The 288358-nt window shown below is 37.5% G+C and overlaps 1 protein-coding gene and 1 non-coding gene across 2 annotated transcripts; both read right to left on the bottom strand.

The window, feature by feature from the left end:
- Positions 1-4464: 4464 nt before the first annotated feature.
- On the bottom strand, positions 4465-132661 carry LOC112177922 (the record flags this gene model as incomplete). Its single annotated transcript, XM_024316159.1, has 8 exons — positions 132549-132661; positions 131528-131697; positions 129171-129235; positions 128761-129116; positions 128538-128625; positions 80472-81137; positions 38405-39144; positions 4465-5344 (listed from the first exon to the last, which is right to left on the bottom strand). Coding segments are annotated over exons 1-8 (3078 nt in total), but the record flags the coding sequence as incomplete, so codon positions are not given.
- A 91386-nt stretch (positions 132662-224047) lies between these two features.
- Positions 224048-224154, bottom strand: LOC112181106. Its single transcript, XR_002928710.1, has one exon. It is a non-coding gene; the product is annotated as a small nucleolar RNA R71 (small nucleolar RNA).
- Positions 224155-288358: the final 64204 nt, after the last annotated feature.

A 288358-nucleotide genomic window follows, 5' to 3' on the forward strand; every position in this document is an offset into this window, starting at 1 on the left:
ATATTCAACGCATGAAACACATAGAAAGGCTATCAACTCAAGTGCACAACTTAGTATGAATAAATTCACCTAATTGCAGTCCTCTTCAATTGAATTCGATTTTTGTCCAAAACCTTTACTACTTTCGATTTAAGTTACACAAAACAAAAAGTTGATTTCATGTTCTTAAATCTAGCACCACTCATACATAAACCCTAAGAGTTTCGAACCAATTAAGATTAACATACAAGAGATATCTATAAAGCAAATTCAATCGAACAATCACACATAAGCAACTTTGGAATCACAACATAGAAATCGAAAATCCTTAATCAATCATAAATTTTCAGAATATAAACCTTGTTCAAACATCAATGTTAACTAGAACAACATCCAACGAAATCAAACAAGGAGAATCAAAAGTGATTACAAGAAAGAAGGTTGAATTACACCGTGAATGGAGAGATGGATGAATAACTTGAACAATGAACGAATGAAGCTTGAAAGCAAGCTTCAAAGTGCACGGCTTCAAGGTGGAATGGATGATGATGCTCACGGCCTAAGCTTGCTTCTTCCTTCCTTGCTTGAAAACGCCAAAGGTTGAACTAGAGAATGGAGAGAGCTTCCGCGCGTAGAGAGAATTTTCTGAATTGTGAAGTGGTCCTTTGAAACGTCTAGGGTGCTTGTATATATAGGGAACGGCAATGCTTGGCCTCCAAGCCGTGATTTTCTGTTTATTTTCTCAAGGAATTAAATTATTAATTCCACATGCCTTCCACCAATGAGAATTTGCCAAATAAGCCCTAGTGTGTCATCCAACCAATCACAAAACTCCAAGAAGATTCCCTAATATATTCTTGCCGAAATACCTTGAATATTTTCTGATTTTCTTCTTGTATTTTCGTCCAAAATATACTTAGGGTTTCTAGGAATGAATCTAGACGCCATTTGGTGCTTTTCTTGATTTCTTTCCTTAAACTTCACCCTAGAAAATCTCTTGGCGTAATCTTTTATTCCTTCTTTGATTTTCACGCCACTTTGCCTCTCCTCCCTTTGGTTTTCACGGCAACACATCTTTAGGGTTAGGGTTTTGCGTCACAAACCCTAATGTCATGGGCTTTGGTGGGCCTTGATCCATTTTGCCGAAAATCCAAAGAGTTCTTGGGCCTCGTTGCTTCAACTTCAAGCCTTCTCATCTCCAACGCCAAAACACATTATTTTTCCATTTCTTTTTCATGGTTGCGTTGGAAACTTGCTCGGGAAGCCTTCCTCCATTTCGCAGGGTTTCCTAGTTGGATTAGGAAAGCTTATTTCTTCATTTCTGCTCAATTGTGTGGCCCAATTCTTCTCATATTTGTTCGCCTTAACGTTCGCAAGCTCCTCTTTCTATTTGTGCGTTCATTTCCACTTTTTAGCTCGGAGGTCCTGAAAATAGAAACTAATATGAAAAATGGAAACTTACCTAATTTGAAAAATGGAAACTTTCTAAAATTGAGAAATGGAAAGTTTCTAAAAATGAAAAATAGAAACTTACTAAAAATGAAAAATAGAAACTTTCCAGAAATGAGAAATGAGAAATGAGAAATGAGAAATGAAAAATGAGAAATGAGAAATGAAGACAAAAATGGAAACTTTCTACAATAAGGAACTTTCCCAATCAAAGAATGGAAACTTTCCCAAACAGGGATTTTTCAAGGAAATGGCGCAGAAAAATGTAGGGAAATGCAATTAAAACGTCGCATTAAAATGCTCCTATCAATCTTCATTGTAAACTTCCCCTGAACTATAGTGAATGGACAAAGGCCAAATTTTTCTTTAGTTGGCCTTCCTTTCAAAGCAGACTCCAAAATCACTAAGTATGGGGGACTAAAATCCATAAATATTTCTTTCTTTTCTTTTCTAGCCGTACACAATTTTTTTTTTGTCTTTTTCATTTCTTTTTTACGGCTTTCACATATTTTTTTCTTTATGGACAAGTCTACCCCCACACTTGAACTTTCACCTCTTCTCACTTTTCATCCTTAGCACCAAACCCACGTAGTATGTCTCAAAAGATTTCTCCACTAAGTTCTTAGAACAAAGGGTAGGGTTGTAACTATACTAAGCTTCATGGTCAAGGGTTTTAAGGGTGATGAATGAAAAGGCTTAATGTAGGCTCAAAAGGGGTTTATCTAAGGGAGTCCCACGACGGGCACAATTGGGGACACAAGTTCATTTGGCAATGGTGGTAATTCCTAGGTTGCCTCTATCCCTTCCAGAATCAAGGCCATGTATTGATATACGTTTCAACAAGCACAAGAGTGAATTCTAGCATTCTCTAGTCCATCAAACTTAATCTATGGCAAGTAGTCAATCAAATGAAAGAATAATGAGATCATCAAAATATCGCCAAGAAATTAAGAATATATTTTTCCTTTCACTCCAAGAAAAAGGGACATGGGCTCAATTATCTCACATGGTTTTATATGAATCAAAACTCATCTTAACATGCTCATATTCTGTACCAAAGTTTCGAAATCCATATCCACTACAAGGCACATATTTTTCATATATCTCAATTAACCAAAGAATACCATGTTTAAATCATCTCAATTTTGTGATCCTCTTTTAGTCTTGATTTCAGAGATATAGAATCATCCTAGACAGTTGAAAGGGCATCCTAAGACTCAAACAAAAACAAATGCAACGAAAATTTTTAAATTTTTGACATTTTTCAATTTTTTTTGTATTTTTCAATATATGACTCAAGACAAAAGTGTAAATCCCTTCCCCCACACTTAAATATTGCATTGTCCTCAATGTAATCAAGAAAAAGCATGCAATGAAACACTTAAGCATATAGGGATGGAATTTACGAAAATAACTATAAAACAAAGAAGAATTTGAGAAGTAAAGGGAAAGAGAAAGCAAATCTGCGTGGACGACTCCTCCACAGCTACTTCAGAATTGGGTTGCCTCCCAAGCAGCGCTTAATGTTTATAGTCTTTCAGCCTAGACTTGTACCTCCAATTAATCCTCAGGGTGTGGAATGTTTTGGAGGGGTACAGCCTCCACTTCATGTTCCACAAATGCCTCATAGTAAGGCTTCAGGCGATGGCCATTCACTTTGAACTCGTTACCTGTTTGTTCACTCTTTATCTGCACAGCTCCATGAGAAAACACATTAGTGATAACAAAAGGCCCAATCCAACGAGAACGAAGTTTACCTGGGAAGAGTTTGAGACGAGAATGGAAGAGAAGAACTTTTTGTCCCACAACAAAAGTCTTCCTTCGAATCATTTTATCATGGAATGCCTTAGTCTTGTCCTTGTAAATCTTAGCACTTTCGAAGGCATCATTCCTAATCTCCTCTAACTCTTGCAATTGCAACTTCCTATGAAGCCCAGCTGCATCAATATCCATGTTGAACTGCTTCACAGCCCACCAAGCTTTGTGCTCTAACTCCACAGGTAAATGGCAAGGTTTGCCATAGACAATTCGATATGGTGACATACCTATGGGAGTTTTGTATGCAGTTCTGTAGGCCCACAAAGCATCCTCTAGACGCAAGGACCAATCTTTCCTGTTAGGGTTCACAGTCTTCTCCAATATCCCCTTGATCTGACAATTAGAGACCTCCGCGTGCCCACTAGTTTGGGGGTGATAAGGTGTAGAAACCTTATGTGTCACATCATATCTCTTCAAGAGGGCCTCAATCGTCCTATTGCAAAAATGGGATCCACCATCACTAATGAGAACTCTAGGCATTCCAAACCTGCTAAAGATGTTAGACTTGATAAAATCTGCAACAACCTTAGAGTCATTAGTTCTAGTGGCCTTTGCTTCCACCCATTTGGAAACATAGTCCACTGCAAGTAAGATATAGAGAAACCCACAAGATGATGGGAAAGGTCCCATGAAATCTATACCCCAGACATCAAAGATTTCAACAGTTATGATATTAGTCAAGGGCATTTGATCTCTAGGACCTAGGTTTCCTGTTCTTTGGCACTTATCACAAGTTAAACAATAGGCATGTGCATCCCTAAACAAAGTTGGCCAATAGAACCCAGACTCTAACACTTTTAATGCAGTTTTCTTTGACCCAAAGTGACCCCCACATGCTTTAGAGTGGCAAAACGAAAGTATAGCATTATGTTCATGTTCAGGCACACATCTTCTAATCAATTGATCAGAACAATGTTTCCATAAATAAGGTTCATCCCAAACATATTGCTTAACAGTTTTCTTAAGCCTATCTCTATGAGCACGTGACATGGTATCAGGAATCTTTCTAGACACAATATAGTTCACAATATCTGCATACCATGGTTCACTTACCTGAAGTCCAAAGAGTTGCTCATCTGGAAATGTCTCCACCAGAGGGAGATGATCTTCTGCATGCACCAAGCGACTCAAGTGGTCAGCTACCACGTTTTCACTACCCTTTTTGTCCTTGATTTCCACGTCAAATTCTTGTAAGAGTAGGATCCATCTGATGAGCCTTGGTTTCGCCTCCTTCTTGGTCATCAAGTATTTCAAAGCTGCATGGTCAGTAAAGATAATAACCTTGGTACCAAGTAAGTAAGAACGAAACTTCTCAAGGGCAAAGACAACTGCAAGGAGCTCTTTCTCTGTGGTTGAATAGTTCATTTGTGCATCATTGAGAGTCCTTGAGGCGTAGTAGATGGCATAGGGTCGCTTGTCCTTCCTTTGTCCCAAAACAGCTCCAACTGCATAGTCAGAGGCATCACACATCAACTCAAAGGGCAAGGACCAGTCTGGAGGTAACATGATGGGGGCAGACGTCAACAACTCCTTAAGCTTGTCAAAAGCTTCTTGACACTCCTTGTCAAAGTGAAATGGCACATCCTTCTGGAGTAGTTGACATAAAGGTCTCGAAATCTTGGAGAAGTCCCTGATGAACCTCCTATAAAAACCTGCATGGCCAAGGAAAGAACGAATCTCTCTCACAGAAGTGGGAGAGGGTAAGTGACGCACAATATCCACCTTGGCTTTATCAACCTCTATACCCCTAGCAGAGATAATATGTCCTAGGACTATTCCTTGCTTAACCATAAAATGGCATTTTTCCCAATTAAGTACAAGGTTAGTTTCCATGCAACGTTTCAAAATTATCTCCAGATTATTAAGACAATCATCAAAATTCTTTCCAAAAACTGAAAAGTCATCCATGAATACCTCTATGATTTTCTCAATATAATCTGAAAAGATACTTACCATACACCTCTGAAAGGTACCTGGAGCGTTGCAAAGTCCGAAGGGCATACGTCTATAGGCAAACGTCCCAAAGGGGCAAGTGAAGGTTGTCTTCTCTTGGTCTTTATTTGCAATGGCAATCTGGTTGTAGCCTGAGTAGCCATCCAAGAAGCAGTAATAGTCATGTCCAGCTAGGCGCTCAAGCATCTGATCAATGAATGGCAAAGGAAAGTGATCTTTCCTTGTGGTTGCGTTGAGCCTCCTATAGTCAATGCATACTCTGTGGCCTGTGACTGTCCTTTGGGGCACCAGTTCGTTCTCAGCATTCTTCACCACAGTGATCCCAGATTTCTTGGGCACGACCTGAACTGGGGAGACCCACTTGGAGTCTGAAATGGGGTAGATTACCCCACAATCAAGGAGTTTGATAACCTCCTTCTTCACAACTTCCATCATTGGAGGGTTGAGACGACGTTGAGCCTCTCTAGTGGGTTTAGACCCCTCCTCTAGAAGTATCCTATGGACGCAAGTTGTAGGGCTGATTCCCTTGATGTCTGCCAATGTCCATCCTATGGCGGTCTTGTGTTGCTTTAGCATTTCCACCAACTTCTCTTCTTGTGAATCGTCAGTGCAGAGGACACAATCACTGGTAAGGTCTCCTTGTCCCCTAAGTAGACATACTTCAAATGGTCTGGAAGAGGTTTTAGCTCAAGTTCTGGGGCCTGGACCACTGAAGGTAAAGTCTTGTTAGCAGATAACTGAATGGACAAAGGAGAGATAGACTTACCTATATAGGGTGATGCCTCAAGGAAGGAGACGTTTTCAATGATTTTCTCCTCACAAGTGTCTTTCAACTTGTCCTCTGAGATGATGATTCCTTCCTTGGTGTAGCCTACCCCACTCTCAAGTGTAGTGACTAAGGTATCCTCATGCATAATATCAAACATTTTCTGCGCAAGTTCATCCAAAATATCAGTAGAAAAACAATCATGAACCTCTAGGGGATACCTCATGGCTTCAAAGATGTTAAAGCCAATAATGTCACCATCGAACTCCATTGTGAGAGAGCCTGCATACACATCAATCTTCGTCCTAGCTGTCCTTAAGAAAGGACGTCCCAAAAGCAATGGAGTGGAACTCACAGGGGAATCCTCCATTTCTAACACATAAAAATCAGCTGGGAAGATAAGATGGTTAACTTGTACAAGCACATCCTCCAACAAACCTCTAGGGTATGCATTGGATCTGTCAGCTAATTAAATGATAACATTGTCAGACTTAAGTTCCCCTAAACCTAGGGTTTCATAAACAGAATAGGGCATAACATTAACAGATGCACCTAGGTCTAGCATGGCATTCTTAAATCTAGAATTACCAATAGTACACGGAATAGTAAAACTTCCAGGATCCTTACACTTTGGAGGAATTTTCCTCTGAATCAATGCAGAGACATTCTCACTTACCTTTACCACCTCCTTTTCACGGTTTACTCTCCTAGTAGTGCAAAGCTCTTTGAGGAACTTGGCATACTTAGGGACTTGCTTGATGGCCTCTAGGAGGGGTAAGTTCACTTGCACCTTCTTGAAAGTTTCTAAGATAGCTTGGTCACTCTCATCCTTCTTAGATTGGGCAAACCTGCGTGGGAAGGGCATGCAAGGAGAAGAAGGGTTAGCAATAACCGAATTTGATAAGTTAGAGTTACTACCTTGAATTTCCGGTTTTGCCTTTAATGGTGAGGACGCCTCGGTCTCTTCCTTGGACGTTGCAGGGTCCTTCTCAATACCCAACTTGGTGGGTTCTTGGTCTTCCTCAATTTCTATGCTCACTTGGGCCTTCCTTGACCCCTTTGGTTGATCCATGAACACTCTTCCACTCCTTGTAGTAACAACTGATGCATTCTCCACATTAGGGTTAGGTATTGTGTTACTAGGGAGCTTTCCAGTTTCGTGGATCTTGCTCATTGATGTCGCTTTTGGGAAGCGACCAATTTAACCCTGAAATGTCATTAGTAGTATAAAGTAAATAGGGATCGTTCTATTCCTGGGATTGAGGGTACACCTGTCATTGTCAAACAATTAAACAATTAAAAATAAAACAAAGTATAATATTTACAAAAATATAACAAAATATATACATATTTACGAAAAAGGGGGGATTTTTGATTTTTGGTTTTCTATTTCCGAAAATAAAAGCTAACTAAATAATTAAAATGCAAAAACATAAAAATACAAATGGAATGCAAGAACAAAGATCAAAGTCGAAACTCATGATAAAAATTGATTCAAGTTCACCATTGTTCATCATAGTCATGCAAGAGGAGTTGATCATGTGAAACGTTCAAAAGCAAACAATTTCCCATATTTTACTTTCAATGCTAATTAACCTAAGCGAAAGCACCTAGACTAATCCTATCAAACATGCAATCAAACCCTAGAAAGCTAGTCAATCATGTCATGTTTAACGCATTAAGCACCTAGAAAGGCTATCAACTCGAATGTGCAACTTAGTATGAAAAAGTCCACCTAATTGCAATCTTCTTTGATTAAATTCGGTTTTTGTACAAAACCTTTACTACTTATTGATTCAAGAACACAAAACCAAAAAGTTGATCCATGTTCTTAAATTCGTAGCAACATTCACATAAAAACCCTAAATGTTTCGAACCATTCAAGATTATCATACAAAAGATTTCTATCATGCAAATTTAATCAAACACTCACACAAAAGCAACCATAAATCACAATATATGAATCTGAAAATTAACAATTAATCATAAAATTTCAGAAATCAATATTTGTTCAAACAATTGTGTCAACTAAGGCATAACCAACGAAAATTATAAAGCAAAGGTTACAAGGAGAATCGGATTACACCGTGATGAAGATGAGATGAATGAAGTGATGAATGGTCTCTTGAATTTCGAAAGCAATCTTCAAGGATGGTGATGGATGATGTGCACGGCTTGTCTTCTTCTTCCTTGGCCTTGCTTGAACTTCGTGGTTGGCCTAGAGGATGGAGATGAACACGGCTAGGCTAGAGAGATTTCTGAATTTTTTTCTCAAAGTGTAAACGCAAAAGTGTGGACCTCCTTGACGTTGAGAGAAGAGAGGAATATATAGGGGACGGCTCCTAGGTCTCCATGCCGTCCAAAACCCTAGAAAAGCTCACGGCTATTGCTTGCTTTGTCCACATATTTTCCTCCAATGAATTCTTGCCACATAAGCCCTATGAAGTGGTGCAACCAATCACAAAATTCCAATATTAATTCCCTAAATAATTCTTGCCGAAATATGTAGATAATTTCTGATTTTATACACCAATTTCGGCAACAATATATTTAGAGAATAAAGGGGGATGAACCTAGACTCCTTTGAGAGCTTTTTGTGTTCAACACATATTCTCTTTCCTTTAAAAGCTCCCTAAGAAATCTCCACGAAATCTCTTTATTTTTCTGATTTTTCCTCACGGCAAAAACCCTAATTTCTCTCTTCATTATCTCTTGGCCGAATTCCCTAGGGTTTGCACGGCATTCCCTTGTTTTCCTCTTGGCTTGGACGGCTAGGAGTCTTCTAGGGTTTATCTCTTGATTTATTTCCATAAAAATAGCCCTAGAAAATCTCCTTTTAATTTCTGATTTTCCACGTCACCTCCTTGCTTCTCTCTTGCAAATTCACGGCAAAACATCTTTAGGGCTAGGGTTTGCGTCACAAACCCTAGTTCCGTGGGCTCTTGTGGGCTTTTATCCAATTAGCTGAAAATCCAACAAGTCTTGAGAGTTTTTGGGCCTCCATGCGTCACCTCTATGCCATGTCATCATCTAGAGTCTTCAAGAAGCTTCTCTCATGCCATGTCACTTCATTAATTCGATCTCCATTCATGGTTGGCTCAAAAGTCTTGTTTTGGCAAGCTTTCCTTTTCTGGACAGGGTTTCCTGGTTGGACCAGGAAAACTTCTTTTCTTCATTTCTGCTCATTTGTGCTTCCCTTTGTACTTCATCTTGTCTCCCTCCAACGTTGGCTAGCTTCTCTTTCCATTTGTGAGCTCGTTTCAGCTCATTTGTGACAAGGACCTGAAAATAGAAACTAGTAAGAAAAATAGAAACTTTCCTAAAATGAAAAATGGCAACTTTCCTAAACTGAAAATGGGAAACTTTCTAAAAATGAAAAATAGAAACTACCGAAAATAGAAACTTTCTACAAATAGGAATTTTCCCAATCAAAGAATGGAAACTTTCCTAAACAGGGTTTTATTAAGGAAATAACGCAGAAAATGTAGGGAAATGCAGTTAAAACGTCGCATTAAAATGCTCCTATCACTCATGAAATCCACAACTTGACCCATCTGCTTCTTGAGCTCTGCAATGTCCTTGGTGTGGGTCTGTTGTCCTTGAATCAAAGCCTATGTAGAGTTTGTCAAGGCTTGAGTAGAACTAGTCAAGGCTTCCAACGTTTTGTTATAGTGAGACATTGAAGGTCCTGAGTTCTGTGGAGGAGGAGGCATGTAAGGCCTTTGAAAAGATGACCCTTGGAATGAAGGCCCTTGTGGACGTTGGAAGTTCCCACCAAGAGGATTCTGAACGTTCTCATTGTTGGTCCACTTGAAGTTGGGATGGTCCCTCCATCCTGGGTTGTAAGTATTAGAATAAGGGTCATGCCTAGGACGTTGAGGTCCTCCTTGATATCCTCCTTGATATCCTCCAATAGCATTAGCAGATTCCCATCCTCCATTTTCATTGAGTTGGGGGCACTGATCTGTAACATGCCCTTGCATAGAGCATACCCCACAAGCTATTGTTGCACTTGGTCCCTTGGAACTTACCACTTGGTTCATGAGAAGAGTAAGCTTATTCAGTTGATCTTCAATGGCAGTATTCTTGCTCATCTCATGCACCCTACGAGTAGAGTGTCCTACCCCCTCATATTGTTGAGAGTTTAGGGCACGATTAGCTATAAGTTCCTTCCCAACCGCAGGTGACTTATCCACAAAAGCTCCTCCAGCTGCAGCATCAAGCATTTGCCTTTCCAAGGGTAGGAGTCCTTCGTAGAAGCATGTAAGTAGGGTCTCATCCTTCATCTGATGTTGAGGACATTGTGCAAGTAGGGAGTTGAACCTCTCATAGTAGGCAGCATAGGACTCATCATGGGCTTGCTCTATTCCACTAAGCTTCTTCCTAAGTGTGATGACCTTTGAAGCTGGGAAGTATTTCTCCAAGAAGGCCTTTCTCATTGTTTCCCATGATGTGATACGTCCTGCAGGAAGTTCATATAGCCAATCCTTGGCTCTATCAGCTAGAGAGAATGGAAATGCTCTCATCTTAAGAAGGTTTTCATCTACCCCTTGTGGTTGCATGTTTGCACAAACAGATTGGAATTCTCGTACGTGCTAATTAGCATCCTCCATATTAAGTCCATGGAAGATAGGGAGCTTGTGCAACAGTCCACTCTTAAGCTCAAACTCTGCTTGTCTTCCAGCTGCAGGGGCAGGGTATACTATGCCTGTAGGAGGTCCTCCTTCAACAGTTGCGGTGGAGAGTTCCCTAATAGATGCCATTCTCTCTTCCTCGACTTCTTCGTGTGGGGGTGAAGGTGGTGTAGAGTTGGACGAAACCACAGGTGAAGGTGAACGTGAAGGAGGAGATGGACTCGGTGTAGGTGATGTAGACTCCTCAGAAAAGTAAGTCCGCTTCCCTTGCTCGTTGAATGTGTACTCTTTGTATGTTGAAGGGGAAGGGCTTGTGTACTCAAGAAGTGAAGGATTCTTCAAACGAGCGAGCCTTGCTTCAATTTCCTTTATTGTGGAGGGTCTAAAAGGCTCGGTCATTCATAGGAATCCTGAACATCATCAAAATTCAAAGAAGTTAGCAAGGTATAAAGTGAGTTAATTAGAAACTAGTGATTTAAACATCAACTTTACTATTCACGAGTCACTATTCACAAGTTCCTATTCACGAATTTACTATTTATGATTTGTACAAGTATAAAAAGAGTATAAATTACAAACTATCCACAATCTTTTCACAAATAAACCACGTAAGAAGTTTATACAAGTATAAAATATACAAAACAACACAATTGTCAAGTGGAGGTTATGTTCAAGTATCTTGTTATCTTTACAAAATAAAGTTAATATCTCAATTGATTACAAGTTGTAAGTCGAGCCCAATAGAAACCACTACTATTGGTGAGATACGATCTAGGGATAGTCTGATGTGGCTTTTGTTGAGCGACCAATTTAACCCTGAAATGTCATTAGTAGTATAAAGTAAATAGGGATCGTTCTATTCCGGGGATTGAGGGTACACCTGTCATTGTCAAACAATTAAACAATTAAAATTAAAACAAAGTATAATATTCACAAAGGTATTTACAATTATAAACATTATTTACGAAAATAGGGGGGATTTTTGGTTTTTGATTTTGGTTTTCGAAAATTAAACTAAGTTAAGAAAATAATTAAAATGCAAAAACATAACAAATACAAATGGGATGTGAGAACAAAGATCAAAGTCGAAACTCATGATTAAAATTGATTCAAGTTCATCATTGTTCATCATAGTCATGCAAGAGGAGTTGATCATGTGAAACGTTCAAAAGCAAACAATTTCCCATATTTTACTTTCAATGCTAATTAACCTAAGCGAAAGCACCTAGATTAATTCTATCAAACATGCAATCAAGCCCTAGAAAGCTAGTCAATCATGTCATGATTAATGCATTAAGCACCTAGAAAGGCTATCAACTCAAATGTGCAACTTAGTATGAAAAAGTCCACCTAATTGCAATCTTCTTTGATTAAATTCGGTTTTTGTACAAAACCTTTACTACTTATCGATTCAAGAACACAAAACCAAAAAGTTGATCCATGTTCTTAAATTCGTAGCAACATTCACATAAAAACCCTAAATGTTTCGAACCATTCAAGATTATCATACAAAAGATTTCTATCATTCAAATTTAATCAAACACTCACACAAAAGCAACCATAAATCGCAATATATGAATCTGAAAATTAACAATTAATCATAAAATTTCAGAAAACAATATTTGTTCAAACAATTGTGTCAACTAAGGCATAACCAACGAAAATTACAAAGCAAAGGTTACAAGGAGAATCGGATTACACCGTGATGAAGATGAGATGAATGAAGTGATGAATGGACTCTTGAATTTCGAAAGCAATCTCCAAGGGTGGTGATGGATGGTGTGCACGGCTTGTCTTCTTCTTCCTTGGCCTTGCTTGAACTTCGTGGTTGCCCTAGAGGATGGAGATGAACACGGCTAGGCTAGGGAGAGTTTCTGATTTTTTTCTCAAAGTGTAAATGCAAAAGTGTGGAACTCCTTGACGTTGAGAGAAGAGAGGAATATATAGGGGACGGCCAACTTGGTCTCCAAGCCGTGAATTTCTTCTTTATTTTCCATGGAATTAATCTGAAAATGCCACATAGTTTCCTCCAATGATAGCTTGCCACATAAGCCCTATGAGGTGGTGCAACCAATCACAAAATTCTCTTTTAATTCCCTAGAAATATTGCCGAAATTCCTTGAGATAATTTCTGATTTTTCTTGTTTAATTTCGGCCACTTCCTTTAGGAATTCTAGGAATGAATCTAGACTCCTTTTTAGCCGTTTCTTGGTTCCCACCTTTTTCTCTTTCCTTAAAACTCTCTTAGAAAATATCTTTGCCGAAATCTTCTAGGTTCTTCTTTGATTCACACGGCAATTCTCTCTCCTTCCTTGTATTTCTCACGGCAATCCCTAGCTTCTCTCTCTCTTTAAACGGCAAAGGCTCAAGATAACTCTTCCAAGAATATCTCATTCCAAGAAAATCTCCCTAGAAAATCTCCACCGAAATCTTCTTATTATTTTCTGATTTTCCACGTCATCTTCCTTGTTTCTCTCTAGGATTTCACGGCAAAACATCTTTAGGGCTAGGGTTTGCGTCACAAACCCTAGTTCCATGGGCCTTTGTGGGCTTTTATCCAAGTAGCCGAAATTCCAACAAGTCTTGAGAGTTTTTGGGCCTCCATGCGTCACCTCTATGCCATGTCATCATCTAGAGTCTTCAAGAAGCTTCTCTCATGCCATGTCACTTTATTAATTCGATCTCCATTCATGGTTGGCTCAAGAGTCTTGTTTTGGCAAGCTTTCCTTTTCTGGACCGGGTTTCCTGGTTGGACTAGGAAAACTTCTTTTCTTCATTTCTGCTCATTTGTGCTTCCCTTTGTACTTCATCTTGTCTCCCTCCAATGTTGGCTATCTTCTCTCTCCATTTGTGAGCTCATTTCAGCTCATTTGTGACAAGGACCTGAAAATAGAAACTAGTAAGAAAAATAGAAACTTTCCTAAAATGAAAAATGGCAACTTTCCTAAACTGAAAATGGGAAACTTTCTAAAAAATGATAAATAGAAACTACTGAAAATGGAAACTTTCTACAAATAGGAACTTTCCCAATCAAAGAATGGAAACTTTCCTAAACAGGGTTTTATTAAGGAAATAACGCAGAAAATGCAGGGAAAAGCAAGTAAAACGTTGCATTAAAATGCTCCTATCAAATTCCCCCACACTTAGCTTTTGCTAGTCCCTTAGCAAAATCACACTAAGACACACACTAAGACTCAACGAAAATTTAAAGACTTGACACAAAACAGACTCTATTGCCCTTTAACTATTTGTCTCAGCAATCTCTTACTTTCACAACACCAAGATTAGCACTTAACCAAGATTCAATGTTTAAGCATTCGAGAGTTAATTGAAACACATAATCTTCACATACACAAGTAGGACTTGGTTGGAACAATGGTGATGGTTTCTGTTAAGCATGCTTCAAACAAGTATGATTCAACTCCTCACAAGTTATATCCACTCTTTCTTCTCTCAGATCATGGCAATGCTTAAAAGCTTATACACTCAAGTATATGTGAAAGATAGCAAGTATATCACATAATTCAAGAAACGAAAGCACATGTATAATTTTCTTTAAAGATCTCATGAAGGATACCAACTACTTGCACAGATGGACCCAAGCCATAGGTTCAACTCTTGTAACTCATCTCCACATCAAGGGCTGTCCCATCTTAAGGATCAAGAAGGTCTTCTTAAAGGGTGTAATGGGGCCAAGGCTCAAGGTTTTAAGAAATGAAGGGTAAGGATTTATCAAAATGTCCTAAAAACCTAGCAGAGCACATGTAAATGTAGAGACCACAAGAAATCCACCAATGCATTGCAAAAACGTCACTTCCCCTAGAGGTAACATAAAAGGGGCCTAGTGTCTTCATGTTGGGCCCAATCTTCATTGTAAACTTCCCCTGAACTATAGTGAATGGACAAAGGTCAAATTTTTCTTTAATAGGCCTTCATTTCAAAGTAAACTCCAAAATCACTAAGTATGGGGGACTAAAATCCATAAATATTTCTTTCTTTTCTTTTCTAGCCGTACATTTTTTTCTTTTCTTTTCATTTTTCACGGCTTTCACATATTTTTTCTTTATGGACAAGTCTACCCCCACACTTGAACTTTAACCTCTTCTCAATTTCCATCCTTAGCACCAAACCCATGTAGTATGTCTCAAAAGATAGCTCCACTAAGTTCTTAGAACAAAGGGTAGGGTTGTTACTATACTAAGCTTCATGGTTAAGGATTTTAGGGTGATGAACGAAAAGGCTTAATGTAGGCTCAAAGGGGCTTATCTAGGGGAGTCCCTCGACCGGCACAAATGGGGACACAAGTTTATATGGCAATGGTGGTAATTCCTAGGATGCCTCTATCCCTTCCAGAATCAGGGCCATGTATTGATATAACGTTTCAACAAGCACAAGAGTGAATTCTAGCATTCTCTAGTCCATCAAACTTAATCTATGGCAAGTAGTCAACCAAGATGAAAGAATAATGAGATCATCAAAACATCACCAAGAAATTAAGAATATATATTTTCGATTCACTCCAAGAAAAAGGAACATGGGCTCAATTATCTCACATGGGTTTATATGAATCAAAACTCATCTTAACATGCTCATATTCTGTACCAAAGTTTCGAAATCCATATCCACTACAAGGCATATATTTTTCATATATCTGAATTAACCAAAGAATACCATGTTTAAATCATCTCAATTTTGTGATCCTCTTTTAATCATGATTTCAGAGATATAGAATCATCCTAGACAGTTGAAAGGGCATCCTAAGACTCAAAACAAAAACAAAAGCAACGAAAATTTTTTAAATTTTTGACATTTTTCACTTTTTTTTGTATTTTTCAATATATGACTCAAGATAAAAGTGTAAATCCCTTCCCCCACACTTAAATATTGCATTGTCCTCAATGTAATCAATTAAAAGCATGCAATGAAACACTTAAGCATTTAGGGATGGAATTACGAAAATGACTACCAAAAACAAAGAAAAATTGGAGAAGTAAAAGGGAGAGATAAAACAAATCTGCGTTGATGACTCCTCCACAGCTACTTCAGAATTGGGTTGCCTCCCAAGCAGCGCTTAATGTTTATAGTCTTTCAGCCTAGACTTGTACCTCCTTTTAATCCTCAGGGTTTGGAACGTTTTGGAGGGGTACATCCTCCACTTCATGTTCCACAAATGCCTCATAGTAAGGCTTCAAGCGATGACCATTCACTTTGAACTCGTTGCCTGTTTGTTCACTCTTTATCTGCACAGCTCCATGAGGAAACACATGAGTGATAACAAAAGGCCCAATCCAACGAGAACGAAGCTTACCTGGGAAGAGTTTGAGACGAGAATGGAAGAGAAGAACTTTTTGACCCACAACAAAAGTCTTCCTTCGAATCATTTTATCATGGAATGCCTCAGTCTTATCCTTGTAAATCTTAGCACTTTCGAAGGCATCATTCCTAATCTCCTCTAACTCTTGCAATTGCAACTTCCTATGAAACCCAGCTGCATCAATATCCATGTTGAACTGCTTCACAGCCCACCAAGCTCTATGCTCTAACTCCACAGGTAAATGGCAAGGTTTGCCATAGACAATTCGATATGGTGACATACCTATGGGAGTTTTGTATGCAGTTCTGTAGGCCCACAAAGCATCCTCTAGATGCAAGGACCAGTCCTTCCTGTTGGGGTTCACAGTCTTCTCCAATATCCCCTTGATCTGGCGATTAGAGACCTCCGCCTGCCCACTAGTTTGGGGGTGATAAGGTGTAGAAACCTTATGTGTCATGATAGGAGCATTTTAATGCGACGTTTTACTCGCTTTTCCCTGCATTTTCTGCGTTATTTCCTTAATAAAACCCTGTTTAGGAAAGTTTCCATTCTTTGATTGGGAAAGTTCCTATTTGTAGAAAGTTTCTATTTTTGTAGTTTCTATTTATCATTTTTAGTAAGTTTCCATTTTCAGTAATTTCTATTTTTCATTTTTTAGAAAGTTTCCATTTTCAGTTTAGGAAAGTTGCCATTTTTCATTTTAGGAAAGTTTCTATTTTTCTTACTAGTTTCTATTTTCAGGACCTCCGAGCTAGAAAGTGGAAATGAACTCACAAATGGAAAGAGGAGCTTGCGATCACCAAGGGGAGCAAAGATGAAGAACAATGAGCCACAGAAATGAGCAGAAATGAAGAAAAAGAGTTTTCCTGGTCCAACCAGGAAACCCTGCGAAAATGAGGAAAGCCCACCAATGAAGTTTCCAACGTTACTATGAAAAAGAAATGGAAAAATAAAGTGTTGTGACGTTGGAAGATGACATAGCATAGAAGTGACGCATGGAGGCCCAAAAACTCTCAAGACTTGTTGGATTTTCGGCTAATTGGATAAAAGCCCACCAAAGCCCATGGAACTAGGGTTTGTGACGCAAACCCTAGCACTAAAGTTGTTGTTGCCGTGAATTTGCAAGAGAGAAACAAGGAGGTGGCGTCCAAGAAAATCAGAAATTAAAAGGAGATTTTCTAGGGTTATTTTTATGGAAATAAATCAAGAGATAAACCCTAGAGACTCCTAGCCGTCCAAGCAAGAGAGAAACAAGGAATTGCCGTGCAAAATAAAAGAGAAACCCTAGAGAATTCGGCCAAGGGATAATGAAGAGAGAAACTAGGGTTTTGCCGTGTGGAAAATCAGAAATTCAAGAGAGATTTCGTGGAGATTTCTTAGGGAGCTTTTAAAGGAAAGAGAATATGTGTTGAACACAAAAAGCTCTCAAAGGAGTCTAGGTTCGTCCCCCTTTATTCTCTAAATATATTGTTGCCGAAATTGGTGAAGGAAATCAGAAAATATCTCTATATATTTCGGCAAGATTATTTAGGGAATTAATTCTGGAATTTTGTGATTGGTTGCACCACCTCATAGGGCTTATGTGGCACGAAATCATTGGAGGAAATTATGTGGAGGAAGCAAGCTATTGCCGTGAGTTTCTCTAGGGTTTTACACGGCTTGAAGACCTAGAAGCCGTCCCTATATATTCCTCTCTTCTCTCAACGTCAAGAAGTTCCTAGTTCCATTTTTTACGTTCTACACTTGAGAACTAATTCAGAAAACTCTCTAGCTTAGCCGTGCTCCTCTCCATCCTCTAGGGCAACCACGAAGTGCAAGCAAGGCCAAGGAAGAAGAAGACAAGCCGTGCATACCATCCACCCTCCACCTTGAAGATTGCTTTCGAAATTCAAGAGACCACATCATCATTTCATCCATCTCATCTTCATCACGGTGTAATCCGATTCTCCTTGTACCTTTGCTTTGTAATTTTCGTTGGTTTGCCTTAGTTGACACTTATGTATGAACAAGTATTGATTTCTGAAATTTTATGATTAATTGTTAATTTTCAGATTCATATATTGTGATTTATGGTTGCTTTTGTGTAAGTGTTTGATTGAATTTGCATGATAGAAATCGTTTGTATGATAATCTTGAATGGTTCGAAACATTTAGGGTTTTTATGTGAATGTTGCTACGAATTTGAGAACATGAATCAACTTTTTGGTTTTGTGTTCTTGAATCAACAAGTAGTAAAGGTTTTGTACAAAAACCGAAATTTAATCAAAGGAGATTGCAATTAGGTGAACTTTTTCATACTAAGTTGCACATTTGAATTGATAGCCTTTCTAGATGCTTAATGCGTTGAACATGACATGATTGACTAGAAATTGTTTGCTTAGAACGTTTCACATGATCAATTCCTCTTGCATGACTATGATGAACAATGATGAACTTGAATTAACTTTGATTATAAATTCCGATTTGATCTTTGTTCGTGCATTTCATTTGCATTTTTATGTTTTTGCATTTTAATTGTTTTCTTTACTTAGTTTAATTTCCGAAAATCAAAACCAAAAATCCCCCTAATTTCGTAAATATGTATATATTTTGTTATATTTTTGTAAATATTATACTTTGTTTTAATTTTAATTGTTTAATTGTTTGATAATGACAGGTGTACCCTCAATCCCCGGAATAGAACGATCCCTATTTATTCTATACTACTAATGACATTTCAGGGTTAAATTGGTCGCTTCCTAAAAGAGACACCAATTTTTGGCGCCGTTGCCGGGGATTGAAAAATCATTTGCCATATTGTGAATATTTGTTTTGTATATTGTGACCGAAAAAAAAAAAAAATTACTTGTTAATTATTTTGTAATTGTCGAAAATTAGTTACTTAGGTTGTTGTTTATATTGTTGAATACGAATTTTTATTGTAAGTTGTAAATTAAAGAAGGAATAGGTGAAGTCGTGTTTATTAATATTGGCCTAAACCCCTTATTGGTACCTAGTCCAGGTCCCTTAAGGTTGAGGGCGGCTTTTATTAACATTCATTGAACTGTCTTCACACTTAGAACCTTTTATATCCAAGTAAGTATAGCCTATGTGGGATGGTGTCTAGGAAGGGGACAACGCTCATGACTGGTTCTTGGATTCAGAAGTGCTTACAAATGGGCGTAAACCTCAATGAGGGAGTAGCCTATGCCAAAATGGATCCTACCTCTCGTGGTCGCCCTCCCCTACCTGGCCATTTCAGTAAGGTTGCCCAAAGGATGTAGGAGAGACTTGGTGTCTAGACGACTATACTTGGGCCGCACGTCCTCTTGATTTACCGCTTGGAATTTAATTTGAAATCAATAATATACATAACGAGTGAAAATGTTGTGATTCACTAAGGTATATTGGATTAAACATAGTCTTGAAAAGGGTAGCTGTTTCAGTCCCATTGCACATCGAGACTCCCTGTTCCCGTACCTAAGTGTTGAAAATAATTGTAAAGAAAAGCAAAGAAAACAATTACTTGTAAGTATTTTCGTAAAAAAAATAAAATAAAAAAAAAAAAAAAAAAAAGGAAAAAAAAAAAAATGTGTTTGTGACGTTTTGTTTGAAAGAATTTGTGTAAAATGTGTCTAATCTTGTTAAACAAAAGAAAAGAAAAGAATTAATTGTAAATATTGTTAAATTCTTGATTGTTATAAGTGTGTAAAATCGTATGAGTAGATAAGGGCCCTTTTGTTAATATTAGCCTTAACCCTTCATTAGTGCCTTTCTAAGGTCTTTTGAAGTTGAGGGCGGCTTTTATTAACATTTGGAGAACTGTCTAACACATGAGTTCTTTTCAAGCTGAGTAAGGGGCATATAGGTGGTGTCTTAGGTTGAGACCCTGGGTGATGGGTTCAATTTGGATCTCAGAGATACTATAGACTGTGCCTAAACCACAATGTGGGAGTAGCCAATAGGGGCCTAAACCTCAATGAGGGAGTAGCCTCCGTAGTGTCACCAAAATGAGTCCTCCCTCTCACTTACCTCTTAATCTGGTCATCTAGCCTTCTGAAACAAAGGAAAGTGACTTATGTCTAGGCGACTATCCCTAGATCGTATCTCACCAATGGTAGTGGTTTCTATTGGGCTCGACTTACAACTTGTAATCAATTGAGATATTAACTTTATTTTGTAAAGATAATAAGATACTTGAACATAACCTCCACTTGTAAATTATGTGTTTTGTACATTTTATACTTGTATAAACTTCTTACGTGGTTTATTTGTGAAAAGATTGTGGATAGTTTGTAATTTATACTTCTTTTTATACTTGTATAAATCATAAATAGTAAAGTCGTGAATAGTAACTTGTGAATAGTGACTCGTGAATAGTAAGGTTGATGTATAAATCACTAATTTGTAATTAACTCACTTTATACTTTGCTAACTTCTTTGAATTTTGATGATGTTCAGGATTCCTATGAATGACCGAGCCTTTTAGATCTTCTACACTAAAGGAAATTGAAGCAAGGCTCGCTCGCTTGAAGGGTCCTTCACTTCTTGAGCACACAAGCCCTTCCCCTTCAACATACAAAGAGTACACATTTAACGAGCAAGGGAAGCGGACTTACTTTTCTGAGGAGTCTACATCACCTACACCAAGTCCATCTCCTCCTTCACGTTCACCTTCACCTGTGATTTCGTCCAACTCTACACCACCACCTTCACCACCACCTGAAGAAGTCGAAGAAGAGAGAATGGCATCTATTAGGGAACTCTCCACCGCAACTGTTGAAGGAGGACCCCCTACAGGCATAGTATACCCTGCCCCTGCAGCTGGAAGACAGGCAGAGTTCGAGCTTAAGAGTGGATTGTTGCACAAGCTCCCTATCTTCCATGGACTTAATATGGAGGATGCTAACAAGCATATTCGAGAATTTCAATCTGTTTGTGCAAACATGCAACCACAAGGAGCTGATGAGAATCTTCTGAAGATGAGAGCATTTCCATTCTCTCTAGCTGATAGAGCCAAGGATTGGCTATATGAACTCCCTGCAGGACGTATCACATCATGGGAAACAATGAGAAAGGCCTTCTTGGAAAATACTTCCCAGCTTCTAAGGTCATCACACTTAGAAAGAAGCTCAGTGGAATAGAGCAAGCCCATGATGAGTCCTATGCTGCTTACTATGAGAGGTTCAATTCCTTACTTGCACAATGTCCTCAACATCAAATGAAGGATGAGACCCTACTCACATGTTTCTATGAAGGACTCTTACCCTTGGAAAGGCAAATGTTGGATGCTGCAGCTGGAGGAGCTTTTGTGGATAAGTCACCTGCAGTTGGGAAGGAGCTTATAGCTAATCGTGCCTTGAATTCCCAACAATATGAGGGGGTAGGACACTCTATTCGTAGGGTGCATGAGGTGAGCAAGAATACTGCCATTGAAGACCAACTGAATAAGCTTACTCTTCTCATGAATCAAGTGGTAAGTTCCAAGGGACCAAGTGCAACAATAGCTTGTGGGGTATGCTCTATGCAAGGGCATGTTACAGATCAGTGCCCTCAACTTAATGAGAATGGAGGATGGGAATCTGCAAATGCTATTGGAGGATATCAAGGAGGATACCAAGGAGGACTTCAACGTCCTAGACATGACCCTTACTCCAATACTTACAACCCAGGATGGAGGGACCATCCCAACTTCAAGTGGACCAACAATGATAACGTTCAGAATCCTCTTGGTGGGAACTTCCAACGTCCTCAAGGGCCTTCATTCCAAGGATCATCTTTTCAAAGGCCCTACATGCCTCCTCCTCAACAGAACTCAGGACCTTCAATGTCTCACTATGACAAAACGTTGGAAGCTTTGACTAGTTCCACCCAAGCCTTGACAAACTCTACTCAAGCTTTGATTCAAGGACAACAGACCCACACTAAGGATATTGCAGATCTTAAGAAACAGATGGGCCAAGTTGTGGACTTCATGAGCAAGATTCATGAGACTGGGAAGCTTCCTAGTGGCACAATACCTAACCCTAAGGGTAATGTGGAGAATGCATCAGTTGTGACTACGAGGAGTGGAAGACCATTTGTGGATCCACCCAAGCAACCCAAGAAGGTCCAAATGAGCATAGAGATTGAGGAAGACCAAGAACCCACCAAGTTGGGTATTGAGAAGGACCCTGCAACGTCAACGGAAGAGACTAAGGCATCCTCATCTTTAAAGGCAAAACCGGAAATAAAAGGTAATAATTCTAACTTATCGAATTCGGTTATTGCTAACCCTTCTTCTTCTTGCATGCCCTTCCCACGCAGGTTTGCCCAATCTAAGAAGGATGAAAGTGACCAAGCTATCTTGGAAACTTTCAAGAAGGTGCAAGTAAACTTACCCCTCCTAGAGGCCATCAAGCAAGTCCCTAAGTATGCCAAGTTCCTCAAAGAGCTTTGCACTACTAGGAGGGTAAACCGTGAAAAGGAGGTGGTAAAGGTAAGTGAGAATGTCTCTGCCCTGATTCAGAGGAAGATTCCTCCAAAGTGTAAGGATCCTGGAAGCTTTACTATTCCGTGTACTATTGGTAACTCTAGATTTAAGAATGCTATGCTAGACCTAGGTGCATCTGTTAATGTTATGCCCTATTCTGTTTATGAAACCCTAGGTCTAGGGGAACTTAAATCTGACAATGTTATCATTCAGTTAGCTGACAGATCCAATGCATACCCTAGAGGTTTGTTGGAGGATGTGCTTGTACAGGTTAACCATCTTATCTTCCCAGCTGATTTTTATGTATTGGAAATGGAGGACTCCCCTGTAAGTTCCACTCCATTGCTTTTGGGACGCCCTTTCTTAAGGACAGCTAGGACGAAGATTGATGTGTATGAAGGTTCTCTTACGATGGAGTTCGATAATGCAGCTAAAAGCAAGCGCATAATTTAACCCTTAAATGTCATTAGTAGTACGTAATAAATAGGGATCGTTCTATTCCGGGGATTGAGGGTACACCTGTCATTGTCAAACAGTTAAACAATTAAAATTAAAACAAAGTATAATATTCACAAATATATTCACAACTATAAACATTTTACACGAAAAAAGGGGGGATTTTGTTTTTGGTTTTTCGAAAATAAAACTAAGTTAACAAAACAATTGAAATGCAAAAACATAAAAATACAAAGATGGAATGAGAGAACAAAGATCAAATCTAAACATATGATTAAAATTGATTCAAACCCTAATATTGTTCATCTAAGTCATGAGAAAGGAGTTGATCATGTGAAACATTCGAAAGCAAATGAATTCCCATTTTTTACTTTTCAATGCTAATTAACCTAAGCGAAAGCACCTAGATTAATCCTATCAAACATGCAATCAAACCCTAGAAAGCTAGTCAATCATGTCATGTTTAACGCATTACACATAGAGAAAGGCTATCAACTCAAGTGTACAACTTAGTATGGAAAAGTCCACCTAATTGCAATCCTCGTTAATTAAATTCGATCTTTGTACAAAACCTTTACTACTTTGATTCAAGTTTACACAAAACGAAAAGTCGATTTCATGCTCTTAAACCTAGCATCATTCATATCAAAACCCTAAGTGTTTGCAACCACATAAGATTAAAATACAAAAGTTATCTATAACGCAAATTTAATTAAACAAACCCACATAAGCAACTCTCGAAGAACAATAATTTGAATCTGAAAATTCTCAATTAATCATAAAAATTCCAGAAATTAATATTTGTTCAAACACATATGTCAACTAGTTCATAACCAACGAAATTCAAAGCAAAGGTTACAAAAGAGAATCGGATTACACCGTGAGATGGAGATGGTGATGAACGATTGATGTAGTGGTCTCTTGAATCTTGAAAGCAAGCTTCAAGGATGGTGGTGGATGATGATGCTCACAGCAATTCTTCTTCTCCCTTGGCCTTGCTTGAACTCGTGGAGATGACTAGAGGATGGAGAAACTCACGGCTATGCTAAGAAGATTTTCTGATTTTTTTCTAAAGTGTAAATTGTATGGGGAGAGGAACTTCTGTTTGATGGTGTCTGTAAAACGTCTAGAGAGGAGGGTATATATAGGGGAAGGCAAGGCTTCATGAATTTAATTTCCAAGGAATTTTCTGGTTGCACCACACAGCTCCAACCAATGAATTAATGCCACGTCAGCTCTGCCATGTCATTCAACCAATCAGGAAGCTCCAAAATCAATCCCTAATATATTGTTGCTGATTTTCCCAAGATTATTTCTGATTTTTCTCTTAATTTTCGGCCAAATATCTAGGCATGAACCTAGACAATGTATCTGGATGCATTTTGGACCTTTCTTCCCTTAAATCTCTCCATGGCTTTATCCTTAATGTCCTCCCCTTGATTTTCTCTTGATTCCCACATTAAAATTGCAGATTTTATTCTCTAATTTCAGCCAACATATCTTGAGGGAATTAAGGAACGAATCTGGACTTGTTTTGAGCCTTTTCTTGTTGCACAATCCCTTGAAACTCTCCCTTGATTTTCTCAACGTAATCTCCTTGATTTCCACATTATCTCCATCATTTCCCATGCAAAAATCAGATTTAATCTCCCATAATATCTTCAAGCCATGTAGTCTCCTAATGCCTTCAGGTTTCCTAGCCTCATCAGGATTCCTGCGTTGACTAGGATTCCTAGTTGGACCAGGAAAACTCCATTTCTTCATTTCAGCTCATTTCCTTGTCATTTATTCCAATGTACCTAGAAATAGAAATTTTATTAAAATTACTAAAAATAGAAACTTTCTAAAGATGGAAACTTTCCTAATCAAGACGGATTTATTTAAGGAAATAACTAAGTAAATATGAGGAAATAACAGTTAAAACGTCGCATTAAAATGCTCCTATCAAATTCCCCCACACTTAGCTTTTGCTAGTCCCTTAGCAAAATCACACAAAGACTCAACTAAGACTCAACGAAAATTTAAAGACTCTACACAAACAATGACTCTATTGCCCTTCAACTTTTTGTCTCAGCAATCTCTTACTTTCATAACACCAAGATTAGCACTCAACCAGGAATCAATATTTAAGCATTCGAGAGTTAATTGAAACACATAATCTTTACTTACACAAGTAGGACTTGGTTGTAACAATGGTGATGGGTTATATTAAGCATGTTTCAGACAAGTATGATTCATATCCTCACAAGGTATATCCACTCTTTCTTCTCTCAGAATTCAAGGCAATGCTTAAAAGCTTATAATCACTCAATTATATGTGAGAGAAAATATTTTGAGGCAATCAAATAGCTCACATATATAAGAAACGAAAAGCACTTTGTGAATATAATAATTTTTTTTTCTTCAAAAGATCTCATGAAAGATATCAACTACTTGCACAGATGGACCCAAGCCATATGTTCAACTCTTGTAACTCATCTCCACATCAAGGGCTGTCCCATCTTAAGGATCAAGAAGGTCTTCTCAAGGGTTGTAATGGGGCTAAGGCTCAAGGTTTAAAGAAACGAAAGGTAAGGATTTATCAAAGTGTCCTAAAAACCTAGCAGAGCACATGTAAATGTAGAGACTTCAAGAAATTCCAGCAAGGCATTGTAAAAACGTCACTTTCCCTAGGGGTGATCATAAAAGGGCCTAATGTCTTCATGTTGGGCCCAATCTTCATTCTAAACTTCCTTTGAACTCTAGTGAATTGGACAAAGGCCATATTTTCTGTAATGGGCCTTCAGTTCAAAGTAAACTCCAAAATCACTAAGTATGGGGGACTAAAATCCATAAACATTTTTCTTTCTTTTAGCCGTACACATTTTTTCTTTCTAACCGTGTACAAATTTTTTTTTGTTCATTTCTTTTTCACGGCTTTCACATATATTTTTCTTTTCATGGACAAATCTACCCCCACACTTGAACTTTCACCTCATCTCAATCTTCATTCTCAATGCCAAATCCTCAAGTAAAGTCCCAAAAGATAGCTCCACTAAGTTTTTAGAACAAAGGGTAGGAGTGTAGCTATACTAAGGTTCATGGTTAAGGATTTTAAGGGTGATGAATGAAAAGGCTTAATGTAGGCTCAAAGGGGCTTATCTAGGGGGGTCCCACGACGGGCACAATTAAGGACACAGGTTTATTTGGCAATGGTGGTAATTCCTAGGGTGCCTCTATCCTTTCCAGAATCAGGGCCATGTATTGATATAACGTTTCAACAAGCACAAGAGTGAATTCTAGCATTCTCTAGTCCATCAAACTTAATCTATGGCAAGTAGTCAATCAAGATGAAAGGATAATGAGATCATCAAAACATCGCCAAGAAAATAAGAATATATTTTTCATTTATCACTCCAAGAAAAAGGGACATGGCTCAATATCTCACATGGGTTTATATGAATCAAAACTCATCTTAACATGCTCATATTCTATACCAAAGTCACGAAATCCATATCCACTACACATGCATACATTTTTCATATATCTCAATTAACCAAAGAATACCATTTTAGAAATCATCTCAATTTTGTGATCCTCTTTTAATCATGATTTTAGAGATATAGAATCATCCTAGACAGTTGAAAGGGCATCCTAAGACTCAAAAACAAAAATAAAAGCAACGAAAATTTTTAAATTTTTGACATTTTTCAATTTTTTTGTATTTTTCAATATATGACTCAAGATAAAAGTGTAAATCCCTTCCCCCACACTTAAATATTGCATTGTCCTCAATGTAATCAATCAAAAGCATGCAATGAAACACTTAAGCATATAGAGATGGAATTTACGAAAATAAAGTTCAAAGAAAAACAAAAGTTACAAAGTAAAGAAGTAGGGAAGAAAAAAAAAACAAATCTGCGTTGAAGGCTCTCCTCCACATCTACTTCTGAATTGGGTTGCCTCCCAAGCAGCGCTTGAGTTTAACGTCTTTCAGCCAGACAGTACCTCCATTAAATAAAGTTAGTAACTATAATTAACAAAGAAATACAAAAAAAATATAAACAAGTAACAAAGAATTACAAACTACAAATATAATTAACAAGTACATTGTACACAAGACACAAGTTAAGAACACAAGTGAGTAAAAAAAAAAAAAGAAACATGAAAAATATTTACACAAATGTTTTTTTTTTTTTCTTTTCTTTCTTTGTACGAAAATACTTACAAATATTTACATTCTTTCCTTTCCTTTACAATTATTTTCAACACTTAGGTACGGGAACAGGGAGTCTCGATGTGCAATGGGACTGAAACAGCTACCCTTTTCAAGACTATGTTTAATCCAATATACCTTAGTGAATCACAATATTTTCGTTTGTTATATATATCATTGATATCAAATTAAATTCCAAGCGGTAAATCAAGAGGACGTGCGGCCCAAGTATAGTCGTCTAGACACCAAGTCTCTCCTACATCCTTTGGGCAACCTTACTGAAATGGCCAGGTAGGGGAGGGCGACCACGAGAGGTAGAATCCATTTTGGCATGAGCTACTCCCACATTGTGGTTTAGGCCCATTTGTAAGCACTTCTGGATTCAAGAACCTGTCATGAGCGTTGTCCCCTTCCTAGACACCATCCCACATAGGCTATACTTACTTGGATGAAAAAGATCCTAAGTGTGAAGACAGTTCAATGAATGTTAATAAAGGCCGCCCTCAACCTTAAGGGACCTGGACTAGGTACCAATAAGGGGTTTAGGCCAATATTAATAAACACGACTTCACCTATTCCTTCTTTAATTTACAACTCACAATTAAAATTCGTATTCAATAATATAAATAACAACCTAAGTAATTAATTAACTAATTAACTAATTAACTAACAAATTATGAACAATTAACAAGTAAAATTTTTTTTTTTTTTTCGAACACAACATATAAACAAAACAAATATTCACATATTTAACAAGTGATTTTTCAATCCCCGGCAACGGCGCCAAAAATTAATGCAGCTAAAAGCAAGCGCATAATTTAACCCTGAAATGTCATTAGTAGTACGTAATAAATAGGGATCGTTCTATTCCGGGGATTGAGGGTACACCTGTCATTGTCAAACAGTTAAACAATTAAAATTAAAACAAAGTATAATATTCACAAATATATTCACAACTATAAACATTTTACATGAAAAAAGGGGGGATTTTGTTTTTGGTTTTTCGAAAATAAAACTAAGTTAACAAAACAATTAAAATGCAAAAACATAAAAATACAAAGATGGAATGAGAGAACAAAGATCAAAATCTAAACATATGATTAAAATTGATTCAAACCCTAATATTGTTCATCTAAGTCATGAGAAAGGAGTTGATCATGTGAAACATTCGAAAGCAAATGAATTCCCATTTTTTACTTTTCAATGCTAATTAACCTAAGCGAAAGCACCTAGATTAATCCTATCAAACATGCAATCAAACCCTAGAAAGCTAGTCAATCATGTCATGTTTAACGCATTACACATAGAGAAAGGCTATCAACTCAAGTGTACAACTTAGTATGGAAAAGTCCACCTAATTGCAATCCTCGTTAATTAAATTCGATCTTTGTACAAAACCTTTACTACTTTGATTCAAGTTTACACAAAACGAAAAGTCGATTTCATGCTCTTAAACCTAGCATCATTCATATCAAAACCCTAAGTGTTTGCAACCACATAAGATTAAAATACAAAAGTTATCTATAACGCAAATTTAATTAAACAAACCCACATAAGCAACTCTCGAAGAACAATAATTTGAATCTGAAAATTCTCAATTAATCATAAAAATTCCAGAAATTAATATTTGTTCAAACACATATGTCAACTAGTTCATAACCAACGAAATTCAAAGCAAAGGTTACAAAAGAGAATCGGATTACACCGTGAGATGGAGATGGTGATGAACGATTGATGTAGTGGTCTCTTGAATCTCGAAAGCAAGCTTCAAGGATGGTGGTGGATGATGATGCTCACAGCAATTCTTCTTCTCCCTTGGCCTTGCTTGAACTCGTGGAGATGACTAGAGGATGGAGAAACTCACGGCTATGCTAAGAAGATTTTCTGATTTTTTTCTAAAGTGTAAATTGTATGGGGGAGAGGAACTTCTGTTTGATGGTGTCTGTAAAACGTCTAGAGAGGAGGGTATATATAGGGGAAGGCAAGGCTTCATGAATTTAATTTCCAAGGAATTTTCTGGTTGCACCACACAGCTCCAACCAATGAATTAATGCCACGTCAGCTCTGCCATGTCATTCAACCAATCAGGAAGCTCCAAAATCAATCCCTAATATATTGTTGCTGATTTTCCCAAGATTATTTCTGATTTTTCTCTTAATTTTCGGCCAAATATCTAGGCATGAACCTAGACAATGTATCTGGATGCATTTTGGACCTTTCTTCCCTTAAATCTCTCCATGGCTTTATCCTTAATGTCCTCCCCTTGATTTTCTCTTGATTCCCACATTAAAATTGCAGATTTTATTCTCTAATTTCAGCCAACATATCTTGAGGGAATTAAGGAACGAATCTGGACTTGTTTTGAGCCTTTTCTTGTTGCACAATCCCTTGAAACTCTCCCTTGATTTTCTCAACGTAATCTCCTTGATTTCCACATTATCTCCATCATTTCCCATGCAAAAATCAGATTTAATCTCCCATAATATCTTCAAGCCATGTAGTCTCCTAATGCCTTCAGGTTTCCTAGCCTCATCAGGATTCCTGCGTTGACTAGGATTCCTAGTTGGACCAGGAAAACTCCATTTCTTCATTTCAGCTCATTTCCTTGTCATTTATTCCAATGTACCTAGAAAATAGAAATTTTTATTAAAATTACTAAAAATAGAAACTTTCTAAAGATGGAAACTTTCCTAATCAAGACGGATTTATTTAAGGAAATAACTAAGTAAATATGAGGAAATAACAGTTAAAACGTCGCATTAAAATGCTCCTATCATTCGATGGTGACATTATTGGCTTTAACATCTTTGAAGCCATGAGGTATCCCCTAGAGGTTAATGATTGTTTTTCTGCTGACATTTTGGATGAACTTGCGCAGAAAATGTTTGATGTTATGCATGAGGATACCCTGGTCACTACCCTTGAGAGAGGGGTAGGCTATACAAAGGAAGGCGTCACCATCTCAGAGGACAAGTTGAAAGACACTTGTGAGGAGAAAATCATTGAAAACGTCTCCTTCCTTGAGGCATCACCCTTTATAGGTAAGTCTGTTTCTCCCTTGTCCATTCAGTTATCCACTAACAAGACATTACCTTCAGTGGTCCAGGCCCCAGAACTAGAGCTAAAACCTCTTCCAGACCATTTGAAGTATGTCTACTTAGGGGACAAGGAGACCTTACCAGTGATTGTGTCCTCTGCACTGACGACTCCACAAGAAGAGAAGTTGGTGGAAATGTTGAAGCAACACAAGACCGCCATAGGATGGACATTGGCGGATATCAAGGGAATCAGCCCTACAACTTGTGTCCACAGAATACTTCTAGAGGAGGGGTCTAAACCCACTAGAGAGGCTCAACGTCGTCTCAACCCTCCAATGATGGAAGTAGTGAAGAAGGAGGTTATCAAACTCCTTGATTGTGGGGTAATCTACCCTATTTCTGACTCCAAGTGGGTCTCCCCAGTTTAGGTCGTGCCCAAGAAGTCTGGGATCACTGTGGTAAAGAATGCTGATAACGAACTGGTGCCCCAAAGGACAGTCACAGGCCACAGAGTGTGCATTGACTATAGGAGGCTCAACGCAACTACAAGGAAAGACCACTTTCCTCTGCCATTCATTGATCAGATGCTTGAGCGCCTAGCTGGACATGACTACTATTGTTTTCTGGATGGATATTCTGGTTACAACCAGATTGCAATTGCAAATGAAGACCAAGAGAAGACAACCTTCACTTGCCCCTTTGGAACATTTGCTTATAGACGTATGCCCTTCGGACTTTGCAACGCTCCAGGTACTTTTCAGAGATGCATGGTAAGTATCTTTTCAGATTATATTGAGAAAATCATAGAGGTATTCATGGATGACTTTTCAGTTTTTGGAAAGAATTTTGATGATTGTCTTAATAATCTGGAGATAATTTTGAAACGTTGCATGGAAACTAACCTTGTACTTAATTGGGAAAAATGCCATTTTATGGTTCAACAAGGGATAGTTCTAGGACATATTGTCTCTGCTAGGGGTATAGAGGTTGATAAGGCCAAGGTGGATATTGTGCGTCACTTACCCTCTCCCACTTCTGTGAGAGAGATTCGTTCTTTCCTTGGCCATGCAGGTTTTTACAGGAGGTTCATCAAGGACTTCTCCAAAATTTCGAGACCCTTATGTCAACTACTCCAGAAGGATGTGCCATTTCACTTTGACAAGGAGTGTTAAGAAGCTTTTGACAAGCTTAAGGAGTTGTTGACGTCTGCCCCCATCATGTTACCTCCAGATTGGTCCCTGCCCTTTGAGTTGATGTGTGATGCCTCTGACTATGCAGTTGGAGCTGTTTTGGGGCAAAGGAAGGACAAGCTACCCTATGCCATCTACTACGCCTCGAGGACTCTCAATGATGCACAAATGAACTACTCCACCACAGAGAAAGAGCTCCTTGCAGTTGTCTTTGCCCTTGAGAAGTTTCGCTCTTATTTACTTGGTACCAAAGTTACTATCTTTACTGACCATGCAGCTTTGAAATACTTGATGACCAAGAAAGAGGCGAAACCAAGGCTCATCAGATGGATCCTACTCTTGCAAGAATTCGACGTGGAAATCAAGGACAAGAAGGGTAGTGAAAACGTGGTAGCTGACCACTTGAGTCGTTTGGTGCACGCAGAAGACCGTCTCCCTCTGGTGGAGACGTTTCCAGATGAACAACTCTTTGGAATCCAGGTAAGTGAACCATGGTATGCAGACATTGTGAATTATAGTGTCTAGAAAGATTCCTGATACCATGTCACGTGCTCATAGGGATAGGCTTAGGAAAACTGTTAAGCAATATGTTTGGGATGAACCTTATTTGTGGAAGTAATGCTCTGATCAATTGATTAGGAGATGTGTGCCTGAACATGAACATAATGCTATACTTTCTTTTTGCCACTCTAAAGCATGTGGGGGTCACTTTGGGTCTAAGAAGACTGCGTTTAAGGTGCTAGAGTCTGGGTTCTATTGGCCAACATTATTTAGGGATGCACATGCCTATTGTTTAACTTGTGATAAGTGCCAAAGAACAGGAAATCTAGGTCCTAGAGATCAAATGCCATTGTCCAATATAATAACTGTTGAAATATTTGATGTCTGGGGTATAGATTTCATGGGACCTTTCCCTTCATCTTTTGGGTTTCTCTATATCTTACTTGCAGTGGACTATGTTTCCAAATGGGTGGAAGCAAAGGCCACTAGAACTAATGACTCTAAGGTTGTTGCAGATTTTATCAAGTCTAACATCTTTAGCAGGTTTGGAATGCCTAGAGTTCTCATTAGTGATGGAGGATCCCATTTTTGCAATCGGACGATTGAGGCTCTCTTGAAGAGATATGATGTCACACATAAGGTTTCTACACCTTATCACCCACAAACTAGTGGGCAGGCTGAGGTCTCTAATCGTCAGATTAAGGGGATATTGGAGAAGACTGTGAACCCCAACAGGAAGGACTGGTCCTTGCGTCTAGAGGATGCTTTGTGGGCCTACAGAACTGCATACAAAACTCCCATAGGTATGTCACCATATCGAATTATCTATGGCAAACCTTGCCATTTACCTGTGGAGTTGGAGCACAAAGCTTGGTGGGCTGTGAAGCAGTTCAACATGGATATTGATGCAGCTGGGCTTCATAGGAAGTTGCAATTGCAAGAGTTAGAGGAGATTAGGAATGATGCCTTCGAAAGTGCTAAAATTTACTAGGATAAGACGAAGGCATTCCATGACAAAATGATTCGAAGGAAGACTTTTGTTGTGGGTCAAAAAGTTCTTCTCTTCCATTCTCGTCTCAAACTCTTCCCAGGTAAGCTTCGTTCTCGTTGGATTGGGCCTTTTGTTATCACTCATGTGTTTCCTCATGGAGCTGTGCAGATAAAGAGTGAACATACAAATAACGAGTTCAAGGTGAATGGCCACCGCTTGAAGCCTTACTATGAGGCATTTGTGGAACATGAAGTGGAGGCCGTACCCCTCCAAAACGTTCCAAACCCTGAGGATTAAATGGAGGTACAAGTCTAGGCTGAAAGACTATAAACATTAAGCGCTGCTTGGGAGGCAACCCAATTCAGAAGTTGCTGTGGAGGAGTCATCAACGCAGATTTGTTTTATTTTTTCCCTTTTACTCCTCCAATTTTCTTTGTACTTAGTCATTATTTTCGTAAATCTTTTTCCTATATACGTAAGTGTTTCATTGCATGCTTATACTTGATTACAATGAGGACAATGCAATATTTAAGTGTGGGGGAAGGGATTTATATTTGAGTCTTTTATTTTGAGTCATATATGGAAAAATACAAAAAAAAAATTGAAAAATGTCAAAAAAGTCAAAAATTTTCGTTGCTTTTGTTTTTGTTTTGAGTCTTAGGATGCCCTTTCAACTGTCTAGGATGATTCTATATCTCTGAAATCATGACTAAAAGAGGATCACAAAATTGAGATGATTTAAACACGGTATTCTTTGGTTAATTGAGATATATGAGATATATATGCATGTGTAGTGGATATGGATTTCGAAACTTTGGTACAGAAAATATGAGCATGTTAAGATGAGTTTTGATTCATAAAAGCCATGTGAGATAATTGAGCCATGTCCCTTTTTCCTTGGAGTGAATCGAAAATATATATTCTTAATTTCTTGGCGATATTTTGATGATCTCATTATTCTTTCATTTGATTGATTGCTTGCCATAGATTAAGTTTGATGGACTAGAGAATGCTAGAATTCACTCTTGTGCTTGTTGAGACGTTATATCAATACATGGCCCTGATTCTGGAAGGGATAGAGGCACCCTAGAAATTACCACCATTGCCAAATAAACCTGTGTCCCCATTTGTGCCCGTCGTGAGACCCCCTAGATAAGCCCCTTTGAGCCTACATTAAGCCTTTTCATTCATCACCCTTAAAACCCTTAACCATGAAGCTTAGTATAGTTACAACCCTACCCTTTGTTCTAAGAACTTAGTGGAGCTATCTTTTGAGACATACTACGTGGGTTTGGTGCTAAAGATGAAAATTGAGAGGAGGTGAAAGTTCAAGTGTGGGGGTAGACTTGTCCATAAAGAAAAAAAAAAAATATGTGAAAGCCGTGAAAAATGAAAAGAAAAGAAAATTGTATACGGCTAAAAAAAAAAAAAAAAAAAAAAAGAAAGAAATAATTATGGATTTTAGTCCCCCATACTTAGTGATTTTGGAGTCTGCGTCGAAATGAAGGCCCACTAAAGAAAAATCTGGCCTTTGTCCATTCACTATAGTTTAAGGGAAGTTTACAATGAAGATTGGGGCCAACATGAAGACATTAGGCCCCTTTTATGTTACCCCTAGGGAAAGTGACGTTTTTGCAATGCCTTGGTGGATTTCTTGAGGTCCCTACATCTACATATGCTCTGCTAGGTTTTTAGGACACTTTGATAAATCCTTACCCTTCGTTTCTTTAAACCTTGAGCCTTGGCCCCATTACAACCTTTAAGAAGACCTTCTTGATCCTTAAGATGGGACAGCCCTTGATGTGGAGATGAGTTACAAGAGTTGAACCTATGGCTTGGGTCCATCTGTGCAAGTAGTTGATATCCTTCATGAGATCTTTAAAGAAAATTATACATGTGCTTTCGTTTCTTGAATTATGTGATATACTTGCTATCTTTCACATATACTTGAGTGTACAAGCTTTTAAGCATTGCCATGATCTGAGAGAAGAAAGAGTGGATATACCTTTGTGAGGATATGAATCATACTTGTCTGAAACATGCTTAACAGAACCATCACCATTGTTACAACCACGTCCTACTTGTGTATGTGTAAATTATGTGTTTAAATTAACTCTCGAATGCCTAACATTGAATTTTGGTTGAGTGCTAATCTTGGTGTTATGAAAGTAAGAGATTGCTGAGACAAATAGTTGAAGGGCAATAGAGTCATTGTTTTTGTAGAGTCTTTAATTTCTGTTGAGTCTTAGTGTGATTTTGCTAAGGGACTAGCAAAAGCTAAGTGTGGGGGAATTTGATAGGAGCATTTTAATGCGACGTTTTACTCGCTTTTCCCTGCATTTTCTGCGTTATTTCCTTAATAAAACCCTGTTTAGGAAAGTTTCCATTCTTTGATTGGGAAAGTTCCTATTTGTAGAAAGTTTCTATTTTTGTAGTTTCTATTTATCATTTTTAGTAAGTTTCCATTTTCAGTAATTTCTATTTTTCATTTTTTAGAAAGTTTCCATTTTCAGTTTAGGAAAGTTGCCATTTTTCATTTTAGGAAAGTTTCTATTTTTCTTACTAGTTTCTATTTTCAGGACCTCCGAGCTAGAAAGTGGAAATGAACTCACAAATGGAAAGAGGAGCTTGCGATCACCAAGGGGAGCAAAGATGAAGAACAATGAGCCACAGAAATGAGCAGAAATGAAGAAAAAGAGTTTTCCTGGTCCAACCAGGAAACCCTGCGAAAATGAGGAAAGCCCACCAATGAAGTTTCCAACGTTACTATGAAAAAGAAATGGAAAAATAAAGTGTTGTGACGTTGGAAGATGACATAGCATAGAAGTGACGCATGGAGGCCCAAAAACTCTCAAGACTTGTTGGATTTTCGGCTAATTGGATAAAAGCCCACCAAAGCCCATGGAACTAGGGTTTGTGACGCAAACCCTAGCACTAAAGTTGTTGTTGCCGTGAATTTGCAAGAGAGAAACAAGGAGGTGGCGTCCAAGAAAATCAGAAATTAAAAGGAGATTTTCTAGGGTTATTTTTATGGAAATAAATCAAGAGATAAACCCTAGAGACTCCTAGCCGTCCAAGCAAGAGAGAAACAAGGAATTGCCGTGCAAAATAAAAGAGAAACCCTAGAGAATTCGGCCAAGGGATAATGAAGAGAGAAACTAGGGTTTTGCCGTGTGGAAAATCAGAAATTCAAGAGAGATTTCGTGGAGATTTCTTAGGGAGCTTTTAAAGGAAAGAGAATATGTGTTGAACACAAAAAGCTCTCAAAGGAGTCTAGGTTCGTCCCCCTTTATTCTCTAAATATATTGTTGCCGAAATTGGTGAAGGAAATCAGAAAATATCTCTATATATTTCGGCAAGATTATTTAGGGAATTAATTCTGGAATTTTGTGATTGGTTGCACCACCTCATAGGGCTTATGTGGCACGAAATCATTGGAGGAAATTATGTGGAGGAAGCAAGCTATTGCCGTGAGTTTCTCTAGGGTTTTACACGGCTTGAAGACCTAGAAGCCGTCCCCTATATATTCCTCTCTTCTCTCAACGTCAAGAAGTTCCTAGTTCCATTTTTTACGTTCTACACTTGAGAACTAATTCAGAAAACTCTCTAGCTTAGCCGTGCTCCTCTCCATCCTCTAGGGCAACCACGAAGTGCAAGCAAGGCCAAGGAAGAAGAAGACAAGCCGTGCATACCATCCACCCTCCACCTTGAAGATTGCTTTCGAAATTCAAGAGACCACATCATCATTTCATCCATCTCATCTTCATCACGGTGTAATCCGATTCTCCTTGTACCTTTGCTTTGTAATTTTCGTTGGTTTGCCTTAGTTGACACTTATGTATGAACAAGTATTGATTTCTGAAATTTTATGATTAATTGTTAATTTTCAGATTCATATATTGTGATTTATGGTTGCTTTTGTGTAAGTGTTTGATTGAATTTGCATGATAGAAATCGTTTGTATGATAATCTTGAATGGTTCGAAACATTTAGGGTTTTTATGTGAATGTTGCTACGAATTTGAGAACATGAATCAACTTTTTGGTTTTGTGTTCTTGAATCAACAAGTAGTAAAGGTTTTGTACAAAAACCGAAATTTAATCAAAGGAGATTGCAATTAGGTGAACTTTTTCATACTAAGTTGCACATTTGAATTGATAGCCTTTCTAGATGCTTAATGCGTTGAACATGACATGATTGACTAGCTTTCTAGGGTTTGATTGCATGTTTGATAGAATTAATCTAGGTGCTTTCACTTAGGTTAATTAGCATTGAAGTAAAATATGGGAAATTGTTTGCTTAGAACGTTTCACATGATCAATTCCTCTTGCATGACTATGATGAACAATGATGAACTTGAATTAACTTTGATTATAAATTCCGATTTGATCTTTGTTCGTGCATTTCATTTGCATTTTTATGTTTTTGCATTTTAATTGTTTTCTTTACTTAGTTTAATTTCCGAAAATCAAAACCAAAAATCCCCCTAATTTCGTAAATATGTATATATTTTGTTATATTTTTGTAAATATTATACTTTGTTTTAATTTTAATTGTTTAATTGTTTGATAATGACAGGTGTACCTTCAATCCCCGGAATAGAACGATCCCTATTTATTCTATACTACTAATGACATTTCAGGGTTAAATTGGTCGCTTCCTAAAAGAGACACCATGTCACATCATATCTCTTCAAGAGAGCCTCAATCGTCCTATTGCAAAAATGGGATCCACCATCACTAATGAGAACTCTAGGCATTCCAAACCTGCTAAAGATGTTAGACTTGATAAAATCTGCAACAACCTTAGAGTCATTAGTTCTAGTGGCCTTTGCTTCCACCCATTTGGAAACATAGTCCACTGCAAGTAAGATATATATGAACCCAAAAGATGATGGGAAAGGTCCCATGAAATCTATACCCCAAACATCAAAGATTTCAACAGTTATGATATTAGTCAAGGGCATTTGATCTCTAGGGCCTAGGTTTCCTGTTCTTTGGCATTTATCACAAGTTAAACAATAGGCATGTGCATCCCTAAACAATGTTGGCCAATAGAACCCAGACTCTAGTACCTTAAGCGCAGTCTTCTTAGACCCAAAGTGTCCCCCACATGCTTTAGAATGGCAAAACGAAAGTATAGCATTATGTTCATGTTCAGGCACACATCTTCTAATCAATTGATCAGAACAATATTTCCATAGGTAAGGTTCATCCCAAACATAGTGCTTAACAGTTTTCTTAAGCCTATCTCTATGAGCACGTGACATGGTATCAGGAATCTTCCTAGACACAATATAGTTCACAATATCTGCATACCATGGTTCACTTACCTGAAGTCTAAAGAGTTGCTCATCTGGAAATGTCTCCACCAGAGGGAGATGATTTTCTGCATGCACCAAGCGACTCAAGTGGTCAGCTACCACGTTCTCACTACCCTTCTTGTCCTTGATTTCCACGTCGAATTCTTGCAAGAGTAGGATCCATCTGATGAGCCTTGGTTTCGCCTCCTTCTTGGTCATCAAGTATTTTAAAGCTGCATGGTCAGTAAAGATAGTAACTTTGGTACCAAGTAAATAAGAGCGAAACTTCTCAAGGGCAAAGACAACTGCAAGGAGCTCTTTCTCTGTGGTGGAGTAGTTCATTTGTGCATCATTGAGAGTCCTTGAGGCGTAGTAGATGGCATAGGGTAGCTTGTCCTTCCTTTGCCCCAAAACAGCTCCAACTGCATAGTCAGAGGCATCACACATCAACTCAAAGGGCAAGGACCAATCTGGAGGTAACATGATGGGGGCAGACGTCAACAACTCCTTAAGCTTGTCAAAAGCTTCTTGACACTCCTTGTCAAAGTGAAAGGGCACATCCTTCTGGAGTAGTTGACATAAGGGTCTCGAAATCTTAGAGAAGTCCTTGATGAACCTCCTGTAAAAACCTGCATGGCCAAGGAAAGAACGAATCTCTCTCACAGAAGTGGGAGAGGGTAAGTGACGCACAATATCCACCTTGGCCTTATCAACCTCTATACCCCTAGCAGAGACAATATGTCCTAGAACTATTCCTTGTTGAACCATAAAATGGCATTTTTCCCAATTAAGTACAAGGTTAGTTTCCATGCAACGTTTCAAAATTATCTCCAGATTATTAAGACAATCATCAAAATTCTTTCCAAAAACTGAAAAGTCATCCATGAATACCTCTATGATTTTCTCAATATAATCTGAAAAGATACTTACCATACATCTCTGAAAAGTACCTGGAGCGTTGCAAAGTCCGAAGGGCATACGTCTATAAGCAAACGTTCCAAAGGGGCAAGTGAAGGTTGTCTTCTCTTGGTCTTCATTTGCAATTGCAATCTGGTTGTAACCAGAGTATCCATCCAGGAAGCAGTAGTAGTCATGTCCAGCTAGGCGCTCAAGCATCTGATCAATGAATGGCAGAGGAAAGTGGTCTTTCCTTGTAGTTGCGTTGAGCCTCCTATAGTCAATACAAACTCTGTGGCCTGTGACTGTCCTTTGAGGCACCAGTTCATTATCAGCATTCTTGACCACAGTGATCCCAGACTTCTTGGGCACGACCTGAACTGGGGAGACCCACTTGGAGTCAGAAATAGGGTAGATTACCCCACAATCAAGGAGTTTGATAACCTCCTTCTTCACTACTTCCATCATTGGAGGGTTGAGACGACGTTGAGCCTCTCTAGTGGGTTTAGACCCCTCCTCTAGAAGTATTCTGTGGACACAAGTTGTAGGGCTGATTCCCTTGATATCCGCCAATGTCCATCCTATGGCGGTCTTGTGTTGCTTCAACATTTCCACCAACTTCTCTTCTTGTGGAGTCGTCAGTGCAGAGGACACAATCACTGGTAAGGTCTCCTTGTCCCCTAAGTAGACATACTTCAAATGGTCTGGAAGAGGTTTTAGCTCTAGTTCTGGGGCCTGGACCACTGAAGGTAAAGTCTTGTTAGTGGATAACTGAATGGACAAGGGAGAAACAGACTTACCTAGATAGGGAGATGCCTCAAGGAAGGAGACGTTTTCAATGATTTTCTCCTCACAAGTGTCTCTCAACTTGTCCTCTGGAATGGTGATTCCTTCCTTTGTATAGCCTACCCCACTCTCAAGGGTACTGACTAAGGTATCCTCATGCATAATGTCAAACATTTTCTGCGCAAGTTCATCCAAAATATCAGTAGAAAAGCAATCATGAACCTCTAGGGGATACCTCATGGCTTCAAAAATGTTAAAGCCAATAATGTCACCATCGAACTCCATTGTAAGTGAACCTTCATACACATCAATCTTCGTCCTAGCTGTCCTTAAGAAAGGACGTCCCAAAAGCAATGGAGTTGAACTTACAGGGGAGTCCTCCATTTCCAACACATAGAAATCAGCTGGGAAGATAAGATGGTTAACCTGTACAAGCACATCCTCCAACAAACCTCTAGGGTATGCATTGGATCTGTCAGCTAACTGAATGATAACGTTGTCAGATTTAAGTTCCCCTAGACCTAGGGTTTCATAAACAGAGTAGGGCATAACATTAACAGATGCATTCTCACTTAAATCTGGAGTTACCAATAGTACAAGGAATAGTAAAGCTTCCAGGATCCTTACACTTTGGAGGAATCTTCCTCTGAATCAGGGCAGAGACATTCTCACTTACCTTTACCACCTCCTTTTCACGGTTTACTCTCCTAGTAGTGCAAAGCTCTTTGAGGAACTTGGCATACTTAGGGACTTGCTTGATGGCCTCTAGGAGGGGTAGGTTCACTTGCACCTTCTTGAAAGTTTCCAAGATGGCTTGGTCACTTTGATCCTTCTTAGATTGGGCAAACCTGCGTGGGAAGGGCATGCAAGAAGTAGAATGGTTAGCAATAACCGAATTTGTTAAGTTAGAATTACTACCTGATACTTCCGGTTTTGCCTTTAACGGTGAGGACGCCCTTGTCTCTTCCTTGGACGTTGCAGGGTCCTTCTCAAGACCCAACTTGGTGGGGTCTTGGTCTTTCTCAATTTCTATGCTCACTTGGGCCTTCTTGGGTTGCTTTGGTTGATCCACAAATGGTCTTCCACTCCTTGTAGTAACAACTGATGCATTCTCCACATTAGGGTTAGGTATTGTATTACTAGGGAGCTTGCCAGTCTCGTGGATCTTGCTCATGAAATCCACAACTTGACCCATTTGCTTCTTGAGCTCTGCAATGTCCTTGGTGTGGGTCTGTTGTCCTTGAATCAAAGCCTGTGTAGAGTTTGTCAAGGCTTGGGTAGAACTAGTCAAGGCCTCCAACGTCTTGTCATAGTGAGACATTGAAGATCCTGAATTTTGTTGAGGAGGAGGCATGTAAGGCCTTTGAAAAGATGACCCTTGGAATGAAGGCCCTTGTGGACGTTGGAAATTCCCTCCAAGAGGATTCTGAACGTTATCATTGTTGGTCCACTTGAAGTTGGGATGGTCCCTCCATCCTGGGTTGTAAGTATTGGAGTACGGGTCATGTCTAGGACGTTGAGGTCCTCCTTGATATCCTCCAATAGCATTTGCAGATTCCCAACCTCCATTTTCATTAAGTTGGGGGCACTGATCTGTAACATGCCCTTGCATAGAGCACACCCCACAAGCCATTGTTGCACTTGATCCCTTGGAACTTACCACTTGGTTCATGAGGAGGGTCAGCTTATTCAGTTGATCTTCAATGGCAGTATTCTTGCTCATCTCATGCACCCTACGAGTAGAGTGTCCTACCCCCTCATATTGTTGAGAGTTTAGGGCACGATTAGCTATAAGTTCCTTCCCAACCGCAGGTGACTTATCCACAAAAGCTCCTCCAGCTGCAGCATCAAGCATTTGCCTTTCCAAGGGTAAGAGTCCCTCGTAGAAACATGTAAGTAGGGTCTCATCCTTCATCTGATGTTGAGGACATTGTGCAAGTAAGGAGTTGAACCTTTCATAGTAGGCAGCATAGGACTCATCATGAGCTTGCTCTATTCCACTAAGCTTCTTCCTAAGTGTGATGACTTTTGAAGCTGGGAAGTATTTTTCCAAGAAGGCCTTTCTCATTGTTTCCCATGATGTGATACGTCCTGCAGGGAGTTCATATAGCCAATCCTTGGCTCTATCAGCTAGAGAGAATGGAAATGCTCTCATCTTAAGAAGGTTCTCATCTGCTCCTTGTGGTTGCATGTTTGCACAAACAGATTGGAATTCTCGTACGTGCTTATTAGCATCCTCCATATTAAGTCCATGGAAGATAGGGAGCTTGTGCAACAATCCACTCTTAAGCTCAAACTCTGCCTGTCTTCCAGCTGCAGGGGCAGGGTATACTATGCCTGTAGGGGCCCTCCTTCAACAGTTGCGGTGGAGAGTTCCCTAATAGATGCCATTCTCTCTTCTTCGACTTCTTCAGGTGGTGGTGAAGGTGGTGGTGTAGAGTTGGACGAAATCACAGGTGAAGGTGAACGTGAAGGAGGAGATGGACTCGGTGTAGGTGATGTAGACTCCTCAGAACAGTAGGTCCTCTTCCCTTGCTCGTTAAATGTGTACTCTTTGTATGTTGAAGGAGAAGGGCTTGTGAACTCAAGGAGTGAAGGACCCTTCAAACGAGCGAGCCTTGCTTCAATTTCCTTTATTGTAGATGGTCTAAAAGGCTCGGTCATTCATAGGATTCCTGAACATCATCAAAATTCACAGAAGTTAGCAAAGTATAAAGTAAACTAATTACAAATTAGTGATTTATACATCAACTTTACTATTCATGACTTTACTATTTATGATTTATACAAGTATAAAATAGAGTATAAATTAAAAACTATCCACAATCTTTTCACAAATAAACCACGTAAGAAGTTTATACAAGTATAAAATGTACAACACACACAATTTACAAGTGGAGGATATGTTCAAGTATCTTATTATCTTTACAAAATAAAGTTAATATCTCAATTGATTACAAGTTGTAAGTCGAGCCCAATAGAAACCACTACTATTGGTGAGATACGATCTAGGGATAGTCGTCTAGACATAAGTCGCTTTCCTTTGTTTCAGAAGGCTAGATGGCCAGATTAAGAGGTAAGTGAGAGGGAGGACTCATTTTGGTGACACTACGGAGGCTACTCCCTCATTGAGGTTTACGCACAGTCTATAGTATCTCTGAGATCCAATTTGAACCCATCACCCAGGGTCTCAACCTAAGACACCACCTATATGCCCCTTACTCAGCTTGAAAAGAACTCATGTGTTAGACAGTTCTCCAAATGCTAATAAAAGCCGCCCTCAACTTCAAAAGACCTTAGAAAGGCACTAATGAAGGGTTAAGGCCAATATTAACAAGAGGGCCCTTATCTACTCATACGATTTTACACACTTATAACAATCAAAAACTTAACAATATTCACAATTAATTCTTTAAATTTCTTTTGTTTAACAAAATTTGACACATTGTAAACACAACTTTTACACAACAAAACGTCACACTTTGTACACTTTTTTTTTTTTTTTTTCCTTCTTCTTTTTTTTTTTTTTCGAAAATACTTACAAATATTTGTTTTTCTTCCTTTTCTTTACAATTATTTTCAACACTTAGGTACGGGAACAGGGAGTCTCGATGTGCAATGGGACTGAAACAGCTACCCTTTTCAAGACTATGTTTAATCCAATATACCTTAGTGAATCACAATATTTTCATTTGTTATAAATACCATTGATTTCAAATTCAATTCCAAGCGGTAAATCAAGAGGACGTGCGGCCCAAGTATAGTCGTCAAGACACTAAGTCCCTCTTACATCCTTTGGGCAACCTTACTGAAATGGCCAGGTAGGGGAGGACGAACACAAGAGGTAGGATCCATTTTGGCATAGGCTACTCCCTCATTGAGGTTTACGCCCATTTGTAAGCACTTCTGAATCCAAAAACCAGTCATGAGCGTTGTCCCCTTCCTAGACACCATCCCACATAGGCTATACTTACTTGGATATAAAAGGTCCTAAGTGTGAAGACAGTTCAATGAATGTTAATAAAGGCCGCCCTCAACCTTAAGGGACCAGAACTAGGTACCAATAAGGGGTTTAGGCCAATATTAATAAACACGACTTCACCTATTCCTTCTTTAATTTACAACTTACAATTAAAATTCGTATTCAACAATATAAATAACAACCTAAGTAATTAATTAACTAATTAACTAACAAATTATGAACAATTAACAAGTAAGTTTTTTTTTTTTTTTCTTTTCGAACACAACATAAAAACAAAACATATATTCACATATTTAGCAAGTGATTTTTCAATCCCCGGCAACGGCGCCAAAAATTGATGTGGCTTTTGTTGAGCGACCAATTTAACCCTGAAATGTCATTAGTAGTATAAAGTAAATAGGGATCGTTCTATTCCGGGGATTGAGGGTACACCTGTCATTGTCAAACAATTAAACAATTAAAATTAAAACAAAGTATAATATTCACAAAGGTATTTACAATTATAAACATTATTTACGAAAATAGGGGGAATTTTTGGTTTTTGATTTTGGTTTTCGAAAATTAAACTAAGTTAAGAAAATAATTAAAATGCAAAAACATAACAAATACAAATGGGATGTGAGAACAAAGATCAAAGTCGAAACTCATGATTAAAATTGAATCAAGTTCATCATTGTTCATCATAGTCATGCAAGAGGAGTTGATCATGTGAAACGTTCAAAAGCAAACAATTTCCCATATTTTACTTTCAATGCTAATTAACCTAAGCGAAAGCACCTAGATTAATTCTATCAAACATGCAATCAAGCCCTAGAAAGCTAGTCAATCATGTCATGATTAATGCATTAAGCACCTAGAAAGGCTATCAACTCAAATGTGCAACTTAGTATGAAAAAGTCCACCTAATTGCAATCTTCTTTGATTAAATTCGGTTTTTGTACAAAACCTTTACTACTTATCGATTCAAGAACACAAAACCAAAAAGTTGATCCATGTTCTTAAATTCGTAGCAACATTCACATAAAAACCCTAAATGTTTCGAACCATTCAAGATTATCATACAAAAGATTTCTATCATTCAAATTTAATCAAACACTCACACAAAAGCAACCATAAATCGCAATATATGAATCTGAAAATTAAAAATTAATCATAAAATTTCAGAAAACAATATTTGTTCAAACAATTGTGTCAACTAAGGCATAACCAACGAAAATTACAAAGCAAAGGTTACAAGGAGAATCGGATTACACCGTGATGAAGATGAGATGAATGAAGTGATGAATGGACTCTTGAATTTCGAAAGCAATCTCCAAGGGTGGTGATGGATGGTGTGCACGGCTTGTCTTCTTCTTCCTTGGCCTTGCTTGAACTTCGTGGTTGCCCTAGAGGATGGAGATGAACACGGCTAGGCTAGGGAGTGTTTCTGATTTTTTTTCTCAAAGTGTAAATGCAAAAGTGTGGAACTCCTTGACGTTGAGAGAAGAGAGGAATATATAGGGGACGGCCAACTTGGTCTCCAAGCCGTGAATTTCTTCTTTATTTTCCATGGAATTAATCTGAAAATGCCACATAGTTTCCTCCAATGATAGCTTGCCACATAAGCCCTATGAGGTGGTGCAACCAATCACAAAATTCTCTTTTAATTCCCTAGAAATATTGCCGAAATTCCTTGAGATAATTTCTGATTTTTCTTGTTTAATTTCGGCCAACTTCCTTTAGGAATTCTAGGAATGAATCTAGACTCCTTTTTAGCCGTTTCTTGGTTCCCACCTTTTTCTCTTTCCATAAAACTCTCTTAAAAAATATCTTTGCCGAAATCTTCTAGGTTCTTCTTTGATTCACACGGCAATTCTCTCTCCTTCCTTGTATTTCTCACGGCAATCCCTAGCTTCTCTCTCTCTTTAAACGGCAAAGGCTCAAGATAACTCTTCCAAGAATATCTCATTCCAAGAAAATCTCCCTAGAAAATCTCCACCGAAATCTTCTTATTATTTTCTGATTTTCCACGTCATCTTCCTTGTTTCTCTCTAGGATTTCACGGCAAAACATCTTTAGGGCTAGGGTTTGCGTCACAAACCCTAGTTCCATGGGCCTTTGTGGGCTTTTATCCAAGTAGCCGAAATTCCAACAAGTCTTGAGAGTTTTTGGGCCTCCATGCGTCACCTCTATGCCATGTCATCATCTAGAGTCTTCAAGAAGCTTCTCTCATGCCATGTCACTTTATTAATTCGATCTCCATTCATGGTTGGCTCAAGAGTCTTGTTTTGGCAAGCTTTCCTTTTCTGGACCGGGTTTCCTGGTTGGACTAGGAAAACTTCTTTTCTTCATTTCTGCTCATTTGTGCTTCCCTTTGTACTTCATCTTGTCTCCCTCCAACGTTGGCTATCTTCTCTCTCCATTTGTGAGCTCATTTCAGCTCATTTGTGACAAGGACCTGAAAATAGAAACTAGTAAGAAAAATAGAAACTTTCCTAAAATGAAAAATGGCAACTTTCCTAAACTGAAAATGGGAAACTTTCTAAAAAATGATAAATAGAAACTACTGAAAATGGAAACTTTCTACAAATAGGAACTTTCCCAATCAAAGAATGGAAACTTTCCTAAACAGGGTTTTATTAAGGAAATAACGCAGAAAATGCAGGGAAAAGCAAGTAAAACGTCGCATTAAAATGCTCCTATCATAGTCGCCTAGACATAAGTCGCTTTCCTTTGTTTCAGAAGGCTAGATGGCCAGATTAAGAGGTAAGTGAGAGGAAGGACTCATTTTGGTGACACTACGGAGGCTACTCTCTCATTGAGGTTTAGGCCCCTATTGGCTACTCCCACATTGTGGTTTACGCACAGTCTATAGTATCTCTGAGATCCAATTTGAACCCATCACCCAGGGTCTCAACCTAGACACCACCTATATGCCCCTTACTCAGCTTGGAAAGAACTCATGTGTTAGACAGTTCTCCAAATGCTAATAAAAGCCGCCCTCAACCTCAAAAGACCTCAGAAAGGCACTAATGAAGGGTTAAGGCCAATATTAACAAAAGGGCCCTTATCTACTCATACGATTTTACACACTTATAACAATCAAGAATTTAACAATATTTACAATTAATTCTTTTCTTTTGTTAGACACAATTTACACAAAACTTTCAAACAAGAACAAACAAAACGTCACACAAATTTTATTTTTATTTTTTTCTTTTTTCTTTTTCTTTTTGATGCGCCTGAAAGCAAGCGCATAATTTAACCCTGAAATGTCATTAGTAGTACATAATAAATAGGGATCGTTCTATTCCGGGGATTGAGGGTACACCTGTCATCGTCAAACAATTAAACAATTAAAATTAAAACAAGGTATATTATTTACACAATATAGACATATATAAACATTATTTACGAAAAAAAGGGGGGTTTTTGTTTTTGGTTTTCGAAAATAAAACTAAATAAGTAAAACAATTAAAATGCAAAAACATAAAAACACAAATGGAATGAGAGAACAAAGATCAAAACCGAAACATATGATTAAAATTGACTCAAACCCTAATATTGTTCATCTAAGTCATGAGAAAGGAGTTGATCATGTGAAACATTCGAAAGCAAATGAATTCCCATTTTTTACTTTTCAATGCTAATTAACCTAAGCGAAAGCACCTAGATTAATCCTATCAAACATGCAATCAAACCCTAGAAAGCTAGTCAATCATGTCATGTTTAACGCATTACACATAGAGAAAGGCTATCAACTCAAGTGTACAACTTAGTATGGAAAAGTCCACCTAATTGCAATCCTCGTTAATTAAATTCGATCTTTGTACAAAACCTTTACTACTTTGATTCAAGTTTACACAAAACGAAAAGTCGATTTCATGTTCTTAAACCTAGCACCAATTATATCAAAACCCTAAGTGTTTGCAACCACATAAGATTAAAATACAAAAGTTATCTATAACGTAAATTTAATTAAACAAACCCACATAAGCAACTCTCGAATCACAATAATATGAATCTGAAAATTCTCAATTAATCATAAAAATTCCAGAAATTAATATTTGTTCAAACACATATGTCAACTAGTTCATAACCAACGAAATTCAAAGCAAAGGTTACAAAGGAGAATCGGATTACACCGTGAGATGGGGATGGTGATGAACGATTGATGTGGTTGTCTCTTGAATCTCGAAAGCAAGCTTCAAGGTTGGAGATGGATGATGGATGCTCACGGCTATGCTTCTTCTCCCTTGGCCTTGCTTGAACTCGTGGAGATGACTAGAGGATGGAGAAACTCACGGCTATGCTAAGAAGATTTTCTGATTTTTTTCTAAAGTGTAAATTGTATGGGGGAGAGGAACCCTTGACGTTGAGAAAGGGGGAGTTTTATATAGGAGCATGGCTAGGGTTCACAAAGCAATCAGAATTTTCCACATAGCTTCAACCAATGATAATTCGCCAAGTAAGCTTGTGATGTGGTCCAACCAATCATAGAATGCCAAGTAAGCCTTGTGATGTGTTCCAACCAATCATAATTCTCTAAAATACCTCCCTAATATTTAATTGCCGAATTTCCTTGAAATTATTCTGATTTTCTTCATGAATTTCGGCCAACATTCCTTTAGGGAATTTAGGGATGAATCTAGACGCCTTTTTAGCTTTTCCTTGGTGCAAACATATTTTCCTTCCATAAATATCTCCCTTGAATCTCTCTTTGCGTCATCTCCTTGATTATTTCTGATTTTCATGTTGGCAATCACACCAATTTACTCCTCCAACAATATTTCTTTCCATAAAAATTTCCCAAGAAAATCTCCTTTGATTTATTCCACGTGAAATTCTCAATCAATCACCTTAATTCCCACGTTGTCACCTTGTTTTTCCTTAAGTATTACACGGCAAATTTAATCCCCAAGGAAAATATATTTTCCTTTCTTTAAAAAAACTCTTCCTTGATTCTCTCCTTGCCATGTCATCTTCATGAAGCTTCTCGTTCCATTTATGAACTCAATTCAGCTTATTTATTCCAAAAACATGAAAATAGAAGCTTTCTAAAATAAGAAATGGAAACTTTCTTAAACTAAAATGGAAACTTTCTAAAAATGGAAAATAGAAACTACAAAACGGAAACTTTCTACAATTAGGAACTTTCCCATTTGAATAATGGAAACTTTCCTAAACAGAGTTTTATTAAGGAAATAACGCAGAAAATATAGGGAAATAACAGTTAAAACGTCGCATTAAAATGCTCCTATCACTTTTTCTTTTCTTTTCTTTTTTTTTTTCTTTGTACGAAAATACTTACAAATATTCTTATTCTTTCCTTTTCTTTACAATTATTTTCAACACTTAGGTACGGGAACAGGGAGTCTCGATGTGCAATGGGACTGAAACAGCTACCCTTTTCAAGACTATGTTTAATCCGATATACCTTAGTGAATCACAATATTTTCATTTGTTATATATATCATTGATTTCAAATTCAATTCCAAGCGGTAAATCAAGAGGACGTGCGGCCCAAGTATAGTCGTCTAGACACCAAGTCCCTCCTACATCCTTTGGGCAACCTTACTGAAATGGCCAGGTAGGGGAGGGCGACCACGAGAGGTAGAATCCATTTTGGCATGAGCTACTCCCACATTGTGGTTTAGGCTCATTTGCACGCACTTCTGGATTCAAGAACCAGTCATGAGCGTTGTCCCCTTCCTAACCATCCCACATAGGCTATACTTACTTGGATGAAAAAGGTCCTAAGTGTGAAGACAGTTCAATGAATGTTAATAAAGGCCGCCCTCAACCTTAAGGGACCTGGACTAGGTACCAATAAGGGGTTTAGGCCAATATTAATAAACACGACTTCACCTATTCCTTCTTTAATTTACGACTTACAATAAAAATTCGTATTCAACAATATAAATAACAACCTAAGTAATTAACTAACTAATTTTTGACAATTACAAAATAATTAACAAGCAAAATTTTTTTTTTTTTTTTTTTTTTTTTTACGGTCACAATATAAACAAAACACATATTATTCACAAAGTGACAAATGATTTTTCAATCCCCGGCAACGGCGCCAAAAATTGATGCGCTCGAAAGCAAGCGCATAATTTAACCCTGAAATGTCATTAGTAGTATAAACTAAATAGGGATCGTTCTATTCCGGGGATTGAGGGTACACCTGTCATTGTCAAACAATTAAACAATTAAAATTAGAACAAAGTATAATATTCACAAAGATATTCACAATTATAAACATTATTTACGAAAATAAGGGGAGATTTTGTTTTTGGTTTTCTTTTGCCGAAAATAAATACTAAGTTAACTAAATAATTAAAATGTAAAAACATAAAAACACAAATGGGATGTGAATACAAGGATCAAAGTCGAAACTCATGATTAAAATTTATTCAAGTTCATCATTGTTCATCATAGTCATGCAAGAGGAGTTGATCATGTGAAACGTTAAAAGCAAACAATTCCCCATATTTTACTTTCAATGCTAATTAATCTAAGTGAAAGCACAAAGACTAATCCTATCAAACATGCATTCAAGCCCTAGAAAGCTAGTCAATCATACATGTTTAACGCAATAAGCACCTAGAAAGGCTATCAACTCAAATGTGCAACTTAGTATGAAAAAGTTCACCTAATTGCAATCTTCTTTGATTAAATTCGGTTTTTGCACAAAACCTTTACTACTTATTGATTCAAGAACACAAAACCAAAAAGTTGATCCATGTTTCTCAAATTCGTAGCAACATTCACATAAAAACCCTAAATGTTTCGAACCATTCAAGATTATCATACAAAAGATTTCTATCATGCAAATTTAATCAAACACTCACACAAAAGCAACCATAAATCGCAATATATGAATCAGAAAATTAACAATTAATCATAAAATTTCAGAAATCAACAATTGTTCAAACATATGTGTCAACTAAGGCATAACCAACGAAAATTACAAAGCAAAGGTTACAAGGAGAATCGGATTACACCGTGATGAAGATGAGATGAATGAAGTGATGAATGGTCTCTTGAATTTCGAAAGCAATCTTCAAGGATGGTGATGGAGGTAGTGCACGGCTTGTCTTCTTCTTCCTTGGCCTTGCTTGAATTTGGTGGTTGCCCTAGAGGATGGAGAAGAGCACGGCTAGGCTAGAGAGAGTTTCTGATTTTTTTTCTAAAGTGTAGAATGTAAAGAATGGAACCCCCTTGACGTTGAGAAGAATGGAGAATATATAGGAGCACGGCCTCCTTGGTCTCCAAGCCGTCCTTTTTTCTGAATTTCTCACGGAATTAATGTAGTCATTCCACATACTTTCCTCCAATGCAAGCTTGCCACATAAGCCCTATGAGGTGGTGCAACCAATCACAAAATTCCAATATTAATTCCCTAAATAATCTTGCCGAAATTCCCTTGATATAATTTCTGATTTTTGTAGTTTAATTCGGCCAAACTTCCTTTAGGGAATTAAGGAATGTATCTAGACTTCTTTTGAGCTTTTCTTGGTCTCCACCTTTTTCTCTTTCCTTTATTTTCTCCCTTGAATATCTCCTTGCCGAATTCTCTAGGGTTTTCTTTTAATTCACACGGCAAATTCCTTCTTTTCCTCTTGGCTTGGACGGCAAAAGATATTCTAGGGTTTATCTCTTGATGAATTTCCATAAAAATAGCCCTAGAAAATCTCCCTAGAAAATCTCCTTTTAATTTCTGATTTTTGGGCGCCACTTCCTTGTTTCTCTCTTCATCTTGGACGGCAAAACTCCCCTAGGGTTTATTCATGCGTCAAAAACCCTAGTTGCATGGGCTTTTGTGGGCCTTTTATCCATTTGCCGAAAATCCACTTCATTCTTGAGAGTTCATGGGCTTCCATGCGTCACCTTTATGCCATGTCATCATCTAGAGTCTTCAAGAAGCTTCCCTTATGCCATGTACTTCATTAATTCGATCTCCACTCTTGGTTGACTCAAGAGTCTTGTTTTGGCAAGCTTTCCTTTTCTGGACAGGGTTTCCTGGTTGGACTAGGAAAACTTCTTTTCTTCATTTCTGCTCATTTCTGTGGCTCATTGTTTCTCATTTTTGCTCCCCTTGACTTTCGCAAGCTCCTCTTTCCATTTATGAGTTCATTTCCACTTTTTAGCTCCGAGGTCCTGAAAATAGAAACTAGTAAGAAAAATAGAAACTTTCCTAAAATGAAAAATGACAACTTTCCTAAACTGAAAATGGGAAACTTTCTAAAAGTGAGAAATAGAAACTACCGAAAATGGAAACTTACTAAAAATGATAAATAGAAACTACAAAAATAGAAACTTTCTACAAATAGGAACTTTCCCAATCGAAGAATGGAAACTTCCCTAAACAGAGTTTTACTAAGGAAATGACGCAAGAAATGTAGGAAAAAGCAAGTAAAACGTTGCATTAAAATGCTCCTATCAGATTCCCCCACACTTAGCTTTTGCTAGTCCCTTAGCAAAATCACACCAAGACACAACGAAAATTAAAGACTTGACACAAAACAGACTCTATAGCCCTTCAACTTTTTGTCTCAGCAATCTCTTACTTTCACAACACCAAGATTAGCACTTCACCAAGAATAAATGTTTAGGCATTCGAGAGTTAATTTAAACACATAATCTTCACAGACACAAGTAGGACTTGGTTGTAACAATGGTGATGGGTTCTGTTAAGCATGTTTCAAACAAGTTTGATTCAAATCCTCACAAGGTATATCCACTCTTTCTTCTCTCAGAATTCAAGGCAATGCTTAAAAGCTTATACACTCAAGTATATGTGAAAGATAGCAAGTATATCACATAATGTAAGAAACGAAAGCACATGTATAAATTTCTTTTAAAGATCTCATGAAGGATACCAACTACTTGCACAGATGGACCCAAGCCATAGGTTCAACTCTTGTAACTCATCTCCACATCAAGGGCTGTCCCATCTTAAGGATCAAGAAGGTCTTCTCAAGGGTTGTAATGGGTTAAGGCTCAAGGTTTAAGGAAATGAAAGGTAAGGATTTATCAAAGTGTCCTAAAAACCTAGCAAAGCATATGTAGATGTAGAGACCTCAAGAAATCCACCCAGGCATTGCAAAAACGTCACTTTCCCTAGAGGTAACATAAAAGGGGCCTAATGTCTTCATGTTGGGCCCAATCTTCATTGTAAACTTCCCCTGAACTATAGTGAATGGACAAAGGCCAAATTTTTCTTTAGTTGGCCTTCATTTCAAAGCAGACTCCAAAATCACTAAGTATGGGGGACTAAAATCCATAAATATTTCTTTCTTTTCTTTTCTAGCCGTACACAATTTTTTTTTTGTCTTTTTCATTTCTTTTTTACGGCTTTCACATATTTTTTTCTTTATGGACAAGTCTACCCCCACACTTGAACTTTCACCTCTTCTCACTTTTCATCCTTAGCACCAAACCCACGTAGTATGTCTCAAAAGATTTCTCCACTAAGTTCTTAGAACAAAGGGTAGGGTTGTAACTATACTAAGCTTCATGGTCAAGGGTTTTAAGGGTGATGAATGAAAAGGCTTAATGTAGGCTCAAAAGGGGTTTATCTAAGGGAGTCCCACGACGGGCACAATTGGGGACACAAGTTCATTTGGCAATGGTGGTAATTCCTAGGTTGCCTCTATATGAGCTACTCCCACATTGTGGTTTAGGCTCATTTGCACGCACTTCTGGATTCAAGAACCAGTCATGAGCGTTGTCCCCTTCCTAGACACCATCCCACATAGGCTATACTTACTTGGATGAAAAAGGTCCTAAGTGTGAAGACAGTTCAATGAATGTTAATAAAGGCCGCCCTCAACCTTAAGGGACCTGGACTAGGTACCAATAAGAGGTTTAGGCCAATATTAATAAACACGACTTCACCTATTCCTTCTTTAATTTACGACTTACAATAAAAATTCGTATTCAACAATATAAATAACAACCTAAGTAATTAACTAACTAATTTTTGACAATTACAAAATAATTAACAAGTAAAATTTTTTTTTTTTACGGTCACAATATAAACAAAACACATATTATTCACAAAGTGATAAATGATTTTTCAATCCCCGGCAACGGCGCCAAAAATTGATGCGCTCGAAAGCAAGCGCATAATTTAACCCTGAAATGTCATTAGTAGTATAAAGTAAATAGGGATCGTTCTATTCCGGGGATTGAGGGTACACCTGTCATTGTCAAACAATTAAACAATTAAAATTAGAACAAAGTATAATATTCACAAAGATATTCACAATTATAAACATTATTTACGAAAATAAGGGGAGATTTTGTTTTTGGTTTTCTTTTGCCGAAAATAAATACTAAGTTAACTAAATAATTAAAATGTAAAAACATAAAAACACAAATGGGATGTGAATACAAGGATCAAAGTCGAAACTCACGATTAAAATTTATTCAAGTTCATCATTGTTCATCATAGTCATGCAAGAGGAGTTGATCATGTGAAACGTTAAAAGCAAACAATTCCCCATATTTTACTTTCAATGCTAATTAATCTAAGTGAAAGCACAAAGACTAATCCTATCAAACATGCATTCAAGCCCTAGAAAGCTAGTCAATCATACATGTTTAACGCAATAAGCACCTAGAAAGGCTATCAACTCAAATGTACAACTTAGTATGAAAAAGTTCACCTAATTGCAATCTTCTTTGATTAAATTCGGTTTTTGCACAAAACCTTTACTACTTATTGATTCAAGAACACAAAACCAAAAAGTTGATCCATGCTTCTCAAATTCGTAGCAACATTCACATAAAAACCCTAAATGTTTCGAACCATTCAAGATTATCATACAAAAGATTTCTATCATGCAAATTTAATCAAACACTCACACAAAAGCAACCATAAATCGCAATATATGAATCTGAAAATTAACAATTAATCATAAAATTTCAGAAATCAACAATTGTTCAAACATATGTGTCAACTAAGGCATAACCAACGAAAATTACAAAGCAAAGGTTACAAGGAGAATCGGATTACACCGTGATGAAGATGAGATGAATGAAGTGATGAATGGTCTCTTGAATTTCGAAAGAAATCTTCAAGGATGGTGATGGAGGTAGTGCACGGCTTGTCTTCTTCTTCCTTGGCCTTGCTTGAATTTCGTGGTTGCCCTAGAGGATGGAGAAGAGCACGGCTAGGCTAGAGAGAGTTTCTGATTTTTTTTCTAAAGTGTAGAATGTAAAGAATGGAACCCCCTTGACGTTGAGAAGAATGGAGAATATATAGGAGCACGGCCTCCTTGGTCTCCAAGCCGTCCTCTTTTCTGAATTTCTCACGGAATTAATGTAGTCATTCCACATACTTTCCTCCAATGCAAGCTTGCCACATAAGCCCTATGAGGTGGTGCAACCAATCACAAAATTTCAATATTAATTCCCTAAATAATCTTGCCGAAATTCCCTTGATATAATTTCTGATTTTTGTAGTTTAATTCGGCCAAACTTCCTTTAGGGAATTAAGGAATGTATCTAGACTTCTTTTGAGCTTTTCTTGGTCTCCACCTTTTTCTCTTTCCTTTATTTTCTCCCTTGAATATCTCCTTGCCGAATTCTCTAGGGTTTTCTTTTAATTCACACGGCAAACTCCTTCTTTTCCTCTTGGCTTGGACGGCAAAAGATATTCTAGGGTTTATCTCTTGATGAATTTCCATAAAAATAGCCCTAGAAAATCTCCCTAGAAAATCTCCTTTTAATTTCTGATTTTTGGGCGCCACTTCCTTGTTTCTCTCTTCATCTTGGACGGCAAAACTCCCCTAGGGTTTATTCATGCGTCAAAAACCCTAGTTGCATGGGCTTTTGTGGGCCTTTTATCCATTTGCCGAAAATTCACTTCATTCTTGAGAGTTCATGGGCCTCCATGCGTCACCTTTATGCCATGTCATCATCTAGAGTCTTCAAGAAGCTTCCCTTATGCCATGTACTTCATTAATTCGATCTCCACTCTTGGTTGACTCAAGAGTCTTGTTTTGGCAAGCTTTCCTTTTCTGGATAGGGTTTCCTGGTTGGACTAGGAAAACTTCTTTTCTTCATTTCTGCTCATTTCTGTGGCTCATTGTTTCTCATTTTTTCTCCCCTTGACTTTCGCAAGCTCCTCTTTCCATTTATGAGTTCATTTCCACTTTTTAGCTCCGAGGTCCTGAAAATAGAAACTAGTAAGAAAAATAGAAACTTTCCTAAAATGAAAAATGACAACTTTCCTAAACTGAAAATGGGAAACTTTCTAAAAGTGAGAAATAGAAACTACCGAAAATGGAAACTTACTAAAAATGATAAATAGAAACTACAAAAATAGAAACTTTCTACAAATAGGAACTTTCCCAATCGAAGAATGGAAACTTCCCTAAACAGAGTTTTACTAAGGAAATGACGCAAGAAATGTAGGAAAAAGCAAGTAAAACGTCGCATTAAAATGCTCCTATCAGGATGGCGAATTAAGCCATCCTTGTTTCTCTCGGTGGCATGCCAAGTTAAGGCCTTTGATGTTTCAGTTGATTGAAACATTCTTTTGAACCTAGGAATAGGAGGGAAATACCATAACACTTTTGCAGGGACTCCCTCTCTTTCTTTCTTATTTTTGCATTTTTTCCACCTAGATGTACCACATGTAGGACAAATAGTGTCATCGGCATATTGTTTTCTGTACAGAATACAGTCATTAGGGCATGCATGTATTTTGGTGTAATCCATTCCTAATGCACTCAAACTCTTCTTTGCTTCGTACACAGAGGAAGGTATCTCGTTTCCTTCCGGCAGATACTCAGCAAAGGCAATCAACCAGTCCGAGTAAGCCGAATCATTCATCCCATGCTTGGCTTTCAAGTTGTAAAGCCTCACAAGCACATTCATCTTGGTGTGCCTATTGCAACCAGGGTACAAGGGTTTGTTGGCATCGTCAACAAATTTCTTGAATTCATTACACTCACTCGAAAGCTCCTCATCCTCAGCACCTTCCAACTCCACATCACTATCTAATTCTACTTCATAATCTGCCCTCATGTTACCCTGTACAGAGTCAGATTCAATTGGCCCTGATTCAAGACTTTCACTATCCTTATATGATCCCGACTCCACTACAACCTCCCCATGTTCTGTCCATTTCACATAATCTGTGTCAATCCCATTTACAAACAAGTGATCCTTTATCACTTGTGCAGAAAAATCTTTCACATTTCCACACTTTGTGCAAGGACAACAAATACGGTTAGGGTCTCTAGCATTTCCCAAAGCAAACTGACAAAACTCTGCCACCCCTAACTTATATTCATGAGATCTCCTATCAGCATGCACCCATGACCTATCCATCTACATTAAACAAAAACCACAAACCAAAACTACATCATCGAGCAACAAAACCCCAATCACATATCATGCAAGCATTCACTAAGTTCCATAAACTCTACCAATTCAAACTCTGGTACTCTTAATCACCGACAGCAGTTTATTTACATATATACATGCTCCAATATCAGGCAATGAGAAAAAAAAAATATCGACATATATTCAGGCCAAGCAAATTCAATAACAAGGACAACAGAATAGCATAATATATATAGAAAACAAATCGATATACATTTAGGGTAAGAAAATCCAATAACAAGACAGAACAGTATGCCACAATATATGAAGAAAAACAAATCGATACACATTTAGGCTAAGCAAATCCAAAAACAAAAATGCAAAAAAAAAAAAAAAAAATTAAAGGAGGTTCATGAACAAACACATATCATATTCTCCATTGGGAAAAGCTATGCTAAAACAACATCCAAACAATTCTCCAATAAGAACATTAACTGCAGATGTAGTATATATGAACCAAACCAGTCCTACACATTTCACCTGAACAAATCCAATGATACCATGATATATATTAAGCATAGAACAATAGATTTCAACAAATTAAAGCTTCAAAACAAATTTAATAGCAGTCCACAAATTCAACAGTGAAGCTCACAGTACTCACCAATCCAGCTCCAGCAATGAATACGAACAATAGCAGTGAAGCTCAGTGCACGAGTCCAACTCACTCTACAGCTTCTTCCAACTCCACCAGATATATATGCCTTAATTGTGCGGCTGCTGAGAATAATAAACAAGGCCATCAGATTTAGGAAGAAAGGTCAACAACTCCTAGCTTCCATAATGCATGACTAGACAAGACCTAAATGAAATTTGTTCAATAAAACCACCAGCGCTTACTACTCAAAGGCCATAGTTTTTTTGTAACCTATTGGCATTCTTGAATAAAGACTAGAATCTGCAGGATTTGGAAGCTTGTACAACATGTTTTGTTAATGATACGTGCAAAAGCAATCGCCAATTTAAACCCTGAAAATGTCGAGCGTTAGTATAGGATAAGCAGGGATCGTTCAAGTCGGGGATTGAGGGTGCTAACATGTGAGCAACAAATTAAAAGAAAGAATATACAAATTCACACGAAAATTATAAGAACATATACAAGTTAAGTTAGAATTAAATTAGAAATCCATATACAACACAAATACAAACAACAAATTCTAGTTAAATTCTAACTACACAAATTCATGTATAACACCTACACAAATTACTATTCACGAAAACACTATGATAGGAGCATTTTAATGCGACGTTTTACTTGCTTTTCCCTGCATTTTCTGCGTTATTTCCTTAATAAAACCCTGTTTAGGAAAGTTTCCATTCTTTGATTGGGAAAGTTCCTATTTGTAGAAAGTTTCTATTTTTGTAGTTTCTATTTATCATTTTTAGTAAGTTTCCATTTTCAGTAATTTCTATTTTTCATTTTTTAGAAAGTTTCCATTTTCAGTTTAGGAAAGTTGCCATTTTTTTCATTTTAGGAAAGTTTCTATTTTTCTTACTAGTTTCTATTTTCAGGACCTCCGAGCTAGAAAGTGGAAATGAACTCACAAATGGAAAGAGGAGCTTGCGATCACCAAGGGGAGCAAAGATGAAGAACAATGAGCCACAGAAATGAGCAGAAATGAAGAAAAGAAGTTTTCCTGGTCCAACCAGGAAACCCTGCGAAAATGAGGAAAGCCCACCTATGAAGTTTCCAACGTTACTATGAAAAAGAAATGGAAAAATAAAGTGTTGTGACGTTGGAAGATGACATGGCATAGAAGTGACGCATGGAGGCCCAAAAACTCTCAAGACTTGTTGGATTTTCGGCTAATTGGATAAAAGCCCACCAAAGCCCATGGAACTAGGGTTTGTGACGCAAACCCTAGCACTAAAGTTGTTGTTGCCGTGAATTTGCAAGAGAGAAACAAGGAGGTGGCGTCCAAGAAAATCAGAAATTAAAAGGAGATTTTCTAGGGTTATTTTTATGGAAATAAATCAAGAGATAAACCCTAGAGACTCCTAGCCGTCCAAGCAAGAGAGAAACAAGGAATTGCCGTGCAAAATAAAAGAGAAACCCTAGAGAATTCGGCCAAGGGATAATGAAGAGAGAAACTAGGGTTTTGCCGTGTGGAAAATCAGAAATTCAAGAGAGATTTCGTGGAGATTTCTTAGGGAGCTTTTAAAGGAAAGAGAATATGTGTTGAACACAAAAAGCTCTCAAAGGAGTCTAGGTTCGTCCCCCTTTATTCTCTAAATATATTGTTGCCGAAATTGGTGAAGGAAATCAGAAATTATCTACATATTTCGGCAAGAATTATTTAGGGAATTAATATTGGAATTTTGTGATTGGTTGCACCACCTCATAGGGCTTATGTGGCACGAAATCATTGGAGGAAATTATGTGGAGGAAGCAAGCTATTGCCGTGAGTTTCTCTAGGGTTTTTACACGGCTTGAAGACCTAGAAGCCGTCCCCTATATATTCCTCTCTTCTCTCAACGTCAAGAAGTTCCTAATTCCATTTTTTACGTTCTACACTTGAGAAATAATTTAGAAAACTCTCTAGCTTAGCCGTGCTCCTCTCCATCCTCTAGGGCAACCACGAAGTTCAAGCAAGGCCAAGGAAGAAGAAGACAAGCCGTGCATACCATCCACCCTCCACCTTGAAGATTGCTTTCGAAATTCAAGAGTCCATTCATCACTTCATTCATCTCATCTTCATCACGGTGTAATCCGATTCTCCTTGTAACCTTTGCTTTGTAATTTTCGTTGGTTATGCCTTAGTTGACACAATTGTTTGAACAAGTATTGTTTTCTGAAATTTTATGATTAATTGTTAATTTTCAGATTCATATATTGCGATTTATGGTTGCTTTTGTGTGAGTGTTTGATTAAATTTGCATGATAGAAATCTTTTGTATGATAATCTTGAATGGTTCGAAACATTTAGGGTTTTTATGTGAATGTTGCTACGAATTCGAGAACATGGATCAACTTTTTGGTTTTGTGTTCTTGAATCGATAAGTAGCAAAGGTTTTGTACAAAAACCGAGTTTAATCAAAGAAGATTGCAATTAGGTGGACTTTTTCATACTAAGTTGCACATTTGAGTTGATAGCCTTTCTAGGTGCTTAATGCATTAAACATGACATGATTGACTAGCTTTCTAGGGTTTGATTGCATGTTTGATAGAATTAATCTAGGTGCTTTCGCTTAGGTTAATTAGCATTGAAAGTAAAATATGGGAAATTGTTTGCTTTTGAACGTTTCACATGATCAACTCCTCTTGCATGACTATGATGAATAATGATGAACTTGAATCAATTTTAATCATGAGTTTCGAATTTGATCTTTGTTCTTGCATCCCATTTATATTTTTATGTTTTTGCATTTTAATTATTTTCTTAACTCAGTTTAAAACTAGAAAACCAAAAATCAAAAATCCCCCCTTTTTCGTAAATATGTATATATTTTGTTATATTTTTGTAAATATTATACTTTGTTTTAATTTTAATTGTTTAATTGTTTGATAATGACAGGTGTACCCTCAATCCCCGGAATAGAACGATCCCTATTTATTCTATACTACTAATGACATTTCAGGGTTAAATTGGTCGCTTCCTAAAAGCGACATCACACTATTCACGGAATTAAATTATATTTTCAGATTATTTACATATTATTTAAGTTTACATGCTATCTAAAAATCCTAAAATTAATTTTATATATTTACACAAACAAGAAAACATGAAGATGGGGGGTTTTTTGAAGATTGAAAAACATAAAATTTCGAAAACATTAAAAGATTAAAAACAAGAAAACATTTTATTTACATAGGTGGGAAAAGAAGGATTTTCGAAGAACAACTTATCAAGAACCATTCAAGAACAACATATTCATGCATCCCTTTATCTTTCTTTTAATTACCATGGAAAGATATCAACCAAGACACAAAAGATCAAAGCAACCAATGTCCCTTTTAACTTTCTTCCTTAAGTCAAATTGAAAATCAAATCAATTTTATTTTGAAAAGTTCGATATCAATAATGAAAAATCCCGTTTTCAAATCATTAAGTTCAAGAAAGAATCAATAGACATGCAAATCCAAGGGCGTCAATACTCATCATCACATGCATAACCTGGTTTCGACTCAAAGCAAGCCTTTACTACTTATTCGAATTAGAGTTACAAAGCATAACCTAATCACTAGCAAGTTACATGCAATTCTTCCTAATTGTTTGTCAGACTTTGAGAATCGTTAACATGTACTGAAGCATAAAACCAGATCAACAATCCATATATTCGGCAATTAATCAAGACAAAGGACACACAAACACATCAATCATGAAAAGAACATCAAAATTATACTTCGAAAACAGTTTTGTCACATCATAGTTTCGGTTTACACAACAGATTTTCCAAAGCAGAAATTCTAACTACAAGAAAGCAAAAACCGTGAAAATACATGATGAGATTATGGTGTGGACAACCCTTGATCACGTCCCAAGGTCCAAAGCAGATCCAAGATGGTGCACAAGTGAAGATCACGGCTAGGAAGGTGGATGGTCACGGCCTTTCTCCTTGAAGATTGCGAAACCTGAAAACTAGAGAGAATGAGTGAGAATACGAAATTGTGGAGAAAATTCTGAACCTTGAAACGTCTAATACACAAGGTATATATAGGAGAACGTCTCAAGGCACTCCCAATTCGTTTCTACTTGGTTTCTCTTAGTTTATGTTGATTTAGGACTCCTTTCTCACGAAACAGATTTCCGGCAGGATTGACCTCAGTCCACTAAAACGGCCATAACTTCCTCTAGAAAATAGTTATTGACTAACCGTAAAAATCTCTGGAAACTAGACATCCGTAGCTTTCCAACCATATAAAGATCATAATTTTCTGAGCTCTGAGCGATTTTTGACACTCCGTTGAAGTTGACTGATCTGCACAGGCAGATTTCCGAATCTGTATTAGTTTCGACTTTTAAAGCACAACTTAAGTCCAATTCGGTTTTCCTTCACATCACATGCCCCTCACATGCCTTCCACGCCTATTCTGAAGTAGAAACGTCAATAACCTTCAAGAATCCTCAAGAATCTCATGAAATTCCAATCCTTACTCAACAAGAAGTCCAAATTCCATATTGCTTTGTAATTCGAATCTCTTGTTGCTTCCTCTTCCATGTGCACGGCATATGATCTTCTTGAGACTTCTAGATGCTTCATGATCGTTCCATAGCTCTCCTAGTATGAGTAGAACTCCATATGCAAGTAGGTTTCCTAGTTGAATACAAACTTCTTTTCTGCGATTCTTCTACACTCTTCCGGAACCTTCTTGAGCAATCCTTATCCAACAGGGACTCCTTATCACACTAGGATTCCTTATCTGAGTAGAATTGGGTTTCGCTGTCCAAGTAGAACTTCTAATTTCCGCGACTTAAGAGTTTGAATCCAAGTCAGCTTCTGATTCCTACTCCAACTAGGATTCCTTTTCCTAGTCAAACTGGGAGAACTTCCATTTCTTCACTTCTTTCCATTTTTGCGCCACTTGTGCCTCCCTTAGCCGTTTTTGGACCTTGAAACTCCATTTTCACCTGAAAAACACTAACTAAGTTAAATTGATCAAGATAAAGGAAATAGCTAAGCAAAATATAGGGTTTAAACATTATAAACGTCGCATTTTATGCTCCTATCAGTTAAATGCTGGCAATTCTAGATATTAGTAGTGTTGCTATGCCGTAGTTTTTTTAAATGAGGACTTTGAAAATACTTTCAGTCAAGTTCCCTAACAGCCTTGGGAGGGAGTAGAGTTTAAGTGGTTCAAACTTAACATTTGAAGTCACAATATTGAACTTTCAAAAGCAACAACATTGACCCTAGACTGAAACAGTTTCGATGTATAGTCTATGAGACCACTCTTGGTAACCGGATGACAGTTCTACATCTTTTATGTCTTCTAAGTTTAGTAATCTAATTATGTCTCGACAAGCTAAAACAAATTTGCATCATGTTCAACACTGCATCACATGATCACACTATCCTCATGCATCTTTCACAACAGTAGATGATAAACACATAACAGCAGTGAAACATTTGTAGAGTCAAAATGTGGGGTAACTAACTAGCACTTGAATGCATGCATAAAACAACCATTCACTTAATTTCATTTTTTTTTAGCCTTCTATTGGTATTTGAGTCTTTTGACATTCTCCTCTTCCACCCTATCAATTCCCAAGAGAGATAAGACTCTTCATATGATTGTAGGAAGAAAGGTCTTAAGCACATATATCATAGGACTCCCTTCTTCCCTAAAAACTAGCTTTTACCACATTATTTCCTCCCGTTAGTAATAATCACATCACTTTCTATAAGCAAGATTAGCATGAAAAAATTCATTGCAAGCCAATAAAACTCATTCTTCCCTGTCCCAACAAGAAGAAACTGAAAAAGAAAAGCTCAGAAAACTAGTTCCAACCAAATAGATACATGTTTTTAAAGTGCATATTCACAACTTGCTTTTCGTACACTATCATACCTGAGGTGAAAAACAAATATATCCAAACTTCAAAACGATATTTGTACACAAAAAAACAATTAGGCCTGTTTTGAAATGCTGTCCTTGACTTATGGAATACTAATTGAAGAAAAATCACCACATTTTCGGTTTGGAAAGTAAGATTCACATTCAACATTCAAGCAATACAAGCCAATGGAAACTGAAAGTCACCATGATACTCTACACTTTCAATATTGTAACCAAACCCTCTATTTTTCCATGAATTTACAATCACTTTACTGCATAGAATATACATCTTCAATCAAGGCAAATGCAAAAAGAACACTGAATCTACTAAGCCTAAACTAAATTCACTTTCTGGGGTCTAACAATATCATGAAAAGATCAAATCATATTCCAAACACTAACACCATCAACTCACCACCAATTTAGATAATCTAGATTGTAAGTCTGAACCAATCAAATACTATTTTGTTCCCTGGACTCTAATCAAACAGAGTTGCTATTTGTTACGACATTACTTGAGCAATTTACATGTCAAAAACCTTATCTCCATTTTGAAAAATCAGTTATCCAATTTCCTAAAGCAACAGTCTTTTCCGTTGAAAAAAAATCCCCAAAAAACCCTAAAATCAAAATCAGGAAATCCAAACATGGTAGAATGAGGCGAACAGACCAAATCTAGAGAAGGAGAATTCGTGGGAAACCACTCACACAATCACAGTAACTACATCATTTTTTTTCTTTGTGGGCATGCTTGTTTTTGCTTTCTTAGTTCAATACAATCACATAACTAATGAAAATAAGCATGAATTACATGAATTTAGATGACCCATATTCGAGAGGTGGAATTGGAATCTTACCTGAACCCACAAGCTTCGACAGATCACAGTGGAGGTTAAGTCTGGTAGGATTCGCCGTCAAACTGCTCACTATAGACGGGTTCGTGGCCGGAGCACCATTAATAGCGAGTGACGGATAGAAAAGAGAAAGAGAGAGAGAGAGATCTGCTCAGTGGTTTCAAGTGGGCTGCGCAAGAACAACAAGGTCACTGCTTCGTGGTGATTTTGCTTAGAATCAAAACTCCAAGCGGCTTCCTATTTGGTTTGCAGCTGAGGGGAGATGAGAGAGGGAATGGGTTGGCATGGCTTCTGAGAGATAGACCTAATCGAGATGCATGTGCATGTTTCGATGACAGATGGTGTTTTCATGAGAGAGCCATGGTGTTTTGATGAGAGAGTGATGGTTTTTGATGAAGTTGAGAAGAGAGCTACTCGACGAGAGGAAACGGCTGTTTTGACAAAGTGAGAGTAAATCCAATAAACCTAGCTAGCTAATTAAGTTGTCAAAGGTGCGCGGGCTTTTAATTTTTTCTTTATAAATCAGACAACATAAACACGAAGTTTTGTTGTCTGATTGTGAACAAATTAAATCTCAGCTAAGGTTCCAAAGAGGGAAAAGTTCCCGCTATAATATGCAACCAAAGTAACATGCTAGCCAATGCTCATTTACACAACGGAAACAACTCATTTGGTTGTCTGATTATCAATTTGGTGCTATATATTTCAATCAAAACTTGGAGGTTTTTGGGGGGCTCGAGTGCCATTTTGGGCCAAATAAAGGCACATTCAAATATTTCCCACTTCATCACACAACAAAAAGTCAAAAACCGTTGTATCATGTTTTGCATGGTACTTTCATACAACAGATATAACTATACTGTTGTGCTATGTAGTACCAATTTGGAGCCAAATTTGAGTCGATCTGGGAGGGAAATCTGCCGCTATTTTTTTTTATGATTCAGACAACAGATTATTCTTGTAACCGTTGTGCAATGACCTTCTAAACAAAAACTTCATAATTTTAACCACCTTATACAACGTAAGTTTACTAAACATGTGTGATTCACTTTTCTTCATCACACAACACATTTTTTTTTTCGTTGTGCAAAAAGTGTAATTGGTGTAGTGTTAATAAGACATTTCATTCTTCATGGCATTGATACGCTTAAAGCAAGCGCATAATTTAACCCTGAAATATCATTAGTAGTACGTAATAAATAGGGATCGTTCTATTCCGGGGATTGAGGGTACACCTATCAACTCAAGTGTACAACTTAGTATGGAAAAGTCCACCTAATTGCAATTCTCTTTAATTAAATTCAATCTTTGTACAAAACCTTTACTACTTTGATTCAAGTTTACACAAAACGAAAAGTCGATTTCATGTTCTTAAACCTAGCACCAATTATATCGAAACCCTAAGTGTTTGCAACCACATAAGATTAAAATACAAAAGTCATCTATAACGCAAATTTAATTAAACAAACCCACATAAGCAACTCTCGAATCACAATAATATGAATCTGAAAATTCTCAATTAATCATAAAAATTCCAAAAATTAATATTTGTTCAAACACATATGTCAACTAGTTCATAACCAACGAAATTCAAAGCAAAGGTTACAAAGGAGAATCGGATTACACCGTGAGATGGAGATGGTGATGAACGATTGATGTGGTGGTCTCTTGAATCTCGAAAGCAACCTTCAAGGTTGGAGATGGATGATGGATGCTCACGGCTATGCTTCTTCTCCCTTGGCCTTGCTTGAACTCGTGGAGATGACTAGAGGATGGAGAAACTCACAGCTATGCTAAGAAGATTTTCTGATTTTTTTCTAAAGTGTAAATTGTATGGGGGAGAGGAACCTTGACGTTGAGAAAGGGGAGTTTTATATAGGAGCATGGCTAGGGTTCACAAAGCAATCAGAATTTTCCACATAGCTTCAACCAATGATAATTCGCCAAGTAAGCTTGTGATGTGGTCCAACTAATCATAGAATGCCAAGTAAGCCTTGTGATGTGTTCCAACCAATCATAATTCTCTAAAATACCTCCCTAATATTTAATTGCCCAATTTCCTTGAAATTATTCTGATTTTCTTCATGAATTTCGGCCAACATTCCTTTAGGGAATTTAGGGATGAATCTGGACGCCTTTTTAGCTTTTCCTTGGTGCACACATATTTTCCTTCCATAAATATCTCCCTTGAATCTCTCTTTGCGTCATCTCCTTGATTATTTCTGATTTTCATGTTGGCAATCACACCAATTTACTCCTCCAACAATATTTCTTTCCATAAAAATCTCCCAAGAAAATCTCCTTTGATTTATTCCACGTGAAATTCTCAATCAATCACCTTATTTCCCACGTTGTCACCTTATTTTTCCTTAAGTATTACACGGCAAATTTAATCCAAAAACCTGAAAATAGAAGCTTTCTAAAATAAGAAATGGAAACTTTCTTAAACTAAAATGGAAACTTTCTAAAAATAGAAAATAGAAATTACAAAACGGAAACTTTCTACAATTAGGAACTTTCCCATTCGAAGAATGGAAACTTTCCTAAACAGAGTTTTATTAAGGAAATAACGCAGAAAATATAGGGAAATAACACTTAAAACGTCGCATTAAAATGCTCCTATCAAATTCCCCCACACTTAGCTTTTGCTAGTCCCTTATCAAAATCACAAAAAGACTCAACTAAGACTCAACGAAAATTTAAAGACTCTACACAAACAATGACTCTACTGCCCTTCAACTTTTTGTCTCAGCAATCTCTTACTTTCATAACACCAAGATTAGCACTCAACCAAGAATCAATATTTAGATATTCGAGAGTTAATTCAAACATATAATCCACATATAAACAAGTAGGACTTGGTTGTAACAATGGTGATGGGGTTAAGCTCAGCATGCTTCAGACAAGTATGATTCATATCCTCACCAGGTATATCCACTCTTTCTTCTCTCAGATCATGGCAATGCTTAAAAGCTTATACACTCAAGTATATGTGAAAGATAGCAAGTACATCACATATCATATGAAACGAAAGCACATGTATATATTTTTCTAAGATCTCATGAAAGATACCAACTACTTGCACAGATGGACCCAAGCCATAGGTTCAACTCTTGTAACTCATCTCCACAGATCAAAGGCTGTCCCATCTTAAGGATCAAGAAGGCCTTCTCAAAGGTTGTAATTGGGCCATGGCTCAAGGTTTTAAGAAACAAAGGATAAGGAATTTAACAAAGTGTCCTAAAAACCTAGCAGAGCTCATGTAAATGTAGAGACTTCTAAAAATCCACCAAGGCATATAAAACGTCATAATCCCATAGAGGTAATGTAACGAGGCCAAATGTCTTCATTTTGGGCCCTAACTTCACTCTAAACTTCCTTTGAACTCTAGTGAATTGGACAAAGGCCAAATTTTTCTGTAATGGGCCTTCAATTTAAAACAAACTCCAAACTCACCAAGTATGGGGGACTAAAATCCATAAACATTTATTTTTCTTTTTTTCTTTTTCTTTCTAACCGTGTACAAATTTTTTTTTTTTGTTCATTTCTTTTTCACGGCTTTCACATATTTTTCTTTTCATGGACAAGTCTACCCCCACACTTGAACTTTCACCTCTTCTCAATCCTCATCCTTGCGCTAAATCCTCAAGTCAAGTCCCAAAAGATAGCTCCACTAAGTTTTTAGAACAAAGGGTAGGATTGTAACTATACTAAGGTTTAGGGTTAAGGATTTTAAGGGTGATGAAAGAAAAGGCTTAATGTAGGCTCAAAGGGGTTTATCTAGGGGAGTCCCACGACGGGCACAAATGGGGACACATGCTTATTTGGCAATGGTGATAATTCCTAGGGTGCCTCTATCCTTTCCAGAATCAGGGCCATATATTGACAAACGTCTCAACAAGTACAAGAGTGAATTCTAGCATTCTCTAGTCCATCAAACTTAATCTATGGCAAGCAATCAATCAAATGAAAGAATAATGAGATCATCAAAATATCGCCAAGAAAATAAGAATATATTTTTCAATTATCACTCCAAGAAAAAGGGACATGGGCTCAAATATCTCACATGGGTTTTTATGAATCAAAACTCATCTTAACATGCTCATATTCCGTACCAAGGTCACGAAATCCATATCCACTACACATGCATACATTTTTCATATATCTCAATTAACCAAAGAATACCATTTTAAAATCATCTCAATCTTGTGATCCTCTTTTAGCCATAATTTCGGAGATATAGAATCATCCTAGATAGTTGAAAGGGCATCCTATGACTCAAAAATAAAAACAAAACAAATGAAAACAATTTTTTTTTTTTTTGACATTTTTCAATTTTTTTTGTATTTTCCAATATATATGACTCAAAATAAAAAACAAAAGTATAAATCCCTTCCCCCACACTTAAATATTGCATTGTCCTCAATGTAATCAATCATAAGCATGCAATGAAACAATTAAGCATATAGGAAAGAAATTTACGAAAACAAAAACAAAAGAGAAAAATAGAAAAATAAAAGAAATAGGGAAGGAGAAAGCAAATCTGCATTTGAAGACTCCTTCACAGCTGCTTCTGAATTGGGTTGCCTCCCAAGCAGCGCTTGAGTTTAACGTCTTTCAGCCAGACGGAATAGAAATTAAAAAGTTAGTAACTATAATTAACAAAGATTTAGAAAATATATAAACAAGTAACTATGAATTACAAAATACAAGTATAATTAACAAGTACATTGTACATACGACACAAGTTAGGTACACAAGTGAGTAAAAAAAAAACATGAAAAATATTTACACAAATGTTTTTTTTTTTTACCTTAGTGTATCACAACATTTTGTTACATTTTCTTTTGTCATAAATATTATTGATATCAAATCTAATTCCAAGTGGTAAATCAAGTGAACATGCGGCCCAAATATAGTCGCCTAGACACAAACTCCCTTTCTCATCCTTTGGGCAACCTTACTGAAATGGCCAGGTAGGGGAGGACGAACACGAGAGGAAAAATCCATTTTGGCATGAGCTACTCCCACATTGTGGTTTAGGCCCATTTGTAAGCACTTCTGGATTCAAAAACCCGTCATGAACGTTGTCCCCTTCCTAGACACCATTCCACATAGGCTATACTTACTATCAAAAAGTTCATAAGTGTAAATACAGTTCAACAAGTGTTAATAAAGGCCGCCCTCAACCTTAAGGGACCTGAACTAGGCACCAATAAGGGGTTTAGGCCAATATTAACAAAAGAGACTTCACCTATTCCATTCAATGTACAACTTACAATTAAACATGCAATCAAACCCTAGAAAGCTAGTCAATCATGTCATGTTTAACGCATTACACATAGAGAAAGGCTATCAACTCAAGTGTACAACTTAGTATGGAAAAGTCCACCTAATTGCAATCCTCGTTAATTAAATTCGATCTTTGTACAAAACCTTTACTACTTTGATTCAAGTTTACACAAAACGAAAAGTCGATTTCATGTTCTTAAACCTAGCACCAATTATATCGAAACCCTAAGTGTTTGCAACCACATAAGATTAAAATACAAAAGTTATCTATAACGCAAATTTAATTAAACAAACCCACATAAGCAACTCTCGAATCACAATAATATGAATCTGAAAATTCTCAATTAAGCATAAAAATTCCAGAAATTAATATTTGTTCAAACACATATGTCAACTAGTTCATAACCAACGAAATTCAAAGCAAAGGTTACAAAGGAGAATCGGATTACACCGTGAGATGGAGATGGTGATGAACGATTGATGTGGTGGTCTCTTGAATCTCGAAAGCAACCTTCAAGGTTGGAGATGGATGATGGATGCTCACGGCTATGCTTCTTCTCCCTTGGCCTTGCTTGAACTCGTGGAGATGACTAGAGGATGGAGAAACTCACAGCTATGCTAAGAAGATTTTCTGATTTTTTTCTAAAGTGTAAATTGTATGGGGAGAGGAACCTTGACGTTGAGAAAGGGGAGTTTTATATAGGAGCATGGCTAGGGTTCACAAAGCAATCAGAATTTTCCACATAGCTTCAACCAATGATAATTCGCCAAGTAAGCTTGTAATGTGGTCCAACCAATCATAGAATGCCAAGTAAGCCTTGTGATGTGTTCCAACCAATCATAATTCTCTAAAATACCTCCCTAATATTTAATTGCCGAATTTCCTTGAAATTATTCTGATTTTCTTCATGAATTTTGGCCAACATTCCTTTAGGGAATTTAGGGATGAATCTGGACGCCTTTTTAGCTTTTCCTTGGTGCACACATATTTTCCTTCCATAAATATCTCCCTTGAATCTCTCTTTGCGTCATCTCCTTGATTATTTCTGATTTTCATGTTGGCAATCACACCAATTTACTCCTCCAACAATATTTCTTTCCATAAAAATCTCCCAAGAAAATCTCCTTTGATTTATTCCACGTGAAATTCTCAATCAATCACCTTATTTCCCACGTTGTCACCTTGTTTTTCCTTAATTATTACACGGCAAATTTAATCCAAAAACCTGAAAATAGAAGCTTTCTAAAATAAGAAATGGAAACTTTCTTAAACTAAAATGGAAACTTTCTAAAAATAGAAAATAGAAATTACAAAACGGAAACTTTCTACAATTAGGAACTTTCCCATTCGAAGAATGGAAACTTTCCTAAACAGAGTTTTATTAAGGAAATAACGCAGAAAATATAGGGAAATAACAGTTAAAACGTCGCATTAAAATGCTCCTATCAGGCATGTCTCTGCTTACCTAGTTTTAAAATTATTTTGCCGATACGAGTCAAACGTATGATTAGCCAAGGAGTTATAGAGCAAAGTTCATTGACTCATTGTTTATTTTGCTATTAATTGTAGATTTTATTGGAGTTAGGATGGGGTTTATGGCTCGATTTGGTTCTGATGATTGCTCGCTTTCGTTAGGTTGGGGATACTTGGCTGATTGTTAGCTTAGAGTATGAAGTTTTATTATTTCTATATATGATCAATGCTTCATTGTTTAACATTTCAATTTGAATCCATATAGATCTTGCATTTGATACACGCAATTAAAAAAAAAAAGATGAAGAGCAAAAAGAAAAATAGTAAAATAGAAAGGAAAAGAAAGTGTCAGGGATTACTCTTCATTTTTGTTTACTAAATTATACCTGATTACTCATATGGGTTGCTCCACAGGTTGATTTGTGCTGATCTTATTTCATTTGAGGCTTTCAATAAGTTTGAAGCGACTTAGCTTCTGAGGTGTATAACTCTTCATAGGTTTCTGTAATTTGTATCAGTTTGCTTTTTTCTTCAATTTTTTTTTTTGGTGTCAAATGGAGTATTCACTATTAGACACAAGTAAATGGAACGCAGGACAGGGCTTTCTCTGGAATACTTCCATTTCATGTATAACATAAAACTATTCATTTAGTTGTTCAGTTTTGGATGTCTCATGTGTAATCTTTTCACAAACCAACAAAACAACTGCCAAATTTCGTTGTAATGCGACTTTTATCATTTGATTCAATTAGTTACATTTCATTTGATTCAATAGTCTTATGTTGTACCTGACATTCAGTTCTTGTGGTTCAATGTTGATAGGCACGCAGCAGCAGCGTTTCTAGTTTGAAATCGGTTTCTTTTTCCATTACTGGGAATCGCTTCCCATCTCTAACTTCAAGACCTGGACCTTTTCAAGTTTCCTATTCGGTAGGTTATATCGTTGTACTATGACTCCTTCTTTGTTATGTTTGCCTCAACAATCTCATAGATAAATTTTTACATTATTGGATTTTAATCAATAGGTCCAGTTTAATTGTATCGGCAGTAGCTTTTTGTTCATTGTGCTTCTCTAATCACAAGAAACACTCATATTTTAGTTTCTACTGCAGAGAACACCATCAATTATTTGAAAAGGCTGCTCATCTTCAAGTCAGCAGTGACGGATTTGAAGTTAATTTGGAAATCCAAAGCCAAGAGCTTGATATTACCGGGTTAGTACTTCTTCCCCATTTTTATATTTCTGTTGTTTTCATTTATTTTGGAAGAAGTACTAAGTTTGTTTGTGGCAATGTTATGGCTGTGATTTTTTTTATTTTTTATTTTTGATATACATTAGTCTTTTAGAGTCTCCACTTGTTTATTTTAAATAAAATAACATTATATAATTTATTTAAAATATAACTTGCACAAGACATACATATTCTGATGTAGCTTAATGAAACCAAGACAAACTTCTAACAAATGGAAAACTCAATTAACACAAACATGTAGCTTTGATAAACCTTTAGCCTTTGACATACATAATCTTGACTCAATGTTTTGTTTGATTGATCTAGAAAACTTGCATCTCACAATGGGTAAGAGTTGGATAAACTTAGGCAACAGATGGTCAAAGAGGGTTATTGATGGTTATGAAGACTTTTCGAAGTTTGCATACACCAATAAGAATGAAAGTGAACAAATAAGCTATCCATGTAGAAAATGTTGCAATCGGCCCATTTATTTGCCCAAAGAAACTGTGCGAAAACATCTCAAACATAATGGGTTCTTGAGAAAATATACGAATTGGATTTACCATGGAGAACCTCCAGTTGCTACTAACCATGCCAACTCTGAAATTGAAACTGAAGTTGATTTAAATGTCCAAGATGATATGTTTGAAATGCTGCATGAAGCTATGGGTAATACGCTCAAAGCAAGCATATAATTTAACCCTAGAAATATCATTAGTAGTATAAGCAAGTAGGGATCGTTCTATTCCGGGGATTGAGGGTACACCTGTCAATGTAAGACAAATTAAACAATTAAAATAAAAACAAAGTATAATATTCACACATAAACACTATTCACGAATTTAGGGGGGATTTAGGTTTTTGGTTTTCGAAAATTAAAAACAAGAATCAAAACTAAGTATAAACAAAAACACAAATACAAGAATGAAATGTAAGAAACAAAGATTAAAACCAAGTCTATAATTGAATTCGAATGAACCCTACATTGTTCTTCAAAGTCATGTGAAAGGAGTTGATCATGTGAAACATTAGAAAGCAAACGATTTCCCATATTTTACTTTCAACGCTAATTAACCTAAGTGAAAGCACAAAGATTAATCCTATCAAACATGTAATCAAACCCTAGAAAGCTAGTCAATCATACATATTCAACGCAATAGACACATAGAAAGGCTATCAACTCAAGTGTACAACTTAGTATGAATAAGTTCACCTAATTGCAATCATTTTCAATTGAATTCGATTTTTGTCCAAAACCTTTACTACTTTCGATTTAAGTTCATAACACAAAAAGTTGAATCATGTTCTTAAATCTAGCACCACTCATACATAAACCCTAAAAGTTTCGAACCAATTAAGATTAACATACAAGAGATATCAATAAAGCAAATTCAATCGAACAATCACACATAAGCAACTTTGGAATCACAACATAGTTTTCGAAATCCTTTATTCAATCATAAAATTTCAGATTATAAACCTTGTTCAAACATAAACGTTAACTAGAACAATCTTTAACAAAATCAAACAAGGAGAATCAAAAGTGATTACAAGAAAGAAGGTTGAATTACACCGTGAATGGAGAGGTGGATGAATAACTTGAATGATGAAACAATGAAACTTGAAAGCAAGCTTCAAAGTGCACGGCTTCAAGGTGGAATGGTGGAGATGCTCACGGCTTGGTCTTGCTTCTTCCTTCCTTGCTTGAAAATGCCAAAGGTTGAACTAGAGAATGGAGAGAGCTTTCGCGCGTGGAGATGATAGGAGCATAAAATGCGACGTTTATAATGTTTAAACCCTATATTTTGCTAAGTTATTTCCTTTATCTTGATCAATTTAACTTAGTTAGTGTTTTTCAGGTGAAAATGTTGTCTCAAAGTCCAAAAATGGCTAAGGAATGCACAAGTGGCGCAGAAATAAGAAGAAATGAAGAAATGGAAGTTCTCCTAGTTTGACTAGGAAAAGGAATCCTAGTTGGAGTAGGAATCAGAAGCTGACTTGGATTCAAACTCTTAAGTCGCGGAAATTAGAAGTACTACTTGAACAGGGAAACCCAATTCTACTCAGATAAGGAATCCTAGTGTGACAAGGAGTCCCTGTTGAATAAGGATTACTCGAGAAAGTTCCGCAAGAGTGTAGAAGAATCGCATAAAAGAAGTTTGTATTCAACTAGGAAACCTACTTGCATGTGGAGTTCTTCTCATACTAGGAGAGCTATGGAACGATCATGAAGCCTCTAGAAGACTCAAGAAGGTCATATGCCGTGCACATGGAAGAGGAAGCAACAAGAGATTTGAATTACAAATCAATGGGGAATTTGGACTTCCTGTTGAGTAAGGATTGGAATTTCGTGAGACTCTTAAGGATTCTTGAAGGTCCTTGATGTTTCTACTTCAGAATAGGCGTGGAAGACATGTGAGAGGCATGTGATGGCAAAGAAATCCTAATTGGACACAAGTTATGCTTTAAAGTCAAATCCGTTTCAGATTCGGAAATCTGCCTGTGCAGATCAGTCAACTTCAACGGAGTGTCAAAAATATCTCAGAGCTCAGAAAATTATGATCTTTATATGGTTAGAAAGCTACAGATGTCTAGTTTCCAGAACTTTTTACAGCTTGTCGATATCTATTTTCTAGAAGAAGTTATGGAAGTTTTAGTAGACTGAGGTCAATCCTGCCGGAAATCTGTTTTGTGAGAAAGAAGTCCTAAATCAACACAAACTAGGAGAAACCAAGTAGAAACGGATTGGGAGAGCCTTGGGACGTCCTCCTATAAATACCTTGTGTTTTAGACGTTTCAAGGTGAACAATTTTCTCCACAATTTCATATTCTCACTTGTTCTCTCTAGTTTTCAGGTTTTCGCAATCTTCAAGGAGCAAAGCCGTAACCATCCACCTTCCTAGCCATGATCAACACTTGTGCGACACCTTGGAGCTGCTTTGGACCTTGGGACGTGACTAAGGGTTGTTCATACCATCATCTTCTCATGAGTTTTCACGGTTTTGGCTTTCTTGTAGTTAGAATTTCTGCTTTGGAATTTCTGTTATGTGAACCAAAACTATGATGTGACAAACTGATTTTTGGATGCAATTTTGATGTTCTTTTCTATGTTTGATGTGGTTGTGTGTCTTTTGTGTTGATTAATTGCCGAATATGGAATGATAATCTGATTTTTGGTGCTTCAGTACATGTTAACGATTTGCTTGGTCTGACAAACAAATAGAATGAATTGCATCTAACTTGCTAGTAATTAGGTTTGATGCTTGGTGAAACCTAATTCAAATAAGTAGTAAAGGCTTGCTTTGAGTCGAAAATCAGATTATGCATGTGATGATAAGTTTTGACACGCTTAAATTTGCATGTTTATTGATTCTTTCTTGAACTTAATGATTTGAAAACGGGATTTTTCAACACAGTTGCTTTGAGTATGTGATATCGAACTTTTCAAAATAAAATTGATTTGGTGCTTTGCTATTTCGATTTGACTTAAGAAAGAAAGTTAAAAGGGGACAATGGTTGCTTGGATCTTTGTGTTCTTGGTTGATAGCTTTCCATGGTAACTAATAAAGATTAATGGATGCATGAAAATATTGATCTTGAATGGTTCTTGATGAATTGTTTTCCAAAAATTCTTCTTTTCCCACCTTTGTATAGAAACGATTTTAATCTTTTATTTGTTTTCTGAAAATTTATGATTTCAATCTTCAAAAACCCCCCTATCTTTACTTTTTCTTGTTTGTGTAAGTAAATAAAATTAACTTAGAATTTTTAGGTAGCATGTTAACTTAGATAAATAAAACAAAAAAAATAAAAAAAAATAAATGTTTTTAAAATTCGTGAATAGTGAGTCCGTGAATAGTAAATATGTGTTAGTGTTTTCTAGGAATTAATTTGGTGGTTTTTAGGGATTTGTTTTGTGTTTTTTAGGAGTTCCTAAATTTTAGGGATTCTTTGGTGTTTTATAGGAAAAATAGTTAGAGTTAGTTTTGACTTAGTATTTCTTGTTTGACTTGGTCAATAATTTGTTTTCTTAATAATTAAGTAATACTAATTAGTATATAACTAGTAATCATTGTTGTATATGGATTTTTAATATAACTATGACTTGTAAAATGTATTCTAATAGGAGTAGGATTTCCAAAACCTTTTCTAACTCAAATTCTTTGTTCCTTTCGAAATCTATGTATATATATACTTGTATATTTTGTAGTTTCTTCATTCTTTGTTCTCTAATTTCGTGTGAATAATGTATGTCTATCTAATTCTTTCTTTCTTGTTCTTCTAACGTTTGTGTGAACTTGTAAATGGTTTTTATTATTTTTGTGTAACTTGTATATTCTTTTCTTTAATTTTGTCTCACATATAAGTACCCTCAATCCCCGGCTTGAACGATCCCTGCTTATTCTATACTAACAACTACATTTTTCAGGGTTTAAATTGGCGATTGCTTTTGCTCGTATCAGGAGAGAATTTTCTGAATTGTAAGGTATGTATTTGAGATGTCTAGGGTGTAGTATATATATGGAACGGCAAGACTTGGCCTCCAAGCCGTGATTTTCTGTTTTATTTCCCAAGGAATTAATTTAATAATTCCACATGCCTTCCACCAATGAGAAATTGCCAAGTAAGCCCTAGTGTGTCATCCAACCAATCACAAAACTCCAAGATGATTCCCTAATATATTCTTGCCGAAATTCCTTGAATATTTTCTGATTATCTTCTTGCAATTCGGCCAAGATATCGTTAGGGTTTCAAGGAATGAATCTAGACGCCATTTGGTCCTTTTCTTGATTTCTTTCCTTAAATTCCACCCTAGAAAATCTCTTGCGTAATCTTTTATTTCTTCTTGATTTTTCACGCCACTTTTCTCTCCTCCCCTTGGTTTTCACAGCAAAGCATCTCTAGGGTTTCATCCTTGCGTCACAAACCCTAATTTCATGGGCTTTCATGGGCCTTGATCCATTTTGCCGAAAATCCAACTCAAATCCACAGAGTTCTTGGGCCTCGTTGCTTCATCTTCAAGCCTTGTCTTCCTCCAACGTCTAGACACATTATTTTTCCATTTCTTTTTCATGGTTGCATTGAAAACTTGCTTGGGAAGCCTTCCTCCATTTCGCAGGGTTTCCTGGTTGGAACAGGAAAGCTTATTTCTTCATTTCTGCTCAATTGTGTGGCCCAATTCGACTCATATTTGTTCGTCTTAATGTTCGCAAGCTCCTCTTTCCATTCGTGAGTTCATTTCCACTTTTTAGCTCGTAGATCCTGAAAATAGAAACTATACTGAAAATAGAAACTTTCTAGAAATGAAAATAGAAACTTACTAAAATTGAAAAATAGAAACTTTCTAAAAATGAAAAATAGAAACTTGCCAAAAATGAGAAATGAAAACTACAAAAATGGAAACTTTCTACAATAAGGAACTTTCCCAATCAAAGAATGGAAACTTTCCCAAACAGGGATTTTTCAAGGAAATGGCGCAGAAAAATGTAGGGAAATGCAGTTAAAACGTCGCATTAAAATGCTCCTATCAAATTCCCCCACACTTAGCTTTTGCTAGTCCCTTAGCAAAATCACAACACAGACACGACTACGACTCAACGAAAACTTAAAGACTCGACATATAACAGACTCTATTGCCCTTTAACTTTTTGTCTCAGCAATCTCTTACTTTCACAACACCAAGATTAGCACTTCACCAAGAGTTAATGTTTAGGCATTCGAGAGTTAATTAAAACACATAAGTTACATATACACAAGTAGGACTTGGTTGGAACAATGGTGATGGTTTCTGTTAAGCATGTTTCAAACAAGTATGATTCAATTCCTTACAAGGTATATCCACTCTTTCTTCTCTCAGATCAAGGCAATGCTTAAAAGCTTATACACTCAAGTATATGTGAAAGATAGCAAGTATATCACATAATGTAAGAACGAAAGCACATGTATAAATTTTTCTTTTAAAGATCTCATGAAAGATATCAACTACTTGCACAGATGGACCCAAACCATAGGTTCAACTCTTGTAACTCATCTCCACATCAAGGGCTGTCCCATCTTAAGGATCAAGAAGGTCTTATCAAGGGTTGTAATGGGGCCATGGCTCAAGATTTTAAAGAAATGAAGGGTAAGGAATTTAACAAAGTGTCCTAAAAACCTAGTAGAGCTCATGTACATGTAGAGAGACTTCTAGACATCCACCAAGTATGCAAAAACGTCACTATCCCATGGGGGCGTTATAAAGGGGCCTAATGTCTTCATGTTGGGCCCAAACTTCACTTTAAACTTCCTTTGATCTCTAATGAGTTGGACAAAGGCAAAATTTTTCTGTAATGGGCCTTCAATTTAAAGTAAACTCCAAACTCACCAAGTATGGGGGACTAAAATCCATGGAAATTTCTTTCTTTTCTTTTTCTTTTTAGCCGTACACATACTTTCATTTTTCTTTTTCTTTTTCTCGGCTTTTTCATGTATTTTTCTCTTATGGACAAGTCTACCCCCACACTTGAACTTTCACCTCTTCTCATCTCTTAGTATTGACGCCAAAAATCTTCAAGTAAAGTCTCAATTTATTTCCACTAAGTTCTTAGAATAAAGGGTAGGGTTATAGCTATACTAAGGTTCAGGGTAAAGATTTTAAGGGTGATGAAAGAAAAGGCTTAACGTAGGCTCAAAGGGGTTTATCTAAGGGAGTCCCACGACGGGCACAAATAGGGTCACAAGTTTATATGGCAATGGTGGTAGTTCCTAGGGTGCCTCTATCCTTTCTAGAATCAGGGCCATTTATTGATAAAACGTCTCAACAAACACAAGAGTGAATTCTAGCATTCTCTAGTCCATCAAACTTAATCTATGGCAAGCAATCAATCAATTGAAGAATAATGAGATCATCAAAATATTGCCAAGAAAATAAGAATATATATTTTTCATTTCACTCCAAGAAAAAGGGACATGGCTCAATTATCTCACATGGGTTTGTATGAATCAAAACTCATCCTAACATGCTCATATTCTGTACCAAAGTCACGAAATCCATATCCACTACAAGGCACATATTTTTCATATATCTCAATTAACCAAAGAATACCATTTTAAAGTTATCTCAATCTTGTGATCCTCTTTTAGCCATAATTTCAGAGATATAGAATCATCCTAGACAGTTGAAAGGGCATCCTAAGACTCAAAAATGACAAAAGACAAGGACTCAATTAACGCCAACTAGGGACTAGGGTTATTTCCTTTCTCCTTTCGGTAACTCCTTTGGGATGTGACCAGGTAAGGAAGGGAACGATTTTGGCGGAGCTCGGCTCACTTGTTTAGCAGGGGACGAGACCCTTTGCTAGCACTTCTCGTATCCAAACCAGACTTAGACATCACACCTTAATAGATGCACCTACGATGAAGAAATTATTTCACCCAAAACATGACTCAAAGACTCAATAAAGAAACGAAAATTTTTGTTATTTTTGACATTTTTTCGATTTTTTTTGTATTTTTTCAATATATATATGACTCAAGAAAGTATAAATCCCTTCCCCCACACTTCAATATTGCATTGTCCTCAATGTAATCAATCATAAGAATGCAATGAAACACTTAAGCATATAGGGTAGAAATTCACGAAAAGACCTACTAAATTCAAAAAGAAAACATGAAGAGAAAGAGAAATAGGGAAGGAGAAATCAAATCTGCGTGTGCAGACTCCTCCACAGCTACGTCTGAATTAGGTTGCCTCCCAAGCAGCGCTTAATGTTTATAGTCTTTCAGCCTAGACTTGTACCTTCATTTAATCCTCAGGTTGTGGAGCGGTGTGGAGGGGTACATCCTCCACTTCATGTTCCACAAACGCCTCATAGTAAGGCTTTAGGCGATGGCCATTCACTTTGAACTCGTTACCTATTTGTTCACTCTTTATCTGCACAGCTCCATGAGGAAACACATTAGTAATAATGAATGGTCCAATCCAACGAGAACGAAGTTTACCTGGGAAGAGTTTAAGACGAGAATGGAATAAAAGAACTTTCTGTCCCACGACAAAAGTCTTCCTACGAATCATCTTATCATGGAATGCCTTAGACTTTTCTTTGTAAATCTTGGCACTTTCGAAAGCATCATTCCTAATCTCCTCTAACTCTTGCAATTGCAACTTCCTATGTAGCCCAGCCTCATCTAGATTCATGTTAAACTGCTTCACAGCCCACCAAGCTTTGTGCTCTAACTCCACAGGTAAATGGCAAGGTTTGCCATAGACAATTCGATATGGTGACATACCTATGGGAGTTTTATACGCAGTTCTATAGGCCCACAAAGCATCCTCCAAACGCAAGGACCAATCCTTCCTGGTAGGATTCACAGTTTTCTCCAATATCCCCTTGATTTCATGATTTGAGACCTCAGCTTGCACACTTGTTTGGGGATGATAAGGTGTAGAAACCTTGTGTGTCACATCATATTTCTTTAAGAGAGCCTCAATCGTCTGATTGCAAAAGTGGGAGCCACCATCACTAATGAGAACTCTAGGCATTCCAAACCTGCTAAAGATGTTAGACTTTATAAAATCTGCAACAACCTTAGAGTCATTAGTTCGAGTGGCCTTGGCCTCCACCCATTTCGAAACATAATCCACAGCAAGCAAGATATAGAGAAATCCAAAAGATGAAGGAAAAGGTCCCATAAAATCTATACCCCAGACATCATGATGCTGCTGAAATAGCCTCACAATTTAACCCTGCAGAATGTAGTTGTCAGTATAGGATAAGCAGAGATCGTTCAGTCCGGGGATTGTAGGGTACACCTACACTAAAAGGTCAATTAACAAATAAAAGAATAAAAACGGGGGGTTTTGAAATTTGGTTCTAATCTACTTAAAATAAAAACAAACAAATAAAACTATTTACAATGATCGACTTCCCTAACCTAGACCACTACCACTCTGAAAATTATTAAGTATAAAAACAGAAAATTCATTTCAACATGCTACTAAAGCGTGCCCATCTTAAATGCTAGATAAGAGCCCAAATGAAAAGCTGTCACGGTCCAATCCATTTATATGATCCGTTCTTTGAATCAGCTCACACGTGCAAATTAACCATTACTCATAACAATTAACACGTAATTTCCAGAATCGTTTAATCATTAAAGCATGATTTTTACCACTCTTTAGAACTAATTACTACTTGTTTAACTCAGCGTCTTAACAAATAATAATTACTCTTGGCAAATTAAGCAAACACACATGAATACTCAGCGTGATTCTAGCATGCAAATTTATTAACCTAACTCTGAAAATTACCTAAACACCTAAAAGGGCACAAGATTATAACATGCATCATCAAAGAATTCTCGAAATTAACTCAATAATAAACTGAAAATCTCAAAAATATTAATAAAAATATTCTGAAAATCTCATGTCTCCAATTACACAACTCACAAATCCAAACACACAAAACCGAAACAATAATTATAAGTACAGTCATAGTTACACTTTTGAAGCTTTCCTCAGCGGCTTAGCAACAAGGTGATGAACTCGTCTCTGCTATGGTGGTGGAGCGTCCTTGACTCAGCGCCTAAGAACTAGTAGATTGATGGAAGGATGATGGTCACGATCTTGTAGGTGATGGAGGTTTGAGGAGTGAATTGGGCAGAGCTATGGAATAATTTTTGGCTAGGAACTGATAAGCTAGGAAGTGATCTTGGTCAGGAAGTGATGATTTTGGAGTAGAGAATGGCTGCTATTTATAGTGGAATTCTCATCTCTTGTGATGCAATCATGGCCAATCATCTTGAGGTGATTTCTCCTCCAAATTTGCTTGATTTTCTCTTGACAAAGTCATGAATTTTCTGATTCCTTTTCCTCTTTATAGCTCATTGTATATGCCTTGAATAGCGACCAGATACATCCCTTATTCTTCTCCTTTGATTTGCACTAATTTCTTCCAAGAATTGTGCACACAATAAACTCCTACAATCAAGAAAAATCAGAATTTAATTAGAGTTTATAATCAATAAGAAATAAGATAATTAGGAATGAATATTGATTAACAACAATCCATTTAACTCCTCGAATTCTTCCTGATTAATCCTTCAATTTTTTCTTGATTTCATCACTCAAGAGTTTCTAATGGGATGGACTCTCATTAAAATAGGAAAATCAGAAATAGAAAAGTTCAAATGAAGAAAGTTTCCTAAAACAAAATAGGAAATATTTCCTAAAATGAAAGAGGAAAGTTTCTAAAATGACTTGTCCTTAATTTATGCTCATTCCTGCTCTTTTTTACCTATTTTCACCATTTTCGACCATGAAGTAGCTAAAAACACAAACTATAATATAATTATTAATTTTTAAGAGAATAACTTAGCCAAATGAGGAAAAATACATATTAAAAACGTCACACTTTGTGCTCCTATCAAATTCCCCCACACTTAGCTTTTGCGAGTCCCTTAGCAAAATCAAAACAAAACACTCAAACAAAATAAACAATTCACTACCAGACTCTACACAAATGACACACAAAGACTATATTGCCCTTAAAATCAGTCTAATAAATCCTTACTCTCATGGCATCAAAATTAGCACTTAATCAAGAATCAATATTTAGATATTCGAGAGTTAATTGAAGCATATAATCCACATATAAATCAGTAGGACTTGGGTGTAACAATGGTGATGAGTGGTGATAGGAGCATTTTAATGCGACGTTTTACTTGCTTTTTCCTACATTTCTTGCGTTATTTCCTTAGTAAAACCCTGTTTAGGAAAGTTTTCATTCTTTGATTGGGAAAGTTCCTATTTGTAGAAAGTTTCTATTTTGTAGTTTCTATTTTTCATTTTTAGGAAGTTTCCATTTTCAGTTTAGGAAAGTTGCCATTTTTCATTTTAGGAAAGTTTCTATTTTTCTTATTAGTTTCTATTTTCAGGACTTCCGAGCTAAAAAGTAGAAATGAACTCACAAATGGAGAGAGAAGCTAGCCAACGTTGGAGGGAGACAAGATGAAGTACAAAGGGAAGCACAAATGAGCAGAAATGAAGAAATGAAGCTTTCCTGGTCCAACTAGGAAACCCTGTCCAGAAAAGGAAAGCTTGCCAAAACAAGACTCTTAAGCCAACCAAGAATGGAGATCGAATTAATGAAATGACAGGGCATGAGAGAAGCTTCTTGAAGACTCTAGATGATGACATGGCATAAAGGTGGCGCATGGAGGCCCAAAAACTCTCAAGAATGAAGTGGATTTTCGGCAATTGGATTAAAGGCCCATAAAAGCCCATGGAATTAGGGTTTGTGACGCAAAGAGTAAACCCTAGGGAGTTGTTGCCGTAAAATCCTAAGAGATAAACAAGGAAGTTGGCGTGAAAATCAGAAATTAAAAGAAGATTTCGGTGGAGATTTTCTAGGGCTATTTTTATGGAAAGAAAATATTCTTGGAGGAGTAATTTTATGTGTTTGCCGTGCAAAGGGAGAGAGATAAAGAGGTAATCAACGTGAAAATCAAGAAACCCTAGGGTGATTGACGCCAAGAGAAATTCAAGGGAGAAATAAAAGGAAAGAGAAAAAGGTGGAGACCAAGAAAAGCTCAAAAGAAGTCTAGATACATTCCTATATTCCCTAAAGGAATTTTGGCCGAATTTAAAGTATAAAATCAGAATATTATCAAGGGAATTTCGGCCAAGATTATTAGGGAATTAAATGGAATTTTGTGATTGGTTGAACCACCTCATAGGGCTGATTTGGCAAGATATTATTGGAGGAAATTATGTGGAATTTTCAGATTAATTCCATGAGTTTTACACGGCTTGGAGAGCAAGGAGGCCGTCCCCTATATATTCTCCCCTTTTCTCAACGTCAAGGGCTCCCCTCCTTTGTGTTTTACACTTTAGAAAAAAATCAGAAAATCTCTCTAGCATAGCCGTGAGTTCCTCCACCCTCTAGAGCAAGCCACGAGTTCAAGCAAGGCCAAGGGAGAAGAAGAATTGCCATGAGCATCATCCTCCATCACCATCCTTGAAGCTTGCTGTCGAGATTCAAGAGACCACCACATCAATTGTTCATCACCATCTCCATCTCACGGTGTAATCCGATTCTCCTTTGTAACCTTTGCTTTGATTTCGTTGGTTTTGTTCTAGTTGACATATATGTATGAACAAATATTAATTTCTGGAATTTTTATGATTAATTGAGAATTTTCAGATTCATATTATTGTTCTTCAAGAGTTGCTTATGTGGGTTTGTTTAATTAAATTTGCGTTATAGATATCCTTTGTGTATTAATCTTATTTGGGTCGACACTTATAGGATTTATGCATGATTGTTGCTAGGTTTAAGAATATGAAATCGACTTTTCGTTTTGTGTAAACTTGAATCAAAGTAGTAAAGGTTTTGTACAAAGATCGAATTTAATTAAAGAGAATTGCAATTAGGTGGACTTTTCCATACTAAGTTGTACACTTGAGTTGATAGCCTTTCTCTATGTGTAATGCGTTGAACATGTTATGATTGACTAGCTTTCTAGGGCTTGAATGCATGTTTGATAGGATTAGTCTTTGTGCTTTCACTTAGATTAATTAGCATTGAAAAGTAAAAAATGGGAAATTGTTTGCTTTTAACGTTTCACATGATCAACTCCTTTCTCATGACTTAGATGAACAAATATTAGGGTTTGAGTCAATTTTAATCATATGTTTCGATTTTGATCTTTGTTCTCTCATTCCATTTGTATTTTTATGTTTTTGCATTTTAATTGTTTTGTTAACTTAGTTTTATTTTCAAAAAAACCAAAAACAAAATCCCCCTTTTTCGTGTACAATGTTTATAGTTGTGAATATTATACTTTGTTTTAATTTTAATTGTTTAATTGTTTGACAATGACAGGTGTACCCTCAATCCCCGGAATAGAACGATCCCTACTTGCTTATACTACTATGATATTTTTAGGGTTAAATTATGCGCTTGCTTTCAGGCGACATCAATTTTTGGCGCCGTTGCCGGGGATTGAAAAATCACTTGTTAAATATGTGAATATTTGTTTTGTTTATATTTGTCTTCGAAAAAAAAAAAAAAATTTACTTGTTAATTGTTTGTAATTCTCTTAATTGTTAATTAATTACTTAGGTTGTTATTTATATTATTGAATACGAATTTTAATTGTGAGTTGTAAATTAAAGAGGAATAGGTGAAGTCGTGTTTATTAATATTGGCCTAAACCCCTTATTGGTACCTAGTTCAGGTCCCTTAAGGTTGAGGGCGGCCTTTATTAACATTCATTGAACTGTCTTCACACTTAGGACCTTTTTCATCCAAGTAAGTATAGCCTATGTGGGATGGTGTCTAGGAAGGGGACAACGATCATGACGGTTTTTGAATCCAGAAGTGCTTACAAATGGGCTTAGCTCATGCCAAAATGGATTTTGTCTCTCGTGTTCGTCCTCCCCTACCTGGCCATTTCAGTAAGGTTGCCCAAAAGATGTAGGAGGGACTTTGTGTCTAGACGACTATACTTGGGCCGCACGTCCACTTGATTTACCGCTTGGAATTTAATTTGAAATCAATGATATTTGTAACAAATGAAAATAATGTGATTCACTAAGGTATATTGGATTAAACATAGTCTTGAGAAGGGTAGCTGTTTCAGTCCCATTGCACATCGAGACTCCTTGTTCCCGTACCTAAGTGTTGAAAATAATTGTACAGAAAAGGAAAAGAATAGAAATATTTGTAAGTATTTTCGTAAAAAAAAAAAAAAAAAAAATTGTGTACAAATGTGACGTTTTTGTGTTAACTTGTTTGAAAGTTTTTGTATAAAATGTGTCTAATCTTGTTAAACAAAAGAAATGTAAAGAATTAATTATAAATGTCGTTAAATTCTTGATTGTTATAAGTGTGTAAAATCGTATGAGTAGATAAGGGCCCTTTTGTTAATATTGGCCTTAACCCTTCATTAGTGTCTTTTTAAGGTCTTATGAGGTTGAGGGCGGCCTTTATTAGCATTTGGAGAACTGTCTAACACATGAGTTCTTTCCAAGCTGAGTAAGGGGCATATAGATGGTGTCTTAGATTGAGACCCTGGGTGATGGGTTCAATTGGATCTCAGAGATACTATAACTGTGCCTAAACCACAGTGTGGGAGTAGCCAATAGGGGCCTAAACCTCAATGAGGGAGTAGCCTCCGTAGTGTCACCAAAATGAGTCCTCCCTCTCACTTACCTCTTAATCTGGCCATCTAGCCTTCTGAAACAAAGGGAAGCGACTTATGTCTAGGCGACTATCCCTAGATCGTATCTCACCAATAGTAGTGGTTTCTATTGGGCTCGACTTACAACTTGTAATCAATTGAGATATTAACTTTATTTGTAAAGATAATAATACACTTGAACATAACCTCCACATGTAAATTGTGTTGTTTTGTACATTTTATACTTGTATAAACGTCTTACGTAATATATTTGTGAAGATTGTGGATAGTTTGTAATTTATACTTCTCTTTATACTTGTAAATTTGTGAATAGTAAATCGTGAATAGTGACATTTTGTACTCGTGTCTCTGTGTAAAATTACGTACATTATACTTGTTTAAAAAAAAAAAAAAAAAAAAAAAGAATAGTGAATAGTAACGTTTTTTTTTGTATAAATCATTCATTTGTATTCCTTTTATTGTATAGTCACTAACTTTATTTAGTGGAGGTCCGTCTGGCTGAAAGACGTTAAACTCAAGCGCTGCTTGGGAGGCAACCCAATTCAGAAGTAGTTGTGAAGGAGTCTACACACGCAGATTTGATTTCTCCTTCCCTATTTCTCTCTCTTTTCATCTTTCTTTTTGAATTTAGTAGATCTTTTCGTAAATTTCATCCCTATATGCTTAAGTGTTTCATTGCATGCTTATTCTTGATTACATTTAGGACAATGCAATATTTAAGTGTGGGGGAAGGGATTTATATTTGAGTCTTTTATTTTGAGTCATATATTGAAAAATACAAAAAAATATCGAAAAATGTCAAAAATTTAAAAAATTTCGTTGCTTTTGTTTTTGTTTTGAGTCTTAGGACGCCCTTTCAACTGTCTAGGATGATTCTATATCTCTGAAATCATGATTAAAAGAAGATCACAAGATTGAGATGATTTTTTTTTAAATGGTATTCTTTGGTTAATTGAGATATATGAAAAATGTATGCATGTGTAGTGGATATGGATTTCGTGACCTTGGTACAGAATATGAGCATGTTGAGATGAGTTTTGATTCATAAAAGCCCATGTGAGATATTTGAGCCCATGTCCCTTTTTCTTGGAGTGAAAATGAAAAATATATTCTTATTTTCTTGGCGATGTTTTGATGATCTCATTATTCTTTCATTTTGATTGATTGCTTGCCATAGATTAAGTTTGATGGACTAGAGAATGCTAGAATTCACTCTTGTGCTTGTTGAGACGTTATATCAATACATGGCCCTGATTCTGGAAGGGATAGAGGCAACCTAGGAACTACCACCATAGCCATATAAACTTGTGTCCCTATTTGTGCCCGTCGTGGGACCCCCCTAGATAAGCCCCTTTGAGCCTACATTAACCCTTTTCATTCATAACCCTTTAAAATCCTTAACCCCTGAACCTTAGTATAGTTGAAACCCTACCCTTTGTTCTAAGAACTTAGTGGAGCTATCTTTTGAGACATACAACGCGGGTTTGGTGCTAAGGATAAAAATTAAGAAGAGGTGAAAGTTCAAGTGTGGGGGTAGACTTGTCCATAAAAAGAAAAAAATATGTGAAAGCCGTGAAAAATGAAAGAAAAGAAAAAAATGTGTACGGCTAAAAAAAAAAAAAATGTTTGTTTATGGATTTTAGTCCCCCATACTTAGTGATTTTGGAGTTTACTTTGAACTGAAGGCCCACTACAGAAAAATTTGGCCTTTGTCCATTCCACTATAGTTCAAGGGAAGTTTACAATGAAGATTGGGCCCAACATGAAGACATTAGGCCCCTTTTATGTTACCTCTAGGGAAAGTGACGTTTTTGCAATGCCTTGGTGGATTTCTTGAGGTCTCTACATCTACATGAGCTCTGCTAGGTTTTTAGGACACTTTGATAAATCCTTAACCTTCATTTCGTAAAACCTTGAGCCTTGGCCCCATTACAACCTTTAAGAAGACCTTCTTGATCCTTAAGATGGGACAACCTTTGATGTGGAGATGAGTTACAAGAGTTGAACCTATGGCTTGGGTCCATCTGTGCAAGTAGTTGGTATCTTTCATGAGATCTTTAAAAGAAAAATATATACATGTGCTTTCTTTTCATATAATATGTGATATACTTGCTATCTTTCACATATACTTGAGTGTATAAGCTTTTAAGCATTGCCTTAAATTCTGAGAGAAGAAAGAGTGGATATACCTTGTGAGAATTTGAATCATACTTGTTTGAAACATGCTTAATAGAACCCATCACCATTGTTACAACCAAGTCCTACTTGTGTATGTGAAGATTATGTGTTTCAATTAACTCTCGAATGCTTAAACATTGACTCTTGGTTAAGTGCTAATCTTGATGTTGTGAAAGTAAGAGATTGCTGAGACAAAAAGTTGAAGGGCAATAGCATTTTCGTTTGGTTGAGTCTTTAAATTTTCGTTGAGTCTTAGTGTGTGTCTTTGTCTGATTTTGCTAAGGGACTAGCAAAAGCTAAGTGTGGGGGAATTTGATAGGAGCATTTTAATGCGACGTTTTACTTGCTTTTTCCTACATTTCTTGCGTTATTTCCTTAGTAAAACTCTGTTTAGGAAAGTTTTCATTCTTTGATTGGGAAAGTTCCTATTTGTAGAAAGTTTCTATTTTGTAGTTTCTATTTTTCATTTTTAGGAAGTTTCCATTTTCAGTTTAGGAAAGTTGCCATTTTTCATTTTAGGAAAGTTTCTATTTTTCTTATTAGTTTCTATTTTCAGGACTTCCGAGCTAAAAAGTAGAAATGAACTCACAAATGGAGAGAGAAGCTAGCCAACGTTGGAGGGAGACAAGATGAAGTACAAAGGGAAGCACAAATGAGCAGAAATGAAGAAATGAAGCTTTCCTGGTCCAACTAGGAAACCCTGTCCAGAAAAGGAAAGCTTGCCAAAACAAGACTCTTAAGCCAACCAAGAATGGAGATCGAATTAATGAAGTGACAGGGCATGAGAGAAGCTTCTTGAAGACTCTAGATGATGACATGGCATAAAGGTGGCGCATGGAGGCCCAAAAACTCTCAAGAATGAAGTGGATTTTCGGCAATTGGATTAAAGGCCCATAAAAGCCCATGGAATTAGGGTTTGTGACGCAAAGAGTAAACCCTAGGGAGTTGTTGCCGTAAAATCCTAAGAGATAAACAAGGAAGTTGGCGTGAAAATCAGAAATTAAAAGAAGATTTCGGTGGAGATTTTCTAGGGCTATTTTTATGGAAAGAAAATATTCTTGGAGGAGTAATTTTATGTGTTTGCCGTGCAAAGGGAGAGAGATAAAGAGGTAATCAACGTGAAAATCAAGAAACCCTAGGGTGATTGACGCCAAGAGAAATTCAAGGGAGAAATAAAAGGAAAGAGAAAAAGGTGGAGACCAAGAAAAGCTCAAAAGAAGTCTAGATACATTCCTATATTCCCTAAAGGAATTTTGGCCGAATTTAAAGTATAAAATCAGAATATTATCAAGGGAATTTCGGCCAAGATTATTAGGGAATTAAATGGAATTTTGTGATTGGTTGAACCACCTCATAGGGCTGATTTGGCAAGATATTATTGGAGGAAATTATGTGGAATTTTCAGATTAATTCCATGAGTTTTACACGGCTTGGAGAGCAAGGAGGCCGTCCCCTATATATTCTCCCCTTTTCTCAACGTCAAGGGCTCCCCTCCTTTGTGTTTTACACTTTAGAAAAAAATCAGAAAATCTCTCTAGCATAGCCGTGAGTTCCTCCACCCTCTAGAGCAAGCCACGAGTTCAAGCAAGGCCAAGGGAGAAGAAGAATTGCCATGAGCATCATCCTCCATCACCATCCTTGAAGCTTGCTTTCGAGATTCAAGAGACCACCACATCAATTGTTCATCACCATCTCCATCTCACGGTGTAATCCGATTCTCCTTTGTAACCTTTGCTTTGATTTCGTTGGTTTTGTTCTAGTTGACATATATGTATGAACAAATATTAATTTCTGGAATTTTTATGATTAATTGAGAATTTTCAGATTCATATTATTGTTCTTCAAGAGTTGCTTATGTGGGTTTGTTTAATTAAATTTGCGTTATAGATATCCTTTGTGTATTAATCTTATTTGGGTCGACACTTATAGGATTTATGCATGATTGTTGCTAGGTTTAAGAACATGAAATCGACTTTTCATTTTGTGTAAACTTGAATCAAAGTAGTAAAGGTTTTGTACAAAGATCGAATTTAATTAAAGAGAATTGCAATTAGGTGGACTTTTCCATACTAAGTTGTACACTTGAGTTGATAGCCTTTCTCTATGTGTAATGCGTTGAACATGTTATGATTGACTAGCTTTCTAGGGCTTGAATGCATGTTTGATAGGATTAGTCTTTGTGCTTTCACTTAGATTAATTAGCATTGAAAAGTAAAAAATGGGAAATTGTTTGCTTTTAACGTTTCACATGATCAACTCCTTTCTCATGACTTAGATGAACAAATATTAGGGTTTGAGTCAATTTTAATCATATGTTTCGATTTTGATCTTTGTTCTCTCATTCCATTTGTATTTTTATGTTTTTGCATTTTAATTGTTTTGTTAACTTAGTTTTATTTTCAAAAAAACCAAAAACAAAATCCCCCTTTTTCGTGTACAATGTTTATAGTTGTGAATATTATACTTTGTTTTAATTTTAATTGTTTAATTGTTTGACAATGACAGGTGTACCCTCAATCCCCGGAATAGAACGATCCCTACTTGCTTATACTACTATGATATTTTTAGGGTTAAATTATGCGCTTGCTTTCAGGCGACATCAGGTGGAGCTCAGCATGTTTCAGACAAGTATGATTCATATCCTTACAAGTTATATCCACTCTATCTTCTCTCAGAATAGGGCAATGCTTAAAAGCTTATAATCACTCAAATTATATGTGAGAGAAAATATTTTGAGGCAATCAAATAGCTCACATATATAAAAACGAAAAGCACTTTGTGAATATAATTTTTTTCAAGATCTCATGAAAGATATCAACTACTTGCACGGATGAACCCAAGCCATAGGTTCAACTCTTATAACTCATCTCCACAGATCAAAGGCTGTCCCATCTTAAGGATCAAAAAGGTCTTATAAAGGTTGTAATGGGGCCAAGGCTCAAGGTTTTAAGAAATGAACGGGTAAGGAATTTAACAAAGTGTCCTAAAAACCTAATAGAGCATTTACAATTCACCTTATGTCACCATATTAAAGGCCATATTTCATTTTGTTGGGCCTAACCATCCCTTTCAACTCCTTACATCATTGAGAAAAAGAACAAAGGCCTCATATTATGATTTTGAGCCTTCAACATACACAAACTCCTAATTCACATACCACGAATCATGTCCAACAATTTTTTTTTTTTTCCCTTCTCTTGCCGCTTCTTTTTTATCAATTTTTTTCATTTTTTTTTACGGCCTCATTGTTTTTATTTTCTTTCTCTTGGACAAATCCACCCCCACACTTATTTCACATTATCCCTTCACACAATACATCACAAAATTAACCTCTACTAGGCCCTAAGGACAAGGGTAGAGTCAAAACTATACTAAGGTTCACATGGTGAAGATTATGTGGGTGATGAAAGAAAGACTTATACATGTAGGCTCAAAGGGTTTATCTAAGGGAGTCCCACGACGGGCACAAATATGGACACAGGCTAATTTGGCTTTGGTGGTGATTCCTATGGTGCCTCTATCATTTCCAGAATCAGGGACATGTATTGATAAAAGTCTCAACAAGCACAAGAGTGAATTCTAGCATTCTCTAGTCCATCAAACTTAATCTATGGCAAGCAATCAATCAAATGAAGAATAATGAGATCATCAAAACATCGCCAAGAAAATAAGAATATATTCTTTTTATCACTCCAAGAACAAGGGACATGGGCTCAAATATCTCACACGGGCTCTTTATGAATCAAAACTCATCCTAACATGCTCATATTCTGTACCAAGGTCGCGAAATCCATATCCACTACTCATGCCTATGCTTTTCATTTATCTCAATTAACCAAGGAATACCATTTTAAATCATCTCAATATTGTGATCCTCTTTTAGCCATAATTTCAGAGATATTGAATCATCCTAAATAGTTAAGGGCATCCTACGACTCAAAAATAAAAACAAAAGACTAAGACTGACCCCAAAAAGGTTTTGGACTAGGGTTATTTCCTTTCTCCTTTCGGTAACTCCTTTGGGACATGACCAGGTGAAGAGGGGACCGATTTTGGCGGAGCTCAGCTCACTTGATTGACAGGGGACGAGACCCTTTGTCAGCACTTCTCGGATCCAAACTAGACCTTAGACATCACATCCCATCAGATGCGCCTACTTTGAAGAAATTATTTCACCCAAAAATCATTTGGACTCAATAAATAAAAGCAACAAATTTTTTAAAATTTTTTGACATTGTTCTATTTTTTTGTATTTTCAATATATATGACTCAAGATAAAAGTATAAATCTCTTCCCCCACACTTAAATATTGCATTGTCCTCAATGTAATCAATCATAAGCATGCAATGGAACAATTAAGCATATAGGAATGGAATTTATGAAAATAAATACGAAAACAAAGGAGCAAAAACGAAAATAAAAGACACAAGTACAATTCAACCTAAACAAGTGAAGGGATAGAAATGTCAAACTCTCGTTGATGGCTCCTCCACAGCTTCGGTTGAAATGGGTTGCCTCCCATGCAGCGCTTAATATTTATAGTCCTTCAGCTTGGACTCTTCTCCTTGCTCACAACAATTAAATTTTTTTTTTTTTGGAGTTAATTTTTTTTTTAATTTTTTTTTTTACACACTTACAACAACTAAGTATTTAACGAAATTCACAACAACCTAAGTATATTAATCTAAGTGAAACACATACAATTTACAACATGCTAAATCTAAGTGAAAATCATACAATTTACAACATGCTAAAAAAAAAAAAAAAACTCTACAAACTGCACAACAATTATAAAATACATGCTTAATTTGGTAACACTCATAAAACTTAAACTAAATCACAATTATAGTTTGGCCTAACATAAATTGCAATTTATCACCATTCCACAAGTGTAGTACAAAAATTTAGCATGCACTCTATATAAAAAAAAATATTAATGACACTTTCTTAAATGCTAGATAAGAGCCCAAATGAAAAGCTGTCACGGTCCAATCCATTTATATGATCCGTTCTTTGAATCAGCTCACACGTGCAAATTAACCATTACTCATAACAATTAACACGTAATTTCCAGAATCATTTAATCATTAAAGCATGATTTTTACCACTCTTTAGAACTAATTACTACTTGTTTAACTCAGCGTCTTAACAAATAATAATTACTCTTGGCAAATTAAGCAAACACACATGAATACTGATAGGAGCAAAAAGTGTGCCAATATTATTGAATATGTGCGCCATTTTGATACGCTAAAAGCAAGTGCATAATTTAACCCTAGAAATATCATTAGTAGTATAAGCAAGTAGGGATCGTTCTATTCCGGGGATTGAGGGTACACCTGTCAATGTAAGACAATTTAAACAATTAAAATAAAAACAAAGTATACTATTCACACATAAACACTATTCACGAATTTAGGGGGTTTTAGGTTTTGGTTTTCGAAAATTAAAAGAAAGAATAAAACTAAGTATAAACAAAAACACAAATACAAGAATGAAATGTAAGAAACAAAGATCAAAACTAAGTTCATGATTGAATTCGAATAAACCCTACATTGTTCTTCCAAGTCATGAGAAAGGAGTTGATCATGTGAAACGTTAGAAAGCAAACGATTTCCCATATTTTACTTTTCAATGCTAATTAATCTAAGTGAAAGCACATAGACTAATCCTATCAAACATGTAATCAAGCCCTAGAAAGCTAGTCAATCATGACATGTTCAACGCATGAAACACATAGAAAGGCTATCAACTCAAGTGCACAACCTAGTATGAAAAAGTTCATCCATTTGCAATCCTCATTAATTGAATTCGATTCTTGTCCAAAACCTTTACTACTTTTGATTCAAGTTACACAAAACAAAAAGTTGATTTCATGTTCTTAGATCTAGCACCAATTACATGCATATATCCTAAGTTGGCCACCAAAGAACATAAACATATAAAAGTTTTCTGTAAAGCAAATTCAATCGAACAAACTCACATAAGCAACTATGGAATCACAACATAGAATTCGAAATCTTCATTCAATCATAAAATTTCAGAATTAAAACTTTGTTCAAACATCAATGTCAACTAGAACAATTCCAACGAAATCAAACAAGGTTACAAAGAAAGAGGTTGAATTACACCGTGAGATGGAGATGGGGATGAAAGGTCAAACGTATGGAGTCTTGAATCTCGAAAGCAAGCTTCAAGGTGGAGAATGGATGATGATGCTCACGGCTCCTTCTTCTTCTTCTTCTTCCTTGCTTGAAACGTTGAATGCACTAGAGGATGGAGAGAGCTTTAGCGTAGAGAGAATTTTCTGAATTATGGGGTCGTGTAGACGTCTAGGGTTGTGGAGTTTATATAAGGGACGGCTATGCTTGGTCTCCAAGCCGTGAATTTCTGATTTTCTTCCAAGGAATTAAATTAATAATTCCACATAGCTTCCACCAATGAGAAATTGCCAAGTAAGCCCTAGTGTGTCATCCAACCAATCATAAAACTCCAAGAAGATACCCTAATATATTCTTGCCGAAATTCCTTGATTATTTTCTGATTTTCTTCTTGTATTTTCGTCCAAAATATACTTAGGGTTTCTAGGAATGAATCTAGACACCATTTGGTGCTTTTCTTGATTTCTTTCCTTAAACTTCACCCTAGAAAATCTCTTGGCGTAATCTTTTATTTTCTTCTTGATTTTCACGCCACTTTTCTCTCCTCCCTTTGGTTTTCACGGCAACACATCCCTAGGGTTTACTTCTTGCGTCACAAACCCTAATTTCATGGGCTTTGATGGGCCTTGATCCATTTTGCCGAAAATCCAAAGAGTTCTTGGGTCTCGTTGCTTCTTCTTTAAGTCTTCTCATCTTCCAACGCAAAACACATTATTTTTCCATTTCTTTTTCATGGTTGCGTTGGAAACTTGTTAAGGAAGCCTTCCTCCATTTCGTAGGATTTCCTGATTGGACTAGGAAAGCTTATTTCTTCATTTCTGCTCAATTGTGTGACCCGATTTCTCTCATATTCGTTCGTCTTGATGTTCGCAAGCTCCTCTTTCCATTCGTGCGTTCATTTCCACTTTTTAGCTCGGAGGTCCTGAAAATAGAAACTAGTATGAAAAATAGAAACTTTCCTAAATTGAAAAATAGAAACTTTCTAAAAATGAAAAATGGAAACTTACTAAAAGTGAAAAATAGAAACTTTCCAGAAATGAGAAATGAAAACTACAGAAATGGAAACTTTCTACAATAAGGAACTTTCCCAATCAAAGAGTGGAAACTTTCCAAAACAGGGATTTTTCAAGGAAATGGCGCAGAAAAATGTAGGGAAATGCAGTTAAAACGTCGCATTAAAATGCTCCTATCAAATTCCCCCACACTTAGTGATAGGAGCATAAAATGCGACGTTTATAATGTTTAAACCCTATATTTTGCTAAGTTATTCCATTTATCTTGATCAATTTAACTTAGTTAGTGTTTTTCAGGTGAAAATGGAGTTTCAAGGTCCAAAAACGTCTAAGGAATGCACAAGTGGCGCAGAAATAAGAAGAAATGAAGAAAGGGAAGTTCTCCCAGTTTGACTAGGAAAAGGAATCCTAGTTGGAGTAGGAATCAGAAGCTAACTTGGATTCAAATTCTTAAGTCGCGGAAATTAGAAGTTCTACTTGGACAAGGAGACCTAATTCTACTCAGATAAGGAATCCTAGTGTGATAAGGAGTCCCTGTAGGATAAGGATTACTCAAGAAGGTTCCGGAAGAGTGTAGAAGAATCGCAGAAAAGAAGTTTGTATTCAACTAGGAAACCTACTTGCATATGGAGTTCTACTCATACTAGGAGAGCTATGGAACGATCATGAAGCATCTAGAAGTCTCAAGAAGGTCATATGCCGTGCACATGGAAGAGGAAGCAACAAGAGATTCGAATTACAAAGCAATATGGAAGTTGGACTTCTTGTTGAGTAAGGATTGGAATTTCGTGAGATTCTTGAGGGTTCTTGAAGGTTCTTCACGTTTCTACTTCAGAATAGGCGTGGAAGACATGTGAGAGGCATGTGATGTGAAGGAAAACCGAATTGGACTCAACTTGTGCCTAAAAAGTCGAATTCAATACAGATTCGGAAATCTGCCTGTGCAGATCAGTCAACTTCAACGGAGTGTCAAAAATTACTCAGAGCTCAGAAAATTATGATCTTTATATGGTTGGAAAGCTACGGATGTCTAGTTTCCAGAGCTTTTTACGGTTCATCAATATCTATTTTCTAGAGGAAGTTATGGCCGTTTTAGTGGACTGAGGTCAATCCTGCCGGAAATCTGTTTTGTGCCAAAGAAGTCCTAAATCAACACGAACTAAGAGAAACCAAGTAGAAACGAATTGGGAGTGCCTTGGGACGTTCTACTATATATACCTTGTGTATTAGACGTTCAGGGGTGACACTTTATTCTCCACAATTTCGTTTCTCACCGGTTTGCTCTTGAGTTTCAGGTTTTTGCATCTACAAGTTCCTAGCCGTGCCATCCTCCATCCTAGCCGTGAATTCTACCTTGTGTTGCTGCCTTGGATCTGCTTTGGACCTTGGGACGTAGTCAAGGGTTGTTCATACCATCTTCCCTATGTTTTCTTTACGGTTTAGTGTTTTTGTATTTGTATTTTATGTTTTGATTTCTTTATGTGTAAAACCGAAACCATGAGATAACTTTCTGATTTTTGGGTTGCGTTTTGGATGTTCTTTTCTATGATTGATGTGTTTATGTGTTCTTGATCTTGATTAATTGCCGAAATATGGATTGATAATCTGGTTTTGTTTTATAGATAACTTTTATGTGTTCTTGTTCTTTGGTTGCAAACTTAGGATGATTGCATGTAATTGGAGCTAGTAATTAGGTTAAACGCTTCGTGACCCTAATTCAATATAGTAGTAAAGGAGTTGTACAAAGGTCGAGATCAGATTATGCATGTAATGAAAAGATTCGCTTCGAGTACTTGAATTTGCATGTTTATTGACTAAACTTTCACTTGCTCTTAATGATTTGAATGCATGAGATTATGAGTCGCTTCGATTGTGTGATACTTGCATTTGGAATATGTTGGTTTGGCGCTTCGTCGATCAATTGTGTAAAGGGAAGTCATATAAGGGACATTGGGCGCTTGTAACTTTGTTTCTTGGTCGATATCTTTCCATGGTAATTAACAAGATTAAGGGATGCATGAATATGTTGTTCTTGATGAATTGTTTTCCAAAAAATCCTTCTTTTCCCACCTTTGTAAATAAAACGTTTTTGTTCTTTAATTGTTTTCTGAAAATTTATATTTCAATCTTCAAAAACCCCCCATTTTTATGTTTTCTTGTTTTTGTAAATAATTAAAATTAACTTAGAATTTTTAGGTAGCATGTTCATATAAATAATTAATAAAATAAAAAAAATAAATGTTTTTAATTTCGTGAATAGTGAGTCCGTAAATAGTAAATATGTGTTTGTTTTAGTTTTAGTGTTTTTTAGGAGTTTGTTATGTGTTTGTTGTGTGCTCCTATTTTTTAGGGATTAGCTCCTAAATTTTAGGGAAAGTAGTTAGAGTTAGTTTTGACTTAGTATTTTGTGTTTGACTTGGTCAATAATTTGTTTTCTTAATTAAGTAATCTTAATCCTTGTTGTATATGGATTCCCAATGTGATATGGACTTGTAAATTGTGTTTAAATAGGAGTAGGATTTCTAAACCTTTTCTAACTTGTTTTCTCTCTTATTTTCGTCCATGCCTATATATATACTTGTGATTTTCGTTTCTTTCTCTCATTCCTTTGTCTTCTAAATTCGTGATACATGTATGTATGCTTGCTCTCTAACTCTTGATTCTAATTTTATGCATGCTTGTAACTTGTAAATTCTAACTTTCGTGGAAAATTGTAAATGTTCTTCTAATTTCGTAAACTTGTATATTCTTCTCTTTAATTTTGTTTCACATGTTAGCACCCTCAATCCCCGGCTTGAACGATCCCTGCTTATTCTATACTAACAACTACATTTTTCAGGGTTTAAATTGGCGATGCTTTGCACGTATCACTTAGCTTTTGCTAGTCCCTTAGCAAAATCACAACACAGACGCGACTACGACTCAACAAAAATTAAAGACTCGACACATAACAGACTCTATTGCCCTTTAACTATTTGTCTCAGCAATCTCTTACTTTCACAACACCAAGATTAGCACTTCACCAAGAATCAATGTTTAGGCATTCGAGAGTTAATTAAAACACATAAGTTACATATACACAAGTAGGACTTGGTTGGAACAATGGTGATGGTTTCTGTTAAGCATGCTTCAAACAAGTATGATTCAAATCCTCACAAGGTATATCCACTCTTTCTTCTCTCAGATCATGGCAATGCTTAAAAGCTTATACACTCAAGTATATGTGAAAGATAGCAAGTATATCACATAATGTAAGAAACGAAAGCACATGTATAAATTTTTCTTTTAAAGATCTCATGAAAGATATCAACTACTTGCACAGATGGACCCAAGCCATAGGTTCAACTCTTGTAACTCATTTCCACATCAATGGCTGTCCCATCTTAAGGATCAAGAAGGTCTTATCAAGGGTTGTAATGGGGCCATGGCTCAAGGTTTAAAGAAACGAAAGGTAAGGAATTTAACAAAGTGTCCTAAAAACCTAGCAAATCTCATGCAAATGTAGAGAGACTTCTAGAAATCCACCAAGTATGCAAAAACGTCACTTTCCCATGGGGGTGTTATAAAGGGCCTAAGGTCTTCATGTTGGGCCCAAACTTTACTCTAAACTTCCTTTGATCTCTAATGAGTTGGACAAAGGCCAAATTTTTCTGTAATGGGCCTTCAATTCAAAGTAAACTCCAAATTCACCAAGTATGGAGGACTAAAATCCATAGATATATTTCTCTTTTTTCTTTCTTTCTTTTCTTAGCCGTACAATTTTTTTCTTTTTCACTTTATTTTTCTCGGCTTTTTCATACATTTTTTTTTATGGACAAGTCTACCCCCACACTTGAACTTTCACCTCTTCTCATCCTTCATTATTGACGCCAAAATTTCTTCAAGTAAAGTCTCAATTTAGCTCCACTAAGTTCTTAGAACAAAGGGTAGGGTTATAGCTATACTAAGGTTTAGGTTAAAGATTTTAAGGGTGATGAAAGAAAAGGCTTAATGTAGGCTCAAAGGGGTTTTTCTAAGGGAGTCCCACGACGGGCACAATTAGGGACACAGGTTTATATGGCTATGGTGGTAATTCCTAGGTTGCCTCTATCCTTTCCAGAATCAGGGCCATGTATTGATATAACGTCTCAACAAGCACAAGAGTGAATTCTAGCATTCTCTAGTCCATCAAACTTAATCTATGGCAAGTAGTCAATCAAGATGAAAGAATAATGAGATCATCAAAACGTCGCCAAGAAAATAAGAATATATTTTTCATTTCACTCCAAGAAAAAGGGACATGGGTTCAAATATCTCACATGGGTTTATATGAATCAAAACTCATCTTAACATGCATCATATTCTGTACCAAAGTCACGAAATCCATATCCACTACAAGGCACACATTTTTCATATATCTCAATTAACCAAAGAATACCATTTTAAAGTCATCTCAATTTTGTGATCCTCTTTTAGTCATAATTTCAGAGATATAGAATCATCCTAGACAGTTGAAAGGGCATCCTATGACTCAAAAACAAAAACAAAAGACAAAGACTCAATAAAAGCAACGAAATTTTTATGATTTTTGACATTTTTTCAATTTTTTTGTATTTTTCAATATATATGACTCAAAACAAAAGTATAAATCCCTTCCCCCACACTTAAATATTGCATTGTCCTCAATGTAATCAATCATAAGCATGCAATGAACACATAAGCACATAGGGTTGAGATTTACGAAAAGACCTACTAAATTCAAAACGAAAACATGAAAAGAAAGAGAAATAGGGAAGGAGAAATCAAATCTGCGTGTGTAGACTCCTTCACAGCTACTTCTGAATTGGATTGCCTCCCAAGCAGCGCTTAATGTTTATAGTCTTTCAGCCTAGACTTGTACCTCCATTTAATAAAGTTAGTGACTATACAATAAAAGAAATACAAATTAATGATTTATACAAAAAACGTCACTATTCACTATTAATTTATTTTTATTTTTAAAAAAATTTTTTTTTTTTTTGTTAGACAAGTATAATGTACATAATTTTACACAGAGACACAAGTACAAAACGTCACTATTCACGATTTACTATTCACGAATTGTACAAGTATAAAGAGAAGTATAATATACAAAATTTCCAAAAAAATAAAAAATAAAAACGTCACATATATGTCCAAATTTTTAGTTAGGGTGTGACATAGTTAATAAAAGCTTGAATTCCATTATAAGCCCTTAACCAAAGTTTAGACGTGCGGCCTAAGGGCTCGATCCTTAAAACTAGTCGCCCTCCTCAATCTTTTGGTAACTCTTTTCACACAGAGCCAGGTAGCAGAGGAATGATTTTGGCGGAGCTCAGCTCACTTGTTTAGCAGGGGACGAGACCCTTTGCTAGCACTTCTCGTATCCAATCAACCTAGACACCCTATGCTACTAAGGTGCGCCACATGAGAGAGAAAGGTGCAAGACTAATGTTAAAGACAAAGTCCTTCACCTATTCCATTATGGTTAAAAACTCATAATAAAATTCATACTTCCATAAACCTGATTTTTACTATTCACGAAAATTTTATACAATTAAATTTATTTTCTTTTCTTTTATTCACAAGTATTTCAACACTTAGGTACGGGAACAGGGAGTCTCGATGTGCAATGGGACTGAAACAGCTACCCTTCTCAAGACTATGTTTAATCCAATATACCTTAGTGAATCACAACATTTTCGTTTGTTATACATATCATTGATTTCGAATTAAATTTCAAGTGGTAAATCAAGAGAACGTGCGGCCCAAGTATAATCGTCTAGACACAAAGTTCCTTCTACATCCTTTGGGCAACCTTACTGAAATGGCCAGGTAGGGGAGGGCAAACACAAGAGGTAGAATCCATTTTGGCATGAGCTATGCCCATTTGTAAGCACTTCTGGATCCAAACCCGTTATGAACGTTGTCCCCTTCCTAGACACCATCTCACATAGGCTATACTTACTTAGATGAAAAAGGTCCTAGGTGTGAGGACAGTTCAATGAATGTTAATAAAGACCGCCCTCAACCTTAAGGGACCTGAACTAGGTACCAATAAGGGGTTTAGGTCAATATTAATAAACACGACTTCACCTATTCCTCTTTAATTTACAACTCACAATAAAACTCGTATTCAATAACATAAATAACAACCTAAGTAATATATTAACAAATTTTTCAAACACATATAAGCACATATAAAATATTTACAAAATCAACAATATATCCAACAATTATTCACACTTCAACAAGTGATTTTTTCAATCCCCGGCAACGGCGCCAAAAATTGATACGCTAAAAGCAAGCGCATAATTTAACCCTAGAAATATCATTAGTAGTATAAGCAAGTAGGGATCGTTCTATTCCGGGGATTGAGGGTACACCTGTCAATGTAAGACAATTTAAACAATTAAAATAAAAACAAAGTATACTATTCACACATAAACACTATTCACAAATTTAGGGGGGTTTTAGGTTTTGGTTTTCGAAAATTAAAAGAAAGAATAAAACTAAGTATAAACAAAAACACAAATACAAGAATGAAATGTAAGAAACAAAGATCAAAACTAAGTTCATGATTGAATTCGAATAAACCCTACATTGTTCTTCCAAGTCATGAGAAAGGAGTTGATCATGTGAAACGTTAGAAAGCAAACGATTTCCCATATTTTACTTTTCAATGCTAATTAATCTAAGTGAAAGCACATAGACTAATCCTATCAAACATGTAATCAAGCCCTAGAAAGCTAGTCAATCATGACATGTTCAACGCATGAAACACATAGAAAGGCTATCAACTCAAGTGCACAACCTAGTATGAAAAAGTTCATCCATTTGCAATCCTCATCAATTGAATTCGATTCTTGTCCAAAACCTTTACTACTTTTGATTCAAGTTACACAAAACAAAAAGTTGGTTTCATGTTCTTAAATCTAGCACCAATTACATGCATATATCCTAAGTTGGCCACCAAAGAACATAAACATATAAAAGTTTTCTGTAAAGCAAATTCAATCGAACAAACTCACATAAGCAACTATGGAATCACAACATAGAATTCGAAATCTTCATTCAATCATAAAATTTCAGAATTAAAACTTTGTTCAAACATCAATGTCAACTAGAACAATTCCAACGAAATCAAACAAGGTTACAAAGAAAGAGGTTGAATTACACCGTGAGATGGAGATGGGGATGAAAGGTCAAACGTATGGAGTCTTGAATCTCGAAAGCAAGCTTCAAGGTGGAGAATGGATGATGATGCTCACGGCTCCTTCTTCTTCTTCTTCTTCCTTGCTTGAAACGTTGAATGCACTAGAGGATGGAGAGAGCTTTCGCGTAGAGAGAATTTTCTGAATTATGGGGTCGTGTAGACGTCTAGGGTTGTGGAGTTTATATAGGGGACGGTTATGCTTGGTCTCCAAGCCGTGAATTTCTGATTTTCTTCCAAGGAATTAAATTAATAATTCCACATAGCTTCCACCAATGAGAAATTGCCAAGTAAGCCCTAGTGTGTCATCCAACCAATCATAAAACTCCAAGAAGATACCCTAATATATTCTTGCCAAAATTCCTTGATTATTTTCTGATTTTCTTCTTGTATTTTCGTCCAAAATATACTTAGGGTTTCTAGGAATGAATCTAGACGCCATTTGGTGCTTTTCTTGATTTCTTTCCTTAAACTTCACCCTAGAAAATCTCTTGGCGTAATCTTTTATTTTCTTCTTGATTTTCACGCCACTTTTCTCTCCTCCCTTTGGTTTTCACGGCAACACATCCCTAGGGTTTACTTCTTGCGTCACAAACCCTAATTTCATGGGCTTTGATGGGCCTTGATCCATTTTGCCGAAAATCCAAAGAGTTCTTGGGTCTCGTTGCTTCTTCTTTAAGTCTTCTCATCTTCCAACGCAAAACACATTATTTTTCCATTTCTTTTTCATGGTTGCGTTGGAAACTTGCTAAGGAAGCCTTCCTCCATTTCGTAGGATTTCCTGGTTGGACTAGGAAAGCTTATTTCTTCATTTCTGCTCAATTGTGTGACCCGATTTCTCTCATATTCGTTCGTCTTGATGTTCGCAAGCTCCTCTTTCCATTCGTGCGTTCATTTCCACTTTTTAGCTCGGAGGTCCTGAAAATAGAAACTAGTATGAAAAATAGAAACTTTCCTAAATTGAAAAATAGAAACTTTCTAAAAATGAAAAATGGAAACTTACTAAAAGTGAAAAATAGAAACTTTCCAGAAATGAGAAATGAAAACTACAGAAATGGAAACTTTCTACAATAAGGAACTTTCCCAATCAAAGAGTGGAAACTTTCCAAAACAGGGATTTTTCAAGGAAATGGCGCAGAAAAATGTAGGGAAATGCAGTTAAAACGTCGCATTAAAATGCTCCTATCATAGAGATCAAGAGTGAGAAGACGGGGAAGGAGTTCAAGGTAAATGGGCTTCGTCTCAAGCCCTACTTTGAGTCCTTGGTGGGGCACACATTGGAAGAGATACCCCTCCAGGAGGCACCCCATGATGTGTGAACAAGGAGAAGAGTCCAGGCTGAAGGACTATAAATATTAAGCGCTACATGGGAGGCAACCCATTTCAAGCGAAGCTGTGGAGGAGCCATCAACGAGAGTTTGACATTTCTATCCCTTCACTTGCTTAGGTTGAATTGTACTTGGGTCTTTGTTTGTTTGTTTGTTTATTTTACCCTTCCCTTATTTTCGTAGGCCCCCATATTTAGGGTTTATATACCATATTTTTTTGCTTACATTGAGGACAATGTAGATTCTAAGTGTGGGGTGGGTTTACACCTTTATTTCAGTTTAAAAAAATTTTAAAAAAATGTTGGTTTTAGAGTCTTTTTGTTTGTTTGAGTCTTAGGATGCTCCTAACGTCTAAGATGAACATGTCTCTGAATTCATGGCTGAAGGTTTTCACAATCGAAATAGGACTTAATTGAATTCTGTGGTTAATCGACGTTGTGATGCTTGTATGAAGATTTGAGATAGGGTTGTAACTTGGTTCATTACGCATGCTAGGATTAAGTCTGATTCATTTGACCCTAAGTGAGCTGTTGAGCTAAAATACCTTCTTTTCGAGTGCTTATTGATAAATTCATAATTTCATGGCTGTATTTGCAAAACCTCATCATTCTTTGAAAATCCAATGATCATGTGCCGTAGATTTTAATGGACTAGAGAGTACTGGAACTCGGCTGTTGTGACTGTCAAAACTTGTATGCCATAATATGCCCTGATCCTGGATAGGATAGAAGGCATTAGGGTAACCACCATAGCCAAACAAGCATGTGTCCCCAATTATGCCCGTCGTGGGACTCCTTAGAATGAACCCCTTTGAGCCTACGTTGAAAACCTTTGTTTCATCACCCTCACTACCCTACCATGAGCTTAGTATAGGATATCTCTACCGTTGTCTTAGGGACTTAGTAGAGCATGACATAGTGTGTAGGGGTGACGATGAAGGACAAGTGTGGGGTGGGGAAAAAGCAAGAAAAAGAAAGAAGATTGCCGTGAAAAATGAATGAAAGAAAATGAAAAAAAAAAAAAAAGAAAGAAAGAAAGAAAAACGGCAAAAGAGAAGAAAATTGAAAAGAAAACTCTTGGGAAATTGTTGAAGTGTGGTTTTGGACTTTCAAATTTGTAGAAGGCTCAAAGTTGAAAATTAGGCCTTTGTCCGTTTCCATGCTCATTAGAGTGAAGGTTTGGCCCAAAACAATGATATTTGGCGTACAAAAATGATGACATAACGTGGTCCTTATATGCTCTGCTAGGTCCTTAGGATTTTTGTATCCTTAATCTTCATTTCGAAAACCCTAGCTTAGCCCCATTACAACCTGTTTTAAGTGCTTACTTGATCCTTGAGATGGGCAGTCTTTGGTTAGTGGAGTCAGGTACGCAGTCGAGCTTATGATTTAGGTCCATTTGTGCACTTAGTCATTTCATGAGGTCTTTAAAAATTCTTCACAAAATGCGTTTATTGATGAAATATGCAAGCTGTTTGTTGCCTTACAATTTGTTCTCTTGAATATACTTGAGTGTGAAGCTTTTAAGCATAGCCATTTCTGAGAGAAAAATAGAGAGTATGCCTTGTGAGTTTGGATTGGACTTGTTCGAAACATGCTATCATTCATTGTATAACTTAAGTTCTCCATATCTTGCTTAGTCATATGAATGTCACATGTTTATTAACCATGGAATTATCTATGCGATTTTGATTAAGTGTTTAACGTGAAAGCCATGAGTTTGGAGTCTCTGAGACAACAGTTAGGAGCAATAGAGTCATTTACTTGCTTTTCGTTGAGTCTTTGTTTTGTTTTGTATTTTTGTTTTGCTAAGGGACTAGCAAAAGCTAAGTGTGGGGTAGTTGATAGGAGCAAAAAGTGTGACAATATTATTGAATATGTGCGCCATTTTAGCCTTGTTTCTCCCTTAAGTTTAGTGTTTTGAGTCATTGAGTCGTTTTTAGAGTCTTGTTGAGTGTTTGGAGTGAAATAGGCGAAAAAAGTAAAATTCATGAAAAATCCTAGCTGGATCAGGATTCCTAACTGTCAACTGTTTTTGCAGTCTTTACATTTTAATTCCCTTTATTTTCTCTAGAAAATTCTGATATTCTCCTCTTGTTGTAGGAAACGTTGCCTGGTGGAACTCTTGGAAACAGCAATGATGGAGTCATAAAATAAAGCATTAAGATATTTGACCAAGCAATGAAGAAGGGAAATAAAGGAGAAAAGACGTTTCAGCTGGAAAATAAATTAGAGAAAGACGTTTTCAGTTGAGGAATAAAAGAGAAAGATGTTTCAGCTGGAAAATAAAAGAGAAAGACGTTTCAGCTTGGAAATTAAAAGAATTGCCCCATTATGAGAGGAGTTAAGGCCATAAAGGAGACGTTTCAGTTGGGAAAGCCAACCAATGCTCCCCTATAAATAGGCAACGTCCAGAACATAATTTGCATCACTTCCTGGCCAAAAACCATTCCAAGACTGCCCAATTCACTCCTTAAACTTCCATCACCTACAAGACCGTGACACCATCCATCCATCAATCTACAAAGCTCTAAGGCGCTGAGTCAAGGACGCTCCACCACCATCGCAGAGACGAGTTCATCACCGTGTTGCTAAGCCGCTGAGGAAAGCTTCAAAGTGTAACTATGACTCTACTTATAATTTTTGTTTCGGTTTTGTTTGTTTCAATTTGTGAGTTTTGTAATTGGAGACATGAAATTTTCAGAATATTTTTATTAATATTTTTGAGATTTTCAGTTTATTATTGAGTTAATTTTGAGAATTCTTTTATGATGCATGTTACAATATTGTGCCCTTTTATGTGTTTAGGTAATTTTCAGAGTTAAGTTCATAAGTTTGCATGCTAGAATAACGGTGAGAGTTCTTGTGTGTTTTCTTAATTTGCCAAGAGTAATTGTTATTTGTTAAGGCGCTGAGTTAAACAAGTAGCAATTAGTTCTAAAAAGTGGTAAAAACTATGTTCAATGGTTAAACGATTCTGGAAATTACGTGTTAAATTCTATGTCTAATGGTTAATTTGCACGTGTGAGTTGATTCAAGGGTTAGATAATACTACTAGTTAAGAGAACTACGCTGAGTGTTTTCGAAAATTAGTTGTATTAGGCTTGGTAAGGACTTTTCCGATCCAAGCCTACATTAGAATGAATCAGATAAGTGGATTGATCCGCTGAGGCTTTTCATTTGAGCTCTTATCTACGCATTAAAGATGGGCACATTTTTGTAGCATGTTGAAATGAATTTTCTATTTTTACACTTAGTAGTTTCCGAGTGGTATTGGTCTAGGTTAGGGATGTGATGACCTGGATTTTCATTTTGTAATTTTGGTAATTAATAATGGACTGGTTGTACGAATAATTGTTATTAGGCTTTATTCGTAGGTTGTATGTGGAATGGAATGGTTTTCGTACGTATAAATATTTGAATTTCACAGTTTAGGGGGTCGTGTGAAGTTTGACTTTTTATATGTTGGGATTCTCGGAAAACTTCCTTCACGAAAGTTGTAGAGCGCGTCGATACGAGTTCGTGGACATGCGGAACGCGTGAATCGGAGTCCGTATGAGGAAGTTATGGCTATTGGAAGAAGTTTCCGTTTTAGTATATAAAGGAAAAATCAGAAAATATATTCATTTCCTCATTTTCCTTTTCCGGAAGCCACTCCCTCTCTCTCTCTTCTCTCTCGTCCGCTCCCTCAGTATCGAAGAAAACCGCCTGACCCGACCCGAACCCGGCCGATCCGACCCGACTTTTCCGGCCAACTGCGGCGGTCTCCGGCCTTGAAACTTGGCCAGCAGGGTCGCCTCCTCCGTCTGGTCATCCCTCTGGTGTTCTCTTACGGCGATTCTCCGTCTCGGTGGCAGTTCAAGGCGGTGCAGACTGGAGAAATCGGACCCGGCCGGAAAACACAGTTCCGACGTCGACACGGCTTCGATTTTTCTTGGTTGAACTCAGAACTTCCTCGCCGATCGATCCTTGGTGGTTGTTTGGATCGATTCACGTGAAAATTCGATCAACTCAGTTGGGATTACTGTTCACGGCTTGTGAGGTAGTTTTCGATCCCTTAAGCTTGTTTTCTGACTTCGATCCAGTTATGAAAGTTCACAAGCATGCTTAGATGAAGCTTTTTGATGTTGGGAGTTTTGTGAAATAATGAGTTTTTGGCCGGCGGCGGTGCACCACCGTCTGTGGTGGCGTTCCGGCGGCGTTCCGGCCACTTGAGGAACTGTTTCTAGTATTATATGTCTTCTACTCGTCGATACGAGCGTTTCGATATATAATATGCAAATTTTGGAGTTCGTATGAAATTGTTATGATTTTTACAGTTTCATACCGATCGATTTATTCGATCCGTGAGGATTCGAGCGTCCGATCGACTTGTGGTTTGGTCACATCGATCGTGGGCGTATTCCGGAGACTTTGGGAGGTCTCGGATGTGGTTTTGCCTCGATTGGCGCCACTTTGAGGGTTTTAGTTCAAAACAGAGGGTTTTCGAACTTAAATCAAATGTAAATCGTCACTAAATTGGAAACGTATGTGAATAGGTGCTTGACGAAGTACAGTGGACGATTATTTGTGAATTGCCGGCTTTGTGTTTGGTTGAAGACGCAGCAGGAGTTTCGAGGTGAGTAAATCTCACAAGGACCTTTATGAACAGATGTACCATTATTGTTTTGGCGTTAATTATTTAACTGCAAACTATAGTTGGTATTAGTAGGCATTCCTGAGCGAATGACTACATATATATATTTAGATGAAATATATATATCCTTGTGAATGATTGTGATGAATAAGAATATGCATGATGGTGTTCATATTATTGTTAAATGCGACTTTTCAGGAAACGATATTATAGAAAAAGATGTTTTCTATTGTTTGAAAAGTATTGAGATTGATATTATATTTTGAGTCAAGCGTGACTCATTTTAGATGTATTGGTCTTTGTACCAAGGGTCACAGATGGTGAGCAAGGATTAGGAAAGCCGAAGCTAGGTGCTTGTAACGTTTTTAGGTCAGATGCGACTTACTTAACGTTGACCTTAAGACCAGATAGGGTCTAAGAAGATCTTACGTCACAGATGGTGATAGATCATAGATAGTGACAGGTTGCAGACGGTGACCTTGATGGTTGATTTCATGACCAGATGGGGTCTGAAGATCATGAGTCACAGATGGTGATAGATGGTGATCAATGGTTGAGCTGAGACCAGATGGGGTCTAAAGATCATACGTCACAGATGGTGACAGGTTGCAGATGGTAACCTTGATGTTTGACTTCATGACCAGATGGGGTCTGAAGATCATGAGTCACAGATGGTGATCAATGGTTGAGCTGAGACCAGATGGGGTCTAATGATTATAGGTCACAGATGGTGACAGGTTGCAGATGGCGACCTTGATGTTGATTCCTTGACTAGACAGAGTCTGAAATCATATGTCTCAGATGGTGACAGATCACAGATGGTGATAGATCACAGATGGTGATCAAGGCAGGAAATAGGTAATCACGTTCTGGTTAGGACGAGTGATTACAATTTCAATAGGGTTCTAGTTTATCTGCCATGATAGCTTATGGGAGTAACGGTCGAGGTTGCTTGAGACTCATAGGTATGCAGCTTAAAGGAGAGTTTCGATGGCATTCTTCTTTAATTGTCTAGATGGGACTTGAATTGCTACTTGATGGTTAAGTTAGCAAATAGGGCATGGTCATAGTGGTGACTCATGTTGTCTTTTCTGTGGAAAGGATATAGAATGTTAGAAGGTTTCAAGGCTGCATGTTTCCTTAAGTAGATTGATGTTCATGAGTTACTCATACGAGCTTGAAGAAGCTTACCGGGTTTGTTGTTTGGCAACCCCGGTGCACCATTGTATATGGTGTAGGGGCTAATCCTGCAGGTCAGGAAAATCGTGGCTGAAGCTGAAGGAGCTTGTTGGCAGCAGAACGGGTAGGAAGAAATTTTTTTGTTGGCTTTGCCAATATATGACTTCCGCTATGCAGTAAGCTCTGAGGAGCATTTACGTTTTATTGTGATGACAATTAAATTCGTAAATTTGTATAATATATAACTCTGTGGAGCGAGTGTATGTTATCTTGGATGATTCAGTGTATCAGTAAGTACTTGTTTTATGGGAAAGATGTTCCAGGTATTTGTATTGATGACTGAATATTCACGCATGTATAATTATGGGATTATATATATCGATTTTTATTGTTGGAGAAAAATCAGGGGCGTGACAAGGGAAGTCGATCATTGTATATAGTTTTATTTGTTTTGTTTTTATTTTAAGTAGATTAGAAACCAAATTCAAAACCCCCCATTTTATTCTTTTATTTGTTAATTGACCTTTTTGTGTAGGTGTACCCTACAATCCCCGGACTGAACGATCCCTGCTTATCCTATACTGACAACTACATTTTGCAGGGTTAAATCGTGAGGCTATTTCAGCCGCACCAATTTTTGGCGCCGTTGCCGGGGATTGTTAAAATCTCTTACACTTAAAGTGTCATCGATTTTGTTGTATATAGAATGCATGCTAATTTCAGTATCACACTTGTGGAATGGTGACAAATTGCAATTTTTGTTAGGCCAAGCTTTAATTGTGATTTAGTTTAAGTTTTATGAGTGTTACGAAATTAAGCATGTCTTTTATAATTGTTGTACAATTTGTAGATGTTTTTTTTTTTTTTTTTTTTTTTTAAAGCATATTGTAAATTGTATGTGTTTCACATAGATTTTTTTTTTCAGCATTTTGTAAATTGTATATTGTAAATTGTAGAATGAGTTTTTTCTTTTTTTAGCATATTGTAAATTGAATGTGTTTCACTTAGATTAATGTACTTAGGATATGAATTTAGCTAAATACTTAATTGTTGTAAGTGTGTAAAATCGTATGAGTAGACAAGGGCCCTTTTGTTAATATTGGCCTAAACCCTTCATTAGTACCTTGCTTAGGTCTTGATGCGCCTGAAAGCAAGCGCATAATTTAACCCTAAAAATATCATAGTAGTATAAGCAAGTAGGGATCGTTCTATTCCGGGGATTGAGGGTACACCTGTCATTGTCAAACAGTTAAACAATTAAAATTAAAACAAAGTATAATATTCACAAATATATTCACAACTATAAACATTCCACACGAAAAAAGGGGGGATTTTGTTTTTGGTTTTTCGAAAATAAAACTAAGTTAACAAAATAATTTAAATGCAAAAACATAAAAATACAAATGGAATCAGAGAACAAAGATAAAAAACCGAAACATATGATTAAAATTGATTCAAACCCTAATATTGTTCATCTAAGTCATGAGAAAGGAGTTGATCATGTGAAACATTCGAAAGCAAATGAATTCCCATTTTTTACTTTTCAATGCTAATTAACCTAAGCGAAAGCACCTAGATTAATCCTATCAAACATGCAATCAAACCCTAGAAAGCTAGTCAATCATGTCATGTTTAACGCATTACACATAGAGAAAGGCTATCAACTCAAGTGTACAACTTAGTATGGAAAAGTCCACCTAATTGCAATCCTCGTTAATTAAATTCGATCTTTGTACAAAACCTTTACTACTTTGATTCAAGTTTACACAAAACGAAAAGTCGATTTCATGTTCTTAAACCTAGCACCAATTATATCAAAACCCTAAGTGTTTGCAACCACATAAGATTAAAATACAAAAGTTATCTATAACGCAAATTTAATTAAACAAACCCACATAAGCAACTCTCGAATCACAATAATATGAATCTGAAAATTCTCAATTAATCATAAAAATTCCAGAAATTAATATTTGTTCAAACACATATGTCAACTAGTTCATAACCAACGAAATTCAAAGCAAAGGTTACAAAGGAGAATCGGATTACACCGTGAGATGGGGATGGTGATGAACGATTGATGTGGTGGTCTCTTGAATCTCGAAAGCAAGCTTCAAGGTTGGAGATGGATGATGGATGCTCACGGCTATGCTTCTTCTCCCTTGGCCTTGCTTGAACTCGTGGAGATGACTAGAGGATGGAGAAACTCACGGCTATGCTAAGAAGATTTTCTGATTTTTTTCTAAAGTGTAAATTGTATGGGGGAGAGGAACCTTGACGTTGAGAAAGGGGAGTTTTATATAGGAGCATGGCTAGGGTTCACAAAGCAATCAGAATTTTCCACATAGCTTCAACCAATGATAATTCGCCAAGTAAGCTTATGATGTGGTCCAACCAATCATAGAATGCCAAGTAAGCCTTGTGATGTGTTCCAACCAATCATAATTCTCTAAAATACCTCCCTAATATTTAATTGCCGAATTTCCTTGAAATTATTCTGATTTTCTTCATGAATTTCGGCCAACATTCCTTTAGGGAATTTAGGGATGAATCTAGACGCCTTTTTAGCTTTTCCTTGGTGCACACATATTTTCCTTCCATAAATATCTCCCTTGAATCTCTCTTGGCGTCATCTCCTTGATTATTTCTGATTTTCACGTTGGCAATCACACCAAATTATTCCTCCAACAATATTTCTTTCCATAAAAGTCTCCCAAGAAAATCTCTCCTTGAAATCCTCAATCAATCATCTTCAATTCCCACGTTGTCACCTTGTTTTTTCCTTAAGTATTACACAGCAAATTTAATCCCCAAGGAAAATATATTTTCCTTTTTTTAAAAAAAACTCTTCCTTGATTCTCTCCTTGCCATGTCATCTTCATGAAACTTCTCGTTCCATTTATGAAGTCAATTCAGCTTATTTATTCCAAAAACCTGAAAATAGAAGCTTTATAAAATAAGAAATGGAAACTTTCTTAAACTAAAATGGAAACTTTCTAAAAATGGAAAATAGAAACAACAAAACGGAAACTTTCTACAATTAGGAACTTTCCCATTCGAAGAATGGAAACTTTCCTAAACAGAGTTTTATTAAGGAAATAACGCAGAAAATATAGGGAAATAACAGTTAAAACGTCGCATTAAAATGCTCCTATCAGGTCTCTTGAGGTTGAGGACGGCCTTTATTAGCACTTGGAGAACGGTCTAACACATAAGTTAATTTCCCAGCTGAGTAAGGGGCGCATACGGATGGTGTCTTAGGTTGAGACCCTGGGTGATGGGTTCAATTGGATCTCAGAGATACTATAGAATGAGCCTAAACCACTATGTGGGAGTAGCCGATAGGGGCCTAAACCTCAATGAGGGAGTAGCCTCCGTAGTATCACTAAAATGAGTCCTCCCTCTCACTTACCTCTTAATCTGGCCATTCGGCCTTCTGAAACAAAGGAAAGAGACTTATGTCTGGGCGACTATCCCTATATCGTATCTCACCAATAGTAGTGGTTTCTATTGGGCTCGACTTACAACTTGGAATCAATTGAGATATTAACTATGTTTATAATAAAAAAAAAAATGATGTGTGACCTGCTTAAGGTATATTGGATTAAACATGACTTTGTCGAGGGTAGCTGTTCTATAGTCCCATTGCACAAACGAGGTCCTTTGTTCCAGTACCTAAGTATGTAAATGTAAAAGTAACTTAGAAAGTTGAGGAAAGACATAATGTTTGTATTTCGAACCTTGTACATGTTACTAACACTTGATTTGGTCTTAAAGGTCCATGAATGTCCACTGTCTCTGATAAGACTAAGGAGCTCTTTGAAAAATTGGAACGTGCTAAGCAAAGGGCAGAACTCACTTTTTCAGACCGCCTTCCTCTAGAAAGGAGGGATTCTCAGGACTCTAGCTATTCAAGTTATAACTCCTCAACTAAATCAACCGAGGAGATCAACAAACCTGACCATTCTGAAGAAGGAAAAGAACAAGTCTTGGAAGAGGAAGAAGAGGAGGTCATTGAAGAGGAAGAAGAGGAAGAGCACGCCCGTGTTGAGCAAGTACAGGCACCAATGGCTGAGACTATTAGGCAACTGTCTAATCCTATAGGTAGGGGTGTTGCACCCTTATGCATTGCCTATCCAGAACCAGGAGAGGGGCTTAATGATGATTTTGAGTTAAAGAGTGGGTTTCTGCATCACCTACCCAAGTTTCATGGGATGAGTAGTGAAGACACCAACAAGCATCTCAAGGAGTTCGAGTTTGTCTGTGGGAGTATGTGCCCTAAAGGAGCTGATATCAATATCTTGAAGATGAAGGCATTTCCCTTTACTTTGGAGGACAAGGCCAAGACTTAGCTATTTGAGCTGCCTGCTGGGACTATCAACACTTAGGATAGGATGAAGGGCGAGTTCCTTACGAAGTACTTTCCTGCTTCAAAGGTCACTGTTTTGAGGAAGCAGATTAGTGGAATCACGCAAGGACATGAGGAGAATTTCTGCAATTATTGGGATAGATTTAAGAGCCTTGTAGCATCATGCCCTAACCATGGGATGAGTGAGGGGTCCCTCCTAACCTATTTTTATGAAGGACTCACCGCTAATGAGTGTTGTCTGTTAGATGCTGCTGCTGGAGGATCTTTTATGGATAAGACACCTGCTGATGCCAATGTGCTACTTACTAATCGTGCACTAAACTATCAACAATATGAGGGGGTGCTTTCCTCTCAACGGAGGGTACATGAGGTGTCCACTAACTCTGCTCTTGAAGACAAGGTCAACAAGATGTCTATTCTGCTGTCTCAAGTCTTAAACGTTAATGGAGGAGGAGCAATGACTCAAGTGTGTCGGATGTGCTCGACTCAAGGGCACCCCACAGATAAATGTCCCCAGCTTGCCTCTCCAGAAGGATGGGAATCTGTTAATGCCCTAGGGTATCAACCCTTACTCCAATACTTACAATCCTGGGCTCAGAGACCACCCCAACTTTCGTTGGGCCAACAATGATAACACCTTGAGACCACCTCAAGGCCCAGGTCAGAATTCTCAGCGCCCACCAGGTTTTTTTTTGAGGCCTCAGGTACCTCAAACTTTTGGTATTCCCAATTCTGTCCCTCCACCTCCTGTTTCTAATACTTTCAGTGCCCCTAATTATGATGAACTGTTGAAGTCCCTTGCTGCGGGGCAACAACAACTTAACACGGCTACTCAAGCTTTGGTTATAGGACAGGCAACCCATTCAAAGGATATTGCAGAGCTCAAGAATCAAATGGGCCAAGTGGTGGATTTCATGGGCCGGATTGCTGAAACAGGGAAACTTCGAAGCAACACAGTGCCTAACCCAAGGAATGAGCACGCCCAAGCCATCATCACTAGGAGTGGGCACGTACTAGTTGACCCTCCCAGAGCCCACAAGAAGGCCCAAGCGGCCCATAATGAAGAAGAAGACGTTGTGGAGGTGTCTAAGAAGGATGTTGAGAAGGACCCAGCTACATCAAGGGTGGAAGTTGACTTGCCCCAAGTTGAGACACCCAAAGGTACAATTCCTAACTCTACTGGTTTAGTTAAGACTAACCCAGTTGTTTCTATACCTTTCCCAAGCAGGTTTGCCAAGACAAAGAAAGATAAATCTGATCAAGAGATCTTGGAAATCTTCAAGAAGGTTCAAGTGAACATGCCCTTGATCGAGTGCATCAAACAGGTGCCTAAATACGCCAAGTTCTTGAAGGAGCTATGCACCATAAGGAGGCAGACAAGAGAGAAGGAGGTGGTGAAAATGAGCGAAACGGTATCAGCCGTTATCCAGAGGAAGCTACCCCCAAAGTTGAAGGACCCAGGGAGTTTTTCTGTTCCCTATATCATTGGTGACACCAGGTTTGAAAATGTGATGTTAGACTTAGGGGCATCCATAAATGTTATGCCTTATAATTTGTATGTGTCTCTAGGTCTAGGCCCTCTTAAGAGGGATAATGTTGTCATTCAACTTGCTGATAGGTCTAACAAATACCCTCAAGAGTATGTTGAGGATGTTCTTGTGCAGGTAAACCATATGATATTCCCTGCGGATTTCTACGTATTAGACATGGAGGAATCGCCCCTAAATACCACTCCATTACTTTTAGGGCGTCCCTTTATGAGGACTGCAAGAACTAAAATCGATGTGTACAAAGGGACTCTCACCATGGAGTTTGATGGTGATGTTATACGCTTCAACATTCTTGAAGCCATGAGGTACCATATTTCTGATTTGAAACCTTGCTTTGCTATTGATGTAGTTGATTCACTCGCGCAGGTTTTCTCTGAAGCAATGGTTGAGGATGAATTGGCTCTGATCCTAGAAGAGGGGGTCGGATATGATGCAAATGGGGAACCTATTCCCAAGGTTGAGTGGGACGTTGAGGAGCCTAGAGTGATCAAGACTGTGGCCTCACTGGAGGCTCAGCCTATAAAGAGGTCAATTTCCTATTTTTCAATTCCGGTTTCTACTAATAAAATGCTACCCTCTATTGTTCAAGCACCCAAGTTGGAATTGAAGGTACTCCCTGAGCATTTGAAGTACGCGTACCTAGGAGAAAAGGAGACCCTCCCAGTGATCATATCATCAACGCTGGAGGTAGAGCAAGAAACAAAGTTGGTGGACGTGTTGAAGAAGCACAAGACTGCCATTGGTTGGACTCTGGCAAATATCAAGGGGATCAGCCCAACCACGTGTGTCCACCAGATCCTGTTAGAAGATGGCGCCAAGCCCACAAGAGAAGCCCAAAGACGTCTACATCCGCCCATGATGAAGGTGGTCCAAGACGAGGTGATCAAGTTGCTAGATTGTGGGGTGATCTACCCCATTTCTGATAGTAAGTGGGTCTCTCCAGTGCAAGTGGTGCCCAAGAAGTCTGGGGTGACAGTGGTGAAGAACGAGGATAATGAGCTAGTGCCCCAGAGATTAGTCACTAGTCATAGGGTATGTATCGACTATCGGAAGCTGAATGCCACAACGAGGAAGGATCATATGCCCTTGCCTTTTATTGACCAGATGTTGGAGCGCTTAGCGGGCCATTCCTACTATTCCTTCTTGGACGGATATAGTGGGTACAACCAGATCTGCATAGCCCACGAGGATCAGGAGAAGACGACCTTCACATGCCCCTTTGGGACCTTTGCTTATAGGCGCATGCCCTTTGGCTTATGCAACGCACCAGGTACTTTCCAAAGATGTATGCTTTCCATTTTCTCAGAATACATTGAAAATATTGTTGAAGTCTTTATGGACGACTTTAGTGTCTTTGGTAAAGATTTTGATACTTGTTTAGAGAATCTAGGATTGATACTTGAGAGGTGTGTAGAAACTAACCTTGTGCTGAATTGGGAGAAGTGTCACTTCATGGTGACACAAGGAATAGTGTTAGGACACATAATATCTGATAGAGGCATTGAGGTAGATAAGGCTAAGGTTGATCTTGTACGTCACTTACCCTCCCCCACAACTGTGAGGGAGGTACGCTCTTTTCTTGGCCATGCAGGATTTTACAGGCGGTTCATCAAAGACTTCTCCAAGGTGGCGAGACCTATGTGTGCCCTATTGCAAAAGGACGTGCCCTTTGTGTTCAATGAGGATTGCAAGAAGGCGTTTGAAAAGCTCAAGGAGTTGTTGACCACGGCCCCCATCATATGCCCTCCGGATTGGAGTCTACCCTTCGAGCTTATGTGTGATGCATCGGACTATGCTGTTGGAGCTGTGTTGGGCCAGAGGAAGGATAAGAAGCCCTATGCTATTTACTATGCTTCTCGGACCCTCAACAACGCCCAGCTCAACTACTCCACCACTGAAAAAGAACTCTTAGCTCTAGTCTTTGCTTTAGATAAGTTTCGTTCTTATTTATTGCACTCTAAAGTAATTGTTTACTCTGACCATGCAGCCTTGAGATATCTGATGATCAAGAAGGAGGCCAAGCCCAGATTGATTCGATGGATCCTGTTGCTTCAGGAATTTGACCTAGAGATCAAGGACAAGAAGGGCAGCGAAAATGTGGTGGCGGACCATTTGAGCAAGATAGTACACGAGGAGGACGTTCAACCCCTACAGGAAACTTTCCCAGATGAGCAGCTCTTTGGGATAGAGGTTAGTGTGCCCTGGTATGCTGATATAGTTAACTATTTAGTCACTAGGACATTTCCTGACACACTTTCCAAAGCTAGTAAGGATAAATTGAAGAAAATGGCTAGGCACTTTGATGCAGCTAAAAGCGAGCGCATAATTTAACCCTGAAAATATCGTTAGTAGTATAAGCAAATAGGGATCGTTCTATTCCGGGGATTGGGGGTACACCTGTCATTATCAAACAATTAAACAATTAAAATTAAAACAAAGTATAATATTCACAAAGATATTCACAAGTATAAACATTATTTACGAAAAAGGGGGGTTTTGGATTCTGATTTCGAAAATTATCCTAAGTAAACAAAACAATTAAAATGCAAAAACGTAAATACAAAGATGGAATGAGAGAACAAAGATCAAAACCGAAACTTATGATTAAAATCGATTCAAACCCTAATATTGTTCATCTAAGTCATGAGAAAGGAGTTGATCATGTGAAATATTCGAAAGCAAATAATTTCCCATTTTTTACTTTTCAGTGCTAATTAACCTAAGTGAAAGCACAAAGATTAATCCTATCAAACATGTAATCAAACCCTAGAAAGCTAGTCAATCATGACATGTTTAACGCATTAAGAACAAAGAAAGGCTATCAACTCAAGTGTGCAACTTAGTATGAAAAAGTCCACCTAATTGCAATCCTCTTTAATTAAATTCGGTTTTTGTCCAAAACCTTTACTACTTCGATTCAAGTTACACAAAACTAAAAGTTGATTTCATGTTCTTAAATCTAGCACCATTCATATCAAAACCCTAAGTGTTTCGAACCACATAAGATTAAAATACAAAAGATATCTATAAAGCAAATTTAATTAAACAAACTCACATAAGCAACTCTCAAATTACAATATAAGAATCTGAAAATTTCATTCAATCATAAAAATTCCAGAAATAATAATTTTGTTCAATCATAAATGTCAACTAGTACATAACCAACGAATTCAAAACAAGGTTTACAAAGTAGAGGTCGAATTACACCGTGGATGGAAGATGAAGATGGATGATTTTCGTTGTGATCCTTGAAGCTTGAAAGCAAGTCTTCAATGGTGGATGTGGAGGAATAGGTCACGGCTCCTTCTTCTCCCTTCGACCTTGCTTGAAATCCGTGGCTTGCTTTAGAGGATGGAGAGAATTTTCTGAATTTTTCTAAGGTGTGTGGAACCCTTCTCAACGTCAAAGAGGTGGGTATATATAGGAGCATGGCTAGGGTTCACAAAGCAATCAGAATTTTCCACATAGCTTCCACCAATAGGAATTCGCCAAGTAAGCTTGTGATGTGGTCCAACCAATCATAGAATGCCAAGTAAGCCTTGTGATGTGTTCCAACCAATCATAATTCTCTAAAATACCTCCCTAATATTTAATTGCCGAATTTCCTTGAAATTATTCTGATTTTCTTCATGAATTTCGGCCAACATTCCTTTAGGGAATTTAGGGATGAATCTAGACGCCTTTTTAGCTTTTCCTTGGTGCACACATATTTTCCTTCCATAAATATCTCCCTTGAATCTCTCTTGGCGTCATCTCCTTGATTATTTCTGATTTTCACGTTGGCAATCACACCAAATTATTCCTCCAACAATATTTCTTTCCATAAAAGTCTCCCAAGAAAATCTCTCCTTGAAACCTCAATCAATCATCTTTAATTCCCACGTTGTCACCTTGTTTTTCCTTAAGTATTACACGGCAAATTTAATCCCCAAGGAAAATATATTTTCCTTTTTTTAAAAAAACTCTTCCTCGATTCTCTCCTTGCCATGTCATCTTCATAAAACTTCTCGTTCCATTTATGAACTCAATTCAGCTTATTTATTCCAAAAACCTGAAAATAGAAGCTTTCTAAAATAAGAAATGGAAACTTTCTTAAACGAAAATGGAAACTTTCTAAAAATGGAAAATAGAAACTACAAAACAGAAACTTTCTACAATTAGGAACTTTCCCATTCGAAGAATGGAAACTTTCATAAACAGAGTTTTATTAAGGAAATAACGCAGAAAATATAGGGAAATAACAGTTAAAACGTCGCATTAAAATGCTCCTATCACACTTTATTTGGGATGAGCCCTATTTATGGAAACATTGTAGTGACCAAGTCATTAGGAGATGTGTCCCAGAGTCTGAGCATAGGTCAATTATGTCATTTTGCCATAGTGAGGCTTGTGGAGGCCACTTTGGGCCTCGTAGAACAGCCTTGAAGGTCTTAGATTGTGGATTTTATTGGCCCTCTATCTTCAAGGATGCAAACTTGTTTTGTATTTCTTGTGATAGGTGCCAACGGACTGGTAATCTTGGCCCAAAAGATCAAATGCCCATGAGCCCAATAATAAATGTAGAAATTTTTGATGTTTGGGGCATTGACTTTATGGGACCATTTCCCTCGTCTAATGGTTGTTTATATATACTATTGGCTGTGGACTATGTATCAAAGTGGGTGGAAGCAAAAGCCACCAGGACTAACAATTCAAAAGTGGTTGCAGGTTTCTTGAAAACTAACATATTTTCCAGGTTTGGAGTGCCACGTGCGCTAATCAGTGATGGAGGTTCTCACTTTTGCAACCGTACAATCGAGGCTTTGCTGAAGAAGTATGGGGTAACCCATAAGGTGTCCACGCCCTACCACCCTCAGACCAGTGGCCAAGCAGAGGTATCCAATAGGGAGATCAAGAGGATACTTGAGAAGACAGTGGGCCCAACAAGGAAGGATTGGAGCCAGAGATTGGATGATGCGTTGTGGGCCTACAGAACGGCCTACAAGACTCCTATTGGGATGTCCCCCTTTAGGTTAGCCTACGGAAAGGCATGCTACCTTCCAGTGGAGCTAGAGCATAAGGCTTGGTGGGCTGTCCAGAAGTTCAACATGGATTATGATGAAGCGGGCCTACATAGGAAGCTACAGCTAAATGAGCTTGAGGAGATAAGGAATGAGGCCTACGATGCTTCATGGATCTACAAGGAGAAGACAAAGGCCTACCATGACAAAATGATTCGCGGAAAAAGCTTCCAAGTGGGCCAGAAAGTTCTGTTATTCCATTCCAGACTTAAGCTATTCCCGGGTAAACTTCGTTCTCGTTGGGTTGGCCCATTTATAGTTACAAATGTGTTTGCTCATGGTGCTGTAGAGTGATACGCTAAAAGCAAGCGCATAATTTAACCCTAGAAATATCATTAGTAGTATAAGCAAGTAGGGATCGTTCTATTCCGGGGATTGAGGGTACACCTGTCAATGTAAGACAATTTAAACAATTAAAATAAAAACAAAGTATACTATTCACACATAAACACTATTCACGAATTTAGGGGGTTTTAGGTTTTGGTTTTCGAAAATTAAAAGAAAGAATAAAACTAAGTATAAACAAAAACACAAATACAAGAATGAAATGTAAGAAACAAAGATCAAAACTAAGTTCATGATTGAATTCGAATAAACCCTACATTGTTCTTCCAAGTCATGAGAAAGGAGTTGATCATGTGAAACGTTAGAAAGCAAACGATTTCCCATATTTTACTTTTCAATGCTAATTAATCTAAGTGAAAGCACATAGACTAATCCTATCAAACATGTAATCAAGCCCTAGAAAGCTAGTCAATCATGACATGTTCAACGCATGAAACACATAGAAAGGCTATCAACTCAAGTGCACAACCTAGTATGAAAAAGTTCATCCATTTGCAATCCTCATCAATTGAATTCGATTCTTGTCCAAAACCTTTACTACTTTTGATTCAAGTTACACAAAACAAAAAGTTGATTTCATGTTCTTAAATCTAGCACCAATTACATGCATATATCCTAAGTTGGCCACCAAAGAACATAAACATATAAAAGTTTTCTGTAAAACAAATTCAATCGAACAAACTCACATAAGCAACTATGGAATCACAACATAGAATTCGAAATCTTCATTCAATCATAAAATTTCAGAATTAAAACTTTGTTCAAACATCAATGTCAACTAGAACAATTCCAACGAAATCAAACAAGGTTACAAAGAAAGAGGTTGAATTACACCGTGAGATGGAGATGGGGATGAAAGGTCAAACGTATGGAGTCTTGAATCTCGAAAGCAAGCTTCAAGGTGGAGAATGGATGATGATGCTCACGGCTCCTTCTTCTTCTTCTTCTTCCTTGCTTGAAACGTTGAATGCACTAGAGGATGGAGAGAGCTTTCGCGTAGAGAGAATTTTCTGAATTATGGGGTCGTGTAGACGTCTAGGGTTGTGGAGTTTATATAGGGGACGGCTATGCTTGGTCTCCAAGCCGTGAATTTCTGATTTTCTTCCAAGGAATTAAATTAATAATTCCACATAGCTTCCACCAATGAGAAATTGCCAAGTAAGCCCTAGTGTGTCATCCAACCAATCATAAAACTCCAAGAAGATACCCTAATATATTCTTGCCAAAATTCCTTGATTATTTTCTGATTTTCTTCTTGTATTTTCGTCCAAAATATACTTAGGGTTTCTAGGAATGAATCTAGACGCCATTTGGTGCTTTTCTTGATTTCTTTCCTTAAACTTCACCCTAGAAAATCTCTTGGCGTAATCTTTTATTTTCTTCTTGATTTTCACGCCACTTTTCTCTCCTCCCTTTGGTTTTCACGGCAACACATCCCTAGGGTTTACTTCTTGCGTCACAACTCCTAATTTCATGGGGTTTGATGGGCCTTGATCCATTTTGCCGAAAATCCAAAGAGTTCTTGGGTCTCGTTGCTTCTTCTTTAAGTCTTCTCATCTTCCAACGCAAAACACATTATTTTTCCATTTCTTTTTCATGGTTGCGTTGGAAACTTGCTAAGGAAGCCTTCCTCCATTTCGTAGGATTTCCTGGTTGGACTAGGAAAGCTTATTTCTTCATTTCTGCTCAATTGTGTGACCCGATTTCTCTCATATTCGTTCGTCTTGATGTTCGCAAGCTCCTCTTTCCATTCGTGCGTTCATTTCCACTTTTTAGCTCGGAGGTCCTGAAAATAGAAACTAGTATGAAAAATAGAAACTTTCCTAAATTGAAAAATAGAAACTTTTGAAAAATAGAAACTTTCTAAAAATGAAAAATGGAAACTTACTAAAAGTGAAAAATAGAAACTTTCCAGAAATGAGAAATGAAAACTACAGAAATGGAAACTTTCTACAATAAGGAACTTTCCCAATCAAAGAGTGGAAACTTTCCAAAACAGGGATTTTTCAAGGAAATGGCGCAGAAAAATGTAGGGAAATGCAGTTAAAACGTCGCATTAAAATGCTCCTATCATAGAGATCAAGAGTGAGAAGACGGGGAAGGAGTTCAAGGTAAATGGGCTTCGTCTCAAGCCCTACTATGAGTCCTTGGTGGGGCACACATTGGAAGAGATACCCCTCCAGGAGGCACCCCATGATGTGTGAACAAGGAGAAGAGTCCAGGCTGAAGGACTATAAATATTAAGCGCTACATGGGAGGCAACCCATTTCAAGCGAAGCTGTGGAGGAGCCATCAACGAGAGTTTGACATTTCTATCCCTTCACTTGCTTAGGTTGAATTGTACTTGGGTCTTTGTTTGTTTGTTTGTTTATTTTACCCTTCCCTTATTTTCGTAGCCCCCATATTTAGGGTTTATATACCATATTTTTTTGCTTACATTGAGGACAATGTAGATTCTAAGTGTGGGGTGGGTTTACACCTTTATTTCAGTTTAAAAAAAATTTAAAAAAATGTTGGTTTTAGAGTCTTTTTGTTTGTTTGAGTCTTAGGATGCTCCTAACGTCTAAGATGAACATGTCTCTGAATTCATGGCTGAAGGTTTTCACAATCGAAATAGGACTTAATTGAATTCTGTGGTTAATCGACGTTGTGATGCTTGTATGAAGATTTGAGATAGGGTTGTAACTTGGTTCATTAAGCATGCTAGGATTAAGTCTGATTCATTTGACCCTAAGTGAGCTGTTGAGCTAAAATACCTTCTTTTCGAGTGCTTATTGATAAATTCATAATTTCATGGCTGTATTTGCAAAACCTCATCATTCTTTGAAAATCCAATGATCATGTGCCGTAGATTTTAATGGACTAGAGAGTACTGGAACTCGGCTGTTGTGACTGTCAAAACTTGTATGCCATAATATGCCCTGATCCTGGATAGGATAGAAGGCATTAGGGTAACCACCATAGCCAAACAAGCATGTGTCCCCAATTATGCCCGTCGTGGGACTCCTTAGAATGAACCCCTTTGAGCCTACGTTGAAAACCTTTGTTTCATCACCCTCACTACCCTACCATGAGCTTAGTATAGGATATCTCTACCGTTGTCTTAGGGACTTAGTAGAGCATGACATAGTGTGTAGGGGTGACGATGAAGGACAAGTGTGGGGTGGGGAAAAAGCAAGAAAAAGAAAGAAGATTGCCGTGAAAAATGAATGAAAGAAAATGAAAAAATAAAAAAAGAAAGAAAGAAAGAAAGAAAAACAGCAAAAGAGAAGAAAAATTGAAAAGAAAACTCTTGGGAAATTGTTGAAGTGTGGTTTTGGACTTTCAAATTTGTAGAAGGCTCAAAGTTGAAAATTAGGCCTTTGTCCGTTTCCATGCTCATTAGAGTGAAGGTTTGGCCCAAAACAATGATATTTGGCGTACAAAAATGATGACATAACGTGGTCCTTATATGCTCTGCTAGGTCCTTAGGATTTTTGTATCCTTAATCTTCATTTCGAAAACCCTAGCTTAGCCCCATTACAACCTGTTTTAAGTGCTTACTTGATCCTTGAGATGGGCAGTCTTTGGTTAGTGGAGTCAGGTACGCAGTCGAGCTTATGATTTAGGTCCATTTGTGCACTTAGTCATTTCATGAGGTCTTTAAAAATTCTTCACAAAATGCGTTTATTGATGAAATATGCAAGCTGTTTGTTGCCTTACAATTTGTTCTCTTGAATATACTTGAGTGTGAAGCTTTTAAGCATAGCCATTTCTGAGAGAAAAATAGAGAGTATGCCTTGTGAGTTTGGATTGGACTTGTTCGAAACATGCTATCATTCATTGTATAACTTAAGTTCTCCATATCTTGCTTAGTCATATGAATGTCACATGTTTATTAACCATGGAATTATCTATGCGATTTTGATTAAGTGTTTAACGTGAAAGCCATGAGTTTGGAGTCTCTGAGACAACAGTTAGGAGCAATAGAGTCATTTACTTGCTTTTCGTTGAGTCTTTGTTTTGTTTTGTATTTTTGTTTTGCTAAGGGACTAGCAAAAGCTAAGTGTGGGGTAGTTGATAGGAGCAAAAAGTGTGACAATATTATTGAATATGTGCGCCATTTTAGCCTTGTTTCTCCCTTAAGTTTAGTGTTTTGAGTCATTGAGTCGTTTTTAGAGTCTTGTTGAGTGTTTGGAGTGAAATAGGCGAAAAAAGTAAAATTCATGAAAAATCCTAGCTGGATCAGGATTCCTAACTGTCAACTGTTTTTGCAGTCTTTACATTTTAATTCCCTTTATTTTCTCTAGAAAATTCTGATATTCTCCTCTTGTTGTAGGAAACGTTGCCTGGTGGAACTCTTGGAAACAGCAATGATGGAGTCATAAAATAAAGCATTAAGATATTTGACCAAGCAATGAAGAAGGGAAATAAAGGAGAAAAGACGTTTCAGCTGGAAAATAAATTAGAGAAAGACGTTTTCAGTGGAGGAATAAAAGAGAAAGATGTTTCAGCTGGAAAATAAAAGAGAAAGACGTTTCAGCTTGGAAATTAAAAGAATTGCCCCATTATGAGAGGAGTTAAGGCCATAAAGGAGACGTTTCAGTTGGGAAAGCCAACCAATGCTCCCCTATAAATAGGCAACGTCCAGAACATAATTTGCATCACTTCCTGGCCAAAAACCATTCCAAGACTGCCCAATTCACTCCTTAAACTTCCATCACCTACAAGACCGTGACACCATCCATCCATCAATCTACAAAGCTCTAAGGCGCTGAGTCAAGGACGCTCCACCACCATCGCAGAGACGAGTTCATCACCGTGTTGCTAAGCCGCTGAGGAAAGCTTCAAAGTGTAACTATGACTCTACTTATAATTTTTGTTTCGGTTTTGTTTGTTTCAATTTGTGAGTTGTGTAATTGGAGACATGAAATTTTCAGAATATTTTTATTAATATTTTTGAGATTTTCAGTTTATTATTGAGTTAATTTTGAGAATTCTTTTATGATGCATGTTACAATATTGTGCCCTTTTATGTGTTTAGGTAATTTTCAGAGTTAAGTTCATAAGTTTGCATGCTAGAATAACAGTGAGAGTTCTTGTGTGTTTTCTTAATTTGCCAAGAGTAATTGTTATTTGTTAAGGCGCTGAGTTAAACAAGTAGCAATTAGTTCTAAAAAGTGGTAAAAACTATGTTCAATGGTTAAACGATTCTGGAAATTACGTGTTAAATTCTATGTCTAATGGTTAATTTGCACGTGTGAGTTGATTCAAGGGTTAGATAATACTACTAGTTAAGAGAACTACGCTGAGTGTTTTCGAAAATTAGTAGTATTAGGCTTGGTAAGGACTTTTCCGATCCAAGCCTACATTAGAATGAATCAGATAAGTGGATTGATCCGCTGAGGCTTTTCATTTGAGCTCTTATCTACGCATTAAAGATGGACACATTTTTGTAGCATGTTGAAATGAATTTTCTATTTTTACACTTAGTAGTTTCCGAGTGGTATTGGTCTAGGTTAGGGAAGTCGATCATTGTATATAGTTTTATTTGTTTTGTTTTTATTTTAAGTAGATTAGAAACCAAATTCAAAACCCCCCATTTTATTCTTTTATTTGTTAATTGACCTTTTTGTGTAGGTGTACCCTACAATCCCCGGACTGAACGATCCCTGCTTATCCTATACTGACAACTACATTTTGCAGGGTTAAATTGTGAGGCTATTTCAGCCGCACCAAATACTCAGCGTGATTCTAGCATGCAAACTTATTAACCTAACTCTGAAAATTACCTAAACACCTAAAAGGGCACAAGATTATAACATGCATCATCAAAGAATTCTCGAAATTAACTCAATAATAAACTGAAAATCTCAAAAATATTAATAAAAATATTCTGAAAATCTCATGTCTCCAATTACACAACTCACAAATCCAAACACACAAAACCGAAACAATAATTATAAGTACAGTCATAGTTACACTTTTGAAGCTTTCCTCAGCGGCTTAGCAACAAGGTGATGAACTCGTCTCTGCTATGGTGGTGGAGCGTCCTTGACTCAGCGCCTAAGAACTAGTAGATTGATGGAAGGATGATGGTCACGATCTTGTAGGTGATGGAGGTTTGAGGAGTGAATTGGGCAGAGCTATGGAATAATTTTTGGCTAGGAATTGATAAGCTAGGAAGTGATCTTGGTCAGGAAGTGATGATTTTGGAGTAGAGAATGGCTGCTATTTATAGTGGAATTCTCATCTCTTGTGATGCAATCATGGCCAATCATCTTGAGGTGATTTCTCCTCCAAATTTGCTTGATTTTCTCTTGACAAAGTCATGAATTTTCTGATTTCTTTTCCTCTTTATGGCTCATTGTATATGCCTTGAATAGCAACCAGATACATCCCTTATTCTTCTCCTTTGATTTGCACTAATTTCTTCCAAGAATTGTGCACACAATAAACTCCTACAATCAAGAAAAATAAGAATTTAATTAGAGTTTATAATCAATAAGAAATAAGATAATTAGGAATGAATATTGATTAACAACAATCCATTTAACTCCTCGAATTCTTCCTGATTAATCCTTCAATTTTTTCTTGATTTCATCAATCAAGAGTTTCTAATGGGATGGACTCTCATTAAAATAGGAAAATCAGAAATAGAAAAGTTCAAATGAAGAAAGTTTCCTAAAACAAAATAGGAAATATTTCCTAAAATGAAAGAGGAAAGTTTCTAAAATGACTTGTCCTTAATTTATGCTCATTCCTGCTCTTTTTTACCTATTTTCACCATTTTCGACCATGAAGTAGCTAAAAACACAAACTGTAATATAATTATTAATTTTTAAGAGAATAACTTAGCCAAATGAGGAAAAATACATATTAAAAACGTCACACTTTGTGCTCCTAGCACATCAAATATTTCAACAGTTATGATATTAGATAAAGGCATTTGATCTCTAGAGCTTAGATTTCCAGTTCTTTGGCATCTATCACAAGTTAAACAATATGCTTATGCATCCTTAAATAACGTTGGCCAATAGAACCTAGATTCTAACACTTTAAACGCAGTCTTCTTAGACCCAAAGTGACCCCCACATGCTTTAGAATGGCAAAAAGAAAGTATGGCATTATGTTCATGTTCAGGCACACATCTCCTAATCAGTTGATCAGAGCAATATTTCCACAAATAAGGTTCATCCCAAAAATATTGCTTAATAGTTTTCTTAAGCCTATCCTTATGAGCACGTGACATGGTATCAGGAATCTTCCTAGAAACCATGTAATTCACAATATCCGCATACCATGGTTCACTTACCTGGATTCCAAAGAGTTGTTCATCTGGAAACGTCTCCACTAAAGGGAGAGAGTCTTCTGCGTGCACCAAACGACTCAAGTGGTCAGCTACCACGTTCTCACTACCCTTCTTGTCTTTGATTTCCACGTCAAACTCTTGCAAGAGTAGGATCCATCTAATAAGCCTTGGTTTCGCCTCCTTCTTAGTCATCAAGTACTTCAAAGCTGCATGGTTAGTATAAATAATAACCTTGGTACCAAGTAAGTAAGAACGAAATTTCTCAAGTGCAAAAACAACTGCAAGGAGCTCTTTCTCTGTAGTGGAATAGTTCAATTGTGCATCATTAAGAGTCCTTGATGCGTAGTAGATGGCATAAGGTTGTTTGTCCTTCCTTTGCCCCAAAACAGCTCCAACTGCATAGTCAGAGGAGTCACACATCAACTCAAAGGGCAAGGACCAATCTGGAGGTAGCATGATAGGGGAAGACATCAATAACTCCTTGAGCTTGTCAAAAGCCTCTTGACACTCCTTGTCAAACACAAACGCCACATCCTTTTGAAGTAGTTGGCATAGAGGTCTCAAAATCTTGGAGAAATCCTTGATAAATCTCCTATAAAACCCTGCATGGCCAAGAAAAGAACAAACCTCTCTCACAGAAGTGGGAGAGGGTAAGTAACGCACAAGGTCTACTTTAGCTTTATCAACCTCAATTCCCCTAGAAGAGACAATATGTCCTAAAACTATACCTTGTCTAACCATAAAATGACATTTTTCCCAATTTAGCACAAGGTTAGTTTCCACACAACGTTTTAAGATAATTTCAAGATTATTAAGACAATCATCAAAACTTTTTCCGAAAACAGAAAAGTCATCCATGAATACCTCTATGATTTTCTCAATATAATCTGAAAAGATACTTACCATACACCTCTGAAAGGTACCTGGGGCGTTGCATAGTCCAAAAGGCATGTGACGATAAGCAAATGTTCCAAAGGGGCAAGTGAATGTCGTCTTCTCTTGATCTTCATTTGCTATGGCAATCTGATTGTAACCTGAGTAACCATCTAGGAAGCAGTAGTAATCATGTCCAGCCAAACGCTCAAGCATCTGGTCAATGAATGGAAGAGGAAAGTGATCTTTCCTTGTTGTTGCGTTGAGCTTCCTGTAGTCAATGCAAACTCTGTGGCCAGTTACTGTCTTTTAGGGCACCAGTTCGTTCTCTGCATTCTTTACAATAGTCACTCCTGACTTTTTAGGTACAACTTGAACTGGGGACACCCATTTGGAGTCTGAAATGGGGCAGATGACGCCACAATCTAGGAGTTTGATGACCTCCTTCTTCACAACTTCCATCATTGGAGGGTTGAGACGATGTTGAGCCTCTCTAGTGGGTTTTGTCCCCTCCTCAAGAAGTATCCTATGGACGCAAGTAGTAGGGCTTATTCCCTTGATATCCGCCAATGTCCATCCTATGGCGGTCTTGTGTTGCTTCAGCATCTTCACCAATCTCTCCTCTTGAGAAGAAGTAAGTGATGAGGACACTATCACTGGTAAAGTCTCCTTGTCCCCCAAATAGACATACTTCAAGTGGTCTGGTAGAGGTTTAAGTTCAAGTTCTGGTGCCTGGACTACTGAAGGTAGAGTCTTGTTAGTAGATAACTGAATGGACAAGGGTGGATGAGACTTACCTACAAAGGATGATGCTTCAAGGAAGGACACATTAGCAATGATTTCGTCCTCACATGTTTCCTTGAGCACATCATCTTGGAGTGTGACGCCATCTTTGGTGTAGCCCACTCCTTGTTCGAGTGTGGTGGCTAAAGTATCCTCATTCATGATATCAAACATTTCCTGCGCAAGGTTGTCCAGAATATCAATAGAAAAACAATCATGAACATCAAGAGGATACCTCATGGCTTCAAATATGTTGAAGCCAATAATGTCACCATCAAATTCCATGGTGAGAGAGCCATCATACACATCAATCTTGGTCCTGGCCGTCCTTAAGAAAGGGCGACCCAATAACATTGGCGTTGAACTCACAGGAGAGTCCTCCATCTCCAATACATAGAAGTCAGCTGGAAAGAAAAGATGATTAACCTGCACAAGAACATCTTCCAACAAACCTCTAGGGTATGGATTAGACCTGTCAGCTAACTGAATGATAACATTATTAGATTTAAGCTCACCTAGACCTAGGGTTTCATAAACAGAATAGGGCATGACGTTCACAGATGCCCCTAAGTCTAACATGGCATTCTCAAACCTAGAGTTACCAATGGTGCATGGAATAGTAAAACTTCCAGGATCCTTGCATTTGTGGGGTAGTTTCCTCTGAATTAAGGCAGATACGTTCTCACTTACCTTCACTACCTCCTTCTCACCTTTATTCCTCCTTGAGGTACAAAGCTCTTTCAAGAACTTAGCATATCTAGGCACTTGCTTGATAGCCTCAAGGAGGGGTAGATTCACTTGCACCTTCTTGAAAGTTTCCAAGATAGCTTGGTCACTTTCATCCTTCTTTGATTTAGCAAATCTGCGTGGAAAAGGCATACAAGACGAAGAAGGGTTAGCAATAACCGAATTAGATAAGTTGGAATCAATACCTTTAGGTTTCGGATTTGCTTTAGAAGGTGATGACGTCCTAATTTCCTCCTTGGACGTTGCAGGGTCCTTCTCAAGGTTCAACTTGGTGGCTTCTTGCTCCTCCTCAACTCCAATGATCGCTTGAGCCTCCTTGGCTTTCTTAGGGTGATCCACTAACACTTTTCCACTCCTAGTAGTCACCAAAGATGCATTCTCCACATTACCCTTTGGATTTCGTATGGTGTTACTAGGGAGCTTCCCAGTTTCATGAATCTTGCTCATGAAGTCCACAACTTGCCCATTTGTGTCTTAAGATCTGCAATGTCTTTGGTGTGGGTCTGTTGTCCTTGAACCAAGGCCTGAGTTGAATTGGTGAGAGCTTCAAACATCTTGTCATAGTTGAGATTTGGATTTGAACTGCTTGAAGCATGTTGATTCTGCACATAAGGCCTTTGAAAGGATGGTCCTTTAAATGGTGGCCCTTGAGGACGTTGAAAGCTTCCTCCAAGGGGATTCTGAACGTTCTCATTGTTTGTCCATTTGAAGTTGGGGTGGTCCCTCCATCCAGGGTTGTATGTATTTGAATAAGGATCATATCTTAGACATGGGGGACCCCCATGATTCCCTTGGTAGCCTCCAATGGCATTCAATGATTCCCATCCTCCATTCTCTGTCAACTGAGGGCATTGATCAGTCACATGCCCTTGCATCGAACATACCCCACAAGCTTGCAATATTCCCTTTGCACTCACAACTTGATCCATGAGAAGGGTGAGTTTGTTCAATCTATCCTCAATGACCGAAGTACCTATCTCACTCACCCTTCGAGTTGTGAGACCTACACCCTCATACTGTTGGGCATTCTTTGCTCTATTTTCAATCATAGGTCGCCCTTCAGCAGGTGACTTATCCACAAAGGCTCCCCCAGCTGCAGCATCTAACATGTCACGTTCCAAGGGTAGGAGACCTTCATAGAAGCAAGTAAGCAAGGTTTCTTCCTTCATTTGATGTTGAGGACATTGGGCAATCAAGGACTGAAACCTTTCATAATAAGCGGAGTAAGATTCATCTTGAGCTTGCTTTATTCCACTTATCTTCTTTCTGAGTGTGATAATCTTGGAGGCTGGGAAGTACTTCTCTAAGAATGCCTTCATCATTGATAGGAGCATTTTAATGCGACGTTTTAACTGTTATTTCCCTATATTTTCTGCGTTATTTCCTTAATAAAACTCTGTTTAGGAAAGTTTCCATTCTTCGAATGGGAAAGTTCCTAATTGTAGAAAGTTTCCGTTTTGTTGTTTCTATTTTCCAGTTTTAGAAAGTTTCCATTTTAGTTTAAGAAAGTTTCCATTTCTTATTTTAGAAAGCTTCTATTTTCAGGTTTTTGGAATAAATAAGCTGAATTGAGTTCATAAATGGAACGAGAAGTTTTATGAAGATGACATGGCAAGGAGAGAATCAAGGAAGAGTTTTTTTAAAAAAAGGAAAATATATTTTCCTTGGGGATTAAATTTGCCTTGTAATACTTAAGGAAAAACAAGGTGACAACGTGGGAATTGAAGATGATTAATTGAGGATTTCAAGGAGAGATTTTCTTGGGAGACTTTTATGGAAAGAAATATTGTTGGAGGAATAATTTGGTGTGATTGCCAACGTGAAAATCAGAAATAATCAAGGAGATGACGCCAAGAGAGATTCAAGGGAGATATTTATGGAAGGAAAATATGTGTGCACCAAGGAAAAGCTAAAAAGGCGTCTAGATTCATCCCTAAATTCCCTAAAGGAATGTTGGCCGAAATTCATGAAGAAAATCAGAATAATTTCAAGAAAATTCGGCAATTAAATATTAGGGAGGTATTTTAGAGAATTATGATTGGTTGGAACACATCACAAGGCTTACTTGGCATTCTATGATTGGTTGGACCACATCACAAGCTTACTTGGCGAATTATCATTGGTTGAAGCTATGTGGAAAATTCTGATTGCTTTGTGAACCCTAGCCATGCTCCTATATAAAACTCCCCCTAAACCTTTCTCAACGTCAAGGGTTCCTCTCCCCCATACAATTTACACTTTAGAAAAAAATCAGAAAATCTTCTTAGCATAGCCGTGAGTTTCTCCATCCTCTAGTCATCTCCACGAGTTCAAGCAAGGCCAAGGGAGAAGAAGCATAGCCGTGAGCATCCATCATCCATCTCCAACCTTGAAGCTTGCTTTCGAGATTCAAGAGACCACCACATCAATCGTTCATCACCATCCCCATCTCACGGTGTAATCCGATTCTCCTTTGCAACCTTTGCTTTGAATTTCGTTGGTTATGAACTAGTTGACATATGTGTTTGAACAAATATTAATTACTGAAATTTTTATGATTAATTGAGAATTTTCAGATTCATATTATTGTTCTTCGAGAGTTGCTTATGTGGGTTTGTTTAATTAAATTTTCATTATAGATAACTTTTGTATTTTAATCTTATGTGGTTGCAAACACTTAGGGTTTCGATATAATTGGTGCTAGGTTTAAGAACATGAAATCGACTTTTCGTTTTGTGTAAACTTGAATCAAAGTAGTAAAGGTTTTGTGCAAAGACCGAATTTAATTAACGAGGATTGCAATTAGGTGGACTTTTCCATACTAAGTTGTACACTTGAGTTGATAGCCTTTCTCTATGTGTAATGCGTTAAACATGACATGATTGACTAGCTTTCTAGGGTTTGATTGCATGTTTGATAGAATTAATCTAGGTGCTTTCGCTTAGGTTAATTAGCATTGAAAAGTAAAAAATGGGAATTCATTTGCTTTCGAATGTTTCACATGATCAACTCCTTTCTCATGACTTAGATGAACAATATTAGGGTTTGAATCGATTTTAATCATAAGTTTCGGTTTTGATCTTTGTTCTCTCATTCCATTCGTATGTTTATGTTTTTGCATTTTAATTGTTTTGTTAACTTAGTTTTATTTTCGAAAAACCAAAAACAAAATCCCCCCTTTTCGTAAATAATGTTTATACTTGTGAATATCTTTGTGAATATTATACTTTGTTTTAATTTTAATTGTTTGTTTGTCCTACATTGACAGGTGTACCCTCAATCTCCGGAATAGAACGATCCCTATTTATTATATACTACTAATGACATTTCAGGGTTAAATTATGCGCTTGCTCAAAGCGCATCAATTTTTGGCGCCGTTGCCAGGGATTGAAAAATCACTTGTTAAATTGTGAATATTTGTTGTATATATTTTGTTCGAAACAGAGATTAATTAATTTACTTAGGTTTTTTTTTATATTGTTGTATACGAGTTTTGATTGTAAGTTGTAAATTGAATGGAATAGGTGAAGTCGCGTTTGTTAATATTGGCCTAAACCCCTTTTTGGTACCTAGTTCAGGTCCCTTAAGGTTGAGGGCGGCCTTTATTAACACTTGTTGAATTGTCTTCACACTTAGGACCTTTTTCATCTTAGTAAGTATAGCCTATGTGGAATGGTGTCTAGGAAGGGGACAACGTTTATGACGGGTTTTTGAATCCAGAAGTGCTTGCAAATGGGCCTAAACCACTATGTGGGAGTAGCTCATGCCAAAATGGATTTTTCCTCTCGTGTTCGTCCTCCCCCACCTGGCCATTTCAGTAAGGTTGCCCAAAGGATTTGAAAGGGAGTTTGTATCTAGGCGACTATACTTGGGCCGCACGCCCATTTGATTTACCGCTTGGAATTTAATTCGATATCAATAATATTTATAACAAAATAAAATGTTGTGATACACTAAGGTACAAAAAAAAAACACTTGTGTAAATATTTTTCGTGTTTTTTTTTACTCACTTTTGTACCTAACTTGTGTCGTATGTACAATGTACTTGTTAATTATACTTTTATTTTGTAATTCATAGTTACTTGTTTATATATTTTCTAAATCTTTGTTAATTATAGTCACTAACTTTTTAATTTCTATTCCGTCTGGCTGAAAGACGTTAAACTCAAGCGCTGCTTGGGAGGCAACCCAATTCAGAAGCAGCTGTGAAGGAGTCAACAACACAGATTTGTTTTCTCCTTCCCTATTTCTTTTATTTTTCAATTTCTCTTTTGTTTTTCTTTTCGTAAATTCCATTCCTATATGCTTAATTGTTTCATTGCATTCTTATGATTGATTATATTGAGGACAATGCAATATTTAAGTGTGGGGGAAGGGATTTACATTTGAGTCTTTTATTTTGAGTCATATATATTGGAAAATTAAAAAAAATAAAAAAATGTCAAAAATTAAAAAAATTTGTTGCTTTTATTTATTGAGTCATAGGTTGCCTTTCAACTGTCTAGGATGATTCTATATCTCTGAAATTATGGCTAAAAGAGGATCACAATATTGAGATGATTTTAAATGGTATTCTTTGGTTAATTGAGATATATGAAAAGTATATGCATGTGTAGTGGATATGGATTTCGTGACCTTGGTATAGAATATGAGCATGTTAAGATGAGTTTTGATTCATAAAAACCCATGTGAGATATTTGAGCCATGTCCCTTTTTCTTGGAGTGATAATTAAAAAGAATATATTCTTAATTTCTTGGCGATGTTTTGATGATCTCATTATTCTTTCATCTTGATTGACTACTTGCCATAGATTAAGTTTGATGGACTAGAGAATGCTAGAATTCGCTCTTGTGCTTGTTGAGATGTATATCAATACATGGCCCTGATTCTGGAAGGGATAGAGGCAACCTAGGAATTACCACCATTGCCATATAAACCTGTGTCCCTAATTGTGCCCGTCGTGGGACTCCCCTAGATAAGCCCCTTTGAGCCTACATTAAGCCTTTTCATTCATCACCCTTAAAACCCTTAACCATGAAGCTTAGTATAGTTACAATCCTACCCTTTGTTCTAAAAACTTAGTGGAGCTATCTTTTGAGATATACTACGTGGGTTTGGTGCTAAGGATGAAAATTGAGAAGAGGTGAAAGTTCAAGTGTGGGGGTAGACTTGTCCATAAGAGAAAAATGTATGAAGAAGCCGAGAAAAAGAAAAAGAAAAAGAAAAACATGTACGGCTAGAAAAGAAAGAGAAAAAATATGTCTATGGATTTTAGTCCCCTATACTTGGTGAGTTTGGAGATTGTTTTGAATTGAAGGCCCATTATAGAAAAATTTGGTCTTTGTCCAGTTCACTAGTTTAAAGGAATTTTAGAGTGAAGTTAGGGCCCAACATGAAGACATATGGTCCTTTACTTCTATGGGATGTGACGTTTTTGCAATGCCTTGGTGGATTTCTAGAAGTCTCTACAGTTACATGAGCTTTGCTAGGTTTTTAGGACACTTTGTTAAAATCCTTACCTTTCATTTCTTAAAACCTTGAGCCTTAGCCCCATTACAACCTTTGAGAAGACCTTCTTGATCCTTAAGATGGGACAGCCTTTGATGTGGAGATGAGTTACAAGAGTTGAACCTATGGCTTGGGTCCATCCGTGCAAGTAGTTGGTATCTTTCATGAGATCTTTTGAAAAAAAAAATTATATTCACAAAGTGCTTTTCGTTTCTTATATATGTGAGCTATTTGATTGCCTCAAAATATTTTCTCTCACATATAATTGAGTGATTATAAGCTTTTAAGCATTGCCTTGAATTCTGAGAGAAGAAAGAGTGGATATACCTTGTGAGGATATGAATCATACTTGTTTGAAGCATGCTTAACAGAACCCATCACCATTGTTACAACCAAGTCCTACTTGTGTGTGTGAAGATTATGTGTTTTAATTAACCCTCGAAAGCTTAAACATTGATTCTTGGTTGAGTGCTAATCTTGGTGTTGTGAAAGAAGGAGATTGCTGAGACAAAAAGTTGAAGGGCAATAGAGTCATTGTTTGTGTAGTCTTTAAATTTTCGTTGAGTCTTAGTTGAGTCTTTGTGTGATTTTGCTAAGGGACTAGCAAAAGCTAAGTGTGGGGAAATTTGATAGGAGCATTTTAATGCGACGTTTTAACTGTTATTTCCCTATATTTTCTGTGTTATTTCCTTAATAAAACTCTGTTTAGGAAAGTTTCCATTCTTCGAATGGGAAAGTTCCTAATTGTAGAAAGTTTCCGTTTTGTTGTTTCTATTTTCCATTTTTAGAAAGTTTCCATTTTAGTTTAAGAAAGTTTCCATTTCTTATTTTAGAAAGCTTCTATTTTCAGGTTTTTGGAATAAATAAGCTGAATTGAGTTCATAAATGGAACGAGAAGTTTTATGAAGATGACATGGCAAGGAGAGAATCAAGGAAGAGTTTTTTTAAAAAAAGGAAAATATATTTTCCTTGGGGATTAAATTTGCCGTGTAATACTTAAGGAAAAACAAGGTGACAACGTGGGAATTGAAGATGATTGATTGAGGATTTCAAGGAGAGATTTTCTTGGGAGACTTTTATGGAAAGAAATATTGTTGGAGGAATAATTTGGTGTGATTGCCAACGTGAAAATCAGAAATAATCAAGGAGATGACGCCAAGAGAGATTCAAGGGAGATATTTATGGAAGGAAAATATGTGTGCACCAAGGAAAAGCTAAAAAGGCGTCTAGATTCATCCCTAAATTCCCTAAAGGAATGTTGGCCGAAATTCATGAAGAAAATCAGAATAATTTCAAGGAAATTCGGCAATTAAATATTAGGGAGGTATTTTAGAGAATTATGATTGGTTGGAACACATCACAAGGCTTACTTGGCATTCTATGATTGGTTGGACCACATCACAAGCTTACTTGGCGAATTATCATTGGTTGAAGCTATGTGGAAAATTCTGATTGCTTTGTGAACCCTAGCCATGCTCCTATATAAAACTCCCCCTAAACCTTTCTCAACGTCAAGGGTTCCTCTCCCCCATACAATTTACACTTTAGAAAAAAATCAGAAAATCTTCTTAGCATAGCCGTGAGTTTCTCCATCCTCTAGTCATCTCCACGAGTTCAAGCAAGTCCAAGGGAGAAGAAGCATAGCCGTGAGCATCCATCATCCATCTCCAACCTTGAAGCTTGCTTTCGAGATTCAAGAGACCACCACATCAATCGTTCATCACCATCCCCATCTCACGGTGTAATCCGATTCTCCTTTGCAACCTTTGCTTTGAATTTCGTTGGTTATGAACTAGTTGACATATGTGTTTGAACAAATATTAATTTCTGGAATTTTTATGATTAATTGAGAATTTTCAGATTCATATTATTGTTCTTCGAGAGTTGCTTATGTGGGTTTGTTTAATTAAATTTGCGTTATAGATAACTTTTGTATTTTAATCTTATGTGGTTGCAAACAATTAGGGTTTCGATATAATTGGTGCTAGGATTAAGAACATGAAATCGACTTTTCGTTTTGTGTAAACTTGAATCAAAGTAGTAAAGGTTTTGTGCAAAGACCGAATTTAATTAACGAGGATTGCAATTAGGTGGACTTTTCCATACTAAGTTGTACACTTGAGTTGATAGCCTTTCTCTATGTGTAATGCGTTAAACATGACATGATTGACTAGCTTTCTAGGGTTTGATTGCATGTTTGATAGAATTAATCTAGGTGCTTTCGCTTAGGTTAATTAGCATTGAAAAGTAAAAAATGGGAATTCATTTGCTTTCGAATGTTTCACATGATCAACTCCTTTCTCATGACTTAGATGAACAATATTAGGGTTTGAATCGATTTTAATCATAAGTTTCGGTTTTGATCTTTGTTCTCTCATTCCATTCGTATGTTTATGTTTTTGCATTTTAATTGTTTTGTTAACTTAGTTTTATTTTCGAAAAACCAAAAACAAAATCCCCCTTTTCGTAAATAATGTTTATACTTGTGAATATCTTTGTGAATATTATACTTTGTTTTAATTTTAATTGTTTGTTTGTCCTACATTGACAAGTGTACCCTCAATCCCCGGAATAGAACGACCCCTATTTATTATATACTACTAATGACATTTCAGGGTTAAATTATGCGCTTGCTCAGAGCGCATCAATCATAGTGTCCCAAGAAGTGATTCGTTCAGAAGGAAGTTCATAGAGCCAATCTTTGGCACGGTCAGCTAAAGAAAACGGAAATGCTTTCATCTTAAGGATATTCTCATCCACTCCTTGTGGTAGCATGTTGATACACACAGACTGGAATTCCCTGAGATGCTTGTTGGCGTCTTCCATATTGAGACCATGGAACGTTGGAAATCTAAGAAGCAATCCACTCTTTAACTCAAACTCTGCAGACTTCCCTACAGCAGGGGCAGGGTATACAATACTTGTGGGAAGTCCTCCTTGAACCACAGATGAAGAGAGTTCTCTAATAGAAGCCATCTTAACGTTCTCTTCTTCTTCAGGGGGTGGTGAACGAGGAGGGGTAGTCTGAGGTGTAGGTGAGTTAGACGAAACACTAGCTGATGCGAATTCCTCAGAAGGAAAAATCCTCTTCCCTTGCTCGTTAAATATGTAGTCCTTAAATGGCGAAGGAGAAGGTTTCCTGTACTCAAGTTGTGGAGGATTCTTCAAACGAGCAAGTCTCTCTTCAATTTCTCGTTTAGTAGGGAGTTTAGAAGACTCGGTCATTCATAGAATCCGCTATGTCATTAAAAGTTAAAGAAATTAGTAAATTGTATAGTAAAGTAAATACAAGTAAATGATTTATACAAAAAGTCACTATTCACGATTTACTATTCACAATTTTTACAAGTATAAAGAGAAGTATAATGTACAAAATTTCCACACAATAAAATGTCACATATATATATACAAATTTTAGTTAGAGTGTGAAATAAATAATTAATAAAAGCATGAATCTCATTATAAGTCCTTCACCAAAGTTTAGACGTGTGGCCCAAGGGCTCGACCCTTAATACTAGTCGCCCTCCTCAATCTTTTGGTAACTCTTTTCACATGAGAGCCAGGTAGCAGAGGAATGATTGTAGCGGAGCTCAGCTCACTTGTTTAGCAGGGGACGAGACCCTTTGCTAGCACTTCTCATATCCAATCAACCTAGACACCCTATGCTACTAAGGTGCGCCACATGAGAGAGAAGGGTGCAAGACTAATGTTAAAGACAAAGTCCTTCACCTATTCCATTATGGTCAAAAACTTATAATAAAATGTATACTCTCATAAACCATGTTTTTCACTATTCACGAAAATTATGTATAATTTTATCTTTTCCTTTCTTTTATTTACAATTATTTCAACACTTAGGTACGGGCACAGGGAGTCTCGATGTGCAATCGGACTGAAACAGCTACCATTTTCAAGACTATGTTTAATCCAATATACCTTAGTGCATCACAACATTTTCGTTTGTCACAAATATCATTGATTTCGAATTAAATCCCAAGTGGTAAATCAAATGGACGTGCGGCCCAAGTATAGTTGTCTCGACACAAAGTCCCTCTTACATCCTTTGGGCAACCTTACTGAAATGGCCAGGTAGGGGAGGGCGAACACAAGAGGCAGAATCCATTTTGGCACGAGCTACTCCCACAATGTGGTTTAGGCCCATTTGTAAGCACTTCTGGATCCAAACCCGTTATGAACGTTGTCCCCTTCCTAGCCACCATCTCACATAGGCTATACTTACTTAGATGAAAAAGGTCCTAGGTGTGAAGACAGTTCAATGAATATTAATAAAAACCGCCCTCAACCTTAAGGAACCTGAACTAGGTACCAATAAGGGGTTTAGGTCAATATTAATAAACACGACTTCACCTATTCCTCTTTAATTTACAACTCACAATTAAAATTCGTGTTCAACAATAAAAATAACAACCTAAATAATACATTAACTAATTTTTTCGAACACAATATAAACACATATACAATATTCACGAAACAACAATATATTCAACTATTATTCACACTTCAACAAGTGATTTTTCAATCCCAGGCAACGGCGCCAAAAATTGATACGCTCAAAGCAAGCATATAATTTTACCCTAGAAATATCATTAGTAGTATAAGCAAGTAGGGATCGTTCTATTCCGGGGATTGAGGGTACACCTGTCAATGTAAGACAAATTAAACAATTAAAATAAAAACAAAGTATAATATTCACACATAAACACTATTCACGAATTTAGGGGGGTTTTAGGTTTTTGGTTTTCGAAAATTAAAAACAAGAATCAAAACTAAGTATAAACAAAAACACAAATACAAGAATGAAATGTAAGAAACAAAGATTAAAACCAAGTCTATAATTGAATTCGAATGAACCCTACATTGTTCTTCCAAGTCATGTGAAAGGAGTTGATCATGTGAAACATTAGAAAGCAAACGATTTCTCATATTTTACTTTCAACGCTAATTAATCTAAGTGAAAGCACAAAGATTAATCCTATCAAACATGTAATCAAACCCTAGAAAGCTAGTCAATCATACATATTCAACGCAATAGACACATAGAAAGGCTATCAACTCAAGTGTACAACTTAGTATGAATAAGTTCACCTAATTGCAATCATTTTCAATTGAATTCGATTTTTGTCCAAAACCTTTACTACTTTCGATTTAAGTTCATAACACAAAAAGTTGAATCATGTTCTTAAATCTAGCACCACTCATACATAAACCCTAAAAGTTTCGAACCAATTAAGATTAACATACAAGAGATATCAATAAAGCAAATTCAATCGAACAATCACACATAAGCAACTTTGGAATCACAACATAGATTTCGAAATCCTTTATTCAATCATAAAATTTCAGATTATAAACCTTGTGATAGGAGCATTTTAATGCGACGTTTTAACTGCATTTCCCTACATTTTCTGCGTTATTTCCTTAATAAAACTCTGTTTACGAAAGTTTCCATTCTTCGATTGGGAAAGTTCCTATTTGTAGAAAGTTTCTATTTTGTAGTTTCTATTTTTCATTTTTGGAAAGTTTCCATTTTCAGTTTAGGAAAGTTGCCATTTTTCATTTTAGGAAAGTTTCTATTTTTTTTCTTACTAGTTTCTATTTTCAGGACCTCCGAGCTAAGAAGTGGAAATGAACTCACAAATGGAAAGAGGAGCTTGCGAACACCAAGGGGAGCAAAAATGAGAAACAATGGACCACAGAAATGAGCAGAAATGAAGAAAAAGTTTTCCTGCTTCAACCAGGAAACCCTGCGAAAAGGAGGAAAGCTTACCAATGAAGTTTCCAACGTTACCATGAAGAAGAAATAGAAAAATGAAGTGTTATGATGTTGGAAGGTGACAAGGCATGAAGGTGACGCAGCAAGGCCCAAGAATTCTCAAGAGACATTGAATTTTTGGCAAAAATGGATAAAAGCCCAAGGGAGCTAGGGTTTTGTGACATTATGAGATATTTTTGGGATGCCTTATGTGTCTTGCCGTGATGTGTAATGACAGAAACAAGGAGTGGCGTCAAAATCAATCAAGATAAAGGTGATTGACGCCATGCAAGGAAGGATATGTCTTGGAGATTTTCTTGGGAGATTTTTATGGAAAGAAATATTCTTGGAGGAGTAATTTTATGTGTTTGCCGTGCAAAGGGAGAGAGATAAAGAGGTAATCAATGTGAAAATCAAGAAACCCTAGGGTGATTGACGCCAAGAAAGATTCAAGGGAGAAATAAAAGGAAAGAGAAAAAGGTGGAGACCAAGAAAAGCTCAAAAGAAGTCTAGATACATTCCTATATTCCCTAAAGGAGTTTTGGCCGAATTTAAAGTATAAAATCAGAATATATCCATGGTATTTCGGCCAAGATTATTAGGGAATTAAATGGAATTTTGTGATTGGTTGGACCACCTCATAGGGCTTATTTGGCAAGATATTATTGGAGGAAATTATGTGGAATTTTCAGATTAATTCCATGAGGTTTACACGGCTTGGTGACCAAGTTGGCCGTTCCCTATATATACTCCTCCTTTCTCAACGTCAAAGGGTTCCTCTCTCTCTCCATACGTTTTACACTTTAGAAAAAATTCAGAAATCTTCTTAGCATAGCCGTGAGTTTCTCCATCCTCTAGTCATCTCCACGAGTTCAAGCAAGACCAAGGGAGAAGAAGCATAGCCGTGAGCATCCATCATCCATCTCCAACCTTGAAGCTTGCTTTCGAGATTCAAGAGACCACCACATTAATCGTTCATCACCATCTCCATCTCACAATGTAATCCGATTCTCCTTTGTAACCTTTGCTTTGAATTTCGTTGGTTATGAACTAGTTGACTTATGTGTTTGAACAAATATTAATTTCTGGAATTTTTATGATTAATTGAGAATTTTCAGATTCATATTATTGTTCTTCGAGAGTTGCTTATGTGGGTTTGTTTAATTAAATTTGCGTTATAGATAACTTTTGTATTTTAATCTTATGTGGTTGCAAACACTTAGGGTTTTGATATGAATGATGCTAGGTTTAAGAGCATGAAATCGACTTTTCGTTTTGTGTAAACTTGAATCAAAGTAGTAAAGGTTTTGTACAAAGATCGAATTTAATTAAAGAGAATTGCAATTAGGTGGACTTTTCCATACTAAGTTGTACACTTGAGTTGATAGCCTTTCTCTATGTGTAATGCGTTAAACATGACATGATTGACTAGCTTTCTAGGGTTTGATTGCATGTTTGATAGGATTAATCTAGGTGCTTTCGCTTAGGTTAATTAGCATTGAAAAGCAAAAAATGGGAATTTTATTTGCTTTCGAATGTTTCACATGATCAACTCCTTTCTCATGACTTAGATGAACAATATTAGGGTTTGAGTCAATTTTAATCATATGTTTCGATTTTGATCTTTGTTCTCTCATTCTATTTGTGTTTTTGTGTTTTTGTGTTTTATTTGTTTTCTTTACTTAATTTATTTTCGAAAACCCAAAAACAAATCCCCCCTTTTTTTTGTAAATATGTTTATATTGTGTAAATAATATACTTTGTTTTATTTTTGTAAATAATACACTTTGTGTTTTTATTAATTGTTTAATTGTCCTACATTGACAGGTGTACCCTCAATCCCCGGAATAGAACGATCCCTATTTACTATATACTAACGATGACATTTCAGGGTTAAATTATGCGCTTGCTTTTAGGCGTATCACCTTGTTCAAACATAAACGTTAACTAGAACAATCTTTAACAAAATCAAACAAGGAGAATCAAAAGTGATTACAAGAAAGAAGGTTGAATTACACCGTGAATGGAGAGGTGGATGAATAACTCGAATGATGAAACAATGAAACTTGAAAGCACGCTTCAAAGTGCCCGGCTTCAAGGTGGAATGGTGGAGATGCTCACGGCTTGGTCTTGCTTCTTCCTTCCTTGCTTGAAAATGCCAAAGGTTGAACTAGAGAATGGAGAGAGCTTTCGCGCGTGGAGAGAATTTTCTGAATTGTAAGGTATGTATTTGAGACGTCTAGGGTGTAGTATATATATGGAACGGCAAGACTTGGACTCCAAGCCGTGATTTTCTGTTTTATTTCCCAAGGAATTAATTTAATAATTCCACATATCTTCCACCAATGAGAAATTGCCAAGTAAGCCCTAGTGTGTCATCCAACCAATCACAAAACTCCAAGATGATTCCCTAATATATTCTTGCCGAAATTCCTTGAATATTTTCTGATTTTCTTCTTGTAATTCGGCCAAGATATCCTTAGGGTTTTAAGGAATGAATCTAGACGCCATTTGGTCCTTTTCTTGATTTCTTTCCTTAAATTCAACCCTAGAAAATCTCTTGCGTAATCTTTTATTTCTTCTTGATTTTTCACGCCACTTTTCTCTCCTCCCTTTGGTTTTCACGGCAAAGCATCTCTAGGGTTTCATCCTTGCGTCACAAACCCTAATTTCATGGGCTTTCATGGGCCTTGATCCATTTAGCCGAAAATCCAATTCAAATCTATAGAGTTCTTGGGCCTCGTTGCTTCATCTTCAAGCCTTTTCTCCCTCCAACGTCTAGACACATTATTTTTCCATTTCTTTTTCATGGTTGCGTTGGAAACTTGCTTGGGAAGCCTTCCTCCATTTCGCAGGGTTTCCTGGTTGGAACAGGAAAGCTTATTTCTTTATTTCTGCTCAATTGTGTGGCCCAATTCGTCTCATATTTGTTCTTCTTAACGGTCGCAAGCTCCTCTTTCCATTCGTGAGTTCATTTCCACTTTTTAGCTCGGAGGTCCTGAAAATAGAAACTATACTGAAAATAGAAACTTTCTAGAAATGAAAATAGAAACTTACTAAAATTGAAAAATAGAAACTTTCTAAAAATGAAAAATAGAAACTTGCCAGAAATGAGAAATGAAAACTACAAAAATGGAAACTTTCTACAATAAGGAACTTTCCCAATCAAAGAATGGAAACTTTCCCAAACAGGGATTTTTCAAGGAAATGACGCAGAAAAATGTAGGGAAATGCAGTTAAAATGTCGCATTAAAATGCTCCTATCAATGGGCATTCCAAATATGGGTGAAACTGATGATCCTCCATCAGTTTATCCCCACGTTGGGCCAAATCAAACTACTTCTCACTTTTTAAAGCTGTTGGAAGGTGCACAACTTCCACTATATCCGGGCTGTAAACGCTTTATTGCATTATCATTCATTGTTCGAATGATGCATAATAAAGTTTTACATGGGTGGTCAGATAAATCATTCACGAGGTTACTCAAGGACTTGGCTAGTGCTTTCCCAGAGGACATCTTACTTCCCAAGTCCTACTATGAGGCTAGAAAAATAACAAAAGATTTAGATTTCACGTACGAAACTTGGGATGCGTGTAGGAACAACTGCATGTTGTTCCGAAATGATGACATAAACCTTAATGAATGTAAAGTATGCAAGAAGTCTAGATGGGAAGACAAAAAAGACACTACAGCTGATGTTGGAACTAGCAAATTAAAAAAAAAAAAAAAAGCAGTCAAACAAGTTAGATACTTTCCTTTGAAGCCAAGGTTGAAAAGGTTGTTTATGTCATCAAAAACAGCAAAACTGATGAGATGGCATGCAGAAGAGAGAAAAAATGATGGTGTTTTTAGGCATTCTGCCGACTCTATGGCTTGGAAAGACTTTGATGCTAAGAATTCTAACTTTTCTGATGAGATTCGAAATGTGAGGCTTGGGTTAGCATCTGATGGGTTCAACCCATTTAGGACAATGAATATAGTCCATAGCACTTGGCCGTTGATTGTGTTTCCCTATAAGTTACCTCCTTCATTATGCATGAAGCAGCCATTTCTTTTTTTGTCACTGCTGATTGATGGTCCTAAAGGACCAGGTGACAAGATTGATGTTTATATGCAACCATTGATAGAAGAGTTGCTGGAATTATGAGAGAAAGGTGTAGAAACATGGGATGCATCAAGCAATGAAATGTTTACATTGCATGCTTCCTTATTGTGGACTATTAATGATTTCCCAGCTTATGCAAATCTGTCCGGGTGGAGTACGAAGGGTCAGTATGCTTGTCCATGTAGCAACTCAGAAACTGACTCTTGTTGGTTAAGTATTGGTAAAAAGCATTCTTATGGGGGTCTGATACGCTCAAAGCAAGCATATAATTTAACCCTAGAAATATCATTAGTAGTATAAGCAAGTAGGGATCGTTCTATTCCGGGGATTGAGGGTACACCTGTCAATGTAAGACAATTTAAACAATTAAAATAAAAACAAAGTATACTATTCACATATAAACACTATTCACGAATTTAGGGGGTTTTTGGTTTTTAGTTTTTCGAAAATTAAAAAAAAAGAATTAAAACTAAGTATAAACAAACATACAAATACAAGAATGAAATGTAAGAAACAAAGATTAACACCAAATTCATGATTAAATTTGAATTAACCCTACATTGTTCTTCCAAGTCATGTGAAAGGAGTGGATCATGTGAAACATTCGAAAGCAAACGATTTCCCATATTTTACTTTCAACGCTAATTAATCTAAGTGAAAGCACAAAGACTAATCCTATCACACATGTAATCAAGCCCTAGAAAGCTAGTCAATCATACACATTCAACGCAAGAAGCATCAAGAAAAGCTATCAACTCAAGTGCACAACTTAGTATGAATAAGTTCACCTAATTGCAATCCTCTTCAATTGAATTCGATCTTTGTCCAAAACCTTTACTACTTTCGATTTAAGTTACACAAAACAAAAAGTTGATTTCATGTTCTTAAATCTAGCACCATTCATATCAAAACCCTAAGTGTTTCGAACCACATAAGATTAAAATACAAAAGATATCTATAAAACAAATTCAATCGAACAATCACACATAAGCAACTATGGAATCACAACATAGAAATCGAAAATCCTTAATCAATCATAAATTTTCAGAATATAAACCTTGTTCAAACATAAACGTTAACTAGAACAACATCCAACGAAATCAAACAAGAAGAACCGAAAGTGATTACAAGAAAGAAGGTTGAATTACACCGTGAATGGAGAGATGGATGAATAACTTGAACAATGAACCAATTTAGCCCTGAAATGTCATTAGTAGTATAAAGTAAATAGGGATCGTTCTATTCCGGGGATTGAGGGTACACCTGTTATTGTCAAACAATTAAACAATTAAAATTAAAACAAAGTATAATATTTACAAAAATATAACAAAATATATACATATTTACAAAAAAGGGGGGATTTTTGATTTTTGGTTTTCTATTTCCGAAAATAAAAGCTAATTAAATAATTAAAATGCAAAAACATAAAAATACAAATGAAATGCAAGAACAAAGATCAAAGTCGAAACTCATGATAAAAATTGATTCAAGTTCACCATTGTTCATCATAGTCATGCAAGAGGAGTTGATCATGTGAAATGTTCATAAGCAAACAATTTCCCATATTTTACTTTCAATGCTAAGTAACCTAAGCAAAAGCACCTAGATTAATTCTATCAAACATGCAATCAAACCCTAGAAAGCTAGTCAATCATGTCATGTTTAATGCATTAAGCACCTAGAAAGGCTATCAACTCAAATGTGCAACTTAGTATGGAAAAGTCCACCTAATTGCAATCTTCTTTGATTAAATTCGGTTTTTGTACAAAACCTTTACTACTTATCGATTCAAGAACACAAAACCAAAAAGTTGATCCATGTTCTCAAATTCGTAGCAACATTCACATAAAAACCCTAAATGTTTCGAACCATTCAAGATTATCATACAAAAGATTTCTATCATGCAAATTTAATCAAACACTCACACAAAAGCAACCATAAATCGCAATATATGAATCTGAAAATTAACAATTAATCATAAAATTTCAGAAAACAACACTTGTTCATACATATGTGTCAACTAAGGCAAAACCAACGAAAATACAAAGCAAAGGTACAAGGAGAATCGGATTACACCGTGATGAAGATGAGATGAATGAAGTGATGAATGGTCTCTTGAATTTCGGAAGCAATCTTCAAGGTGGAGGATGGATGGTGTTCACGGCTTGTCCTCTTCTTCCTTGGCCTTGCTTGCACTTCGTGGTTGCCCTAGAGGATGGAGATGAACACGGCTAGCTAGAGAGAGTTTTTCTGATTTTTTTCAAAGTGTAAACGCAAAAGTGGGAACTCCTTGACGTTGAGAGAAGAGAGGAATATATAGGGGACGGCCCCTAGGTCTCCATGCCGTCCAAAACCCTAGAAAAGCTCACGGCTATTGCTTGCTTCTTCCACATAATTTCCTCCAATGAATTCTTGCCACATAAGCCCTATGAGGTGGAGCAACCAATCACAAAATTCCAGAATTAATTCCCTAAATAATTCTTGCCGAAATATGTAGATAATTTCTGATTTTATACACCAATTTCGGCAACAATATATTTACAGAATAAAGGGGGATGAACCTAGACTCCTTTGAGAGCTTTTTGTGTTCAACACATATTCTCTTTCCTTTAAAAGCTCCCTAAGAAATCTCCACGAAATCTCTTTATTTTTCTGATTTTTCCTCACGGCAAAAACCCTAATTTCTCTCTTCATTATCTCTTGGCCGAATTCCCTAGGGTTTGCACGGCATTCCCTTGTTTTCCTCTTGGCTTGGACGGCTAGGAGTCTTCTAGGGTTTATCTCTTGATTTATTTCCATAAAAATAGCCCTAGAAAATCTCCCTAGAAAATCTCCTTTTAATTTCTGATTTTCCACGTCACCTCCTTGTTTCTCTCTTGCAAATTCACGGCAAAACATCTTTAGGGCTAGGGTTTGCGTCACAAACCCTAGTTCCATGGGCTCTTGTGGGCTTTTATCCAATTAGCCGAAAATCCAACAAGTCTTGAGAGTTTTTGGGCCTCCATGCGTCACCTCTATGCCATGTCATCATCTAGAGTCTTCAAGAAGCTTCTCTCATGCCATGTCACTTCATTAATTCGATCTCCATTCATGGTTGGCTCAAGAGTCTTGTTTTGGCAAGCTTTCCTTTTCTGGACAGGGTTTCCTGGTTGGACCAGGAAAACTTCTTTTCTTCATTTCTGCTCATTTGTGCTTCCCTTTGTACTTCATCTTGTCTCCCTCCAACGTTGGCTAGCTTCTCTCTCCATCTGTGAGCTCGTTTCAGCTCATTTGTGACAAGGACCTGAAAATAGAAACTAGTAAGAAAAATAGAAACTTTCCTAAAATGAAAATGGGAAACTTTCTAAAAATGAAAAATAGAAACTACCGAAAATAGAAACTTTCTACAAATAGGAACTTTCCCAATCGAAGAATGGAAACTTTCCTAAACAGAGTTTTATTAAGGAAATAACGCAGAAAATGCAGGGAAAAGCAAGTAAAACGTCGCATTAAAATGCTCCTATCAAATTCCCCCACACTTAGCTTTTGCTAGTCCCTTAGCAAAATCACACTAAGACTCAACAGAAATTAAAGACTCTAAACATACAAAGACTCTATAGCCCTTCAACTTTTTGTCTCAGCAATCTCTTACTTTCACAACACCAAGATTAGCACTTCACCAAGAATAAATGTTTAGGCATTCGAGAGTTAATTAAAACACATAAGTTACATATACACAAGTAGGACTTGGTTGGCACAATGGTGATGGTTTCTGTTAAGCATGCTTCAACCAAGTATGATTCAAATCCTCACAAGTTATATCCACTCTTTCTTCTCTCAGATCATGGCAATGCTTAAAAGCTTATACACTCAAGTAAATGTGAAAGATAGCAAGTATATCACATAATTCAAGAAACGAAAGCACATGTATAATTTTCTTTAAAGATCTCATGAAGGATACCAACTACTTGCACAGATGGACCCAAGCCATAGGTTCAACTCTTGTAACTCATCTCCACATCAAGGGCTGTCCCATCTTAAGGATCGAGCAGGTCTTCTTAAAGGTTGTAATGGGGCCAAGGCTCAAGGTTTTAAGAAATGAAGGGTAAGGATTTATCAAAGTGTCCTAAAAACCTAGCAGAGCACATGTAAATGTAGAGAGACTTCTAGAAATCCACCAAGGCATTGCAAAAACGTCACTTTCCCTAGAGGTAACATAAAAGGGGCCTAGTGTCTTCATGTTGGGCCCAATCTTCATTGTAAACTTCCCCTGAACTACAGTGAATGGACAAAGGTCAAATTTTTCTTTAATAGGCCTTCATTTCAAAGTAAACTCCAAAATCACTAAGTATGGGGGACTAAAATCCATAAATATTTCCTTCTTTTCTAGCCGTACATTTTTTCTTTTCTTTTCATTTTTCACGGCTTTCACATATTTTTTTCTTTATGGACAAGTCTACCCCCACACTTGAACTTTAACCTCTTCTCAATTTCCATCCTTAGCACCAAACCCATGTAGTATGTCTCAAAAGATAGCTCCACTAAGTTCTTAGAACAAAGGGTAGGGTTGTTACTATACTAAGCTTCATGGTTAAGGATTTTAGGGTGATGAACAAAAAGGCTTAATGTAGGCTCAAAGGGGCTTATCTAGGGGAGTCTCATGACGGGCACAAATGGGGACACAAGTTTATATGGCAATGGTGGTAAGTCCTAGGATGCCTCTATCCCTTCCAGAATCAGGGCCATGTATTGATATAACGTCTCAACAAGCACAAGAGCGAATTCTAGCATTCGCTAGTCCATCAAACTTAATCTATGGCAAGTAGTCAATCAAGATGAAAGAATAATGAGATCATCAAAACATCGCCAAGAAAATAAGAATATATATTTCATTTTCACTCCAAGAAAAAGGGACATGGCTCAAATATCTCACATGGGCTTTATGAATCAAAACTTATCTTAACATGCTCATATTTTCTGTACCAAAGTTTCGAAATCCATATCCACTACACATGCATACATTTTTCATATATCTCAATTAACCAAAGAATACCATGTTAAAGTCATCTCAATTTTGTGATCCTCTTTTAGTCATGATTTCAGAGATATAGAATCATCCTAGACAGTTGAAAGGGCATCCTAAGACTCAAAAACAAGAACAAAAGCAACGAAAATTTTTAAATTTTTGACATTTTTTCATTTTTTTTTTTGTATTTTTCAATATATGACTCAAAATAAAAGTGTAAATCCCTTCCCCCACACTTAAATATTGCATTGTCCTCAATGTAATCAATTAAAAGCATGCAATGAAACACTTAAGCATACAGGGATGAAATTTACGAAAATAACTATAAAACAAAGAAGAATTTGAGAAGTAAAAGGGAGAGAGAAAGCAAATCTGCGTTGACGACTCCTCCACAGCTACTTCAGAATTGGGTTGCCTCCCAAGCAGCGCTTAATGTTTATAGTCTTTCAGCCTAGACTTGTACCTCCTTTTAATCCTCAGGGTTTGGAACGTTTTGGAGGGGTACATCCTCCACTTCATGTTCCACAAATGCCTCATAGTAAGGCTTCAAGCGATGGCCATTCACTTTGAACTTGTTGCCTGTTTGTTCACTCTTTATCTGCACAGCTCCATGAGGAAACACATGAGTGATAACAAAAGGCCCAATCCAACGAGAACGAAGCTTACCTGGGAAGAGTTTGAGACGAGAATGGAAGAGAAGAACTTTTTGACCCACAACAAAAGTCTTCCTTCGAATCATTTTATCATGGAATGCCTTAGTCTTATCCTTGTAAATCTTAGCACTTTCGAAGGCATCATTCCTAATCTCCTCTAACTCTTGCAATTGCAACTTCCTATGAAACCCAGCTGCATCAATATCCATGTTGAACTGCTTCACATCCCACCAAGCTCTATGCTCTAACTCCACAGGTAAATGGCAAGGTTTGCCATAGACAATTCGATATGGTGACATACCTATGGGAGTTTTGTATGCAGTTCTGTAGGCCCACAAAGCATCCTCTAGACGCAAGGACCAGTCCTTCCTGTTGGGGTTCACAGTCTTCTCCAATATCCCCTTGATCTGGCGATTAGAGACCTCCGCCTGCCCACTAGTTTGGGGGTGATAAGGTGTAGAAACCTTATGTGTCACATCATATCTCTTCAAGAGAGCCTCAATCGTCCTATTGCAAAAATGGGATCCACCATCACTAATGAGAACTCTAGGCATTCCAAACCTGCTAAAGATGTTAGACTTGATAAAATCTGCAACAACCTTAGAGTCATTAGTTCTAGTGGCCTTTGCTTCCACCCATTTGGAAACATAGTCCACTGCAAGTAAGATATATATGAACCCAAAAGATGATGGGAAAGGTCCCATGAAATCTATACCCCAAACATCAAAGATTTCAACAGTTATGATATTAGTCAAGGGCATTTGATCTCTAGGGCCTAGGTTTCCTATTCTTTGGCACTTATCACAAGTTAAACAATAGGCATGTGCATCCCTAAACAATGTTGGCCAATAGAACCCAGACTCTAGTACCTTAAACGCAGTCTTCTTAGACCCAAAGTGTCCCCCACATGCTTTAGAATGGCAAAACGAAAGTATAGCATTATGTTCATGTTCAGGCACACATCTTCTAATCAATTGATCAGAACAATATTTCCATAGGTAAGGTTCATCCCAAACATAGTGCTTAACAGTTTTCTTAAGCCTATCTCTATGAGCACGTGACATGGTATCAGGAATCTTCCTAGACACAATATAGTTCACAATATCTGCATACCATGGTTCACTTACCTGAAGTCCAAAGAGTTGCTCATCTGGAAATGTCTCCACCAGAGGGAGATGATCTTCTGCATGCACCAAGCGACTCAAGTGGTCAGCTACCACGTTCTCACTACCCTTCTTGTCCTTGATTTCCACGTCGAATTCTTGCAAGAGTAGGATCCATCTGATGAGCCTTGGTTTCGCCTCCTTCTTGGTCATCAAGTATTTTAAAGCTGCATGGTCAGTAAAGATAGTAACTTTGGTACCAAGTAAATAAGAGCGAAACTTCTCAAGGGCAAAGACAACTGCAAGGAGCTCTTTCTCTGTGGTGGAGTAGTTCATTTGTGCATCATTGAGAGTCCTTGAGGCGTAGTAGATGGCATAGGGTAGCTTGTCCTTCCTTTGCCCCAAAACAGCTCCAGCTGCATAGTCATAGGCATCACACATCAACTCAAAGGGCAAGGACCAGTCTGGAGGTAACATGATGGGGCCAGATGTCAACAACTCCTTAAGCTTGTCAAAAGCTTCTTGACACTCCTTGTCAAAGTGAAAGGGCACATCCTTCTGGAGTAGTTGACATAAGGGTCTCGAAATCTTAGAGAAGTCCTTGATGAACCTCCTGTAAAAACCTGCATGGCCAAGGAAAGAACGAATCTCTCTCACAGAAGTGGGAGAGGGTAAGTGACGCACAATATCCACCTTGGCCTTATCAACCTCTATACCCCTAGCAGAGACAATATGTCCTAGAACTATCCCTTGTTGAACCATAAAATGGCATTTTTCCCAATTAAGTACAAGGTTAGTTTCCATGCAACGTTTCAAAATTATCTCCAGATTATTAAGACAATCATCAAAATTCTTTCCAAAAACTGAAAAGTCATCCATGAATACCTCTATGATTTTCTCAATATAATCTGAAAAGATACTTACCATACATCTCTGAAAAGTACCTGGAGCGTTGCAAAGTCCGAAGGGCATACGTCTATAAGCAAACGTTCCAAAGGGGCAAGTGAAGGTTGTCTTCTCTTGGTCTTCATTTGCAATTGCAATCTGGTTGTAACCAGAGTATCCATCCAGGAAGCAGTAGTAGTCATGTCCAGCTAGGCGCTCAAGCATCTGATCAATGAATGGTAGAGGAAAGTGGTCTTTCCTTGTAGTTGCGTTGAGCCTCCTATAGTCAATACAAACTCTGTGGCCTGTGACTGTCCTTTGAGGCACCAGTTCATTATCAGCATTCTTGACCACAGTGATCCCAGACTTCTTGGGCACGACCTGAACTGGGGATACCCACTTGGAGTCAGAAATAGGGTAGATTACCCCACAATCAAGGAGTTTGATAACCTCCTTCTTCACTACTTCCATCATTGGAGGGTTGAGACGACGTTGAGCCTCTCTAGTGGGTTTAGACCCCTCCTCTAGAAGTATTCTGTGGACACAAGTTGTAGGGCTGATTCCCTTGATATCCGCCAATGTCCATCCTATGGCGGTCTTGTGTTGCTTCAACATTTCCACCAACTTCTCTTCTTGTGGAGTCGTCAGTGCAGAGGACACAATCACTGGTAAGGTCTCCTTGTCCCCTAAGTAGACATACTTCAAATGGTCTGGAAGAGGTTTTAGCTCTAGTTCTGGGGCCTGGACCACTGAAGGTAAAGTCTTGTTAGTGGATAACTGAATGGACAGGGGAGAAACAGACTTACCTAGATAGGGAGATGCCTCAAGGAAGGAGACGTTTTCAATGATTTTCTCCTCACAAGTGTCTCTCAACTTGTCCTCTGGAATGATGATTCCTTCCTTTGTATAGCCTACCCCACTCTCAAGGGTACTGACTAAGGTATCCTCATGCATAATGTCAAACATTTTCTGCGCAAGTTCATCCAAAATATTAGTAGAAAAGCAATCATGAACCTCTAGGGGATACCTCATGGCTTCAAAAATGTTAAAGCCAATAACGTCACCATCGAACTCCATTGTAAGAGAACCTTCATACACATCAATCTTCGTCCTAGCTGTCCTTAAGAAAGGACGTCCCAAAAGCAATGGAGTTGAACTTACAGGGGAGTCCTCCATTTCCAACACATAGAAATCAGCTGGGAAGATAAGATGGTTAACCTGTACAAGCACATCCTCCAACAAACCTCTAGGGTATGCATTGGATCTGTCAGCTAACTGAATGATAACGTTGTCAGATTTAAGTTCCCCTAGACCTAGGGTTTCATAAACAGAGTAGGGCATAACATTAACAGATGCACCTAGGTCTAGCATGGCATTCTTAAATCTAGAGTTACCAATAGTACAAGGAATAGTAAAGCTTCCAGGATCCTTACACTTTGGAGGAATCTTCCTCTGAATCAGGGCAGAGACATTCTCACTTACCTTTACCACCTCCTTTTCACGGTTTACTCTCCTAGTAGTGCAAAGCTCTTTGAGGAACATGGCATACTTAGGGACTTGCTTGATGGCCTCTAGGAGGGGTAGGTTCACTTGCACCTTCTTGAAAGTTTCCAAGATGGCTTGGTCACTTTGATCCTTCTTAGATTGGGCAAACCTGCGTGGGAAGGGCATGCAAGAAGTAGAAGGGTTAGCAATAACCGAATTTGTTAAGTTAGAATTACTACCTGATACTTCCGGTTTTGCCTTTAATGGTGAGGACGCCCTTGTCTCTTCCTTGGACGTTGCAGGGTCCTTCTCAAGACCCAACTTGGTGGGGTCTTGGTCTTTCTCAATTTCTATGCTCACTTGGGCCTTCTTGGGTTGCTTTGGTTGATCCACAAATGGTCTTCCACTCCTTGTAGTAACAACTGATGCATTCTCCACATTAGGGTTAGGTATTGTATTACTAGGGAGCTTGCCAGTCTCGTGGATCTTGCTCATGAAATCCACAACTTGACCCATTTGCTTCTTGAGCTCTGCAATGTCCTTGGTGTGGGTCTGTTGTCCTTGAATCAAAGCCTGTGTAGAGTTTGTCAAGGCTTGGGTAGAACTAGTCAAGGCCTCCAACGTCTTGTCATAGTGAGACGTTGAAGATCCTGAATTTTGTTGAGGAGGAGGCATGTAAGGCCTTTGAAAAGATGACCCTTGGAATGAAGGCCCTTGTGGACGTTGGAAATTCCCTCCAAGAGGATTCTGAACGTTATCATTGTTGGTCCACTTGAAGTTGGGATGGTCCCTCCATCCTGGGTTGTAAGTATTGGAGTAAGGGTCATGTCTAGGACGTTGAGGTCCTCCTTGATATCCTCCTTGATATCCTCCAATAGCATTTGCAGATTCCCAACCTCCATTTTCATTAAGTTGGGGGCACTGATCTGTAACATGCCCTTGCATAGAGCACACCCCACAAGCCATTGTTGCACTTGATCCCTTGGAACTTACCACTTGGTTCATGAGGAGAGTCAGCTTATTCAGTTGATCTTCAATGGCAGTATTCTTGCTCATCTCATGCACCCTACGAGTAGAGTGTCCTACCCCCTCATATTGTTGAGAGTTTAGGGCACGATTAGCTACAAGTAGGACTTGGTTGGAACAATGGTGATGGTTTCTGTTAAGCATGCTTCAAACAAGTATGATTCAACTCCTCACAAGTTATATCCACTCTTTCTTCTCTCAGATCATGGCAATGCTTAAAAGCTTATACACTCAAGTATATGTGAAAGATAGCAAGTATATCACATAATTCAAGAAACGAAAGCACATGTATAATTTTCTCTAAAGATCTCATGAAGGATACCAACTACTTGCACAGATGGACCCAAGCCATAGGTTCAACTCTTGTAACTCATCTCCACATCAAGGGCTGTCCCATCTTAAGGATCAAGAAGGTCTTCTTAAAGGTTGTAATGGGGCCAAGGCTCAAGGTTTTAAGAAATGAAGGGTAAGGATTTATCAAAGTGTCCTAAAAACCTAGCAGAGCACATGTAAATGTAGAGACCACAAGGAATCCACCAATGCATTGCAAAAACGTCACTTCCCCTAGAGGTAACATAAAAGGGGCCTAGTGTCTTCATGTTGGGCCCAATCTTCATTGTAAACTTCCCCTGAACTATAGTGAATGGACAAAAGTCAAATTTTTCTTTAATAGGCCTTCATTTCAAAGTAAACTCCAAAATCACTAAGTATGGGGGACTAAAATCCATAAATATTTCTTTCTTTTCTTTTCTAGCCGTACATTTTTTTCTTTCCTTTTCATTTTTCACGGCTTTCACATATTTTTTTCTTTATGGACAAGTCTACCCCCACACTTGAACTTTAACCTCTTCTCAATTTCCATCCTTAGCACCAAACCCATGTAGTATGTCTCAAAAGATAGCTCCACTAAGTTCTTAGAACAAAGGGTAGGGTTGTTACTATACTAAGCTTCATGGTTAAGGATTTTAGGGTGATGAACGAAAAGGCTTAATGTAGGCTCAAAGGGGCTTATCTAGGGGAGTCCCACGACGGGCACAAATGGGGACACAAGTTTATATGGCAATGGTGGTAATTCCTAGGATGCCTCTATCCCTTCCAGAATCAGGGCCATGTATTGACAAACGTCTCAACAAGCACAAGAGTGAATTCTAGCATTCTCTAGTCCATCAAACTTAATCTATGGCAAGTAGTCAACCAAGATGAAAGAATAATGAGATCATCAAAACAACGCCAAGAAAATAAGAATATATGTTTCATTTATCACTCCAAGAAAAAGGGACATGGGCTCAATTATCTCACATGGGTTTATATGAATCAAAACTCATCTTAACATGCTCATATTCTGTACCAAAGTTTCGAAATCCATATCCACTACAAGGCACATATTTTTCATATATCTCAATTAACCAAAGAATACCATGTTTAAGTCATCTCAATTTTGTGATCCTCTTTTAATCATGATTTCAGAGATATAGAATCATCCTAGACAGTTGAAAGGGCATCCTAAGACTCAAAACAAAAACAAAAGCAACGAAAATTTTTAAATTTTTGACATTTTTCAATTTTTTTTGTATTTTTCAATATATGACTCAAGATAAAAGTGTAAATCCCTTCCCCCACACTTAAATATTGCATTGTCCTCAATGTAATCAATTAAAAGCATGCAATGAAACACTTAAGCAGACAGGGATGAAATTTACGAAAATAATACTAAATTCAAAAAGCAAAAACGAAAAATAAAAGATAAGGATAAAGAAAGCAAATCTGATTTGCATGGGTTGCCTCCCAAGTAGCGCTTGGTTTTAACGTCTTCTCAGCCTAGACGTGGTTTCCTCTTCTCCTCAGTTGGCGGAACCTTCAAAGCTTCCCTTTGGGTTTTGAATTGTGTTGCTCGGAAGCTTACCACTCTCATGAAACTTGGTCATGAAGTCCACCACTTGTCCCATTTGCTTCTTGAGCTCTGCAATATCCTTGGCATTGGTCTGTTGTCCTTGAAGCAAAGTCTGTGTGGCATTAGTCAATGCCTGAGTAGAATTAGTCAATGCCTCTATCGTCTTATCATAGTGAGAATTGGGATTCCCTACATTGTGTTGAGGAGGCATGTAAGGTCTTTGATAAGGAGGTCCTTGAGGACGTTGGAAACTGCCACCAAGAGGGTTCTGAACATTTTCATTGTTGGTCCACTTGAAGTTGGGGTGGTCCCTCCATCCAGGGTTATAGGTATTCGAATATGGATCATACCTTGGACGTGGGGGACCCCCTTGGTTCCCTTGATAGCCTCCTATAGCATTCACAGATTCCCAACCACCATTCTCACTCAGTTGAGGACATTGATCCGTAGGATGTCCTTGAGTAAAGCATACCCCACAAGCAGAGGGTCCTCCATGGCCTTGAGTAGTCGCCACCTTGTTCACAAGAAGGGTGAGTTTGCTCAATTGATCCGCAATGGCAGGACTAGTGCTCACCTCATTTACCCTACGAGTGGGTTGTCTCACACCCTCATACTGTTGGGAGTTTAGGGCACGATTAGCTATAAGTTCCTTCCCAACCGCAGGTGACTTATCCACAAAAGCTCCACCAGCTGCAGCATCCAACATTTGCCTTTCCAAGGGTAAGAGTCCTTCGTAGAAACATGTAAGTAGGGTCTCATCCTTCATCTGATGTTGAGGACACTGTGCAAGTAGGGAGTTGAACCTCTCATAGTACGCAGCATATGACTCATCATGGGCTTGCTCTATTCCACTAAGCTTCTTCCTAAGTGTGATGACCTTTGAAGCTGGGAAGTATTTCTCCAAGAAGGCCTTTCTCATTGTTTCCCATGATGTGATACGTCCTGCAGGAAGTTCATATAGCCAATCCTTGGCTCTATCAGCTAGAGAGAATGGAAATGCTCTCATCTTAAGAAGGTTCTCATCTGCTCCTTGTGGTTGCATGTTTGCACAAACAGATTGGAATTCTCGTACGTGCTTGTTAGCATCCTCCATATTGAGGCCATGGAAGATAGGGAGCTTGTGCAACAATCCACTCTTAAGCTCGAACTCTGCCTGTCTTCCAGCTGCAGGGGCAGGGTATACTATGCCTGTAGGGGGTCCTCCTTCAACAGTTGCGGTGGAGAGTTCCCTAATAGATGTCATTCTCTCTTCTTCGACTTCTTCAGGTGGTGGTGAAGGTGGTGTAGAGTTGGACGAAACCAAGGGTGAAGGTGAACGTGAAGGCGGAGATGGACTTGGTGTAGGTGATGTAGACTCCTCAGAAAAGTAAATCCGCTTCCCTTGCTCGTTAAATGTGTACTCCTTGTATGTTGAAGGGGAAGGGCTTGTGTGCTCAAGGAGTGAAGGACCCTTCAAACGAGCGAGCCTTGCTTCAATTTCCTTTAGTGTAGATGGTCTAAAAGGCTCGGTCATTCATAGGATTCCTGAACATTATCAGAATTCAAAGAAGTTAGCAAAGTATAAAGTAAACTAATTACCAATTAGCGATTTATACATCACTATTCACAAGTTACTATTCACGACTTTACTACTTATGATTTATACAAGTATAAATAGAGTATAAATTAAAAACTATCCACAATCTTTTCACAAATAAACCACGTAAAAAGTTTATACAAGTATAGAAAGTACAAAACACACAATTTACAAGTGGAGGTTATGTTCACGTATCTTATTATCTTTACAAAATAAAGTTAATATCTCAATTGATTACAAGTTGTAAGTCGAGCCCAATAGAAACCACTACTATTGGTGAGATACGATCTAGGGATAGTCGTCTAGACATAAGTCGCTTTCCTTTGTTTCAGAAGGCTAGATGGCCAGATTAAGAGGTAAGTGAGAGGGAGGACTCATTTTGGTGACACTACGGAGGCTACTCCCTCATTGAGGTTTAGGCCCCTATTGGCTACTCCCACATCGTGGTTTACGCACAGTCTATAGTATCTCTGAGATCCAATTTGAACCCATCACCCAGGGTCTCAACCTAAGACACCACCTATATGCCCCTTACTCAGCTTGAAAAGAACTCATGTGTTAGACAGTTCTCCAAATGTTAATAAAAGCCGCCCTCAACTCCAAAAGACCTTAGAAAGGCACTAATGAAGGGTTAAGGCCAATATTAACAAAAGGGCCCTTATCTACTCATACGATTTTACACACTTATAACAATTAAGGACTTAACAATATTTACAATTAATTCTTTAAATTTCTTTTGTTTAACAAAATTTGACACATTGTAAACACAACAAAACGTCACACTTTGTACACTTCTTTTTTTTTCTTCTTCTTTTTTTTTTTTTTTTTTTTTTTTTTTTTTTTTTTTTTTACGAAAATACTTACAAATATTTGTTTTTCTTCCTTTTCTTTACAATTATTTTCAACACTTAGGTACGGGAACAGGGAGTCTCGATGTGCAATCGGACTGAAACAGCTACCCTTTTCAAGACTATGTTTAATCCAATATACCTTAGTGAATCATAATATTTTCATTTGTTATATATACCATTGATTTCAAATTCAATTCCAAGCGGTAAATCAAGAGGACGTGCGGCCCAAGTATAGTCGTCAAGACACTAAGTCCCTCTTACATCCTTTGGGCAACCTTACTGAAATGGCCAGGTAGGGGAGGGTGACCACGAGAGGTAGAATCCATTTTGGCATGAGCTACTCCCACATTGTGGTTTAGGCTCATTTGCACGCACTTCTGAATTCAAGAACCAGTCATGAGCGTTGTCCCCTTTCCTAGACACCACCCCACATAGGCTATACTTACTTGGATGAAAAAGATTCTAAGTGTGAAGACAGTTCAATGAATGTTAATAAAGGCCGCCCTCAACCTTAAGGGACCTGAACTAGGTACCAATAAGGGGTTTAGGCCAATATTAATAAACATGACTTCACCTATTCCTTCTTTAATTTACAACTTACAATTAAAATTCGTATTCAATAATATAAATAACAACCTAAGTAATTAATCTACTAATTTTCGACAATTACAAAATAATTAACAAGTAAATTTTTTTTTTTTTTTTTTTCGGTCACAATATACAAAACAAATATTCACAATATGGCAAATGATTTTTCAATCCCCGGCAACGGCGCCAAAAATTGGTGTCGCTTTTAGCGAGCGACCAATTTAACCCTGAAATGTCATTAGTAGTATAAAGTAAATAGGGATCGTTCTATTCCGGGGATTGAGGGTACACCTGTCATTGTCAAACAATTAAACAATTAAAATTAAAACAAAGTATAATATTTACAAAAATATAACAAAATATATACATATTTACGAAAAAGGGGGGATTTTTGATTTTTGGTTTTCTATTTCCGAAAATAAAAGCTAATTAAATAATTAAAATGCAAAAACATAAAAATACAAATGAAATGCAAGAACAAAGATCAAAGTCGAAACTCATGATAAAAATTGATTCAAGTTCACCATTGTTCATCATAGTCATGCAAGAGGAGTTGATCATGTGAAATGTTCATAAGCAAACAATTTCCCATATTTTACTTTCAATGCTAAGTAACCTATGCGAAAGCACCTAGATTAATTCTATCAAACATGCAATCAAACCCTAGAAAGCTAGTCAATCATGTCATGTTTAATGCATTAAGCACCTAGAAAGGCTATCAACTCAAATGTGCAACTTAGTATGGAAAAGTCCACCTAATTGCAATCTTCTTTGATTAAATTCGGTTTTTGTACAAAACCTTTACTACTTATCGATTCAAGAACACAAAACCAAAAAGTTGATCCATGTTCTCAAATTCGTAGCAACATTCACATAAAAACCCTAAATGTTTCGAACCATTCAAGATTATCATACAAAAGATTTCTATCATGCAAATTTAATCAAACACTCACACAAAAGCAACCATAAATCGCAATATATGAATCTGAAAATTAACAATTAATCATAAAATTTCAGAAAACAACACTTGTTCATACATATGTGTCAACTAAGGCAAAACCAACGAAAATACAAAGCAAAGGTACAAGGAGAATCGGATTACACCGTGATGAAGATGAGATGAATGAAGTGATGAATGGTCTCTTGAATTTCGAAAGCAATCTTCAAGGTGGAGGATGGATGGTGTTCACGGCTTGTCCTCTTCTTCCTTGGCCTTGCTTGCACTTCGTGGTTGCCCTAGAGGATGGAGATGAACACGGCTAGCTAGAGAGAGTTTTTCTGATTTTTTTCAAAGTGTAAACGCAAAAGTGGGAACTCCTTGACGTTGAGAGAAGAGAGGAATATATAGGGGACGGCCCCTAGGTCTCCATGCCGTCCAAAACCCTAGAAAAGCTCACGGCTATTGCTTGCTTCTTCCACATAATTTCCTCCAATGAATTCTTGCCACATAAGCCCTATGAGGTGGAGCAACCAATCACAAAATTCCAGAATTAATTCCCTAAATAATTCTTGCCGAAATATGTAGATAATTTCTGATTTTATACACCAATTTCGGCAACAATATATTTAGAGAATAAAGGGGGATGAACCTAGACTCCTTTGAGAGCTTTTTGTGTTCAACACATATTCTCTTTCCTTTAAAAGCTCCCTAAGAAATCTCCACGAAATCTCTTTATTTTTCTGATTTTTCCTCACGGCAAAAACCCTAATTTCTCTCTTCATTATCTCTTGGCCGAATTCCCTAGGGTTTGCACGGCATTCCCTTGTTTTCCTCTTGGCTTGGACGGCTAGGAGTCTTCTAGGGTTTATCTCTTGATTTATTTCCATAAAAATAGCCCTAGAAAATCTCCCTAGAAAATCTCCTTTTAATTTCTGATTTTCCACGTCACCTCCTTGTTTCTCTCTTGCAAATTCACGGCAAAACATCTTTAGGGCTAGGGTTTGCGTCACAAACCCTAGTTCCATGGGCTCTTGTGGGCTTTTATCCAATTAGCCTAAAATCCAACAAGTCTTGAGAGTTTTTGGGCCTCCATGCGTCACCTCTATGCCATGTCATCATCTAGAGTCTTCAAGAAGCTTCTCTCATGCCATGTCACTTCATTAATTCGATCTCCATTCATGGTTGGCTCAAGAGTCTTGTTTTGGCAAGCTTTCCTTTTCTGGACAGGGTTTCCTGGTTGGACCAGGAAAACTTCTTTTCTTCATTTCTGCTCATTTGTGCTTCCCTTTGTACTTCATCTTGTCTCCCTCCAACGTTGGCTAGCTTCTCTCTCCATCTGTGAGCTCGTTTCAGCTCATTTGTGACAAGGACCTGAAAATAGAAACTAGTAAGAAAAATAGAAACTTTCCTAAAATGAAAAATGGCAACTTTCCTACACTGAAAATGGGAAACTTTCTAAAAATGAAAAATAGAAACTACCGAAAATAGAAACTTTCTACAAATAGGAACTTTCCCAATCAAAGAATGGAAACTTTCCTAAACAGGGTTTTATTACGGAAATAACGCAGAAAATGTAGGGAAATGCAGTTAAAACGTCGCATTAAAATGCTCCTATCAATGGATGATGATGCTCATGGCCTAAGCTTGCTTCTTCCTTCCTTGCTTGAAAACGCCAAAGGTTGAACTAGAGAATGGAGAGAGCTTCCGTGCGTAGAGAGAATTTTCTGAATTGTAAAGTGTACCTTGAAACGTCTAGGGTGATTGTATATATAGGGAACGGCATGTCTTGGCTTCCAAGCCGTGAGTTTTCTGATTTATTTACCAAGGAATTAAATTAATAATTCCACATGCCTTCCACCAATGAGAAATTGCCAAATAAGCCCTAGTGTGTCATCCAACCAATCACAAAACTCCAAGAAGATTCCCTAATATATTCTTGCCGAAATCCCTTGAATATTTTCTGATTTTCTTCTCGTATTTTCAGTCAAAATATACTTAGGGTTTCTAGGAATGAATCTAGACGCCATTTGGTGCTTTGTCTTGATTTCTTTCCATAAACTTCACCCTAGAAAATCTCTTGCGTAATCTTTTATTTCTTCTTGATATTTCACGCCACTTTTCTCTCCTCTCTTTGGTTTTCACCGCAAAACATTTTTAGGGTTAGGGTTTTGCGTCACAAACCCTAATGTCATGGGCTTTGATGGGCCTTGATCCAATTTGCCGAAAATTGATACGAGCACAATGTGCGACAATATTAATGAGTATATGCCCAATTTTAGCCTTGTTTCTCCCTTAAGTTTCGTGTTTTGAGTCATCGAGTCATTTTAAGAGTCTTGTAGAGTGTTTGGAGTGAAATAGGTGGAAAAAGTAAAATTCATGAAAAATCCAAGCTGGATCAAGATTCCTCACTGTCGACTGTTTTTGCGGTCTTTACATTTTAATTCCCTTTATTTTCTCTAGAAAATTTTGATATTCTCCTGCTTGTTGTAGGAAACATTGCCTGGTGGAACACTTGGAAACAGCAATGATGGAGTCATAAAATAAAGCATTAAGATATTTGACCAAGCAATGAAGAAGAGAAATAAAGGAGAAAGACGTTTTCAGTTGGGGAATAAAGGAGAAAGACGTTTTCAGTTGAGGAATAAAAGAAAAAGATGTTTCAACTGGAAAAAAAATAAGAGAAAGATGTTTCAGCTTGGAAATTAAAGGAATTGCCTAATTATGATAGGAGTTAAGTCCTTAAAGGAGATGTTTCAGTTGGAAAATTAAAGGAATTACGATGCAATCCCATCCGTCCAATGATGAAGGGTATGATCGACAAAAGCCAACCAATGCTCCCCTATAAATAGGCAACGTTCAGAACAAAATTTTCATCACTTCCCCCAGCCAAGATCATTTCATGGCCTATCACTTCATTGCCTATCACTTCCTGGCCAAAAACTTTTCCGAGACTCTGCCCAATTCACTTCTTAAACTTCCATCACCTACAAGACCGTGACACCATCCATCCATCAATCTACAAAGCTCTTAGGCGCTGAGTCAAGGACGCTCCATCACCATAGCAGAGACGAGTTAATCACCGTGTTGCTAAGCCGCTGAGGAAAGCTTCAAAGTGTAACTATGACTCTACTTACAATTTTTATTTCGGTTTTGTGTGTTTCAATTTGCGAGTTGTGTAATTGGAGACACGGAATTTTCAGAATATTTTTATTAATATTTTTGAGATTTTCAATTTATTATTGAGTTAATTTCGAGAATTCTTTTATGATGCATGTTACAATCTTGTGCCCTTTTATGTGTTTAGGTAATTTTCAGAGTTAGGTTCATAAGTTTGCATGCTAGAATCACGCTGAGTGTTCATGTGTGTTTGCTTAATTTGCCAAGAGCAATTGTTATTTGTTAAGACGCTGAGTTAAACAAGTAGTAATTAGTTCTAACGGGTGGTAAAAATCATGCTTTAATGATTAAATGATTCTGGAAATTACGTGTTAAATTCTATGTGTAATGGTTAATTTGCACATGTGAGTTGATTCGAGGGTTAGATAATACTACTAGTTAAGAGAACTACGCTGAGTGTTTTCGAAATTTAGTAGTATTAGGCTTGGTAAGGACTTTTCCGATCCAAACCTACATTAGAACGAATCAGATAAATGGATTGATCCGCTGAGGCTTTTCATTTTGGCTCTTATCTAGGCATTTAAGGTGGGCACATTTTTGTAGCATGTTGAAATGAATTTTCTGTTTTTACACTTAGTAATTTCCGAGTGGTATTGGTCTAGGTTAGGGAAGTCGATCATTGTATATAGTTTTATTTGCTTTGTTTTTACTTTTAGTAGATTAGAAACCAAATTCCAAAACCCCCATTTTATTCTTTTATTTGTTAATTGACCTTTTTGTGTAGGTGTACCCTACAATCCCCGGACTGAATGATCCCTGCTTATCCTATACTGACAACTACATTTTGCAGGGTTAAATTGTGAGGCTATTTCAGCCGCACCAAAAATCCATAGAGTTCTTGGGCCTCGTTGCTTCAACTTCAAGCCTTGTCTCCCTCCAACGTCAAAACACATTATTTTTCCATTTCTTTTTCATGGTTATGTTGAAAACTTGCTTGAGAAGCCTTCCTCCATTTCGCAGGGTTTCCTAGTTGGATTAGGAAAGCTTGTTTCTTCATTTCTGCTCATTTCTGTGACCCTTTTCGTCTCATATTTGTTCGCCTTAACATTCGCAAGCTCCTTCTTCCATTCGTGCGTTCATTTCCACTTTTTAGCTCGGAGGTCCTGAAAATAGAAACTATATTGAAAATAGAAACTTTCTAAAAATGAAAAATAGAAACTTACTAAAAATGAAAAATAGAAACTTTCCTAAACTGAAAATGGAAACTTGCTAGAAATGAGAAATGAAAACTACAGAAATGGAAACTTTCTACAATAAGGAACTTTCCCAATCAAAGAATGGAAACTTTCCAAAACAGGGATTTTTCAAGGAAATGGCGCAGAAAAATGTAGGGAAATGCAGTTAAAATGTCGCATTAAAATGCTCCCATCAAAAGGTGTAGAAACATGGAATGCATCAAGCAATGAAATGTTTACATTGCATGCTTCCTTATTGTGGACTATTAATGATTTCCCGGCTTATGCAAATCTGTCCGGGTGGAGTACGAAGGGTCAGTATGCTTGTCCATGTTGCAACTCAGAAACTGACTCTTGTTGGTTAAGTAATGGTAAAAAGCATTCTTATGGGGGTCATCGTCGGTGGTGCCCTAATGGCCATAGGTTTCGAAGGGATGGGAAGAATTTTAATGCTAAACTTGAATTTAGAGCAAAACCTAACACATTGTCTGGAGTTGATTTGTTGAGACAAATAGAGTCTGAAGGTATTATCACTGAATACAGAAGGGAGGATCTCCTAACAAGGAAAAGAAAACCAGCAGCTGTAGAAGTAGATGCTCATGGAAAAAAAAAAACGAAAACCACATAATTGGAAGAAAAAAAGCATCTTCTTTGAGTTGCCTTATTGGAAGCACAATTTGTGGTGTCGCTTTTGTTGAGCGACCAATTTAACCCTGAAATGTCATTAGTAGTATAAAGTAAATAGGGATCGTTCTATTCCGGGGATTGAGGGTACACCTGTCAATGTAGGACAACAAACAATTAAAATTAAAACAAAGTATAATATTCACAAAGGTATTTACAATTATAAACATTATTTACGAAAATAGGGGGGATTTTTGGTTTTTGGTTTTCTAGTTCGAAAATAAAATCTAAGTAAAGAATAATTAAAATGCAAAAAACATAAAAAATACAAATGGGATGTGAGAACAAAGATCAAAGTCGAAACTCATGATTAAAATTGATTCAAGTTCATCATTGTTCATCATAGTCATGCAAGAGGAGTTGATCATGTGAAACGTTCAAAAGCAAACAATTTCCCATATTTTACTTTCAATGCTAATTAACCTAAGCGAAAGCACCTAGATTAATTCTATCAAACATGCAATCAAACCCTAGAAAGCTAGTCAATCATGTCATGTTTAATGCATTAAGCACCTAGAAAGGCTATCAACTCAAATGTGCAACTTAGTATGAAAAAGTCCACCTAATTGCAATCTTCTTTGATTAAACTCGGTTTTTGTACAAAACCTTTACTACTTATCGATTCAAGAACACAAAACCAAAAAGTTGATCCATGTTCTCGAATTCGTAGCAACATTCACATAAAAACCCTAAATGTTTCGAACCATTCAAGATTATCATACAAAAGATTTCTATCATGCAAATTTAATCAAACACTCACACAAAAGCAACCATAAATCGCAATATATGAATCTGAAAATTAACAATTAATCATAAAATTTCAGAAAACAATATTTGTTCAAACAATTGTGTCAACTAAGGCATAACCAACGAAAATTACAAAGCAAAGGTTACAAGGAGAATCGGATTACACCGTGATGAAGATGAGATGAATGAAGTGATGAATGGACTCTTGAATTTCGAAAGCAATCTCCAAGGGTGGTGATGGATGGTGTGCACGGCTTGTCTTCTTCTTCCTTGGCCTTGCTTGAACTTCGTGGTTGCCCTAGAGGATGGAGATGAACATGGCTAGGCTAGGGAGAGTTTCTGATTTTTTCTCAAAGTGTAAATGCAAAAGTGTGGAACTCCTTGACGTTGAGAGAAGAGAGGAATATATAGGGGACGGCCAACTTGGTCTCCAAGCCGTGAATTTCTTCTTTATTTTCCATGGAATTAATCTGAAAATGCCACATAGTTTCCTCCAATGATAGCTTGCCACATAAGCCCTATGAGGTGGTGCAACCAATCACAAAATTCTCTTTTAATTCCCTAGAAATATTGCCGAAATTCCTTGAGATAATTTCTGATTTTTCTTGTTTAATTTCGGCCAACTTCCTTTAGGAATTCTAGGAATGAATCTAGACTCCATTTAAGCTTTTCTTGGTCTCCACCTTTTTCTCTTTCCTTAAAACTCTCTAGGAAATCTTTTTGCCGAAATCTCTTTGTTTACTTCTTGATTCACACGGCAATTCTCTCTCCTTCCTTGTATTTCTCACGGCAATCCCTAGCTTCTCTCTCTCTTTAAACGGCAAAGGCTCAAGATAACTCTTCCAAGAATATCTCATTCCAAGAAAATCTCCCTAGAAAATCTCCACCAAAATCTTCTTATTATTTCCTGATTTTCCACGTCATCTTCCTTGTTTCTCTCTAGGATTTCACGGCAAAACATCTTTAGGGCTAGGGTTTGCGTCACAAACCCTAGTTCCATGGGCCTTTGTGGGCTTTTATCCAAGTAGCCGAAAATCCAACAAGTCTTGAGAGTTTTTGGGCCTCTATGCGTCACCTTTATGCCATGTCATCATCTAGAGTCTTCAAGAAGCTTCCCTCATGCCATGTACTTCATTAATTCGATCTCCATTCTTGGTTGGCTCAAGAGTCTTGTTTTGGCCAGCTTTCCTCTTTGGACAGGGTTTCCTGGTTGGACCAGGAAAACTTCTTTTCTTCATTTCTGCTCATTTGTGCTTCCCTTTGTACTTCATTTTTGCTCCCCTTGTAGTTCGCAAGCTCCTCTTTCCATTTATGAGTTCATTTCCACTTTCTAGCTCGGAGGTCCTGAAAATAGAAACTAGTAAGAAAAATAGAAACTTTCCTAAAATGAAAAATGGCAACTTTCCTAAACTGAAAATGGGAAACTTTCTAAAAATGACAAATAGAAACTACCGAAAATGGAAACTTACTAGAAATGATAAATAGAAACTACAAAAATAGAAACTTTCTACAAATAGGAACTTTCCCAATCAAAGAATGGAAACTTTCCTAAACAGAGTTTTATTAAGGAAATAACGCAGAAAATGTAGGGAAATGCAGTTAAAACGTCGCATTAAAATGCTCCTATCAATTTGATACGTCACAATCTTGATGTAATGCATATAGAGAAGAATGTTTTTGACAATGTTTTGTGGACCATATTAGGAGATGCAAAAAGTAAGGATAGCTTGAATTCTCGACGAGATCTTGAAGAAATGAATATTAAAAATCATTTGCACTTGAAGATTGATGAATCTGGTAAACCCAAGGCACCTGATGTAGAGTTTGAGATGAAAAACAATGGCAAAGACTTATTCCTAAATGTAATTCATGAGTATAGAGCACCAGATGGGCATGCCTCTAACATTTCGCGTCGTGTGCGTTTGCAAGATAGAACCTTGGGAGGTTTAAAGAGCCATGATTGTCACATTCTTGTTCAAGAGTTGATCCCATTAGCTATAAGAAAATCCTTGCCCAAAAATGTGGTTGAAGTATTGATTGATTTGGGCAGATTTTTTAAACAATTGTGCTCAAAAACAAACTGTGCAGCAGACTTAGAAAAAGCACAAGAGGGAATTGTTGATAGGAGCATAAAATGCGACGTTTATAATGTTTAAACCCTATATTTTGCTAAGTTATTTCCTTTATCCTGATCAATTTAACTTAGTTAGTGTTTTGCAGGTGTAAATGGAGTCTCAAAGTCCAAAAGTGGCTAAGGAAGGCACAAGTGGCGCAGAAATGGAAAGAAATGATGAAATGGAAGTTCTCCCAGTTTGATTAGGAAAAGGAATCCTAGTTGGAGTAGGAATCAGAAGCTGACTTGGATTCAGACTCTTAAGTCGCGGAAATTAGAAGTTCTACTTGAATAGGGAAACCCAATTCTACTCAGATAAGGAATTCTAGTATGACAAGGAGTCCCTATTAGATAAGGATTACTCAAGAAGGTTCCGGAAGAGTGTAGGAGAATCGCAGAAAAGAAGTTTGTATTCAACTAGGAAACCTACTTGTATATGGAGTTCTACTCATACTAGGAGAGCTATGGAATGACCATGAAGCATCTAGAAGTCTCAAGAAGATCATATGCCGTGCACATGGAAGAGGAAGCAACAAGAGATTCGAATTACAAAGCAATATGGAATTTGGACTTCTTGTTGAGTAAGGATTGAATTGCCGTGAGATTCTTGAAGGTTCTAGGGAGTTCTTGACGTTTCTACTTCAGAATAGGCGTGGAAGGCATGTGAGAGGCATGTGATGTGAAGGAAAACCGAATTGGACTCAACTTGTGCATTAAAAGTCGAAACCAATACAGATTCGGAAATCTGCCTGTGCAGATCAGTCAACTTCAACAGAGTATCAAAAATCTCTCAGAGCTCAGAAAATTATGATCTTTATATGGTTGGAAAGCTACAGATGTCTAGTTTCCAGAGATTTTTACAGCTCGTCAATAGCTATTTTCTAGAGGAAGTTATGGTCGTTTTAGTGGACTGAGGTCAATCCTGCCGGAAATCTGTTTTGTGCCAAAGGAGTCCTAAATCAACACTGATAGGAGCATTTTAATGCAACGTTTTACTTGCTTTTCCCTGCATTTCTTGCGTTATTTCCTTATTAAAACCTTGTTTAGGAAAGTTTCCATTCTTTGATTGGGAAAGTTCCTATTTGTAGAAAGTTTCTATTTTTGCAGTTTCTATTTATCATTTTTAGTAAGTTTCCATTTTCGGTAGTTTCTATTTTTCATTTTTAGAAAGTTTTCCATTTTCATTTTAGGAAAGTTTCTATTTTTCTTATTAGTTTCTATTTTCAGGACCTCCGAGCTAAAAAGTGGAAATGAACTCACAAATGGAAAGAGGAGCTTGCAAAAGTCAAGGGGAGCAAAGATGAGAAACAATGAGCCACAGAAATGAGCAGAAATGAAGAAAAGAAGTTTTCCTGGTCCAACCAGGAAACCCTGCGGAAAGGAGGAAAGCCCACCTATGAAGTTTCCAACGTTACTATGAAAAAGGAATGGAAAAATAAAGTATTGTGACGTTGGAAGGTGACAAGGCTTGAAGTTGAAGCAACAAGGCCCAAGAACTCTCAAGACTCATTGGATTTTCGGCAAATTGGATCAAAGGCCCATGAAGCCCATACATTTAGGGTTTATGACGCATGAATAAACCCTAGGGGAGTTTTGCCGTCCAAGATGAAGAGAGAAACAAGGAAGTGGCGCCCAAAAATCAGAAATTAAAAGGAGATTTTCTAGGGAGATTTTCTAGGGCTATTTTTATGGAAATTCATCAAGAGATAAACCCTAGAATATCTTTTGCCGTCCAAGCCAAGAGGAAAAGAAGGAAGTTGCCGTGTGAATTAAAAGAAAACCCTAGAGAATTCGGCAAGGAGATATTCAAGGGAGAAATAAAAGGAAAGAGAAAAAGGTGGAGACCAAGAAAAGCTCAAAAGAAGTCTAGATACATTCCTTAATTCCCTAAAGGAAGTTTGGCCGAATTGAACTACAAAAATCAGAATTATATCAAGGGAATTTCGGCAAGATTATTTAGGGAATTAATATTGGAATTTTGTGATTGGTTGCACCACCTCATAGGGCTTATGTGGCAAGCTTGCATTGGAGGAAAGTATGTGGAATGACTACATTAATTCCGTGAGAAATTCAGAAAAGAGGACGGCTTGAAGACCAAGGAGGCCGTGCTCCTATATATTCTCCATTCTTCTCAACGTCAAGAGTTCCCACTTTTACGTTTACACTTTGAAATAAATCAGAAAAACTCTCTCTAGCTAGCCGTGCTCTTCTCCATCCTCTAGGGCAACCACGAAGTTCAAGCAAGGCCAAGGAAGAAGAAGACAAGCCGTGCACATCATCCATCACCATCCTTGAAGATTGCTTTCGAAATTCAAGAGACCATTCATCACTTCATTCATCTCATCTTCATCACGGTGTAATCCGATTCTCCTTGTACCTTTGCTTTGTATTTTCGTTGGTTTTGCCTGAGTTGACACATATGTATGAACAAATGTTGTTTTCTGAAATTTTATGATTAATTGTTAATTTTCAGATTCATATATTGCGATTTATGGTTGCTTTTGTGTGAGTGTTTGATTAAATTTGCATGATAGAAATCTTTTGTATGATAATCTTGAATGGTTCGAAACATTTAGGGTTTTTATGTGAATGTTGCTACGAATTTGAGAACATGGATCAACTTTTTGGTTTTGTGTTCTTGAATCGATAAGTAGTAAAGGTTTTGTACAAAAACCGAATTTAATCAAAGAAGATTGCAATTAGGTGGACTTTTTCATACTAAGTTGCACATTCGAGTTAATAGCCTTTCTAGGTGCTTAATGCGTTAAACATGACATGATTGACTAGCTTTCTAGGGTTTGATTGCATGTTTGATAGGATTAGTCTAGGTGCTTTCGCTTAGGTTAATTAGCATTGAAAGTAAAATATGGGAAATTGTTTGCTTTTGAACGTTTCACATGATCAACTCCTCTTGCATGACTATGATGAACAATGATGAACTTGAATCAATTTTAATCATGAGTTTCGACTTTGATCTTTGTTCTCACATCCCATTTGTATTTTTTATGTTTTTTGCATTTTAATTATTCTTTACTTAGATTTTATTTTCGAACTAGAAAACCAAAAACCAAAAATCCCCCCTTTTTCGTAAATATGTATATATTTTGTTATATTTTTGTAAATATTATACTTTGTTTTAATTTTAATTGTTTAATTGTTTGACAATGACAGGTGTACCCTCAATCCCCGGAATAGAACGATCCCTATTTACTTTATACTACTAATGACATTTCAGGGTTAAATTGGTCGCTCAACAAAAGCGACACCAAACACGAACTAAGAGAAACCAAGTAGAAACGAATTGGGAGTTCCTTGAGATGTTCTACTATATATAGCTTGTGTATTAGACGTTCAGGGTGACACATTATTCTCCACAATTTCGTTTCTCACCGGTTTGCTCTTGAGTTTCAGGTTTTCGCGTCTTGCAAGTTCTAGCCGTGCCATCCTCCATCTTTGCCGTGATCTTCACTTTTTGCCGCCGCCTTGGATCTGCGTTGGACCTTGGGATGTGTCTAAGGGTTGTTCTTACCATCTTCATCATGTTTTCTTCTCGGTTTTGTAACTTGTTAGATAGAAATTCTGTTTTTGTTTTTCTTTGTGTAAAACCAAAACCATGAGTTAGTTTTCTGATTTTTGGATGCGATTTGGATAGTCTTTTCAATGTTTGATGTGTTTATGTATGTTTGATTTTTGTTAATTGCCGATTTCATGGAATGATGATCTGATTTTGTTTTATGGAAAACTTTTGCATGTTCTTGTTCTTTGGTTCGAAACTTAGAGTGATTGCATGTAATTGGAGCTAGTAATTAGGTTTATGCGTTGTAACCCTAATTCACTTAAGTAGTAAAGGCTTTGGACAAAGGTCGAAATTAGATTATGCATGTGATGAATTGACTTGAGTTGAGTACTTGGATTTGCATGTTCATTGACCAAACTTTCACTTGTTCTTAATGATTCAAATGCATGAGATCATGAGTTGCGTTGATTGTGTGATACCTGCGTTTGAAATATGTTGGATTAAGTGCGTTGCTTAATTGACTAAGTAAAGGGAAGTAAAATTAGGGACATTGGTTGCGTCGATCTTTGTTTCTTGGTTGATGATGTTCCATGGTAATTAACAAGATTAAGGGATGCATGAATATGTTGTTCTTGATTAGTTCTTGAAAAATTGTTCTTCAAAGATTCTTCTTTTCCCACCTTTGTAAATAAAAACAATTTTAATCTTTGTTTACTTTCTGAAAATTTCGATTTCAATCTTTAAAAAACCCCCTATCTTTATGTTTTCTTGTTTGTGTAAATAGATAAAATTAACTTAGATTTTTAGGTAGCATGTTAACTTAGTTAAATAAAATAATAAAAGAAAAATATTTTTAAAATTCATGAATAGTGTCTCCGTGAATAGTAAATATGTGTTTGTTTTTAGTTTTAGTGTTTTTTAGGAGTTTGTTATGTGTTTGTTATGTGCTCCTATTTTTTAGGGATTAGCTCCTAAATTTTAGGGAAAGTAGTTAGAGTTAGTTTTGACTTAGTATTTTGTGTTTGACTTGGTCAATAATTTGTTTTCTTAATAATTAAGTAATCTTAATCCTTGTTGTATATGGATTTCTAATGTGACATGGACTTGTAAATTGTGTTTAAATAGGAGTAGGATTTCCAAAACCTTTTCTAACTCAAATTCTTTCTTTCTTTCGAATTCTATGTCTATATATACTTGTATATTTTGTTGTTTTCTCATTCCTTGCTCTCTAATTCGTGATACATGTATGGTTGCTCTCTAATTCTTTGTTGTTTCTTTTGTTGTTCGAAATTTATGCATGCTTGTACTTGTAAAAATTATAATTTTCGTGTGATGTATATTCTATGTTTCTTTGATTTGTTTCTCACATGTTAGCACCCTCAATCCCCGGTTTAGAACGATCCCTGCTTATCCTATACTAACGCTCGACATTTTCAGGGTTTAAATTGGCGATTGCTTTTGCACGCACCAATTGTGTTAACAATTTGTAAGCTGGAAAAGATATTTCCACCCTCGTTCTTTGATATAATGGAGCATTTACCGATCCATTTGGCGGAGGAAGCACTTATTGGTGGTGTTGTTCAGTTTCGGTGGATGTACCCTATTGAAAGGTACCTCTTTACTTTGAAAGAATATGTGCGTAACCGAGCTCATCTAGAAGCTTCAATTGCTGAAGGCTACTTGATGGCAGAGTGTATGGATTTCTGTTCTCTTTATCTAAATGATGTGGAAACCAAGTCAAATCGACCAAAGAGGAACAAAGATGGTGATGGGGAGAGACATGGGATTAAATTCAAGCTTACAGACATTGAATGGGTACAGGCTCATAGATGGATCTTGTTCCTGATACACTCAAAGTAAGCATATAATTTAACCCTAGAAATATCATTAGTAGTATAAGCAAGTAGGGATCGTTCTATTCCGGGGATTGAGGGTACACCTGTCAATGTAAGACAATATAAACAATTAAAATAAAATAAAGTATAATATTTACACATATAAACACTATTCACGAATTTAGGGGGGTTTTAGGTTTTTTTTTTTTTTTCGAAAATTAAAAGAATTAAAACTAAGTATAAACAAAAACACAAATACAAGAATGAAATGTAAGAAACAAAGATTAAAACCAACTTTACAATTGAATTCGAATTAACTCTACATTGTTCTTCCAAGTCATGTGAAAGGAGTTGATCATGTGAAACATTCGAAAGCAAACGATTTCCCATATTTTACTTTTCAATGCTAATTAATCTAAGTGAAAGCACCAAGACTAATCCTATCAAACATGTAATCAAGCCCTAGAAAGCTAGTCAATCATGACATGTTTAACGCATGAAACACATAGAAAGGCTATCAACTCAAGTGCACAACTTAGTATGAATAAGTTCACCTAATTGCAATCCTCTTCAATTGAATTCGATTTTTTTCCAAAACCTTTACTACTTTTGATTTAAGTTCATAACACAAAAAGTTGAATCATGTTCTTAAATCTAGCACCAATTACATGCATATATCCTAAGTTGGCCACCAAAGAACATAAACATATAAAAGTTTTCTGTAAAGCAAATTCAATCGAACGATCACACATAAGCAACTTTGGAATCACAACATAGAAATCGAAAATCCTTAATCAATCATAAAATTTCAGAATTAAAACTTTGTTCAAACATCAATGTCAACTAGAACAATTCTAACGAAATCAAACAAGGTTACAAAGAAAGAGGTTGAATTACACCGTGAGATGAGATGGGGATGAAGGATAAAACGCTATGGATTCTTGAATCTCGAAAGCAAGCTTCAAGGTGGAGGATGGATGATGATGCTCATGGCTCCTTCTTCTTCTTCCTTGCTTGAAACGTTGAATGCACTAGAGGATGGAGAGAGCTTTCGCGTAGAGAGAATTTTCTGAATTATGGGGTGTGTAAAACGTCAAGAATGAGGGAGTATATATAGGGGACGTTGGCCTTGGTCTCCAAGTCTTCATGAATCTTCTATTATTTTCCCAAAGAATTATTTAATAATTCTGCATAGCTTCGACCAATCACGTAGCGCCATGTAAGCCCTGGTGTGTCATCCAACCAATCACAAGCCTTCAAATAAGTCCCAAATATATTATTGCCGAATATCCATGAATTAGTTCTGATTTTCTTCTTTATTTTCGGCCAAAATTCCTTTAGGAATTGTAGTAACGTATCTGGACTTGTTTTTGAACCTTTTCTTCCTTAAATCTCTCCATGGACTACCTTTAACGTCATCCCTTGATTTTCTCTTGATTTTCATGACAAAATGCAGATTTTATTCCTTATTTTCGTCCAAAATATATTGAGGGGCTTTAGGAACGAATCTGGACTTGTTTTGAGCTTTAGGAACGAATCTGAACGAATCCCTTGAAACTCTCCATATAATATTTCCAACGTTTTTCCTTGATTTCTTCTTGATTTTTCACATTATCTTCATGATTTCCCATGGCAAAATCAGATTTAATTCCCAAAAATATCTCCATTACGTCACAAAACCTTAATTCCATGGGCTTTTATGGGCCTTGATCCATTTTGCCGAAAATCCAACTCAAATCCATAAAGTTCTTGGGCCTCGTTGCTTCAACTTCAAGCCTTTTCATCCTCCAACGTCTAGACACTTCATTTTTCCATTTCTTTTTTCATGGTTGCGTTGGAAACTTGCTTGGGAAGCCTTCCTCCATTTCGCAAGGTTTCCTGGTTGGAACAGGAAAGCTTATTTCTTCATTTCTACTCAATTGTGTGGCCCATTTTCTCTCATATTCGTTCGTCTTGATGTTCGCAAGCTCCTCTTTCCATTCGTGCGTTCATTTCCACTTTTTGGCTCGGAGGTCCTGAAAATAGAAACTATACTCAAAATAGAAACTTTCCTAAACTGAAAATGGAAACTTGCCAGAAATGAGAAATGAAAACTACAAAAATGGAAACTTTCTACAATAAGGAACTTTCCCAATCAAAGAATGGAAACTTTCCAAAACAAGGATTTTTCCAAGGAAATGGCGCAGAAAATGTAGGGAAATGCAGTTAAAACGTCGCATTAAAATGCTCCTATCAGTTCCATACGGATGTTGTCACACCTTACTTAAGGTATGTGGTCCAACTCACTTGACAACAAAATATCCCTTTGCTTAGAAACATTGTTTACTTATGCTTACATCTGATTCTAACTTGCTAGTTTCTAACTTAAACAGAAAACATATTGCTGTCCTTAGAAGCCACAACCCTCAAGCTGATGACCATCAAATTCAACGTATCCATTTTGACAACTTCCATACATGGCTTGGCGATCATGTATGTTAAAAGTTTTCTTAAATACTTATGAGTTCAGACTTGCATTCGTATTTTTATTTATTAAATAGTATTGTTCGTGAAACAGGTCAAAAACTTGGAAAACATAAGTGCTACAGCTGTGACTTTAGAAATCAGTGTTTTAGCAAAAGGACCTAGTGATCAAGCAGTGAAGTTTAATTCATATAAAGTGAATGGATACAACTTTCGTGTTAAAAAGCTTGATGATAAAAAGGAAACATAGGAAGGCAGATACCATGAGTGTTGCCAGTCGGAATGACAAGCATCCTTCTGTTGATCCTTTGGCTTACTATAGGCAATTGATTGATATTGTCAAAATCAATTACTCAGAAGAATTAAAATTTGACTTATTTAAGTGTGATTGGATAGATACTGCATTAGGGACAAAACAAGACTGTTTTGAGTACACTTTGGTCAACTTTAAGCATTTGTTGTACAAACATGATCGAGTGTGTAATGAACCTTTCATTTTGGCATCCCAAGCACATCAAGTTTATTATGTTCCTGATCCATTGGAGAAAGATTGGTTAAGTGTTGTCATATCCCCTGCAATAGAGTTATGTGATGCTGATAGTTACCTTGAAGCTGACCCCTATATGTTGCTGGAAGTTGATGAGAATTCAACAGCTTTGGATGATACAGAAATGATCGAATGAGATCATTTCTTTTTTATTTGCTTTTGTGTAAATGAATGGAAAACAATTTGCCACTTTTGATGTAATATAATATCCACTAATTAATATTAACATGGTTTATTTATACATCTTTTGTGCATTATCAGACTGATAGTTGCTAGTTTATGTTCTATAGCTAGTTTATATTACTTTTATGTTTATGGTTTGTTTCATGTCTAAGTACAGGTTATTACCATGAAGAGAACAAGACAAGCAGGTCGACCTCGTACCATGGCTCAACTGTTGGAAGTAACTTCATCACATTCTGGAAGCACAGGTCGCAGCGCAAACGAATCAGCACAGCTGCCTCCTCCAGGACTAGCAGGTATACCCTAAGGTTCTTGTTAAATTAACGAAAAATTAATGTGCTTCCTCCTCATAACATTATAATTTATTAATGTAATATTTCAGTAGTAGAAGAGCAAGCCAATACGCCAACAAGTAAAGTCACACGAGGACATAGTAAAGGCATTCCGGAATGGAATACAGGTGTTAAAGTACATGTTCAATTTAATGGAATCAATTTCCAGCCGGTGGGGGAAAGGGCAGGTCAGCTTAAGTCACAATTGGGTCAAATAGTACGAAATGGCCATAGGGTACCGTTAAATATTCTTGACTGGAAGAAAGTTGGTAATGATGTGAAGGAAGAAATTTGGGAAGAGGTTAAGGTAGGTGAAAATCAATACTAATACTTGTTACATGTATGAATTTCCTGTATGGTACTAATGTTATGTTAATTGTAGAAAAACTTGGTGGAAGTCCCTGAAGGTTATAAATCAGTATGCTTGGAAAATTGTAATTTGCTTTGGAAGAACCATAAGAGCAAAACAAAATCATTTCACTATGTGCCCAACAAGGACGATCCTGAACTTGGTTCTAAAAATCCTCCGCATATTGTTGCAGAGCAATGGTCTGAGCTTGTTGCATATTGGAGTAGTGAGGATGCAAAGGTAAAGTACACAACTAAGTACATATGTATAGTGAGCTTCACAAGTTACTTTAACACCTTGAATTTGAAAACTTGTAGATGATAGCAGAAAAAAATTCAATTAATCGGGAGTTGCGTGGCCCATGTCACAAGACTGGTCGAAAACATTTTTCCCAAGTGCGATATGAGGTACTAATTTCAGATATTTGGATCATTGTTTCTTTAATCTCATACATTGCTTTCTATAATTGATACATGACTATAATTTTATTCAACAGATGGAAAAAGCTGGAGAACCAGTTGATAAGTTTAGTGTTTGGAAGAAAACACGTGACTTAAATGATCACCTTGTGCAAGAGTTTATTGTAAACTACAGTTTTTGAGGCTATATATATCAGATTCATTTGTGATTATTATTAGTTTTATTTTGTCAGTTCAGTTCAGTTACTTATATTCAAATGTAATGCAGAAATCATATGAAGAGAAACTTAGAAAGGAGTCGGAGGAGGATCAGAACTTGACAAGTGTTAAAGACCGAATTTTCCACTCTTTGATGGGAGATGATGGTCATGGGTATTGTCGTACTTTTGGAGTTGGTGTACCTCATAGTCTAGTATATCCAAAGGAGTCAAATATATCTCAAAGTACAAATGATCTCGTACAAAGAATCACTGAACAAGTGCGTCAAGAGTTTCAAGTGCAGCTTCAGCAACTGCATGCTCCAATTGATTTTCTGCAGAATAAGGACACTAGTACAGGGTCTCCTAGACAGGTTGAGTACAAACTTCATATGCAAACATATGGTCTATAAATTGGACTTTTGTTAACTGTATGTATTACTACTTACACTAACTTAAGTTTATTATGTGTATATATGTATTATATATTTCCTAGATTGCTGATGCAACTAGTGGGCCTGGAATTTTGAGGGAGTCTATAGGAGATGAAGTAACTCTGAATGCAAATCATGACCAGCCCTCATTAGAGCAGAATTCTCCAGTAATATCACCTTCACAAAATGGATCTCAAAGGGTAATTCTCCTATAATTTTAGGCCGCAACAATCTTCTTATATTAATTGTTCATATTGCTCTTACATGTTGTATTTCTAGTTGATGCTTGACATTTTCATAACCAAGGAGTTATAATTCGCTTGCTTGCAAATAGTTGTGTTGCTTAAGGCTAGTTATCGAGGTCTATACTTATGATTTTTTTTGTTCTTTTACATAGAATTTGTTTGTGACTTTGCGCTTTGTGTTGCAAATGTTTGATTATTGATGATGTATTTGTGACTTTGCACTTTGTGATTTGTTCTGGTTTTAATTGAAGGATATTGATGAACTTGTATTTGCCGTAAGGTTTTAACAATTGCATTTTGTAGTTTTTGACCTAGTTGCCTGGTTACTAAAAACTGTACATTTTGGTTGGGTATTTGAACTTGGTGTCTTCATGAAATTTTCAGTAGCCATCTAGAAGATCATGTCAAAATTGAAATCTCATGAAAAGAAGTTTTCTAGAGTAAGTTATGATTTTTCGAAGTTGAGGGTCTGCATCAGGAAATTCTTCAATTGATACTATGTTTCTGTTTGTTTCATTTGATTTTAATAATTTCCCTTATTCAGACCTGTTCACAAACTGAACATAAACATTCTTAACTTCCCAACAAAAGTATACCAATATTTCAGACTTTATTTTTAGGTAGTTGTCTCATTGTGAAAGTAGCTAGCCATATCGGTTCGTACGTAAGAACTGATTTATAACCTTAAGGCTAGTTATCGAGGTCTATACGTATGATTTTTTATGTTCTTTTACATGGAATTTGGTTATCTGTGTGTTGCAAATGTTTGATTATGTATTTGTTTGTGACTTTGCGCTTTGTGATTTGTTCTAGTTTTAATTGAAGGATATTGATGAACTTGTATTTGCCGTAAGGTTTTGACAATTGCACTAATGGCTTTCAAACAAAGATAGAGCTCCAGCCATTAATTACACTAACAATTCCAAAATTTTTATTGGAAATTAGTATGTATTGTTACTATTGATTGAGGTCCATCAATGCCTTAATGTTTTTTGTTTTGTTTGTATAGACACCATCACGAAAGAATATGTGCATTTTGTTGTCTATCTTGCTTACTGGACATTAAAGTAACATTGGTGTTTCTATGTTTATATTACAGGTTCTCATGGCAAAAAGAGCAAAGCAAATGAAAGCAAGTGCAAAGCTCACAAAATGACAAAGTAAAATGGTGCACTTGTGATTGTTGTTTTATTTCAAGTGTGGTTATAATTTTCAATACTTGAAAATGACAACACATTTATTTTCATTTTAGTGTTTGTATTTGAATATGGTACGATGACTCAATAGATATGTTTAACTATATTTTTCATGAATTAATGTTAATTTCTGAAGATATTTAATTGCTTAACTATTATTATTATTTATTTGTTTAATTTTGTGGAAATAGGCAAAAAAAAAATTAATAATAATAATAATAATAATAATAAAACAAAATTAGCGTTTGTGACGGCCTTTTCAGCATCCCAATTGATATAAAATTCTATAGTTTTATCTATTTATCAAAATATTTTAATAAAAACTTATAAATATATTTGCGACGGCAAACTAACCGTAGCATCAATTTTGGCGGCAAGGTTTGGCGGTTATTTTGAAAATATTATACATTGCGACGGCAACATAGCCGTAGCAAATACCTCCACCTGGGCTACCCTAATGGATATTTTGCGACGGAAGCCTGCGTAGCAAATAGCCGTCGCAAAACAATAACTGATGCGACGGCAAGAGAATACCGTCGCAATTATCTTTTGCGACGGCATTTTACCGTCGCAAATGGATTTTGTGACGCCACCTATTGCAACGCCAATACTTCCGTCGCAAAAGGCTCATTTTTCTATCGCAAAAGTCCAAATTACCATCGCAAAATAGACGTCGCAAAAGCAATTTTTTTTAGTAGTGTGTAGAGTATTTGGCATGAAATAAGCGGAAAATGCAAAATTCATGAAAAATCCTAGTTGGTTCCTCACCGTTGACGTTTTTGTGGTCTTTACATTTTAATTCCCTTTTATTTTCTCTACAAAAATCTGATATTCTCCTGCTTGTTGTAGGAAACCTTGCCTGGTGGAACTCTTGGAAACAGCAATGATGGAATCAGAAAATAAAGCATTTAAGATGTTTGACCAAGCAACGAAGACGGAAAATAAAGTAGAAAGACGTTTTCAGTTGGGAAATAAAGGAGAAAGACGTTTTTCAGTCCCCAATAAAGGAGAAAGATGTTTCAACTGGAAAATAAATAAGAGAAAGACGTTTCAGCTTGTTAAGAGACCCCATTATGAGAGGAATTAAGGCAATAAATGAGACGTTTCAGCTGGGAAATTAAAGGAATTATGATGCAATCCCATCCGTCCAAATGATGAAGGGTATGATCGACAAAATCTAACCAATGCTCCCCTATAAATAGGCAACGTCCAGACCAGAATTATTATCACTTCCTGGCCGATCACTTCCTGGCCAAAAACTTTTCCAAGACTTTGCCCAATTCACTCCTCAAACCTCCAACACCTATAAGACCGTGACCACCATCCATTCATCAATCTACGAAGCTCTTAGGCGCTGAGTCAAGGACGCTCCACCACTATAGCAGAGACGAGTTTATCACCTTGTGGCTAAACCGCTGAGGAAAGCTTCAACGTGTAACTATGACTCTACTTACAATTTTTGTTTCGGTTTTGTGTGTTTGGATTTGCGAGTTGTGTAATTGGAGACATGAAATTTTCAGAATATTTTTATTAATATTTTTGAGATTTTCAGTTTATTATTGAGTTAATTTCGAGAATTCTTTTATGATGCATGTTACAATCTTGTACCCTTTTACGTGTTTAGGTAATTTTCAGAGTTAGGTTCATAAGTTTGCATGCTAGAATAACGGTGAGAGTTCTTGTGTGTTTGCTTAATTTGCCAAGAGTAATTGTTATTTGTTAAGACACTGAGTTAAACAAGTAGTAATTAGTTCTAACGAGTGGTAAAAATCATGCTTTAATGATTAAACGATTCTGGAAATTACATGTTAAATTCGATGTGTAATGGTTAATTTGCATGTGTGAATTGATTCGAAGGATAAAATATACTACTAGTTAAGAGAACTACGCTGAGTGTTTTCGAAAATTAGTAGTATTGGGCTTGGTAAGACTTTTCCGATCCAAGCCTATATTAGAACGAATCAGATAAAATATCCACTGAGGCTTTTCATTTGGGCTCTTATCTAGGCATTTAAGATAGGCACGTTTTTGTAGCATGTTGAAATGGATTTTCTGTTTTTACATTTAGTAATTTTCGAGTGGTATTGGTCTAGGTTAGTGATACGCCTAAAAGCAAGGGTATAATTTAACCCAGAAAAAGTCATCGTTAGTATATGGTAAATAGAGATCGTTCTAACCGGGGATTGAGGGTACACCTGTCATTGTAAAACAAATAAAGAATAAATACAAAGTATAATATTTACACAAATAAAACAAACAAAAGGGGGTTTTAGGATTATTAAATTAAAAATTAAATAAATAAAATAAAGAAAATGTAAAAAAATATATACACGGGTGGAACACAAGGAATAAAGATTAAAACCACAATCATATGCAAGAAATCAAATCACAATTCCTATAGTTGATTTTCTATGTCATGAGAAAGAAGTTGACCATGTGAAACGTTAGAAAGCAAACGATTTCCCATATTTTACTTTTCTTCAATATTAATCCAAGTGAAAGCACCTAAATCAATCCTATTGAACATGCAATCATAGTCTAGAAAGCTAGCTAATCAAGCACACATTCAACGCATGAAGCATAGAGAAAGGATGTCAACCAAAGTGCACAACCTAGTTATGAATAAGTTCACCTATTTGCAATCCTCCTTAATTGGTTTTGATCTTTGTTTCTTATGTTTCTGATGTCGCTTTTGGGAGCGACCAATTTAACCCTGAAATGTCATTAGTAGTATAAAGTAAATAGGGATCGTTCTATTCCGGGGATTGAGGGTACACCTGTCATTATCAAACAATTAAACAATTAAAATTAAAACAAAGTATAATATTTACAAAAATATAACAAAATATATACATATTTACGAAATTAGGGGGATTTTTGATTTTGATTTTCGGAAATTAAACTAAGTAAAGAAAACAATTAAAATGCAAAAACATAAAAATGCAAATGAAATGCACGAACAAAGATCAAATCGGAATTTATAATCAAGGTTAATTCAAGTTCATCATTGTTCATCATAGTCATGCAAGAGGAATTGATCATGTGAAACGTTCAAAAGCAAACAATTTCCCATATTTTACTTTCAATGCTAATTAACCTAAGTGAAAGCACCTAGATTAATTCTATCAAACATGCAATCAAACCCTAGAAAGCTAGTCAATCATGTCATGTTCAACGCATTAAGCATCTAGAAAGGCTATCAATTCAAATGTGCAACTTAGTATGAAAAAGTTCACCTAATTGCAATCTCCTTTGATTAAATTTCGGTTTTTGTACAAAACCTTTACTACTTGTTGATTCAAGAACACAAAACCAAAAAGTTGATCCATGTTCTCAAATTCGTAGCAACATTCACATAAAAACCCTAAATGTTTCGAACCATTCAAGATTATCATACAAAAGATTTCTATCATGCAAATTTAATCAAACACTCACACAAAAGCAACCATAAATCGCAATATATGAATCTGAAAATTAACAATTAATCATAAAATTCCAGAAATAAATACTTGTTCATACATATGTGTCAACTAAGGCAAAACCAACGAAAATACAAAGCAAAGGTACAAGGAGAATCGGATTACACCGTGATGAAGATGAGATGAATGAAGTGATGATGTGGTCTCTTGAATTTCGAAAGCAATCTTCAAGGTGGAGGGTGGATGGTGTGCACGGCTTGTCTTCTTCTTCCTTGGCCTTGCTTGCACTTCGTGGTTGCCCTAGAGGATGGAGAGGAGCACGGCTAAGCTAGAGAGTTTTCTGAATTATTTCTCAAGTGTAGAACGTAAAAATTGGAACTCGGAACTCCAAAACGTTGAGAAGAGGGGAGATTATATAGGGGACGTCCTCCTAGGTCTCCATGCCGTGAATTTCTTCTTTATTTCCCATGGAATTAATCTGAAAATGCCACATAGTTTCCTCCAATGATAGCTTGCCACATAAGCCCTATGAGGTGGTGCAACCAATCACAAAATTCCATTTAATTCCCTAAATAATTCTTGCCGAAATTCCCTTAATAATATTCTGATTTTTCTCTTTTATTTCGGCCAAAACTCTTTAGGGAATATAGGAATGTATCTAGACTTCTTTTGAGCTTTTCTTGGTCTCCACACATATTTTCTTTCCTTAAAACTCTCTAGATAATATCTTTGCCGAATTCTCTAGGGTTTATCTTTACTTTGCACGGCTCATTCCTTCTTTTCCTCTTGGCTTGGACGGCTAGGAGTCTTCTAGGGTTTATCTTTTGATTTATTTCCATAAAAATAGCCCTAGAAAATCTCCATAGAAAATCTTCTTTATTTTCTGATTTTTGGACGCCTCTTCCTTGTTTCTCTCATGCAATTTCACGGCAAACATATCTTTAGGGCTAGGGTTTGCGTCACAAACCCTAGTGTCATGGGCTTTGATGGGCCATTATCCAATTTGCCGAAAATCCAAAGAGTTCTTGGGCCTCGTTGCTTCATCTTCAAGCCTTCTCATTTTCCAACGCAAAACACATTATTTTTCCATTTCTTTTTCATGGTTGCGTTGGAAACTTGCTAGGGAAGCCTTCCTCCATTTCGTAGGATTTCCTGGTTGGACTAGGAAAGCTTATTTCTTCATTTCTGCTCAAATGTGTGGGCCATTTTCTCTCATGTTCGTTCGTCTTGATGTTCGCAAGCTCCTCTTTCCATTCGTGCGTTCATTTCCACTTTCTAGCTCGGAGGTCCTGAAAATAGAAACTAGTAAGAAAATAGAAACTTTCCTAAAATGAAAAGTGGCAACTTTCCTAAACTGAAAATGGGAAACTTTCTAAAAATGAAAAATAGAAACTACTGAAAATGGAAACTTACTAAAAATGATAAATAGAAACTACAAAAATGGAAACTTTCTACAAATAGGAACTTTCCCAATCAAAGAATGGAAACTTTCCTAAACAGAGTTTTATTAAGGAAATAACGCAGAAAATGTAGGGAAATGCAGTTAAAACGTCGCATTAAAATGCTCCTATCAGTTTCATTCCTATATTTGTGTTTTTGTTTATACTTTGTTTTTATTTTAATTGTTTAATTGTCTTACAATGACAGGTGTACCCTCAATCCCCGGAATAGAACGATCCCTACATGCTTATACTACTAATGATATTTATAGGGTTAAATTATATGCTTGCTTAAAGCGTATCACTTTTGCTTTTAGGGAAATGGCTTCTAAATCTTTAAATGCGTTGTTCTAAAGAGATTCAAAGCCCTAGTTGCTAATTGAAACAATTTGATCACTTTGTTCCAATTTCAGTTCATGAACAGTGATTTTCCAAACTTCTCTCTTCTAGGGTTTAGAATTTGCTTTCGTTTTTAGTGAAATGGCTTCTAAATCTTTAAATGCGTTGTTTTGGTGAGATTCAAAGCCCTAGTTCCTAATTGAAACAATTTGATCACTTTGTTTCAATTTGTGTTTATGCAAAGTGATTTTCCAAACTTCTATCTTCTAGGGTTTAGGAATTGCTTTCGCTTTTAGTGAAATGGGTTCTAAATCTTTAAATGCGTTGTTCTAGTGACATTCAAAGCCCTAGTTGGTAATTGAAACAATTTGATCACTTTGTTTCAATTTGAGTTTATGAACAGTGATTTTTCAAACTTCACTCTTCTAGGGTTTAGGATTTGCTTTCGCTTTTAGTGAAATGGCTTCTAAATCTTTAAATGAGTTGTTCTTGTGAGATTCAAAGCCCAAGTTGCTAATTGAAACAATTTGATCACTTTGTTTCAATTTGAGTTTATGAACAGTGATTTTCCAAACTTCTCCCTTCTAGCGTTTAGGATTTGCTTTCGCTTTTAGTGAAATGACTTCTAAATCTTTAAATGCGTTGTTCTAATGAGATTCAAAGCCCTAGTTGCTATTTGAGTTTATGAACAGTGATTTTCCAAACTTCTCACTTCTAGGGATTAGGATTTGCTTTCTCTTTCAGTGAAACGGGTTCTAAATCTTTAAATGCGTTTTTCTAGTGAGATTCAAAGCCCCAGTTGCTAATTGAAACAATTTGATCACTTTGTTTCAATTTCAGTTTATGAATAGTGATTTTCCAAACTTCTCCCCTCTAGCGTTTAGGAATTGCTTTCGCTTTTAGTGAAGTGGCTTCTAAATCTTTAAATGAGTTGTTCTAGTGAGATTCAAAGCCCTAATTGCTAATTGAAACAATTTGATCACTTTGTTTCAATTTGAGTTTATGAACAGCGATTTTCAAAACTTCTGTCTTCTAAGGTTTAGGATTTGCTTTCGCTTTTAGTGAAATGGCTTCTAAATCTTTAAATGCGTTATTCTAGTGACATTCAAAGCCCTAGTTGGTAATTGAAACAATTTGATCACTTTGTTTCAATTTGAGTTTATGAACAGTGATTTTCCAAACTTCACTCTTCTAGGGTTTAGGATTTGCTTTCGCTTTTAGTGAAGTGTCTTCTGAATCTTTAAATGCGTTTTCCTAGTTAGATTCAAAGCCCTAGTTGCTAATTGAAACAATTTGACCACTTTGTTTCAATTTGAGTTTATGAACAGTGATTTTCAAAACTTCTCCCTTCTAGGGAATAGGATTTGCTTTCGCTTTCAGTGAAATGGGTTCTAAATCTATAAATGCGTTTTTCTAGTGAGATTCAAAGCCCCAGTTGCTAATTGAAACAATTTGATCACTTTGTTTTAATTTGAGTTTATGAACAGTGATTTTCCAAACTTCTCTCTTCTAGGGTTTAGGATTTGCTTTCGCTTTTAGTGAAATGGCTTCTAAATCTTTAAATGAGTTGTTCTTGTCAGATTGAAAGCCCAAGTTGCAAATTGAAACAATTTGACCACTTTGTTTCAATTTGAGTTTATGAACAGTGATTTTCCATACTTCTCTCTTCTAGGGTTTAGGATTTGCTTTCGCTTTTAGTGAAATGTCTTTTAAATCTTTAAATGCGTTTTTCTAGTAAGATTCAAAGCCCTAGTTTCTAATTGAAACAATTTGACCACTTTGTTTCAATTTGAGTTTATGAACAGTGATTTTGAAAACTTCTCCCTTCTAGGGAATAGGATTTGCTTTCGCTTTCAGTGAAATGGGTTCTAAATCTTTAAATGCGTTGTTCTAGTGAGATTCAAAGCTCGAGTTGCTAATTGAAACAATTTGATCACTTTGTTTTAATTTGAGTTTATGAATAGTGATTTTCCAAACTTCTCTCTTCTAGGGTTTAGGATTTGCTTTCGCTTTTAGTGAAATTGCTTCTAAATCTTTAAATGAGTTGTTCTTGTGAGATTCAAAGCCCTAGTTGCTAATTGAAACAATTGATAGGAGCATTTTAATGCGACATTTTAACTGTTATTTCCCTATATTTTCTGCGTTATTTCCTTAATAAAACTCTGTTTAGGAAAGTTTCCATTCTTCGAATGGGAAAGTTCCTAATTGTAGAAAGTTTCCGTTTTGTAGTTTCTATTTTCCATTTTTAGAAAGTTTCCATTTTAGTTTAAGAAAGTTTCCATTTCTTATTTTAGAAAGCTTCTATTTTCAGGTTTTTGGAATAAATAAGCAGAATTGAGTTCATAAATGGAACGAGAAGTTTCATGAAGATGACATGGCAAGGAGAGAATCAAGGAAGAGTTTTTTTTAAAAAAAGGAAAATATATTTTCCTTGGGGATTAAATTTGCCGTGTAATACTTAAGGAAAAACAAGGTGACAACGTGGGAATTGAAGATGATTGATTGAGGATTTCAAGGAGAGATTTTCTTGGGAGACTTTTATGGAAAGAAATATTGTTGGAGGAATAATTTGGTGTGATTGCCAACGTGAAAATCAGAAATAATCAAGGAGATGACGCCAAGAGAGATTCAAGGGAGATATTTATGGAAGGAAAATATGTGTGCACCAAGGAAAAGCTCAAAAGGCGTCCAGATTCATCCCTAAATTCCCTAAAGGAATGTTGGCCGAAATTCATGAAGAAAATCAGAATAATTTCAAGGAAATTCAGCAATTAAATATTAGGGAGGTATTTTAGAGAATTATGATTGGTTGGAACGCATCACAAAGCTTACTTGGCATTCTATGATTGGTTGGACCACATCACAAGCTTACTTGGCGAATTATCATTGGTTGAAGCTACGTGGAAAATTCTGATTGTTTTGTGAACCCTAGTCGTGCTCCTATATATACCCACCTCTTTGACATTGAGAAGGGTCCTCTCCTCCATACAGTTTACACTTTAGAAAAAAATCAGAAAATCTTCTTAGCATAGCCGTGAGTTTCTCCATCCTCTAGTCATCTCTTATACGCTCAAAGCAAGCATATAATTTAACCCTAGAAATATCATTAGTAGTATAAGCAAGTAGGGATCGTTCTATTCCGGGGATTGAGGGTACACCTGTCAATGTAAGACAATTTAAACAATTAAAATAAAACAAAGTATCATATTCACACAAATACATATTATTTACGAATTCAAAGGGGGTTTTAGGGTTTGGTTTTCGAAAATTAAAAACAAGAATTAAAACTAAGCTTAAACAAAAACACAAATACAAGAATGAAATGTAAGAAACAAAGATTAAAACCAAGTTCATAATTAAATTCGAATTAACTTTATATTGTTCTTCCAAGTCATGTGAAAGGAGTTGATCATGTGAAACATTAGAAAGCAAACGAATTCCCATATTTTACTTTCAACGCTAATTAATCTAAGTGAAAGCACAAAGACTAATCCTATCAAACATGTAATCAAGCCCTAGAAAGCTAGTCAATCATACATATTCAACGCAAGAAGCATCAAGAAAGGCTATCAACTCAAGTGCACAACTTAGTATGAATAAGTTCACCTAATTGCAATCCTCTTCAATTGAATTCGATTTTTGTCCAAAACCTTTACTACTTTCGATTCAAGTTACACAAAACAAAAAGTTGATTTCACGTTCTTAAATCTAGCACCACTCATACATAAACCCTAAGAGTTTCGAACCAATTAAGATTAACATACAAGAGATATCTATAAAGCAAATTCAATCGAACAATCACACATAAGCAACTTTGGAATCACAACATAGAAATCGAAAATCCTTAATCAATCATAAATTTTCAGAATATAAACCTTGTTCAAACATCAATGTTAACTAGAACAACATCCAACGAAATCAAACAAGGAGAATCCAAAGTGATTACAAGAAAGAAGGTTGAATTACACCGTGAATGGAGAGATGGATGAATAACTTGAACAATGAACGAATGAAGCTTGAAAGCAAGCTTCAAAGTGCACGGCTTCAAGGTGGAATGGATGATGATGCTCACGGCCTAAGCTTGCTTCTTCCTTCCTTGCTTGAAAACGCCAAAGGTTGAACTAGAGAATGGAGAGAGCTTCCGCGCGTAGAGAGAATTTTCTGAATTGTGAAGTGGTGTCTTGAAACGTCTAGGGTGAGTGTATATATAGGGAACGGCATGTCTTGGCTTCCAAGCCGTGATTTTTCTGATTTATTTACCAAGGAATTAAATTAATAATTCCACATGCCTTCCACCAATGAGAAATTGCCAAGTAAGCCCTAGTGTGTCATCCAACCAATCATAAAACTCCAAGAAGATACCCTAATATATTCTTGCCGAAATTCCTTGAATATTTTCTGATTTTCTTCTTGTATTTTCGGCCAAAATATACTTAGGGTTTCTAGGAATGAATCTAGACGCCATTTGGTGCTTTTTCTTGATTTCTTTCCATAAATTCCACCCTAGAAAATCTCTTGCGTAATCTTTTATTCTCCCTTGATATTTCACTCCACTTTTCTCTCCTCCCTTTAGTTTTCACGGCAAAGCATCCCTAGGGTTTCCTCCATGCGTCACAAACCCTAATTCCATGGGCTTTGATGGGCCTTGATCCATTTTGCCGAAAATCCATAGAGTTCTTGGGCCTCGTTGCTTCAACTTCAAGCCTTCTCATCTCCAACGCCAAAACACATTATTTTTCCATTTCTTTTTCATGGTTGCGTTGGAAACTTGCTCGGGAAGCCTTCCTCCATTTCGCAGGGTTTCCTAGTTGGATTAGGAAAGCTTATTTCTTCATTTCTGCTCAATTGTGTGGCCCAATTCTTCTCATATTTGTTCGTCTTGACGTTCGCAAGCTCCTCTTTCCATTCGTGCGTTCATTTCCACTTTTTAGCTCGGAGGTCCTGAAAATAGAAACTAATATGAAAAAATGGAAACTTACCTAATTTGAAAAATAGAAACTTTCTAAAATTTAGAAATGGAAAGTTTCTAAAAATGAAAAATAGAAACCTTACTAAAAAATGAAAAATAGAAACTTTCCAGAAATGAGAAATGAGAAATGAGAAATGAGAAATGAGAAATGAGAAATGAAAAATGAGAAATGAGAAATGAGAAATGAGAAATGAGAAATGAGAAATGAGAAATGAAGACAAAAATGGAAACTTTCTATAATAAGGAACTTTCCCAATCAAAGAATGGAAACTTTCCCAAACAGGGATTTTTCAAGGAAATGGCGCAGAAAAATGTAAGGAAATGCAATTAAAACGTCGCATTAAAATGCTCCTATCAAATTCCCCCACACTTAGCTTTTGCTAGTCCCTTAGCAAAATCACAACACAGACACGACTACGACTCAACAAAAATTAAAGATTCGACACATAACAGACTCTATTGCCCTTCAACTATTTGTCTCAGCAATCTCTTACTTTCACAACACCAAGATTAGCATGTCACCAAGAATCAATGTTTAGGCATTCGAGAGTTAATTAAAACACATAAGTTACATATACACAAGTAGGACTTGGTTGGAACAATGGTGATGGTTTCTGTTAAGCATGTTTCAAACAAGTATGATTCAAATCCTCACAAGGTATATCCACTCTTTCTTCTCTCAGATCATGGCAATGCTTAAAAGCTTATACACTCAAGTATATGTGAAAGATAGCAAGTGTATCACATAATGTAAGAAACGAAAGCACATGTATAAATTTTTCTTTTAAAGATCTCATGAAATATATCAACTACTTGCACAGATGGACCCAAGCCATAGGTTCAACTCTTGTAACTCATCTCCACATCAAAGGCTGTCCCATCTTAAGGATCAAGAAGGTCTTATCAAGGGTTGTAATGGGGCCATGGCTCAAGGTTTAAAGAAACGAAAGGTAAGGAATTTAACAAAGTGTCCTAAAAACCTAGCAGAGCTCATGCAAATGTAGAGAGACTTCTAGAAATCCACCAAGTATGCAAAAACGTCACTTTCCCATGGGGGTGTTATAAAGAGGCCTAATGTCTTCATGTTGGGCCCTAACTTCACTCTAAACTTCCTTTGATCTCTAGTAAGTTGGACAAAGGCCAAATTTTTCTGTAGTGGGCCTTCAATTCAAAGTAAACTCCAAACTCACCAAGTATGGGGGACTAAAATCCATTGATATTTCTTTCTTTTTCTTTTTCTAGCCGTATCTTTTCTCTTTCACTTTCTTTTCTCGGCTTTTTCATACATTTTTTCTTATGGACAAGTCTACCTCCACACTTGAGTTTTCACATCTTCTTATTCTTCATTATGGACGCCAAAAATCTTCAAGTAAAGTCTCAATTTAGCTCCACTAAGTTCTTAGAACAAAGGGTAGGGTTATAGCTATACTAAGGCTCAGGTTAAAGATTTTTAGGGTGACGAAAGAAAAGGCTTAACGTAGGCTCAAAAGGGTTTATCTAAGGGAGTCCCACGACGGGCACAAATAGGGACACAGGTTTATATGGCAATGGTGGTAGTTCCTAGGTTGCCTCTATCCTTTCCAGAATCAGGGCCATGTATTGATAAAGCGTCTCAACAAGCACAAGAGCGAATTCTAGCATTCTCTAGTCCATCAAACTTAATCTATGGCAAGTAGTCAATCAAATGAAAGAATAATGAGATCATCAAAACATCGCCAAGAAAATAAGAATATATTTTCAATTATCACTCCAAGAAAAAGGGACATGGGCTCAATTATCTCACATGGGTTTTTATGAATCAAAACTCATCTTAACATGCTCATATTCTGTACCAAAGTCACGAAATCCATATCCACTACAAGGCATATATTTTTCATATATCTCAATTAACCAAAGAATACCTTTTTAAAGTCATCTCAATTTTTGATCCTCTTTTAATCATGATTTCAGAGATATAGAATCATCTTAGACAGTTGAAAGGGCATCCTATGACTCAAAAACAAAAACAAAAGACAAAGACTCAATAAAAGCAACGAAATGTTTATGATTTTTGACATTTTTCAATTTTTTTTTGTATTTTTCAATATATATGACTCAAAACAAAAGTATAAATCCCTTCCCCCACACTTAAATATTGCATTGTCCTCAATGTAATCAAGTATAAGCATGCAATGAAACACTTAAGTATATAGGGTAGAAATTTATGAAAAGACCTACTAAATTCAAAACGAAAACATGAAAATAAAGAGAAGTAGGGAAAGAGAAATCAAATCTGCGTGTGTAGACTCCTCCGCATCTACTTCGGAATTGGGTTGCCTCCCAAGCAGCGCTTAATGTTTATAGTCTTTCAGCCTAGACTTGCACCTCCTTGTGTCCTCAGTTGGTGGAGCCTTCAAAGCCTCCCTTTGGGTTTGGAATTGTATTGCTTGGAAGCTTACCACTCTCATGAAACTTGGTCATGAAGTCCACCACTTGTCCCATTTGCTTCTTGAGGTCTGCAATGTCCTTGGTATGGTTCTGTTGTCCTTGAACCAAGGCTTGAGTGGAATTGGTGAGTGCCTCAATAATCTGATCATAGTTCGAATTCCCTGAGGCATGATGATTCTGCATATAAGGCCTTTGGAATGGTGGTCCTTGATGTCCTTGAAAAGATGGCCCTTGGAATGATGGTGGTGCTTGAGGACGTTGGAAACTTCCTCCAAGGGGATTTTGAGTGTTTTCATTGTTTGTCCACTTGAAGTTGGGGTGGTCCCTCCATCCAGGATTGTAAGTGTTTGAGTAAGGATCATATCTTGGACGTTGAGGGCCCCCATTATTTCCTTGGTAGCCTCCAATGGCGTTCAATGATTCCCATCCTCCACTCTCTGATAACTGAGGGCATTGATCAGTCACATGCCCTTGCATAGAACACACTCCACAAGCTTGCAATATTCCCTTTGCACTCACAACTTGATCCATGAGAAGGGTGAGTTTATTTAATCTATCCTCAATGACCGAAGTACCTATCTCACTCACCTTCCTGGTTGTGAGGCCCACACCCTCATACTGTTGGGCATTCTTTGCTCTATTCTCAATCATAGCTCGCCCTTTAGTAGGTGACTTATCCACAAAGGCTCCCCCAGCTGCAGCATCTAACATGTCACGTTCCAAGGGTAGGAGACCTTCATAAAAACAAGTAAGCAAGGTTTCTTCCTTCATCTGATGTTGAGGACATTGTGCAATCAAGGATGAGAACCTCTCATAATAAGCGGAATAAGATTCATCTTGAGCTTGCTTGATTCCACTTATCTTCTTTCTGAGTGTGATGATCTTGGAAGCTGGGAAGTACTTCTCTAAGAATGCCTTCATCATAGTGTTCCAAGAAGTAATTCTTCCAGAGGGAAGTTCATAGAGCCAATCCTTGGCACGGTCAGCTAGAGAAAAGGGAAAAGCCTTCATCTTAAGGATATTCTCATCCGCTCCTTGTGGTAACATGTTGATACACACAGACTGAAATTCCCTAAGATGCTTGTTGGCATCTTCCATATTGAGGCCATGGAACGTTGGAAGTCTATGAAGCAATCCACTCTTCAGCTCAAAATCCGCAGTCTTTCCTGGGGCAGGTGCAGGGTACACAATACTTGTAGGAAGTCCTTCTTGAACCACAGATGAAGAGAGTTCTCTAATAGAGGCCATTCTAACGTTTTCTTCAGGGGGTGGTGAACCAGGTGGTGAATTCTGAGGTGTAAGTGAGTTGGACGAAACGCTAGGTGATACTGACCCTTCAGAAGGAAACAACCTCCTCCCTTGATCGTTAACTGTGTATTCCTTGTATGTTGGAGAAGAGGGCTTTTTGTACTCAAGTAGTGAAGAGTTCTTCAAACGAGCGAGGCTTGCTTCAATTTCTTTGACTGTAGAAGGTCTAGAAGGCTCGGTCATTCATAGAGATCCTGAACATTTTTTTAAAAAAATTAGAGAAGTTAGTAAATTGTATAGTGAACTAAATACAAGTGAATGATTTATACATAAACGTCACTATTCACGAGTCACTATTCACGATTTACTATTCACGAATTTACAAGTATAAAGAGAAGTATAAATTACAAAAATTTCACAAAGTATGATGTTACATATATACAAATTTTAGTTAGGGTATGACATAGTTAATAAAAGTTTGAATCCCATTATAAGCCCTTAACCAAAGTTTAGACGTGCGGCCCAAGGGCTCGATCCTTAATACTAGTCGCCCTCCTCAATCTTTTGGTAACTCTTTTCACATAGAGCCAGGTAGCAAAGGAACGATTTTGGCGGAGCTCAGCTCACTTGTTTAGCAGGGGACGAGACCCTTTGCTAGCACTTCTCGTATCCAATCAACCTAGACACCCTATGCTACTAAGGTGCGCCACATGAAAGAGAAGGGTGCAAGACTAATGTTAAAGACAAAGTCCTTCACCTATTCCATTATGGTCAAAAACTTATAATAAAATTCATACTCTTATAAACCTGATTTTTACTATTCACGAAAATTTTATACAATTATTTCTTTTTCTTTTCTTTTCTTCTATTTACAATTATTTCAACACTTAGGTGCGGGAACAGGGAGTCTCGATGTGCAATGGGACTGAAACAGCTACCCTTTTCAAGAGTATGTTTAATCCAATATACCTTAGTGTAACACAACATTTTCTTTTGTTATACATATCATTGATTTCGAATTAAATTCCAAGTGGTAAATCAAGTGGACGTGCGGCCCAAGTATAGTTGTCTCGACACAAAGTCCCTCCTACATCCTTTGGGCAACCTTACTGAAATGGCCAGGTAGGGGAGGGTGATGCGGCTGAAATAGCCTCACAATTTAACCCTGCAAAATGTAGTTGTCAGTATAGGATAAGCAGGGATCGTTCAGTCCGGGGATTGTAGGGTACACCTACACAAAAAGGTCAATTAACAAATAAAAGAATAAAATGGGGGGTTTTGAATTTGGTTTCTAATCTACTTAAAATAAAAACAAAACAAATAAAACTATATACAATGATCGACTTCCCTAACCTAGACCAATACCACTCGAAAATTACTAAGTGTAAAAACAGAAAATTCATTTCAACATGCTACAAAAATGTGCCCACCTTAAATGCCTAGATAAGAGCCAAAATGAAAAGCCTCAGCGGATCAATCCATTTATCTGATTCGTTCTAATGTAGGTTTGGATCGGAAAAGTCCTTACCAAGCCTAATACTACTAAATTTCGAAAACACTCAGCGTAATTCTCTTAACTAGTAGTATTATCTAACCCTCGAATCAACTCACACGTGCAAATTAACCATTACACATAGAATGTAACACGTAATTTCCAGAATCGTTTAACCATTGAACATAGTTTTTACCACTTTTTAGAACAAATTGCTACTTGTTTAACTCAGCGCCTTAACAAATAACAATTACTCTTGGCAAATTAAGAAAACACACAAGAACTCTCACCGTTATTCTAGCATGCAAACTTATGAATCTAACTCTGAAAATTACCAAAACACATAAAAGGGCACAAGATTGTAACATGCATCATAAAAGAATTCTCGAAATTAACTCAATAATAAACTGAAAATCTCAAAAATATTAATAAAAATATTCTGAAAATTTCATGTCTCCAATTACACAACTCACAAATTGAAACACACAAAACCGAAACAAAAATTATAAGTAGAGTCATAGTTACACTTTGAAGCTTTCCTCAGCGGCTTAGCAACAAGGTGATGAACTTGTCTCTACTATGGTGGTGGAGCGTCCTTGACTCAGCGCCTTAGAGCTTTGTAGATTGATGGATGGATGGTGGTCACGGTCTTGTAAGATATGGAGGTTTGAGGAGTGAATTGGGTAGTCTTGGAATGATCTTGGCTGGGAAGTGATGCAAATTCAGTTCTGGACGTTGCCTATTTATAGGGGAGCATTGGTTGGCTTTCCCAACTGAAACGTCTTCTTTATGGCCTTAACTCCTCTCATAATGGGGCAATTCCTTTAATTTCCAAGCCGAAACATCTTTCTCTTATTTATTTTTCCAGCTGAAACATCTTTTTCTTTTATTCCTCAACTGAAAACGTCTTTTCTCCTTTATTCCCCAACTGAAAACGTCTTTCTCTTATTTATTTTCCAGCGGAAACATCTTTTTCTTTTATTCCTCAACTGAAAACATCTTTTCTCCTTTATTTCCCTTCTTCATTGCTTGGTCAAATATCTTAATGCTTTATTTTATGACTCCATCATTGCTGTTTCCAAGAGTTCAACCAGGCAACGTTTCCTACAACAAGCAGGAGAATATCAGAATTTTCTAGAGAAAATAAAGGGAAATTAAAATGTAAAGACCGCAAAAATAGTAGTTGACAGTTAGGAATCCTGATCCAGCTAGGATTTTTCATGAATTTTACTTTTTCCGCCTATTTCACTCCAAACACTCAACAAGACTCTAAAAACGACTCAATGACTCAAAACACTAAACTTAAGGGAGAAACAAGGCTAAAATGGCGCACATATTCAATAATATTGTCACACTTTTTGCTCCTATCAACTACCCCACACTTAGCTTTTGCTAGTCCCTTAGCAAAACAAAAATACAAAACAAAACAACGACTCGACAAAAAACAAGTAAATGACTCTACTTCCCCTAACTGTTGTCTCAGAGACTCCAAACTCATGGCGTTCACGTTAAACACTTAATCAAAATTGCATAGATAATTCCATGGTTAATAAACCTGTGACATTCATATGACTAAGCAAGATATGGAGAACTTAAGTTATACAGTGAATGATAGCATGTTTCGAACAAGTCCAATCCAAACTCACAGGGCATACTCTCGATTTTTCTCTCAGAAATGGCTATGCTTAAAAGCTTCACTCTCAAGTATATGCAAGAGAATAAATTGTAAGGCAACAAACAGCTTGCATATTTCATCAATAAATGCATTTTGTGAAGAATTATTAAAGACCTCATGAAATGACTAAGTGCACAAATGGACCTAAACCATAAGCTCGACTGCGTAACTGACTCCACTAACCAAAGACTGCCCATCTCAAGGATCAAGTAAGCACTTAAAACAGGTTGTAATGGGGCTAAGCTAGGGTTTTCGAAATGAAGATTAAGGATACAAAAATCCTAAAGACCTAGCAGAGCATATATGGACCACCTTATGTCATTTTTTTTTTTTTTTTTGTACGCCAAATATCATTGTTTTGGGCCAAACCTTCACTCTAACCAACATGGGAATGGACAAAGGCATAATTTTCAACTTTGAGCCTTCTACAAATTTGAAAGTCCAAAACCACACTTCAACAATTTCCCAAGAGTTTTCTTTTCAATTTTTCTTCTATTTTGCCGCTTTTCTTTCTTTCTTTTTCATTTTCATTTTCTTTCATTTTTTTTTACGGCAAATTTTTTTTTCTCTTCTTTTTTTCTTGGATTTTCCCCACCCCACACTTGTCTTTCATCGTCACCCCTACATACTATGTCATGCTCTACTAAGTCCCTAAGACAAGGGTAGAGATATCCTGTACTAAGCTCATGGTAGGGTAGTGAGGGTGATGAAACAAAGGTTTTCAACGTAGGCTCAAAGGGGTTCATTCTAAGGAGTCCCACGACGGGCACAGTTGGGGACACATGCTTGTTTGGCTATGGTGGTTACCCTAATGCCTTCTATCCTATCCAGGATCAGTGCATATTATGGCATACAAGTTTTGACAGTCACAACAGCCGAGTTCTAGTACTCTGTAGTCCATTAAAATCTATGGCACATGATCATTGGATTTTCAAAGAATGATGAGGTTTTGCAAATACAGCCACGAAATTCTAGAATTATCAGTTAAGCACTCAAAAAGAAAGTATTTTAGCTCAATAACTCACTTTGGGTCAAATGAATCAGACTTAATCCTAGCATGCTTAATGAACCAAGTTACAATCCTATCTCAAATCTTCATACAAGCATCACAATGTCGATTAACCACAGAATTCAATTAAGTCATATTTCGATTGTGAAAACCTTCAGCCATGAATTCAGAGACATGTTCATCCTAGACGTTAGGGGCATCCTAAGACTCAAACACGCAAAAAGACTATAAAACTAACTTTTTTCTTTTTGTTTTTTGTTTTTTTTTTTTTTTTTTTAAACCGAAAAAAATTCTGAAATAAAGGTGTAAACCCACCCCACACTTAGAATCTACATTGTCCTCAATGTAGGCAAAAAATATGGTATATAGACCCTAAATATGGGGGGCTACGAAAATAAGAGAAGGGTAAAATAAACAAACAAATAAAGACACAAGTACAATTCAACCGAAGCAAGTGAAGGGATAGAAATTTCAAACTCTCGTTGATGGCTCCTCCACAGCTTCGATTGAAATGGGTTGCCTCCCATGTAGCGCTTAATATTTATAGTCCTTCAGCCTGGACTCTTCTCCTTGTTCACACGTCATGGGGTGCCTCCTGGAGGGGTATCTCTTCCAATGTGTGCCCCACCAAGGACTCATAGTAGGGCTTGAGACGATGCCCATTTACCTTGAACTCCTTCCCCGTCTTCTCACTCTTGATCTCTACAGCACCATGAGTAAACACATTTGTAACTATAAATGGACCAACCCAACGAGAACGAAGTTTACCCGGGAATAGCTTAAGTCTGGAATGGAATAACAGAACTTTCTGGCCCACTTGGAAGCTTTTTCCGCGAATCATTTTGTCATGGTAGGCCTTTGTCTTCTCCTTGTAGATCCATGAAGCATCGTAGGCCTCATTCCTTATCTCCTCAAGCTCATTTAGCTGTAGCTTCCTATTGATAGGAGCATAAAATGCGACGTTTATAATGTTTAAACCCTATATTTTGCTAAGTTATTTCCTTTATCTTGATCAATTTAACTTAGTTAGTGTTTTTCAGGTGAAAATGGAGTCTCAAAGTCCAAAAATGGCTAAGGAAGCACAAGTAGCGCAAAAATAAGAAGAAATGAAGAAATGGAAGTTCTCCCAGTTTGACTAGGAAAAGGAATCCTAGTTGGAGTAGGAATCAGAAGCTGACTTGGATTCAAACTCTTAAGTCGCGGAAATTAGAAGTTCTACTTGAACAGGGAAGCCCAATTCTACTCAGATAAGGAATCCTAGTGTGACAAGGAGTCCCTGTTGGATAAGGATTACTCAAGAAGGTTCCGGAAGAGTGTGGAAGCATCTCGGAAAAGGAAGCAGTATTCAACTAGGAAACCTACTTGCATATGGAGTTCTACTCATACTAGGAGAGCTTGGGAACGTTCATGAAGTATCTAGAAGTCTCAAGAAGATCATATGCCGTGCACATGGAAGAGAAAGCAACAAGGAATTCGGATTTCAAAGCAATGTGGAGTTTGGATTTCTAGTTGAGTATGGATTGGAATTGCCGTGAGATTTTTGAAGGTTCTAGGGAGTTCTTGACGTTTCATTCTTCAACAAGTCGTGGAAGACATGTGAGGGGCATGTGATGCAAGGGAAAACCGAATTGGACTCAACTTGTGCATTAAAAGTCAAATCCATTACAGATTCGGAAATCTGCCTGTGCAGATCAGTCAACTTCAACGGAGTGTCATAAATCGCTCAGAGCTCAGAAAATTATTATCTTTATATGGTTGGAAAGCTACGGATGTCTAGTTTCCAGAGCTTTTTACGGTTCATCAATAGCTATTTTCTAGAGGAAGTTATGGACGTTTTAGTGGACTGAGGTCAATCCTGCCGGAAATCTGTTTTGTGAGAAAGAAGTCCTAAATCAACACGAACTAAGAGAAACCAAGTAGAAACGAATTGGGAGTGCCTTGAGACGTTCTACTATATATACCTTGTGTATTAGAAGTTCAGGGGTGACACATTATTCTCCACAATTTCGTTTCTCACCGGTTTGCTCTTGAGTTTCAGGTTTTCGCATCTTGCAAGTTCCTAGCCGTCCATCCTCCATCTTTGCCATGATCTTCACTTTGTACCGCCGCCTTGGATCTGCGTTGGACCTTGGGACGTGTCTAAGGGTTGTTCTTACCATCTTCACCATGTTTTCTTCTCGGTTTTGTAACTTGTTAGATAGAAATTTCTGTTTTGATTTTCTTTGTGTAAAACTGAAACCATGAGTTAACTTTCTGATTTTTGGATGCAATTTTGATGTTCTTTTTGATGTTTGTGTTTGTGTGTCTTGAATGCTTGTTGGTTGCCGAATTCATGGATTGATAATCTGATTTTGTTTTATAGATAACTTTTGCATGTTTTTGTTCTTTGAGTGCACGCTTAGGATGATTGCATGTAATTGGAGCTAGTAATTAGGTTCATGCGTTGTGACCCTAATTCAATATGGTAGTAAAGGCTTTGGACAAAGGTCGAGATCAGATTATGCATGTGATGAATTGACTTGCGTTGAGTACTTGAATTTGCATGTTTATTGACTAAACTTTCACTTGTTCTTAATGATTCGAATGCATGAGATCATGAGTTGCGTTGATTGTGTGATACCTGTTTTCGAAATATGTTGGATTAAGTGCGTTGCTTAATTGACTAAGTAAAGGGAAGTAAAATAAGGGACATTGGTTGCGTTGATCTTTGTTTCTTGGTTGATATCGTCCATGGCAATTAATGAAGATTAAGGGATGCATGAATATGTTGTTCTTGAATGGTTCTTGATAAGTTGTTCTTCGAAAATCCTTCTTTTCCCACCTATGTAAATAAAATGTTTTCTTGTTTTTAATCTTTTAATGTTTTCGAAATTTTATGTTTTCAATCTTTAAAAACCCCCCTTCTTTTATGTTTTGTGTTCTTGTATATTTGTAAATAAATAAAATCGATTTAGGATTTTAGTATGCATGTAAATCGTAAATAATTAAGTAACTAATCTGAAAATATATTTTAATTCCGTGAATAGTGTTTTCGTGAATAGTAATTTGTGTTTGTGTTATACATGAATTTGTGTAGTTAGAATTTAACTAGAATTTGTTGTTTGTATTTGTGTTGTATATGGATTTCTAATTTAATTCTAACTTAACTTGTATATGTTCTTATAATTTTCGTGTAAATTTGTATATTCTTTTCTTTAATTTGTTTCTCACATGTTAGCACCCTCAATCCCCGGTTTAGAACGATCCCTGCTTATCCTATACTAACGCTCGACATTTTCAGGGTTTAAATTGGCGAATGCTTTTGCACGTATCACCTATGTAGGCCCGCTTCATCATAATCCATGTTGAACTTCTGGACAGCCCACCAAGCCTTGTGCTCTAGCTCCACTGGAAGGTGGCATGCCTTTCCGTAGGCCAACCTAAAGGGAGACATCCCAATAGGCGTCTTGTAGGCCGTTCTGTAGGCCCACAACGCATCATCCAATCTCTGGCTCCAATCCTTCCTTGTCGGGCCCACTGTCTTCTCAAGTATCCTCTTGATCTCCCTGTTGGATACCTCTGCTTGGCCACTGGTCTGAGGGTGGTAGGGCGTGGACACCTTATGTGTTACCCCATACTTCTTCAGCAAAGCCTCGATTGTACGGTTACAAAAGTGAGAACCTCCATCACTGATTAGCACACGTGGCACTCCAAACCTGGAAAATATGTTAGTTTTCAAGAAACCTGCAACCACTTTTGAATCGTTAGTCCTGGTGGCTTTTGCTTCCACCCACTTTGATACATAGTCCACAGCCAATAGTATATATAAACAACCATTAGACGAGGGAAATGGGCCCATAAAGTCAATGCCCCAAACATCAAAAATTTCTACATTTATTATTGGGCTCATGGGCATTTGATCTTTTGGGCCAAGATTACCAGTCCGTTGGCACCTATCACAAGAAATACAAAACAAGTTTGCATCCTTGAAGATAGTGGGCCAATAAAATCCACAATCTAAGACCTTCAAGGCTGTTCTACGAGGCCCAAAGTGGCCTCCACAAGCCTCACTATGGCAAAATGATAGAATTGACCTATGCTCAGACTCTGGGACACATCTCCTAATGACTTGGTCACTACAATGTTTCCATAAATAGGGCTCATCCCAAATAAAGTGCCTAGCCATTTTCTTCAATTTATCCTTACTAGCTTTGGAAAGTGTGTCAGGAAATGTCCTAGTGACTAAATAGTTAACTATATCCGCATACCAGGGCACACTAACCTCTATCCCAAAGAGCTGCTCATCTGGGAAAGTTTCCTGTAGGGCTGGACGTCCTCCTCGTGTACTATCCTGCTCAAATGGTCCGCCACCACATTCTCGCTGCCCTTCTTGTCCTTGATCTCTAAGTCAAATTCCTGAAGCAACAGGATCCATCGAATTAATCTGGGCTTGGCCTCCTTCTTGATCATCAGATATCTCAAGGCTGCATGGTCAGAGTAAACAATTACTTTAGAGTGCAATAAATAAGAACGAAACTTATCTAAAGCAAAGACTACAGCCAAGAGTTCTTTTTCAGTGGTGGAGTAGTTGAGCTGGGCGTCGTTGAGGGTCCGAGAAGCATAGTAAATAGCATAGGGCTTTTTATCCTTCCTCTGGCCCAACACAGCTCCAACAGCATAGTCTGATGCATCACACATAAGCTCGAAGGGTAGACTCCAATCCGGAGGGCATATGATGGGGGTCGTGGTCAACAACTCCTTGAGCTTTTCAAACGCCTTCTTGCAATCCTCATTAAACACAAAGGGCACGTCCTTTTGCAATAGGGCACACATAGGTCTCGCCACCTTGGAGAAGTCTTTGATGAACCGCCTATAAAATCCTGCATGGCCAAGAAAAGAGCGTACCTCCCTCACAGTTGTGGGGGAGGGTAAGTGACGTACAAGATCAACCTTAGCCTTATCTACCTCAATGCCCCTATTAGATATTATGTGTCCTAACACTATTCCTTGTGTCACCATGAAGTGACACTTCTCCCAATTCAGCACAAGGTTAGTTTCTACACACCTCTCAAGTATCAATCCTAGATTCTCTAAACAAGTATCAAAATCTTTACCAAAGACACTAAAGTCGTCCATAAAGACTTCAATAATATTTTCAATGTATTCTGAGAAAATGGAAAGCATACATCTTTGGAAAGTACCTGGTGCGTTGCATAAGCCGAAGGGCATGCGCCTATAAGCAAAGGTCCCAAAGGGGCATGTGAAGGTCGTCTTCTCCTGATCCTCGTGGGCTATGCAGATCTGGTTGTACCCACTATATCCGTCCAAGAAGCAATAGTAGGAATGGCCCGCTAAGCGCTCCAACATCTGGTCAATAAAAGGCAAGGGCATATGATCCTTCCTTGTTGTGGCATTCAGCTTCCGGTAGTCGATACATACCCTGTGACCAGTGACTAATCTCTGGGGCACTAGCTCATTCTCCTCGTTCTTCACCACTGTCAACCCAGACTTCTTGGGCACCACTTGCACAGGAGAGACCCACTTACTATCAGAAATGGGGTAGATCACCCCACAATCTAGCAACTTGATCACCTCGTCTTGAACCACCTTCATCATGGGCGGATGTAGACGTCTTTGGGCTTCTCTTGTGGGCTTGGCGCCATCTTCTAATAGGATCCGGTGGACACACGTGGTTGGGCTGATCCCCTTGATATCTGCCAGAGTCCACCCAATGGCAATCTTGTGCTTCTTCAACACGTCCACCAACTTTCTTTCTTGCTCTACCTCCAGCGTTGATATGATCACTGGGAGGGTCTCATTTTCTCCTAGGTACGCGTATTTCAAATGCTCAGGGAGTTCCTTCAATTCCAACTTGGGTGCCTGAACAATAGAGGGTAGCATTTTATTAGTAGAAACCGGAATTGACAAATAGGAAATTGACCTCTTTATAGGTTGAGCCTCCAGTGAGGCCACAGTCTTGATCACTCTAGGCTCCTCAACATCCCACTCAACCTTGGGGATAGGTTCCCCATTTTCATCATATCCGACCCCCTCCTCTAGGGTCATAGCCAATTCATCCTCAACCATTGCTTCAGAGAAAACCTGCGCGAGTGAATCAACTACATCAATAGCAAAGCAAGGTTTCAAATCAGAAACAGGGTACCTCATGGCTTCAAGAATGTTGAAGCGTATAACATCACCATCAAACTCCATGGTGAGAGTCCCTTTGTACACGTCGATTTTAGTTCTTGCAGTCCTCATAAAGGGACGCCCTAAAAGTAATGGAGTGGTATTTAGGGGCGATACCTCCATGTCCAATACGTAGAAATCCGCAGGGAATATCAGATGGTTTACCTGCACAAGAACATCCTCAACATACCCTTGAGGGTATTTGTTAGACCTATCAGCAAGTTGAATGACAACATTATCCCTCTTAAGAGGGCCTAGACCTAAGGACACATACAAATTATAAGGCATAACATTTATGGATGCCCCTAAGTCTAACATCACATTTTCAAACCTGGTGTCACCAATGATACAGGGAACAGAAAAACTCCCTGGGTCCTTCAACTTTGGGGGTAGCTTCCTCTGGATAACGGCTGATACCGTTTCGCTCATTTTCACCACCTCCTTCTCTCTTGTCTGCCTCCTTGTGGTGCATAGCTCCTTCAAGAACTTGGCGTATTTAGGCACCTGTTTGATGCACTCAATCAAGGGCATGTTCACTTGAACCTTCTTGAAGATTTCCAAGATCTCTTGATCAGATTTATCTTTCTTCGTCTTGGCAAACCTGCTTGGGAAAGGTATAGAAACAACTGGGTTAGTCTTAACTAAACCACTAGAGTTAGGAATTGTACCTTCGGGTGCCTCAGCTTGGGGCAAGTCAACTTCCACCCTTGTTGTAGCTGGGTCCTTCTCAACATCCTTCTTAGACACCTCCACAACGTCTTCTTCTTCATTATGGGCCGCTTGGGCCTTCTTGTGGGCTTTGGGAGGGTCAACTAGTACGCGCCCACTCCTAGTGATGATGGCTTGGGCGTGCTCATTCCTTGGGTTAGGCACTGTGTTGCTTGGAAGTTTCCCTGTTTCAGCAATCCGGCCCATGAAATCCACCACTTGGCCCATTTGATTCTTGAGCTCTACAATATCCTTTGAATGGGTTGCCTGTCCTACAACCAAAGCTTGAGTAGCCGTGTTAAGTTGTTGTTGCCCCGCAGCAAGGGACTTCAACAGTTCATCATAATTAGGGGCATTCAAAGTATTAGAAACAGGAGGTGGAGGGACAGAATTGGGAATACCAAAAGCTTGAGGTACCTGAGGCCTCAAAAACAAACCTGGTGGGCGCTGAGAATTCTGACCTGGGCCTTGAGGTGGTCGCAAGGTGTTATCATTGTTGGCCCAACGAAAGTTGGGGTGGTCTCTGAGCCCCGGATTGTAAGTATTTGAGTAAGGGTTGTACCTCGGGCCTCCTTGACCTCCTTGATACCCTAGGGCGTTAACAGATTCCCATTCTTCTGGAGAGGCAAGTTGGGGACATTTATCTGTGGTGTGCCCTTGAGTTGAGCACATCCCACACACTTGAGCCATTGCTCCTCCTCCATTAATGTTTAAGACTTGAGACAGCAAAGTAGACATCTTGTTGACCTTGTCTTCAAGAGCAGAGTTAGTGGACACCTCATGTACCCTCCGTTGAGAGGCAAGTACCCCCTCATATTGTTGATAGTTTAGCGCACGATTAGTAAGTAGCACCTTGGCATCAGCAGGTGTCTTATCCATAAAGGATCCTCCAGCAGCAGCATCTAACAGACCACGCTCATTAGCGGTGAGTCCTTCATAAAAATAGGTAAGGAGGGACCCCTCACTCATCCCATGGTTAGGGCATGATGCTACAAGGCTCTTAAATCTATCCCAATAATTGCAGAAATTCTCCTCATGTCCTTGCGTGATTCCACTAATCTGCTTCCTCAAAACAGTGACCTTTGAGGCAGGAAAGTACTTCGTAAGGAACTCGCCCTTCATCCTATCCCAAGTGTTGATAGTCCCAGCAGGCAGCTCAAATAGCCAAGTCTTGGCCTTGTCCTCCAAAGTAAAGGGGAATGCCTTCATCTTCAAGATATTGATATCAGCTCCTTTAGGGCACATACTCCCACAGACAAACTCGAACTCCTTGAGATGCTTGTTGGTGTCTTCACTACTCATCCCATGAAACTTGGGTAGGTGATGCAGAAACCCACTCTTTAACTCAAAATCATCATTAAGCCCCTCTCCTGGTTCTGGATAGGCAATGCATAAGGGCGCAGCACCCCCACCTGTAGGATTAGACAGTTGCCTAATAGTCTCAGCCATTGGTGCCTGTACTTGCTCAACACGGGTGTGCTCTTCCTTTTCTGTATCTGCAACGTCCTCTTCAGTGACCTCCTCTTCTTCCTCTTCAAAGACTTGTTCTTCTCCTTCTTCAGAATGGTCAGGTTTGTTGATCTCCTCGGTTGATCTAGTTGAGGAGTTATAACCTGAATAGCTAGAGTCTTGAGAATCCCTCCTTTCTAGAGGAGGGCGGTCTGAAAAAGTGAGTTCTGCCCTTTGCCTAGCACGTTCCAATTTTTCAAAGAGCTCCTTAGTCTTATCAGAGACAGTGGACATTCATGGACCTTTAAGACCAAATCAAGTGTTAGTAACATATACAAGGTTTGAAATACAAACATTATGTCTTTCCTACTTTCTAAGTTACTTTTACATTTACATACTTAGGTACTGGAACAGAGGACCTCGTTTGTGCAATGGGACTATAGAACAGCTACCCTCGACAAAGTCATGTTTAATCCAATATACCTTAAGCAGGTCACACATCATTTTTATTTTTTTTATTTTTTTTTTTATTATAAACATAGTTAATATCTCAATTGATTCCAAGTTGTAAGTCGAGCCCAATAGAAACCACTACTATTGGTGAGATACGATATAGAGATAGTCGCCCAGACATAAGTCTCTTTCCTTTGTTTCAGAAGGCAGAATGGCCAGATTAAGAGGTAAGTGAGAGGGAGGACTCATTTTAGTGATACTACGGAGGCTACTCCCTCATTGAGGTTTAGGCCCCTATCGGCTACTCCCACATAGTGGTTTACGCTCATTCTATAGTATCTCTGAGATCCAATTGAACCCATCACCCAGGGTCTCAACCTTAGACACCATCCGTATGCCCCTTACTCAGCTGGGAAATTAACTTATGTGTTAGACCGTTCTCCAAGTGTTAATAAAGGCCGCCCTCAACCTCAAGAGACCTGAGCAAGGTACTAATGAAGGGTTTAGGCCAATATTAACAAAAGGGCCCTTGTCTACTCATACGATTTTACACACTTACAACAATTAAGTATTTAGCAAAATTCACAACCTAAGTATATTAATCTAAGTGAAACACATACAATTTACAACATACTAAAAAAAAACTCATTCTACAATTTACAATATACTGAAAAAAAAAAAAAAAAAAAAAAAAAATCTAAGTGAAACACATTCAATTTACAATATGGTTAAAAAAAAAAACATCTTCTACAAATTGTACAACAATGATAAAAGACATGCTTAATTTTGTAACACTCATAAAACTTAAACTAAATCACAATTAAAGCTTGGCCTAACAGAAATCGCAATTTGTCACCATTCCACATGTGTAGTACAAAAATTAGCATGCATTCTATATACAACAAAATCGATGACACTTTAAGTGCAAGGGATTTTAACAATCCCCGGCAACGGCGCCAAAAATTGATGCGGCTGAAATAGCCTCACAATTTAACCCTGCAAAATGTAGTTGTCAGTATAGGATAAGCAGGGATCGTTCAGTCCGGGGATTGTAGGGTACACCTACACAAAAAGGTCAATTAACAAATAAAAGAATAAAATGGGGGGTTTTGAATTTGGTTTCTAATCTACTTAAAATAAAAACAAAACAAATAAAACTATATACAATGATCGACTTCCCTAACCTAGACCAATACCACTCGAAAATTACTAAGTGTAAAAACAGAAAATTCATTTCAACATGCTACAAAAATGTGCCCACCTTAAATGCCTAGATAAGAGCCAAAATGAAAAGCCTCAGCGGATCAATCCATTTATCTGATTCGTTCTAATGTAGGTTTGGATCGGAAAAGTCCTTACCAAGCCTAATACTACTAAATTTCGAAAACACTCAGCGTAATTCTCTTAACTAGTAGTATTATCTAACCCTCGAATCAACTCACACGTGCAAATTAACCATTACACATAGAATGTAACACGTAATTTCCAGAATCGTTTAACCATTGAACATAGTTTTTACCACTTTTTAGAACAAATTGCTACTTGTTTAACTCAGCGCCTTAACAAATAACAATTACTCTTGGCAAATTAAGAAAACACACAAGAACTCTCACCGTTATTCTAGCATGCAAACTTATGAATCTAACTCTGAAAATTACCAAAACACATAAAAGGGCACAAGATTGTAACATGCATCATAAAAGAATTCTCGAAATTAACTCAATAATAAACTGAAAATCTCAAAAATATTAATAAAAATATTCTGAAAATTTCATGTCTCCAATTACACAACTCACAAATTGAAACACACAAAACCGAAACAAAAATTATAAGTAGAGTCATAGTTACACTTTGAAGCTTTCCTCAGCGGCTTAGCAACAAGGTGATGAACTTGTCTCTACTATGGTGGTGGAGCGTCCTTGACTCAGCGCCTTAGAGCTTTGTAGATTGATGGATGGATGGTGGTCACGGTCTTGTAAGATATGGAGGTTTGAGGAGTGAATTGGGTAGTCTTGGAATGATCTTGGCTGGGAAGTGATGCAAATTCAGTTCTGGACGTTGCCTATTTATAGGGGAGCATTGGTTGGCTTTCCCAACTGAAACGTCTTCTTTATGGCCTTAACTCCTCTCATAATGGGGCAATTCCTTTAATTTCCAAGCCGAAACATCTTTCTCTTATTTATTTTTCCAGCTGAAACATCTTTTTCTTTTATTCCTCAACTGAAAACGTCTTTTCTCCTTTATTCCCCAACTGAAAACGTCTTTCTCTTATTTATTTTCCAGCGGAAACATCTTTTTCTTTTATTCCTCAACTGAAAACATCTTTTCTCCTTTATTTCCCTTCTTCATTGCTTGGTCAAATATCTTAATGCTTTATTTTATGACTCCATCATTGCTGTTTCCAAGAGTTCAACCAGGCAACGTTTCCTACAACAAGCAGGAGAATATCAGAATTTTCTAGAGAAAATAAAGGGAAATTAAAATGTAAAGACCGCAAAAATAGTAGTTGACAGTTAGGAATCCTGATCCAGCTAGGATTTTTCATGAATTTTACTTTTTCCGCCTATTTCACTCCAAACACTCAACAAGACTCTAAAAACGACTCAATGACTCAAAACACTAAACTTAAGGGAGAAACAAGGCTAAAATGGCGCACATATTCAATAATATTGTCACACTTTTTGCTCCTATCAGAGGGCGAACACAAGAGGTAGAGTCCATTTTGGCATGAGCTACTCCCACAATGTGGTTTAGGCCCATTTGTAAGCACTTCTGGATCCAAACCCATTATGAACGTTGTCCCCTTCCTAGACACCATCCCACATAGGCTATACTTACTTAGATGAAAAAGGTCCTAGGTGTGAAGACAGTTCAATGAATATTAATAAAAACCGCCCTCAACCTTAAGGGACCTGAACTAGGTACCAATAAGGGGTTTAGGTCAATATTAATAAACACGACTTCACCTATTCCTCGTTAATTTACAACTCACAATAAAACTCGTATTCAATAATATAAATAACAACCTAAGTATTTTCTTTACTAAATTTCGATCACAATATGAACATATATATAATATTTACGAAAACAACAATATTCACAATGCAACAAGTGATTTTTCAATCCCCGGCAACGGCGCCAAAAATTGATACGCTCAAAGCAAGCATATAATTTAACCCTAGAAATATCATTAGTAGTATAAGCAAGTAGGGATCGTTCTATTCCGGGGATTGAGGGTACACCTGTCAATGTAAGACAATTTAAACAATTAAAATAAAACAAAGTATCATATTCACACAAATACATATTATTTACGAATTCAAAGGGGGTTTTAGGGTTTGGTTTTCGAAAATTAAAAACAAGAATTAAAACTAAGCATAAACAAAAACACAAATACAAGAATGAAATGTAAGAAACAAAGATTAAAACCAAGTTCATGATTAAATTCGAATTAACTTTATATTGTTCTTCCAAGTCATGTGAAAGGAGTTGATCATGTGAAACATTAGAAAGCAAACGAATTCCCATATTTTACTTTCAACGCTAATTAATCTAAGTGAAAGCACAAAGACTAATCCTATCAAACATGTAATCAAGCCCTAGAAAGCTAGTCAATCATACATATTCAACGCAAGAAGCATCAAGAAAGGCTATCAACTCAAGTGCACAACTTAGTATGAATAAGTTCACCTAATTGCAATCCTCTTCAATTGAATTCGATTTTTGTCCAAAACTTTTACTACTTTCGATTCAAGTTACACAAAACAAAAAGTTGATTTCATGTTCTTAAATCTAGCACCACTCATACATAAACCCTAAGAGTTTCGAACCAATTAAGATTAACATACAAGAGATATCTATAAAGCAAATTCAATCGAACAATCACACATAAGCAACTTTGGAATCACAACATAGAAATCGAAAATCCTTAATCAATCATAAATTTTCAGAATATAAACCTTGTTCAAACATCAATGTTAACTAGAACAACATCCAACGAAATCAAACAAGGAGAATCCAAAGTGATTACAAGAAAGAAGGTTGAATTACACCGTGAATGGAGAGATGGATGAATAACTTGAACAATGAACGAATGAAGCTTGAAAGCAAGCTTCAAAGTGCACGGCTTCAAGGTGGAATGGATGATGATGCTCACGGCCTAAGCTTGCTTCTTCCTTCCTTGCTTGAAAACGCCAAAGGTTGAACTAGAGAATGGAGAGAGCTTCCGCGCGTAGAGAGAATTTTCTGAATTGTGAAGTGGTGTCTTGAAACGTCTAGGGTGAGTGTATATATGGGAACGGCATGTCTTGGCTTCCAAGCCGTGAGTTTTCTGATTTATTTACCAAGGAATTAAATTAATAATTCCACATGCCTTCCACCAATGAGAAATTGCCAAGTAAGCCCTAGTGTGTCATCCAACCAATCATAAAACTCCAAGAAGATACCCTAATATATTCTTGCCGAAATTCCTTGAATATTTTCTGATTTTCTTCTTGTATTTTCGGCCAAAATATACTTAGGGTTTCTAGGAATGAATCTAGACGCCATTTGGTGCTTTTTCTTGATTTCTTTCCATAAATTCCACCCTAGAAAATCTCTTGCGTAATCTTTTATTCTCCCTTGATATTTCACGCCACTTTTCTCTCCTCCCTTTAGTTTTCACGGCAAAGCATCCCTAGGGTTTCCTCCATGCGTCACAAACCCTAATTCCATGGGCTTTGATGGGCCTTGATCCATTTTGCCGAAAATCCATAGAGTTCTTGGGCCTCGTTGCTTCAACTTCAAGCCTTCTCATCTCCAACGCCAAAACACATTATTTTTCCATTTCTTTTTCATGGTTGCGTTGGAAACTTGCTCGGGAAGCCTTCCTCCATTTCGCAGGGTTTCCTAGTTGGATTAGGAAAGCTTATTTCTTCATTTCTGCTCAATTGTGTGGCCCAATTCTTCTCATATTTGTTCGTCTTGACGTTCGCAAGCTCCTCTTTCCATTCGTGCGTTCATTTCCACTTTTTAGCTCGGAGGTCCTGAAAATAGAAACTAATATGAAAAAATGGAAACTTACCTAATTTGAAAAATAGAAACTTTCTAAAATTTAGAAATGGAAAGTTTCTAAAAATGAAAAATAGAAACCTTACTAAAAAATGAAAAATAGAAACTTTCCAGAAATGAGAAATGAGAAATGAGAAATGAGAAATGAGAAATGAAAAATGAGAAATGAGAAATGAAGACAAAAATGGAAACTTTCTATAATAAGGAACTTTCCCAATCAAAGAATGGAAACTTTCCCAAACAGGGATTTTTCAAGGAAATGGCGCAAAAAAATGTAAGGAAATGCAATTAAAACGTCGCATTAAAATGCTCCTATCAATCTCCACGAGTTCAAGCAAGGCCAAGGGAGAAGAAGCACAGTCGTGAGCATCCATCATCCATCTCCAACCTTGAAGCTTGCTTTCGAGATTCAAGAGACCACCACATCAATCGTTCATCACCATCCCCATCTCACGGTGTAATCCGATTCTCCTTTGTAACCTTTGCTTTGAATTTCGTTGGTTATGAACTAGTTGACATATGTGTTTGAACAAATATTAATTTCTGGAATTTTTATGATTAATTGAGAATTTTCAGATTCATATTATTGTGATTCGAGAGTTGCTTATGTGGGTTTGTTTAATTAAATTTGCGTTATAGATAACTTTTGTATTTTAATCTTATGTGGTTGCAAACACTTAGGGTTTCGATATAATTGGTGCTAGGTTTAAGAACATGAAATCGACTTTTCGTTTTGTGTAAACTTGAATCAAAGTAGTAAAGGTTTTGTACAAAGATCGAATTTAATTAACGAGGATTGCAATTAGGTGGACTTTTCCATACTAAGTTGTACACTTGAGTTGATAGCCTTTCTCTATGTGTAATGCGTTAAACATGACATGATTGACTAGCTTTCTAGGGTTTGATTGCATGTTTGATAGGATTAATCTAGGTGCTTTCGCTTAGGTTAATTAGCCTTGAAAAGTAAAAAAATGGGAATTCATTTGCTTTCGAATGTTTCACATGATCAACTCCTTTCTCATGACTTAGATGAACAATATGAGGGTTTGAGTCAATTTTAATCATATGTTTCGGTTTTGATCTTTGTTCTCTCATTCCATTTGTATTTTTATGTTTTTGCATTTTAATTGTTTTGTTAACTTAGTTTTATTTTCGAAAAACCAAAAACAAAATCCCCCTTTTCGTAAATATGTATATATTTTGTTATATCTTTGTAAATATTATACTTTGTTTTAATTTTAATTGTTTGTTTGTCCTACATTGACAGGTGTACCCTCAATCCCCGGAATAGAACGATCCCTATTTGCTTATACTACTAACGATATTTTCAGGGTTAAATTATGCGCTTGCTTTTAGCGTTATCAACAATTTGATCACTTTGTTTCAATTTGAGTTGATGAACAGTGATTTTCCAAACTTCTCCCTTCTAGGAAATAGGATTTGCTTTCGCTTTTAAGGAAATGGCTTCTAAATCTTTAAATGCGTTGTTCTAGTAAGATTCAAAGCTCTAGTTGCTAATTGAAACAATTTGATCACTTTGTTTCAATTTGAGTTTATGAACAGTGATTTTCCAAACTTCTCTCTTCTAGGGTTTAGGATTTGCTTTCGCTTTTAGTGAAATTGCTTCTAAATCTTTAAATGAGTTGTTCTTGTGAGATTCAAAGCCCTAGTTGCTAATTGAAACAATTTGATCACTTTGTTTCAATTTGAGTTTATGAACAGTGATTTTCCAAACTTCTCCCTTCTAGGAAATAGGATTTGCTTTCGCTTTTAAGGAAATGGCTTCTAAATCTTTAAATGCGTTGTTCTAGTAAGATTCAAAGCCCTAGTTGCTAATTGAAACAATTTGATCACTTTGTTTTAATTTGAGTTTATGAACAGTGATTTTCCAAACTTCTCTCTTCTAGGGTTTAGAATTTGCTTTCGCTTTTAGTGGAATTGCTTCTAAATCTTTAAATGAGTTGTTCTCGTGAGATTCAAAGCCCAAGTTGCTCATTGAAACAATTTGATCACTTTGTTTCAATTTGAGTTTATGAACAGTGATTTTCCAAACTTCTCCCTTCTAGGGAATAGGATTTGCTTTAGCTTTTAAGGAAATGGCTTCTAAATCTTTAAATGCGTTGTTCTAGTGAGATTCAAAGCCCTAGTTGCAAATTGAAACAATTTGATCACTTTGTTTTAATTTGAGTTTATGAACAGTGATTTTCCAAACTTCTCTCTTCTAGAGTTTAGGATTTGCTTTCACTTTTTGTGAAATTGCTTCTAAATCTTTAAATGAGTTGTTCTTGTGAGATTCAAAGCCCAAGTTGGTCATTGAAACAATTTGATCACTTTGTTTCAATTTGAGTTTATGAACAGTGATTTTCCAAACTTCTCCCTTCTAGGGAATAGGATTTGCTTTCGCTTTTAAGGAAATGGCTTCTAAATCTTTAAATGCGTTGTTCTAGTGAGATTCAAAGCCCTAGATGCAAATTGAAACAATTTGATCATTTTGTTCCAATTTGAGTTTATGAACAGTGATTTTCCAAACTTCTCTCTTCTAGGGTTTAGCATTTGCTTTCGTTTTTAGTGAAATGGCTTCTAAATCTTTAAATGCGTTGTTTTGGTGAGATTCAAAGCCCTAGTTCCTAATTGAAACAATTTGATCACTTTGTTTCAATTTGTGTTTATGAAAAGTGATTTTCCAAACTTCTCTCTTCTGGGGTTTAAGAATTGCTTTCGCTTTTAGTGAAATGGGTTCTAAATGTTTAAATGCGTTGTTCTTGTGACATTCAAAGCCCTAGTTGGTAATTGAAACAATTTGATCACTTTGTTTCAATTTGAGTTTATGAACAGTGATTTTTCAAACTTCTCTCTTCTAGGGTTTAGGATTTGCTTTCGCTTTTAGTGAAATGGCTTCTAAATCTTTAATTGCGTTGTAATAGTTAGATTCAAAGCCCTAGTTGCTAATTGAAACAATTTGATCACTTTGTTTCAATTTGTGCTTATGAATAGTGATTTTCCAAACTTCTCCCTTCTAGGGAATAGGATTTGCTTTCACTTTCAGTGAAATGGGTTCTAAATCTTTAAATGCGTTGTTCTATGATAGGAGCATTTTAATGCGACGTTTTAACTGCATTTCCCTACATTTTCTGCGCCATTTCCTTGGAAAATCCCTGTTTGGGAAAGTTTCCATTCTTTGATTGGGAAAGTTCCTTATTGTAGAAAGTTTCCATTTTTGTAGTTTCCATTTCTCATTTCAGGCAAGTTTCCATTCTTAGTTTAGGAAAGTTTCTATTTTTCATTTTTTGTAAGTTTCTATTTTTCATTTGTAGAAAGTTTCTATTTTCGTTTTAGGGAAGTTTCTATTTTCAGTGATAGTTTCTATTTTCAGGACCTCCGAGCTAAAAAGTGGAAATGAATTCACGAATGGAAAGAGGAGCTTGCGAACGTTAAGGCGAACAAATATGAGACACAATGGGTCACAGAAATGAGCAGAAATGAAGAAACAGGCTTTCCTGTTTCAACCAGGAAACCCTGCGAAATGGAGGAAGGCTTACCAAGCAAGTTTCCAACGCAACCATGAAAAAGAAATGGAAAAATGAAGTGTCTTGACGTTGAAGGATGAAAAGGCTTGAAGTTGAAGCAACAAGGCCCAAGACCTCTATGGATTTGAGTTGGATTTTCGGTAAAATGGTTCAAGGCCCATGAAAGCCCATGAAATTAGGGTTTGTGACGCAAAGATGTAACCATAGGGATGCCTTGCCGTGAAATACAAAGGGAGGAGAGAAAGTTGGCGTGAAAATCAAGAAGAAAATAAAAGATTACCCCAAGAGATTTTCTAGGGTGGAACTTAAGGAAAGAAATCAAGAAAAGAACCAAAAGGCGTCTAGATTCATTCCTATATTCCCTAAGAATATTTTGGCCAAAATATGAGAAGAAAATCAGAAATATATTCAAGGAATTTCGGCAAGAATATATTAGGGAATCATCTTGGAGTTTTGTGATTGGTTGGATGACACACTAGGGCTTACTTGGTAATTTCTCATTGGTGGAAGCTATATGGAGTTATTAAATTAATTCCTTGGGAAAATAAACAGAAAATCACGGCTTGAAGAGCAAGGAGGCCGTTCCCTATATATACTCTACAACCTAGACGTCTCAAGCTACACACCCTCTAATTCAGAAATTACTTCATACGCGAAAGCTCTCTCCATTCTCTAGTTCATCTTCTGCGTTTTCAAGCAAGGAAAGAAGAAGCAAGACCAAGCCGTGCTCATCTCCATCATTCCATCCTAAAGCCGTGCTCCTTTGAAGCTTGCTTTCAAGTTTCATTAGTTCATCATTCGAGTTCTTCATCACCATCTCCATTCACGGTGTAATTCAACCTTCTTTCTTGTAATCACTTTTGATTCTCCTTGTTTGATTTCGTTAGAGATTGTTCTAGTTAACATTGATGTTTGAACAAGGTTTATATTCTGAAATTTTATGATTGAACAAAGAATTTCGATTTCTATGTTGTGATTCCAAAGTTGCTTATGTGTGATTGTTTGATTGAATTTGCTTAATTGATATCTCTTGTATGTTAATCTTAATTGGTTCGAAACTTTTAGGGTTTATGTATGAGTGATGCTAGATTTAAGAACATGATTCAACTTTTTGTGTTATGAACAGAAATCAAAAATAGTAAAGGTTTTGGACAAAAATCGAATTCAATTGAAAAGGATTGCAATTAGGTGAACTTATTCATACTAAGTTGTGCATGATAGGAGCATTTTAATGCGACGTTTTACTTGCTTTTTCCTACATTTCTTGCGTCATTTCCTTAGTAAAACTCTGTTTAGGAAAGTTTCCATTCTTCGATTGGGAAAGTTCCTATTTGTACAAAGTTTCCATTTTTGTAGTTTCTATTTTTCATTTTTAGAAAGTTTCCCATTTTCAGTTTAGGAAAGTTGCCATTTTGCATTTTAGGAAAGTTTCTATTTTTCACTAACAGTTTCTATTTTCAGGTCCTTGTCACAAATGAGCTGAAATGAGCTCACAAATGAAGAGAGAAGCTAGTCAACGTTGGAGGGAGACAAGATGAAGGACAAAGGGAAGCACAAATGAGCAGAAATGAAGAAATAAAGCTTTCCTGGTCCAACCAGGAAACCCTGTCCAGAAAAGAAAAGTGTGCCAAAACAAGACTCTTGAGCCAACCAAGAGTGGAGATCGAATTAATGAAGTGACATGGCATGAGAGAAGCTTCTTGAAGACTCTAAATGATGACATGTGATGTCGCTTTTATCGAGCGACCAATTTAACCCTGAAATGTCATTAGTAGTACGTAATAAATAGGGATCGTTCTATTCCGGGGATTGAGGGTACACCTGTCATTGTCAAACAATTAAACAATTAAAATTAAAACAAAGTATAATATTTACAAAATATAGACATATTTACGAAAAGGGGGAGTTTTTGGTTTTTGGTTTTAATTTCCGAAAATAAAATCTAAGTTACCTAAATAATTAAAATGCAAAAACATAAAAATACAAATGGAATGCAAGAACAAAGATCAAAGTCGAAACTCATGATTAAAATTAATTCAAGTTCATCATTGTTCATCATAGTCATGTGATAGGAGCATAAAATGCGACGTTTATAATGATTAAACCCTATATTTTGCTAAGTTATTTCCTTTATCTTGATCAATTTAACTTAGTTAGTGTTTTTCAGGTGAAAATGGAGTCTCAAAGTCCAAAAATAGCTAAGGGAGGCACAAGTGGCGCAGAAATGAAGAAATGGAAGTTCTCCCAGTTTGACTAGGAAAAGGAATCCTAGTTGGAGTAGGAATCAGAAGCAGACTTGGATTCAAACTCTTAAGTCGCGGAAATTAGAAGTTCTACTTGAACAGGGAAACCCAATTCTACTCAAATAAGGAATCCTAGTGTGACAAGGAGTCCCTGTTGGATAAGGATTACTCAAGAAGGTTCCGGAAGAGTGTAGAAAAATCGCGGAAAAGGAAGCAGTATTCAACTAGGAAACCTACTTGCATATGGAGTTCTACTCATACTAGGAGAGCTTGGGAACGTTCATGAAGTATCTAGAAGTCTCAAGAAGATCATATGCCGTGCACATGGAAAAGGAAGCAACAAGGAATTCGAATTACAAAGCAATGTGGAATTTGGACTTCTTGTTGAGTTTGGATTGGAATTGCCGTGAGATTCTTGAAGGTTCTAGGGAGTTCTTGACGTTTCTACTTCAGAATAGGCGTGGAAGACATGTGAGAGGCATGTGATGCAAAGGAAAACCGAATTGGACTCATCTTGTGCCTCAAAAGTCAAATCCATTACAGATTCGGAAATCTGCCTGTGCAGATCAGTCAACTTCAACGGAGTGTCATAAATCGCTCAGAGCTCAGAAAATTATGATCTTTATATGGTTGGAAAGCTGCGGATGTCTAGTTTCCAGAGCTTTTTACAGCTCATCAATAGCTATTTTCTAGAGAAAGTTATGGCCGTTTGAGTGGACTGAGGTCAATCCTGCCGGAAATCTGTTTTGAGAGAAAGGAGTCCTAAATCAACACGAACTAAGAGAAACCAAGTAGAAACGAATTGGGAGTGCCTTGAGACGTTCTACTATATATACCTTGTGTATTAGACGTTCAGGGGTTACAAATATATTCTCCACAATTTCGTTTCTCACCGGTTTGCTCTTGAGTTTCAGGTTTTTGCATCTACAAGTTCCTAGCCGTGCCATCCTCCATCCTAGCCGTGAATTCTACCTTGTGTTGCTGCCTTGGATCTGCTTTGGACCTTGGGACGTAGTCAAGGGTTGTTCATACCATCTTCCCTATGTTTGCTTTACGGTTTAGTGTTTTTGTAGTTGTATTTTCTGTTTTGTTTTCCTTATGTGTAAAACCGAAACCATGAGATAACTTTCTGATTTTTGAATGCGATTTTGATGTTCTTTTCAATGATTGATTGGTTTATGTATGTTTGATCTTTATTTGTTGCCGAAATATGGAATGATAATCTGGTTTTGTTTTATGGAAAACTTTTATGTGTTCTTGTTCTTTGGGTGCGCAACTTAGGATGATTGCATGTAATTGGAGCTAGTAATTAGGTGAACGCTTGTTGATCCTAGTTCGTTAAAGTAGTAAAGGCTTTGTACAAAGGTCGAGATCAGATTATGCATGTAATGAAAAGACTTGCTTTGAGTACTTGAATTTGCATGTTTATTGACTAAACTTTCACTTGTGCTTAATGATTCGAATGCATGAGATCATGAGTTGCTTTGATTGTGTGATACCTGCATTTGAAGTATATTGTTTAGGCGCTTGTTCTACTCAATTGTGTAAAGGGAAGTCATATAAGGGACATTGGGCGCTTGTAACTTTGTTTCTTGGTTGATATCGTTTCATGGTAACTAAAAGATTAAAGATTGCATGAATGGATTGTTCTTGATTAGTTCTTGAAAAATTGTTCTTCAAAAATTCTTCTTTTCCCACCTATGTAAATAAAAACGTTTTCAATCTTTGTTTATTTTCTGAAAATTTATGTTTTCAATCTTCAAAAACCCCCCATCTTTATGTTTTCTTGTTTGTGTAAATAAATAAAATTAACTTAGATTTTTAGGTAGCATGTTAACCTAGTTAAATAAAAATAATAAATAAATAAAAAAATAAATGTTTTTAATTTCGTGAATAGTGAGTCCGTGAATAGTAAATATGTGTTTGTTTTAATTTTAGTGTTTTTTAGGAGTTTGTTATGAGTTTGTTAGGGTCTCCTTGTTTTTAGGGATGTCTTCCTTAATTTTAGGGATTTGCTCCTAATTCTTAGGAAAAGTTGTTAGAGTTAGTTTTGACTTAGTATTTTGTGTTTGACTTGGTCAATAATTTGTTTTCTTAATAATTAAGTAATTCTAATTAGAATATAACTAATAATCCTTGTTGTATATGGTTTTCTAATATGATATGGACTTGTAAAATGTATTTAAGTAGGAGTAGGATTTCCAAAACCTTTTCTAACTTGAATTCTTTGTTGGTTTCGAATTCTATGTATATATATACTTGTGATTTTCGATTGTTTCTTCATTCTTTGTTCTCTAACTTTGTGTTAAATGTATGTCTCTCTAATTCTCTCTAATTTTCATAAACTTGTATATGTTTGTTCATTGATTTCGTAAATTGTATATTCTTTTCTTTAATTTGTTTCTCACATGTTAGCACCCTCAATCCCCGGCTTGAACGATCCCTGCTTATTCTATACTAACAACTACATTTTTCAGGGTTTAAATTGGCGATTGCTTTTGCACGTATCAATTTTTGGCGCCGTTGCCGGGGATTGAGAAGTCTTCATGTGATGAAAACGCCACTAAGGTATTGATTTGGTAAGGGGCCGTGAACTTTAATGGAATAGGTGAAGTCCCTTTGTTAATGTTAGCCTAAACCCCTTTCTAGAACCTGAATCAGGTCTATTAAGGTTGAGGGCGGCTTTTATTAACAATCGAACAATGTCTTGCACTTAGTATTTTTTCTTATCTAAGTAAGTATAGCCTATGTGGAATGGTGTCTAGAAAGGGGACAACGTTCATGACGGGTTTTGAATCCAGAACGGCAATTGCCAAAATGGGTTCTACCTCTCGTGCTCGTCCTCCCCCAACTGGCCATTTCAGTAAGGTTGCCCAAAGGATTTGAAAAAGACTATGTGTATAGCCAAGGACTTGGGCCGCACGTCCAAAACAAAGTTCATGACGTCTCATTGAGTCAATATACTTAGACAATTCTCGAAAATAATTGGCTTGGGTACGAATGTTGTAGGTCATAACGGAATAGGTGAAAGTTCTTTTATTAATGCTTGTCAAGCAACTCTTTTTATCAAGTAGGCGCACCTTAGTAATGCAGAGTGTCTAGGTTGATTGGATACAAGAAGTGCTAGCAAAGGGTCTCGTCCCCTGCTAAACAAGTGAGCTGAGCTCCGCCAAAATTGTTCCTCTACTACCTGGCTCTGTGTGAAAAGAGTTACCAAAAGATAGATAGGGGGAGACTTGCATTAACATTAGAATCTTTGGGCCGCACGTCTAAACCTTGACTTAACGACTACTTATTTAAGTTGATTACTTCGAAAGTTGTAGAAGATTGTAACTAACCACTATAAATTTTCGTTGACCATGTGTATACTTGTATATATGTGACGTTTTGGTGTGTGTACCTTGGTCCACGTCATGTTTATACCTTACTAACATTATTCTTTTGTTCTACTACAGATCAATGAATGTCTGGATCGTCTGAACCACCCAAGTACACCAAAACGCCCCTCCACGTCATTCAAGCACGAATTGAAAAGCTTAAGAAAAACTCGGATCTCTTTGACATCCAAGTTACCACTCCACTTCAATTTCGTGAGCTTCAATTAGATAGTGAAGGGAATAGAGTAGAGGGAGGATCAGAAGCTTCTGACACTTCAGTTGTTCCATCACCACACCAAACGCCACCTCCATCACCTCGTGCACTTTTAGTCGTTCCACCACCACCACCACCAATGGCTCTCACCATAAGGCAACTCTCTACTTCCGTCATCCCACCTGGTGGCGTCCCTACTTGCATAACCTACCCTGCTGCAGCTGAGGGGTTAACAGCTGATTTTGAGTTGAAGTCTGGATTGCTTCATCGTCTTCCTACATTCCATGGACTCTCTATGGAAGATCCCAACAACCACTTGATGGAATTTCAGTTCATCTGCACTAGCATGAAGCCTCAAGGAGCTGATGAGCATATTTTGAAGTTAAAAGCCTTCCCATTTTCGTTGGCTGACAAGGCAAAGCAATGGCTTTATGAGTTGCCAAGTGGACGGATTACATCTTGGGCTGATATGATGAAGGCGTTTCTTGAGAAGTATTTCCCTACATCTCGCATCATCATGCTTAGGAAGAAGATAAGTGGAATTCAACAAGGGCAAGATGAGTCCTACGCAGATTACTATGAGAGGTTCAAGTCTCTCACCACTCAATGCCCTCAACATGGCATGAAGGATGAGACCTTGCTCACTTGTTTTTATGATGGGCTCACCAACTTGGAAAGAGACATGCTAGATGCAGCTTCTGGTGGATCGTTTGTTGACAAGGAACCTGCGGCTGGAATGGTTCTGATTGAGAATAGGGCCTTGAATCAACAACAATATGGAAGCTCTAGGCCCAAATCCACCACCACACGTGAAAGGGTCCATGAGGTAAGTACTTTAGCTCAATTGGAGGATAAAATTAACAAACTTACTTCTCTTGTGTCTCAGGGAGCGCATGGACAAGTTATGGTGTGTGGAGTTTGCTCAATGCAAGGGCATGTGTCTGATCAATGCCCTCAACTCATGGAAAGTGGAGGACAGGAAGGTGTTAACGCCATAGGTTTCCAACAAGGGTACCAACGTCCTAGGAATGATCCTTACTCGAATACCTACAATCCTGGATGGAGGGATCACCCCAATTTTCGTTGGAAGGACAATGACAACGTTCAAAGTGCACCTCAAGGGTTCCAACAACGTCCTCAAGGCTTTTATCAAAAGCCTCAACCTCCTAACCCTACTCCTTTCAATTCGAATTATAATTCAAATGCTTCTTCTTCTTCTTCTAATGATGAATTGATCCGAACTCTAACCAAATCTACTCAAGCTTTAATTGCAGGTCAAACTCATCATGGGAATCAGATCAATGCCATATCCACGGATGTGAATGAGATGAAGAAGCAAATGAGTCAAGTTGTGGAGTTTATGGGTAAGTTTCATGAGCAAGGAAAATTACCAAGTGGTACCATCCCTAATCCTCACTTTGAGCAAGCAAAGGTCGTCTCTACAAGGAGTGGTAAGACCCTTGTAGACCCTCCAAAGCCTCCTAAGAAGGTTTCAACGTCAACATTAGAGGAGGAGGAGGACCCTGCAACGTCTAAGGCTCATGTGACACCTCCTACTGCAGAACCGAAACCTAAAGGACAAGTTTCTAACTCTTTCAATTCGGTTATTACTAATCCATCTTCTTCTCCTTTGCCTTTCCCAAGCAGATATGCTAAGTCCAAGAAGGATGAAGCCGAAAAGGCCATCTTGGAAACTTTTAAGAAAGTGCAAATCAACATTCCTCTCCTTGAGGCCATTAAGCAAATTCCTAAGTATGCAAAATTTTTGAAGGAACTTTGCACCACAAGGAGACAAAACCGTGAGAGAGAAGTGGTGAAGGTAAGTGAGAACGTCTCAGCTGTGCTTCAACGCAAAATGCCTGACAAGTGTAAGGATCCAGGGAGTTTTTCTATCCCTTGTGTTATTGGAACCACTAGATTTGAAAATGCCATGCTAGACTTAGGTGCGTCTATAAATGTTATGCCATATTCTGTTTATGCATCTCTAGGTCTAGGTGAACTTAAACATGATAATGTTATTATTCAATTGGCAGATCGATCTAATGCATACCCTAAGGGGTTAGTTGAGGATGTACTTGTGCAGGTGGGTGAGTTAATCTTCCCAGCTGATTTTTACGTCCTAGAGATGGAGGAGCCTTCTCCCAAGTCAACGCCACTTTTGCTAGGTCGTCCCTTCATGAGGACGGCTAGGACTAAAATTGATGTGTATTCTGGCACCTTGTCAATGGAATTCGATGGAGAAGTTGTTGGCTTCAACATTTTTGAAGCTATGAGGTATCCCCTAAGTGATTTTCAATCATGTTTTTCTATTGATATACTTGATGAACTTGCGCAGAAATTCATGGAGATTATGGAGGATGATGCCATGGCTTCAACCATTGCAAGTGGCGTTGGCATTCTTGAAAATGGCGTCACCATACCTAAGGAAGAGCTCACGGATTCTTATGAATCTATCCACCTAGAAAACGTTGCTTCTCTTGAGGCAACGTCCTATGTAGGTAGGTCAAGTCCTTCTTTTTCACTTTCCATCTCTACTAATAAACCTTTACCTTCAGTGATCCAGGCACCTACCCTAGAACTAAAGCCATTGCCAGATCATTTGAAGTATGTTTATTTGGGAGATAAAGAGACATTGCCTGTAATCATTTCATCATCCTTGACGCCAACTCAAGAGGACAAACTTGTGGAGATGCTTAAGAGACACAAAACTGCAATTGGTTGGACCTTGGCAGATATCAAGGGAATTAGCCCTACCACCTGTGTCCATAGGATTTTGCTTGAGGAGGGAGCTAAGCCAACTAGGGAGGCTCAAAGACGATTGAATCCACCCATGATGGAAGTTGTGAAGAAAGAAGTCATCAAGCTTCTTGATTGTGGCGTCATATACCCTATTTCAGATTCTAAGTGGGTTTCACCAGTTCAAGTTGTGCCAAAGAAGTCTGGAATAACTGTTGTGAAGAATGCAGAGAATGAGTTAGTGCCTCAGAGAACTGTGACTGGACATCGAGTTTGTATTGACTATAGGAAGCTCAACGCCACTACTAGGAAGGATCACTTCCCTTTGCCATTCATTGATCAGATGCTTGAGAGGTTAGCTGGCCATGAGTTTTATTGCTTCTTGGATGGATATTCTGGTTACAATCAAATCGCCATTGCTCATGAGGATCAAGAGAAAACGACCTTCACTTGTCCTTTTGGAACGTTTGCCTACAGAAGAATGCCATTCGGACTATGCAACGCCCCAGGTACGTTTCAAAGGTGCATGGTAAGTATCTTTTCTAATTTTATTGAGAAAATTATTGAAGTTTTTATGGATGACTTTTCTGTCTTTGGTAAAGATTTCGAAAATTGCTTAAGTAACTTAGAATTGATACTTGTACGTTGTGAAGAAACTAACCTTGTTTTAAATTGGGAAAAATGTCACTTTATGGTTAAACAGGGAATAGTTTTAGGGCATATTATCTCTAAACGTGGAATTGAAGTAGATAAAGCTAAAGTAGATCTTGTTAGATACTTACCATACCCCACAAGTGTGAGGGAGGTCCGTTCTTTTCTTGGACACGCAGGTTTCTACAGGCGCTTTATCAAGGACTTCTCCAAGATTTCTAGGCCCCTATGTCGTCTACTTCAAAAGGAAGTGGCGTTTGAGTTTGATGAGGATTGCAAGAAGGCATTCAACACTTTGAAGGAGCTTCTAACGTCTGCACCAATTATGCTTCCACCAGATTGGTCTCTACCCTTTGAGATCATGTGTGACGCCTCAGATTATGCCATTGGGGCCGTGCTAGGACAAAGAAGGGACAAGAAGCCCCACGCCATCTACTATGCTTCTAGGACCCTTAATGATGCTCAACTCAATTACTCTACAACTGAAAAAGAACTTTTAGCTGTTGTTTTTGCCTTAGAGAAATTTCGATCTTATTTGTTGGTTATTTATTCTGATCATGCAGCTCTTAGGTACCTGATGTCAAAGAAGGAGGCAAAACCTAGGCTAATTCGTTGGATACTCTTGCTTCAAGAGTTTGACGTTGAGATCAAGGACAAGAAGGGCTCTGACAACGTTGTGGCTGATCACTTGAGTAGGCTAGTGAGTGAAGAGGACGCCATACCCTTAGTGGAGATGTTTCCGGATGAACAACTCTTCGGAATCCAGGTAAGTGAGCCTTGGTATGCAGATATTGTTAATTATTTGGTGTCCAAAACGTTCCCTAGTAATATGCTAAGTGTTCAACGTGATAGACTTAAGTTTTTAGCTAGACAATATGTTTGGGATGATCCTTACTTGTGGAAATATTGTTCTGATAAATTGATAAGGAGATGTGTGCCTAATAATGAACAAAAAGCTATACTTGAGTTTTGTCATTCTAAACAATGTGGTGGTCACTTTGGCTCGGATAGAACTGCTAGGAAGGTGTTGGAATGTGGTTTTTATTGGCCTACTATATTTAAAGATGCATATAATTTTTGTATGACATGTGATAGGTGCCAAAGAACTGGTAATTTAGGACCTAGAGATCAAATGCCTTTAACTCCTGTTATAATAGTCGAAATCTTTGATGTTTGGGGTATAGATTTCATGGGTCCTTTTCCTTCATCTAATGGGTTCCTTTATATTCTCTTGGCTGTTGATTATGTTTCTAAGTGGGTGGAAGCGAAAGCCACCAGGACTAATGATTCTAAGGTTGTTGCAGAGTTTATAAAGTCTAATATTTTTAGTAGGTTTGGCATGCCTAGAGCACTCATTAGTGATGGAGGTTCTCACTTTTGCAACAAGACCATTGAAGCGTTGCTTCGGAAGTATCATGTGACCCATAAGGTTTCAACGCCTTATCATCCTCAAACAAGTGGACAAGCAGAAGTTTCAAATAGGGAGATCAAGAGGATACTTGAGAAAACCGTGGGTCCTTCAAGGAAGGATTGGAGCCAACGTTTGGAGGATGCTCTTTGGGCATATAGGACGGCTTTCAAGACGCCAATTGGGATGTCTCCATTTCGTTTGGTGTATGGGAAACCGTGTCACTTACCTGTGGAGTTGGAGCATAGAGCTTGGTGGGCAATCAAGACATTTAACATGGAATTGGATGAAGCTGGACTTCATAGGAAATTGCAACTCAATGAGCTTGAGGAAATTCGGAATGATGCCTATGATAGTGCACGGATTTACAAGGAAAAGACAAAGGCTTTTCATGATAAGATGATTCGTGGAAAGACCTTTGTAATTGGTCAAAAAGTTCTTTTATTTCATTCTAGATTGAGACTTTTTCCTGGTAAGTTACGTTCTAGATGGGTTGGTCCTTTTATAGTTACTAATGTCTTTCCTCATGGTGCTATACAGATAAAGAGTCATATAACTGGAGCGGAATTCAAAGTGAATGGACATCGTCTTAAGCCTTACTATGAGGCGTTTGTGGAGCATAATGTGGAGGATGTACCCCTCCAAGAGGCGCCACAACCAGAAGAGTAAATGAAGGTGCAAGTCTAGGCTGAAAGACTTTAAACATTAAGCGCTGCATGGGAGGCAACCCATTTCATCCGTAGCTGTGGAGGAGTCATCAACGCAGATTTGCTTTCTTGCACTCTTCCCTTCTCTTTTATTTTCGAAAACTTTGTCTTTATTTTTAGATTTCTTGCGTTAACTCTTATGCCATGCTTGATTGATGTTTTGTATGCTTTATACTTGTTTATACATTGAGGACAATGCATGATTCAAGTGTGGGGGAAGGGTATAACGTTTCACTTTGTTTTTAGGAGCTAGTTTTGTGGTTATAAAAAGAAAACAAAATAAAAAATCGGAAAAATCAGAAAATAAAAGAAATTTGCGTTAACTTTGTTTTAGGTTTTGTGTTATATGTTTTGGTTTTTATACTTGTGTGTTTTGTTTGTTTGGTTATTGTTAGAGTCAAAATGATTTTTGGGTAAATATCTTCTTCATCGTAGGCGCATCCAATGGGATGTGATGTCTAGGTTGATTGGATACGAGAAGTGCTGACAAAGGGTCTCGTCCCCTGTCAATCAAGTGAGCTGAGCTCCGCCAAAATCATTCCTCTCTTCACCTGGTCATGTTCCAAAGGAGTTACCGAAAGGAGAAGGGAAATAACCCTAAGTCCAAAACGTTTTAGTCTTGTTTGTGCGTCATTTACATGGTTGTTTTGTCTTGTTGTGTGATCGAGTCTTAGGATGCCCTTTTAACTGTCTAGGATGAGCTTATATCTCTGAAATTAAGGCTAAAAGAGGATCACAAGATTGAGATAATGTTTGATGATATTCTTTGGTTAATTATGATTTATGAAAAGCATATGAATGTGTAGTAGATATGGTGCATGCGTAACTTTGGTACAGAATATGAACATGTGGATGATAAGTTATGATTCATAATAACCCTTGTGAGAATTTGAGCCATGTGCCCTTTCTTTGTTGAGTAATTAATGAAAAAAATGAAATATACTCTTGTTTTCTTGGCGATTATTTTGTTGATCTCATTATTCTTTCATCTTGATTGATTACTTGCCATAGATTAAGTTTGATGGACTAGAGAATGCTAGAATTCACTGTTATGCTTGTTGAAACATTTATGATCAATATATGGCCCTGATTCTGGAAAGGATAAAGGTACTTACTTAGGATTTTCACCACCATAGCCAAATATAGCCTGTGTCCCTATTTGTGCCCGTCGTGGGACTCCCCTAGTTTAACCATTTTGAGCCTACATTGAGCCTTTTCTTTCATCACCCTCAAAATTCCTTAACCCTTAACCCTAGTATAGTTATATCCTTACCCTCTGTTCTAAAGACTTAGTGGAGCATATTTCTGAGACTGTGCTTGGAGTTTTGGCGTCAAGGAAGAATTTTGAAGACAGGAAGAAGTTCAAGTGTGGGGGTAGACTTGTCCATATGAATTTTTGTTTGTAATTGCCGAAAAAGAAAAAAAAGAAAAGAAAAAGAAATCGTAAAAAAAAAAAAAAAAATAAAGGAATATTTCGGCAATTAAAGGAAAAAATGTGTGCTATTGTTTATGTTTATGGATTTTAGTCCCCTATACTTGGTGAATTTGGAGTTTGTTTGGAATTGAAGGTCCATTGTTGAAAAATTTGGTCTTTGTCCAATTCACTTGTTCGAAAGAAGGTTCGAATGAAGTATGGGCCCAACATGATGGCACTTGGCCCTTTTATAAGCCTTTGAAGGATACTTAGCGTTTGCTATGCTTAGTGGATTCGAAATATGGTCTCTCTACATCTACAAGTGCTCTACTAGGTTTTTAGGATACTTTGTGATTTCCCTATCCCTTCGTTTCTTTTAACCTTAAGCCTTGGCCCCATTACAACCTTAAAGTGTAAGACTTCTTTGATCCTTAAGATGGGACAGCCTTTGATCTGTGGAGATGAGTTATAACTGTTGAACTTATGGCTTGGGTTCATCTGTGCAAGTAGTTGATATCTTTCATGAGATCTTTAAAAGAAAAAAATATATAATGTGCTTTCGTTTCTTATACATATGTGATACACTTGTTTATCTTTCACATATACTTGAGTGATAAGCTTTTAAGCATGAGCCTTGAATCTGAGAGAAGAAAGAGTGATATATCCATGTGAGGTTTGAATCATGACTTGTTTGAAATATGTTAAAGAAACCACCACCATTGTTTACCCCCAAGTCTTACATGCTTATATGTGAATTATATCTTGTAATTAACTCTTGAATATCTTGATAATGTGATGCTTGGTTAAGTGCTAATCTTGGTGACTTCAAAGTATGAGATTTCTGAGACAATATGTTAAAGGGCGTAGAAGTCATTTGTGTTGTTAACGTCTTGGTCTTTGTTTCTGGTTTTGATTTTCGTTTTGAGTCTTCTAAGTGTTTTACGTTTTTGAGTCTTTGTGTTTTCGTTTTCTATACTTAGTGTTTTCGTTAGTTTCTTTGTTTGTGTTGTAGTCTTTTTGGTTTGTTATGTTGATTTTGCTAAGGGACTAGCAAAAGCTAAGTGTGGGGGAATTTGATAGGAGCATAAAATGCGACGTTTATAATGATTAAACCCTATATTTTGCTAAGTTATTTCCTTTATCTTGATCAATTTAACTTAGTTAGTGTTTTTCAGGTGAAAATGGAGTCTCAAAGTCCAAAAATAGCTAAGGGAGGCACAAGTGGCGCAGAAATGAAGAAATGGAAGTTCTCCCAGTTTGACTAGGAAAAGGAATCCTAGTTGGAGTAGGAATCAGAAGCAGACTTGGATTCAAACTCTTAAGTCGCGGAAATTAGAAGTTCTACTTGAACAGGGAAACCCAATTCTACTCAAATAAGGAATCCTAGTGTGACAAGGAGTCCCTGTTGGATAAGGATTACTCAAGAAGGTTCCGGAAGAGTGTAGAAAAATCGCGGAAAAGGAAGCAGTATTCAACTAGGAAACCTACTTGCATATGGAGTTCTACTCATACTAGGAGAGCTTGGGAACGTTCATGAAGTATCTAGAAGTCTCAAGAAGATCATATGCCGTGCACATGGAAAAGGAAGCAACAAGGAATTCGAATTACAAAGCAATGTGGAATTTGGACTTCTTGTTGAGTTTGGATTGGAATTGCCGTGAGATTCTTGAAGGTTCTAGGGAGTTCTTGACGTTTCTACTTCAGAATAGGCGTGGAAGACATGTGAGAGGCATGTGATGCAAAGGAAAACCGAATTGGACTCATCTTGTGCCTCAAAAGTCAAATCCATTACAGATTCGGAAATCTGCCTGTGCAGATCAGTCAACTTCAACGGAGTGTCATAAATCGCTCAGAGCTCAGAAAATTATGATCTTTATATGGTTGGAAAGCTGCGGATGTCTAGTTTCCAGAGCTTTTTACAGCTCATCAATAGCTATTTTCTAGAGAAAGTTATGGCCGTTTGAGTGGACTGAGGTCAATCCTGCCGGAAATCTGTTTTGAGAGAAAGGAGTCCTAAATCAACACGAACTAAGAGAAACCAAGTAGAAACGAATTGGGAGTGCCTTGAGACGTTCTACTATATATACCTTGTGTATTAGACGTTCAGGGGTTACAAATATATTCTCCACAATTTCGTTTCTCACCGGTTTGCTCTTGAGTTTCAGGTTTTTGCATCTACAAGTTCCTAGCCGTGCCATCCTCCATCCTAGCCGTGAATTCTACCTTGTGTTGCTGCCTTGGATCTGCTTTGGACCTTGGGACGTAGTCAAGGGTTGTTCATACCATCTTCCCTATGTTTGCTTTACGGTTTAGTGTTTTTGTAGTTGTATTTTCTGTTTTGTTTTCCTTATGTGTAAAACCGAAACCATGAGATAACTTTCTGATTTTTGAATGCGATTTTGATGTTCTTTTCAATGATTGATTGGTTTATGTATGTTTGATCTTTATTTGTTGCCGAAATATGGAATGATAATCTGGTTTTGTTTTATGGAAAACTTTTATGTGTTCTTGTTCTTTGGGTGCGCAACTTAGGATGATTGCATGTAATTGGAGCTAGTAATTAGGTGAACGCTTGTTGATCCTAGTTCGTTAAAGTAGTAAAGGCTTTGTACAAAGGTCGAGATCAGATTATGCATGTAATGAAAAGACTTGCTTTGAGTACTTGAATTTGCATGTTTATTGACTAAACTTTCACTTGTGCTTAATGATTCGAATGCATGAGATCATGAGTTGCTTTGATTGTGTGATACCTGCATTTGAAGTATATTGTTTAGGCGCTTGTTCTACTCAATTGTGTAAAGGGAAGTCATATAAGGGACATTGGGCGCTTGTAACTTTGTTTCTTGGTTGATATCGTTTCATGGTAACTAAAAGATTAAAGATTGCATGAATGGATTGTTCTTGATTAGTTCTTGAAAAATTGTTCTTCAAAAATTCTTCTTTTCCCACCTATGTAAATAAAAACGTTTTCAATCTTTGTTTATTTTCTGAAAATTTATGTTTTCAATCTTCAAAAACCCCCCATCTTTATGTTTTCTTGTTTGTGTAAATAAATAAAATTAACTTAGATTTTTAGGTAGCATGTTAACCTAGTTAAATAAAAATAATAAATAAATAAAAAAATAAATGTTTTTAATTTCGTGAATAGTGAGTCCGTGAATAGTAAATATGTGTTTGTTTTAATTTTAGTGTTTTTTAGGAGTTTGTTATGAGTTTGTTAGGGTCTCCTTGTTTTTAGGGATGTCTTCCTTAATTTTAGGGATTTGCTCCTAATTCTTAGGAAAAGTTGTTAGAGTTAGTTTTGACTTAGTATTTTGTGTTTGACTTGGTCAATAATTTGTTTTCTTAATAATTAAGTAATTCTAATTAGAATATAACTAATAATCCTTGTTGTATATGGTTTTCTAATATGATATGGACTTGTAAAATGTATTTAAGTAGGAGTAGGATTTCCAAAACCTTTTCTAACTTGAATTCTTTGTTGGTTTCGAATTCTATGTATATATATACTTGTGATTTTCGATTGTTTCTTCATTCTTTGTTCTCTAACTTTGTGTTAAATGTATGTCTCTCTAATTCTCTCTAATTTTCATAAACTTGTATATGTTTGTTCATTGATTTCGTAAATTGTATATTCTTTTCTTTAATTTGTTTCTCACATGTTAGCACCCTCAATCCCCGGCTTGAACGATCCCTGCTTATTCTATACTAACAACTACATTTTTCAGGGTTTAAATTGGCGATTGCTTTTGCACGTATCATCATGCAAGAGGAGTTGATCATGTGAAACGGTCAAAAGCAAACAATTTCCCATATTTTACTTTCAATGCTAATTAACCTAAGTGAAAGCACCTAGATTAATTCTATCAAACATGCAATCAAGCCCTAGAAAGCTAGTCAATCAATTCATGTTTAACGCAATAAACACCTAGAAAGGCTATCAACTCAAATGTGCAACTTAGTATGAAAAAGTCCACCTAATTGCAATCTTCTTTGATTAAATTCGGTTTTTGTACAAAACCTTTACTACTTATCGATTCAAGAACACAAAACCAAAAAGTTGATTCATGTTCTCAAATTCGTAGCAACAATCACATAAGAACCCTAAATGTTTCGAACCATTCAAGATAATCATACAAAAGATTTCTATCATGCAAATTTAATCAAACACTCACACAAAAGCAACCATAAATCGCAATATATGAATCTGAAAATTAACAATTAATCATAAAATTTCAGAAAACAACACTTGTTCATACATATGTGTCAACTAAGGCAAAACCAACGAAAATACAAAGCAAAGGTACAAGGAGAATCGGATTACACCGTGATGAAGATGAGATGAATGAAGTGATGAATGGTCTCTTGAATTTCGAAAGCAATCTTCAAGGATGGTGATGGATGATGTGCACGGCTTGTCTTCTTCTTCCTTGGCCTTGCTTGCACTTCGTGGTTGCCCTAGAGGATGGAGATGAACACGGCTAGGCTAGAGAGAGTTTCTGATTTTTTTCTCAAAGTGTAAATGCAAAAGTGTGGAACTCGGAACTCTTGACGTTGAAAGAAGAGATGAATATATAGGGGACGGTGATGCGGCTGAAATAGCCTCACAATTTAACCCTGCAAAATGTAGTTGTTAGTATAGGATAAGCAGGGATCGTTCAGTCCGGGGATTGTAGGGTACACCTACACAAAAAGGTCAATTAACAAATAAACGAATAAAAAGGGGGGTTTTTGAATTTGGTTTCTAATCTACTTAAAATAAAAACAAAACAAATAAAACTATATACAATGATCGACTTCCCTAACCTAGACCAATACCACTCGGAAATTACTAAGTGTAAAAACAGAAAATTCATTTCAACATGCTACAAAAATGTGCCCACCTTAAATGCCTAGATAAGAGCCAAAATGAAAAGCCTCAGCGGATCAATCCATTTATCTGATTCATTCTAATGTAGGCTTGGATTGGAAAAGTCCTTACCAAGCCTAATACTACTAATTTTCGAAAACACTCAGCGTAATTCTCTTAACTAGTAGTATTATCTAACCCTCGAATCAACTCACACGTGCAAATTAACCATTAGACATAGAATTTAACACGTAATTTCCAGAATCGTTTAACCATTGAACATAGTTTTTACCACTTTTTAGAACTAATTGCTACTTGTTTAACTCAGCGTCTTAACAAATAACAATTACTCTTGGCAAATTAAGAAAACACACAAGAACTCTCACCGTTATTCTAGCATGTAAACTTATGAACCTAACTCTGAAAATTACCTAAACACGTAAAAGGGCACAAGATTGTAACATGCATCATAAAAGAATTCTCGAAATTAACTCAATAATAAACTGAAAATCTCAAAAATATTAATAAAAATATTCTGAAAATTCCATGTCTCCAATTACACAACTCGCAAATTGAAACACACAAAACCGAAACAAAAATTATAAGTAGAGTCATAGTTACACTTTGAAGCTTTCCTCAGCGGCTTAGCAACAAGGTGATGAACTCGTCTCTACTATAGTGGTGGAGCGTCCTTGACTCAGCGCCTAAGAGCTTCGTAGATTGATGGATGGATGGATGGATGGTGGTCACGGTTTTGTAGGTGATGGAAGTTTAAGGAGTGAATTAGGCAGTCTTGGAATGGTTTTTGGCCAGGAAGTGATGCTTTGGTTGGGAAGTGATGCAAATTCAGTTCTAGACGTTGCCTATTTATAGGGGAGCATTGGTTGGCTTTCCCAACTGAAACGTCTTCTTTATGGCCTTAACTCCTCTCATAATGGGGCAATTCCTTTAATTTCCAAGCTGAAACATCTTTCTCTTATTTATTTTTCCAGCTGAAACATCTTTTTCTTTTATTCCTCAACTGAAACATCTTTCTCATATTTATTTTCCAGCTGAAACGTCTTTCTCTTTTATTCCTCAACTGAAAACATCTTTTCTACTTTATTTCCCTTCTTCATTGCTTGGTCAAATATCTTAATGCTTTATTTTATGACTCCATCATTGCTGTTTACAAGAGTTTAACCAGGCAACGTTTCCTACAACAAGCAAGAGAATATCAGAATTTTCTAGAGAAAATAAAGGGAAATTAAAATGTAAAGACCGCAAAAATAGTTGACAGTTAGGAATCCTGATCCAGCTAGGATTTTTCATGAATTTTACTTTTTCCGCCTATTTCACTCCAAACACTCAACAAGACTTTCAAAATGACTTAATGACTCAAAACACTAAACTAAGGGAGAAATAAGGCTAAAATGAGGCACATAATTAATAATATTGTCACACTTTTTTGCTCCTATCAGACGGCTTCCTTTGTTCTCCAAGCCTTGTAACCCTAGTAATCTCACGGCACAATGATATAACTCCACATAATTTCCTCCAATGCTTGCTTGCCACATAAGCCTTATGAGGTGGTGCAACCAATCACAAAATTCCATTTAATTCCCTAAATAATTCTTGCCGAAATTCCCTTGATAATATTCTGATTTTTCTCTTTTATTTCGGCCAAAACTCTTTAGGGAATATAGGAATGTATCTAGACTTCTTTTGAGCTTTTCTTGGTCTCCACACATATTTTCTTTCCTTAAAACTCTCTAGATAAAATCTTTGCCGAATTCTCTAGGGTTTCTTCTTTATTTTGCACGGCAATTCCTTGATTTCCTCTTGGCTTGGACGGCTAGGTCTTCTAGGGTTTCTTCAAGTAGATTTTCTTTCCATAAAAATAGCCCTAGAAAATCTCCACCGAAATCTTCTTATTATTTTCTGATTTTTGGACGCCTCCTCCTTGTTTCTCTCTTGCAAATTCACGGCAAACATCTTTAAGGGCTAGGGTTTGCGTCACAAACCCTAATGTCATGGGCTTTGATGGGCCATTATCCAATTTGCCGAAAATCCAAAGAGTTCTTGGGCCTCGTTGCTTCATCTTCAAGCCTTCTCATTTTCCAACGCAAAACACATTATTTTTCCATTTCTTTTTCATGGTTGCGTTGGAAACTTGCTAGGGAAGCCTTCCTCCTTTCCGCAGGGTTTCCTGGTTGGACCATGATAGGAGCATTTTAAGGCGACGTTTTAACTGCATTTCCCTACATTTTCTGCGTTATTTCCTTAATAAAACTCTGTTTAGGAAAGTTTCCATTCTTTGATTGGGAAAGTTCCTATTTGTAGAAAGTTTCTATTTTTGTAGTTTCTATTTATCATTTTTAGTAAGTTTCCATTTTCGGTAGTTTCTATTTTTCATTTTTAGAAAGTTTCCCATTTTCAGTTTAGGAAAGTTGCTATTTTTCATTTTAGGAAAGTTTCTATTTTTCTTACTAGTTTCTATTTTCAGGACCTCCGAGCTAAAAAGTGGAAATGAACTCACAAATGGAAAGAGGAGCTTGCGAACACCAAGGGGAGCAAAGATGAAGAACAATGAGCCACAGAAATGAGCAGAAATGAAGAAAAGAAGTTTTCCTGGTCCAACCAGGAAACCCTGCGGAAAGGAGGAAAGCCCACCAATGAAGTTTCCAACGTTACTATGAAAAAGAAATGGAAAAATAAAGTGTTGTGACGTTGGAAGATGACATGGCATAGAAGTGACGCATGGAGGCCCAAAAACTCTCAAGACTTGTTGGATTTTCGGCTAATTGGATAAAAGCCCACAAAAGCCCATGGAACTAGGGTTTGTGACGCAAACCCTAGCCCTAAAGAAGTTGTGCCGTGAATTTGCAAGAGAGAAACAAGGAAGAGGCGTCCAAAAATCAGAAATTAAAAAGAGATTTTCTAGGGAGATTTTCTAGGGATATTTTTATGGAAAGAAAATACTTGGAGATAAACCCTAGAAGCTTTGCCGTGAAAAAGGAAGAGATAAACCCTAGAGACTCCAAGCCGTCCAAGCAAGAGAGAAACTAGGGTTTTGCCGTGTGGAAAATCAGAAATTCAAGAGAGATTTCGTGGAGATTTCTTAGGGAGCTTTTAAAGGAAAGAGAATATGTGTTGAACACAAAAAGCTCTCAAAGGAGTCTAGGTTCGTCCCCCTTTATTCTCTAAATATATTGTTGCCGAAATTGGTGAAGGAAATCAGAAAATATCTCTATATATTTCGGCAAGATTATTTAGGGAATTAATTCTGGAATTTTGTGATTGGTTGCACCACCTCATAGGGCTTATGTGGCACGAAATCATTGGAGGAAATTATGTGGAGGAAGCAAGCTATTGCCGTGAGTTTCTCTAGGGTTTTACACGGCTTGAAGACCTAGAAGCCGTCCCCTATATATTCCTCTCTTCTCTCAACGTCAAGGAGGCCCGAGTTCCATACTTTACGTTTTACACTTTGAAGAAAAAAATCAGAAACTCTCTCTAGCCTAGGCGTGTTCCTCTCCATCCTCTAGGGCAACCACGAAGTGCAAGCAAGGCCAAGGAAGAAGAAGACAAGCCGTGCACTACCTCCATCACCATCCTTGAAGATTGCTTTCGAAATTCAAGAGTCCATTCATCACTTCATTCATCTCATCTTCATCACGGTGTAATCCGATTCTCCTTGTAACTTTGCTTTGTATTTTCGTTGGTTTTGCCTTAGTTGACACATATGTATGAACAAGTATTGATTTCTGAAATTTTATGATTAATTGTTAATTTTCAGATTCATATATTGCGATTTATGGTTGCTTTTGTGTGAGTGTTTGATTAAATTTGCATGATAGAAATCTTTTGTATGATAATCTTGAATGGTTCGAAACATTTAGGGTTTTTATGTGAATGATGCTACGAATTTGAGAACATGAATCAACTTTTTGGTTTTGTGTTCTTGAATCAATGAGTAGTAAAGGTTTTGTACAAAAACCGAATTTAATCAAAGAAGATTGCAATTAGGTGGACTTTTTCATACTAAGTTGCACATTTGAGTTGATAGCCTTTCTAGATGCTTAATGCGTTAAACATGTATGATTGACTAGCTTTCTAGGGCTTGAATGCATGTTTGATAGGATTAGTTTATGTGCTTTCACGTAGATTAATTAGCATTGAAAGTAAAATATGGGAAATTGTTTGCTTTTGAACATTTCACATGATCAACTCCTCTTGCATGACTTTGATGAACAATGATGAACTTGAATCAATTTTAATCATGAGTTTCGACTTTGATCTTTGTTCCCACATCCCATTTGTATTTTTATGTTTTTGCATTTTAACTATTTTGTTAGCTTAGCTTTTATTTTCGAAAAAGAAAACCAAAAACAAAATCCCCCTTAATTTCGTAAATGATGTTTATAATTGTAAATACCTTTGTGAATATTATACTTTGTTTTAATTTTAATTGTTTGTTTGTCCTACATTGACAGGTGTACCCTCAATCCCCGGAATAGAACGATCCCTATTTATTACATACTACTAATGACATTTCAGGGTTAAATTGGTCGCTTCCCAAAAGCGACATCAATTTTTGGCGCCGTTGCCGGGGATTGAAAAATCACTTGTTAAATATGTGAATATTTGTTTTGTTTATATGTTGTATTCGAAAAAAAAAAAAAAAATTTTACTTGTTAATTGTTTGTAATTCTCTTAATTGTTAGTTAATTAGTTAATTAGTTAATTAATTACTTAGGTTGTTATTTATATTATTGGATACGAATTTTAATTGTGAGTTGTAAATTAAAGAAGGAATAGGTGAAGTCGTGTTTATTAATATTGGCCTAAACCCCTTATTGGTACCTAGTTCAGGTCCCTTAAGGTTGAGGGCGGCCTTTATTAACATTCATTGAACTGTCTTCACACTTAGAATCTTTTTCATCCAAGTAAGTATAGCCTATGTGGGATGGTGTCTAGGAAAGGGGACAACGCTCATGACAGGTTCTTGAATCCAGAAGTGCATGCAAATGGGCCTAAACCACAATGTGGGAGTAGCTCATGCCAAAATGGATTCTACCTCTCGTGGTCGCCCTCCCCTGCCTGGCCATTTCAGTAAGGTTGCCCAAAGGATGTAGGAGGGACTTTGTGTCTAGACGACTATACTTGGGCCGCACGTCCTCTTGATTTACCGCTTGGAATTGAATTTGAAATCAATGGTATATATAGCAAATGAAAATATTGTGATTCACTAAAGGTATATTGGATTAAACATAGTCTTGAGAAGGGTAGCTGTTTCAGTCCCATTGCACATCGAGACTCCCTGTTCCCGTACCTAAGTGTTGAAAATAATTGTAAAGAAAAGGAAATAATAGAGCTATTTGTAATTAATTTCGTAAAAAGTGAAAAAAAAAAAAAAAAAAAAAAGAAGAAAAAGAAAAAAAAATAAAAAAAAATAATTTGACGTTTGTTTGTTGTCTTGTTTGAAAGTTTTTGTATAAAATGTGTCTAATCTTGTTAAACAAAGAAATGTAAAAATTAATTATATATATTGTTAAATTCTTGATTATTATAAGTATGTAAAATCGTATGAGTAGATAAGGGCCCTTTTGTTAATATTGGCCTTAACCCTTCATTAGTGCCTTTCTAAGGTCTTATGAAGTTGTGGGCGGCTTTTATTAGCATTTGGAGAACTGTCTAACACATGAGTTCTTTCCAAGCTGAGTAAGGGGCATATAGGTGGTGTCTTAGGTTGAGACCCTGGGTGATGGGTTCAAATTGGATCTCAGAGATACTATAGACTGTGCGTAAACCACAATGTGGGAGTAGCCGATAGGGGCCTAAACCTCAATGAGGGAGTAGCCTCCGTAGTGTCACCAAAATGAGTCCTCCCTCTCACTTACCTCTTAATCTGGCCATCTAGCCTTCTGAAACAAAGGAAAGCGACTTATGTCTAGGCGACTATCCCTAGATCGTATCTCACCAATAGTAGTGGTTTCTATTGGGCTCGACTTACAACTTGTAATCAACTGAGATATTAACTTTATTTTGTAAAGATAATAAGATACTTGAACATAACCTCCACTTGTAAATTGTGTTGTTTTGTACATTTTATACTTGTATAAATCATAAATAGTAAAGTCGTGAATAGTAACTTGTGAATAGTGACTCGTGAATAGTGAAGTTGATGTATAAACCACTAGTTTGTAATTAGTTTACTTTATACTTTGCTAACTTCTTTGAATTTTGATGATGTTCAGGATTCCTATGAATGACCGAGCCTTTTAGACCATCTACACTAAAGGAAATTGAAGCAAGGCTCGCTCGTTTGAAGGGTCCTTCACTCCTTGAGTACACAAGCCCTTCCCCTTCAACATACAAAGAGTACACATTTAACGAGCAAGGGAAGCGGATTTACTTTTCTGAGGAGTCTACATCACCTACACCAAGTCCATCTCCTCCTTCACGTTCACCTTCACCTGTGGTTTCGTCCAACTCTACACCACCTTCACCACCACCTGAAGAAGTCGAAGAAGAGAGAATGGCATCTATTAGGGAACTCTCCACCGCAACTGTTGAAGGAGGACCTCCTACAGGCATAGTATACCCTGCCCCGGCAGCTGGAAGACAAGCAGAGTTTGAGCTTAAGAGTGGACTGTTGCACAAGCCCCCTATCTTCCATGGCCTTAATATGGAGGATGCTAACAAGCATGTCAGAGAATTTCAATCTGTTTGTGCAAACATGCAACCACAAGGGGCAGATGAGAATCTTCTGAAGATGAGAGCATTTCCATTCTCTCTAGCTGATAGAGCCAAGGATTGGCTATATGAACTTCCTGCAGGACGTATCACATCATGGGAAACAATGAGAAAGGCCTTCTTGGAGAAATACTTCCCAGCTTCTAAGGTCATCACACTTAGAAAGAAGCTCAGTGGAATAGAGCAAGCCCATGATGAGTCCTATGCTGCTTACTATGAGAGGTTCAATTCCTTACTTGCACAATGTCCTCAACATCAGATGAAGGATGAGACCCTACTCACATGTTTCTATGAAGGACTCTTACCCTTGGAAAGGCAAATGTTGGATGCTGCAGCTGGAGGAGCTTTCGTGGATAAGTCACCTGCAGTTGGGAAGGAGCTTATAGCTAATCGTGCCTTGAACTCCCAACAATATGAGGGGGTAGGACACTCTATTCGTAGGGTGCATGAGATGAGCAAGAATACTGCCATTGAAGACCAACTGAGTAAGCTTACTCTTCTCATGAATCAAGTGGTAAGTTCCAAGGGACCAAGTGCAACAATAGCTTGTGGAGTATGCTCTATGCAAGGGCATGTTACAGATCAGTGCCCTCAACTCAATGAGAATGGAGGATGGGAATCTGCAAATGCTATTGGAGGGTATCAAGGAGGATATCAAGGAGGACCTCAACGTCCTAGACATGACCCTTACTCCAATACTTATAACCCAGGATGGAGGGACCATCCCAACTTCAAGTGGACCAACAATGATAACGTTCAGAATCCTCTTGGTGGGAACTTCCAACGTCCTCAAGGGCCTTCATTCCAAGGATCATCTTTTCAAAGGCCCTACATGCCTCCTCCTCAACAGAACTCAGGACCTTCAATGTCTCACTATGAAAAAACGTTGGAAGCCTTGACTAGTTCCACCCAAGCCTTGACAAACTCTACTCAAGCTTTGATTCAAGGACAACAGACCCACACTAAGGATATTGCAGATCTTAAGAAACAGATGGGCCAAGTTGTGGACTTCATGAGCAAGATTCATGAGACTGGGAAGCTTCCTAGTGGCACAATACCTAACCCTAAGGGTAATGTGGAGAATGCATCAGTTGTGACTACGAGGAGTGGAAGACCATTGGTGGATCCACCCAAGCAACCCAAGAAGGTCCAAATGAGCATAGAGATTGAGGAAGACCAAGAGCCCACCAAGTTGGGTGTTGAGAAGGACCCTGCAACGTCAAAGGAAGAGACCAAGGCATCCTCATCTTTAAAGGCAAAACCGGAAATCAAAGGTAATAATTCTAACCTATCGAATTCGGTTATTGCTAACCCTTCTTCTTCTTCTTGCATGCCCTTCCCACGCAGGTTTGCCCAATCTAAGAAGGATGAAAGTGACCAAGCCATCTTGGAAACTTTCAAGAAGGTGCAAGTAAACCTACCCCTCCTAGAGGCCATCAAGCAAGTCCCTAAGTATGCCAAGTTCCTCAAAGAGCTTTGCACTACTAGGAGAGTAAACCGTGAAAAGGAGGTGGTAAAGGTAAGTGAGAATGTCTCTGCCCTGATTCAGAGAAAGATTCCTCCAAAGTGTAAGGATCCTGGAAGCTTTACTATTCCGTGTACTATTGGTAACTCTAGATTTAAGAATGCTATGCTAGACCTAGGTGCATCTGTTAATGTTATGCCCTATTCTGTTTATGAAACCCTAGGTCTAGGGGAACTTAAATCTGACAATGTTATCATTCAGTTAGCTGACAGATCCAATGCATACCCTAGAGGTTTGTTGGAGGATGTGCTTGTACAGGTTAACCATCTTATCTTCCCAGCTGATTTTTATGTATTGGAAATGGAGGACTCCCCTGTAAGTTCCACTCCATTGCTTTTGGGACGTCCTTTCTTAAGGACAGCTAGGACGAAGATTGATGTGTATGAAGGCTCTCTTACAATGGAGTTCGATGGTGACATTATTGGCTTTAACATCTTTGAAGCCATGAGGTATCCCCTAGAGGTTAATGATTGTTTTTCTGCTGACATTTTGGATGAACTTGCGCAGAAAATGTTTGATGTTATGCATGAGGATACCCTAGTCACTACCCTTGAGAGTGGGGTAGGCTATACAAAGGAAGGCGTCACCATCTCAGAGGACAAGTTGAAAGACACTTGTGAGGAGAAAATCATTGAAAACGTCTCCTTCCTTGAGGCATCACCCTTTATAGGTAAGTCTGTTTCTCCCTTGTCCATTCAGTTATCCACTAACAAGACGTTACCTTCAGTGGTCCAGGCCCCAGAACTTGAGCTAAAACCTCTTCCAGGCCATTTGAAGTATGTCTACTTAGGGGACAAGGAGACCTTACCAGTGATTGTGTCCTCTGCACTAACGACTCCACAAGAAGAGAAGTTGGTGGACATGTTGAAGCAACACAAGACCGCCATAGGATGGACATTGGCGGACATCAAGGGAATCAGCCCTACAACTTGCGTCCATAGGATACTTCTGGAGGAGGGGTCTAAACCTACTAGAGAGGCTCAACGTCGTCTCAACCCTCCAATGATGGAAGTAGTGAAGAAGGAGGTTATCAAACTCCTTGATTGTGGGGTAATCTACCCTATTTCTGACTCCAAGTGGGTCTCTCCAGTTCAGGTTGTGCCCAAGAAGTCTGGGATCACTGTGGTAAAGAATGCTGATAACGAACTGGTGCCCCAAAGGACAGTCACAGGCCACAGAGTGTGCATTGATTATAGGAGACTCAACGCAACTACAAGGAAAGACCACTTTCCTCTACCATTCATTGATCAGATGCTTGAGCGCCTAGCTGGACATGACTACTACTGCTTCCTGGATGGATACTCTGGTTACAACCAGATTGCAATTGCAAATGAAGATCAAGAGAAGACAACCTTCACTTGCCCCTTTGGAACGTTTGCCTATAGACGTATGCCCTTCGGACTTTGCAACGCTCCAGGTACCTTTCAGAGGTGTATGGTAAGTATCTTTTCAGATTATATTGAGAAAATCATAGAGGTATTCATGGATGACTTTTCAGTTTTTGGAAAGAATTTTGATGATTGTCTTAATAATCTGGAGATAATTTTAAAACGTTGCATGGAAACTAACCTTGTACTTAATTGGGAAAAATGCCATTTTATGGTTCAACAAGGGATAGTTCTAGGACATATTGTCTCTGCTAGGGGTATAGAGGTTGATAAGGCCAAGGTTGATATTGTGCGTCACTTACCCTCTCCCACTTCTGTGAGAGAGATTCGTTCTTTCCTTGGCCATGCAGGTTTTTATAGGAGGTTCATCAAGGACTTCTCTAAGATTTCGAGACCCTTATGTCAACTACTCCAGAAGGATGTGCCCTTTCACTTTGACAAGGAGTGTCAAGAAGCTTTTGACAAGCTTAAGGAGTTGTTGACGTCTGCCCCCATCATGTTACCTCCAGATTGGTCCTTGCCCTTTGAGTTGATGTGTGATGCCTCTGACTATGCAGTTGGAGCTGTTTTGGGGCAAAGGAAGGACAAGCTACCCTATGCCATTTACTACGCCTCAAGGACTCTCAATGATGCACAGATGAACTATTCAACCACAGAGAAAGAGCTCCTTGCAGTTGTCTTCGCCCTTGAGAAGTTTCGCTCTTACTTACTTGGTACCAAAGTTACTATCTTTACTGACCATGCAGCTTTGAAGTACTTGATGACCAAGAAGGAGGCAAAACCAAGGCTCATCAGATGGATCCTACTCTTGCAAGAATTTGATGTGGAAATAAAGGACAAGAAGGGTAGTGAAAACGTGGTAGCTGACCACTTGAGTCGCTTGGTGCATGCAGAAGATCATCTCCCTCTGGTGGAGACGTTTCCAGATGAACAACTCTTTGGAATCCAGGTAAGTGAACCATGGTATGCAGACATTGTGAATTATATTGTGTCTAGAAAGATTCCTGATACCATATCACGTGCTCATAGGGATAGGCTTAAGAAAACTGTTAAGCAATATGTTTGGGATGAACCTTATTTGTGGAAGTATTGCTCTGATCAATTGATTAGGAGATGTGTGCCTGAACATGAACATAATGCTATACTTTCTTTTTGCCACTCTAAAGCATGTGGGGGTCACTTTGGGTCTAAGAAGACTGCGTTTAAGGTGCTAGAGTCTGGGTTCTATTGGCCAACATTATTTAGGGATGCACATGCCTATTGTTTAACTTGTGATAAGTGCCAAAGAACAGGAAATCTAGGTCCTAGAGATCAAATGCCATTGTCCAATATAATAACTGTTGAAATATTTGATGTCTGGGGTATAGATTTCATGGGACCTTTCCCTTCATCTTTTGGGTTTCTCTATATCTTACTTGCAGTGGACTATGTTTCCAAATGGGTGGAAGCAAAGGCCACTAGAACTAATGACTCTAAGGTTGTTGCAGATTTTATCAAGTCTAACATCTTTAGCAGGTTTGGAATGCCTAGAGTTCTCATTAGTGATGGAGGATCCCATTTTTGTAATCGGACGATTGAGGCTCTCTTGAAGAGATATGATGTCACACATAAGGTTTCTACACCTTATCACCCACAAACTAGTGGGCAGGCTGAGGTCTCTAACCGTCAGATCAAGGGGATATTGGAGAAGACTGTGAACCCTAACAGGAAGGACTGGTCCTTGCGTTTAGAGGATGCTTTGTGGGCCTACAGAACTGCATACAAAACTCCCATAGGTATGTCACCATATCGAATTATCTATGGCAAACCTTGCCATTTACCTGTGGAGTTGGAACACAAAGCTTGGTGGGCTGTGAAGCAGTTCAACATGGATATGGATGCAGCTGGGCTTCATAGGAAGTTGCAATTGCAAGAGTTAGAGGAGATAAGGAATGATGCCTTTGAGAGTGCTAAAATTTACAAGGATAAGACTAAGGCATTCCATGACAAAATGATTCGAAGGAAGACTTTTGTTGTGGGTCAAAAAGTTCTTCTTTTCCATTCTCGTCTCAAACTCTTCCCAGGTAAGCTTCGTTCTCGTTGGATTGGGCCTTTTGTTATCACTCATGTGTTTCCCCATGGAGCTGTGCAGATAAAGAGTGAACAAACAAATAAAGAGTTCAAGGTGAACGGCCACCGTTTGAAGCCTTACTATGAGGCATTTGTGGAACATGAAGTGGAGGTTGTACCCCTCCAAAACGTTCCAAACCCTGAGGATTAAATGGAGGTACAAGTCTAGGCTGAAAGACTATAAACATTAAGCGCTGCTTGGGAGGCAACCCAATTCAGAAGTAGCTGTGGAGGAGTCATCAACGCAGATTTGTTTTATCTCTCCCTTTTACTTCCTCATTTTTTTTCTTTATTTTGGTAGTCATCTTCGTAATTCTCTACCCTATATGCTTAAGTGTTTCATTGCATGCTTATTCTTGATTACATTGAGGACAATGCAATATTTAAGTGTGGGGGAAGGGATTTACACTTTTATCTTGAGTCATATATATTGAAAAATACAAAAAAATTGAAAAATGTCAAAAATTTAAAAATTTTCGTTGGTTTTGTTTTTGTTTTGAGTCTTAGGATGCCCTTTCAACTGTCTAGGATGATTCTATATCTCTGAAATCATGACTAAAAGAGGATCACAAAATTGAGATGATTTAAACATGGTATTCTTTGGTTAATTGAGATATATGAAAAATGTGTGCCTTGTAGTGGATATGGAATTCGTGAACTTTGGTACAGAATATGAGCATGTTAAGATGAGTTTTGATTCATAAAAGCCATGTGAGATAATTGAGCCATGTCCCTTTTTCTTGGAGTGATAAATGAAAAATATATTCTTAATTTCTTGGCGATGTTTTGATGATCTCATTATTCTTTCATCTTGATTGACTACTTGCCATAGATTAAGTTTGATGGACTAGAGAATGCTAGAATTCACTCTTGTGCTTGTTGAGACGTTATATCAATACATGGCCCTGATTCTGGAAGGGATAGAGGCAACCTAGGAATTACCACCATTGCCAAATAAACTTGTGTCCCTATTTGTGCCCGTCGTGGGACCCCCCTAGATAAGCCCTTTGAGCCTACACTAAGCCTTTTCATTCATCACCCTTAAAACCCTTAACCATGAAGCTTAGTATAGTTACAACCCTACCCTTTGTTCTAAGAACTTAGTGGAGCTATCTTTTGAGACGTACCTCATGGGTTTGGTGCTAAGGATGAAAATTGAGAAGAGGTGAAAGTTCAAGTGTGGGGGTAGACTTGTCCATAAAAGAAAAATATATGAAAAAGCCGAGAAAAAGAAAAAAAAAAGAAAAATAAAAACATATACGGCTAAAAAGAAAAGAAAGAAAAATGTTTATGGATTTTAGTCCCCCATACTTGGTGAATTTGGAGTTTACTTTGAATTGAAGGCCCATTACAGAAAAATTTGGCCTTTGTCCATTCTACTATAGTTTAAGGGAAGTTTACAATGAAGATTGGGCCCAACATGAAGACATTAGGCCCCTTTTATGTTACCTCTAGGGAAAGTGACGTTTTTGCAATACCTTGGTGGATTTCTTGAGGTCTCTACATCTACATATGCTCTGCTAGGTTTTTAGGACACTTTGATAAATCCGTACCTTTCATTTCTTTAAACCTTGAGCCCTAGCCCCATTACGACCTTTAAGAAGACCTTCTTGATCCTTAAAATGGGACAGCCCTTGATGTGGAGATGAGTTACAAGAGTTGAACCTATGGCTTGGGTCCATCTGTGCAAGTAGTTGGTATCCTTCATGAGATCTTTAAAGAAAATTATACATGTGCTTTCGTTTCTTGAATTATGTGATATACTTGCTATCTTTCACATATACTTGAGTGTATAAGCTTTTAAGCATTGCCATGATCTGAGAGAAGAAAGAGTGGATATAACTTGTGAGGATTTGAATCATACTTGTTTGAAGCATGCTTAACAGAAACCATCACCATTGTTCTAACCAAGTCCTACTTGCGTATATGTAACTTATGTGTTTTAATTAACTCTCGAATGCCTAAACATTTATTCTTGGTGAAGTGCTAATCTTGGTGTTGTGAAAGTAAGAGATTGCTGAGACAAAAAGTTGAAGGGCTATAGAGTCTTTGTATGTTTAGAGTCTTTAATTTCTGTTGAGTCTTAGTGTGATTTTGCTAAGGGACTAGCAAAAGCTAAGTGTGGGGGAATTTGATAGGAGCATTTTAAGGCGACGTTTTAACTGCATTTCCCTACATTTTCTGCGTTATTTCCTTAATAAAACTCTGTTTAGGAAAGTTTCCATTCTTTGATTGGGAAAGTTCCTATTTGTAGAAAGTTTCTATTTTTGTAGTTTCTATTTATCATTTTTAGTAAGTTTCCATTTTCGGTAGTTTCTATTTTTCATTTTTAGAAAGTTTCCCATTTTCAGTTTAGGAAAGTTGCTATTTTTCATTTTAGGAAAGTTTCTATTTTTCTTACTAGTTTCTATTTTCAGGACCTCCGAGCTAAAAAGTGGAAATGAACTCACAAATGGAAAGAGGAGCTTGCGAACACCAAGGGGAGCAAAGATGAAGAACAATGAGCCACAGAAATGAGCAGAAATGAAGAAAAGAAGTTTTCCTGGTCCAACCAGGAAACCCTGCGGAAAGGAGGAAAGCCCACCAATGAAGTTTCCAACGTTACTATGAAAAAGAAATGGAAAAATAAAGTGTTGTGACGTTGGAAGATGACATGGCATAGAAGTGACGCATGGAGGCCCAAAAACTCTCAAGACTTGTTGGATTTTCGGCTAATTGGATAAAAGCCCACAAAAGCCCATGGAACTAGGGTTTGTGACGCAAACCCTAGCCCTAAAGAAGTTGTGCCGTGAATTTGCAAGAGAGAAACAAGGAAGAGGCGTCCAAAAATCAGAAATTAAAAAGAGATTTTCTAGGGAGATTTTCTAGGGATATTTTTATGGAAAGAAAATACTTGGAGATAAACCCTAGAAGCTTTGCCGTGAAAAAGGAAGAGATAAACCCTAGAGACTCCAAGCCGTCCAAGCAAGAGAGAAACTAGGGTTTTGCCGTGTGGAAAATCAGAAATTCAAGAGAGATTTCGTGGAGATTTCTTAGGGAGCTTTTAAAGGAAAGAGAATATGTGTTGAACACAAAAAGCTCTCAAAGGAGTCTAGGTTCGTCCCCCTTTATTCTCTAAATATATTGTTGCCGAAATTGGTGAAGGAAATCAGAAAATATCTCTATATATTTCGGCAAGATTATTTAGGGAATTAATTCTGGAATTTTGTGATTGGTTGCACCACCTCATAGGGCTTATGTGGCACGAAATCATTGGAGGAAATTATGTGGAGGAAGCAAGCTATTGCCGTGAGTTTCTCTAGGGTTTTACACGGCTTGAAGACCTAGAAGCCGTCCCCTATATATTCCTCTCTTCTCTCAACGTCAAGGAGGCCCGAGTTCCATACTTTACGTTTTACACTTTGAAGAAAAAAATCAGAAACTCTCTCTAGCCTAGGCGTGTTCCTCTCCATCCTCTAGGGCAACCACGAAGTGCAAGCAAGGCCAAGGAAGAAGAAGACAAGCCGTGCACTACCTCCATCACCATCCTTGAAGATTGCTTTCGAAATTCAAGAGTCCATTCATCACTTCATTCATCTCATCTTCATCACGGTGTAATCCGATTCTCCTTGTAACTTTGCTTTGTATTTTCGTTGGTTTTGCCTTAGTTGACACATATGTATGAACAAGTATTGATTTCTGAAATTTTATGATTAATTGTTAATTTTCAGATTCATATATTGCGATTTATGGTTGCTTTTGTGTGAGTGTTTGATTAAATTTGCATGATAGAAATCTTTTGTATGATAATCTTGAATGGTTCGAAACATTTAGGGTTTTTATGTGAATGATGCTACGAATTTGAGAACATGAATCAACTTTTTGGTTTTGTGTTCTTGAATCAATGAGTAGTAAAGGTTTTGTACAAAAACCGAATTTAATCAAAGAAGATTGCAATTAGGTGGACTTTTTCATACTAAGTTGCACATTTGAGTTGATAGCCTTTCTAGATGCTTAATGCGTTAAACATGTATGATTGACTAGCTTTCTAGGGCTTGAATGCATGTTTGATAGGATTAGTTTATGTGCTTTCACGTAGATTAATTAGCATTGAAAGTAAAATATGGGAAATTGTTTGCTTTTGAACATTTCACATGATCAACTCCTCTTGCATGACTTTGATGAACAATGATGAACTTGAATCAATTTTAATCATGAGTTTCGACTTTGATCTTTGTTCCCACATCCCATTTGTATTTTTATGTTTTTGCATTTTAACTATTTTGTTAGCTTAGCTTTTATTTTCGAAAAAGAAAACCAAAAACAAAATCCCCCTTAATTTCGTAAATGATGTTTATAATTGTAAATACCTTTGTGAATATTATACTTTGTTTTAATTTTAATTGTTTGTTTGTCCTACATTGACAGGTGTACCCTCAATCCCCGGAATAGAACGATCCCTATTTATTACATACTACTAATGACATTTCAGGGTTAAATTGGTCGCTTCCCAAAAGCGACATCAGACCAGGAAAACTTCTTCTCTTCATTTCTGCTCATTTCTGTGGCTCATTGTTCTTCATCTTTGCTCCCCTTGTAGTTCGCAAGCTCCTCTTTCCATTTATGAGTTCATTTCCACTTTCTAGCTCGGAGGTCCTGAAAATAGAAACTAGTAAGAAAAATAGAAACTTTCCTAAAAATGAAAAATGGCAACTTTCCTAAACTGAAAATGGGAAACTTTCTAAAAATAAAAAATAGAAACTACCGAAAATGGAAACTTACTAAAAATGATAAATAGAAACTACAAAAATAGAAACTTTCTACAAAGAGGAACTTTCCCAATCAAAGAATGGAAACTTTCCTAAACAGAGTTTTATTAAGGAAATAACGCAGAAAATGTAGGGAAATGCAGTTAAAACGTCGCATTAAAATGCTCCTATCAAATTCCCCCACACTTAGCTTTTGCTAGTCCCTTAGCAAAATCACACTAAGACACATACTAAGACTCAACGAAAATTAAAGACTTTACAAACAAAGACTCTATTGCCCTTCAACTATTTGTCTCAGCAATCTCTTACTTTCACAACACCAAGATTAGCACTCAATCAAGATTCCATGTTTAGGCATTCGAGAGTTAATTAAAACACATAATTTACATATACACAAGTAGGACTTGGTTGAAACAATGGTAATGGTTTCTGTTAAGCATGTTTCAAACAAGTTTGATTCAAATCTCACAAGGTATATCCCTCTTTCTTCTCTCAGATCATGGCAATGCTTAGAAGCTTATACACTCAAGTATATGTGACAGATAGCAAGTATATCACATAATGTAAGAAACGAAAGCACATGTATAATTTTCTTTAAAGATCTCATGAAGGATACCAACTACTTGCACAGATGGACCCAAGCCATATGTTCAACTCTTGTAACTCATCTCCACATCAAGGGCTGTCCCATCTTAAGGATCAAGAAGGTCTTCTCAAAGGTTGTAATGGGGCCAAGGCTCAAGGTTTTAAGAAATGAAGGGTAAGGATTTATCAAAGTGTCCTAAAAACCTAGCAGAGCACATGTAAATGTAGAGACCACAAGAAATCCACCAATGCATTGCAAAAACGTCACATCCACAAGAGGTAACATAAAAGGGGCCTAGTGTCTTCATGTTGGGCCCAATCTTCATTGTAAACTTCCCCTGAACTATAGTGAATGGACAAAGGCCAAATTTTTCTTTAGTAGGCCTTCATTTCAACGTAAACTCCAAAATCACTAAGTATGGGGGACTAAAATCCATAAATATTTCTTTCTTTTCTTTTCTAGCCGTACATTTTTTTCTTTTCTTTTCATTTTTTCACGGCTTTCACATATTTTTTTCTTTATGGACAAGTCTACCCCCACACTTGAACTTTAACCTCTTCTCAATTTCCATCCTTAGCACCAAACCCATGTAGTATGTCTCAAAAGATAGCTCCACTAAGTTCTTAGAACAAAGGGTAGGGTTGTTACTATACTAAGCTTCATGGTTAAGGATTTTAGGGTGATGAACGAAAAGGCTTAATGTAGGCTCAAAGGGGCTTATCTAGGGGAGTCCCACGACGGGCACAAATAGGGACACAAGTTTATATGGCAATGGTGGTAATTCCTAGGGTGCCTCTATCCCTTCCAGAATCAGGGCCATGTATTGACAAACGTCTCAACAAGCACAAGAGTGAATTCTAGCATTCTCTAGTCCATCAAACTTAATCTATGGCAAGCAGTCAATCAAATGAAGAATAATGAGATCATCAAAATATCGCCAAGAAAATAGGAATATATTTTTCATTTCACTCCAAGAAAAAGGGACATGGCTCAATTATCTCACATGGGCTTTATGAATCAAAACTTATCTTAACATGCTCATATTTTCTGTACCAAAGTTTCGAAATCCATATCCACTACAAGGCACATATTTTTCATATATCTCAATTAACCAAAGAATACCATGTTTAAAAATCATCTCAATCTTGTGATCCTCTTTTAGTCATGATTTCAGAGATATAGAATCATCCTAGACAGTTGAAAGGGCATCCTAAGACTCAAAACAAAAACAAAAGCACCGAAATTTTTAAATTTTTTACATTTTTCAATTTTTTTGTATTTTTCAATATATACGACTCAAAATAAAAGACTAAAAATATAAATCCCTTCCCCCACACTTAAATATTGCATTGTCCTCAATGTAATCAATTAAAAGCATGCAATGAAACACTTAAGTATATAGGAAAAAGATTTACGAAAATACTGACTAAGTACAAAGAGAATTTGAGGAGTAAAGGGAAAATAAAACAAATCTGCGTTGATGACTCCTCCACAGCAACTTCTGAATTGGGTTGCCTCCCAAGCAGCGCTTAATGTTTATAGTCTTTCAGCCTAGACTTGTACCTCCATTTAATCCTCAGGGTTTGGAACGTTTTGGAGGGGTACAACCTCCACTTCATGTTCCACAAATGCCTCATAGTAAGGCTTCAAGCGGTGGCCATTCACCTTGAACTCGTTATTTGTATGTTCACTCTTTATCTGCACAGCTCCATGAGGAAACACATGAGTGATAACAAAAGGCCCAATCCAACGAGAACGAAGCTTACCTGGGAAGAGTTTGAGACGAGAGTGGAAAAGAAGAACTTTTTGACCCACAACAAAAGTCTTCCTTCGAATCATTTTGTCATGGAATGCCTTAGTCTTGTCCTTGTAAATCTTAGCACTTTCGAAGGCATCATTCCTAATCTCCTCTAACTCTTGCAATTGCAACTTCCTATGAAGCCCAGCTGCATCCATATCCATGTTGAACTGCTTCACAGCCCACCAAGCTTTGTGCTCCAACTCCACAGGTAAATGGCAAGGTTTGCCATAGATAATTCGATATGGTGACATACCTGATGTCGCTCTTGGGAAGCGACCAATTTAACCCTGAAATGTCATTAGTCGTATAAAGTAAATAGGGATCGTTCTATTCCGGGGATTGAGGGTACACCTGTCATTGTCAAACAATTAAACAATTAAAATTAAAACAAAGTATAATATTTACAAAATATAGACATATTTACGAAAAGGGGGAGTTTTTGGTTTTTGGTTTTAATTTCCGAAAATAAAATCTAAGTTACCTAAATAATTAAAATGCAAAAACATAAAAATACAAATGGAATGCAAGAACAAAGATCAAAGTCGAAACTCATGATTAAAATTAATTCAAGTTCATCATTGTTCATCATAGTCATGCAAGAGGAGTTGATCATGTGAAACATTCAAAAGCAAACAATTTCCCATATTTTACTTTCAATGCTAATTAACCTAAGCGAAAGCACCTAGATTAATTCTATCAAACATGCAATCAAGCCCTAGAAAGCTAGTCAATCATGTCATGTTTAACGCAATAAACACCTAGAAAGGCTATCAACTCAAATGTGCAACTTAGTATGAAAAAGTCCACCTAATTGCAATCTTCTTTGATTAAATTCGGTTTTTGTACAAAACCTTTACTACTTATCGATTCAAGAACACAAAACCAAAAAGTTGATTCATGTTCTCAAATTCGTAGCAACAATCACATAAGAACCCTAAATGTTTCGAACCATTCAAGATAATCATACAAAAGACTTCTATCATGCAAATTTAATCAAACACTCACACAAAAGCAACCATAAATCGCAATATATGAATCTGAAAATTAACAATTCATCATAAAATTTCAGAAAACAATACTTGTTCATACATATGTGTCAACTAAGGCAAAACCAACGAAAATACAAAGCAAAGGTACAAGGAGAATCGGATTACACCGTGATGAAGATGAGATGAATGAAGTGATGATGTGGTCTCTTGAATTTCGAAAGCAATCTTCAAGGTGGAGGGTGGATGGTGTGCACGGCTTGTCTTCTTCTTCCTTGGCCTTGCTTGCACTTCGTGGTTGCCCTAGAGGATGGAGAAGAACACGGCTAGGCTAGAGAGATTTCTGAATTATTTTCTCAAAGTATAAACGCAAAAGTATGGAATTTTCGGGCCCCTTGACGTTGAGAGAAGAGAGGAATATATAGGGGACGGCTTCTAGGTCTTCAATCCGTCCACAACCCTAGCAAAGCTCACGGCAATCTCTTGCTTCCTCCATATAATTTTCTCCAATGATTTCGTGCCACATAAGCCCTATGAGGTGGTGCAACCAATCACAAAATTCCAATATAAATTCCCTAAATAATCTTGCCGAAATATATATAGATATTTTCTGATTTCCTTCACCAATTTCGGCAACAATATACTTAGAGAATAAAGGGGGACGAACCTAGACTCCTTTGAGAGCTTTTTGTGTTCAACACATATTCTCTTTCCTTTAAAAGCTCCCTAAGAAATCTCCACGAAATCTCTTTATTTTTTCTGATTTTTCCTCACGGCAAAACCCTAGTTTTTCTCTTCATTATCTTTTGCCGAATTCCCTAGGGTTTGCACGGCATCCCCTTGTTTTCCTCTTGGCTTGGACGGCTAGGTCTTCTAGGGTTTTATCTCTTGATTTATTTCCATAAAAATAACCCTAGAAAATCTCCTTTTAATTTCTGATTTTCTTGGACGCCACCTCCTTGTTTCTCTCTTGCAATTTCACGGCAACAACAACCTTAAGGGTTAGGGTTTGCGTCACAAACCCTAATGTCATGGGCTTTGATGGGCCTTTATCCAATTTGCCGAAAATCCAAAGAGTTCTTGGGCCTCGTTGCTTCATCTTCAAGCCTTCTCATTTTCCAACGCAAAACACAATATTTTTCCATTTCTTTTTCATGGTTGCGTTGGAAACTTGCTAGGGAAGCCTTCCTCCATTTTGTAGGATTTCCTGGTTGGACTAGGAAAGCTTGTTTCTTCATTTCTGCTCAAATGTGTGGGCCATTTTCTCTCATGTTCGTTCGTCTTGATGTTCGCAAGCTCCTCTTTCCATTCGTGCGTTCATTTCCACTTTCTAGCTCGGAGGTCCTGAAAATAGAAACTATACTTAAAATAGAAACTTTCTAAAAAAATGAAAATAGAAACTTACTAAAAATGAAAAATAGAAACTTTCCAGAAATGAGAAATGAAAAATGAGAAATGAGAAATGAGAAATGAAAAATGAAGACAAAAATGGAAACTTTCTACAATAAGGAACTTTCCCAATCAAAGAATGGAAACTTTCCCAAACAGGGATTTTTCAAGGAAATGGCGCAGAAAAGTGTAGGGAAATGCAGTTAAAACGTCGCATTAAAATGCTCCTATCAAATTCCCCCACACTTAGCTTTTGCTAGTCCCTTAGCAAAATCAAACTAAGACACACACTAAGACTCAACGAAAATTTAAAGACTTGACAAAAACAATGACTCTATTGCCCTTCAACTATTTGTCTCAGCAATCTCTTACTTTCATAACACCAAGATTAGCACTTAACCAAAATTCAATGTTAGGCATTCGAGAGTTAATTAAAATACATAACTTACATATACACAAGTAGGACTTGGTTGAAACAATGGTGATGGTTTCTGTTAAGCATGTTTCAAACAAGTATGATTCAACTTCTCACAAGTTATATCCACTCTTTCTTCTCTCAGATCATGGCAATGCTTAAAAGCTTATACACTCAAGTATATGTGAAAGATAGCAAGTATATCACATAATTCAAGAAACGAAAGCACATGTATAATTTTCTTTAAAGATCTCATGAAGGACACCAACTACTTGCACAGATGGACCCAAGCCATAAGTTCAACTCTTGTAACTCATCTCCACATCAAGGGCTGTCCCATCTTAAGGATCAAGAAGGTCTTTTCAAGGGTTGTAATGGGTTAAGGCTCAAGGTTTTAAGAAATGAAGGGTAAGGATTTATCAAAGTGTCCTAAAAACCTAGCAGAGCACATGTAAATGTAGAGACCACAAGAAATCCACCAATGCATTGCAAAAACGTCACTTCCCCTAGAGGTAACATAAAAGGGGCCTAGTGTCTTCATGTTGGGCCCAATCTTCATTGTAAACTTCCCTGAACTATAGTGAATGGACAAAGGTCAAATTTTTCTTTAATAGGCCTTCATTTCCAAGTAAACTCCAAAATCACTAAGTATGGGGGACTAAAATCCATAAATATTTCTTTCTTTTCTTTCTAGCCGTACATTTTTTCTTTTCTTTTCATTTTTCACGGCTTTCACATATTTTTTCTTTATGGACAAGTCTACCCCCACACTTGAACTTTAACCTCTTCTCAATTTCCATCCTTAGCACCAAACCCATGTAGTATGTCTCAAAAGATAGCTCCACTAAGTTCTTAGAACAAAGGGTAGGGTTGTTACTATACTAAGCTTCATGGTTAAGGATTTTAGGGTGATGAACGAAAAGGCTTAATGTAGGCTCAAAGGGGCTTATCTAGGGGGTCCCACGACGGGCACAAATGGGGACACAGGTTTATTTGGCAATGGTGGTAATTCCTAAGATGCCTCTATCCCTTCCAGAATCAGGGCCATGTATTGACAAACGTCTCAACAAGCACAAGAGTGAATTCTAGCATTCTCTAGTCCATCAAACTTAATCTATGGCAAGCAATCAATCAAATGAAGAATAATGAGATCATCAAAATATCGCCAAGAAAATAAGAATATATTTTTCATTTCACTCCAAGAAAAAGGGACATGGCTCAATTATCTCACATGGGCTTATATGAATCAAAACTCATCCTAACATGCTCATATTCTGTACCAAAGTTTTCGAATCCATATCCACTACAAGGCACACATTTTTCATATATCTCAATTAACCAAAGAATACCATGTTTAAAAATCATCTCAATCTTGTGATCCTCTTTTAGTCATGATTTTAGAGATATAGAATCATCCTAGACAGTTGAAAGGGCATCCTAAGACTCAAAACAAAAACAAAAGCAACGAAAATTTTTAAATTTTTGACATTTTTCAATTTTTTGTATTTTTCAATATATGACTCAAGATAAAAGTGTAAATCCCTTCCCCCACACTTAAATATTGCATTGTCCTCAATGTAATCAATAAAAGCATGCAATGGAACACTTAAGCATATAGGGAGGAAATTTACGAAAATGACTACCAACATAAAGAAAAATTGGAGAAGTAAAAGGGAGAGATAAAACAAATCTGCGTTGATGACTCCTCCACAGCTACTTCAGAATTGGGTTGCCTCCCAAGCAGCGCTTAATGTTTATAGTCTTTCAGCCTAGACTTGTACCTCCTTTAATCCTCAGGGTTTGGAACATTTTGGAGGGGTACATCCTCCACTTCATGTTCCACAAATGCCTCATAGTAAGGCTTCAAGCGATGGCCATTCACTTTGAACTCGTTGCTTGTATGTTCACTCTTTATCTGCACAGCTCCATGAGGAAACACATGAGTGATAACAAAAGGTCCAATCCAACGAGAACGAAGCTTACCTGGGAAGAGTTTGAGACGAGAATGGAAGAGAAGAACTTTTTGACCCACAACAAAAGTCTTTCTTCGAATCATTTTGTCATGGAATGCCTTAGTCTTATCCTTGTAAATTTTAGCACTTTCAAAGGCATCATTCCTTATCTCCTCTAACTCTTGCAATTGCAACTTCCTATGAAGCCCAGCTGCATCCATATCCATGTTGAACTGCTTCACAGCCCACCAAGCTTTGTGCTCCAACTCCACAGGTAAATGGCATGGTTTGCCATAGACAATTCGATATGGTGACATACCTATGGGAGTTTTGTATGCAGTTCTGTAGGCCCACAAAGCATCCTCTAGACGCAAGGACCAGTCCTTCCTGTTAGGGTTCACAGTCTTCTCCAATATCCCCTTGATCTGACGGTTAGAGACCTCAGCCTGCCCACTAGTTTGTGGGTGATAAGGTGTAGAAACCTTATGTGTGACATCATATCTCTTCAAGAGAGCCTCAATCGTCCGATTGCAAAAATGGGATCCTCCATCACTAATGAGAACTCTAGGCATTCCAAACCTGCTAAAGATGTTAGACTTGATAAAATCTGCAACAACCTTAGAGTCATTAGTCTAGTGGCCTTTGCTTCCACCCATTTGGAAACATAGTCCACTGCAAGTAAGATATAGAGAAACCCAAAAGATGAAGGGAAAGGTCCCATGAAATCTATACCCCAGACATCAAATATTTCAACAGTTATTATATTGGACAATGGCATTTGATCTCTAGGACCTAGATTTCCTGTTCTTTGGCACTTATCACAAGTTAAACAATAGGCATGTGCATCCCTAAATAATGTTGGCCAATAGAACCCAGACTCTAGCACCTTAAACGCAGTCTTCTTAGACCCAAAGTGTCCCCCACATGCTTTAGAGTGGCAAAAAGAAAGTATAGCATTATGTTCATGTTCAGGCACACATCTCCTAATCAATTGATCAGAGCAATACTTCCACAAATAAGGTTCATCCCAAACATATTGCTTAACAGTTTTCCTAAGCCTATCCCTATGAGCACGTGACATGGTATCAGGAATCTTTCTAGACACAATATAATTCACAATGTCTGCATACCATGGTTCACTTACCTGGATTCCAAAGAGTTGTTCATCTGGAAATGTCTCCACCAGAGGGAGATGGTCTTCTCATGCACCAAGCGACTCAATGATCAGCTACCACGTTTTCACTACCCTTCTTGTCCTTGATTTCCACATCAAACTCTTGCAAGAGTAGGATCCATCTGATGAGCCTTGGTTTCGCCTCCTTCTTGGTCATCAAGTATTTCAAAGCTGCATGGTCAGTAAAGATAGTAACTTTGGTACCAAGTAAGTAAGAGCGAAACTTCTCAAGGGCAAAGACAACTGCAAGGAGCTCTTTCTCTGTGGTGGAGTAATTCATTTGTGCATCATTGAGAGTCCTTGAGGCGTAGTAGATGGCATAGGGCAGCTTTTCCTTCCTTTGTCCCAAAACGGCTCCAACTGCGTAGTCAGAGGCATCACACATTAACTCAAAGGGCAAGGACCAGTCTGGAGGTAACATGATGGGGGCAGATGTCAACAACTCCTTAAGCTTGTCAAAAGCTTCTTGACACTCCTTGTCAAAGTGAAATGGCACATCCTTCTGGAGTAGTTGACATAAGGGTCTCGAAATTTTGGAGAAGTCCTTGATGAACCTCCTATAAAACCTGCATGCCAAGGAAAGAACGAATCTCTCTCACAGAAGTGGGAGAGGGTAAGTGACGCACAATATCAACCTTGGCTTTATCAACCTCTATACCCCTAGCAGAGACAATATGTCCTAGAACTATTCCTTGTTTAACCATAAAATGGCATTTTTCCCAGTTTAAGACAAGGTTAGTTTCCATGCAACGTTTCAAAATTATCTCCAGATTATTAAGACAATCATCAAAATTCTTTCCAAAAACTGAAAAGTCATCCATGAATACCTCTATGATTTTCTCAATATAATCTGAAAAGATACTTACCATACACCTCTGAAAGTACCTGGAGCGTTGCAAAGTCCGAAGGGCATACGTCTATAAGCAAACGTTCCAAAGGGGCAAGTGAAGGTTGTCTTCTCTTGGTCTTCATTTGCAATTGCGATCTGGTTGTAACCAGAGTATCCATCCAGAAAACAATAGTAGTCATGTCCAGCTAGGCGCTCAAGCATCTGATCAATGAATGGCAGAGGAAAGTGGTCTTTCCTTGTAGTTGCGTTGAGCCTCCTATAGTCAATGCACACTCTGTGGCCTGTGACTGTCCTTTGGGGCACCAGTTCGTTATCAGCATTCTTTACCACAGTGATCCCAGACTTCTTGGGCACGACCTGAACTGGGAGACCCACTTGGAGTCTGAAATAGGGTAGATCACCCCACAATCAAGGAGTTTGATAACCTCCTTCTTCACTACTTCCATCATTGGAGGGTTGAGACGACGTTGAGCCTCTCTAGTAGGTTTCGACCCCTCCTCCAGAAGTATCCTATGGACGCAAGTTGTAGGGCTGATTCCCTTGATGTCCGCCAATGTCCATCCTATGGCGGTCTTGTGTTGCTTCAACATTTCCACCAACTTCTCTTCTTGTGGAGTCGTTAGTGCAGAGGACACAATCACTGGTAAGGTTTCCTTGTCCCCTAAGTAGACATACTTCAAATGGTCTGGAAGAGGTTTTAGCTCAAGTTCTGGGGCCTGGACCACTGAAGGTAATGTCTTGTTAGTGGGTAACTGAATGGACAAAGGAGGAACAGACTTACCTATAAAGGGTGATGCCTCAAGGAAGGAGACGTTTTCAATGATTTTCTCCTCACAAGTGTCTTTCAACTTGTCCTCTGAGATGGTGACGCCTTCCTTTGTATAGCCTACCCCACTCTCAAGGGTAGTGACTAGGGTATCCTCATGCATAACATCAAACATTTTCTGCGCAAGTTCATCTAAAATGTCAGCAGAAAAACAATCATTAACCTCTAGGGGATACCTCATGGCTTCAAAGATGTTAAAGCCAATAATGTCACCATCGAACTCCATTGTAAGAGAGCCTTCATACACATCAATCTTCGTCCTAGCTGTCCTTAAGAAAGGCGTCCCAAAAGCAATGGAGTGGAACTTACAGGGGAGTCCTCCATTTCCAATACATAAAAATCAGCTGGGAAGATAAGATGGTTAACCTGTACAAGCACATCCTCCAACAAACCTCTAGGGTATGCATTGGATCTGTCAGCTAACTGAATGATAACATTGTCAGATTTAAGTTCCCCTAGACCTAGGGTTTCATAAACAGAGTAGGGCATAACATTAACAGATGCACCTAGGTCTAGCATGGCATTCTTAAATCTAGAGTTACCAATAGTACAAGGAATGGTAAAGCTTCCAGGATCCTTACACTTTGGAGGGATCTTCCTCTGAATTAGGGCAGAGACATTCTCACTTACCTTTACCACCTCCTTTTCACGGTTTACTCTCCTAGTAGTGCAAAGCTCTTTGAGGAACTTGGCATACTTAGGGACTTGCTTGATGGCCTCTAGGAGGGGTAGGTTTACTTGCACCTTCTTGAAAGTTTCCAAGATAGCTTGGTCACTTTCATCCTTCTTAGATTGGGCAAACCTGCGTGGGAAGGGCATGCAAGAAGAAGAAGGGTTAGCAATAACCGAATTTGATAAGTTAGAATTATTACCTTTGATTTCCGGTTTTGCCTTTAAAGATGAGGATGCCTTGGTCTCTTCTTTTGACGTTGCAGGGTCCTTCTCAATACCCAACTTGGTGGGTTCTTGGTCTTCCTCAATTTCTATGCTCATTTGGACCTTCTTGGGTTGCTTGGGTGGTCCACAAATGGTCTCCCACTCCTCGTAGTCACAACTGATGCATTCTCCACATTACCCTTAGGGTTAGGTATTGTGCCACTAGGAAGCTTCCCAGTCTCATGAATCTTGCTCATGAAGTCCACAACTTGGCCCATCTGTTTCTTAAGATCTGCAATATCCTTAGTGTGGGTCTGTTGTCCTTGAATCAAAGCTTGAGTAGAGTTTGTCAAGGCCTGGGTGGAACTAGTCAAGGCTTCCAACGTTTTGTCATAGTGAGACATTGAAGGTCCTGAGTTCTGTTGAGGCGGAGGCATGTAGGGCCTTTGAAAAGATGATCCTTGGAATGAAGGCCCTTGAGGACGTTGGAAGTTCCCACCAAGAGGATTCTGAACGTTATCATTGTTGGTCCACTTGAAGTTGGGATGGTCCCTCCATCCTGGGTTGTACGTATTGGAGTAAGGGTCATGTCTAGGACGTTGAGGTCCTCCTTGGTATCCTCCTTGATATCCTCCAATAGCATTTGCAGATTCCCATCCTCCATTCTCATTAAGTTGAGGGCACTGATCTGTAACATGCCCTTGCATAGAGCATACCCCACAAGCTAATGTTGCACTTGGTCCCTTGGAACTTACCACTTGGTTCATGAGTAGAGTAAGCTTATTCAGTTGGTCCTCAATTGCAGTATTCTTGCTCATCTCATGCACCCTACGAGTAGAGTGTCCTACTCCCTCATATTGTTGGGAGTTTAGGCACGATTAGCTATAAGCTCCTTCCCAACTGTAGGGGACTTATCCACAAAAGCTCCTCCAGCTGCAGCATCCAACATTTGCCTTTCCAAGGGTAAGAGTCCTTCATAGAAACATGTGAGTAGGGTCTCATCCTTCATCTGATGTTGAGGACATTGTGCAAGTAAGGAATTGAACCTCTCATAGTAAGCAGCATAGGACTCATCATGGGCTTGCTCTATTCCACTGAGCTTCTTTCTAAGTGTGATGACCTTAGAAGCTGGGAAGTACTTCTCCAAGAAGGCCTTTCTCATTGTCTCCCATGAAGTGATACATCCTGCAGGAAGTTCATATAGCCAATCCTTGGCTCTATCAGCTAGAGAGAATGGAAATGCTCTCATCTTAAGAAGGTTCTCATCTGCCCCTTGTGGTTGCATGTTTGCACAAACAGATTGAAATTCTCGAACATGCTTGTTAGCGTCCTCCATATTAAGTCCATGGAAGATAGGGAGCTTGTGCAACAAACCACTCTTTAGCTCAAACTCTGCTTGTCTTCCAGCTGCAGGGGGAGGGTATACTATGCCTGTAGGGGGTCCTCCTTCAACAGTTGCAGTGGAAAGTTCCCTAATAGATGCCATTCTCTCTTCTTCGACTTCTTCAGGTGGTGGTGAAGGTGGTGGTGTAGAGTTGGACGAAATCACAGGTGAAGGTGAACGTGAAGGAGGAGATGGACTTGGTGTAGGTGATGTAGACTCCTCAGAACAGTAGGTCCTCTTCCCTTGTTCGTTAAAGATGTACCCTCTGTGTGTCGAAGGGGAAGGGCTTGTCTGTTCAAGAAGTGAAGGACCCTTCAAGCGAGCGAGCCTTGCTTCAATTTCCTTTAGTGTAGAGGATCTAAAAGGCTCGGTCATTCATAGGAATCCTGAACATCATCAAAATTCAAAGAAGTTAGCAAAGTATAAAGTGAGTTAATTACAAATTAGTGATTTATACATCAACCTTATTATTCACGAGTCACTATTCACAAGTTACTATTCACGACTTTACTATTTATGATTTATACAAGTATAAAGAGAAGTATAAATTAAAAACTATCCACAATCTTTTCACAAATAAACCACAAAAGAAATTTATACAAGTATAAAATGTACAAAACAACACAATTTACAAGTGGAGGTTATGTTCAAGTATCTTATTATCTTTACAAAATAAAGTTAATATCTCAATTGATTACAAGTTGTAAGTCGAGCCCAATAGAAACCACTACTATTGGTGAGATACGATCTAGGGATAGTCGCCTAGACATAAGTCACTTCCCTTTGTTTCAGAAGGCTAGATGGCCAGATTAAGAGGTAAGTGAGAGGGAGGACTCATTTTGGTGACACTACGGAGGCTACTCCCTCATTGAGGTTTAGGCCCCTATTGGCTACTCCCACATTGTGGTTTACGCACGGTCTATAGTATCTCTGAGATCCAATTTGAACCCATCACCCAGGGTCTCAACCTAAGACACCACCTATATGCCCCTTACTCAGCTTGGAAAGGACTCATGTGTTAGACAGTTCTCCAAATGCTAATAAAAGCCGCCCTCAACCTCATAAGACCTTAGAAAGGCACTAATGAAGGGTTAAGGCCAATATTAACAAAAGGGCCCTTATCTACTCATACGATTTTACACACTTATAACAAATCAAGAATGTAACCATATTCACAATTAATTCTTTACATTTCCTTTGTTTAACACGATTAGACACCATTTACACAAAACTTTCACACAAACAAACAAAACGTCACTATTCACATCTAATTATTATTATTATTATTATATATATATATATATATTTTTTTTTTTTTTTTTTTTTTTTTTCACGAAATTAAGTAAAATTACTTCTATTCTTTCCTTTTCTTTACAATTATTTTCAACACTTAGGTACGGGAACAGGGAGTCTCGATGTGCAATGGGACTGAAACAGCAACCCTTTTCAAGACTATGTTTAATCCAATATACCTTAGGTGCATCACAACATTTTCTTTTGTTATAAATACCATTGATTTCAAATTCAATTCCAAGCGGTAAATCAAGAGGACGTGCGGCCCAAGTATAGTCGTCTAGACACAAAGTCCCTCCTACATCCTTTGGGCAACCTTACTGAAATGGCCAGGTAGGGGAGGGCGACCACGAGAGGTAGAATCCATTTTGGCATGAGCTACTCCCACATTGTGGTTTAGGCTCATTTGCACGCACTTCTGGATTCAAGAACCAGTCATGAGCGTTGTCCCCTTCCTAGACACCATCCCACATAGGCTATACTTACTTGGATATAAAAGGTCCTAAGTGTGAAGACAGTTCAATGAATGTTAATAAAGGCCGCCCTCAACCTTAAGGGACCTGAACTAGGTACCAATAAGGGGTTTAGGCCAATATTAATAAACACGACTTCACCTATTCCATCTTTAATTTACAACCTACAATTAAAATTCGTATTCAACAATATAAATAACAACCTAAGTAATTAATCTACTAATTTTCGACAATTACAAAATAATTAACGAATAAATTTTTTTTTTTTTTTTTTTTCGGTCACAATATACAAAACAAATATTCACAATATGGCAAATGATTTTTCAATCCCCGGCAACGGCGCCAAAAATTGATGTCGCTCTTGGGAAGCGACCAATTTAACCCTGAAATGTCATTAGTCGTATAAAGTAAATAGGGATCGTTCTATTCCGGGGATTGAGGGTACACCTGTCATTGTCAAACAATTAAACAATTAAAATTAAAACAAAGTATAATATTTACAAAATATAGACATATTTACGAAAAAGGGGGAGTTTTTGGTTTTTGGTTTTAATTTCCGAAAATAAAATCTAAGTTACCTAAATAATTAAAATGCAAAAACATAAAAATACAAATGGAATGCAAGAACAAAGATCAAAGTCGAAACTCATGATTAAAATTAATTCAAGTTCATCATTGTTCATCATAGTCATGCAAGAGGAGTTGATCATGTGAAACATTCAAAAGCAAACAATTTCCCATATTTTACTTTCAATGCTAATTAACCTAAGCGAAAGCACCTAGATTAATTCTATCAAACATGCAATCAAGCCCTAGAAAGCTAGTCAATCATGTCATGTTTAACGCAATAAACACCTAGAAAGGCTATCAACTCAAATGTGCAACTTAGTATGAAAAAGTCCACCTAATTGCAATCTTCTTTGATTAAATTCGGTTTTTGTACAAAACCTTTACTACTTATCGATTCAAGAACACAAAACCAAAAAGTTGATTCATGTTCTCAAATTCGTAGCAACAATCACATAAGAACCCTAAATGTTTCGAACCATTCAAGATAATCATACAAAAGACTTCTATCATGCAAATTTAATCAAACACTCACACAAAAGCAACCATAAATCGCAATATATGAATCTGAAAATTAACAATTCATCATAAAATTTCAGAAAACAATACTTGTTCATACATATGTGTCAACTAAGGCAAAACCAACGAAAATACAAAGCAAAGGTACAAGGAGAATCGGATTACACCGTGATGAAGATGAGATGAATGAAGTGATGATGTGGTCTCTTGAATTTCGAAAGCAATCTTCAAGGTGGAGGGTGGATGGTGTGCACGGCTTGTCTTCTTCTTCCTTGGCCTTGCTTGCACTTCGTGGTTGCCCTAGAGGATGGAGAAGAACACGGCTAGGCTAGAGAGATTTCTGAATTATTTTCTCAAAGTATAAACGCAAAAGTATGGAATTTTCGGGCCCCTTGACGTTGAGAGAAGAGAGGAATATATAGGGGACGGCTTCTAGGTCTTCAATCCGTCCACAACCCTAGCAAAGCTCACGGCAATCTCTTGCTTCCTCCATATAATTTTCTCCAATGATTTCGTGCCACATAAGCCCTATGAGGTGGTGCAACCAATCACAAAATTCCAATATAAATTCCCTAAATAATCTTGCCGAAATATATATAGATATTTTCTGATTTCCTTCACCAATTTCGGCAACAATATACTTAGAGAATAAAGGGGGACGAACCTAGACTCCTTTGAGAGCTTTTTGTGTTCAACACATATTCTCTTTCCTTTAAAAGCTCCCTAAGAAATCTCCACGAAATCTCTTTATTTTTTTCTGATTTTTCCTCACGGCAAAACCCTAGTTTTTCTCTTCATTATCTTTTGCCGAATTCCCTAGGGTTTGCACGGCATCCCCTTGTTTTCCTCTTGGCTTGGACGGCTAGGTCTTCTAGGGTTTTATCTCTTGATTTATTTCCATAAAAATAACCCTAGAAAATCTCCTTTTAATTTCTGATTTTCTTGGACGCCACCTCCTTGTTTCTCTCTTGCAATTTCACGGCAACAACAACCTTAAGGGTTAGGGTTTGCGTCACAAACCCTAATGTCATGGGCTTTGATGGGCCTTTATCCAATTTGCCGAAAATCCAAAGAGTTCTTGGGCCTCGTTGCTTCATCTTCAAGCCTTCTCATTTTCCAACGCAAAACACAATATTTTTCCATTTCTTTTTCATGGTTGCGTTGGAAACTTGCTAGGGAAGCCTTCCTCCATTTTGTAGGATTTCCTGGTTGGACTAGGAAAGCTTGTTTCTTCATTTCTGCTCAAATGTGTGGGCCATTTTCTCTCATGTTCGTTCGTCTTGATGTTCGCAAGCTCCTCTTTCCATTCGTGCGTTCATTTCCACTTTCTAGCTCGGAGGTCCTGAAAATAGAAACTATACTTAAAATAGAAACTTTCTAAAAAAAATGAAAATAGAAACTTACTAAAAATGAAAAATAGAAACTTTCCAGAAATGAGAAATGAAAAATGAGAAATGAGAAATGAGAAATGAAAAATGAAGACAAAAATGGAAACTTTCTACAATAAGGAACTTTCCCAATCAAAGAATGGAAACTTTCCCAAACAGGGATTTTTCAAGGAAATGGCGCAGAAAAGTGTAGGGAAATGCAGTTAAAACGTCGCATTAAAATGCTCCTATCAATACCTATGGGAGTTTTGTATGCAGTTCTGTAGGCCCACAAAGCATCCTCTAGACGCAAGGACCAGTCCTTCCTGTTGGGGTTCACAGTCTTCTCCAATATCCCCTTAATCTGACGATTAGAGACCTCAGCCTGCCCACTAGTTTGTGGGTGATAAGGTGTAGAAACCTTATGTGTGACATCATATCTCCTCAAGAGAGCCTCAATCGTCCGATTGCAAAAATGGGATCCTCCATCACTAATGAGAACTCTAGGCATTCCAAACCTGCTAAAAATGTTAGACTTGATAAAATCTGCAACAACCTTAGAGTCATTAGTTCTAGTGGCCTTTGCTTCCACCCATTTGGAAACATAGTCCACTGCAAGTAAGATATATATGAACCCAAAAGATGATGGAAAAGGTCCCATGAAATCTATACCCCAGACATCAAATATTTCAACAGTTATTATATTGGACAATGGCATTTGATCTCTAGGACCTAGATTTCCTGTTCTTTGGCACTTATCACAAGTTAAACAATAGGCATGTGCATCCCTAAATAATGTTGGCCAATAGAACCCAGACTCTAGCACCTTAAACGCAGTCTTCTTAGACCCAAAGTGTCCCCCACATGCTTTAGAGTGGCAAAAAGAAAGTATAGCATTATGTTCATGTTCAGGCACACATCTCCTAATCAATTGATCAGAGCAATACTTCCACAAATAAGGTTCATCCCAAACATATTGCTTAACAGTTTTCTTAAGCCTATCCCTATGAGCACGTGACATGGTATCAGGAATCTTTCTAGACACAATATAATTCACAATGTCTGCATACCATGGTTCACTTACCTGAAGTCCAAAGAGTTGCTCGTCTGGAAATGTCTCCACCAGAGGGAGATAATCTTCTGCATGCACTAAGCGACTCAAGTGGTCAGCTACCACGTTCTCACTACCCTTCTTGTCCTTGATTTCCACGTCGAATTCTTGCAAGAGTAGGATCCATCTGATGAGCCTTGGTTTCGCCTCCTTCTTGGTCATCAAGTATTTCAAAGCTGCATGGTCAGTAAAGATAGTAACTTTGGTACCAAGTAAATAAGAGCGAAACTTCTCAAGGGCAAAGACAACTGCAAGGAGCTCTTTCTCTGTGGTGGAGTAGTTCATTTGTGCATCATTGAGAGTCCTTGAGGCGTAGTAGATGGCATAGGGTAGCTTGTCCTTCCTTTGCCCTAAAACAGCTCCAACTGCATAGTCAGAGGCATCACACATCAACTCAAAGGGCAAGGACCAGTCTGGAGGTAACATGATAGGGGCAGATGTCAACAACTCCTTAAGCTTGTCAAAAGCTTCTTGACACTCCTTGTCAAAGTGAAATGGCACATCCTTCTGGAGTAGTTGACATAAGGGTCTCGAAATTTTGGAGAAGTCCTTGATGAACCTCCTGTAAAAACCTGCATGACCAAGGAAAGAACGAATCTCTCTCACAGAAGTGGGAGAGGGTAAGTGACGCACAATATCAACCTTGGCTTTATCAACCTCTATACCCCTAGCAGAGACAATATGTCCTAGAACTATTCCTTGTTTAACCATAAAATGGCATTTTTCCCAGTTTAAGACAAGGTTAGTTTCCATGCAACGTTTCAGAATTATCTCCAGATTATTAAGACAATCATCAAAATTCTTTCCAAAAACTGAAAAGTCATCCATGAATACCTCTATGATTTTCTCAATATAATCTGAAAAGATACTTACCATACACCTCTGAAAGGTACCTGGAGCGTTGCAAAGTCCGAAAGGCATACGTCTATAGGCAAACGTTCCAAAGGGGCAAGTGAAGGTTGTCTTCTCTTGATCTTCATTTGCAATTGCAATCTGGTTGTAACCAGAGTATCCATCCAGGAAGCAGTAATAGTCATGTCCAGCTAGGCGCTCAAGCATCTGATCAATGAATGGTAGAGGAAAATGGTCTTTCCTTGTAGTTGCGTTGAGCCTCCTATAGTCAATGCAAACTCTGTGGCCTGTGACTGTCCTTTGAGGCACCAGTTCGTTATCATTGTTCTTTACCACAGTGATCCCAGACTTCTTGGGCACGACCTGAACTGGAGAGACCCACTTGGAGTCTGAAATGGGTAGATTACCCCACAATCAAGGAGTTTGATAACCTCCTTCTTCACTACTTCCATCATTGGAGGGTTGAGACGACGTTGAGCCTCTCTAGTGGGTTTAGACCCCTCCTCTAGAAGTATCCTGTGGACGCAAGTTGTAGGGCTGATTCCCTTGATATCCGCCAATGTCCATCCTATGGCGGTCTTGTGTTGCTTCAACATTTCCACCAACTTCTCTTCTTGTGGAGTTGTTAGTGCAGAGGACACAATCACTGGCAAGGTCTCCTTGTCCCCTAAGTAGACATACTTCAAATGGTCCGGAAGAGGTTTTAGTTCAAGTTCTGGGGCCTGGACCACTGAAGGTAACGTCTTGTTAGTGGATAACTGAATGGACAAGGGAGAAACAGACTTACCTATAAAGGGTGATGCCTCAAGGAAGGAGACGTTTTCAATGATTTTCTCCTCACAAGTGTCTTTCAACTTGTCCTCTGAGATGGTGACGCCTTCCTTTGTATAGCCTACCCCACTCTCAAGGGTAGTGACTAGGGTATCCTCATGCATAGCATCAAACATTTTCTGCGCAAGTTCATCCAAAATATCAGCAGAAAAACAATCATTAACCTCTAGGGGATACCTCATGGCTTCAAAGATGTTAAAGCCAATAATGTCACCATCGAGCTCCATTGTAAGAGAGCCTTCATACACATCAATCTTCGTCCTAGCTGTCCTTAAGAAAGGACGTCCCAAAAGCAATGGAGTGGAACTTATAGGGGAGTCCTCCATTTCCAGTACATAAAAATCAGCTGGGAAGATAAGATGGTTAACCTGTACAAGCACATCCTCCAACAAACCTCTAGGGTATGCATTGGATCTGTCAGCTAACTGAATGATAACATTGTCAGATTTAAGTTCCCCTAGACCTAGGGTTTCATAAACAGAGTAGGGCATAACATTAACAGATGCACCTAGGTCTAGCATGGCATTCTTAAATCTAGAGTTACCAATAGTACAAGGAATGGTAAAGCTTCCAGGATCCTTACACTTTGGAGGGATCTTCCTCTGAATTAGGGCAGAGACATTCTCACTTACCTTTACCACCTCCTTTTCACGGTTTACTCTCCTAGTAGTGCAAAGCTCTTTGAGGAACTTGGCATACTTAGGGACTTGCTTGATGGCCTCTAGGAGGGGTAGGTTCACTTGCACCTTCTTGAAAGTTTCCAAGATAGCTTGGTCACTTTCATCCTTCTTAGATTGGGCAAACCTGCGTGGGAAGGGCATGCAAGAAGAAGAAGGGTTAGCAATAACCGAATTTGATAAGTTAGAATTATTACCTTTGATTTCCGGTTTTGCCTTTAAAGATGAGGATGCCTTGGTCTCTTCCTTTGACGTTGCAGGGTCCTTCTCAATACCCAACTTGGTGGGTTCTTGGTCTTCCTCAATCTCTATGCTCATTTGGACCTTCTTGGGTTGCTTGGGTGGATCCACAAATGGTCTTCCACTCCTCGTAGTCACAACTGATGCATTCTCCACATTACCCTTAGGGTTAGGTATTGTGCCACTAGGAAGCTTCCCAGTCTCATGAATCTTGCTCATGAAGTCCACAACTTGGCCCATCTGTTTCTTAAGATCTGCAATATCCTTAGTGTGGGTCTGTTGTCCTTGAATCAAAGCTTGAGTAGAGTTTGTCAAGGCCTGGGTGGAACTAGTCAAGGCTTCCAACGTTTTGTCATAGTGAGACATTGAAGGTCCTGAGTTCTGTTGAGGAGGAGGCATGTAAGGCCTTTGAAAAGATGATCCTTGGAATGAAGGCCCTTGAGGACGTTGGAAGTTCCCACCAAGAGGATTCTGAACGTTATCATTGTTGGTCCACTTGAAGTTGGGATGGTCCCTCCATCCTGGGTTGTACGTATTGGAGTAAGGGTCATGTCTAGGACGTTGAGGTCCTCCTTGGTATCCTCCTTGATATCCTCCAATAGCATTTGCAGATTCCCATCCTCCATTCTCATTAAGTTGAGGGCACTGATCTGTAACATGCCCTTGCATAGAGCATACCCCACAAGCTATTGTTGCACTAGGTCCCTTGGAACTTACCACTTGATTCATGAGTAGAGTAAGCTTATTCAGTTGGTCCTCAATTGCAGTATTCTTGCTCATCTCATGCACCCTACGAGTAGAGTGTCCTACCCCCTCATATTGTTGAGAGTTCAAGGCACGATTAGCTATCAGCTCCTTCCCAACTGTAGGGGACTTATCCACAAAAGCTCCTCCAGCTGCAGCATCCAACATTTGCCTTTCCAAGGGTAAGAGTCCTTCATAGAAACATGTGAGTAGGGTCTCATCCTTCATCTGATGTTGAGGACATTGTGCAAGTAAGGAATTGAACCTCTCATAGTAAGCAGCATAGGACTCATCATGGGCTTGCTCTATTCCACTGAGCTTCTTCCTAAGTGTGATGACCTTAGAAGCTGGGAAGTATTTCTCTAAGAAGGCCTTTCGCATTGTCTCCCAAGAGGTGATACGTCCTGCAGGAAGCTCATATAGCCAATCTTTGGCTCTGTCAGCTAAGGAGAATGGAAATGCTCTCATCTTCAGAAGATTCTCATCTGCCCCTTGTGGTTGCATGTTTGCACAAACAGATTGAAATTCTCGAACATGCTTGTTAGCATCCTCCATATTAAGGCCATGGAAGATAGGGAGCTTGTGCAACAGTCCACTCTTAAGCTCAAACTCTGCTTGTCTTCCAGCTGCAGGGGCAGGGTATACTATGCCTGTAGGGGGTCCTCCTTCAACAGTTGCGGTGGAGAGTTCCCTAATAGATGCCATTCTCTCTTCTTCGACTTCTTCAGGTGGTGGTGAAGGTGGTGGTGTAGAGTTGGACGAAATCACAGGTGAAGGTGAACGTGAAGGAGGAGATGGACTTGGTGTAGGTGATGTAGACTCCTCAGAACAGTAGGTCCTCTTCCCTTGTTCGTTAAAGATGTACCCTCTGTGTGTCGAAGGGGAAGGGCTTGTCTGCTCAAGAAGTGAAGGACCCTTCAAGCGAGCGAGCCTTGCTTCAATTTCCTTTAGTGTAGAGGATCTAAAAGGCTCAGTCATTCATAGGAATCCTGAACATCATCAAAATTCAAAGAAGTTAGCAAAGTATAAAGTGAGTTAATTACAAATTAGTGATTTATACATCAACCTTACTATTCACGAGTCACTATTCACAAGTTACTATTCACGACTTTACTATTTATGATTTATACAAGTATAAAGAGAAGTACAAATTACAAACTATCCACAATCTTTTCACAAATAAACCACAAAAGAAATTTATACAAGTATAAAATGTACAAAACAACACAATTTACAAGTGGAGGTTATGTTCAAGTATCTTATTATCTTTACAAAATAAAGTTAATATCTCAATTGATTACAAGTTGTAAGTCGAGCCCAATAGAAACCACTACTATTGGTGAGCTACGATCTAGGGATAGTCGCCTAGACATAAGTCACTTTCCTTTGTTTCAGAAGGCTAGATGGCCAGATTAAGAGGTAAGTGAGAGGGAGGACTCATTTTGGTGACACTACGGAGGCTACTCCCTCATTGAGGTTTAGGCCCCTATTGGCTACTCCCACATTGTGGTTTACGCACGGTCTATAGTATCTCTGAGATCCAATTGAACCCATCACCCAGGGTCTCAACCTAAGACACCACCTATATGCCCCTTACTCAGCTTGAAAAGAACTCATGTGTTAGACAGTTCTCCAAATGTTAATAAAAGCCGCCCTCAACCTCAAAAGACCTCAGAAAGGCACTAATGAAGGGTTAAGGCCAATATTAACAAAAGGACCCTTATCTACTCATACGATTTTACACACTTATAACAATCAAGAATTTAACAATATTCACAATTAATTCTTTACATTTCCTTTGTTTAACAAGATTAGACACCATTTACACAAAACTTTCACACAAACAAACAAAACGTCACTATTCACATCTAATTATTATTATTATTATTATTATTATTATTATTATTTTTTTTTTTTTTACGAAATTAAGTAAAATTACTTCTATTCTTTCCTTTTCTTTACAATTATTTTCAACACTTAGGTACGGGAACAGGGAGTCTCGATGTGCAATGGGACTGAAACAGCTACCCTTTTCAAGACTATGTTTAATCCAATATACCTTAGGTGCATCACAACATTTTCTTTTGTTATAAATACCATTGATTTCGAATTAAATTCCAAGCGGTAAATCAAGTGGACGTGCGGCCCAAGTATAATCGTCAAGACACTAAGTCCCTCCTACATCCTTTGGGCAACCTTACTGAAATGGCCAGGTAGGGGAGGACGAACACAAGAGGTAGGATCCATTTTGGCATAGGCTACTCCCTCATTGAGGTTTACGCCCATTTGTAAGCACTTCTGAATCCAAGAACCAGTCATGAGCGTTGTCCGCTTCCTAGACACCATCCCACATAGGCTATACTTACTTGGATATAAAAGGTCCTAAGTGTGAAGACAGTTCAATGAATGTTAATAAAGGCCGCCCTCAACCTTAAGGGACCTGGACTAGGTACCAATAAGGGGTTTAGGCCAATATTAATAAACACGACTTCACCTATTCCTTCTTTAATTTACAACTTACAATAAAAATTCGTATTCAACAATATAAATAGCAACCTAAGTAAGTAATTACTAATTTTCGACAATTATAAACAAAATAATTAACAAGTAATTTTTTTTTTTTTTTTTTCGGTCACAATATAAACAAAACACATATTATTCACAAAGTGACAAATGATTTTTCAATCCCCGGCAACGGCGCCAAAAATTGATGTCGCTTTTATCGAGCGACCAATTTAACCCTGAAATGTCATTAGTAGTACGTAATAAATAGGGATCGTTCTATTCCGGGGATTGAGGGTACACCTGTCATTGTCAAACAATTAAACAATTAAAATTAAAACAAAGTATAATATTTACAAAATATAGACATATTTACGAAAAGGGGGGAGTTTTTGGTTTTTGGTTTTAATTTCCGAAAATAAAATCTAAGTTACCTAAATAATTAAAATGCAAAAACATAAAAATACAAATGGAATGCAAGAACAAAGATCAAAGTCGAAACTCATGATTAAAATTAATTCAAGTTCATCATTGTTCATCATAGTCATGCAAGAGGAGTTGATCATGTGAAACGTTCAAAAGCAAACAATTTCCCATATTTTACTTTCAATGCTAATTAACCTAAGTGAAAGCACCTAGATTAATTCTATCAAACATGCAATCAAGCCCTAGAAAGCTAGTCAATCAATTCATGTTTAACGCAATAAACACCTAGAAAGGCTATCAACTCAAATGTGCAACTTAGTATGAAAAAGTCCACCTAATTGCAATCTTCTTTGATTAAATTCGGTTTTTGTACAAAACCTTTACTACTTATCGATTCAAGAACACAAAACCAAAAAGTTGATTCATGTTCTCAAATTCGTAGCAACAATCACATAAGAACCCTAAATGTTTCGAACCATTCAAGATAATCATACAAAAGATTTCTATCATGCAAATTTAATCAAACACTCACACAAAAGCAACCATAAATCGCAATATATGAATCTGAAAATTAACAATTAATCATAAAATTTCAGAAAACAACACTTGTTCATACATATGTGTCAACTAAGGCAAAACCAACGAAAATACAAAGCAAAGGTACAAGGAGAATCGGATTACACCGTGATGAAGATGAGATGAATGAAGTGATGAATGGTCTCTTGAATTTCGAAAGCAATCTTCAAGGATGGTGATGGATGATGTGCACGGCTTGTCTTCTTCTTCCTTGGCCTTGCTTGCACTTCGTGGTTGCCCTAGAGGATGGAGATGAACACGGCTAGGCTAGAGAGAGTTTCTGATTTTTTTCTCAAAGTGTAAATGCAAAAGTGTGGAACTCAGAACTCTTGACGTTGAAAGAAGAGATGAATATATAGGGGACGGCTTCCTTTGTTCTCCAAGCCTTGTAACCCTAGTAATCTCACGGCACAATGATATAACTCCACATAATTTCCTCCAATGCTTGCTTGCCACATAAGCCTTATGAGGTGGTGCAACCAATCACAAAATTCCATTTAATTCCCTAAATAATTCTTGCCGAAATTCCCTTGATAATATTCTGATTTTTCTCTTTTATTTCGGCCAAAACTCTTTAGGGAATATAGGAATGTATCTAGACTTCTTTTGAGCTTTTCTTGGTCTCCACACATATTTTCTTTCCTTAAAACTCTCTAGATAAAATCTTTGCCGAATTCTCTAGGGTTTCTTCTTTATTTTGCACGGCAATTCCTTGATTTCCTCTTGGCTTGGACGGCTAGGTCTTCTAGGGTTTCTTCAAGTAGATTTTCTTTCCATAAAAATAGCCCTAGAAAATCTCCACCGAAATCTTCTTATTATTTTCTGATTTTTGGACGCCTCCTCCTTGTTTCTCTCTTGCAAATTCACGGCAAACATCTTTAAGGGCTAGGGTTTGCGTCACAAACCCTAATGTCATGGGCTTTGATGGGCCATTATCCAATTTGCCGAAAATCCAAAGAGTTCTTGGGCCTCGTTGCTTCATCTTCAAGCCTTCTCATTTTCCAACGCAAAACACATTATTTTTCCATTTCTTTTTCATGGTTGCGTTGGAAACTTGCTAGGGAAGCCTTCCTCCTTTCCGCAGGGTTTCCTGGTTGGACTAGGAAAACTTCTTCTCTTCATTTCTGCTCATTTCTGTGGCTCATTGTTCTTCATCTTTGCTCCCCTTGTAGTTCGCAAGCTCCTCTTTCCATTTATGAGTTCATTTCCACTTTCTAGCTCGGAGGTCCTGAAAATAGAAACTAGTAAGAAAAATAGAAACTTTCCTAAAAATGAAAAATGGCAACTTTCCTAAACTGAAAATGGGAAACTTTCTAAAAATGAAAAATAGAAACTACCGAAAATGGAAACTTACTAAAAATGATAAATAGAAACTACAAAAATAGAAACTTTCTACAAAGAGGAACTTTCCCAATCAAAGAATGGAAACTTTCCTAAACAGAGTTTTATTAAGGAAATAACGCAGAAAATGTAGGGAAATGCAGTTAAAACGTCGCATTAAAATGCTCCTATCAACATGGCATGAAGGTGGTGCATGGAGGCCCAAGAACTCTCAAGACTTATTGGATTTTCGGCAAAATGGATCAAAAGCCCACAAAGCCCATGGAATTAGGGTTGTGACGCAATGGATGAAACCCTAAGAAGAGTTTGCCGTGAAATCCTAAGAGATAAACAAGGAAGTGGCGTCAAAATCAATCAAGATAAAGGTGATTGACGCCATGCAAGGAAGGATATGTCTTGGAGATTTTCTTGGGAGATTTTTATGGAAAGAAATATTCTTGGAGGTGTAATTTTATGTGTTTGCCGTGCAAAGGGAGAGAGATAAAGAGGTAATCAACGTGAAAATCAAGAAACCCTAGGGTGATTGATGCCAAGAGAGATTCAAGGGAGAAATAAAAAGAAAGAGAAAAAGGTGGAGACCAAGAAAAGCTCAAAAGAAGTCTAGATACATTCCTATATTCCCTAAAGGAGTTTTGGCCGAATTTAAAGTATAAAATCAGAATATATCCATGGTATTTCGGCCAAGATTATTAGGGAATTAAATGGAATTTTGTGATTGGTTGGACCACCTCATAGGGCTTATTTGGCAAGATATTATTGGAGGAAATTATGTGGAATTTTCAGATTAATTCCATGAGGTTTACATGGCTTGGAGACCAAGTTGGCCGTCCCCTATATAAACTCTCCCTTTCTCAACGTCAGGGGTCCTCTTCTTTTACAATTTACACTTTAGAAAAATCAGAAATTTTGCTCTTGTTGCCGTGAGGTTTTCCTCTCCTTTCTCCATCCTCTAGTCATCACCACGAGTTCAACCAAGGCCAAGGGAGAAGAAGCATAGCCATGAGCATCCATCATCCATCTCCAACCTTGAAGCTTGCTTTCGAGATTCAAGAGACCACCACATCAATCGTTCATCACCATCTCCATCTCACGGTGTAATCCGATTCTCCTTTGTAACCTTTGCTTTGAATTTCGTTGGTTTTGTTCTAGTTGACATATGTGTTTGAACAATTGTTAAATTCTGGAATTTTATGATTAATTGAGAATTTTCAGATTCATATATTGTAATTCGAGAGTTGCTTATGTGAGTTTGTTTAATTAAATTTGCGTTATAGATATCCTTTGTGTATTAATCTTATTTGGGTCGACACTTATAGGGTTTATGCATAATTGTTGCTAGGTTTAAGAACATGAAATCAACTTTTCGTTTTGTGTAAACTTGAATCAAAGTAGTAAAGGTTTTGGACAAAGATCGAATTTAATTAAAGAGGATTGCAATTAGGTGGACTTTTCCATAACTAAGTTGTACACTTGAGTTGATAGCCTTTCTTTATGCGTAATGCGTTAAACATGACATGATTGACTAGCTTTCTAGGGTTTGATTGCATGTTTGATAGGATTAATCTAGGTGCTTTCGCTTAGGTTAATTAGCATTGAAAAGTAAAAAATGGGAAATCATTTGCTTTCGAATGTTTCACATGATCAACTCCTTTCTCATGACTTAGATGAACAATATTAGGGTTTGAATCAATTTTAATCATATGTTTCGGTTTTGATCTTTGTTCTCTCATTCCATCTTTGTATTTATGTTTTTGCATTTTAATTCTTTTGTTTACTTAAATTATTTTCAAAATCCAAAAACAAAACCCCCCCTTTTTCGTAAATAATGTTTATACTTGTGAATATCTTTGTGAATATTATACTTTGTTTTAATTTTAATGGTTTAATTGTTTGCCAATGACAGGTGTACCCTCAATCCCAGGAATAGAACGATCCCTATTTGCTTATACTACTAACGATATTTTCAGGGTTAAATTATGCGCTTGCTAAGGGCGCATCAATTTTTGGCGCCGTTGCCGGGGATTGAAAAATCACTTGCTAAATATGTGAATCTTTATTTTGTTCATATGTTGTGTTCGAAATAAAAAAAAAAAAAATCTCTTGTTAATTGTTTGTAATTCTCTTAATTGTTAGTTAATTAGTTAATTAGTTAATTAATTACTTAGGTTGTTATTTATATTATTGAATACGAATTTTTATTGTGAGTTGTAAATTAAAGAAGGAATAGGTGAAGTCGTGTTTATTAATATTGGCCTAAACCCCTTATTGGCACCTAGTCCAGGTCCCTTAGGGTTGAGGGCGGCCTTTATTAACATTCATTGAACTGTCTTCACACTTAGAATCTTTTTCATCCAAGTAAGTATAGCCTATGTGGGATGGTGTCTAGGAAGGGGACAACGCTCATGACTGGTTCTTGAATCCAGAAGTGCTTACAAATGGGCCTAAACCACAATGTGGGAGTAGCTCATGCCAAAATGGATTCTACCTCTCGTGGTCGCCCTCCCCTACCTGGCCATTTCAGTAAGGTTGCCCAAAGGATGTAGGAGGGACTTGGTGTCTAGACCACTATACTTGGGCCCCACGTCCTCTTGATTTACCACTTGGAATTTAATTCGAAATCAATGGTATTTATAACAAAAGAAAATATTGTGATTCACTAAGGTATATTGGATTAAACATAGTCTTGAAAAGGGTAGCTGTTTCAGTCCCATTGCACATCGAGACTCCCTGTTCCCGTACCTAAGTGTTGAAAATAATTGTAAAGAAAAGGAAAGAATAGAAATATTTGTACTTAAGTTCGAAAAAAAAAAAAAAAAAAAAAAAGAGAAAAAAAAAAAAAAAGAGTGTGTACAAAATGTGACGTTTGTTTGTAACCTTGTTTGAAAGTTTTTGTAAAATGTGTCTAATCTTGTTAAACAAACGAAAAGAAAAGAATTAATTGTAAATATCATTAAATTCTTGATTAGCATTTGGAGAACTGTCTAACACAGGAGTTCTTTCCAAGCTGAGTAAGGGGCATATAGATGGTGTCTTAGGTTGAGAACCTGGGTGATGGGTTCAAATTGGATCTCAGAGACACTATAGACCGTGCGTAAACCACAATGTGGGAGTAGCCAATAGGGGCCTAAATCTCAATGAGGGAATAGCCTCTGTAGTGTCACCAAAATGAGTCCTCCCTCTCACTTACCTCTTAATCTGGCCATCTAGCCTTCTGAAACAAAGGAAAGCGACTTATGTCTAGGCGACTATCCCTAGATCGTATCTCACCAATAGTAGTGGTTTCTATTGGGCTCGACTTACAACTTGTAATCAACTGAGATATTAACTTTATTTGTAAAGATAATAATACACTTGAACATAACCTCCACATGTAAATTGGTGTTGTTTTGTACATTTTATACTTGTATAAACGTCTCATGTAATATATTTGTGAAGTTTGTGGATATTTTGTATTTTATACTTTGTAATTTGTACTTGTATAATTTGTGAATAGTGACTCATGAATAGTAACGTTTATGTATAAATCATTAACTTGTATTTGCTTCACTATGTAATTTACTAACTTTTCTAATTTTTAATGATGTTCAGGATTTCTATGAATGACCGAGCCTTCTAGACCCTCTACAATAAAAGAAATTGAAGCAAGGCTCGCTCGTTTGAAGAAACCTTCACTTCTTGAGTACAACAGCCCCTCCCCTTCGACCTACAAGGAGTACACAGTTAACAATCAAGGGAGGAGGCTGTTTCCTTCGGAGGAATCCACATCACCTACATCAACTTCATCTCCACCATTACTTACACCACCCCTTCCACTTTCACCACCTCCTGAAGAAGAAGAAGATATGGGTGGAAATGCGAATCAGTCCATTAGGGAACTTTCCTCATCAGTGATTCCAAGAGGACCCCCTACAGGCATAGTATACCCTGCCCCTGCAGCAGGAAGACAGGCAGAGTTTGAGCTTAAGAGTGGATTGTTGCACAAGCTCCCTATTTTCCATGGCCTTAATATGGAAGACGCGAACAAGCATATCCGGGAATTCCAGTCTGTGTGTGCAAACATGCAACCACAAGGAGTAGATGAGAACATTCTTAAGATGAGGGCATTTCCATTCTCTCTCGCTGACAGAGCCAAAGATTGGCTTTATGAGCTTCCTGCAGGACGTATCACATCATGGGACACAATGATGAAGGCCTTCTTGGAAAAGTACTTCCCAGCTTGGAAGGTCATATCACTTAGAAAGAAGCTCAGTGGAATCGAGCAAGCTCAAGACGAGTCCTATTCTGCCTACTATGAGAGGTTCAATTCCTTACTTGCACAATGTCCTCAACATCAGATGAAGGATGAGACCCTACTTACATGTTTTTATGAAGGACTACTACCCTTAGAAAGGCAAATGCTTGATGCTGCAGCTGGAGGAGCTTTTGTGGACAAGTCACCTGTGGCTGGGAAGGAACTTATAGCTAATCGTGCCCTAAACACCCAACAATATGAGGGGGTAGGACACTCTACTCGTAGGGTGCATGAGATGAGCAAGAATACTGCCATTGAAGACCAACTGAATAAGCTTACTCTCCTCATGAACCAAGTGATAAGTTCCAAGGGACCAAGTGCAACAATCGCTTGTGGGGTATGCTCTATGCAAGGGCATGTTACAGATCAGTGCCCTCAACTTAATGACAATGGAGGATGGGAATCTGCAAATTCTATTGGAGGATATCAAGGAGGCTATCAGGGAGGACCTCAACGTCCTAGGCATGACCCTTATTCAAATACTTACAACCCAGGATGGAGGGACCATCCCAACTTCAAGTGGACCAACAATGAAAACGTTCAGAATCCTCTTGGTGGGAACTTCCAACGTCCTCAAGGGCCTTCATTTCAAGGACCTTCCTTTCAAAGGCCTTACATGCCTCCCCCACAGAACTCAGGACCTTCAATGTCTCACTATGACAAAACGTTGGAAGCCTTGACTAGTTCTACCCAAGCCTTGACAAACTCTACACAAGCTTTGATTCAAGAACAACAGACCCACACTAAGGATATTGCAGATCTTAAGAAGCAGATGAGCCAAGTTGTGGACTTCATGAGCAAGATTCATGAGACTGGGAAGCTTCCTAGTGTCACAATACCTAACCCTAAGGGTAATGTGGAGAATGCATCAGTTGTTACTACAAGGAGTGGAAGACCATTTGTGGATCAAACCAAGCAACCCAAGAAGGCCCAAGTGAGCATAGAGATTGAGGAAGACCAAGAACCCACCAAGTTGGGTATTGAGAAGGACCCTGCAACGTCCAAAGAAGAAACCAAGGCGTCCTCACCATTAAAGGCAAAACCGGAAATTAAAGGTACTAATTCTAACTTATCAAATTCGATTATTGCTAACCCTTCTTCTTCTTGCATGCCCTTTCCACGCAGGTTTGCCCAATCAAAGAAGGACGAAAGTGACCTAGCAATCTTGGAAACTTTCAAGAAGGTACAAGTGAACTTACCCCTCCTAGAGGCCATCAAGCAAGTTCCCAAGTATGCCAAGTTCCTAAAAGAACTTTGCACCACTAGGAGGAAAAACCGAGAAAAGGAGGTGGTAAAGGAAAGTGAGAACGTCTCGGCCTTGATTCAGAGGAAAATTCCTCCCAAGTGTAAGGATCCTGGAAGTTTTACTATTCCTTGCACTATTGGTAACTCGAACTTTAAAAATGCCATGCTAGACCTAGGAGCATCTGTTAATGTTATGCCCTACTCTGTTTATGAAACCCTAGGTCTAGGAGAGCTAAAATCTGATAATGTTATCATTCAGTTAGCTGACAGGTCCAATGCATACCCTAGAGGTTTGTTGGAAGATGTGCTTGTGCAGGTTAACCATCTTATTTTTCCAGCTGACTTCTATGTGTTAGAAATGGAGGACTCTCCTGTGAGTTCAACTCCATTACTTTTGGGACGTCCTTTCTTAAGGACAGCTAGGACAAAGATAGATGTATATGCAGGCTCTCTCACAATGGAGTTTGATGGTGACGTTATAGGCTTCAACATTTTTTAAGCCATGAGATATCCTCTTGATGTAAGTGATTGTTATTCTATTGACATTTTAGATGATCTTGCACAGAAAATGTTTGATGTCATGAATGAGGATACCCTAGCCACGACACTTGCACAAGGGGTAGGGTACACAAAAGGTGGCGTCACTATGTCAGAGGATGATTTGCAGGACACTTGTGAAGGAAAGATCATTGCAAACGTCTCCTTCCTAGAGGCATCACCCTATATAGGTAAGTCTACTTCTCCCTTGTCCATTCAGTTATCTGCTAACAAGACTTTACCTTCAGTGGTCCAGGCCCCAGAACTTGAGCTAAAACTTCTTCCAGACCATTTGAAGTATGTCTACTTAGGGGACAAGGAAACCTTACCAGTGATCGTGTCCTCTGCACTTACGACTCCACAAGAAGAGAAGTTGGTGGAAATGCTGAAGCAACACAAGACCGCCATAGGATGGACATTGGCGGACATCAAGGGGATAAGCCCTACAACTTGCGTCCATAGGATACTTCTGGAGGAGGGGTCTAAACCCACTAGAGAGGCTCAACGTCGTCTCAACCCTCCAATGATGGAAGTTGTGAAGAAGGAGGTTATCAAGCTCCTTGATTGTGGGGTGATCTACCCCATTTCAGACTCCAAGTGGGTCTCCCCAGTTCAGGTTGTGCCCAAGAAATCTGGGGTAACTGTGGTAAAGAATGCTGAGAACGAACTGGTACCCCAAAGGACAGTCACAGGCCACAGAGTGTGCATTGACTATAGGAGGCTTAACGCAACCACAAGGAAAGATCACTTTCCTCTTCCATTCATTGATCAAATGCTTGAGCGCCTAGTTGGACATGATTATTACTGCTTCTTAGATGGCTACTCAGGCTACAATCAAATTGCCATAGCCAATGAAGATCAAGAGAAGACAACCTTCACTTGCCCTTTTGGGATGTTTGCCTATCGACGTATGCCCTTTGGACTTTGCAAAGCTCCAGGTACCTTTCAGAGGTGTATGGTAAGTATCTTTTCAGATTATATTGAGAAAATCATAGAGGTATTCATGGATGACTTTTCAGTTTTTGGAAAGAATTTTGATGATTGTCTTAATAATCTGGAGATAATTTTGAAATGTTGCATGGACACTAACCTTATCTTAAACTGGGAAAAATGACATTTTATGGTTAAATGAGGAATAGTTCTAGGACATAGTCTCTGCTAGGGGTATAGAGGTTGATAAAGCCAAGGTGGATATTGTGCGTTACTTACCCTCTCCCACTTCTGTGAGAGAGATTCGTTCTTTCCTTGGCCATGCAGGTTTTTATAGGAGGTTTATCAAGGACTTCTTCAAGATTTCGAGACCTTTATGCCAACTACTCCAGAAGGATGTGACGTTTCACTTTGACAAGGAATGTCAAGAAGCTTTTGACAAGCTTAAGGAGATGTTGACGTCTGCCCCAATCATGTTACCTCCAGATTGGTCATTGCCCTTTGAACTAATGTGTGATGCTTCTGACTTCGCAGTTGGAGCTGTTTTAGGGCAAAGAAAGGACAAATGCCCTTATGCCATCTACTATGCCTCAAGAACTCTGAATGATGCACAAATGAACTACTCTACTACAGAGAAAGAGTTACTTGCAGTGGTATTTGCACTTGAAAATTTTCGTTCTTATTTACTTGGTACTAAAGTCATTATCTATACTGACCATGCAGCTCTTAAGTACTTGATGACCAAGAAAGAGGCGAAACCAAGGCTGATCAGATGGGTCCTACTCCTACAAGAATTTGATTTGGAGATCAAGGACAAGAAGGGTAGTGAGAATGTGGTAGCTGACCACTTGAGTCGTTTGATCCATGCAGAAGACCTTCTCCCTCTAGTGGAGACGTTTCCAGATGAGCAACTCTTTGGACTTCAGGTAAGTGAACCATGGTATGCAGATATTGTGAATTATATTGTTTCTAGAAAGATTCCTGATACCATGTCACGTGCTCATAAAGATAGGCTTAAGAAAACTATTAAGCAATATGTTTGGGATGAACCTTATCTTTGGAAATATTGCTCTGATCAACTGATTAGGAGATGTGTGCCTGAACATGAACATAATGCCATACTTTCTTTTTGCCATTCTAAAGCATGTGGGGGTCACTTTGGGTCTAAGAAGACTGCATTTAAGGTGCTAGAGTCTGGGTTCTATTGGCCAACATTATTCAGGGATGCACATGCCTATTGTTTAACTTGTGATAAATGCCAAAGAACAGGAAATCTAGGTCCTAGAGATCAAATGCCTTTGTCTAATATCATAACTATTGAAATATTTGATGTCTGGGGTGTAGATTTCATGGGACCTTTCCCTTCATCTTTTGGGTTTCTCTATATCTTACTTGCAGTGGACTATGTTTCCAAATGGGTGGAAGCAAAGGCCACTAAAACTAATGACTCTAAGGTTGTTGCAGATTTTATCAAGTCTAACATCTTTAGCAGGTTCGGAATGCCTAGAGTTCTCATTAGTGATGGTGGATCCCACTTTTGCAATCGGACGATTGAGGCTCTCTTGAAGAGATATGATGTGACACATAAGGTTTCTACACCTTATCACCCCCAAACTAGTGGGTAGGCTGAGGTCTCTAACCGTCAGATTAAGGGGATATTGGAGAAGACTGTGAACCCTAACAGGAAATACTGGTCCTTGCGTTTAGAGGATGCTTTGTGGGCTTACAGAACTGCATACAAAACTCCCATAGGTATGTCACCATATCGAATTGTCTATGGCAAACCTTGACATTTACCTGTGGAGTTAGAGCACAAAGCTTGGTGGGCTGTGAAGCAGTTCAACATGGATATTGATGCAGCTGGGCTTCATAGGAAGTTGCAATTGCAAGAGTTAGAGGAGATTAGGAATGATGCCTTCGAAAGTGCTAAGATTTACAAGGACAAGACTAAGGCATTCCACGATAAAATGATTCGAAGGAAGACTTTTGTTGTGGGCCAAAAAGTTCTTCTCTTCCATTCTCGTCTCAAACTCTTCCCAGGTAAACTTCGTTCTCGTTGGATTGGGCCTTTTGTTATCACTAATGTGTTCTCCCATGGAGCTGTGCAGATAAAGAATGAACAAACAGGTAACGAGTTCAAAGTGAATGGCCATCGCTTGAAACCTTACTATGAGGCATAGTGGAGGATGTACCCCTCTAAAACGTTCCAAACCCTGAGGATTAAATGGAGGTACAAGTCTAGGCTGAAAGACTATAAACATTAAGCGCTGCTTGGGAGGCAACCCAATTCAGAAGTAGCTGTGGAGGAGCCTTCAACGCAGATTTGCTCTTTTTCCTCCCTACTTCTTTATTTTATGCCTTTTGTTTTTCTTTGAACTTTATTTTCGTAAATTCCATCTCTATATACTTAAGTGTTTGATTGCATGCTTATTCTTGATTACATTGAGGACAATGCAATATTTAAGTGTGGGGGAAGAGATTTATACTTTTATCTTGAGTCATATATTGAAAAATACAAAGTAAATATATTGAAAAATACTAAAAAATTGAAAAATGTCAAAAGTTTAAAAATTTTCGTTGCTTTTGTTTTTGTTTTGAGTCATAGGATGCCCCTTCAACTGTCTAGGATGATTCTATATCTCTGAAATTATGGCTAAAAGAGGATCACAAACATTGAGATGATTTTAACATGGTATTCTTTGGTTAATTGAGATATATGAAAAATATGTGCCTTGTAGTGGATATGGATTTCGAAACTTTGGTACAGAATATGAGCATGTTAAGATGAGTTTTGATTCATATAAAGCCTATGTGAGATAATTGAGCCCATGTTTTTTTTTTCTTGGAGTGAATCGAAAAATATATTCTTATTTTCTTGGCGATGTTTGATGATCTCATTATTCTTTCATTTGATGGACTACTTGCCATAGATTAAGTTTGATGGACTAGAGAATGCTAGAATTCGCTCTTGTGCTTGTTGAGACGTTATATCAATACATGGCCCTGATTCTGGAAGGGATAGAGGCAACCTAGGAATTACCACCATAGCCATATAAACCTGTGTCCCTATTTGTGCCCGTCGTGGGACTCCCCTAGATAAACCCCTTTGAGCCTACGTTAAGCCTTTTCTTTCATCACCCTTAAAAATCTTTAACCTAAGCCTTAGTATAGCTATAACCCTACCCTTTGTTCTAAGAACTTAGTGGAGCTAAACTGAGACTTTACTTGAAGATTTTTAGCGTCAATAATGAAGAATAAGAAGAGGTGAAAGCTCAAGTGTGGGGGTAGACTTGTCCATGAAAGAAAAATGTGTGAAAAAGCCGAGAAAAAGAAAGTGAAAAAGAAAACGTGTACGGCTAGAAAATAAAAAAATAAAAAAAAGTTTATGGATTTTAGTCCCCCATACTTGGTGAGTTTGGAGTTTGCTTTAAATTGAAGGCCCATTACAGAAAAATTTGGCCTTTGTCCAACTCATTAGTGACCAAGGGAAGTTTAGAGTGAAGTTTGGGCCTAACATGAAGACATTAGGCCCCTTTATAACGCCCCCATGGGATAGTGACGTTTTTGCATACTTGGTGGATTTCTAGAAGTCTTTACATTTACATTTACACTTTGATAAATCCTTACCTTTCGTTTCTTTTAACCTTGGCCCCATTACAACCTTTGATAAGACCTTCTTGATCCTTAAGATGGGACAGCCCTTGATGTGGAGATGAGTTACAAGAGTTGAACCTATGGCTTGGGTCCATCTGTGCAAGTAGTTGGTATCCTTCATGAGATCTTTAAAAGAAAAA

Source organism: Rosa chinensis, chromosome 7, assembly GCF_002994745.2.
Source record: "Rosa chinensis cultivar Old Blush chromosome 7, RchiOBHm-V2, whole genome shotgun sequence".
Taxonomy (NCBI): domain Eukaryota; kingdom Viridiplantae; phylum Streptophyta; class Magnoliopsida; order Rosales; family Rosaceae; genus Rosa; species Rosa chinensis.